Source organism: Talpa europaea (genome assembly GCF_964194135.1).
Source record: "Talpa europaea genome assembly, chromosome: 5".
Lineage (NCBI taxonomy): Eukaryota > Metazoa > Chordata > Mammalia > Eulipotyphla > Talpidae > Talpa > Talpa europaea.
In genome coordinates, this window is record NC_140071.1 from 51,551,575 (window position 1) to 51,759,414 (window position 207,840).

The 207,840-nt window shown below is 40.7% G+C and overlaps 4 protein-coding genes and 1 pseudogene across 6 annotated transcripts; 2 read left to right on the forward strand and 3 right to left on the reverse strand.

The window, feature by feature from the left end:
• Positions 1-7,583: 7,583 nt before the first annotated feature.
• CARTPT (CART prepropeptide) lies at positions 7,584-9,267 on the reverse strand. Its single transcript, XM_084233621.1, is given in 4 exon segments — positions 7,584-7,811; positions 8,622-8,720; positions 8,722-8,745; positions 9,107-9,267. Coding segments are annotated over 4 exon segments (390 nt in total). The 5' UTR covers positions 9,266-9,267; the 3' UTR covers positions 7,584-7,703.
• Positions 9,268-50,163: 40,896 nt separating this feature from the next.
• MCCC2 (methylcrotonyl-CoA carboxylase subunit 2) lies at positions 50,164-101,553 on the reverse strand (the record flags this gene model as incomplete). Of its 2 annotated transcripts, XM_084233817.1 has the most annotated exons (17): positions 50,164-50,281; positions 52,992-53,077; positions 55,522-55,636; positions 56,717-56,873; positions 58,407-58,473; positions 61,087-61,163; positions 65,015-65,087; positions 67,387-67,482; positions 67,589-67,688; positions 71,663-71,727; positions 73,943-74,056; positions 82,947-83,059; positions 85,222-85,349; positions 88,488-88,589; positions 90,978-91,062; positions 95,267-95,333; positions 101,425-101,553. In XM_084233817.1, 17 exons carry the CDS (start codon positions 101,551-101,553, stop codon positions 50,164-50,166), a joined length of 1,692 nt encoding a protein of 563 aa, XP_084089943.1. The 2 variants fall into 2 exon arrangements, with proteins under 2 accessions (XP_084089943.1, XP_084089944.1); XM_084233818.1 differs by lacking the exon at positions 73,943-74,056.
• Positions 101,554-106,811: 5,258 nt separating this feature from the next.
• On the reverse strand, positions 106,812-181,935 carry BDP1 (BDP1 general transcription factor IIIB subunit; the record flags this gene model as incomplete). The annotated part of the gene is made up of 39 exons (XM_084232943.1): positions 106,812-106,946; positions 108,060-108,321; positions 109,908-110,172; positions 110,953-110,989; positions 115,812-116,016; positions 117,048-117,234; positions 117,569-117,632; positions 120,388-120,565; positions 120,781-120,931; positions 123,198-123,325; positions 124,064-124,298; positions 125,347-125,439; positions 125,901-125,937; positions 128,217-128,339; positions 129,083-129,470; positions 130,475-130,665; positions 130,944-131,145; positions 142,165-142,253; positions 144,229-144,430; positions 145,367-145,539; positions 146,566-146,841; positions 147,876-148,070; positions 148,713-149,595; positions 153,770-153,882; positions 154,960-155,155; positions 156,493-156,584; positions 157,346-157,505; positions 157,969-158,124; positions 163,202-163,349; positions 163,975-164,274; positions 164,662-164,802; positions 167,562-167,616; positions 169,733-169,827; positions 171,220-171,353; positions 173,325-173,453; positions 175,268-175,327; positions 176,221-176,330; positions 178,749-179,025; positions 181,724-181,935. The coding sequence occupies 39 exons, from the start codon at positions 181,933-181,935 to the stop codon at positions 106,812-106,814; spliced, it is 7,077 nt and encodes a 2,358-aa protein (XP_084089069.1).
• Positions 114,129-114,952, forward strand: LOC311171200 (ATP synthase subunit d, mitochondrial-like; annotated as a pseudogene). The gene is made up of 2 exons: positions 114,129-114,597; positions 114,846-114,952. The product of its transcript is annotated as an ATP synthase subunit d, mitochondrial-like (transcript).
• Positions 181,936-185,109: 3,174 nt separating the features above from the next.
• SERF1B (small EDRK-rich factor 1B) lies at positions 185,110-187,661 on the forward strand (the record flags this gene model as incomplete). Its single annotated transcript, XM_084232944.1, has 3 exons — positions 185,110-185,116; positions 185,862-185,970; positions 187,589-187,661. 3 exons carry the CDS (start codon positions 185,110-185,112, stop codon positions 187,659-187,661), a joined length of 189 nt encoding a protein of 62 aa, XP_084089070.1.
• Between the last annotated feature and the right edge of the window lie 20,179 nt (positions 187,662-207,840).

Consider the following 207,840-nt stretch of genomic DNA (forward strand, 5'->3'; position numbering starts at 1 on the left):
ATAAATAGCAATAAAACTTAGAATTAAATCAGGAAAAGTGTTGTTACATGGTTAAGAAGATTAATGAAAATGTTAACAAATTACTCCTAACATGAAAATACAGAAATTTGGGTCTAAAATATCAGAATATTTTAAAAGAGATTAGGAAGTCTTCACACATCCAAATCCAATGCCATGAGAAGCCAGGAGAAGCTACAGGAGTGATAGTAACGCGGGAGGAAAACTTACAGATGGGGAGAAAGCAAAAGCAGAAAGACTAGGGCTTCAGAACAAGGGACTGATCAATTGGATTTATAAACATGAGTTTGGATGTTGGTCATGATAAGGAGCATTTGTCATGGAGGCTGACTACTTCTTTACGATGTTAAAATCAGATTGGTAAAAGAAATAATATTATTTCAATATATGCAGGAAAAAAATCTATAATAATATGCATTGCTTAGGGGAAAAAAACCAATGTGTAGGAATAGAAGGAAAATTCCTCAATTTAGGAAAGGGTGTATATTTTTTTTAAATCTTTAAAAATTCCTATTAAACTGGGCCTCCCCTGGTGGCGCAGAGGTTGAGCGCCAGGTTGAGCGCCAGGTTGCGCTCAGCCTCTGCAGCGCTGGTGAGATCCCCAGCCGCCAGTGAGGGTCCCACATGGCGCGCAGACCTCTCCTGCTGCGCCCAGTGCTCCCCTCAGCAGTGTATTTTCAGTCTGCCTGTTCTGTTCCCCGCTCTGGCTCTGGTGAATTCTCTCACCCTCCCGCACTTCTGACTGTACCCAGTGCTTGTATAAATAAATAAATAAAATCTTTAAAAAAAAAATTCCTGTTAAACTTTAGAGGCATTGTCACTGATGTCAAGAATAAGAAGTCTGCCATCAATATCACTGACATTATGCTTAAAGGCCCAGTCAATGTTGCAAAATAATAAATAAAATTATAAGCATTAGAAAGGAAGAAAAAACTATATTTTGCTGTTGTATGATTACCTACATAGAAAATCTTAGATTATATATAAAAATATTTTGAACTAATAGCTAAGTTCAAGCACATTTCAGGATGTCTGTCAATGTATAAAGGTGGTATGTTGTATTCCTTTATACTGATAAACCAATTATAAAATGACATAATTTAAAAGCATCTATGTTAGCAAAAAAATTAGATAAATAAATCTAAAACTTTAAAAAGTCTAAAATCTAACAATTCTAAAACCTATACAAAGAAAAGCATTAGTTATTGAAGGATATTTTCAAATGTCTAAATAAGATATAGAGACCTGGGCCTCACTGGTGGGTCAAGGGGTTAAGCACCGCACTATGAAGCAATCCACAGCATCTACACACGAGTTTGATCCCCAGCCAGCCAGGGAGCAACCCACATGGCAAGGCAGACCTCTCCTGTCTTGCCCACTGCTCCTCCTAGCAGTGTATTTCAGTCAGTCTGCCTGTTCTGTTCCCCTCTCTGTCTCTGGTGAATCCTTTCACCCCCCCGCACCTCTGGCCTGTACCCCTGCTCTTGTATGCATAAACAATAAAAATCTTAAAAAAAAAAAAGATATAGAGGGTTGAAAGTTGTAAGCAGATAAACATTTTCCATTGTTAACTAACAAAGCCAATGCAATTCTAATCAAAATCCAACAGAGCTTTTGATCAAATTTTACAAGCTGATGCTAACGCTTATTTATAGCCATAAAATAACAATGAAAGTATTTTTGAAGGTCTGTGCATGGGTGAGGAAGAGGATTGTTTCACCAGAGGAAACATCCGGGAACTGGTTGACTCCTCATTGCTGGCCTGGCTGCTGCTGCCTATCTGGTGCTCACAGCTAGGTCCCATTATTCTCCTGCAGGACATAAACCATCTCACAGAACACCAACCTCAGACAGGTCACTCTGAGATCATAATAAAATGAGTCAAAACAAAGTCACTTGTTCATATAGCCTAAACACAGAGAAAAACAAGTTCCTTGGGTAACCCACACGATACCAAGCATTTCCCTTGCAGCTAAAATCAGTGACTGCTACTTCTTTAGCTCATATAATTTTGTTCTCACTCTAGCCTGCTCTTCTTCTAGATAATATTTATTAATATGCAGTCATAGAACTGTCCTCATTTCCTGAGGACTCTCAATCTAGAGTGAATCCCCTCTAACTCAGGGCCTCCCCAAAATCCTCCAAAAAAGTCCAGATCCTACAGTAAGTTTTCTCCCCTCACACCATCTTACTGAAATGCCATGTGGCTTCCCTCACCTAAACCACTCAGCCAACCTAATGCACTCAGCTATGGGTGGTTCCTGCATGTCTGACTAGAGGACATTGGCGGAGAGATAAAGACTTACCTTAAGTATTCTATAAACAGTATGTGGCTGTGGAATAAACTGACCGGTCAGTGGAACAGAATAGAGTCCAGAAACAGATTCACAAACAAAACTTGAAAATTGACAGAGGTGGTATTACATGTCTATGACAAAAGGCAGAATCTTCAAAAAATGCTAACGTGACTCGTACGTATCGAAAAAAAAATACCATTAAAACCCTGATCTTGGATCATCACACACAAAAATTAATTTCAGATGGATTAATAATGTTTTGTTTTTTTTACTGATTTTTTCCAAAGATTTATTTATTTATGCATGCAAGAGCTGGGGTACAGGCCAGGAGTGTGGGGGGTGAGAGGACTCACCAGAGACCAAACGGGGGGGGGGGGGGGGGGGGAACAGGCAGATCAGCTGAAGCACACCACTGAGGGGAGCAGCAGGTGAGTCAGGAGAGTCCTGCTGCACCATGTGGGTGGCTCCCTGGCCAGACTGGAATCAAACTCATGCTGCAGAGGCTGAGGACAGCTTCATAGGTTGCATCTTAACCCCTTGCACCACCAGGGAGGCCCTGGATTAAAAATCTTAAGGGAAGTTACAAAAATCCAAATCTTGTAGAAAAATATAAGGGAATGTCTTTATGGTTTGAGATGGTATTATGTTTTAAAGTAGGCACAAAACATGAAAGGAAAAGATTAATACATTTGACTACATTAAAATTTATAATTATAAAGCAAAATACACTAAGGTAAAAACGTATGTGCTGAATATAATTTTGTTTTATGCTTTTGTCATAAAAGCCAACATCCTCTTCAGATTTCTTTCAGTTAGTTTAAACAGTTGTTTATGTGGGTCTTTCATAAAAGCAAAGAGTCAGAATGTGAACTGTGTTATACATATTTATTGTTTAAGTTATGTGTAAGTTATTTATATATGAATTATATATTGTTATGTTAAATTATGCATGATATATTATAGAAACTATGTACATATAAACAATTAAAGTAAATATAAGTATATGTAATACTTATATACTTTATAATTTAACTATACAGCTACAGTATTATATTAATGTATACATATATATAAAACATAAAAGCATAGGGCCTCCCTGGTGGTGCAAGGGGTTAAGACGCAGCCTATGGGGCAGTCCACAGCCACCAAGGCACGAGTTCGCTCCACGGCCAGCCAGGGAGCAACCCGCAAGGCGCAGCAGACCTCTCCTGACTCGCCCACTGCTCCTCTCAGCAGTGTACTTCGGTCAGTCTGCCTGTTCTGTACCCCACTCTGTCTCTGGTGAATCCTCTCACCCCCCATACCTGTGGCCTGTACCCCACTCTTGTATGCATAAATAAATAAAGCTTAAAAATATATAAAACATACATATTTTTTTAAGATTTGTTTTATTTATGCATACAACAACTGGGGTGTAGGCCAGAGGTGCGGGGGCTGGGGGGTTGAGAGGATTCACCAGAGATAGAATGGGGAACAGAACAGGCAGAACGACTGAAATACACTGCTGAGGGGAGCAGTGGAGGAGACAGGAGAGGTCTGCTGAGCCATGTGGGTTAGCTCCCTGGCCCGGGATTGAACTTGTGCTGCAGTGGCTGCCAATAGCTTCATGGTGCTGAAACTTAACCCCCTGTGCCACCAGGGAGGTCCCAAAAGCATATATTTTAAAAGCAATTCTCTTCAAATTCCAGAAGCTTAGGGTTATTCACAGGATTGCTTAGCATTTTAAAAATCCAAACTATGAAATTGAGGTGATTATTGTTTTATTCTTTCTTGTTAAAGCCTTCAATTCAAGTAAAGTCAAAACCAATTTGGGTTGGAGAAGATTTGCTTCATTTCCTGATTACTCAAACATTCCATCGAGGTGCTCCTGGCCTCCTCTCTGGTGAAGTCATGTCTGGATTAGACTCTAGAGGAGACCTAAAGACTCTCCAGGCTCCTTTGACATTCACACTTTAGTCCTCTGCCCGCTGCAAGCCTCTCCCACTGCCTTTCCTTTCTCTGGTATGGACCATCCTCCCAGCCTTCAGACTCCTGGTATTATAAGTTTCCATGGCTTCAATAGTTTCCAGACTTTTTGAATTTTTTTTTTAAGATTTATTTATTTATACAAAAACCGTGGTACAGGCCAGATACGCGGGAGGATGAGAGGATTAACCAGAGACAGAGCAGGGAACAGAACAGGCAGACTGAGGAAATCCACTGCTGAGGGGAGCAGCGGACAAGACAGGAGAGGTCTGCCTCGCCATATGGGACTGTCCACTGGCCAACCGGGATCAAACCCACACTGCAGAGGCTGCAGACAGCCTTACAGTGCGGCTCTCAACCCCCTGCACCACTAGGGAGGCCCTCCAGACTTTTTGATTTTTTATAGCAGCCAAATTTCACCCCAAATTCTGGCATCCCAAGTTGAAATGACAGAAATTTTTTTGGTAAATGATAACAATAGGAAAAAAGTACCATCTATTTCCACTGTCATTTCATAAAAGAAACAACCTTTAACACAGGAAATGTAGAGAGTAGAGTGCACACTTCAAAAGAATGGATTTTACTATATAAAATTGTACCTGAATAAACCTGACTTTTAAAAGAGATATACTAAATTTCTAGTTAAAATATTAAGAAATTGGATATAACAAACTCCACGTCCTCACCTTGAGCCATTTTACCATAGATGAGGAAACACACCATCGCAGATCAGAAGAGCTTCGGGAAACTGCTTTTAGACTCTTCCTAGTCAATATTCCGTGTTGCTCCTGTCCATCCTCACTGCCCTTATCCATCCAGGCCCTAGTCACTTCTTTCCTAAACTCTTGCAGTATCCTCCTGCCTGCCTTCCTGTGCCCACATCCTCCCCCAACCCCCCAGCTCCTCCTTCAGGGTGCTATAAACATGAGATTCTCAACACACACTTTTCATAGCCATCCCGCTACCGGACCACTTTCCCCATAGTCTGATTGGCCTTTTCTCCTCTTTCACCATTTTACATGCCATGGATGCAACACTCTAGTTACTTCTATCTGCTGTCTCTGGGGGCCTCACTGTCCTGTGTGCTTTGATTCACACTATTTCCCACATCTTAAATTTTCTCTTATCTTTATCTTTTGAAATGTTACATGTTCTTAAAAGAATAGTCAGAAGGTCTCAATGGACAAGTGAACATGGGGGACTATTTTTCTCATTAAAATTGTCCCAATCTTGGAACCTCCCTGGTGGTGCAAGGGGTTAAAGTTTCAGCACCATGAAGCTATTGTCAGCCACTGCAGCACGAATTCAATCCTGGGCCAGGGAGCTACCCACATGTCCCAGCAGACCTCTCCTATCTCACCCTCTGCTCCCCTCAGCTGTGTATTTCAGTAGATCCAACTGTTTTGCTCCCCACTCTGACTCTGGTGAATCCTTCCACACACACCCATGCCTCTGGCCTACACCCCAGTTCTTGTATGCATAAATAAATAAAAATAAATCTTTAAAAAAAACTGCAAATGGCAATTGTGTGTGAGAGATAATTTTCTATCAACATACTATATCACTCTATGAATCCACAAAGGAACATTTTTTTTAAATTCTACTACTACACAGGTGACTCTTTGGTTTACATTAAGAAGTTACAAACATTGTGCTGCTTCTTAAATGTTACATGGCCAAGCTTAAATCCTCAAAAATGTGATACTGGGTAATCAGCCAGAAACATTCAATGGCTACTGAATTTTACACTTAAGATTTTTGTATTTCTTGACCAATTTTCTGTTGGTTTCCTTCAAAACTATTTACTAAAATTGTTATAGGGCATGGTGAGGGGCACCCCAGAACCCCCAAACCTGCCCACTCTAAAAAGTTTCTGCCACCTGCTGCATCAAGACAAAACATACCCTAGTGCAAAAGACCTATAATGAAAAGGAACCTTATTGCAATTAGTGGGCAACAAAGAAAAGACAAAGAATATAGTTTTCAAATCAAGCACCCAAAGTTACCCATCCCCTCGTGGGTAAATGTCAATCCAAATAGGGCTGGCCCAAAGCAGCGCTGCTGAGACCCGAAAGCCTGCCACAGGTCTAAGGCACCTGTTGGTGGAGGCCCATAGGAAAGGGGCAGAAGGGGCCTAGCACTTCTGGGATAGAAGAAGCAAAATCAAGACAAAAGTTGCCATTATTAATCTCCCCACAGGCCTCTCACCCACAGCTGTCTGAACCAATCTAAAGGCTTGAAAAGCAAGTGCAGTTTCTTCACGTGTCTCTTTGCTCCATGTGCCTCCTCCAGGTCTCCTTCCGGCTCCCCATCTCTCTCCCTTCCCACTTCCAGTCTCCTTTGTAGCTACTCCTCTAGATCCAGATCCCCTGATCAGCTCCACCCTCCCTTGGGTGGAGCAGGGAACCTGGAACCTACCCTTTTCCCAGGGACCAACCTGTTAGAAAATGACTATTTTTCCTTTGAACAGAGCTTTCCAGAATGGTGTTCTTACTCGTGGGAATGGTTGGGTCTAACATCTTGGAGCACCTGATACAGCTCTTTTCCTTCCTTTGGACAAACAACACCCTCCCCATGAGTTCATTTTTTTTTTTAATCAATGCCTATTGTCTATTAAAGGAGTTGTCACAACAGAAGTCTTAATTTTTTAATTGCTTTTAGTGTGGCTAAGACAATTGATCTTTTAGAGTTCTCTGTTAAAGGTATTGGGTCTAGCTAAAGGTTTTAATAAACAAAATAATACCAGCTCAACTCCAACCACCTCCATCTCATCACAAACACACACACATCATACACACACATACACCCTGCACCACTGCAATCAAAGAAAAATTGCGTACCAAAGCTTGTGTGGCAAACTCCTAATTAATGATCAAAACTCCTTGGAGCCAAGGTGCTGCTCTCCCAGTGGACTGCTATTTTTAAAATATTTCTCTTTGAAAACAACAGCATGATTAATCCTACCATTTCTACTTCAATTACTTATGTAGAAACAATGATGCATGAGCGATTATTAAAAACACTTTATTATGTATAATTTGTACATGCTTCAATTTGTGTTGCTGGGGGTGATTTATTTTTCAGGTTGTGATGTCATCTACCAAGATTAACTAGATCTAATTTTCATCCTGTCATGCCACATACAAAAATAACAGTTTGCAAAGTGAAGTTTCCCATCTTTGCACAAAGATACACAGGAGTTTGTCAGACAAATAAAAGAAAAGAATACTTTACAACATCCAAGTCATTATCCTTCACACAGTAACAGCAAATGTGTTCTTTTATTTGGAAACAGCAGGGAAAGAGCCTCTTTGCCTCAAAGGGAAATGCAAACTTTGTAGTTAAAAGCCAAACTCCAGGGACAAGGCGTGGCCCTCTCAGGGAAGGTGGGGGGAGTGGGGATTCTGAATGAGGCTGGACACCTCACAAGCACTTCAGGAGGAAGGAATTGCAGGAGGTTCCTCGGGGGCAGTCACACAGCTTCCCGATCCTCGCTCCTTTTCGCACTGCGCACTGCTCACCAGCGTCGCACTGCAAACAGCACAAAGTGTGGTCAGGGGAAAGCCAACCCTAACTCCCTGTCAACACAATTTCTACCTGGTGGGAGAGCCATGTGCACCCCATCCTCATCACCAGAGGGGTACATGCAGTCAGACTGAAATGCAGGGAGCCTTGTGCTTACAATTTCAGCGAAAGAGCATAAGAAAGAAATTTAATTATTAATCTTATTTCTTACTTTCAACTTTTTTTTTTTTTTTGGTGGGGGAGAGGTCACATTTCTTGGCTCCTTTAGTTCCTTTTCCAAAAGAAGTCAATCACCCTTTTCCCGAAGAAGTAAACAAGAATCCTATATCTCCTCTCAGTTCCAATTCCCTGTTTCCCATGCCCTCACCCCGAGAAGAAAGATTTAAATGTGCTTTCGCCGAAGAATCTGACCAGAACCAATTCAAGAATTCTGACTCTAGAACATAAATTTTAAAAACTGACGGTGCTCCGTTAGGCAGGAAGAAAACTGAAGGAAAGAGAACTGAGTGGCATCAAGGGCTCTTCCAGTCCAGAGACTGTGAGATGGTGGGGCGAGGGGCAGCTCATCTTCAGAAAATATTTCCTGCACACAAACCCAAGAGCTGGTGGGCTCTTGGCACCAGCTGCTCAATCCTCCCAAATGGCCAACCTACCCTTTGCCTTAGAAACCAAGGAGGAAAGGCTTCAGGTGGAAACAAAGGGAAGCCCACAGCGTTCTGCCGACCCAGAGCGTGAATTATCTGAGAAGGTCGCATATAAAACTCCAGGTGGTACCTTTCCTCCTGGGAAAATAGGGAGGGTACCCCCAAACCTTACCATGGGGACTTGGCCGTACTTCTTCTCATAGATGGGAATGCGTTTACTCTTGAGCTTCTTCAGGACTTCCTGCAGCGCTTCGATCTGTAACACACACCCCCGGAGCCCCAAGTTGCCGCCTTGGCTGCGAGCCCAGCCCAGGTGCTCACTTCCAGCACTAGGTATAAAGAGCCCCAGACCCCGCGATGCCCTCGGACAACGCGGACCGAAAGGGATACTGGAGTGGTAGAAACTTAGTCCTAGGCACTGACGGCAGGTCCCTGAGCCGCTGAGGCTCTTGTTGTTCCAAGTGCCTGGGACAGGGGTTAGCTGCCTGGAGACCGCGAGCTCCTTGCGATCTACCGAGGGCTGCGGAAGTCCGGGCTTTACCAGCTCCCGGCTCCTGGATTCTAGAAATGGGGATGGGGAGGCGCGGAGAAGAGGAAAGCGCACAAAGGAAGGGACCGCGTGGCAGCGCAGGGAGTCGGGGCCAGGGGGATACCGACCAGTTCCTTCTCGTGAGAGGCGTCCTCCGCGGCGGAGTACATGTCCAGGGCTCGGGGCTGCAGCTCAGCGTCCTCCTGGGCACGGGTGCCCAGCAGAGGTGGCAGCAACAGCAGGGCGGCACCCAGGAGGGGCAGCAGCCGCAGGCGGGGACTCTCCATGGTGCTGAAATTCGGCACTACTGGAGCACCCCGCGCTCCCGCCTTTTATAGCAAGACAGAGCCCGGTCGCAGGGAAGAGGGAGGGGGCGAAGAAGCAAGGGGGAGTAGAGGAGGGTACGGGTCAACCGGCTGTAGGCAGCGCTCCGCCGCCGCTTGACGTCAATGCTCGCCGGGCTCCAGGCGCCCGGGAACGAGGCTCTGAGCACAGATGGCCCAGAGCACCGAGAACCGGGACCCCGCGCCCCCAAGCGCTGTCAGCCCCTCGGCAAGGGAGCTCCCCTGGGAGACTGAGCTGAAGTTGAGGGGCGAGAGGTGAGGGATAAAGATTGGAAGGGAGCTAGAAAATGGAAAATGCCTTCGAGGCAAGACACTAGCAAAAGAGTTACTCCCATCACCTAGCAGCAGCAGCAGCAGCAGGAACACAATCCACCTCACCCAAGCCTGCGTTGCCTCTCACCCAGCCCCACAGTGGCAGCAAGAAGGGGTATTGCCTCTGGCCCCACATGTTTGCTGAGCACCTTACTAGGCACGCTCTGGTGTAGAGGAGGTAAAGGCAGTACATAAAAGAAAGAGAAATCGTAGGCTTTCCCCCAATGGGTTCTTTGCTAGAATCTATGTGTTGATACTGAGAAAAGAGGGAAATAAACTTTACAAACTCCAATTAAGGAGAGGCGTGTAAAGTACAAGACTCTGGCCAGCCACTTACTATGTGACTAGGTAAAAGAAGAATCTCTCTGAACCTCACCTTTTTCTTTATAAAATGGGAATTTTAAAATGTACCTCACAAAGTTATCAGGAGGATGGAATGAGAGATAAGTATGCAAAACCCCTGAACTTTAACACGGTAAATTGAGCCAGCCTGCTCCTTCCCTTTGAAATTTGAGCCTCTGCCAAGTAAGTGACTAAGGGCATTATCTCACTTTTTTCTTAAGCAATTCAGCTATCCTCAGAATCCCTCCTACCTACCATCCTCCTTGATATCCAAGAGACCTGTATAGAAAGAAAATAAAGGAGACAAAAAAATGCGATTATAGAAATATTCCAGAGAAGTCAGTGTTGAGCTAGGTCCTCCATGACTTGTGAAGACACTGTGTCTTTTAAAACGTTGAGGTCTGGGTCTTCCTGGTGGCGCAAGGAGTTAAGTCTCAGCACTATGAAGCTATCAGCAGCCATTGCAGTTCAACACCCTACAGCAACAGCAGACCTCTCCTGTCTCCCCCGCTGCTCCCCTCAGTCAGCAGTGTATTTCAGTCAATCCACCTGTTCTGTTCCCCACTCTGGCTCTGGTGAATCCTCTCTGTCTCACACATACACATCTCTGGCCTGTACCCCAGTTCTTGTATAAAAATAAATATATCTTAAAAAAAAAAAAAAAGCACTGCACTGCACTATGAAGCAATCCACAGCCTCTGCAGCACAAGCTCCAGCTCGATCCCTTGCCAGCTAGGGAGCAACCCACATGACGCACAGACCTCTCCTGTCTCGCCCACTGCCCCTCTCAGCAGTGTATTTCAGTCAGTCTGCCTGTTCTGTTCCCTATTCTGTCTCTCGTGGGTCCTCGCACACTTTCATCTCTGACCTGTACCCCAGCTCTTGTATGCATAAATAAATCTTTAAAAAAAATAAAATAAAAGCAGTCACCAATTTTTTCTCCCAAAGATTTATTGCTTAGTTGATGATGTGGGCCATTGAGATAGTTAATACATAATCTATGCCTGTTATTTCATTTATCAAGTTTTTAATTGCTGCTCAAATGTGCACTGGGAAGCAATTCAGAGGTAATATCTGATGAATAGCACACATATTAAGAGCATCAAAATATTTTCTTTTGGGGTAAATCTAATCTGAAAATGTATCTAACACCTCCCCCAGCTCTGCCTTTCACACATACCTTTCAGTTCTACACAACAAAACATCAGTGGCAACACATTTTGCTCTTTAAGCTTTAGAAACATATTGGCACTCACTGTAAAAATCATTTCCAGTGACAAAAAAGCACACTAAGCTTTGAAAGAAAAATAGCACCCTGTTACACACTGAATAAGTTTCTAGGAACTCCTGCAAAGATGGGGTTAATTACCAACGCAATGCTTTCTCTCATGTTATATATTCCATCCCAACACAAATGAAAGCTTTCCCTTTGTGTCCCTTCTATTGAAAAAGTACCTCAAAACTTCAAATCTGGGCCTCCCCTGGTGGCGCAGGCGGTTAAGCACCGCGTTGCGAAGCTGTCCACAGCCTCTTCAGCTCCAGTTCGATCCTGGCCAGGCGGCGAGTGTCCCACATGGTGTGCAGACCTCTCCTGTCTCTCCCGCTGCTCCCCTCAGCAGCGTATTTGAGTTAATCTGCCTGTTCTGTTTCCCTCTCTGTCTCTGGTGAATCCTCCCACCCTCCCACGCATCTGGCCTATACCCCGGTACTTGTATAAATCTTTGAAGAAAAAAAAAACTTCAAATCCTTTTGATTTGGGATTGGTGCTATCATCTTCATGTAAGGAAGATGGGACCTTAAGTTGAGGGGTTAGGAAAGGACTACTGGACAATCTTGTGAGGCAAGCCTGAGTATCTTGATCATTTACATGTTGAGATGCTTTATTTTTTCAGGTTTGCACAAAGTGATTTGATAAACTATCTTTAGGAAGCATGTGTAAAGCACAGGCCATTTTCTTCCCAAATACAACTTAGGCAAATGGTGATAAGGGAAAGCATAAAAACATGAGATGTTAAAAAAAAAAAACCAGATGTTCTAGTCTTTACATCATACCCTGTCAGAAGAATTTATATATTCTTGCCTCTTTGTAATGATCCCATTAGAAAGAAAAGTCCACCTTTGAGGCCCTCCAGCAAGTAAAGACAAGTCGTACCTGTCATTAATCATTACTTCTCACCTCAGGTATAGAAAAGAGCAGCAAGTGATCTCAAAAGAGAGAAGCAGTGCCACAATGTGCCTGTGGAGATTTGCTGTGGGCTCTTTTTTTTTTTTAAAGATTTATTTATTTATTTACTTATGCATACAAATCTGGGGTACAGGCCAGAGGTGGGGGGGTGAGCAGATTCACCAGAGACAGAGTGGGGAGCAGAACAGGCAGATGGACTGAAATACACTGCTGAGGGGAGCATCGGGCAAGACAGGAGAGGTCTGCAGTGCCATGTGGGTCACCTCTCTGGCCAGGGATCAAACTCATGCTGCAATGGCTGCAGAGAGCCTCATAGTGCTGTATCTAACCCCTTGGGCCACCAGGGAGGCCCCTACTTTAGACTCCTAACCATTCTTCCTTAGACAAAGAAGGCATCTGATTCTGCTGTTTAACATAACTTAAGGATAGAGATCTCACCAGCAGAGAACTGAGAAACTAGGGTCCTTAATATCTACCTGTAACATAATGATATCTGAGAAGAAAAATTTGAAGAGTGGGAATAGCTCTTCTTTTTTTTTTTTAAAGATTTATTTATTTATTATACAAGCACTGGGTATAGTCAGAAGCGCAGGAGGGTGAGAGAATTCACCAGAGCCAGAGCGGGGAACAGAACAGACAGACTGATGAAATACACTGCTGAGGGGAGCAGCGGGCGGCAGGAGAGGTCTGCATGCCATGTGGGACCCTCGCTGGCGGCCAGGGATCGAACCGGCTCTGCAGAGGCTGTGGGCAGCTTTGCAGCCCAGCGCTCAACTGCTGCGCCACCAGGAGAGGCCCAGGAATATCTCTTCTACTAACATCCATCTTTTAGAGTTCTAAACCCTTCACTATAAAAATAAACCATATGTTAATTTGTAAATTGGCAAGAGAGTAGAATCTACTCTGGTTTTGGTCTTAACAATATAGAGACTGGTCAATACTAGCCTGTAGAGACTTTTTAATATTACTAAGTGATAACTCTATTTCATATCTTGGCTTCAAGATATGAAATAATGAGAAGACACTGGGGAATCAGATGCCCAAATGATGTTTTCCCTAAATTCCAGGACCCTTTTCTCCCTCCATCTGTCAAATTTTGAGTACTTTCTTTTCCTGTATAGCCCATAATAGCACTGACCTTTTGGATTGTCATATTGCTCAAATATCAGAGTACTTTGTTATCCATTAGCATCCTCTTCGTACAAACATCCACAACCAAGTATTGTCCAACAGTAAAAAGTCCTCATTTCATTGACTACTTAAATATTTGTATTTAAGATTATTTCTCTTTACTTGGCTTTGCAGTCTTTTCCTCCTAGTTAACAACATTCTGTTCTCTTTGGTTCACATTTATAACCTCTTTGCTTTCATACTTTTCATTTCTACATTGTGTGCTGTCCACCCTCTCAGCCTCCAGACAAGAGATTAATTTCCATTGACATTCATCTTCTGTTTACCCACTTTCCATCCATAGCCTTTCAAAAAGACCTGCTATTCACTGTGATCTGACTACACATCTTTATCACTATCCGAAAGAAAATAAACTGCAAGGAAAAGACATCGGTGTGGTGCTAAACTGAGGAGAGATGGAGAAGTAATAAGAAAGTCTATGTTTTACAGAGAGCCTCTAAAGGGGGAAACAGAAAATTAGACAAATCTTTTAATATTTTTAAGCTCTCAATTAAAAGACATTCAGTTTAAAAATATATGAAGTTCAATATGTTCACAGGGCTGCTGAGTACTCTAAGGACTGCTGAGCTTACCAATACATTGCCCCTGCCCTTGGTCTTTGGGTCTAGTCATGCCCACAAATACCCACTACCCAACAATGCAGTGACATGTGGGTCCTACAGAGAAAGCAAGAACCCCAGAGACGTCAGAGATTAATTCCCTCTAGAGAGGTAAAATTTTGGGAGAAAAATGGCATATGAACTGCTGGGTCTTAGAGAATACATAGGACTTCAACATCTCACTCTGGAGCAAGTGAGCATTGTAAGTAAAAATGCAGAAGCAAGGATGGCTGGGGAAACACTGAGTGGCCTGGGTATTTGGAGAGCAGATGCCTGCAGAATGTCAGCGCTGGTGCTGGAGACACATAAAGGGAAACAAGACTGGAAAGGAACAGGGGAGCAGAAAAAGAAAATCCATAGCAACAATAGTTTCAATTTTGGATTCAATGAACAGGAAGAACGCAAGGACTAAGCGAACACAAAGGATTCAATTTTTCAAACAGTAACACTAAAAGCAAGCTCACTGATCTAAATGGCCGAGGCTGTGGAAGCAGCCTGTGTTAGACATAAAGAGGTAACACTGATGACAAAGAAAGCTTTCTCTGGTTTCTTTCACACAACACACAAGGAATGCAGCCACCAGAGTGGCACACCTAACCCATATGGCACATCTATCCCAGCTCTGCCTTTAACTTTTCTGAATCTAAATCTCCTAAATCAATAGGAAATACAGGATTAGCTCCATGACATGAACTCTAAAACTTAGTAGAGAGTAGATTTGAATCCTTCAATGGCTGCCCATTGCCTATAGCTTCAAGCTAATGTCTCAGCATGGCATCAGAGCTTTTCATGATTCAATCCAATCTCATCTTCACTCCCCACCAGTCCCATCAGGTGCTTTCTACTTAATGTTGTAGATACACCATATTTATTTCTTAATTGTGTCTGAATTAGAAAAATAAACTAGGTAAACATATGCGACTGTAACAAACCACCCCAGAATCTCAGTGCCTTAAAAGACAAAAACAGACATAGCTCTCACCCATGCACACGCACATCAAAGGTTTATGAAGAGTTGTGTTCTCTGTAATCACTCAAGGAAACAAACTGACAGAACAGCCACCACGTCTGATGTTGCCGGATACGTGACAAAGAAAAAAGAGAGCTCTGGACAGTCTCAAATAAGCTATTGAAAGTTTGAGTCCAAAAGTGATCACTTTCTGCTTCCAACTCATGAGCCTGAAATAGTCACATGGCGTCACCAAAGTAAGAGACAAAGACATGCAGTGTTTCTGTGTGCCCCAATGCATTCATGGCCACCACCCTGTCTGCCTTTGTCCATGACCTTCTCTGTGCCTACAGTGTCCTTGCCACACTCTGGACACCTGAAAGTTCAGGCTTCAACATACATCCTAAGTGAAGCCTTCCTCAGTCACTGCTCTATCACACCACCAAGTTTCTATGCCTTTGACTCCACAGAGCTTTACACACATACCTATTAAACACTTACATCATATCTGTTTCACTTGCTAGACAAAAGATCTTTGAGGGCAAAGATTACATGTGATAACCTTGTGCTGCCAGTATTTAACACAGTGTGGTGCCTGATATACAAATGTGGAGGGGAAAGGTAGCTGTCATGAAATGAAAGTTAACCTGTAGACACAGGTGGGTGGCAATTCAGTAAGGTTACACAATCTGTTACAGGATACATTCATCAAGCAGTTGAAGACCACTGTCAATTTACTAACGAGAAACACCAATTGTATCAGTGGAAAAATGTACCAAAGAGTGGTAAAACTGCTTCACCAGCAGCCAATTTCAGCAGCAAAATTTCTAGGGTACAGACAATAGTCGTTCTCACCAGTTCCTCTGACAACTAAGGGCATTTTAGTCACAAAATAGAAACATTTTCCCAAATTTGTGTGTCACCAGGACAATAGCATGACATTGCCACCACACTCTTTTCATAGATTTCTGTTCATTGCCTTTCTCTCACATTCTCTGTGGTGCAAAATTGAAGAACTGGGACTGGATCACCCCTAAAACCTTCCCCCATCACCAGTCTCCAAATCACAGACATGAAGAAGCAATGGCTGTGCTGGGAAGAGCGTGAGCTTACATGGCATCTAAGGTCACTTTTTTAAAACCTTGATTCCGGGGCCTCCCCAGTAGTGCAGCGGGTTGAGCACAGTGCTGTGAGGCTGTCCGCAGCCTCTCTGGTGTGGGTTCGATTACTGGCTGGCCAGGGAGATACCCACATGGTGCGGCAGACCTCTTCTGGCTCACCCACTGCTCCCCTCAGCAGTTCTTTCAGTCTGTCTGCCTGTTCTGCTCCCCACTCTGTGGTGAATCCTCTCACCCTCCCATGCCTACGGCCTTTACCCCAGTTCCTGTATAAATAAATAAATCTTTTTTAAAAATTAAAAAAAAAAAAAAACCTTGATTCCGGGAATCTTCCATGCCTCTTCAGGGCTCATTGAAATGAAATCTATTTCTTTAGACATAAACTATAACCTCAGGAGAAACAGAAGACCATCTGGCATGATCCAAAGAGGCAGGGCCTGAGGGTAAAAGTATATTCCATAGAAGAAGGATCCTCAATGAGTCTTTTATTTTTCAGGGGATTTCTAACCCTGGCATTTCTAAACTATGCATCCAAAGAAGTTTAATCTGGTTCTGCTTTTAACAAAATATCCATCACATTGGCTTAGCCTACCAGTTCAGTCAGATCAGCTTTCCCTGCTCTGCAAGCTAGATGGATTGACATCCAGGTCTCTTCATTTCCCATCAAACTGCCCCTCTAAAGCCAGCCTGACAAGGCCTCTGAGATGCATGGGGTAGCAATCATTCCTAAAGCTCTTTGCAGAAAGCCCAAAGGGACTGTATTTATCAGTCAGGAAGGTGAGATTAGAGTGGGACTTTGAGAAAACTGAAGCCCAGAGAATGACAGGCTTGCCAAGATCTTGTGTCAAGCTTTCTCTCCTTTATTTTTTTTTTATAAAGATTTATTTATTTATGCATACAAGAACTGGGGTACAGGTCAGAGGTGTGGGGGAGTGAGAGGATTCACCAGAGACAGAGTAGGAAACAGAACAGGCAGACTGACCGAAGTACACTGCTGAGGGGAGCAGCGGGCGAGACAGGAGAGGTCTACTTCGCCATGTGGGTCAGCATCCTGGTCCGGGATGGACATAGCTTCACAGTGCTGTGCTTAACCCCTTCTGCCACCAGGGGGAAGCCCCTCAAGCTTACTCTCCTATTAATTAATTGCTGGAAAATGTTTGCTTGAAAACCCACTTTAATTTTATGAACAAGATCATAGACATCGGAGGCTCTTACATTTCAATACAAAAAACTTAGAGAGCTTCAGAGAGGCAATTTAGCAGGAAGGTTGTCAAAAGGGCTTGTCTTAAAGCTGCATTTGCTGTAGAGTTCAGTTTCAGAGATCTTAGGGAGGTGACTCCCTAATGGAGATTATGGGAACCCTAAAAACCCACAACTTCCTTCAGTGCCCCATAACCCCTTACTTTTCCACTCTTCTCTAGGAACTATAGCCCATCAATCACACTCTTCTCAGAGAGCCTCTGGGGCCTCTAAACCCATTCACCTGAGGATGTAAGTTACTCCTTTTCTTTTCCATAGATCATGACAGTGTGTGGCTGACCCAATGGGCAATGGTTTATGGTACACTGTGTTACTTTTTACGATTATTTAGTGCCCCTGCCTGGAGGAGGATTACACTTGAGCCATGTTCTATTCACATGCAGTAACATGACTCACTTTGGCTAATGAAATACAAACAGAAGTATGATGCATTGTTTCCATGGGGAAGCTTTTAAAGTCAGTACACACTTTGCCCTGCTCTCTTTTTCCTCTTCAATGATGAATAGCCATGTTTTAAGTAGGATTCTTAAATACAGCTATCACCAATATTTGATAGATAAATAGTGTGAGCAGAAATAAACTTTTGTAAATGTCAGTCACTGAACTTTGGGGGCTTATTTGTTACCACTGTATAACTTAACTTAAGCTGACCTATTTAGAGAGACAGACTATCACGTCCATTAACCCATTTTATAGATAGTATTAGTAATCTATTGCTGCATAAAAAATTACCCCAGGCCTCCCCAGTGGCGCAGCGGTTGAGCGCTGGGCTGCGAAGCTGCCCACCGCCTCTGCAGCGCCGGTTCGATCCCCGGCTGCTCCCCGGCCATCGGAGGAGGGTCCCACATGGCGCGCAGACCTCTCCTGCCGCCCGCTGCTCCCCTCAGCAGTGTACTTTGGTTCTTCTGCCTATTCTGCTCCCTGCTCTGGCTCTGGTGAATTCTCTCACCCTCCCGCGCTACTGACTGTACCCAGTGCTTGTAAGCTGGAGAAAATCACTAAAAAAAAAAAAAACATAAAAAAAATTACCCCAAAATTCAGTGACTTAAAACAATACATATTTATTACCTCACCATTTCTGTGGGCCAGGCACGGGTTAGTAGGTCCTCTGTCATGAGGCTGCAATCAAAGTATCAGCCCGGGGTCTCTCACCAGGATGCAATTACAAGATATTGACTGGATTTTTAATCATCTCATTGTTCAACTGGAGCACCCAGGATCCACCATGCAGACTGGACTCCAATTCCAACAGTGGTTGTTGGCAAGATTCAGTTCTTCACCGGATGTTGGACTGAGGTTTCAGTTACTTTTGGCTCTGGGCCAACAGTTACCCTTTCCAGCTGACCATCTCCACCAGAGCAAGTACTCAAGAATAACTTGACTGAAGGCCTACCCGGTGGCGCAGCAGGTTGTGCACAGCGCTGTGAAGCTGTCCACAGCCTCTGCAGCACGGGTTTGATTCCCAGCTGGCCAGGGAGACTCCCACATCGCGCGGCAGACTTTTCCTGTCCCGTCCACTGCTCCACTCAGCAGTGCTTTCAGTCTGTCTGTCTGTTCTGCTCCCCACTCTGTTCTGCTCTCACCCTCCCACGCCTCTAGCCTGTACCCGAGCTTTGTATAAATAAAAAATAAATCTTTAAAAAAAAAACATAACCTGAGTGAGAATTTCAGCAACACAGAAGTCACAGTCTCTTCTAGCCTCATCACAAAATGACATCCCATGATGTTTTCCCTGTTCTATCCCCTGGGCCCTACATACACTCATGAGCAGGGGACTACTAAGGACATGAATATCAGGAGGCAAGAATCATCGGGAACCAGCTCTAAAACTGTACCACAAAGACTGTCCACAAATTAAATTAATGAGAATTGTGCAAGAACATAGACTTGAGTGGTCAGGTAAAAAATAGAATTGCAGAATTTTATAACGGGGGTTCTGAAGTACAAAAAGATTAAATACTTTGCCAAGGATACACAGTTAGAAATCAAGTCAGAAGTGAAATTCAGATCCTTGCTATTTCCACTCAACAGAGGTAAGTGAAAAATTAAATAGCAGTATAAGACAAGTCACTTTCAAATGAAACAGAAGCTAAGCCATCAATTGCTAATTGCATTACCCAATACATCATCCAAACAATGAGCAAATTAAAAGTGTGGAGAGGGCAATCAGAAATGAAGATCATGATATGAGCTAGGTTTTGAAGAATGGAATTGTTTGTCACTGCTCTTCTCTCCTCAGTCTCAATTCATTACATGACGTTTTCCTAACAGACTGTCTCTGGCACATTATACATCAGAGATGAAGTCAGATAGAGAAGTCCTCAAATTTACTTTTTCAGAAGTGTTTCCCAGGCTGAGGTAGAAGTATGAGAATAAACTTAAAGTTTTTGTTCACCAAACTACACACACTTTCACCCCACCTTTAAAACCTGGGACACCAGAATGTCTGTGGAAGAGGGCAGTCCAGCTCATGCTGTCTCTGTTTCTGTTGCTCTAAGTGATTCTGATTCAACCTGACTGATAGAACTCCCTGCTCGAGGAGCACTGCTTAAGGGATCTTTGTGTTATCCAATGAGGTGTCAGAGTCCACTTTGCCCCAAAAGATCTTTTTTTTAAATAATTTATTTATTTATGCATACAAGAGCTGGGGTGCAGACCAGAGATGCAGGGGATGAGAGGATTCACCAGAGACAGAGTGGAGAGCAGAACAGGCAGACTGACTGCACTACACTGCTGAGGGGAGCAGCGGGCAAGTCACGAGAGGTCTGCTGCGCCATGTGGGTAACCTCCCTGGCCAGAGAGGAAATTGAACCCATGCTACAGTGGCTGCAAATAGCTTCTTAGTGCTGAGACTTAACCCCCTGCACCACCAGGGAGGCCCCAGATCTCTTATCAAGTTCCCAATAACCCTTCCCTCATAAAGTATGAATAGCTGATAGTGGAACCAAGATGGATGGAAACAGCCAAGTCACTCTCCGCTTAGCATTGAGCTCTGCTGTCCCCTCATTTAAGGACCATGAGCATACCATAAGAGGCTTCCCCAAAGAGCCTGACCTGCACAGATAAGCCTCAAATTAGCAACAACTAATTAAACCTTGCTGAAAAACTTATGACCCACCTTGAGCAGATATTGTGTCTCCAGTTCTGTACCTGGTGAAACTGATTTTACGTAACAAGATGGATCCAAGTCCCTAGGCAAGTGAGAAGAGTTGGCCCAGAGACTCTAAAAACCTCATGTTTTCTTATTCACATTTTCCTTCCACTTTATTCTATCAATTTGGTCTTTTTTTAAAGGACGTGAGAAAAAAAGGAAGTGAAAGAGAAAGAAAGTAAACTTAATTCTCAAGAACGTTTAAATATTACAAAAGATATTTCTCTATTTTTTTTTTAGATTTATTTATTTATGCATACAAGAGCTGGGGTGCAGGCCAGAGGTGCAGGGGGTGAGAGGATTCACCACAGACAGAGCGGGGAACAGAACAGGCAGACTGACTGAAATACACTGCTGAGGGGAGCAGCGGGCGAGATAGGAGAGGTCTGCCTTGCCATGTGGGTTTCTCCCTGGCCGGCCCAGGGATCAAACTCATGCTACAGAGGCTGTGGATTGCTTCATAGTGTGGTGCCCAACCCCTTGTGCCAACAGGGAGGCCCACAAAAGATATCTCTTAATGGTCAAGATAACTTCCCCTCGCCCCCCGAAAACCTAAGTTATTTTCCAATGGAAGCTGCAAAAATGTCAAGCTGAGTCTCCACATGGAAGGTTGACTTTCTAAATGTGAAATTGGACTGGCCATTTAATGATGGTGACCTTAAACTCTGGACCGCCTTAAACTCTGGGGCCCTGAGGGTCTTTGGTTGACAGAAGAGCCCAGATCTCCCCCTGTGTTGACACAAACCCACCACTGCTGACTAATAAGAGACCCCCAAGGAGCACAGTCATGAGCATTTATGGTGCTTTTGCCCAGATACAAATGTCATTTTCTGCCATTTGCACTCTTGACCAGAGTAGCCCTGGATGAAGACATCACTGAGGACGTGGCCTTTGCTCGGCACCCTGCGGTGGGTTTGGAATGGACAAGAATGGTAGCTTTGCTGAGAGCTGCTGTCAAATACCCACAGAGACAAATCTCCCACTGCTTGCTAATGAAATTTCTCCTCAGGGAACGAAAAAGACTTCAAAGAAACCTATCAAGTTTGTTTTATTTTTTCATTACATTGTTTTATTGCTGAAGAAAAGGTGCACATAAAAAAGCAAGTAGCTTCTAAATGTCATTCCCTGTTTCCCAAGAATCTTAAGATGTGCCATAGGATAGAATGGATATCAAAGAAAGGAAAACTTTGAAATAGCTCTTTGTTCCTTTCTCATCTATTTGTTCTCCAGAATTTCATAAAAACACATCTAGTGCTGGAGGTGAGGACATAAAAGTCCTAAGAGCCCAGTTACATGTGAGTAAATCAAGATGAGGGGAATGTGATTGCCTCAGCAAAGCTGGGAGACAAACACCAGTTCTGTGTGCCATACTTCATAAACCCATTCCTCTGACACAGAGATCCAAGATTAAGTGATTCATAGGCAACCATCCGTGAAGGTTCCTAACTTGACTGTTATCTGTAGAGTAGAAACACGTGGGGAGCCTTTGGTACACTACCCACCCTCAGAGAGTTGACTCAGTGAGCCTGAGGTTGTACCCAACCAAGAGCCATTTAATAGCGGCCCAGATGGAAACTGAAAGTGTCCCACTTTTTTTGTTTGTTTGTTTTTTGTTTTTTAAATATTTTATTTTATATAATTCTTACATCTTTTTTCATCTTTGCACAATGTATGCATTTTCATTTTGGTTATATTCCCCATACAATTGCACCCCCCCCCTTATTTAGACTCTAGTCCTTCCTTTCCCCATGTCCCACTTTTTTAACGATCAGTAGTATGGCCCTTCTGGAGCCTGAACCAGGTATCAGGTCATTAAGTTTCACCTAGTTTAGACATTGCAAATTCAGATATCTGTGGGGGTCAGCAAGAAGGTGAGGCACCAAGAGAGCCAGTTGTAAGGCAACAGAGGTAGAGCTTCTGATTTTTCTTTTCTTTTCTTTTTTTTTAATAATAAATTTTATTTTTATATTCCCCATACAATTACAACCCCCCCATTCTGACCCCAATCCCTCCCCTCCCGCCCCCCACCACCCAAAAAGTGTCTCTGGTTCATAGTTTTTTGTTGATTTTGATTTTCACTTTCTTATAGTTATTCATTTTCTTGGTCCCTTATTATTTTTTTTAATTATTATTTTTAATAGAGGCATGTTTTATTTATTTGTTTGTTTGTTTTGTTTATACATGCACTGGGTACAGTCAGAAGCGCGGGAGGGTGAGAGAATTCACCAGAGCCAGAGCGGGGAGCAGAGCAGGCAGAAGGACCGAAGTACACTGCTGAGGGGAGCAGCGGGCGGCAGGAGAGGTCTGCGCGCCATGCGGGACCCTCCTCCGGTGGCCGGGGAGCGGCCGGGGATCGAACCGGCGCCACAGAGGCCGCGGGCAGCTTCGCAACCCAACGCTCAACCGCTGCGCCACCGGGGAGGTCCTTCCTGGTCCCTTATTTAAGTTTTCTAGATTCCTGCTATGAGTGAGACCATCCGGTATTTTTCTTTTTCTTTTTGGCTTATTTCACTGAGCATGATCCCTTCCAGCGCCATCCATGTTGCTGCAAATTGCATGTGTTTATCTTTTTTGAATAGAGCTTCTGATTTTTCAACGGGAGATATCTATTTGAACTTTTACATAAACGTCCTGATTTTAATATATTAACAACTAATTAAAAATTAAACTCTGGGCCTCCCTGGTAGCACAAGGGGTTAAGACACAACCTATGAAGAAATCTGCAGCCACTGCAGCATGAGTTCGATCCCTGGCCAGGGAGCCACCCACATGGTGCAGCAGACCTCTCCTAACTCACCCGCTGCTCCCCTCAGCAGTGTATTTCAGTCAGTCTGCCTGTTCTGTTCCCCGCTCTGTCTCTGGTGGATCCTCCCACCCCCCACACCTCTGGGCTGTACCCCAGTTTTTGTATGCATAAATAAATAAAAAAATCTTTTTAAAAAATTAAAATTAAACTCTTCAAAGGTATACAAGAAACCAGTCTTGGTACCCACACATAGCATTTCCTACTCTGGTCCTCACATGACTTGGATAGCTCTTTCTCTCCAAGCTAAGTTAACAAAACTGAGGGATGAAAGAACATTTTTATAGAGCTTGATTGCAAGACCTGGTAAACACTGGCTTTGGGGTAAGGGTAGGGGGTGTTCGTGGAGGGAGGGAAGAATTCCCACAAGTGTCTTTAGTTGACAGTCAATAAGACTGTGACTACAGGGAAGAATATCCCCAAAACTAAGCTAAGTGACCTTAACAGGCTTTCCCAGGGTTTAGACAAGTATTTGCCACTGGGTCCAGAATTTTGGAGGAAACCCAACAAAAATGAGGAGGGGAGTAACTAAACTCCCAAGATTATTGCCCAACCCTTTTGTAAAGATCACCAGTCAGACAGTGTGGTTGGTGTGCAATAAAGAGCACAGAAATATATCTACTATATGGTACTGAGCAAACCAAACCATCTTCTGAGCTTCATTAGCCATATCAATAAAATGGGCATAAAAATACCTCCTCCACAGAGTTGCAATGACGAAATAGAATTGAATGTGGAGCACCCAAGACAACACCCAACACAAAATGCACTCCATGAATTCCTAGTCAGAAAAGGCTATCTTCATTCCTTGGCAATCTTATCAAAACAGCTCACAACTGTTGTTGGAAATGTTGACTGAAATAATGACTGCTATGGGGCAAATTTAAAGTTCAGTAAAAGAGAAATTTATTAAAGGGATAATTTAGAGTCAAACTGAGGCTCCAAACCCAAGAGACCAATATTAGATTTCTCTGAGTAACTGGACCCATCTTCGGAATATTTATAGGCTCAGTTTATACCGTAAGTTACATGCACAGAAGACATAATTTTTTTTATGTTTTATTTACTTTTTTTCTTACATATTTGTTCATTTTTTGGATAGTATTTGATTTCTCCTTTCTGTGGTAATTCCTGTACAACACTATTTTTTCTTAGCCAAGGAAGAAAAATTCTTAACTTCTAATGTTTTCAGTTAACTAAAGGAGATTGGTTTCTAACAACTTCATTAATTGATAAAAGAAAAACACTGTTCATAACTTCAAAGCAATCTCTTGATCATACAGAGCTAATTTAGTCAGGCCTAACTGTGTTTGGGGGGATCAAGGACCTAAATTATTTCAGTCTCTTTTCCTAAAAGTGCTCAGATATGAGGAAGCAGTCAGGCCATTACCTCAGGCTCCACCTTCCTGAGGGAGACTCTTCAGACATTCCCTTTGTTTCTTGTCATGGGGTTCTTCACAGTGAATGAACCATCATTCTGCTGACTCCAGCCTCTTGAGCTGGCCCTAGCAGGGCAACAGAGCAAAATAGAGAATTTTCTTTTCTTTGTCCACAGAAATTTTTCCTAAATATCAAATTTAATTCAAAACCCCTTTTGTTTATCTGTAAGTGGACAGCCATGCATTTCTTCCCACATATCTGAACACAGATTACATCCACAGAGCTTTCTACCTTCCTGTGTTTTATGAAGCTCTAGTAATTCCTGCTACCCTCTGAATTCTCCCCCCTCTTTACACATGCCTCAAGTATCTCAATGTATTACTATATCACTTGCCACTCAGCACACAGCGTGTGATATGGTCTCCTGACATAATTATATGTAGCATAGAGAAGAGACTGTGTGTTTGCTGCTGCCATTCAGGATGCCAGGTGGGACCAGTCTCCACAGTGTCAGTGAGTGAGTGTGGGCTGCTGGGTGACCTCACACACTACCAAGTACTTAACTTTCATAAAGTGGTACAGCACAAACCTTGTCATAGATCGAGAAACACAGATCTGATGCCTCCAGAACAGCATGGTTAAAGCTCTTCCCGAGGGATCAGACAGATTGAGCAGAAGTGGGTGCTAATAATACCCACTGATTGAATCTCATGGACCATTTCCCTGAACAAAGCCTGGGTCTTGTCATTGGAGAGCTTACTCCTTTACAGCTGCAGTCACAGGGAAAATTCTAGTTCTAAAATATATAGCATTAGAAAAGCGGAAGATCTTTTACAACTGTATAGTCAAGAGGTGGAGGTGAGTAGTAACTTAATTATTTTTTAGGATAACTTAGTGTGTTACTGAACAGCAGCCCAGAAGAAATGATGAGTTAATGCTGTTGGGAGGATGCACTCAACAGATTTTAACCCAATAGATGCTAATACCAGAAACTAACGGCAGCCTGACTCTGGGCCAGGCACTGAGCAAAGCACCTGACAGACATTTTGTATTTAAACTGAAGATCAGAAATTATTCTCCCATTTTCACAAAAGGACACTAAGGCTCAGAGAGGTTGTCATCACACAGCTTTTGAGCAGTAAGACTGTGCCCTTTGCCACAAGACACAATCAGTTCTTCCTGTTACCATCTTTGTTTGTGAACTAGAAAGTCAGTGAAAAAGCCAGGGGAGGGGAGGTAACCAGCTTGAAATCCACATCCACTGCCATGTTGTCCTCCCTCATCCCTAACTAGGTGACAACCCTAACCCCATAACTAACTAGGCAAATGACTTTCAAGGCTTTGAAATAAAGCCTGCAGAAGCCATGAGGAGAGCAAAGAGAAGGAGGGCAGGAGACTCAAGACCATCACCTGCCACCCACTCACCCTGCCCCAATCACCCACATCCAGTGAGAGTCTCCCCACTACACAGGAGAGCGATGAGCTGGCTTTGAAACATTAACAATTCTCGGCATTAGTCACTGCATTTTCACTGAACCTGAAAACAATGCACGTTTTAAAAGCTGTTTTCTTTCAAAGTCCTATAGACAGAGCTGAACATATTGGGTACCCTTTAAATATGATTTCACATAGGCTTCTTTCTTGAAATAGTAATAACTACTGTTCACAGAATATTTACTACGTGTCTGTGTTTCACATAGGTATTTCTCATAAGTCTCTATATCAAGAATAACAATGTAAACAATGCCAATATTTTCATAGCTACTAATTTGTTATTAATATCTTAGTTATAAATATACTATTAAAGCATTTTCTTTACTCATTTGAAATCTTTAGAAAAACAAACAATTTCATTCTTTCAGAATTTAATAGCAATTACAGTTTTTAATAGGGATAGACTCTACAATTCATCGCTGAGTCTTTAATTTATATAGTCCTCTGGAAAACATTATATTATCCCATTTTTTTGCAGATGAGAAAACTGAGGTCCAAAGAGGGTAAATAATTTGCCCAAGATCACACAGTCAGTAGGTAGCAAACCTGAGACTTGAACCTTAGCAGTCTGACTCCAGAGTCCAAGCTTCTGACCTCTATGCTCTGCTGCTTCAAATGTTTAATGATTCCAATGGCTGAACTCTTGAATGAGTAAATGATAGCTGCATAAAAAAAAATATTGTTTAAAAAAATTAGCAGACTTAGGTAAGAGTTCATCCTGTGACAGGGTCAGAAGCAGCACACACTGCATTGAGAACAAAATAAATGATCAAAAATAAGTTCTTAGTGTTACACATTATAGACTAATTTAAGATTAAGTAAATAAAACCTTAGAAGTGCTTACAATACTTATAAGCATTCCTAACTGTAATTTGTCAGTATCGCCATTTATAAACCAACAGAGATGGTATGTAATGCACTCACTGGATGTTTATGCAGTCCATGAATGATCAGCCAAAACCCACAGGCAAATAAATCCTGGGGAAATGCAATGGGTCCACGGTCACACAGTTAGACAGGTAGAAGTAGGATGTGCAGCAGATGTGACCCCACGCCCACGTGCATCCTCTCCACTGCACTGCCTTTCTGAAAGAATGGGATGAGAAGAGATTCAATTATATTTCCCTATAAAACCTTGATTAATGTTAAAAACTTTTACTCAAGATCTTGAGAATAAACAGACCGAACACCCAGAGTATAATTTATCTACCATTCTTGGGCTTATTAATTTTCTCCCTTCCAAAAGTTTTATAACCCTGGGTCTTTCATAACACTGGTTATCACTAAAAGGATTACCATTGAATTGATGGCTTTTAGTGTGAAATTCTGTGAAGTTTGCTATAAGCTTGAAATTCATGTCTTGTACTATTTCTGTTTAGTTTGTCATAGACTAATTGTTCCTTTCTCCCTTTTTCTAAATGGCTTATTTTAAACCAAACCTATACATAGCAACAGAAACCAAGGAATTTTGTGAGAAATCTATCAGTGGACATTGTTATTAATTTATTGTTATTGTTAGTCTTTGAAATCATGATCCTTATCATAGTAGTGACTGAGAGGATAATTCTGGATTATTTACAAAGCTACAGAGGGAGGAGAAAATAGACTTCATCGGAACTAGGTCACAGAGACAGAACAAAATGCCTGTAAGCTGTATTTCTTCCTTAAAAAACACAATTTACTTTCTTTGCCTTAAACCACAAGTTTCTATCCTTCCCTTTGCTTCAACTGGCTGGCTAGCCCTGTCTCAAATGTCAGGCATGCATAGGAAAGGATACTGGCTGCAAGGTTGAAGACACAGGCTGCTCCTGACCTGCCTGGAGTGGGGTCCCGGGCCCCCACCAACTGGTGGATATAAGGAACCCACTCTTATCTATTGTCTTTGTGTCTCTCTCAAATTATTTCAGAGACTCAGATTAAGGCAGGACTAGGAATAGGGGTGAGCCAAAGCAATGCCCTGAGTTTTCTTCTTTTTTTTCTTTTTTAAAGATTTATTTATTATGCATACAAGAGCTGGGGTACAGGTCAGACATATGGGGTTGGGGGGTGGTGAGAGGATTCACCAGAGAGTGGGGAGCAAAACAGGCAGATCTACTGAAATACACTGCTGAGGGGAGCAGCGGGAGAGACAGGAGAGGTCTGCTGTGCCACGTGGGTTGCTCCCTGTGGATTGCTCCCTGGCCAGCTGGGGGATGGAACTCATGTTGCAGTGGCTGGTGAGAGCTTGATAGCACTGTGTCTTTGACCCCTGCGCCACCAGGGAGGCCCAATGTCCTGAATTTTCATAGGCTGAGGCTGCTTCCCTCTTTCTCTACAATCTTATTGAAATATTCTACTCGCATCCCAAGGAAGCATAACAGCCCAGCAGTTGCCAGGTACTGTGCTCGCCTCATCACATGGCAAGGCTGTGGTGTGAGTGCTGACATTGCCCAGGAAGTACAGGTTGGTACAACAAAGCCAGGCAAGCCACCTCTAGTCTACTACCAACGTCATGATTTTGTCAGCAAGCACCCCAGGACCCTTGGTGCATTTGGATAGAATAATGGGGAATAAGAAAGTCAGGGACTCAGGACAAGAAGGGGAAGCCTAGAGCTGAGGACTGAGAGCCAAGGTAAAGACTCACATCTCTACCAAATCTCCCATCCACTGGGCTTCAAGAGATAAGCATCAGCTTCCAGACTCATCTTCAGGAACTGTCATCTGAAGTACAGAAAATGGGGCTAAGCCTGAATTTTCAAATTTCTTTTTTGAGCCTGCTGAAAGTTAAGAAAGATTGCCCCTGGAGATGGGCTTTACAAGAGAGAAGAGCTTGGGCCTCCCTGGTGGCGCAAGGGGTTAAGACGCAACCTATAGAGCAATCCACAGCCTCTGCAAGCACGAGTTCGATCCCCGGCCAGCCAGAGAGCAACCCACATGGCGAAGCAGACCTCTCCTGACTCGCCTGCTGCTCCCCCCAACAGTGTATTTCAGTCAATCTGCCTGTTCTGTTCCCCACTGTCTCTGGTAAATTCTCTCACCCTCCCATACATCTGGCTTGTACCCTAGTTCTTGTATGCATGAATAAATAAATCTTTAAAAAAAGACATCATTTGCTGTGCAAAGATGAAAAAAGATGTTAAGAATTATATAAAATAAAATATTTTTTTTAAAAAAAGACATCATTTGTGGAAACTGTAAGAGTGCATATATATATGCACATATATGTAATATATACCATGCATACATATAATTATTATACCATGTATATAAATATATGATACCCATATATCCAATACATAATACCACGTATTGGCTATGAAGGTATTATCTTGCTTGCTGCTCCCCTCAGCAATGTATCTCAGTGTATCCACCTGTTCTGTTCCCTACTATGTCTCTGGTGAATCCTCTCACATACATTCACTTTACTTCTGGCCTATACCCCAGTTCTTGTGTGCATAAATAAATAAAATAAATCTTCAAAAAATGAATAAATCAAAAAATTTCTCAAAGGTGAGAAACAAAGAGGGAAATGTTACAAATCCAGCTGTGCTTGAACTTGAGTGAGCTACTAATCCCCTCTGAGTCTTGGGGTCCTAATCTGTAAAAGAAAGATATTAAGGATATTAATACCTGTACTTCCTGGGGTTACTGCAAAAACTAAATGAGCTCATGTATGTAAAGTGGCTTGTTGGTATTAAAAAAATAGCAGCTATTATTTTTGAAACTAAGCCCGTCCTGGCTTACCTATTGTAAAGAAAAAAGGCGTGAAAGTGGCTCAGAGAATATGAGTACTTTGGGTTTATGGCTTGCTCTCTTACAACTTTGCAACATGAGAGGTACTTTAAAAAGAAGAAAGGAGATATAAGTGTTGGACTGTCTTTATCAGAAAAGAAGAAAATCAGCCTAAAAAAGAAACTTCTTTCTTTCATTGTACGCCTAGAAGAGAAGCAAGTCTCAAACTCACCAGTCACAGATATGGGTCTCGCAGAGGCGTTCATTCTTTCCCGCTACCCAGCATAGAACGGGGGTTCAGCATCTGAACCTACGCTTGGGAAATGCACCACTCCAGTCCTCAGGCCTTCTTCTGGCAGCCTGTATCTAGGAGCTTGCTTTTTCTTTGTTTAGTTAGATTCCACATATAGTGAGATCATGTGGCATTTGCTTTCTCTGCCTGACTTAGGTCACCTAATATAAGACCCTTGAGGTCTATCCATGTTGTCACAAGTGGCAAGGTTTCTTTTATTTTGTTTTGTTTTAAAGATTTATTTATTTATGCATAAAAGAGCTGGGATACAGGCCAGAGATGTGGGGGGTGAGAGAATTCACCAGAGACAGAGTGGGGAACAGAACAGGCAGACTGACTGAAATACACTGCTGAGGGGAGCAGCGGGCAAGTCAGGAGAGGTCTGCTGCACCATGTGGGTCACCTTCCTAGCCGGGGATCAAACTCATGCTGCTGTGGCTGTGGATAGTTTCATAGTGCTGATGCTTAATCCCTTGTGCCACCAGTGAGGCCCTGTTTTTTGGGTTTTTTTTGTGTGTTTGTTTGTCTTTTTTTTTTTTTAGCAAGAAATACTAGTGTGGGGGGCCTTTTGTGGAAAGCACATGAAAATCTTTGAAACATACACCCCTTCTTTCACCTGTAATCAGAAGTAGGACAGTAGCCTTTTCTCAGTGTGAATCAGCAGCTTTCAGTTCATTCTTCTCCTGCCTGCAACTTCGGGGGCAGGGGGAAATAATTATGGAAGGAACTAAACCCAGCTGAGCAAACTCATAAAGAAACTGGACAGGCACAAACAGTGTCAAGGGGTCCACAGAGAGACTTAAAATCAGTGAAATCCAGGTATTCTCATCCTTTGCCCATGACTTAACAGAGACACTTGGGTTTTGAAGCTTTGACATTAACTACCTTTATTTCAATTGCAACAATATTATCACCACTGAAGAAATATTTTTAGATTCACCTTTTAATACAGTTTGACATAAAATAACTAAAGTAGAAACATGCTGGCATTATCAGTACCAACGGATCTATTTTTCTAAGATTCAGTTCCTTTTTGCATCAATGTTGTCCACAGAGTCAAAAACACAGTGACTTGGGTTTAAATGAGCCCTTCAGGGAACAACTGTTGATGCCAAATACATATCAGAGCTCCAGTGACAAAAATCAAATAGACTTTCTGAATCATTCCATTCTATTGCCTGGATCCAGGCACAACTCTGAGTGTCTCTGACAAGTCTGGTTGCTCAGTGAGGCTCAGCCAGTTGCTGCAAGCTTCGCACAGCTGGGATTTTTTTAAATGGTCTCTGAATCTCAACATAAGCAGTTATCACTCTAAGCCTACCCCTACCTTCCTTTGTAGCTCTGAGCAAACCTCCTAAAATCTTGCATTAGTTACCTGGTGATTCTGACATTAATAATGTCTAACACTGGGCCTCCCCGGTGGCGCAGCGGTTGAGCGCTGGGTTGCGAAGCTGCCCACACGGCCTCTGCGGCGCCAGTTCGATCCCCGGCTGCTCCCCGGCCACGGGAGGAGGGTCCCACATGGCGCGCAGACCTCTCCTGCCGCCCGCTGCTCCCCTCAGCAGTGTACTTCGGTCCTTCTGCCTGTTCTGTTCCCCGCTCTGGCTCTGGTGAATTCTCACCCTCCCGCGCTTCTGACTGTACCCAGTGCATGTATAAACAAAACAAACAAACAAACAAACAAATAAATAACACATGCCTCTATAAAAAAATAATAATAATGTCTAACACTTAGGGCTTAGAATATGCCCTGCATGGGCTCTAAGAGATTACTACATAATACACACATATAATAAATGTATAACATGTCAAATTATAAATATAATATCCTATCAATAGAATCAGCATCTGCTTTTGGGAAACCCCAATCAATCCTATCAATCTGAATTCTCACAATAGATCATGAAAATGGGACAGAAAGAGATTGAATAACTTGCTCTTAAATCACAAAACTAACAAATGACAGAGCTGGGGCTTCAAACCCAAGACTCAGCTCCAGCCCTTCACCTCTGAGCCATAGGGCCTCTGCTAAAGGAATGGTGAGACTGAGACTCACATAATAAACTCACTTCTGGCGACAACTTCAAGGAGATCATGAACAGACACTGGGATAGGAACCTCATGTTTTGCCTATGTCCCTACCACCAATATGTTGCCTCCACAGCCTCCCGTTGACTGCCCCAAGGGAAAGCTAAAGATAGACAGCTCCCCACAGTCACTCTGGAGTGGCCCATCTGCAAGCCAGATCCAGATGCTGATGTGTCAAGCTAAGTTGCGTTTTTAAGAAATGCATTTATTTGTTCTGTTTAACGAATGTTTATTGAGCACCTATTATGAGCCAGGCCCAAGTGGGAACACCAGGGTAAACAGTCACTGCCCTTGAAGAACACACAGCGTGATGATGAGACAGATGTTGGACTCATAATTATTGACCACTTGAAGAGGGAGGAGGAACAAACAGAATTTTGAGGAAAAAGTGGGAAATAATCAAAGTAGGAGAATAAAATTCCAGGCAAAAGGAGAGCATGTAAGAGGGAAACAGATTTGAGGGTTCTGTGACTGTGAGATTGTGGGCAAATACAGACAGAATAGGAAATTAGGTTAAAGAGAGTAGGCAGCCTTTGACAGAAGGCCGGAGGAGCATGGGTATATGTCTCCTCACCCTTTCACATGCCAATAACATGCCAGAAAGGAGCACAAAAGGAGTGAGCCAACAACAAAGATACAGGAAGGAAGTTAACAACAAATGTACGAAAGAACTCACGATGGAACAACCCTGAAAGCATGTGACTCATGCCGGCGGAGGAGAGGAAACCGCACTCCATGCAGAGAGACCACAGCCTAGGGCAGAACCCTCAACAGGCGTGTAAGGTTGGGGTTTCCCAAAAGCAGACCTTGACATAAAGACTTGTGTACAGGTAGTTTATTGGGGAGGTAATCCCCAAAAAGCATAATGAGAAAGTGGGCAAAGTGAAATGGAAAAGAGAGAAAATTCAGTATGTGAATAATAGGAACATAATTGCCATGGGCAAGTAGGGCCCCATCCCAGTGGGGATGCAGACCAGACCTCAAGCTGGTCTAGTTATCCAACAAACTCCACCCCTTTGCTTGAAGGACACCCCTCGAGCACTTTCAGGCTACCCTTTGTGTGGAGCAAGTTTCTCCTGGCCAGGAGAAAACCTCCAAGTAGAGAAGCAGAGACAGTCCAGTGCCCAAGCAAGGAAATTGTCAGTATTGACAGAAACTGGGACCTGTACCGTAGGCTAACTCAGAGGTGGGCCTTAGGGATATGGTGCATGTTATCAACACTTCAATAGGCTCCAAACTCAGTGATTGGAATACGTGCAGGACAGCAAAAATGTGACAAGAATTAACAGGAAATTAACTGAAATTCAGTTGGACAAACAAATATTCCCACACCCTATTTCAGTAGACCTTGCAGCCAGATGACCATCCTTTTCTTCCTGTTACACATCCACAGCTGAAAGATTAAAGAGTGAAAAGGGGAAAGAACATACTCAAATATATTGCTTACAACATGCAAAATGGCCCAGGAAGTGTTGAGCCTCTTGTAATTGGTAGACAATGGAAGATACAGAAACCTGTCCTAGACCTTGCAGGAGCAGTCTCAACTAGATCCCCAGAAACTTCACTAAGGAGACAGACCTCTAAATTTTCCTAGGATTTATCTCCCACCATCTGGTTCACTTATGTCTCATTAAGGCATCTTAGGTATTTGCTACTTCCTGCTCATCAGGTCTTATTACCATTACCATTGTAAAGTTGTATGAAATGTATGGACTATGACAGAGGCAGGACAGGTGGCGTAGTCCCAGGGCAAGACTATGAAGAAAGACTGTTGCTACTGCCAGGTAAAAGAAAATTGCTTCAATGATGTTCACACATTGGTAAATAGAAAGAAGCACTCAGAGACAGTATCTGCACACCAGGTGCTAGGGACTGTATTAAAATTTCTCCAATATAGACACATACCTAGAAGAGCAAGTAGAGCTGGAATTACCCAAGATTATCCAATTATCCAAGAGTTTTCTGCCTTCTGCAAAGGCAATAGGTATCAGCACCTCCCAACCTTTATGCATTCAATGATGCCCTGCAACTCTGTGCGGCGTGAGCTATCATGTCAGCTTTGTGCTTGTCACCTTAATATTGGGGATTGGAGCAGGTCTTGAGGATAATAGGCATCCTTTTCATAAGGCAACTTCCCCAAGTAAGATTATTACAGTCTTCAAGTTACAGAAGGTTAGTCTACTCACATGAGAAAGGTAACCTACTTCCACCAACAAGGGAAGGTCAGAGTGACAGGAATTCAAGATACCCTGTGCCACCTGAGCCCATCAGATGTGCCTGCTCTGAGTTTTAAGACCCCACGCCTTCTCAGCCAATGTCTTAACTCTCACAAGAGAGCAAAGCTGTGAAGTCAGTTAAATTTCATTTGTCAATTTCAGCAAGATTGGCTCTGCGGCTACATGAACTAAGAGATAATTTCAGGAGTGTCAAAAAAGCTCTCTGGTTCTCTACGACTAAAACTGGGAATTCAAACATCAGGGTTTCATTTTCTTTCTCCACGGCAGCCAGAAGAATCTGTTCCCAACCACTGTTCTTTGTAGTCATCATTGCTGCCACGGTGATCATGGGCAGTAACCACTTGTTCCCTAAAAGCACTTGCTTCTGTACATGCCTCATCACAATTAACCATATGTGAGTTTGGAGACTGGCTGGGTTTTGACACCAAGCTTTCAGCAACAACAAAAAAATCCTTTCAGATAGCCTTGCTTTTTGAAAAATTTTAGAACTGTATATAAAAGATTATGAATCTGTGATATTATAACAATATTGAGGGAAGAAGGAAAAGGAGATAGTTATATAAGTGAGCTAAATTTTTGATTTTTGAAAGCAAGAATTAAATAGGTAAGTTATAAAATTGAAAAGCAAAGAAATATTAATGTAAGAATTTATATAGGGATATGGTAACCACCAAAAGAACAAAATATAGCAATGGGGCCTCCCCGGTGGCACAGCAGTTGAGCGCTGGGTTGCGAAGCTGCCTGTGGCCTTTGCAGCACTGGTTCGATCCCCGGTTGCTCCCCGGCCACCAGAGGAGGGTCCCACATGGCGCGCAGACCTCTCCTGCCGCCCGCTGCTCCCCTCAGCAGTGTACTTCGGTCCTTCTGCCTGCTCTGCTCCCCGCTCTGGCTCTGGTGAATTCTCTCACCCTCCCGCGCTTCTGACTGTACCCAGTGCATGTACAAACAAAAACAAACAAACAAATAAATAAGTAAAACATGCCTCTATTAAAAAAAAAAAAAGAAAGAAAAAAAATATAGAAATGGTTAAATGCAGTTGTTTCTGTGGATAAGGAATGGATGAGAAAGGTAGCTGAGGGGAATATTATGAATTTGTTACTTCTATTTATATTTTTTAACTATTTCTGTGTATTATTTGATTTTTCCTTAATATTAAAGAATTTAAGCCAGGTCCAGAATACTCAGGGATGCCAAGGAAAGATACTTAATTTTTACCCCTAAGTGGAATCTAAAAAAGGTGACCTCATATAAACAGACTAAAACTATAGTTATGAGGGGCTGGAGAGTGAGTGGAGGACATGGGGAGTCGTTGGTCCATGGTCAAACTTTTGGTTAAAAGATGGATATATTGGGCCTCCCCGGTGGCGCAGCGGTTGAGCGCTGGGTTGCGAAGCTGCCCGCGGCCTCTGCGGCACCGGTTCGATCCCCGGCTGCTCCCCGGCCACCGGAGGAGGGTCCCACATGGCGCGCAGACCTCTCCTGCCGCCCGCTGCTCCCCTCAGCAGTGTACTTCGGTCCTTCTGCCTGCTCTGCTCCCCGCTCCGGCTCTGGTGAATTCTCTCACCCTCCCGCGCTTCTGACTGTACCCAGTGCATGTACAAAACAAACAAAAAAAAAAAACGAACAAACGAATAAATAAATAAAACATGCCTCTATTAAAAAAAAAAAAAAGATGGATATATTCTAAAGTATAGTACAGTATAATGACTATAGTTAATAGTAATGTATTATATGGGGGCCTCCCCGGTGGCGCAGTGGTTGAGCGCTGGGCTGTGAAGCTGCCTGCAGCCTCTGGGACCTGGCCGCCAGTGAGAGTCCCACATGGTGCGCAGACTTCTCCTGCTGTGCCCACTGCTCCCCTCAGCAGTTTATTTCGTCAGTCTGCCTGTTCTGCTCCCGCTCTGGCTCTGGTGAATTCTCTTACCCTCCCACGCTTCTGACTGTACCCAGTACTTGTATAAATAAATAAATCTTAAAAAAAAAATAGTAATGTATTATATTCTTGAAATCTGCTAGAGAGTAGATACCACACGCAAAAATGGTAACCACATGCAAAAATGTAAAGTGATGGATATGATGATTAGATTGGTTGTGGTGATCATTTCAACAATGTGTAGCTGTATCAAAGCATCAAATTATATATTTTAAATAGTTTTTACTTGTTAATCAAATCATATCAAACTAGAATAAAATAAAAATTTTGTTACTATTCAAACAAGAAACTATCAGAGGCTACAAGTGATGGGGCACAGGATCGTAGCTAACGAGTCACTCAGACATGCCACAGACTATACTCATGGTCCCACAGCTAAATAGTTCCAGATCTATTTCATTTGCAATTTCAAGTTGCAGCAGTAAGAATACATCGGTTAATCCCTTGTGCAGCTTTCAATTAGTGGGACAGGACAGGACTACAGGCTTTTTCTTGTATTTATTATCCCATAAGTTATCATTGGGGCCTTGCGATATAATGGCTTATATATGGCCCCATATTGCACTTTGATCTAATCTGGATATTAGAGGGAAGTCTTTCACTAAGAATTAAAGATGTTTGGATGTTTGGGGTTTAATGACCATAAAGATAAAGGTGTGGACAGAACAAGGGTTAGAAGTATCTCCTCTGGTGCCCTTCTGTTGCCTCAGGTAATTCCATGCCCACTTCCTGCTGGCTCATATGGGTAACACTGGAAGGGAGATCATTGGGTTACCATACTTGATCTTCGCATTGATTCTAAATTTGCAAATCATGAAATATTTCCCATAAAATTTTATCTAAATTTTCATGTGAAATGTATGGATGGAAGAAAGAGAAGATGGAGATGGAAAAGGAAAGGTAAAAGAAAAAGAGTGACCAAAAGAAAAAAATAAACCTGAAAGGTATTCATTAACCTGTGAGTCATTGTGTCCCCAGTAATGTTATATTTATCAACTTTACTCCCCAACCATCCAAAAAATGGATAACAGGCTAAATAAGCACAGAGGAAGTAGGCTTTCTCTCAAATGCAGAGGAAATAAATTGTATTTCAGAGCAGTCAGATATTAAAAATAGCAAACATAATACAAGTGTGTGAATAGTTCTTGTTTCAAGGTTTTTGGAGTTAGATTCCTAAAATGGCCTTTGAAGAATCCTTTACTTTAGGAAGTAATTCTTTCTTAATGGAGAGAATGTCTTCCTCTATCCACTATGATTTTTTTTTTTTTTAGAAAGAATCACCTAGAACATATTCAGAAGCAAGGGGTGCATTTGACCAGGAGGATTTGATAATTTTTTTAAAGATTTTATTTTATTTATACAAGAACTGGGGTATAGGCCAGAGGTGCAGGAGGGTGAGAGAATTCACCAGAGAAAGAGTGGGAAGCAGAATAGGCAGACAGACCAAAAACACTGCTGAGGGGAGCAGTGGGCGAGTCAGGAGAGGTCTGCTGCACCATGTGGGAATTTCCCTAGCTGGCCGGAAATTGAACCCACGCTCCAGAGGCTGCAGACAGCTTCACAGTGCTGCGCTCAACCCGCTGTGCCACAAGGGAGGCCCCCTATCCACTATGATTATAGAATAATTTTGAACTCTTCCACTGCTTTTAGGATATACTGTTGAAGGTACAGACATCAGTGGTACTAATGATGCTTTTAGCTAAAGTACCAGAAAACACAGCCCTCAACATGGCCTAACCATGAAGGAAATAAGCATCTCACCCAGCATGACGTCCAAGTACAATATCAAAACGGTGACTCCTGCCCCACGAGCCTCGGGTCAGCATCATTCAATAGGCAGCAACAACAAAGATCGCCACAATTACACACACTCCACGGGTCCCAGACACTCATCCTCACACAACAAGATGTCCTCCCATGCCAACTCCTGAGGGCAAGCACTGGGAAACTGAACAGTAAATCTTTTAAACCAGACAGATTTAGCTGGAGCACATGGATACATTGATAGGCGAAAAAACGAATAATGAAGAAAAAAAGTAAACAAAACAGGGGGTGGATGCTGAATAGATACCCAGTAGCCTCCATTATAACATCTAACTTTTAAAAACTGGCTTGTGGAAGAAATGGAAAGACATCCCCGGCTCATGGATTGGAAGAATTGATATTATCAAAATGGCCATCCTACCAAAAATAATTTACAGATTCAGTGCTATTCCAATAAAAATTTCAATGACATTTTTCAAAGAAATAGAACAAATATTAATAAAATTCATATGGAGCCACCAAAAACCCCATATAGCCAAAGCTCTCCTGAAAGAAAAAAAAAAGAAGGGAAAAGGGCCTCTCTGGTGGCACAAGGGGTTAAGCACAGCACTATGAATCAATCCACAGCCTCTGCAACACAAGATTGATCCCTGGCTGGCCAGGGAGAAACCCACATGGCACAGCAGCCTCTCCTGTCTCACCTGCTGCTCCCCTCAGCAGTATATTTCAGTCAATCTGCCTGTTCTGTTCCCCACTCTGTCTCTAGTGGATCCTCTCACACCCTGCATCTCTGGTCTGTACCCCAGCTCTTCTATGCATAAATTATTTTTTTATTTTTGTTAAGATTTATTTGTTTGTTTGTTTGTTTGTTTATTTATACAAGCACTGGGCACAGTCAGAAGCATGGGAGGGTGAGAGAATTCACCAGAGCCAGAGCGGGGAACAGAACAGGCAGACCAACAAAAACACTGCTGAGGGGAGCAGCAGGCGGCAGGAGAGGTCTGTGCGCCATGTGGGACCCTCCTCCAGTGGCTGGAGAGCAGCCAGGGATCGAACCAGCACTGCAGAGGCTGTGAGCAGCTTCGCAACCCGGCGCTCAACCACTGCACCACCGGGGAGGCCCATTAATAAATCTTAAAAAAAAAAAAAAAAGAAGGAATGAAGGTGACACACTCCCAGACTTCAAACTATACTACAAAGCCATAATAATCAAAACTGCATGGTTTTGGAACAAGAACAGACATACAGACCAATGGAATCGAATAGAAAATCCAAAAATAATCCCACAGATTTACGGTCAACTAATCTTTGACAAAGGAGCAAAGAATATGCATTGGAGCAAAGAAAATTTGTTCAATAAATGGTGCTGGGAAAACTGGGTCGCTATATGCAAAAGAATGATGCTTGACTACTATCTCACACCATCACAAAACCCAACTCAAAATGGATTAAAGAGGCCTCCCTGGTGGTGCAAGGGGTTAAGCACCACACTATGAAGCAATCTGCAGCCTCTGCAGCACGAGTTCGATCCCCGGCCGGCCAGAGAGAAACCCACATGGCGAAGCAGACCTCTCCTGTTTCACCCACTGCTCCCCTCAGCAGTGTATTTCAGTCAGCCCACCTGTTCTGCTCCCCACTCTGTCGCTGGTGAATCCTCTCACCCCCTGCATCTCCAGCCTGTACCCCAGCTCTTGTATGCATAAATAAATATTTTTTAAAAAATTTAAAAAATGGATTAAAGAACTAGACATAAGACCTGAAACCATAAAATATATAGAAGGAAATACAGGTAAAACACTACACAACATACACCTCAGTAACATCTTAAAGACACATCACCCAAAGCAGTGGTAGTGAAGGAAAAGATAAACAGCTGGGACTACATCAAATTAAAGAGCTTCTGTACAGCAAAAACACAGTAACCAAAACAAAGAGACACCCCACTGATTGGGAGAAAATTTTTGCACACAACACTAATGATAAAGGACTGATCACAAAAATCTACAAAGAGCTGACAAGACTCAACAAAAACAAAGTAAATAACCCAGTCAAAAAATGGGCAAAAGAGCTAAAAAGAAATTCCTCCAGGGAGGAAATGCAAATAGCCAACAGGCATATGAAAAAAATATTCAACATCACTGACAATCAGGGAAATGCAAATCAAAACTACAATGGGATACCATCTTACACCAGCGAGCAACAACAAATGTCGGCAAGGATGTGGAGAAAAAGGAACTCTCCTGCACTGCTGGTGGGAGTACAAACTGCTCCAACCACTATGGAGAGCTGTGTGGAGGTTCCTCAATCTGCTAAAGATGGAGCTTCCATATAATCCAGCAATTCCACTCCTAGGTATTTACCCAAAGGTCACAAAAACATTAATTCAAAAGGACACCTGCACCCCTGTGTTTACTGCAGCACTATTTTCAATAGGTAAACTATGGAAACAACCCAAATGCCCAAAAATAGATGACTGGATCAAGAAGATGTGGTACATATACACAATGGAATATTACTCAGCTATCAAAAAAGATAAACTCATGCCATTTGCAGCAACATGGATTGAGCTGGAAGGGATCAGGCTCAGTGAAACAAGCCAGAAAGAAAAAGAAAAAAACCAGATGGTATCACGCATAGCAGGAATTTAGAAAACCTAAATAAGGGATCAGGGAAAAGACTAATTATAATAAAGTAAAAATCAAAATCAACTATAAACCAGAGATGCACTACAGAGGGGGAAAAGGGGTCCGGATCAAAACAAGGGTGGTGGGAATTATACGAGGACTATAACCAAGATGAAAATGCATACATTGTACAAAAATGAAAAATGATGTAAAAAATATACAAAATTAAAAAACAAAAAACAAAAAAATATATATAATAAAAAATAAAAACTGGCTTGTGGGATCAGGAAATCCAATAATATTAACTGATCATTTTGGTCAAAATAAGTAGATTTTAGAAAGTGAAGGTAGGAAAGTGCCAACAGTAAAGGCATGAGACACAAAAAATCATTCTCAGAAATCTGGGAAGAGTAGCTGGACTCAGAACTCACTGGCATACTCTCAAGAGCCCTCTAAGAATTCAGGTAGGGTAACAGTGAAAGTTGGTGAGTGTTTAAATAAATAATTTAATGTGGTCAGCATATACCAAGCTCTTTTTGCTAAGCACTTTACATACATTAACACGTGAAGTGTTTATAAAAACCCAGCAAGGGCTCATTGGAGACAAGAAATGAAGGCTCAGATAGGTTACTTGTCTAGCTTCCCAACCCAAGAATGGGGACAACAAGATGCAAATTTCTGTTATCCCAAATTGATTGAATTCTTAAGTTCATGTTCTTGGCCACTCATTTATCTATAATGCCTAGTATCTATTAAGTTGGAGAATTAAACAAATTAAATCATGTACCACACCAAAAGCTCTGAAGGATTCCAGTGCAGTGTCAGTAGCATATTTCTCCATTTTCAGTTAACCTTTGATATCCTAACCTAAGATATCCTCTAGGTCAACTGACCAATCAGGTCAATCAGTATCCCTTCAGCCATCTACTCAAGTATGGTCCACAAACCTGAAGAATCGGCTTTAGCTCATTAGAAATGTGGGGTCTCAGTTTTACCCCAAAACTAGACTGTAATTTGCATTTTAATAAGGTCCCCAGGTGATTCATATGCACATGTAAGTTTGAAGTACTTCCCTAAGGCATCTCTGACATCTGGGCTCCTCTTCAATCTTTTCTGAATAGCTTGGTCCATAACCACACACTCTCATTACTATTTCTTACTGAAGCTTCCCTAATCATTCTACACCTTCCCCTCAATATGCCATATGAACTTAGAAATGACAAGCCTTCAGATCTTGGAAAGATCTACTATGATTTCCCAAATTCTCCTGTCTCTAAGCTAAATACCCTGCTTTTAGGGTCTCAGCTGCAAGCCTGCCTGTTTCTTGATTGCAGCAGATGAGAAAACAGGTGGTGGGCTGGGGGCAAGTCTTGATTACAACAAGAGATAACACAGGTAGCAACAGCATCATCTGTCTTGCTGGCCTGGTAGGGGCAGCCTGGCCAGCCGCTCAGGGGAAGCAGCCCTGTGCCCTCCTGGGCAGTAGCAGGCCTCTTGGGGCACCCTGGTTTCTCTTGGGCTCCTGGCCTCCCCCTAGGGCCCCTCAGCCCTGGCAGTAGCAGCAGCAAAGACAGCAGCAGCAGTACTAGCTACAGCAGCAGAGTCCAGCAGCTGTAGCCCCCCAGGGCTCTGGCCGCAGCAGTGGCCCGGTGCCTTATGAGTGGCCAGTGAGCAGCCAGCGAGTTGCCCATGGTCCCCTGCCCCAGGACCCTTATGAGCTTTTAGATGATTTATAGACAAAGCTGACACAGGGGCAAGTTTAAGCCTAGTTTACAGAAATGTGTTCTCGAGTAGGAACTATACATCAAAGTTACATATTATTTACTGTTTTCCACACACAGGGAATACATCTCAAGGCTACATGTTATCTACTAGGCCACCTATGCTGGAAGGTCACAGCAAAAAACAGCCTGAGAAAACTGTTTTCCCATGGCCGTGTACCATTTCCTTCAGTATTTTCTAGTCATGCTGCTCATTTCCTCCATATCAATGCCACCCAGCTTAAGGGTGCGTGAGAAACATCCAAAAATATCCAGGGTTGGATCCCCCCTTTTACACACTCCCAGGTAGCCCCAGGCCTAGTTCTCAGCTTCAGAACCCACATGCCCCCTAGTTTATTGATCTTCTTCATCAAATATGACTTCTAGAGCTGAAAATGATGATCAGCCCAAAGTATAGGCATTTTTATGGCCCGTGCTCAGAATATATTTTAATTAGTGTAATCTAAAATGTGGTCAGATAGTAGGCGTTTCATCATACTGTTAACCTAAGTTTTTTGGTAATCAAAATTCCATGGTCTTTTTTTTCCCATGTAAACTGCTGCAAAGCCGGGTTTCCCCAGTTCTCTTTATTTTCCTGAATTTAGAAGTAAGATCCTGTCCTTATTATTCTTCAAAATGTCCTCTTGTTATTTTGAACCTTTTATTTCACCTGCCAAGAATTCTGAATCTCTAGTCCATCCTTCATTGGAAGGCAGTGAGTGGACTGGGTACCAGACTCTAGAATCTGGGCTCTAAATCAGAACTACTTGAGTAAAATCAGATTTATTTTATTGAGACAAATGGCTTAAAAAGCTATTTGAAAGATCTATTGTTAGAGAGCAATTCAATGCTAATGAGAAGTATTCATGTAGTGTATTTGTTGAATGAATTAAAGAAAAATGCCCGATGACAGTGATATCCAGAGAGACTGAGAAGGAGGTTCAGATGCTGACACAAGTGAGAATGGACAGAGGTGTGTGAACTAAGTGATAAATAAGGAGAATTTAGGGAGTTATCTGAGAGGTAGTGTGAATAAGTCCTGCTGCATAATTGGATGCCAGGGAAAGGAAAAGGGTAGAATCACAATGACATCCGTATTTTTGGACTTGAGCAACTGGGAAGATATCATTGCTCCGAGGAGGACTAGTGCATGCCCCCTCAGTCCACCCCACAGAATTGTCTTGTGGCTCCAGGAAACAGCAGTGCCCTCTACCACCTGAATGTTTGTTTAACTGAAATGAGACTGACACCTTTATGGACCAAACTCAATGGTGACACATATGTATTTGATCAAAAATCATCTCTGGATAACCCTTGAAGACATTATTCTTAGTTAAATAAGCCAGACACAAATGAACAAATATTGTATGATGTCACTTATATAAGATAACTAGAATAGGCAAATTCATGCAACAGAAAGCAGAAGAGTGGTTACCAAGGACTGGGGAAAGGAAAGGATGGTAGTCACTGTTCAATGAATACAATTTCAGTTTGGGAGGATAAGAAAGTTCTGGAGATGGATGGAGCTGATGGTTGCATGACAATGAGAAGTGCTTATTGCCACTGAACTAACTATACACTTTAAAATGGCTTAAATGGTACATTTTGTTATGTATATGATGCCACAATAAAAATATTTTAATGTAATCTCAAATTATCAACCATTTGTGTTGGAGGTGACTATTCCCCTTCTATCTAGTTTCTTCAGTTGGTTGGGAGTGAGGAACTGACAGAAGTCCTCAGAGATTTAAATCTGCTCTTAAATCCACTGAGAAGTTACAACAGAGGCACCAGGGCATAAAAAAATGACTCAGAAAACAATTCTGGGAAGCAATACGTCAGCTGCTGTTATGGCCATTATGTAAAATACTTCTGCTTTTGCTCTGATCTTATTTCTATCACCTTGAATAAATCTCATTAGAAACTTTTAGGCATTAGTAATCACTTTCAACATTTAACTGGAACCGATGTACATTTTGAAGTCAAAACAAGTCAAGCTTTTAGCTTTTATATGGGTCATGAGCTATACCTAAAAATGTATATACGATCTAAATTTAACATTTTAATTTCATGCAAGTGTCTTAAAATGAACAGTTGCTCCATTTTGAAATCTCCAGATATAGACTTAGCCTGTGAAATGATTTTCAGTTCATCAGAAAAGTTTCTCGGGTGATTCTAACATGCGACCTGGGCTATGATTCACTGACTTAAATGAAACTTATCTAGAAGACAAGTTCACCCTGCCCTGAAAGTGTGGGAGGGAGTGAAATGTACAGTGACCCAACCAACAGTATACAGGCATGATAATGTCACCAAACCATAAGGTGACCTGAGAATCCTAACATTTTGAGGTGGGAAGGCACAAGATCATCTAGAGTAGTCAGCGGTTCTCCAAGTGTGATCCCTGAACCAGCAGTATCAATATTAGCTGCAAACCCTGAGTCTGAGGTATTCTGCCATCTTACATTCTTGCAGCAATCATTTTTTTAAAATGGCAAGAGTCAACAAAGGCTAAAAGTGGATCTGCCACATGACCCAGCAATACCACTCCTAGGTTATCTACCCAAAGGATATGAAAACACTAATGCGAAAGGAAACCTGCACGCCTAATGTTTATAACACTATTTACAATAACGAAGATACAGAAACAACCTAAATGCCCCAGTACAGATGCACGGTCAAGAAGATGTGGTACATATACACAATGGAATACTACTTAGCGGTCAAAAAAGATAAACTCATGCCATTTGGCAGCATGGATGGAGCTGGAAGAAATTATGCAAAGCAAAATAAGTCAGAAGGAAATACCAGATGGTGTCACTTATATATGGAATATAGAGAAACCAAACAAAGGATCAGACAAAGACAAATTTTAAAACTGACCCTTAAAAGCTGACCACAGGGCCTCCGTGGTGGTGCAAGGGGTTAAGCACAGCACTATGAAGCTAGGAAGCTATCCACAGTCTCTGCAGCACGAGTTTGATCCCCCACCAGGGAGCTACCCATATGGCACAGCAGACCTCTCCTGACTTGCCTGCTGCTCCCCTCAGCAGTGTATTAGAGTCATTCTGCCTCTTCTGTTCCCCACTTTATCTCTGGTGAATCCTCTCACCACCCTCTACTCCTCTGGCCTATACCCCCAGTTCTTGTATGCATAAATAAACATATCTTTAAAAATAATAATAAAAAAAATAAAAAATAAAAGCTGACCATAGATCTGAGGCACTATGGAGGGGAGAGAAGGGGAGGATGTAAAATAATGGTACATCATGAATTAATGTTGCAGCATTCGTTATCTATAAAAATGGGAAACCAGAAACAATCTAAGTGTATAACAAAAGAGGAATGGCTAAGTCAAATAGGTCATTTGTACAATATAATATAATACAATAGCAAAATTACTCTAGGGGAAATATTAAATGACATGGAAAGAAGTCAAGACATTTACAATATGGGAAATGAAACTGATGATTACAAAATAACTTTTTGCCAAAAAATTCCTACAGATACAACAAATATTTCCACCCACATGTTCATTGCAGTATTCTTTACAATACACAAGATATGGAAACAGGACTCTGTGGCACTCACTATCTCTCTCTCTCTCTCTCACACACACACACACACATACACACACACATACTGGGCTACTACTCAGTCATATAAAAGAGAACAAAATCTTGCCATTTATGACAAAATGGATGGACTTTGACAGCATTATGCTAAGTGTTATAAGGCAGACAGAAAAGCATAAATACCATGTAATCTCACAAGCCAACCAAGCCCATACATATAGATTGACGGTTGCCAGAGACAGGGGCTGAGGGTTGGCAAAGTGAGTAAAGGTGGTCAAAGGTACATACCTCAGTCTCCAAAATTAATGCAGTCCTATTGACATCTTCATTTTAGACTTCTGACTCTAGAACTGTAAGAGAATAAATCTGTGTTGTTTTAAGCAACTAAAAAGTTACAAGGTACAAATATGATATTCTAGCTTCTAAGAATTACCAAAACTTAAAGGGGAGCCTAAGTACTCAGTCCATGATAACGATGAATTACAGAGAGAACAACCACACATCCCATCTGCCCTGTCAGTTGGTGCTGGTGCACCTGTTTCCCAGTATTATCACTAGTAGAGGCCTCCTTCACCCCCCACTGTCACAGAGCTGATGATGAATTACATAGTCACCTACGCTAAAAGCCTCCTTACCTGGAAGGCACTTTTGCCTAGAAAGATAAAATGTGGAAAGAATTTTCATTTAGCTCTAAGAACTTACACTTACCATCCTGACTACAGATACAAAAGAATTAAATGAAAACAAATGTTTTAGTGTTTTCTAGGACTTTTTGTCAAAATAAGACTATAGCATAATCAACTATTACTTGCATTTAAATTTGTAACATTTTTAAAGAAATGACAAAAACGACAGGAGGCCATGATTATCTAGTTCATTTTCTTGCTGTTTTTCTTCATACTGAATTTCAAACCATTCATTAAAAGGTCAGTATAGAATTGGCTTGGACCACAACAGTCAGCATTCATTCCTCCAGGTTATCAGTGCATTTCAGAACTATCAAGACTATGTTACCACCCCCTAAAAAAGTCTTTAATGAAATAATTCAAGAACTTGCTACCACGCATATGAAGTCCATATCTGGCCTCTCTCTAGTCATGCTTTGCCTATAATAAGCACATTTGACATATGACCAATTTTTCACTTGTACATTCAACAGCAGTACCTTCTGCCAATGTTGAAAATATAATCTTATTCTGACAAATTTTAATTTCAAAACATTTTTCTTGAAAACTGAAAAATAGAAATAATTTTGTCTCATCTTCATTCTTTAAGTGCTAATTTAGAAGGACTAATTTAAAGGGGCTAATTTAGAAACTAAATAGCTTATGTTTCTTAAAATTCTAAGTTACTCATGTTATCCTGGCTGAGATTCATAATTATAATAGATTTTTTGGTAAAAAAAAATATTCTCACTACAAAAAAATATAGCTATTTGTGGTGATGAACACGTTAAATAACCATATCACTATATATATATATATCTCAAATATCTGCATGGTGTAACTTAAATTTATACAATGTCACATGCCCATCATATTTCAATAAATCTGTATGGAAACAAAAAGTCTGCCTATATTGGTAAAGTATAAATATTTTTAATAAGACAAAGTATATAAAATAATCTAGCTTAGGTGTGGTTTTAGTGATGATTGTGATCTTCCTAAATAACAAAAGTTAAGATACATCCATGAATCTTTGACTTGCTCAGAGTTCCTGCTAAGAAAATATCTAGTCTTAAAAATCATTTTGGGGCCTCCCCTGGTGGCGCAGTGCTTGAGCACTGGGCTGCGAAGCTGCCCGCAGCCTCTGCAGCGCCGGTTTGATCCCCGGCCACCAGCGAGGGTACCACATGGCGCACAGACCTCTCCTGTGGCGCCCGCTTCTCCCTTCAGCAGTGTGTTTCCATCAGTCTGCCTGTTCTGTTCCCTGCTCTGGCTCTGGTGAATTCTCTCAAACCACCCCCCCCCCCCCGCGCTTCTGACTGTACCCAGTGCTTGGATAAATAAATAAATCTTTAAAAAAAAATCATTTTGTTTTGTCATGAATACAAATTTTAACTGACAGTTTAATGTGTTTAAATGCTTACAACTTACCTTTCAATTGTAATCTTCTATGTGTACACATCTCAAAAAACTGACTCCCTAATATACAAATGCAGCCTTAACTAAACATCACGCACAAAGGTTTGTAATATTAATTTTATTAGGAAATCATTTGATAGTTGTATTTGATTATATCATGAATCACTTATTTTAAAACTACATGGCCTGAGGATATCAATTACAATATGCATTTTTTTCATTCACTCAACAAATCTTTGAGCACCTAAAATTGCCAAGCTTTGGAGATACAGGGTAAACAGGAGGACCCCTGCTCTCATGGAGCGTACATTCTTCAGGAGGGAGGACATATTAAAGAAATGTGTACAGTAAAGTGATGACTATGTGACAGACGAAGTAGATGGCAATTTGCAACAGCGCACAGTAGTGTCTAATCCAGTTCAGGGAAGTTAGAGACACAAAAAGCTAAGTGTTTTAAGAAATAGGAAGAGCTATAGAGTTTAGGCAGAGGGTGATGGCAGCCCTCAGGTGGGAAAGTCATAGTAGGTTCTAGGAACTCAAATAAATCTAGAATAATTGAGCATGGCATATGAGAAGAAGAGGCTGGAGGTCAAAATCCTGGAGGGCACAGGGGCTGGGTTCTTCCATAAGGAAACATTTTTAAATGTTTACAAGATTTCAACAAGAGAAGAGCATAGCCAGATGTGCACTTTAGGAAGGTAATCTTAATTCCAGAGTGATGGACAGACTGAACTAGGTGACACTAAGGCCGAAAGACAAAAATAGTGAGGGAATTTAAGAATAGGAAGCAAAATCAACAGAATTGATGACTGAACTTAAGATTCCTGTTAGACAAGCCATGCAGACCCTCAGTAGACATGTCACACACGCAGGCCTGGGGCTCAGGGGAGAACGGTGTTAGGAACTGTCAGTACAAGAATCACCTGCCTTCCAGCAACTGAAGCCAGAAAGGCTGAAATGGCCCAACAGGAATAAACCAGGCCATGAGAAACACACACATTCAAGAATGTGCTGTGCCAGGGCTGGGGACGGGGAGGACTATGGGGTATTCAGTGGGTACAATTTTCAGGGTGGGATGAAGAAAAGTTCTGCAGATGGAGGGTGGTAATAGCTGCACAGAAGTGAGAATGTGTCTACTTAATGACCAGAACTGTACAATTAGAGTGGTGAAAATGGCAAATTCTATTACATATATTTTGCCACAATTTAAACAAATGAAGAAATACTTTTGTTATTTGGATCTCCTAGAATGAGAATGTATTCATGAATTACTAATGAAAACTCAGGACAAATGGTGGAGGGGTGGTGGGAGACAGGGGTCAGTGGAGGCATAGGGACCTGCAAAGTAGCAGCATAAGAATGGCTTGAGAAGTCGGTAAAAAACCTGAGGGGTCAGAGCACGGACACGAAGCACAGCATTTCTAGGAAGAAATGTTGGAGTGATTAGAATGCTGCAGAGTTAAGTCAGATAAACTCAGCAAAGAAACCCACAGCAACATGGAGGTCAGTGGTAACCTTGGAGAGGGCTGTTGTCAAGGGTTTGGGTGAGCAGAGAATGGGTAGGACATAGAACCATCATGCAGACAATGAAACACCTGACTATTACAGGAGAGAACATGATAGTGGCTTCAGGGAAAAATAATACTTTAAAAAATTACCGTGTTGAAATATCATTGTGTAGAATCAGCAAAGCAATCATTTCAATAGAAATACAATTTTATATTTTCATAACCTCAGTAATACCTGGAATTTACAAGGTAGTAAAGCTGAGCCACACAAAAAATAATTTTCTGAGAAAATCTCCAAAGAATTGAGGTTTACCAAATAAATATCTTCACTGATTTTTTTTTTCCATCAGGAAAGTACAATGTATCGTGTTGAGGAAACAATTTTACTGTAACAACTACATGTTGAAAAAGTCTAAAATCTTAAGGCTACTCATGTATTAATTTTGGGCACATGGCCAGTGAAAGACGCTTGCTATTCCAGTTACATCCTCAAGATGCCAAAGTTGGTCTTCTGGATTGGTGCATTGAGGGCAGCACTAAGACTGAGACCCAGGACCATTCTGGTTTCTGCTGGATCAATAATCCCATCATCCCACAGCCTGAGAAAAGAACAAAAGGAGTTATTAGCACTCTACCACCAAACTATCATTTGTAGGCCATTATACAGTCCATGGCCAGAAATCCCCAAGAAGTTTTTCCTCAGGCAATACATGGATCTACCTATGAGAATCTGCGTCCTATAATCTCACAACAGAGACCATGTTCACATTTAACAAAAAGTGAAGGAAAATTGTCATGACTTTAATCCCAGATCCCCACAGAACGTTGTATGAAGAAGCTATGGCTTCAGAAATTGCTTATTATAACAAACATCAAAAAACCCCGGATTTTAAAACTTTTACTTATTTCAAGAAAAACTTCCCTGTTTTCTTCTGCCCACACAAACATACAAATCAAGTTGAAGTATTCCAGTTAAAATATGGACAACCACATAAATCCAAGTAACAGCCTCAAACCAAAGTCCCTATAAAAAAGGATATTCTCCCCAAATTCTTAAGCTGACAAATAATGACTAGTCTCCATTTTATTAATAAAATATATTCATATGTAATTAACATTTGCTGCAATAGGAAATACAACTAATAGCTTTAATCTGCTTTCAGAAGAAATTTTTAAGTAAAATTTTAGTTTGCATTAACAACATCAACATTTTAAAGCAAAATGAATGAGAAATAGCGCTTCTTAAAGGTTGTTAATACGTGGCAATTTTACTTTCTTTAAACAAACTGCCTTCAGGATCTAGACACAGCATCAATTATTAAAACATGCTTTCATCAACAGGCCATGAATCAAATCCTTGCTCATAAAACATTCATAGGTGGGCCCTGAACTATCAGCAGCTAATAATAAAAGGCCACTCTGGTCGTTTGTAACCCGGTCAATTGATCAGACTCCATCCAGAAACCATCAGCTGAGGAACACCACAGGCAAGATGATGCTGGGGCCGCTTCACTCACCATCAGATCAAAGGTGGCTCCAGGTGCAAGGCCCTGATCAAATGCCTGATAAAAGTCTGATTATAAAAAGAACTAAGCATAGAAAACTGGTGCGCTGCCCACGGAAAGACATGGGAAATTATAGTAACAGATGATGACCCAAATCTAGGAAAAGACAGATCCAGCCAGGTTGAAGTCTAAATAGACCACAGAATTCAACTGTAAGCTGAGATTTGCTAAATCCAAGGGAGGTGTCATAAACTGGCTTGAAAATTCTTTAATCTTTGAAAGAAAGTTGCTGTCTCCAAGTCACCGTCTGTTTTAACAGAAGGGTTAGAATTTTATAGATTAACAGAAAAACCATACTGTTTTTCAACTTTTATTTCCAGAGATAAGTCTATCTGAGTCATTTGCACTCCTGCATTGCGAATAATCTATTTAAATAATAATAATTTAACTATAAAAATAGCAAAGGATTTCAGTCTTTCTCAGTATATGACTTATCTCAACTAGGGTTGAAAAACAAACTAATGGCTCACTCAAAATATGCTATTTTTCAAAGTTTAATATTTCAACTGTCCTGATGAATTTCAATCAAAATCTTATATATTAAAAAAAAAAAACTGTAGTTGAGTCACAATATACACTTTCTCTTACTTTTCATATGGTTTTGTATTTCCTTTTTGTGTCTGCTAGCTACAATATGTCTCAGTGATGGTTAAAGAACATGTATCTCAAATCAAAATCTTTAAAATGCTTTTTCTTAATTAAGTAATCAATGACCTACCACAGTAAAATATACCTAGTATATTTGTTTGGAAAAATGCATATTTAACAAAAAGAGAAACAGGCATTTAAAAAATCCTGAGGGTATCATTTAAATTCTGAAACTAATTATGCTCTTGAAAATAAGTATATTCAAGTCTTTATGCCCCCAGTACTAAGAGCAGCGCCTGCCACAAAAACCGTTCAAGTGATGGAAATGGATTCTAACTTCTGATTTTCTCCAGTTTGCCATCACCAGTCAATGGCATAAATCACTGCATAACTTAATTTTAAAAGACACAAATAGTTATTTTCTTTTTTCTCTCTGCCCAAGGGATAAAAGGAAGACATGAAGCTTAGATTACTCTTCAGAATGCACAACATTAAAGTTGTTGGTAGAAAACAATGGTCTGAAAGCACATGCCAACAAGTCTCCAGCTGGGACAGGTCTGGAGAATTTATTACCTCATTAAATGGCATAAGAAGCAAACAGAATCAAGATTTGTGATGGTGTGTGAGGTAATTACTTGGCGTTGACACATGGGCCTTGGCTGTGACTGATCACCTTCTGAACACACGAATATACTTGTTAGCAAGTGCCAGTAAGTGTTCAACCCCTCTCATGCTTAGAGTGAGATAAAAACAAAATATCAGAGAGGGCTATCACCAGAATCTATGTGTTTAAGCAAAACTTAGAACTAATTCCTAAAAGAGACATAGCCAGGATTTTAACTCCTAACTTCCCAGCCCCACTGGGGTTCAACCTCCAGCTGCAGGGTCCCTGCAGCCCCAGTCTTCAGATAGAGGTGGGATAAGAGAAGAAGGGGAGTGGGTGGCAGAATCAGACCAGTGGGGTAGATCCCCAGTCCAGCCTGGGAGAAGGGCATTTCAGCAGCAGGCATTCCCATTACAGACACAGTACAAAATCAAGTATGCCCAAACATTGCTTATTAGTTGCCACAGGCTGGGCCATTCCCACTGCTTAGATCTCCCTAGAGCTGCTGCCTTGTCTGCCCAGATGCAGCCATCAGGGAGTTCTGGCTCCCACCTTGCACTGGAATAGTAAGGGTTTCCTTCCTCTTCAAATCTCTTGATGATGGGTTCCTTTAAAGCAGCTTCTTCAGCACTGGAGAACTGAAAGAAAAGGATCCTGAGTAAATCAGTTCCATGGAACAACAGAGCCACTCAAGAGAAGATCAAGAAAAACGTGGCAACAGGGGCCTCCCTGGTGGCACAAGGGGTTGAGACACAGCACTATGAAGCTGTCCACACCACCGCAGCATGAGTTCAATCCCCAGCCAGGGAGCTGACCCACATGGTGCAGCAGACCTCTTCTGTCCCGCCCACTGCTCCCCTCAGCAGTGTATTTCAGTAGATCTGTCTGTTCTACTCCCCACTCTGTCTCTGGTGAATCCTCTCACCATTCCCCCCTCTCCCTGCATCTCTGGCTAGCACCCCAGCTCTTGTATGCATAAAGAAATAAATCTTGAGGGCCTCCCCGGTGGCGCAGCAGTTGAGCGCTGGGTTGTGAAGCTGCCCTCAGCCTCTGCAGCGCCGGTGTGATCCCCGGCGGCCGGGTGAGGGTCCACATGGGGCGCAGACCTCTCTTGCTGCCCACTGCTCCCCTCAGCATTGTACTTTGGCTCTTCTGCCTGTTCTGCTCCCTGCTCTGCCTCTGGTGAATTCTTTCACCCTTCCGTGCTTCTGACTGTACCCAGTGCTTGTATAAATAAATAAATAAATCTTAAAAAAAAAAAAAAAAAAAAAGAAATCTTAAAAAAAAAAAAAAAAGAAAAGCATGGCAACAGAATTCATGGTTTATAATGCTACAACCCACATTCACCCAGATTACAAGCAATATGTTAACACACATGATCTCAACTGAAACATCAGTATCAAGTGAATGCACCATCCCATTTCCCTTATCAGAGACAACATCCAGAGGCCATTTGATGTAAGGTCAAAGCTAAGAACATCACCTATCATTGTATTCCAGCAGAATACAACTGTAGGGGTGAATTCTACTACATAACAAAAGGGGCACATTGGATTTAGCAGCTTCTGTTTAAAAAGGTGGAGAAATTAGGGGATTTTTGTTCAAAACAGCCAATATTGAAAAGAAATTGTACCTAAGAGGGGTAAAACATCAATCACACCTTGAACAACCTCTTTTGAAAATTCCCATATAGTGGAAAGATATTTTCATTAGTTAAAAACTTTAATAGTTTGTTCATCAGATTTGCCAGAAATAGGTGATAATTCAAATGTAAAAATCTTCATGCACACTAATTTTGAACGCCCAAAAAGCATTTTCCATTGAGTATATTTTACACCAAAAAAAAAAAAAAAAAAAAAAAAAAAAAAAAAAAAACCCAATGAATTTCAAACAAATCCAATCTTCTTTCATGTACTTTAGTGGTTTATATCATTTATAAATCAAGAACTCGAAGGGAAAATCATTAAAAGCTTATACTTTTCTTCCATATATAAAAATAGATGAATTATATATCTGCATATCAAGTTAATCAGAGAACAACTATTCAATAAGAGATCACCATGCTGGGCTAGTTTAGGTAGACCATCTGGTGGATACTTGGTAGAATGTCACTCACTCCCTCTCCACACACACAGTAAGTAAAGCTTAGTGTTTGCTTTGATGTTAGTGCTAACACGAATCTGAAACGTTAAGTCTGCAGAATTCCTCTGCTTAGAAAAGATGAACAGAGATGTGAGGCGTGGGTGGATGCATTCAGGGCCAGGGACAATCTCTGGTTTTATATTATCCCCACTCCACAAATGAGGACGTTGACCAGTTGATCCCTGAATGGCAGGACTGAGAATCTGAGAAGGCAGGGCACCCTGCATTTTATACTCTGTTATGATGAAAGTGTTCTTCATCAATTTCAGGAAGATGCCTCAATCATTTTAATGCTTGGTGCTTACACAAAATATTATACTTAAGTTATAATTAACAAAAATCAGTGCAAAATTTCAGAAGACTCCAATGGAGACACAAACAAAAGAATCCATGTTAAAAGCAACCACTTGCTGATTTGCCTTTCATCAGCTTCCAGTGCCCTGTTTTTCGTCCTTTACTCTTTCACAGTATAATAACGCCACTTCTTGTCAGATGACTGAGCCCTCCCACTCAAGGTATCCTTAACCATTTAAAAGTAAATCTGAAAAAACAATTGGGTGCTTTGTTCTGAAATCAAATAAGTAAATCAGATTTATTTAAATCTCACTAACTGTACATGACTAAGAATCAAACATCTGTATGCCACTGGCACTCATAGGCTGAGTTTCCGAAGTATTTTCTTGAAAATTGTAAATTACCACAAAGAAGACACCTTAAAGGAAGTGGCTCTAAAAAAGAGAGAGAGAATGTGCAAGTCTAAATAGCTGAAACGGCTTCCAAGTTAGCATCCTCTAAATAGAGGCAGACCCTACGTGTTGAACCCCCTCCTAACACCAGTCCCAAGCCTGGAACATGAGGGATACTTGGTGCTCTGTTTCCTGCCTCCAGGAGGTTCCTTGGTGCAAGCCAAATCCAGAGACGGGGAGGAGAGGGAATTTACCTGTTTCCCTTCCCTTGCTCTTTGGTCCCTTGCTACTGTCGACAGCACATTGGCTGCCTGCTCTCCTCCCATCACGGAGATCCGAGCATTTGGCCACATGTAGAGAAATCTTGGGCTGGGGGAAGAATGATTAAATTAGTTCACTGTGCAATATAGATATTCCCAGAGGCTCATGTTTATCTTTTAAATTAGTGGTTTTGATTGTAGCTGCATATTATAATCATCTGGGGATTACCAAAAAATACCAAAGCTTGGAACCCATCCCAGACAAATTTCCAGTCGTGGGACTGACATGTGGTAGGGTTTTTAAGTTCTCCAGGTAAGTCTGGCATCTATGTTGGTAAATTGTATTTTTCCATCTCATCTAATTTGCGGGGTATAAAAGTATTCATAATACCCTCATGTCCTCGCTTCCATTTCTGACATTGGTTACATATGCCTTCTCTCTTTAGTTTTACCAAAGGATTATCAAGTTTGGTTTCATTTTCACTCAACTCTGGGCTTCAGTGATTCTTCTTTACTTTCTTTGCTCTTCACTACATCCTGCATTCTATTTTTCTTGTGTCTAATATGCTGCCTTCTTTGAACTTCTTGAGCTGGTTGCTTGGCTGGCTGATTTTCAGACTTAACTTCTATTCTATTCTATTTAAGTTTATACGCTTCTCTCAAAGCAAGACTAGCCACATTGTACATGCTAGGATTGGTAGTATTTTCATTATCAGCTATCTCAAAATATTTCTGATTCTCACTGGAATTTCTTCCCTTTAGCATTAAATTTAACTTCACCACTCCTAATAATACAAATTATGGTATAATTGATCAAGATTTGTGAATACCGGGCCTCCCTGGTGGCACAGGCTGTTGAGCACAGCACTGTGAAGCTGTCCACAGCTTCTGCAGTGCCGGTTCGATCCTGGGCGGCCTGGGAGATACCCATATGGTGCGGCAGACCTCTCCTGTCTCGCCCACTGCTCCCCTCAGCAGTGTATTTCACTCAGTCTGCCTGTTCTGTTCCCTGCTGTGTCTCTGGTGAATCCTCTCACCCTCCCGCACATGTGGCCTATACCCCGGTTCTTGTTGGAAAAAAAAAGATTTGTGAATACCATTCTATATTCAAGTAAATCTGAAATAAACTGATGACTATAATTATACTTGACATATGATTCTCTCAGAGAAAATCATGACAACCACGTACCTATAGGCTCTACCACACATCCCATAGTTGCCTGCCCCATAGGACCCCCCAATGATGACAGTTATCTTGGGCACGTTGGCACAGGCTACTGCAGCCACCATCTTGGCTCCATCCTTGGCAATTCCTTCAGCTTCATACTCTCTACCAACCATAAATCCTGAGAGAAAGAACAAGAACAGTGTCTATGGGTGATGGGATTCATGTGCAGAAGTCAGTTCCAACAAGGTATTAGAAGGACCACTCTTCAAATCCTCACTGCCCCTCACCCCACCCTCACTTCTCTATTCCCTGTAAGTGATTTTGTATTCAGAAAGAACACCAAGGCCATGCTGCCTGATTTTCTTCAATCCTTCCCCTTCCTCCCATAAACAAAACAAAACAGAACAATATGATCATACTTCCTTAATTCCTTTACTCTCATCTCTGTGGAAGAAACAGAATAACCCAAAGATTATCCTTGAGCCCTCTTCTCTCAGTGTTCTTATCGATCTCCATGATTTTCTATGCCCTATCCATATTCTGATGATACCTACCTATTCACCTCTAGCTAACACACATTTTATCTTCTGTGCTCAAAATTTACTCACCTACCCACTATATATCTTCAAGTGAATACTGGGCATGCTCCCCAAATGCAATGTTGCAAACCAAATTCAATCTCTACTCTTCTGCCCCCAAACCCAGTCAAGACAGATAAACAAAACCAAAATGTAGGAATCTCCCAAGTACAAGGTTTAACTTACTGGCAGCTAAAAAATCATGAATCATTATTAGAAAGCCTAGTGAAGCTTCAGAATCCTTCTTATCTGCTCTTTTACAAGGTTTACACATAGGATCCTCTCAGGTCACAATCTGGACATAACTCCTCTCTAAATGCATTTAACCAAATATCTCAAAGTTAGGGGTACCACCAGATGAAGATTTCTAGAAAAAAAGAACTCCAGAACCAAAAGAGACTTTCAAAATCATTTCATCTGCCATTTGAAGATTATCTATAGAACATGAAATCCAAAGAGATGTCTTTTAAGGGGAGCAAAGTACTGGGAAGGAGACACTCATCAGACAATACCCTGGAACAGTGACCAGAGGATGTGACTGGTCACTGGTCACAGGAAGTGCTGCCGTCTGGTTGTATAGGCATGCACGGGAAGGAGCAAAGGGGGCCATCTGAATGTTTGTGATGCATGTAACTCAGAAATTACTTCGTACAGAACATATGGATAAACTCCACCAAATATTTAAGAGTCATAAAGCATTAACCTTTAAAGAAAGGGCCTCTCCAGTGGTGCAGTGGGTTGAGAGCAGCACTGTGAAGCTGTCTGCAGCCTCTGCAGCGCGGGTTTGATCCCGGCCAGCTAGAGAGATACCCACATGGCGCAGCAGACCTCTCCTGTCTCGGTCACTGCTCCCCTCAGCAGTGTATTTCACTAGTCTGCCTGTTCTGTTCCCTGCCCTGTCTCTGGTGAGTCCTCTCACCCTCCCGCGCCTCTGGCCTGTACCCCAGCTCTTGTATAAATAAATAAAATCTTTAAAAAAAAAAAACAACCTTTAAAGATAGAAAGAACACATCCTATACAACTTTTCTGCCAGCATGGAAGGGTTCTATATCTGCACTGTCCAATGTATGAGTCATATTGGATAGTGTAGTTCTGGAATAAATGCAACCAAAGCAATCAAGCTATTTCCTTACCGGTAATGTTTTGAAGGAAGAGCAGAGGAATATTCCTCTGGCAGCATAACTGGACGAAGTGAGCCCCCTAAAAGCAAATAAGATAAAAAATCTTTCTAAAGAAGAGTGAACAGGGCCTCCCCAGTGGCGCAGCGGTTGAGCGCTGGGTTGCGAAGCTGCCCGTGGCCTCTGCAGCGCCGGTTCGATCCCCAGCTGCTTCCCGGCCACCGGAGGAGGGTCCCGCATGCCGCGCAGACCTCTCCTGCCGCCCGCTGCTCCCCTCAGCAGCGTACTTCGGTCCTTCTGCCTGTTCTGCTCCCTGCTCTGGCTCTGGTGAATTCTCTCACCCTCCTGCGCTTCTGACTGTATCCAGTGCATGTTTATACATGACTGTATCCAGTGCATGTATAAACAAAAAACAAACAAACAAACAAACAAAGAAAACATGCCTCTATTAAAAAAAAAAAAAAAAGAAGAAGAGTGAACAAATCTGCAATGGTCATGCATCCTACAACCCCACACCAGAGTCAAAGACAACACAGAGTGCTCTTTGCTTGGCTAGTCTGACTCATAGTAACAGTAACAGCAGGACTTGAGTGCTGACTGTATCAAGAGGACCTCTGGCTCTTCTGTACAGTGCTTTTGCACTGTCTCCTGTGTGGTCACTGGCCCACGTTGCAGGCCAACTGCTGGGTCAGTGATGAAGTCAATCACTAACATTCAAATAGCAAGCAAATCTTAAGTAATAGAAAACAGAACTGCTCGTTAAAGAGATTTCCTAAACCTCACTGGAAGAGAATTCTGTAATTCTCCTCTTAAAAAAAGAATCTAAACACTTCTTGGACATTTACATTTTGATGATGATCTGATATTCTTTCTTACACCAAGGTGATAATAAAATAAATCCTTCTCACAACACATCCAAATAGAAAGGAGTTTGGATGAGTGCTAGACACCTTCTAACCTTGATCTTAGGAAATTACTTAATGACATAAAAATATAACTATTCCTTATCTGATCTTTTAGAGATTATGATGTCTTATAAACTACCTCCTTTTATATTTTACTCTCTATTTGCAGATCCCTTTAACTTCCGGAAATGCCTTGGCAAATACAAAATCGCAGTGATTGCTCGTCCTCAAATACAAGAATGAGGAAATCACATAGTCCTTTGGGGCTTACTTCAACAAATTAACTGTCAGGCTGAAGCCAACATAACTCCTCCTGGGCTTAATTGTGCCAACCAACAAATGCAACAAGATGGCGTTTGGCCTCAGTCTGACATTTGCTCTGTTGAAATATTATATATTCATTAAGTCAGTATTTCAGGAATACTTCGCATTTTAAGAAACATTCACTACATATACTATTAAAGGAAAACAAGCAAAACCTCTACGTATATGGCATCATCAATTTTGTTTAAAAAAATAGAAAAGCTAAGGAACCATAACAACCACAACCAAAATAAAACATTACTAACAGTTATTTCTGGTAAGAATGTGGGTGATTTTTCTTCTTTTTTCTTTTTTACTTACTGCTTTTTCACTTACTGCTATTCTGAATATCAAAATATAGAAACTGACTTAATTGGTAAAAACATTCCACCAAAGATGAGTTCTTCTTCCATTAGGGTACGAAAGAGCTAATTTCCTATTACCTATATTAATAAGAGACCCTTTATCTTATTTACTCTATCATTTCAAGAGGAAAAGTGGTTCTTAAGAAAATGCTTTTTCTTAAGAAAACATTATCAAGTAAGTAAATGAACTACATTTATCCAAGTTTAGGTAAATCTGAGATGATGTATAATACTGAGTACTAAGCCAAAAAGATATTTAAGAATTTGCTTTTAAAACCAGACTTTCGGGGCCTCCCCGGTGGCGCGGCGGTTGAGCGCTGGGTTGCGAAGCTGCCCGCAGCCTCTGCAGCGCCGGTTCAATCCCCGGCTGCTCCCCGGCCACCGGAGGAGGGTCCCACATGGCGCGCAGACCTCTCCTGCCGCCCGCTGCTCCCCTCAGCAGTGTACTTCGGTCCTTCTGCCTGCTCTGCTCCCCTCCCTGGCTCTGGTGAATTCTCTCATCCTCCCGCACTTCTGACTGTACCCAGTGCTTGTATAAATAAATAAAAATAAATCTTAAAACAAACAAATAAATAAATAAAACCAGACTTTCAGTAATTTGAAACTCACTATCTTCCCTGTTTCAAAAAGGAAAATAGAATCAAATGAAAACTATAAATATATATATATATATATATATGAGAAAAAACAAATCACCTCTCAGAGTCACCTGAATTCCTATGTCTGAATCCCTCAAATGCATGGAGCACTAGAGAATAAAACACTTTCAAGGGAAGAGTTCCTACAGTGTTTGAATATGTACATGTCATACACAGCAGTTATAATTCAATTATCTTATAACAACTTTCCTTAAAAAAACACCTAATTTTTAATAGTGCTCCAGATAGTTCATCATATTAACGCAAACCTCAATAAAAACTGTTTGAAACACTAACAAGCACAAACACACATGCTCACATGCACACATGCTCACATGTGCACACAGCGTTTTGGTTACTAAGGCATCTGGTTAAATATCTTAAAACTTTTATGTAATAAATTTTTATTCATTACCTGAGCTTTAAAGTTAGCTATGTTTTAAATTGAAACAGAAATTTTTGAAACATTTTTAATAGCACTTACCTTCTTTGAAGATTCAGAAAAGAGAACTCCATTATTTCCAATGATACCTACTGGATATCCAAATATTCTAGCAAATCCTTAAAGGAAAATTTTAAAAAAGATTTAATTATTTCAGAAGATTTGATTCACAAAACAGAGACACTTAAACATTCTTTAAATTCAAATCAAAGTTTAAAATGTGGAGAGAGGCCTCCCTGGTGGCGCAAGGGATTAAGACACAACCTGTGAAGCTGTCTGCCGCCACTGCAGCACAAGTTCGATCCCTGGCCAGGGAGATACCCACATGGTGCAGCAGACCTCTCCTGACTCACCCACTGCTCCCCTCAGCAGTGTATTTCAGTCAATCCGCCTATTCTGTTCCCCACTCTGTCTCTGGTTAATCCTCTCACCCCTCACCACTTCTGGACTGTATCCCAGTTCTTGCATGCATAAATAAATAAACCTTTAAAAATAAATAAATTAATTAATAATAAAAATAAAAAAAATAAAATGTGGAGATTTTGTCTATGGTAGAGAACCACTCATGTCACAGTCTGAGTCTTTGAAAGAGTTGTGTTATATGTGAAATTGTCCAGCTAGTTGGTTTGGTTAAATGACTTAGTGTATTCATTCATTTTAACATATATCTGTGTGCCCACCGTACACCAGACCAAGGAGATCCTGAAGTCTAAGAGATCACAGATGCAGAGCCCTGTAATGGTCAACAATCAGAGCTGAGGCCAGTTGCAGGTGACTAACTTGCCTAAAAATGCCTATGGTAATGACAGGTCCTTGAAATTATAGGGGATGAACTCAACACAGACCAATTTTTTTTTTTTTTTTTTTTTGGTGGGACCCTCGGAGGTGCCAGGGAACAAACCGGCACTGCAGAGGCTAAGGGCAGCCTCAACCACTGCACCACCAGGGGAGGCCCAACACAGGCCAATTTTTAATAAAAGCAGGAACAAAATCAAGCCTAGTAGTAACCAAGAAAGAAACCAGTTGGGTCTCAAGGAAGAATTAATCACTCCATTTTCATTCTCTCGGTCTTCATTTTTTTTTTTCTCCTTTCCCTAAGTTTCATTATATCTCACCACTTCCATCACCACACTCAGCACTCCCCATACACACAGACACACAGGTGAAATAAGAAAAAGGGGCAATGGGCTGTTTGTTCTTTGGCGAAGCAGACACTCCAGGTGACTTCAGGAGGCTAATTACTTTGGATGCCTGAAGAAATTCCCTAGAGACCTTCCCAGAGTGATTTTTAACAAACTTACTTATGACAATAGCATCTTTGGAACCCAAGAGTCAATAAACTTTGCTTATTAAAGTGGGTCAAAGAAAACTGCTTCCCACTTTCCTGCAACAAGGTCCTGTCTTCAAGGACAAGCTGGACAGGCATAGCCTATGTGGTGACTGACAGGCAGCAAGTGATCAAAAGTTGTTTTAAAAAAAATGGATAAGAGAGAATGTCAACCTACAATTAGCCAGAACACTAAATTCTTCACTCTAGCCTTCTCTTACTTTGTTATTATTTTCTAAACGGCTAATTTAGGGTGATAAAGTGAAACAATGACTTGACAGTCACCTAGATTTTTCTTGGTCTTTCAGACCTAAAATGCCAGCCCACACCTTTGCTGCATCTCCCAAATGGTCTAGCAAGGCAATCTGCATCCCAACCCACCACAAGGAACTGGGAATCCAGCCAATGTCCTCGCCCTCTTCATTCCCCCTGACCCTCTCCTTCCCCTCTTCTTTTCATTCCTCTTCCCTTTCCCCAACCTAACTTGTATTCCAGGACAATTAAGAAGAGACAGAGGAAAGGAGATCTACCCCTGGTATTCTAGGAGACAAAGATGCTGTTAGGGGGAAAAGGATGTCCTAAAGCTAATTCTATACAGGCTTTGTGGACTTCACCCCCACCCCAGGCCAAAGCCAAAGACACTGGGAACTCCAAATCCCATCACCACCAAAGAAAAGATGGCTGGGACCTGAGGGTGGGGTTAAGCAGCCAGGTTGGTATAAAGACAGACACGTGGGCTTTGGAGGGGTCCCCCAATTTGGCTCTCCGCCGGCTCGCAGTGTCCGGCCAGCTCTGAGAGTGCCTTTGGGTTTCCAGGTCGTCGGATCGGGTAGGACGCATTAAAGACTTTATTTCTCTATTTTCTCCCTGAGTTGTACATTTTCCTTATTTCCTTTTCCCTTGTAAATAAACCTTTTATTAACCTTTTGTGTGTGCCTGTAGTGGAGTATTCATAAGTCCCTTTTAAGCGCGCAGGTGAGGACCCACAGCCAGGCAACCCGTTCAATATCGGGCTGCCCTATAACAATGCCACAAGTCTTTTAGCATGTATGTGTAACAGGGTGGTCCCCAGGAAAGGGGGAAGTTCCAGGTTCCCTGCCACACCCAAGGGAGGGTGGAGCTGAGCAGGGAGAGAAGAAACTGCAGAAGAGACTGAGGAAGGAAGCAGGATGGAGCCAGGAGACCTGGAGGAGGCGCATGGAGCCTAGAGACACATGAAGAAACTGCGCTTGTCTTTTGGTCATGGACTGGGTGACACAGATGTGGGTGAGACCCATGGGGAGGTGAAAATGGCAGCTTTTATCTTGATGTTGATTTTGCTCTTTTCCTTCCGGGCTTGTCCGGTTGTTTCTGACCCTTTTCTGTGGGTCCCCACTGAAAGATGCTTTAGACTTGTGGCAGGCTTTGGGGCCTTGCTCTGGGCCATTCCCATATGGATGGACTTTTACCCACGAGGGGACGGGTAACTTTGGGTGCTTCATTTAGAAACTAGACTCTTTGCCTTTCCTGTATTGTTTCCTAGTTTTATTAAAGTTGTTTCCCATTAAAGTCTCATATATTTTGTATTGATGCGGCGGATGGCAGAACCCTACATAGAATAGGCAGGTTTGCGGGGTTTGGACTACCCTTCTCCCTGCCCTATAACATATGGAGCAAATACATAAAAATAAATACTGAGGACAGCCCCATCCATCTTTGAGAAAGAAGCAGAAAAAGCTTTTACTTGTTTTAAGCTGCTACACAATGAGGGTTACATGCTCAACTACTGGGTGACAAATCCTGTCTATATATCAAACAAAAAGCTCTTAATCACTTAAACACCTCAAACAAAAACATAAATTCCAGTAGCAGAGTGAACCCTCTCTCACCCATAAATCAAGACCAAGTGTTGTGACTTATCCTTAAGTCTCAATGTGCACTGGCAATTTGGATGTCTGCAGCTAGTTTTTTCTCCTCTGATATGTTGTATTCATATTAACAACTACATGTTCCAGCCTTTGCAAGACCAAATAAAATTCACAAATTTTATGAGATTAGCATGAGCCTAGCGTCTATCTTTCAAATCCTTTTCTCCAAAGGTCTATAAAGTTAACACTTTAGATGAATGAATTAACTTTTATAAACAGCCTAATCTGATTCCTCGGACTTAGTATTCCATATTCTCTGCCTGGTATTTGCATGACATTAGGTCTGCCTTGAGGCTGTGAGAAGGGTTAATTCACTCTGCTTCCTTCTGGGAAAGTGAATCATCACAGAAAACTTCTAAGTCTCATTGGAGACTAAAGAACAAAGGAGACAGTGTGAAATTTTCAAAGTAATTAGCATTATCTAGAGAAACAGAAGGAACTACAAATACTTCTGCTAATTCTACTACAGTTAAGAATCTTTTTATAGCTAAAGCCACAAAGTCAAGGACAAGGGCCTATACCACAGCAAACAGTCATCATCATTTCAAATTCTCTGGATTCATGAGGCCATTCAACTACAAATGATCTTTACAAAACAGCTCCTTTTGAATACTGACTCACACATTTGTGCTGTTCTAAATAACAAAGCTTATGCCAAGAGTATCAAAGCCTTAAGAGACCACTTATTTTCAAAGCAACAGAAATCAGTCATATTTTCAATACTTCATCTTTATACCTGTAACTATTGTGTCTCCATACAAGGCTTTGAATTCATTGAATCTGCTTCCATCCACAATTCTAGCAATGACCTAAGAAGAAAAATAACAATGTTCCTGAGAAATCATACAACAAAAGAATTTTTGCATTAAGGTTATATATAAGGCAAACAGACTCATGGTGATATTGTTGTTTCCACAAAATTTCCCCTATGCAGAAATTCTTCTCACTAGAATTTCACTTTACATGCAAAGCAATGGTCTGAAGTCATTGTGGGCTCTGATTTTATACTTTACTATAAAATCAACAGCATCATGTTGCAGACAAGAGAAGCAGAAGAGACTTCATGGCTGGTGGCTAGACTAAGAGCTGCCGGGGCTGCTGAAATATATGGGGGAAGGCTCAAGGATTTAATCAAAAAGTCACTTAACTCCTCTGAGGGTCAGTTCTCACTCTGCAAAGATGAGACAATGTTGTGAAAATGTGACGAACTAGTAGGGAAGGAACCTAAGAAAATAATTCTGAGATGAAGAATCAGCACTGACTCCCCACTCTGCCACCGCAAAGTAGACTCATAGGCTGGTACTTAAAATCTCTAAGCCTCAATTTTCATGTAGATTTAGGGAAAAAAAAACAATACTATTATACTTGAAAGGTCAATGCAGGGGACAGGAATGCAAAAGCCCACCAGGAAGCCCACTTGGGGGCAGGAATGCGGAAGCCTGCCTAGAAAAATCAGACAATGAGCCTCTCCCCGCCCTACATATCTTTTCCGGCCCTACAAACTTTTTCCCTCCGTACAAATCCAGTTTCCTACCTGATCTCTCCTCACCCTATAAAAGCCTGCCTCCCCCTGGCAACGTGTATCACTTCACCGTGAATTCCACCCGGGGGCACAATAAATTTTCCCCGCCTTTGAGAAACTTGGCCTGGTTCTTCTTTACCACTCGGAACCTTTCAATACTTTACAAAAGTGCTAAACCTAGTCTAACATGTTGCAAGCACTATTACAGGAATTAGAATCTAGCCAAGGTAAGTGTTGCATGAAAAATATTTAAAGAATAGGGGACTGCTTATAATTTAAGCAGGAAAAGAAGAATTTGAAAATATGTGTATGTTTGTACTATCATAACTACATAAAAACGTATACATACACAAGGTACCAAAACATCAAATTAGTAGCTGCTTTGTCAGGTGGTAAGATTAAAAACAACGTTATTTTTGCCTGTATTTTCTACATTTTTCACATCTGTACATATTAACTTTATAGTCAAGGGAGAAAATAACTTAAAATATTAAAGCTTCTCGCATAGAATCTGATCTTAAGATAATATCCTAATTTAAAAATTATTGTGCTCAATATGGATACTGAACAAAATGAAAGACTACATGCAAGAGCTAAAAATTGCCAATCTAGACTACATAAGACTGTTAACAATCTGTAATCAGAGTAAAGTCTCTAACTGTAATCAAAAATCTACTCTTTGCTACTGTTGTATTGATCTAAAGGGTATTTTTTTCCAACAACTAATAGATATTTCACACATTTCCCAGAATTAGAATGCTGAAAAGAAATAGCTGAAAATTGTGAAGTTGCCAAATGTGTCCTTCCTAATGTCAACAGGGATATGGAGTACTATTTAGAACAAGCCAAGTTTTGTCATTGTGCAATGAAAGGGTCTCCCTTTTTATTCATTCATTCATTCATTCATTCATTCATTCATTCATTTTTGCAGAATTTACTGTACACCAGGGATACTGTTAGGGGAAAAAGATGTCCTAAAGCTAATTCCATACAGGCTTTGAGGACTCCACCCCCCACCCCAGGCCAAAGCCAAAGACACTGGAAATTCCAAATCCCATCACCACCAAAGGGAAGGTGGCTGGGACCTGAGGGTGGGGTTAAGCAGCCAGGTTGGTATAAAGCCAGACATGTGGGCTTTGGAGGGGTCCCCCATTTTGACTCTCCGCCAGCTCACAGCTTCCAGCCAGCTCAGAGAGTGCTTTTTGGGTTTCCAGGTCGGCAGATAGGGTAGGACGCATTAAAGACTTTATTTCCCTATTTTCTCCCTGAGTTGTACATTTCCTTAATTCCCTTTCCCTTGTAAATAAACCTTTTATTAACCTTTTGTGTGTGCCTGTAGTGGAGTATTAATAAGTCCCTTGTAAGGGCGCGGGTGAGGACCCACAGCCAGGCAACCCGTTTTATATCGGGGTTGCCCTATAACAACACCTGCACTATGGAAAGATATCTTTCCCTTACATCTTTACTGAGATCCACAACATGACACATCTAGGCAGGACACATCTAAACAGACTTTAGCTTTGAAGATGGATGGATATAAAGGGACTGACAGCTGGATTAACAGCTCTTGGTTCCACTTTACATACCTCTCGGACATCAAAGGTCCTTTTAAGGTTCACACCAACTATTCCATACAATTCATCAGCAGGAAATAAAGGTTCTTCAGAAGGCTCAATGGTTACCTGCAGAAATATAGAAAAAATCATTTTAACCAGTTTAAAGACATGATTTCGAGGCAATGTAAGTCAAGATGCTTTTCAGTAAGATAAAGGATCATATCCTACTCACATCCAACTTCTTCTGGTAATTTAGGTTCCTCACAATCTTCCTAGTTAAGTGAAGGGCATGATTATCATCCAATGCATAGTAGTCCGTTACCCCAGATTTTCTACAGAGTAAAGCAAAAGTAAAACAAAATAAGTGCAAAACACTTCAGTAAACATATAATTTACTCCTTTTAATGTCCCTGATAAAACAAGGGCAATTGTTTGTTTTTTTACAAACTGGAGAAAGGGAGGTACATAAAATTAACACCAGTGGTTCCTAAGATGCCACATCTTCTATCTCTCAATCTTGACCTAAGAGACCACAGGGCCTTGCCAATGAAGACTTCTATATATGCTCATCCCAATTACCTCAAGCAAAATTGTACACAATAAGATTCAACCACAGACAACATACTTTTATGATGAGGTTGGTATAACAAAAAAAGTGTTTGTACCTAACACAGCTCCTAATGAAGATATCATCTATGACCTCCCATTTCTGAGTGACTACTGAGACCCCGCCTTACATCCCAAGAATAAGCTGTCATAGGTAACATACACAAAGGCTTGAAGACACTGTCCTTTAGATCATGCATATAAGTGAGTATTGACAAAATGGTTCTGTGATGAGTGCCATGGAAGTTCCTATCCAATTATAAGTTGGGTGTGCATGAAGCATGGGCTTGCTCTGGTTATTAGTTCTGTTCTGACTAGATGGTTTACTCATGAACTATGACTTTCTAATAAAATATTCAAAAACTGTAAAGTTGGGTAAGAATATGTACTTGAAAAAAATAGAATTTAATTCATTTTATGAGTAAGGACTGTGCTGATGTCATTTAAATTTTGATGTCTTTTCTACTAGGGACATGCAGCATTACTCTCTTACCCGGCCACTTATTGAGTATTGCAGGTAGAAAGCAGAATGGACATTTCAATCTAGAGAATGATGATGTGGACAGAATAGCCTGAGTGGGGTCTAGACAAAGTGGGCCAACCCCTTGGGAGACAATCCATAGAATTGGGTTCTCATGGTGGTTTCAAGCCAGTCTCCACCTGTGACCTGGGTATTCCTAAATAAGAGCAAAACCTTATTTACCCCTTGTTACAGTTCTGCAATGCTGAGCAGATGGTAGACTCTTCAGCTTCTTTGATTTAATATATTTTGCAACTGACCATCTTTAATGCTTGACACATAATACCAGCTAGAATCACTGACTTCGAGCTACACTGTAGTAATTCAGTGAGCAAACAGAAGCAGAAGGAACTGCTTCCAAATCCATAAATATATAAAATAAAATGCTTTCTTTTAAAAATTGCCCAGTATTTTACCGAAACAGCAGGAAAAGGAAACTTTTGATGATCCACCATATTATGTAAGTCTGTGTCAAACTAACTCCCAAGGATGACTAATCAAAGAGGTATAAATATGTACTTTTAAAGACAGACAGAACCCAAAGCAATTTGTGATAATAAATTTTATGACATGGTTCAAAAAAAAAAAAAAAAAAAAAACCTGAAGCAATTACCACCTAATTATTTCTCCATGATTTTAAATAGGTTATTATTAATAACAACAGCTAGTGGTAATAGAATGCTTAGTATGCACCCGACACTGTGCTCAATCCAAGGTAAGAACTACTCGTGTCTTCATTCTACATAGAGGGAAACGAGGCTGGAGCGGTTAAGTAAATTATCTGGACACCAAGGTAATAAGTGAAGCAAATGTAAGATTAATTCCAGAACCTACATGTCTAACTTGATATACAGCCTTCAACTTTTATGGACACCAGATTACTTACTTTATTTTTTTTTTTAATTAATTTATTTTTTTTTTTAGATTACTTACTTTAAACTGTCAAAAATTTAAAAAAAAAAAAAAAGTCTCCACAGATAATACCATCACCTTCCTCTGGTTAAGAAGCTACAAACAATGGTGGCCCACTTTGTCTAGACCCCAGTCAGGCTACTCGATCCGCATCCTCATTCTCTAGATCCTATCATGCATTCTGCGGTATTCTGTGCAAATTCAAATTTCTTCTGTAAGCCTTTTTCTGGCTTCTTCAACCCCACTCCAGGCATTTCCTTCCCTGTTCCTTCTTTACCTTCCAGCTGTAAACTGGATACAGATGAGCACATTTACTTTTTAATTGTTTTTAGTTCATTCATGTATTTCTTTTATCTGCCTAATTATGTTCCTGCAGACCTAAAATTCTTCCATGCTACTCCTAACACCTAGAACAATCAATCTGTCCATAATAAGTGCTCACAGAGAAAGACCTGGATGCAAAACAGGCAAAGGTAACTCCCTTAACTGAGTCTTTCTTCAAAAGGCACCACAGTGCCTGACAGGAGAGTAGAGATGTTAATCTACCTTCCTTCTCCCACCTATTGGACTGCTGCCATAACTGCTTGTCTCCCTGTTTTGTGGTTTGGGAGAGCAATGAAGGGTTTACAGCACCTGCCGGGCCCTGAGATCCACTTGCCATTGATGCCCAGGCTCTTCCCTATCTACATTCACCCAGAAGTAAGCTTGATTACGCTCACAGTTTTAAATTCTATCTCTATACTAGTAATTGCCAAACAAAGATCTCTTGCACTGATATGGCTCCAGTTTCTTATCGTTAACTGAATACTCAAATCTCTAATTTATCAGGTCAAAAAAATACTCCACCCCTCTGCCCCATCTCTAAAGTGGGTTCCCCTCCCCTCCCTTCTTCCTGGTCTCAGGAAATGAAATTATTTCAAGTCATCATCTTTGTCACCCCCCTTACGTGAAATTCAACAACTTTCTCAATTCCACCTCTAAAATAGAGCTCAAATCTGTTCACTCCCTACTGATTCCACCACCATAACCAGCTAAACTACCCAAATCTCTCACCTGTGATACTGACATAGTCACCCAACTGGTCTCCCATTTTGTCTCTTGCCAACACTCCAAGCATCCTTCGTTTAGCATAGCATAGAGCTTTTTAAATGAAGTATCTGATAACAGTACATCCCTGCTTAGAATCTTCAGTGGTTTCCTAATTGCTCTCTGACAAAGGTATCTTTAATGACCAGCTATGTTCAAGGCAACAACAAACGTAATAGTGGCAGTTAACATTTATAAGTACTTATTTAAAGCAGATATTGTTGTACATGTATCATCTCATTAAATCCTTATGAGATTTTGTGAGGTAGATGGTCTTTTTCTGCCTAGTGTCTGACCTGAAGAATTGCTCTGCTAAGCACTCACACAAGCACGTGCCCTGGAGAGCAGCTGTAGTCACAAGCAGATGTTGACTTCTCCAACGCATCTGTGATCAACAGCCTCCCCCGTCTCCCAGTGTCTGTATGGCTTATGTGTCCCTTAATAAGAACCCTGTGGGACTTGCAAAAACACTGCTCTTTTCATCTGAGGCTAACCATTCCTGCCTTAGCACTTTACCCGTAGGTCCTCATAAGGACATGTGACCCAGCTCCTGTCTGTCTACACTTTGCCTTGACTTCTCCATGTGACCCCTGGAGGCATGCCATATATTTCCTCCAGGACCTATGAGCAAACTTCTTTTATTTCAATTTCTTTTGTGATCTATTGAACCATAACTCACATCAGCAGCCTGTACTACACCTGACAAATGTTAATTCAACAAAGTTATAACATTTGCACACCATTGGGTTCCATCCATCATCTGTAGGCTTTCCTTATAGGCCTTATCATAAATTCACATGTCTAACACTGTTTGGTAATTATTTATTTATTGCCTACCTCCCAAACTAGACAGTAGGCTCCTTGAAGTCAAAGGTAATGTCTATCTAATTATCCTGAAAACCCAGAACTGTGACTGGCAAATAATAGGTTTTTGATGGATATCTGTTAAATAAACAAGAAAACTGAGTCTCTCCAGCCTTCTAGGCTATAATAAAAAAGGTGACTTTCTAACTTGGAAATGTAACTTTATAGTACAAAGGGTTGAAGCCTAAAACAATCGATGGAGAACAAATAAACTGCTGTTTGATCTGTCAAGTTTAATGCTTGGAAAAATGAATTTAAAATTCTTTTGAACAAAAACAATCAATCAATTCTGGAAGGAAACAACCCGTTCTCTTTCACCTGCAATGAAGATCAGCACCTCCGAGGTCCTCAGCTGACACTTCTTCTCCAGTTGCTGCTTTGACCTGCAAGGAAGATAAAAGCTGAAGGTGAGATTTGTTCAAGACACACAAATGCCTACTGAGCACACACATCTAACCCGACTAACCTCCCACTCCTTCTTCCATGGGGCTAAACAACACTGTATTTTCTCTTCTCACCGACCAGCAAGCTAGGGAACACTATCTCCAGTCCACAAAAGAAAAATCGGGGGGCCTCCCCGGTGGCGCAGCAGTTGAGCGCTGGGTTGCGAAGTTGCCCGCAGCCTCTGCAGCATTGATTCGATCCCCAGCCACTGGCGAGGGTCCCACATGGTGCACAGACCTCTCCTGCCATGCCCGCTGCTCCCCTCAGCAGTGTACTTCGGTCCTTCTGCCTGTTCTGCTCCCCGCTCTGGCTCTGGTGAATTCTCTCACCCTCCCACGCTTCTGACTGTATCCAGTGCTTGTATAAATTAAATAAATAAATAAATAAAACTGGGGGGGGGGGCGCAGAAAATTCAGAACTCCAGTCCTGAGCAAGTACAGGAACCTGGTTTGAATGCAGGCATTTATGGCTGAAAACCCTCTCTCTTTCCCCTATATTAGGCTGCCTCCACACACATGACAGCCTCTGTGATTACACGTGCTGTTTCCACTGCCGGGCCCCTTCTCCCTCTCACCCATTTGATGAACGCCTACTTATCCTTCAGGTCCCACCTCAGGTCACCTACTCTATGTGACTTTCCCTGACCCACCCTGGCCTTCTCATTATGAATACACCCACCATGTCAACACAGCAGTGCCTGCTCATCTGTGATCCAGCAGTATCCCACCTATGCCTCCAGCCGGGCACCTGCCAGACTGTATTGCAATAATTTGCATGTATCTGTTATCTCCTTTAACCTCTATTCCTTTATGGTAGGAATTGTGATTTATTCATCTTTGAACAGTCAATAAATGTACTGAAGGCCTTTATTTTGCCTATGCCGACAAATTTTAGTTACAATCACAAAATCTTAAAGGTATAATATCTGTAAAATAGGGAAGGGGGGAATCTCCAAGATTACTTACATCAAAGACTCAGTAGAGTATGATCAAAAAGAAAGAATTCAATTAATAAATAAGGATGACTTAATTATAGTCTGTGAAATTCTAACAGGAAAAAGAATGAAAAATCATTTAGTGCTAAATGCCAAATGGCTAACTTGGGAATTACTTATTGACTCCTACTTCTATGGGTTGGCTAATTTGTTTCTTTTTCCTCAAATAGGGAATGCTTTTTTAAGAATAATGGATATTAATCTAAAAATACAGCATAGAAAGGACTTATTACTCACTAAATCAAAAGCTCTGTCTTAAATAAAATATTATTCCACAGGGAGAGGTGATTAAAAATTTCACCTCCAATTATTCCACCCCCCAGTACTAAACTCTTGGTTCTCATCTTACAAAAAAGTTCAATATAAAATAACATTCAGTCCGACAATAGCAAATTACAAGAAGTGTCTGGATATTTAAGTTGTGAAAGGGAGTAAACAACAGATATACTATGTTTATTTCAATCAACACCTATAATATGTTTCATACTGTGATAAGTACAAAGATGATAAAAGTCATAGAGAACATAAAAGCAACTCACTCTACTAAATAACAAGTTCAGAAAATAAACAAAAGACAGGAGGAGAACAAAAGCCCTTTCAAAAATTTGTGTTATTACTATGCATTTTTTTCAAACACCTTAAGCTACTGAAAACTATAGCAACTCAACCCCACATTACGTGTGAAAGCTACAAAGCCTTGTCTCAACTTTCAGTAAACAAGCATCAAAATTTAGAATTCTCAAACAAATGAGGCTGTTACTGCTTCTTTTTAATCTACCCGTACACAAGGTCTTTTAATGGTAGACTACTGAACAAGGTTAAGTGTATAGGAGTGGATCAGAAAAATGCTATACACACACATTCACACACACACAGTGGAATACTACTCAGTTATAAAAAGGATGAGCTCCTGCCATATGCCACAACATGGAATGACCTAAAAAAGACAATGCTAAGTGAAATTAAGTTAGAAGGAAAAAGACAAATGACAGATGGTCTCATTTATATGTTGAACATAGACCATACACTTAAAATGGTAAATTATGTCATGTATACTTTGGCACAACACTTTAAGAACAACTGAAAAATGGTTAGGAAGGTAAATTTTGTATATATGTATTTTATTTCAATCAATCAATCAATCAAGACTATGCTCTTACCAATGGGGGCCCTGCCAAGAAAATGGTGCCCTGTTTGCGCACAATGATGTTTTCATCAGCCATTGCAGGCACGTAAGCACCTCCTGCTGTACAGGAGCCCATGACCACAGCTATCTGGAACACAAGCACACAACACAGCCATTAGGTACAGTTCAGTGAATAACACAACTTTTGGGCCCCACAAAGTTTCAGTACCAAGGGTACTATTAGCAGGTCCCCAGACATCATTTTTAAAATGGAGGCCTCTAAACATTTTATTATTTTCTTCTCTCAAAGCATTTTGAAGGGCTTATGTCACACTTTTACAAGGTTTAAAGACAATCTCTGTCAGAGATAAGAGTAGCCAGATAGACCGCTAGCCTGAAGAACTAAAGGAGAGAAAAAAATACCCATGGTTTAGTAAAACTATGTTAAAGGGATAACTTTTAAATTTAACAATAATAAAAAGCTCTCTAAATAACTGCCACTTACCTCAGGGATACTGAACTGAACTAACTCTCCAAATGAGTTCTGTTAATACTTTGTGTTACCTTGAATATGCTCACGAACAATAAAGCTAACATAAACACCACAGTTAAAAATCTTGCTGGAAAAAAGTCAATTGCAAATTATTTTTCTACTTCTGTGTTTGAAATTTTCCATAATAAAAAAAAAATTTTTTTTATATTCTTGCTTAGAGATTAGTATGACACAAAGTATAAATATGGGTTTGGCTGATTAACCTGAGATAGGAATAAATAATATCACAAAGACAAATAAGAGAACTATGTAATGACATGTTTTTAAGTATATGAAAACAATTTCTGCAACTAATTCCAATATTTTATCAGTTTCTTAGTCATAGAAATGTCTCTTTTGAAATGCAAAAAGTCATACTACCATTAATCCAAAAATGAAAGGCAGTATATAGTAATATTTTTCTATTTAATGATAATTACAAAGGACATTTCCCTAACTACTTCACTTATGTTATTAAAAATGGCTACGACAGTTATCTGCCAATATTTCATAGAAGTATTTAGCACTTAACTGCTTTTGCCTATCAATCACCCAAAAGTTTGCTTGAAGATATCTATGATATAGAACCTCTTGCCTATGAGCACAAGGAAACATTCATTATAACAGTGTTGAAGTAGAAAACATAGGCAAATTATGCAATTAACGATATTTTGAATGGCTAAATGGTGCATGAATAAGTTTTTAAAAACCTGAGGAAAAAATAACAAATGAAATATTAATACTAAGTGAAAGAGTGCTTCTGTTTTATTATTTACTACACTTTGTGAATGTTTGATATATTTTGGGGTTTTTTTGTTTTCTTTTTTAAATTTAATTTTATTTTTTAATTATATATTTTATTTTAATTTTAATTATTTTTACATCATTGCTCATTTTTTATAGTAATTTTTTTACATCATTGCTCATTTTGAAACAGTATGGGCTTCCCCCCACCCCCTCAGATATAGCCCCCATAGAGTTTCTTTCCCCAATGTACCGGTGCACCATCACCTCAGTCCCCTGTGCTCCTCCCTTCCTCCCTCTGATCCCTCTCCAGCCTCCTGTTTTTGTTTTTGTTTTTTTTAAGGTTCCATGATGACAGAAGAATATGATTTCATCTTATCAGCCTGGTCTCTGAAACAGAACACCAGAATCCATTCAAATTATTTCAGTATAAAAAAAAGGGCAAGGGATTTGACTTAGGGAAAAGTCACAATGGTCTAAGAATCTAAAAGGAGACAATTTCTGGGCCTCCCCTGGTGGCGCAGCAGTTGAGCGCTGCAACCTCTAGTGCCAGTTCGTTCCCCAGCCCCCAGTGAGGGTCCCACATGGCCTGCAGACCTCTCCTGCCACGCCCTGCTGCTCCCCTCAGCAGTGTATTTCCTCAGTCTGCCACTTCTGTTTCCCCGCTCTGGCTCTGGTGAATTCTCTCACCCTCCCGCGCTTCTGGCTGTACCCAGTGCTTGTATAAATAAATAAACCTTTAAAAAATAAAAAAAAAATAATAATAATAAAAGGGGACAATTTCAAAAATAAGATGTAAAAAACTAAATAGACATAACAGATTTCTAAGAAAACAATTAATGAACAAAAAAAAAAAGGAAAGAAGAAAATATAACAACTGTCAGAGTATTCAGAGACCAAGAATGTGGGTAGAGGAGGGGGTAGGGAGAAAAAAGAGGAGACCCTGATGGGGGTATCCAAATATTACCTCAACTGAAAATTAATTTTTTTAAAAAAACAGGTATGATTTTGTCAAAATGCAGTAAGTCAAAACTGAGGGAAATGAAATAATTCTGTCGTGTCATGTCAGAGAGGAGGAAAAAGCCCATCAATTTAGTAGAAAAGTGAATAGCTGCCAAATCATTACTTCAGGGAATTTGACCATATTTTTAAGCATACTTCAGATGTGTTTCTCTACAATACTTAAAAATCCTCTTCTCTTAAACTGGCTAGTACATTATATACAAGGTATGGGCTCAGAAAAAGGTGGGAGATTGTGCAGGCAGCTTAACCTTGAAATCCTCATGCTGAGTGAAAGCAACCAGACACAAAGACCACTCACTATGTAGCTCTATTTCCCTGAGATGTCCAGAACTAGGTAAATCAATAGACAGAAGTAGATTAGGGGTTTCCAGAGGGCTAAGGAGGATTGGGGAGAATGGGAAATAACCGCTAATAATAGACGTGGTATTTTCTTTTGGGGTAATGAAGATCTTCCAAATTTGATTCAGTTCTGTAAATGCCCTAATGGGGATTCACATTACTTGGGTAAATTCTTTGGTATGTGAATTATATTTCAATCATGTTGTTATAAAAAAATACTTTGAAAGGCAGTTTTACTAAACAAACAGAAATCAAAATTCTCAAATTTTTCATCGGAAAAAAGAGAGTCTACTCTAGTTACAAGTAACTAACAGGCATAAAACTAAAATTGCAAAAGCAAATTCTGATCACAGAAATAAAAATTAAATATAGATAAAAGAAGAGTGATTGAAAAAAAATAGTCACCACTCACACAATCTCTTCTCATCATTTAATCATGAGCCATTCACTCACTCACAAAAGAAAGTAAATGTGCACCAGCAAAGGCGTCTGCCATGGTGTGGCAGGGACCTAAAATTTTCCCTCACAAAGCACAGGGACCCCAGGGCCAAACCAGCAGGGACCACTTTCCATGTCCCAAAGCATCATCCTTGGTACCACAAAGACCTTAGCCTGGACTGCACCAGAGTTCACTTGGGCAAATGATCTGGAATCCAAAAATCAAGTTCTGCTTTCTCAACTAAGAAGATATTAAAAGGACATAAAATGAGGACCACAAACTGTTCTGACAACACTCAAAGGTAGAAGTTTGGTTTTTACGGAAGGCACAACCCAGGCTGTAGCTGGGAGAGACACCAAAGCAACGCTCATCCACATCAGGACAAGGCAGCTCCTGAGATCTCTACTCAGACATGTGAGTGGCTACAGTCCACCTAGCACAGGGGAGGGGGAGTCTGCTCTGTGATGGGAAAGACCAAAAGAGCCCTCTGGCAGGGTGAGGATGTCCTTGCTGATTCAAAGATTTAAATCAAAAACAAGAAAGCAGCAAAAAGGCTTAAAAATGATGTGTAATGAACAGTAACAGTATTTGTCATCACTGCCACCAAAGACACCAGTAAAATTTTTGAGTGAAAATAAAACAGATGCTAAAAAACAAAGGTAATAGTCTGGAAATATGTTTGACAAAATTCCATTACCCTCCTGGTCTTACTTGCACAAATAGAGATTGGTTCTCATTACACCAAAGGCAAATTACGTATTGAAGGTCAGCAGCCTGCCCTGTAGAAAGAGTCTCTGAGAACAAGTCAAGAGGTTTTTTACCTTATTCTGAAAAGCTTCATGAACCCTATACCTTCATCCTTTCACTGAAAAATTGCAGAAGACTATCCAGTTCAAGGTACACTGTAAGTGTAACATAAGTTGGAGGGAATGGGGATATCAATGGCTTGCTAGAAAAGCTATTAAAAATACAATTGATTCCTGAACAATACAAGAGGGGCACCGACACCCTCACACACACACCCAAGAAGTCAAAAGCCCATATATAACTTTGACTCCCCCAAACCTAACTAGTAATAACCTGCTGCTAATCTTGGAAGTCTCACCAATAACATAGTCAACAGACACATTTTTTTCCTTAATATGTATTATACATATATGTATTATATATTTATGCTTATAATAAAATAAGCTAGAGGAGAGAAAATATCATTAAGGAAAATCATATGAAAGAGAAAATCCCTGAGCTATATTTATCAACACCCTAAATTCGCATCGTCTGTGTACGAGATGAATCTTCTATCATACTGACATCAACACTGTCTGATATGATACAAAACAATATAGATGCTGTAAATCCACAAGTGGACCCACGCAGTTCAAACCCATCTTTGTTCAAGAGTCAACTATATAATGATATTTTATATAATAATGTAAATATAAAATGCTTTTTTAAACTCTCATCACTTTCAACACAAAGTAATTGTAGAAAAACAGGTAACGGGCCTCCCCGGTGGCGCAGTGGTTGAGCACTGGGTTGCGAAGCTTCCAGCGACCTCTGCGGCGCCGGTTCGATCCCCGGCTGCTCCCCGGCCACCTGAGGAGGGTCCCGCATGGCGCGCAGACCTCTCCTGCCGCCCGCTGCTCCCCTCAGCAGTGTCCTTCGGTCCTTCCGCCTGCTCTGCTCCCCACTCTGGCTCTGGTGAATTCTCTCACCCTCCCGCGCTTCTGACTGTACCCAGTGCATGTATAAACAAAACAAACAAACAAACAAATAAATAAATAAAACATGCCTCTAAAAAAAAAAAAAAAGAAAGAAAAACAGGTAACGCCTGTATCACATTTTTTTCTTCCTTTACCTGAAGAGCAGCCATTAAAAAATAAGTCATAACTCACCGCTGGGGCAGACCGGGCGCACAGGGGAGCGCGTCCCTGGCACCGGCATTTTGCAGCAGGGACCTCTCTTTGGTGGAGACTGTGTGAAACCAGCAGAAGGCTCCCTGAGGAGCCAGAGGTGAGCTGGGAGGCTCGCCCAAGCCAGGCCCCTTCTGGCCTGCAGTCCCAGCCCAGAGGGGAGCTGCACCCACTGCTGGGACAGACCTGGTGCACAGGGGAGCGTGTCCCCCACATCAGCATTTTAGAACAGGGACCTTTCTTCAGTAGAGAATGCTTGAAACCAGCAGAAGTCTCCCAGAGGAGCCAGAGGTGAGCTGAGAAGTTCGCTGAAGATGCCAGTCAGTACCAGCAACACAGTGTCCCAAGGAATACGGCAAATTAGAAAACAGGCAGCAGGGAGTTGAAAAACCACATGCAACCCAGCAACTCCTCAGGAAAAAAGCACACCACAAGAAGAAAACTACCTACCAGATTGCAATGACAGTAACTTGGAAGAACTTCTGAACCTTCCAGAAAGAGAATTTAAAACTGCCATGATTAAAAAACTGACAGAAGTCATAAAGGAAAATAATGATAAGGGAAAAATAATTAATGACCAGAAGAATGAAATTGAGTCCCTAAAGAGAGAAGTAAAAGAAATGTAGGAGATCAAAGAATTAATGGAGGCGCTAAAGAACTCTGGGAAAAGCAATGAAAGCAGAATAGATGAAATGGAAGAATGAATAAGTACTCTTGAAGACACAGAAATAAAAAGAACTAAAACAGAAAAGGAAGGAGAAGTACGAAGGAAAAAGACCGAAGAAAGACTTCGGGAACTATCTGACTCCATGAGGAAAGGAAATATAAGAGTTATAGGAATCCCAGAAGGAGAGGAGAGAGATGTAGGAACAGAGAAAATATTCAAGGAAATAATTGAAGAGAACTTCCCAAACGTGAAGAAGGAGCTGAAAATTGATATACAAGAAGCAAGAAGAACACCACACTTCCATGACGAAAGGAAAAATACAGCAAGACACATAATAGTAAAGCTCCCAAGAATCCAAGACAAGGAAAAAATAATGAAACTGACAAGAGGGAAGAAACAGATAACATTCAATGGAAAACCAATCAGGCTGACATCAGACTTCTCCGAAGAAACACTACGGGCAAGGAGAAAGTGGAGGGACATAGTCAACAGACTCTAAGAAAACAGATGCCAACCACGAATACTCTATCCCGCAAAGCTCTCCTTCCTCTATGAAGAAAGAATAAGGACCTTCCCAGACAAACAGAAACTCTGGAATTTCATTACGACTAAAGCCCCACTCCAAAAAATACTACAAGGAGTCCCAAAGCCAGAACCGCAGAGGGACGAATAACAATAAAAGAAGGCCAAAAAAAACCAAAAAGTTATTAAAAGAATAAATAAAATCAAAGGAAAGACAAACACAATGGCAAACACAGATGCTAACATATCAATACTAACTCTAAATGTAAATGGACTAAACTCTTCAATAAAAAGACACAGAGTCGCAGGCTGGATTAAGAAACAAAACCCAACCTTTTGCTTTCTCCAGGAAACACATTTAGCTGCAAAAGATAAAAATAGACTCAAAGTTAAAGGATGGAAAACAATCCTACAAGCAAATGGACCAAAAAAGAAGGGAGGAATAGCTATACTCATATCAGATAAAACAGATTTCAAACTCAAAAAAATAAAAAGAGACCCCAAGGTCACTACATTATGATCAAGGGGACAATACTTCAAGAAGAAATAACACTCATTAACATATATTCACCAAACGAAGGAGCACCAAAATATATCAGACAATTATTGTCACTCTGAAAACAGACATCAGAGAAAACACATACGTAGTGGGAGACTTCAACACACCACTATCAACAATGGATATATCAACGAGACAAAAAATAAGTAAAGACACTAAAGCTCTAAATAAGGATCTAGAGAGCTTAGGCTTAACAGACATCTACAGAACACTAAACCCCAAAAAATCTGGGTACACATTTTTCTCAAGCGCACATGGATCATTCCCCAGGATCGATCACATACTGGGACACAAGACAAACATCAACAGATACACCAAGATTGAAATCATACCAAACATCTTTTCTGACCATGAAGGCATCAAACTAGAAATAAGCCATAAAAAGAAGGCAAGGTACTCTCCTACCTCATGGAGATTGAAACCCACACTACTGGAAGTCCACTGGACTAACGAGGAGATCAAAGAAGAAATTAAAAAATTCTTTGAATTGAATGACAATGAGGACACCAATTTCCTAAATGTATGGGATGCAGCAAAAGCAGTAATAAGAGGAAAATATATAGCAATAGAGGCTCTCATCAAGAAACAAGAACTCAAAGAAACAACCTAATCTCGAAGCTCAAAGATCTAGAAAAAGAACAACAAAAAAACCCCAATACCAGTAGAAGAAAAGAAATAATAAAAACCAAGCAGAAATAAATGAAACATCACTTGTAATCAGGGAAATGCAAATCAAAACTACCATGAGATACCACCTTATACCAGTGAATGGCACATATTAAAAAAACTAGCAACAACAAATGTTGGCGAGGTTGTAGAGAAAAAGGAACTCTCCTGCACTGTTGGTGGGAGTGCAAATTGGTCCAACCACTATGGAGAGCTGTGTGGAGATTTCTTGACCTACTAAAGATAGAGCTTCCATATGATCCAGCAATTCCACTCCTACGTATTTACCCATAGGACACAGAAACATTAATTCCAAAGGGCACCAGCACGCCTATGTTTATAGCAGCATTGTTTACAATAGCTAAGCTTTGGAAACAACCCAAATGCCTAAAAATAGATGACTGGATCAAGAAGATGTGGTACATATACACCATAGAATATTACTCACCATTCAAAAAAGATAAACACAAGCAATTTTCAGCAACATGGATGGAGCTGGAAGGGATCATGCTCAGCGAAATAAGCCAGAAAGAAAAAGAAAAATACCGGATGCTCTCACTTATAGCAGGAATCTAGAAAACTTAAATAAGGGACCAGGAAAATGAATAACTATAAGAAAGTGAAAATCATAACCAACAAACAACTATGAACCAGAGACAGTCTGTAAGGGTGGGGGGCGGGGAGGGGAGGGATTGGGGTCAAAATAAGGGGGTTGCAATTGTATGGGGAATATAAAAATAAAATTAAAAAAATAATAAGTCATAAAATATACATTATTAATTCACCTCATTAATTCAATTGTTATCAAGAATTTAAGAACATTACCCATTATACTGATGGATCAACATTCCTACAGTACTCATGCCTATGTGAGCTAACTGGGTATGTTGAAATCTACACAGCAAACAAAATGTCTATCTTACCCAGAATATTTGTTGCTCCCTCAATCTCTTTATCAGAGTCACACAGCAGTGATTTTATCTCTCCAGGTCCTATCTTGCTTCATTACAGGTTGAAATGCATTTTTAAAAGAATAATAAACAGTGCCTCTTCTAACTAAGCCCATAAACCAATTACCAAGATATGAAGCAAAAAAGACAAAATTTAAAAACTATGAGTGAGGCTGAGGGGAGGTGAGGCTAGGTAAGGAAAAATGAAGTGACACCTGAGAATATTTAAATACAGTATAAGAGTATTTGCATAATTAACATGAGAATCTTGGAAAGAACCCTAAGATACTTTTTGTGAAAAAGACTAAATTCCGGTGGCACAGCGGTTGAGCGCTGGGTTGCAAGGCTGCCAGCAGCTTCTGCAGTGCCTGTTAGATCCCTGGCTGCTCCCCGGCCACCGGAGTAGGGTCCCACATGGCACGCAGACCTCTCCTGCCGCCCGCTGCTCCCCTCAGCAGTGTACTTGGGTCCTTCTGCCTGCTCTGCTCCCCACTCTGGCTCTGGTGAATTCTCTCACCCTCCCGCACTTCTGACTATACCCAGTGCTTGTATAAATAAATAAATAAATCTTTAAAAAAAAGAAAAAAAGAAAAAGACTAAATTCCATTTTATGTCACTGAAAAATACCTAATTAGCAAAGACATTTAAAGCAAAAAGCAATACATCTCATCAACGAGCTATTACCTGGGTAATATTTTTAGAAGACATAATTGCCTGATTATAGAATATGCGACCAAAGTGCTCTCGATCTGCAAATACTTCTGCTTGTCGAGGTAAGTTTGCCCCTCCTGAATCAACTGAAGACAAGAGAAATGAGAAGTGAGTACAAAGTAAGCCACACATAAGACCTGCATCAATGACAGTGGCAATTCTTAATCACAATCACAGAAAACCTGCCCTATCCTTCTAAACCACGCTATCACCTCTTTGCACAATCCCCCATTAGGTTATCCTACCTCTTTAATTTTTTTTTTTCTTTTTTGGCGTGGAAGAACTAGGTGTAAGCCAGAGGTGCGGGAGGTAAGAGGATTCACCAGAGATCCAGTGGGGAGCAGAACAAGTAAATTTACTGAAGTATACTGCTGAGCGGAGCAATGGGCAAAGGTCTCCTACCACTGTGCAAAATTCTACTTGAAATGTTTGAGACACTCTTTCCCTTGAAGATCAGCTAAAATTCAAGAAACACCATCAGTTCTTAACCATTTCAGCCAAAAAAATTATCTTTCCCACAAAATTCATCTGCAGAATTTATGTGCGCTGTCACACACTGCCTTCTGGTGGCGTTTCACAACATATTCTACTAGTGGGCACGAAGCCAGCTGAGTTCAAAACAGACTTCACTACTATACAGCTGTGTGATTAGAGGTGTTTCCTAACCATTCTATATCTTGGCTTCCTCATCTAAGACACAACGGTAACAGTAGTTACCCCATAGGTGTCTGAGATGACTTGAAATGACAAATGCTCAACACATTCTGTGAGCGCACAAGTAACTGTCAGAGGAAGCTAGCTGGGTCTACACTCACTACCACTGCACACAACCACTAAACCTTTTATTGTTATCTAACACATTATATTGTGTCTCCAATTCATTATAAGGTTGTCATAGACAGGATCCATGTGTGTGTTTTACTGCAAACCCTGCAGTGTTTTCAGCACCTACAAACAGCAGGGCCTCATCTGTTCTCATGTGTGCAAAAGCCACCTAGTATTTTCACTGTCACAAATAAAAAAATCTCTACATCAGTAGCTGTTAAACACCCACATAAATAGACAGCATATGTTGGGATTTTAAACCAATATCCAGGAAGCACCAAATTAAATGCCTTGTTGTTTTTTTTAATGCTTTAGATTTAAATCTATTTTAATTTCAAACATAAATTTACTTTCCTTGAAAATGAAATTTCTGGGGCCTCCCTGGTGGTATAAGGGGTTAAGCACAGCACTGTGAAGCTATCCACACCACTGTAGCATGAGTTTGATCCCTGGCCGGGGAGGTGACCCACATAGCACAGCAGACCTTTCCTTTCTCGCCCACTGCTTCCCTCAGCAATGTATTTCAGTCAATCTGCCTGTTTTGCTCCCCACTCTCTCTGGTGAATCCTCTTCACCCCCAACCCTGCATCTCTGGCCTGCACCCCAGCTCTTGTATGCATAAATAAATCTTAAAAAAAAAAAAAGAAAATGAAATTTCTTTTTTTTTACTTCTGCTCAAATTATATAAGATCCAATCATTTTACATTTAACATACACAGATTCTAGCACTCAAAAATCCATAAATGTTAGCTATTGCTTTTTCATGGGTGGAACCCATTATAGTTAACAAAAAAATAAAATATATAAAAGAAAAAGGCTCCACATGTACATAGGGAAAAAACCTGGCATATATCAAAATATTATTAGGAGTTATTTCTCAGTGATACTATTATGAGTAGCTCTTTTTCCATTTTCTCCCAGAGTTTTTAACAAAGAACATTATTTCTTTTACAATTATGGGAGAAACCAACAGCTTTTTAAAAATATCATTGACAGAGTATTGGAGGGAAAGATATGGATCCTTTGGACAAAATGTCCATGAAGACTCAGTTCCAGATGCTAAAAAATGCATATTTCCCTCAGAAAGTCACTGGAGAGCGAGCACATGGGCTGATCTGGGAACACAGACAACTGCTTTCTATTTTTATTCTTTTTAATGAATCAGAAGAACATTTAGCAGGTGATGTTTCATACTTTGGTTAGTGTTGCTGCCCATAGAATCCTACCCAGCACCAGGCAGCCAAGGGCACCCCAGAAAACTGGCAGAAGACAAGAGCAGGGGTAGCTGCTTACCTCAATGACCCTGAATTAGAACAACCACTAAAAAAATCTACTGCTGATGTCATATATTAAGCCTTCTGAAGGGTCTTGTATTTTACTACATAAAATAATAATAGTTTGTTTTACAACTCCCGAGACTTGCCTAAGTAGATGCAGGGGAGCCTGTTTTGCAGTGCAATTTCTTGTGCACGTAGATGCTTTTTCACAGTCACTGGGTAGTAGGTACCTCCTTTGACAGTGGCATCGTTGGCAACAATCATGCATTCTACTCTGGAGGACAGAAATTGCAAAGAGAATGTGAGAGATTTCTTCAAAGTTAAAGTCCAATTTCATCTCAATACCAGACACTCCAATTCAACCCTCAACTTCTTATGCTCTTGTTTGATTTTTAAAGACTCATCAGTCCTATCAAAGTGAAACAACTAAAAACCTACAACACATTTCATAACAGTTCTTTGAATGAAAGGACCCTAAACAAGATAATAATACCAAAAAAAAAAAAAAAAAAACACAAAAAACCCAAATCTCAAGGATGAGGAAATCCCTCATAATAAACCTCAGGATTCCTCTTAGGAAGAGAATTTGCAAAAATGAAAACTAATCCATCAAGAGTATTTATATTTCAGATTTTCAAAAGTTCTTCAATGTTACTGCCATATGCTCTTCTATAAAACTGAAAGAAGTTTCAAACACATCTATCTTGCTTAAAGTATCAACAGAGGAGAACTTGAAATGGCATGGAGCAGCATGCTGGTACTACAGCCACAGTGACACTTGATAAAACAACATGTTCTTTACAAAATTTAATCTTTATATTCATGACACTTTTGTTATTTTACTTCATATTCTCTATTAAAAAAGTAAAGCAGGGCCTCCCCGGTGGCGCAGCGTGTTGAGCGCAGTGCTGTGAAGCTGTCCGCAGCCCCTACAGTGCGGGTTCGGTCTGGCCAGCCAGAGAGAATCCCACATGGCGCAGCAGACTCTCCTGTCGCACTCGCTGCTCCCCTCAGCAGTGTACTTTGGTCCTTCTGCTGTTCCGCTCCCGGCTCTGTCTCTGGTGAATCCACTTACCCTCCCGCACCTCTGGCCTGTACCCCAGCTTTTGTATAAAAATAAATAAATCTTCATTAAAAAAAAAGTAAATCACTGAATTCTTGTTAAAAATAGAGAACAGGGCCTCCCCGGTGGTGCAGCAGATTGAGCGCCACGCTGTGAAGCTGTCTGCAGCCTCTGCAATGCAGGTTCGATTCCCTGCCGGCCAGGGAGATACCCATATGGGCACAGCAGACCTCTCCTGTCTCGCCAGCTGCTCCTCTCAGCAGTGTCTTCGGTCTGTCTGCCTGTTCTGCTCCCCGCTCTGTCTCTGGTGAATTCTTTCACCCTCCTGAGCCTCTGACTATACCCCAGTTCTTGTATAAATAAATAAATCTTTAAAAAAAAAAGATAGAGAACAGCAACCAAACTGAGGCCTCCTATAGTGTGCTGCTCATCTTAGAGAATGTGGCAGCAGGCAGCAGTTGATATCGGTATCAGTTTTATTCCCTAGGTCAGAGGAGGTCTTTTTCCACATGACAAGCAATGTTTTATAGAATGGGAAGAAATTTTTCATTACTTTAACAATTAGCAAATTAGACTTCAGAGGGTACTTATGGCAGATACTGGGCTATAAGCCCACACCTCCAAAGTGTGTTCACACTTCCCAATCCTGTGGGTGCTGCACCAGCAGAACTTACAAAGCTCTTGTACTGAAAAGAGGCTGGAACAGTGGCTCTGCAACATGCTAAGAATATGGACAATAGATAGACACTTTTACTTCTCTACTAAAAGGTCACATGCACATTACAAAGTGAGAAATAAAATTAGACCCACATGTATTGTATTGTACATCATTCATTTTGCCCACTCAGCATCTATTATTTTGGTAATAGAACTAGTGACTTTTTTCATGACCTTGGCTCTGAGAAGTTCTAGGTTAAAACTACCAATGGCTACACTAAGGAGTAGAACCTCAACTGTTCATTCATTCATTCCAACTGTGTGTACACTCTCAGTACCAAAGAGTACCAAAGAGTACCAAAGCACTTGGGCCAGGATGCTTAACCAAAGATTCATGAACCTGTACAGTTCCCAGGTGCAAATTCAATGTTTTTCCAAGTTGAGGATAAAAACTGAGAACAAGGTACAAAGCAAGAAAATTAAAAAGGGAAAGTATTCACGACGAGAAAATATTTGTACATGTACAGGAAAGGTGAAAGAGCATGATCCAATATATTAACAATCATTATGATTATAAGTAAAATTAAAACTATCCTACCTATGCATTTCTGTGATAAATGAATTTAGCTTAACTCTGCATCATTAGTTCATCATTTTTTTAAAAAAGATTTTTAGGTATCCCTTAGGAGTCCAAGAAAAAAATGGCTCCGCACAGGATGAATATTAAGCAAATCACAATAACCAAATAGCCACAGGGGAGATATGGAGGTAAAGGAAGGTAATAAGGAAGAAGCAACAATGGTAAATGGCTACAGGTATACCTTCCCTGAAGGCACAGATCACAGGCAGAAATTGGAGAAACACACAAATACCAGCATCTGAATCAAGCATATCACATTTAGAATTCAACAACCTGAGGTCAAAGCCAAGTTCTGCCCCTAGGCTTGATCTTGAGGAAGTTAATTAACTCTCTAAACTAATTTCTTTATCTGCAGAATGGTGATGACTATACTAGTCCCCATTCTCAGAGCTGTTTCACAACAGCTTCAGGCAACAATGGGCAGTTCCTGGCATGGTATCTTCCTGCAAACGTGAAATCACACATAAATATACACAAATACCTGTAGCATCCGGCACACTGGATTCACACGTCTACAGCAGTTTTTAAACTGCTAACATTCAACTAACATTCAAGAACCCAGAGGGCTTCATAGAAGACTGTAGGGCTCCACCCCAGAGTTTGATTTAGCACTTTTGGAGGCTCCACCCCCTCCATTTGATTTAGTATTTCTTGGGAAGACCCAATAACCTATAGTTCTAACAAGTTTGTGAGTGACGCTGATGCAACCTGAGGACTACACTCGGATAACTACTCTCCTAGACAGTGGTTTTCACCCTAGTTATGCAAGAAATAACCCGGAGAGCCAAGAAAACTAAACAGGCCAAGTCCCCACCTGGAGATTCTGATTAAATAGGGAGATGTGGATGGGACCCCCAGGATCTTTGTGGGTTTGTTTTTTTTTTCCTTCCAGTTTCTGTCTCTAATGATGCATAGGTTGATACCTATCTGGATAGGAAGCTTTGGTCCTGAATAACATAAACAGCAAAAACTGGCATGCTAATATGCAAAGCAGAAAGTGCCCGCGCCTCATGGGCCTCCTTTCTGACTGATGAGTGTAGCAGAGGACTTACCCCGACACTCTCCCGATGCCTGTGATAATGCCGCCTGCCGGGACCTCTTCATTCCCATACAGCTGGTAACCTGCAAACTGGGATAATTCCAGAAATGGAGACCTTCAGGGAAAAAAAGATATTATTTAAATTAAAGCCATTTTTTAAAAGACATATTTAAACAGATACACCAGGAAAAAGAAATTATTTTTTTTCCTTCATGGACCAGCATTATGCGTGTTGAAATCTACAAAAAGATTATTTAAGACAGAATTCAGTGCGAATACTTTGGGGATCTATATGGGCTAGCCCTACAACACAACTTGAGGAATTCATGTAAACAGATGTTGTACACATGTGTTTATGAACACAGAAAGAGAATGGCACCTAACACTTAAGAAGCTCTTACCAAGACCTTCAGAAATCTAACTCATTTATCCTCAGAGCTACCTTCTGAGGTTGATTTTATTATGTCCCCATTAATTGAGGAGGAAACTAAAACACAGAGATGAGGTTATTTGTCGAAGGTGACAAAACTAGTGAGTTAGAACCCAGCTAGGCCAATTATTACATGCATAGTTGGGTTTTAACAATTTGACCCCAGGATCTGGTTGTTAACCACTGCCAACTATTCTACCAATTACTTAAATGTGCAAGATAGGGCCTCCCCTGGTGGCGCAGAGGTTGAGCATTGGGCTGAAAAGCTGCCCGCAGCCTCTGGAGCCCCGGTTTGATCCCCAGCCGCAGGTGAAGGTCCCACATGGCGCACAGACCTCTCCTGCTGTGCCCGCTGCTCCCCTCAGCAGTGTGTTTCATCAGTCTGCCTGCTCTGTTGCTGGATCTGGCTCTGGTGAATTCTCTCACCCTCCCACGCTTCTGACTGTACCCAGTACTTGTATAAATAAATAAATAAATCTTAAAAAAAAAAAGTGCAAGATACATTAAGTGAAAAGAAGAAGGGTATAAAACACCATAGTATGATTTCATTTTTCTTTTAAAAATAGATGTCTAATACACATATGCATAAAAACTATCTAGAAGGGTAGATATAGCTGTTAATAGCATTTGTCTCCAGATTGGATGTGTGTATGTGCAAGTCATTATAGCTACTCTTCATTTCCTTCTCTCCCCACTCCATCCAATCCTTCAGAAAATCCTGGTATGTTAGCTCTGTCTGATCAATATTGCCAAAACTCAACACTGTCATCATCTCCATCACTGCAACCCTAGTCCAAGACATCACCACCACCTCATCTCCTTTGAATAACTGCAAAAGCCCTCTAACTGTGCTCAGCAATTCCACCCTTACTGCCCACATTTGCTTACAATACAGCAGATAGAAAAACCCTTTCAAACAAAAGACCATAACAGTCTCAATCAGATCCCGGGCTTCCCCTGGTGGCGCAGTGGTTGAGCGCTGGGCTGTGAAACTGCCCTCAGCCTCTGCAAGCCAGTCCGATCCCCGGCCCCCGGTGAGGGTCCCACATGGCGCAACAGACCTCTCCTGCCGCGCCCGCTGCTCCCCTCAGCAGTGTACTTCATCAGTCTGCCTGTTCTGCTCCCCACTCTGGCTCTGGTGAATTCTCTCACCCTCCCGCACTTCTGACTGTACCCAGTGCTTGTATAAATAAATAAATATATCTTAAAAAAAAAAGAAAAAGAATCAGATCCCATCTCCCACTGTTTACTCTGCTTTCACCACTTCTACTTCAACCACACTGGCCCCTGGTGCCTTGAGCATATCAGCCAATCTGGCACATTCCCACCTCAGGGACTTTGCATTAGCTATTCCTGCTGCTTACACCACACTTTCCCCAGATATATGCAGGATTATCTTTCTTAACTCCATCAAATTTTTGCTCAAAAGGCCATCTCAATGAGAGCCCCCCATCATCCCATTCTAAACTCACTGAACCCTCATCCTCTCCTCCCTTCCTCTAGTTTACCTTTCTTTTTCCTATAACACCTGTCACCTTCTAACATAATAAGTTTATGGTTTATTTTCAGTCTCTTCCTGCTACAATGTGAAACTCCAGTAGGGCAAGGGCCTTTGTTTTGTTGACTAATGGATAGTAACAGCACCTAGAACAATGCTTGATACATTATAGCCACTCAATAAATATCTATTGTTGAATCTTACAATAAGAAACAATTTCATGGGGACTCCCTAGTAGTGCAAGGGGTTAAGACGAAAACTATAAAGCAATTTGCAGCCATTGCAGCATGAGTTTGATCCCCAGCCAGGGAGGTGACCCACAGGGCACAGCAGACCTTTCCTGCCGCGCCCACTGCTCCCCTCAGCAGTGTATTTCAGTCAATCTGCCTGCTCTGTTCCCCACTCTGTCTGTGTGAATCCTCTCACACCACCCCCACACCTCTGGCCTGTATCCCAGTTCTTGTATGCATAAATAAATAAATCTTTTTAAAACATTTAAAATCATTCATTTAGGAAACTAAGAGGGCACCACAGAATAGAGAGCAGTCTGAGTTAACACTTGGATATATACTAACCCTGGGTCTAGAAGCCCGTCCACTCTTTGTCTGGGTAAGAGTTTGCCTCTTGACAAGTGAAGTGCTGTAGCTTTCTTACCACCTCCTATGGAAAAAAAACATGATTAGATTAGAGTGACAGGATAGAAGGTCTCCATTTAACATAAAGCCAGAAAAACATAAATTTTAGTCCAAAACAGGGTACTTCTAAAAAGTTTAATATATCCTGTGGAAAAAAAGGCTGACATTTCAGATGATTCACTAAATTTTCTAAAGTAAAGAAACAATTAAAAAAAATCATCTATCCCTGATCCCACAGTTTATAATACATTTTCTGAATTCACTAGTACTTACTTAGAGGAATAACAGTGCTACAGACACTGCTTCATCACCCCCACCTTTATTAAATACCTAATACAACTAATTAGCAGTGTGTTTGCACCATATGAAATTTGAAAATTCCTACCCTCATTTGCACCAGGTAAAAAGGCATTTTTTTTTAGAAATTAGTTCCATAAAAAACACAAGCAAAACTTATGTAAAGGTACCATTAATGACACCTAACTTTTTAAGTCTTCAAATGAAAGAGAGTTGAAATAGCAATTTTTTTTAAAAAGATTTTTCATTTATTTATACAAGAGCTGGGGTACAGGCCAGAGGCACAAGAGGGCAAGAGGATTTACAAGAGACAGAGCGGGGAACAGAACAGGCAGACAAGCTGAAACACACAGCTGAGGGGAGCAGCGGGCGAGACAGGAGAGGTCTGCCTTGCCACGTGGGTATATCCCTGGCCTTCCGGGAATCGAACCTGTGCTGCAGAGGCTGCGGACAGCTTCACAGAACTGTGCTCAACTCCCTGTGCCCTCAGGGAGGCCCTAAATAGCAATTTTTAAAGTTCATTTTTGTTAGCATCTTGGTTCAGAGATTATTGTGTTTCATAAAGTTGTTCCAGACAAAGAAAATTAAATTGCAATAAGTGAACAGTCCACTAAGGTAACCCAATGAGGCTGCTTGATGAAATAAGGGCAGCAAACCTCACCCAGCCAACCCAGGGGTGAGGATCTTGACAATATCTGTAAGTCTACTCTCAGCAAGCCAAGAGAAGAAATCAGAAACAGAGAGGTCAAATTATACCTTAATACATTTATTTTCACTGTTGTCCAAGAATTTCATCTTCCTATACTTTATACTACTTGAAATTTTCAGCTATTTAAGTAAAACTTTATTTTTTTAGGGGAGAAAGTAAATTCATATCTATTTCAAAAGAACTTCTCTAAGTACAACCTATTTCCAAATCAGGGTTCTTTGCCTGTATCTAAGGGGTTTAGTTTTGTTTTTTTCCCAAAGCAGTAGGTGGTACATTTTAAAGATTAAATCTGCCTTAAGTTTGCCAAATATATATATATCACACATCTAATCTTTTAAAATGAAAATTCTGGACTTACATGAGAGTATGAATTAAGTCAAATTGCTTTTTTATTTTCTCCAAACCAGAGAGAACTCCGAGTTCCCTAGTGTTCCCTAGTGAGGTGGGTCAGGATTAAGGGGACAATCTCATTTACTACACTGTATCTTTTCTAAGGTGTACATTTTGCTCACACTTGAACACCCTTGAAATCAGGAAGCATTTTACATTTATGGCATCTTTCAACCCATGTCACCAGGGGGCAGTCACGACACAGCTGTCAGCCTCTGCAAGCACAGCACAAGAGTCTTGCCACTTCAACTGTGCTAAGCTGGTTGTTGGAATGACATGCATGGAGCTTAACTGAGTTCCATTTTATAATGTCTTCCAAAACTACACAAGTCTGATCTTTAGGTCACTAAAAGACCTCTGTATCAACCACCAAAACCATCTGTGATATTTTCCATATTGATAAAGTTTTTGTCCAGCATTAAGACTTTTTTTTTAATCTAACAAAACATAACCCTTCAATTAATTTGTGCTAAATCCCTGATAATCAGGGAAATGCAAATTAAAACCACATAGAAATACCACCTTACACCAGTAAGAATGGCACATTTCAAAAAAACTAGCAACAACAAATGTTGGCGAGGATGTGGTGAAAAAGGAACTCTCCTACATTGCTGGTGGGAGTGCAAACTGGTCCAACCACTATGAAGAGCTGTCTGGAGGTTCCTCAGTCTACTAAAAATGGAGCTGCCATATGACCCAGCAATTCCACTACTAGGGATCTACCCAAAGGACACAAAAACACTGATTCAAAAGAACACCTGTACCCCTATGTTTATTGCAGCACTATTTACAATAGGTAAAACCTGGAAACAACCCAAGTGCCCAAAAATAGATGACTGGATCAAGAAGATGTGGCACATATACACAATGGAATAATATTCAGCAATCAAAAAAGATGAACTCATGCTATTCACAGCAATGTGGATGGAACTAGAAGGAATTATGCTCAGTGAAATAAGCCAGAAGGAAAAAGAAAAATATTGGATGGTTTCACTTACACCAGGAATATAGGGGAGCCCATTAAGACATTAGTGTAAACAAATAGTAACAGTACAAAACACAGCAAAGCAAAAACGGACAATTATAAATCAGAGACATCCTGCAGGGGAGGAGGAGGGAGAGGGATCAGAGGGAGGGAGGGAGGAGCACAGGGGACTGAGGTGATGGTGCACCGGTGCCTTGGGGAAGGAAACTCTATGGGGACTACATCTGAGGGGGTGGGGGGAAGCAAATATTGTTTAAAAATGAACAATGATATAAATTTTTTTAATTAATATTATTTTTAAAATAAAAAATAAACAATTAACTGTGTTAATCAAAGTACTTAGTTCTGGCTGTTACTCATAACACAGCAGGAGTAATCCTTTTTTCCCCTATAGAAATGACTAAAACCCTTCTCACATAATCCTACAAAGCTCCACAGTTACAGAAAGGGACATTAAAGACAGAGACAGTGGTCTAAAGAAACCTGAAACAAAGGTAGGAGACAGAAAGAAAAGACAAAAAGGAGGGCCAGAGTCAGCTAACTTTTGTCAGCCTTTTTATTTATCACAAGTCACAAATGAAGACTTCAGGGTGAGGGGGAAGGCTGGTTGGTGAAGAAGGATTGAGCAGGACTCTGGGGGAAGGAGGGGACAGAGACTGAAGAACAGGGCAAGATTGGCCTTCACAGTTTTGTCCAGAATTCATCCTGCTATGCCATGAAAATGAATATTACACAAACATAATTTAAAAGCAATATATAAAGGATTTTGGGAAAATAGAGATAAATATAGGAAAAAGAGAAAAATCGCCCATTAATAAAATCGCCTCTGAAGATACATTTTTGATATGTTTGGTACTTTAGCAATTCTGATCAGGCTCATCATAACTTTAACAGCCAAGTGTGTGTGTGTGTTGGTATGTTTTTGGTTTGGGGTATTTAGTGCATCTCACAACAGGCACTTTCTTCTGATTTTTCTGTGTGAATGCTCACAGGCTAGCTTAGCAATTCTACTGATCAAGAGCCTGGAATATTATTCCTGTTCTCATTTTCCCCCCTTGGGCCACTATAGAATTTTGAGATCCTAATTTTAAAATTCATAAAGCTTCCTAAATAATTTTCAGACAGGCAGAAAAGGTACTGTTTCAAGTTAACTGCTTTACCCTTATTTTTGAAGAGACCTTTAAAGTCATATCTTCTAAAGTAAATTATTGTATATATACCAATAGTGGCACAACAGAATATTATGTAAACATATAATATATAAGATATATATACTATACTATTTTACATTTCTTTCTAAGAAGCATTTTCTTTTTTTTTTTTTACTTCTAATACATTACCTTCCAAGCAAATCAATGTCTTTTATGTCTATAGCTTAAAAAAAAAAAAAAAGGAAATAATGACAATTTATTAAGTTGTCAGGAAATCTAATTTAATAACAATAAACCATATCGAAACTATTTCCAAGTTATATAACACAGCAGAAAAATATATAATAATGCAAAATTGAGTACATTGTATGAATATGACTAATCAAATGAAAATGTTTTAGTTGCTTTAGATGGAACAGTCATTTCAGTGTGATGATGTGGATGAAATAAAACCTTAGAAACAGTAGTTAAAAATTGATGAATTTGAATTATTTTCTTTCCCTCCCGGACCCCCCAATAGTGGCAATGCTACATGTAGAGGGAAAACTGGTCAAGAAATTAAAAAAAATCTACATACCAGCAATGCACCATCTTGAAGAGTCAAAAGCTTAGTGCTGCTAGTTTTTCCTAAAACCAATCGTTTCCATAAAGGGACATCTTAACTAAAAAACGTAAACTGTAAAATAAACACGTTTACCTAGTTTTATAGTCTGTGTTCGCTCATGGAGTTGATTTACTAGTGCTTTCATCTGTTCATAGTTTTCCTAAAACAAATAAAGAAAAAGATGGAGCATAATATTAGAAAGAGATTATCTTTTTGTTTTTATCAAAATAAGGGTTAAGGAGAACATCATTACGTGCCAACACTACATGGTCTCCACACTGAGCCGCATGTGACCTTCCACACAAGGCAAAAGAATTTACATCAGGTCAGCCCATCACTGTGCACGTGCCACCTCAGGTTTAACACTGGTAGAGCAGAAGGGTGGACTTTGGTTGACTGCTGAGTGAGTGAGGAAATACCAAGCAGTTCTGTTAGACAATTCTAACCTGAAACAAGTCACTAATTCCTTAAATCCAGCTATACTGCTTCCACGCAAAGTAGGACTGGAGGATGGAAACTTAACACATTAACTGTTTGGAAACCATTGAGACAGTGCATGCCAATCAGGCATACTTGACTGACCAGCCCTGCCAGATCCAGAGTGGGAGCTATTTACAGAAAGTGCACCTCACAGTGGGCACTTTCTTCTATGATTTTTCTGTGTGAATGCTCACAGGCTTGCTTAGCAATTCTACTGATCAGGAGCTTGTAATATTATTCCTGTTCTAGCTATTTACCTGGTAAATTGGAACTCAAAGGGAAGCATTGTCTCTCAGAAAAAAAATGTTTAACTTTGGTAAATACATTAGTGTCCTAAAACGTATGTGAAACATTTCAGTTGTCTGTATGTAAATTTTGCCAATTTTGATCATTGTTTGTTAATATTGTTAAGATAAAAATTGAACAAATTTCCTTATGTATTATGGTATTAGCTTTTATTTTTGCTTATTTCAAAGTCTGACATCTGCAGAAATTGTTTCTGAAGAAATTCATGGGAGAGGACCTCCCTGGTGGCACAGGGGTTAAAGTCTAAGTGCTATCAAGCTATCACCAGCCACTGCAGCAAGAGTTCAATCCCCAGCCAGGGAGCTAACCCACAAGGCACAGTAGACCTCTCCTGTCTTGCCCACTGCTCCCCTCAGCAGTGTATTTCAGTTGATCTGCCTATTCTGCTCCCCACTCTGTCTCTGGTGAATCTTCTCCCCCCTACCTCTGGCCTACACCCTAGTTTTCCATGCAAAAATAAATAAATAGGGCCTCCCCGGTGGCGCAGCGGTTGAACGCTGGGTTGCGAAGCTGCCGGCGACCTTTGCGGCGCCGGTTCGATCCCCGGCTGCTCCCCGGCCACCTGAGGAGGGTCCCACATGGCGCGCAGACCTCTCCTGCCGCCCGCTGCTCCCCTCAGCAGTGTACTTCGGTCCTTCTGCCTGCTCTGCTCCCCGCTCTGGCTCTGGTGAATTCTCGCACCCTCCCGCGCTTCTGACTGTACCCAGTGCATGTATAAACAAAGAAACAAACAAACAAACAAATAAATAAATAAAACATGCCTCTATAAAAAACAAACAATCATAAATAAATAAATAAATAAATAAATAAATAAATAAATCTTTTAAAAAAGAAAAGAAATTAACGGGAGAAAGACCTCAACTCATTCCACCCATCCGCCGCCGATCAGGAATCCCAAAATGGCGCTCTGAGAGCTGGCCGCAAGCCAGTAGCCGTGAAGCCAGGAGGCGAGCGATAGCGAGCCCCCCAAGGCCCACGTGTTTGGTTTTTATACCCAACCTGGCTGCCCAACTCCACCCTCAGGTCCCAGCCACCCTCCCTTGGTGGTGATGGGATTTGTCTTTCCCAATGTCTTTTTTTTTTTTTAAATAATAAATTTTATTTTTATATTCCCCCATACAATTGCAAATGCCCCATTCTGACCCCAATCCTTCCCCTCCCACCCCCTACCCCCCAAAAAGTGTCTCTGGTTCATAGTTTTTTGTTGATTTTGATTTTCACTTTCTTATATTCATTTTCCTGGTCCCTTATTTAAGTTTTCTAGATTCCTGCTATGAGTGAGACCATCCGGTATTTTTCTTTTTCTTTTTGGCTTATTTCGCTGAGCATGATCCCTTCCAGCGCCATCCATGTTGCTGCAAATTGCATGTGTTTATCTTTTTTGAATGCTGAGTAATATTCCATGGTATATATGTACCACATCTTCTTGATCCAGTCATCTATTTTTGGGCATTTGGGTTGTTTCCAAAGCTTAGCTTAGCTATTGTAAACAGTGCTGCTATAAACATAGGGGTGCAGGTGCTCTTTGGAATTGATGTTTCTGTGTCCTTTGGGTAAATACCTAGGAGTGGAATTGCTGGATCATATGGAAGCTCTATGTTTAGTAGGTCCAGAAATCTCCACACAGCTCTCCATAGTGGTTGGACCAGTTTGCACTCCCACCAACAGTGCAGAAGAGTTCCTTTTTCTCCACACCCTCGCCAACATTTGTTGTTGCTAGTTTTTTTAATATGTGCCATTCTCACTGGTGTGAGATGGTATCTCATGGTAGTTTTGATTTGCATTTCCCTGATGACAAGTGATGTTGAACATTTTTTCATATGTCTGTTGGCCATTTGCATTTCCTCTTCAGAGAAGTTTCTTTTTAGCTCTTCTGCCCATTTTTTGACTGGATTTTCTTTGTTGTTGCTGAGTCTCATCAGCTCTTTGCAGATTTTTGTGATCAGTCCTTTATCATTAGTGTTGTCTTTCCCAATGTCTTGATGGCTTTAGTCTGGAGTGGGGGTGGGGTCTCCACAACCTGTATGGGATTAGTTCAGGACATCATTTCCCCCTAACACTTGCGCCACCAGGGAGGCCCTGTTTCTTAAATCTTTTCTAAAATATAATTTTAGAATTATCTTAAAATATCCCCAAATATTTTTTTTGTCTTTAAACGTCCCACAAATTTTTCCCATGGTGTTAAAAGCATCCCCACAATGTCCATTAGCAAGTTCTTGCTTGCCTGTAAATCTACAAGTTAATGGGATTCTGGTATGCCATTCGTTTTTTGTTTCTCCCCCACCTCATCAAATTTTTCCTGAGCTCCTTTCCCCCATCCACATTCTATCTCCTGGGTCTTCTGCCAACTGTGCAAACCACTCCAACATTCAGAGCTGATGAGAAAACAGTTCATACACATGCAGAGATTTACCCAAACACAAAAGTAGAGTCACTGCAGCCAAAGACATTACCCAATTTAGAACAACATCAACCAAAGCTAAAGCTAATTGTATAAGCGATCTTTACCTTACCTAAGCCAGTTTCCCAGTTAAGAAACAAGGGAAACTGCCACTGCCAAGTGTTTCTGAAGCATATGTTGGTAAGAGAAGTGAAAGCAGGCAGTACAGATTACTGTTCTAACTCAAGAGACCAGGAAAACTGAGAAGAGAAAAAATGGACAATCTACAGGGGCCCAAAAAATAGAGTCTGTAGGTGCAATCTCCCATCCAAAGCAGGGTTTTACCTTTTCTTCCCTCCCCCACTTTTTAAGATTTATTTATTTATTTGTACAAGAACGGGGGTACAGGCCAGACACATGGGAGGGTGAGAGGACTCACCAGAGACAGAGTGGGGAACAGAACAGGCAGACTAGTGAAATACACTGCTGAGGGGAGCAGCGGGCGAGACAGGAGAGGTCTGCCGCGCCATGTGGGACCCTGGCCTGCCGGCTGGCCCACTCACCAAGACCAAAACAGTGCTGCAGAGGCTGCTGACAGCTTCACAGCATGGCGCTCAACTGCCTGCACCACCAGGGAGGCTCTCTTTTCTTCCGCTTTCATAGATTCGTTTGCATCAGAGTCTACTGCTTGTAGCCTGAGGGCCCAGGAGATAAGGAGGCAGTGAAATATTTTAACCCCAAAGAAACTAAGGAGACACACCCACTCTCTCTCCATACTATTATCATCTGTGGTATACACCAGCCCTGCAGTGAAAAGTCATAACTATCCCAAAGTCAACAGGTAATATAAGCAAAAAATTAGTATATTCAGATTTTTATTTCAAAGAACAACCCAGAAAAATGCAATTCAATGCAAAAGCCATAACCAAATGTATCTCTCATCTGCCAACTTCATGCCTGGGTCCTTTCCTATAACCCCCCCGCCCCTTTTTTTAAATTTTTTTTTTTAAGATTTATTTATTTATTTATTTATTTATTTATTCACACACTGGGTACAGTCAGAAGCGCGGGAGGGTGAGATAATTCACCAGAGCCAGAGCGGGGAGCAGAGCAGGCAGAAGGACCGAAGTACACTGCTAAGGGGAGCAGCGGGCACCATGTGGGACCCTCCTCTGGTGGCCGGGGAGCAGCCGGGGATCGAACCGGCACTGCAGAGGCTGCAGGCAGCTTCGCAACCCAGCGCTCAACCTCTGCACCACCAGGGAGGCCCTATAACCCCTTTTTTATTTTTTTTTTTTAAAGATTTATTTTATTAATTTTTGCACAAAAGAACTGGGGTATAGGCCAGAGGTACGGGGTGGGGGGGTGAGAAGATTCACCAGAAACAGAGTGGGAGCAGAACAGGCAGATCTACTGAAATACACCGCTGAGGGGAGCAGTGGGTGATAGGAGAGGTCTGCTGCACCATGTGGGTCAGCTCCCTGACCAGGGATTGAACTCATGTCGCAGTTGCTGGTGATAACTTGATAGAGCTGAGACTTTAACCCCTGTGCTACCAGGGAGGTCCTAAATCCCCCCTTTTAATTAATGGTATCCACTTAATTAAAGTGGTCCTCATATTTGCATTGTTGATAACAACCCCAGTGGGCTTGATGGCAGCCCACTATCCGCTTAAATGCCCTGTCCAAGTTATAAATTCAGTTATCTTATCGATTAACTCTATAATCTTAGTTTCCCAGGTATCCCTCCTCTTCCTCCTCCTAATTCTATAAACACTAACATCCATCATTTCCAGATGTTTCCAGTGTCACCTAACTCTAACCTCTTCCCTAAACAATCCATCTTTCCACCGCAGTGGCAATGAAGATTCTACCAAGTCCATAGGATCATGCCACTACTCTACTTAAATAACAATCTTAGAAGACAGCCTATAAAATGAAATCTTAACAGGGCTTCCACATGTAAGGCCCCATAATCAATCAATCATGAATTCCACCTCTGGCTATGACTTACATGCCCTCACACCCACCATACACTTTCATAACTCACAATACCTATGTTCTTATTAACTGCCTTGGTTTGTGCAGTCTTGCTTCATTTAACCTGATTATTCTTACCCCACCATCAAATCCAAATCACTCATTACTTCCTATTTGCAATTTTCTCTAAACTACCTTTTCAAGTTCTAGACATTACTTATCACACTTCACTATGGTTATCTGCTTTCTCATCCATCTTCCTCACAAAAATTTATGAGCTCCATTTCTACACATACCTATGAAATACCCTAGACCACAGTTCACCACTTAATGTTTCTGAATTACACATTCTCTCCTGACCCCAAGAAATGGAAAAACATTCTGTCTCAGTATATTGATTTTCATTCTGTTGTCTTGTTTACCCAAAGGCAAGAATACCTTCAACTGCCCTACAGTTATTTGCACAATTTAAGTGTTCTCTGAGTAAGCTTAGCAACCATGGGACACACTGAATTTTCCAGTTCTGATATTTCACAAGCTCCAAGTTGTTTCTTTGCTTGACCTTGTGAAACCTCCCAATTCCAAGAAAGTCCATTCAAAGGTACTGTGGGATATCATTTTCTATTAATATAAGCAATTATTTATCTAGCCTGGTAAGCACAACCCAGACTTAGCTGTGTTAGGCCAATGGCTCCCAAAGCCGGCTGCCATCAAGCCCACTGAGGTCGTTATTAACAATGCAAATACGAGGACCCCACTCCAGAGACTCAGAAGGTCAGGGATCAGGGGTGGGCTCAAAGCAGTCGTACACTCAACAAGTTCCCCAGGTGACAATTTGTTAAGCCAGGTTTTGAGAACCACTGATTTCAAAGCTTCGACGTACAGCACCAGTGCTATAAGTAAAGTAAAATGTTTTGCTTTGGACTTGCTTTCTTTTCAAACTTCTCACACTAGTGTGTCCCAAAATCATCCCGAGAAAATCTGAACAACCATCAGCTTCCGAGTCCAGCCAGCGCCTCGACCCCTCCTTCTGGCAGCGGGGGGACAGGATAAGGAGGAATCGGACTCGGGTCGAGCGCTCCAGCCCGGCCGCCAACCCAGCCTACCTGATAGACGGCAGATGCCGCGTCCGGCTGGGTGCCCAGGGTGGCCACCGCGTCCCCGTGATAGCAGCGCGGTCCGGGAGCAGCGGCGCGGGTGCACGGCCGCAGGGCCAGCCTCAGGGCGGTCCACATGGCAGTGGGCACAGGACAAGGGAGAAGAGCTAGAGAGCTGCTCGCGCGGGCCCACGCCAGCTTTTCCTCTCTGGGGCCCCGCCTCGGGCTGCAGCCTCGCCGCCGTCCTCGCAACCAAACCCTGCCTGATCCTCCCAAACTGCCAGGCCCGCCCTGCGCCGGCCCGTGCGCGCCACCCGCGATTGGCCTCGCCGGGCCCCACGCCCTCCCGGAGCAGCCAATAAGGGGCGGAGGCGCAGCCCCGCGAGACTCCGTCCCGCCGCGAGCGCAGGAGCGCCCGGGCCCGGGACAGCCCGACCCTGGGGACCGCCCGCCCCGCCGCCTGAGGGCCCGAGCTGGCGGCTGCGGCTGCGGTTGCTATTCGTTATAATCCGTATCAGTTCATTTTTAGTGTATTTTCTTCTTCTTTCTCTGCGAAGAGAGTATCCTGGGACTTCACAAACGTATTCTTCTATGCGAGCTGGAAACTGAGCAAGCACTAAGCTGCCACAAGAAATAAAACTCCTTGATGGGGGTGGGGAATCCTAATGTTATCTCATTTTAATAAAGGTAGTAATAAAGGAAATAACCCCTTAGAGGAGATACATATATATTTAAGAAATGGTTGAAAGGGGTTGGAAAAGGGTGCAGGCTTATATGAAGGGTGGTATTGGGCAGAGTGTCAGGGTCTGCAAGTGTGTCAACAAGAGGGCCGGCCCCACAGGCCTTTTTTCCCCTAAAGCAGGACCACAGTCTCCAGGGAGATGTCCAGGGCGGGAAAGAATGCGTTTAATGGCAGATTGTCAATTTTAAGCGGAGGCATTTTGTAGAATTGCTGGAGGGTGTGGAAAATCACACAGGCTTAAAAAAACAAAGCTGAAAGTGAAAAAATTAACTCCCAAGGAAAGTTTTACCAGAAAAGAACAGTTATAATAGTGCATTATGTGGGCCGGCCTCCCTGCTGGCCTAGGGGTTAAGGCTCAGTGCTAACATTAGGAAGGCCTGAGTTTGATCCCTGGTCAGGGAGCTAACCCACATTGGGAGAGCAGACCTCTCTTGTCTTGCCCGCTGTTCCCCTTACCGGTGTATTTCAATAAATCTACATGTTCTGCTCCCCACTCTTGTCTCTGGTGAATTCTTTCAACGCCCCCTCCCCCCCCCACACACACACCTCTGGCCTACACCCCATTTCTTCTACGCAAAAATAAAATCTTTAAAAAAAATAAATAGTACATTTTGTGGAACAACAGTGAATATAATGCTGAATCTGGATGAATACCGAATACGGACTAGCCCTGAATTGTGATTAACATACTGACAGTAAGTGGGAGGTAAGCAGAGAGAGCTGTAAGAAAGCTAAAATTGTTATGTACCATGACAAAATCAATGACAAGGTCTAACATTTCTAATAAGAATAGAATCAAGAAATACGAAATACCAAAGGCTTGCTTGAACTTTCCTAGCAAATTGACTTATGCCGTGTGTAATACTTAGAGATGTTAGCACAGTGCCTAGCATATTAAATGGTAGTTCCTGATTTTGAAAAAGGACAGGTTTTTAAAAATCTAAGCAGGGGAAAACGTGAGTTAAAAAAGTCAGAGTGAGTTTAGTACACAGAACTTCTATGCATATTAAGTCTTTCACCTTACTATGGTTGGCCCTAAATTTAGCTTTACATTACAAGAGAAAACAACACAAGGATTCACAAAGCCCATATTAAAAAAAAAAAAAAAATCAAGCCAGTTGAACAGCAGCCCAATTACCCCAGGCACTAAGGTCAAAGAAAATATCTCCTAAATAGTCTTGTAAGGATATTGTTCTCAGAAGGATATTGGATGATATATTAAAGTCTACATTATAGTAAAAGTAATTTCTTTTGGCTTTTGTGCTTTTTCATATAATGTCTAAAAAGAAGCTAACAAAACAATGCAACCCATTAATGGCTTTGATGGTTTGACAAATTTCAAGACAAAAATTTGGTCTATCTGGAGAAATGGCTAGACTATGTATCTTTAGGAAAATTTACACAAACACTTTTCTCAGCTAAATTTTATTACCAATTAAGAGTTTACCAAGTTGGGCCTACTGTAGGCCAGGGCTTAAAGTCTGGGAGCTATCAAGCTATAGCCAGCCCCTGTGGCATGAGTTCCATCCCTAACCAGAGAGCTAACCCATGCAGTTCAACAGACCACTCCTGTATCACCCACTGCTCCCCTCAGCAGTGAATCTCAATGGATCCATCTGTTCTGCTCCTCACTGTCTCTGGTAAATCATCTCACCCACCGCGCCTGTGGCTTACATCCCAGTTCTAGTATGCATAAATAAATAAATAAAATATTTTAAAGTAAATCTTTAAAAAAAAGGACTTTCCCACTATTGACTTCAGAAGTCTGTACAGGTATGTAATATATCCAGGAATAACTTTTTCCACTTGTCTCTGTACAGATAAAGTGGCAAGAAAAAAAGTAAAAGAGATTGGATTCATATAATTATAAATTCATTACATAAGCAGTAAATAAATAAAAGTGATTCTTCACATGTGCTAGGTGTGGAGGGAAAGTCTATCCTTTATTCTGTAATATCAAGAAAATACATTAACTGCATGCATGTAAGAAAAATGATTAATTTGTCCAGATATACTCTATTTCTAGGGATGGAAGAAACTAAGTGTAAAATGTAGTGGTAAAACTGACTACTTTTAGTTAATGAAATAATATATTTAGTCATCTGAAAAGAACACAAGAGAAGTAGTATAAAATAACCTTTATTTACGTAATCTATATTTATAGAACATAACTGCTTTCTTTAGAACAAGAAAATTTACAAATGACAGATACTGCTTTTTGTCTGACTTCTTTAAGCAAGATAGTATATACATGGTCACATCTATTTCAAATAAAATGGTGGTAAACAATGATCATTAACAGCAATTAGGCTTTTAAACCATCACACTAGCCACTTATTAAGAAATAAGTGTTCAGGAGAAAGTTCAAGAAAAAATAAAGACCTTTAATCATAGCTCCTTAAGAATTATAAAATACAAATTCTTCACAACATCTTTACATGAATTTACATGAATTCTTTAGATGAGTAAATCTTACCACCTTGTAAGGGAAATACACTGAGTAAGTTTCTCTTTTTCCTAGATTTTAAGAATATAACAGTAGGATAATTTACCTGGCTGGCTTGCTTCTCTAGTACAATGAATGCACAAAGATAAAATTATTCTTTATACAGTAAGAAGTTACATCTTCCACAAAATTAATTCATTACAGATAAACATGAGACATATGTTAGTAAAGTTAAAAAAATAAATATTACAGAGATGATAAAATAATGATTTGATTTGGCAATCTAACACCCCAACTAACATTAAGAGAAAGAAATACTGTCAGAATGATTTTTTTTAGTTTACAAAAGCAAGGAATAAAATAGCAATGTGATTTGCTACCATGATTTTGTGACATATTAATCATGAAATAAATGAATATCCAAGAGGATTTCCATTCACTTACAGATGCTCCTTTATGACTTTTAAAATATAAACTTCACTGTAAGGCAATGAATAAGAAATGCTCTAATATCAATTTTTAATAAATTAAGATCACTATTGTACTTGCTGACCCATATCCTATTTTATTAATGAGCTTGAAAAGCTGGCCACCATTTATTCAATATACAAAACAATTATCTAGACATCAAAATATCTTCCCAATCAAAATACTGGCAGTTTCATAATGTGATCAACACCATTTTGATTATCAGGCATAACATGTAAATTCAATGATAAATATCTCTTGATAAGAATATCAGCACCTTAAGGCAGGAAAAGTACTGTTTAATTTGGGGGTCAAACTGAAAGTCCACCCAATCATGTCTATCATTTTAAAAGTATTGGCTGTGGCTGATTTCACATTGAAATGAAAGAGGTGAGAAGTTGACACAGAAACCACCTGGCCCACAAACTCAAAAATATTTTGTAGAAAATGGTTCTGATTCCTGGTCTAATATATATTCTCAACCCAGGAAGTTTTTCAAATAAAACAATAAATCTGCTCTTTAAGAAGTTTAATTATAGAAACACCAAAGATTTGCTTGGATGGATAAAAGAAATTACATATATAAATCTCAAAATTAAAAACAATCCTTAAATTCATAATGATGATAATCACTGACTTTATTAATAAAGTCTTAACATTATTTTACTTTATTTTTAACATCAGAATTATGTTCTGTGCTTAAAGACCTAACTGTTCCCCAAGCAGAGCTTAATAGGGGTTGGAGGGGGAGGAACTATCAAGAAATTGGTTTTTAAAATAGGAATGTGTGTTTATAGGTAAAGGAGATTGCCTTTTTTCTGGAAATTTGCCTCATAATGAAGTTAGGATTCCCCCCCCCCAAACAAATCCTGAGATTATCCAAGAAATAAGAAAAGCAAAAAAATTCACAGTACAAAGTCAATGAATTAAACTATGAGAAAGAAATTTTCAAAACATATACACTATCCAAACAGTTATGTCACTTTAAATATCTTTAAAATTAAATAGGGAAAGGAGACAAGCAAATTTATTAATGCCTTCCTTACCCACAATCTGAGGGGTGAAAATAACTAAAACTGACTATCCTTTTAAATTAAAAATTTAAAAATAAATAAACTTTTTGATGTTTTATCTTTATAAATAATAAGTTTAAATACCTGTTCTTCAATTAGGACTAATATTACATGTACATGAAATAGAAAAATACGTATTTTTTCAGTCAGCAAATAGTTGATAATAGAAAAGCTTTTAACATTTACCATACTAAAGTGAAGTTTCACAATTTGCTTACATATATTTAGAGGCAACTGAAAAGGCCTTCACCATCAAAAAAAACGAAACAAAAACAAAACCCAAACAGAAAAATTTCTTACAAAAGAACTTTCAATTAAATGTTAAACACAATCCACCTCCAAATACTTCAGCACTATGATTAGACAGAGACATTTATACACGACATTCCAAAATGTCCATCTGTGCTCAGCACAGGAAGAGTGAAAATGTAAACAAGAGTGGTTATTTCTGAGAAAGTAGTCTTAATTGCTTGATGTTTCCAAACGCTGAATCTATGAGAATGAAAGAAACCTCAACGTTTTCCATTGATTATAAAAGCTTCAAAGTAAGTTCATTAAATATTCAAAATCAACCTAAAGAAAAACAGCGAATGATACATTCTCCAAATACTGCTTTTCGATATACTTGACTGAAATTTTCAGACTTAAAAAAAGAAAAAAGGAGCTTTTATTCTGTTTCATCCACTTCAATAAAGATATCATTAAAGAAATATTCAGAGATTGTGGTTGGCTCCTCCCTGGAAGCCCGGTTTTGGTCACTTTTACATTCTTCATTCAGTAATGGATGGTGGTCAGAAGAAACCTAAAAATTAGGTAGTAAAAATAAGTACTCAATGCAACATTTATAAATTGATAGCAGTAGTCTAAATTGAAAACTGTTTGAAAAGCAACATGGCAATAAACATTAAGAGCTATAATATATTTATACTCTTTTCTAAACTGTTAATTTTATTTCTGTGCTATTAGATTAAGGAAATAATCCTAAACACAGTTCAGCATTTTATGTGTAAAATAATCTTTGTAGCATTGCTTATAATAAAAAAATTTAAATCAACATGTTAAACATGATTGGGTCAATTATAGTGTGTACATGGTCTGTTAAAATTTTAGTAGTACAGAAAAACACAACACTATTAAATCTGTAATAAAAACATTTTAATAGCCAGTATAAGAGTAGACTAATAAAACACAAGAGTACACAAAAGGAAACCACTATTAAAAAGAGTTGGAAAAAATTAGCATACTTATAAATCTATTAAAAATTTAAAATAGCATGCTATCAACACAAGAGCAGACATATCAAGAAAACAGATGGGCCTCCTTGGTGGAGTAAGGGGTTGGGACACAACCTGTGAAGCTATTTGCAGCCACTGCAGCATGAGTTCAATCCCCGGCCAGGGAGCTACCCACATGGCACAGCAGACCTCTCATCTTGCCCACTGCTCCCCTCAGTAGTGTATTTCAGTCAGTCTGCCTGTTCTGTTCCCCACTCTGTCTCTGGTGACTCCTCTCAGCCCCCGCATCTCTGGCCTGTATCCCAGCTCTTGTATGTATAAATAAATAAATCTTAAAAAAAAAAAACACACACACACACACACACACAAAAAAAAAAACCCCAAATTTTAATTTAACCTTTCCTTGAATACTTGAGGGTGGACATTTCTTCTAAAGCAAAGAAAATAAAAGCACTGCTTTACTTCGTTTCCACAGGTCAGAGGGGTCTCTACATTAAAGGAATGGCAATGAAGTGCTCATTTACAGCTAATTCAAAGATTCTATTACTTCCTATTTCATAGATGGAAGTCACTCTTCACTAATTTCTAACATCCAAATGAAAATAACAATTGTCATGTTTTCCTAGTTGAATTTAATATCAGATCCAATGTTTACAAACAATAAAATAATGATCACATACCTGAGTGGTTGAACTGGTAATATTCTCAGACTCAGACTCAGACTGAGTATTAGTAACAACACTTGGAGATGGGAGCATATCAGAGGAATCTTGAGGTTTTTTCTGGCTTTCATTTAGTGGATTAGATCTTTTCAAATTCTGTCTTGATACAGGTATAAGAGGTTTTAGGCGCTTCTTAATATGAACCTGAGTAGGTTCATTAGACTCCAAAGTATTCTTTGAACATATCAAAGACAAAAATCCCAATGGTCTTCGGCCAGGTCTAGAAAATGAAATTTAAAGATACTCAGGAATGTCCAGGAAGACACAACTTAATCCCAACTTCTTTCCACTAATACTAAAATGGCATATATAATACAACCTTAGTGGTGTCAGCACATCTACTAAGTAGTGATACCACTAAACCATTACATATATTTGTGACAAAAGTCTAAGTTTACTCTGGAGCAGTACTTCTCCAGCATAAAAGTACATACAAATCACTGGGAGATCTTATTAAGATTCTGTGTGGTAAGGCCTGAGTTCTGTATGTCCATACTGCTATGGACACCTTGAGCAGCACACTTTGAGTAGCAAGATTCTACAGCAGAGATCAGCAGATTACGGTCCTTAGCCAAATCTAGCCCACCACCTGATTCTATAAATAAGTTTTATTGGAACACAACCAAGCTCATCTGTTTACAAATTGTCTATGGTTGCTTTTGCACTATAGTTGCAAAACCTAATAGTTTCAACAGAGACTATGTGGCCTACAAAGCCTAACATACATACTGCATGTCCTTTAACCAAAAAAATACGCTGACTCTTGTCCTAGACCACTGATTCTTAGCCAGTTTTCACCCAAATTCTCACTCTATTTTCAACACATCTCTAATACCAGAAAAGATACTGCTTTCTATAGTTACATAATAAAGGAAAAAAAGATTAAATATACCTTCTCAAGCTACACATATCCTATCCTCCCCTCTGCCCCTAGTAGAAGCCAGTACATGTCCTTCTTTTTCAAGTCACCAAAATCATGTTAATGTTCTTTATAATTTTCCATAACCCTGAAGGCTTGCGTCTAGAGTATGAGGAAAATAATGTTGAGAGACACTAGCCATAAGTTTAAATTCCACATTTATGAACTATCTGGCACACCACAAGGGAAATGCACACATAAAACAACTTCCTATCTCTCAGGTCATCTATAATTGTAGTGGCAGCTACCGTATGGTAGAATAATGATCAAAGTAATCATGATGGACAATCTGGACAAGAAAATGTAAAATACTAAGTTCTAAAAATGTTCTAAGAGTATTTTACTGCAATAAGAAAGGCTGAAATACAGCCATTTTCAACAAAATGTAGGGAATTTGAGAGAATTAAGTGCACAAAGTAATAAGTCAGAATGATGAAAACAAACAGAACATTTACACAGCACACAATTCAACAAGGTAAAAACACTATGAAATACTAGTGGACATTAACAAACATTCTGAGGCGTCTAAGGTGCAGAGGTAGGGGAGAAGGAAAAGAACAAAGGGGTACAAGGGATGATGGTGGGGAATAAAAGAAGAAAACAACAAAATCTGTTCAATAAAATAAAAGTACTTAAAAAAAATGTTCTGTCCAAGAAGTTAAAATTAAAGTTAAGCTCTTGTTATATGGAACGTATATTTTTATGTGAAACAACCCAAAATGTTTGACATTACTGTATTTCCTTTGATGAAACTACTTCCCTTTACGGAGAAATGTACACCTCATTATTGGACTTAGTCTTTATATATGGTACCTCTGTTCTCATTAGGTTATATTTATCCACTGAGGGAAAGAGAGAATTGTTTATTAAAGATTTTTTTATGATACCTGGATAGTGGGGTTTTTGATGATGATGTTCGGCTATCCATTTGTTCAGCAGCAGAACAAGTTCTTTCATTCTTATCAGAAACAATTATCTCATCTTGAGGTAACTGAGGTGTATTATTTTCTACACGTGTATCTATTATTTTATCAACTGATGTCGATCCTATGCTCTGAAAAGCTGAAGGTTCAAGTTGCTCTTTCTGAGGTTCTGGAGTTATATGTATGCTTCCTGTGACAGGGAAAGTATCTTGCTCTTTATAAGACTCCCCTTCAAAAATAAGAAGACAGATGATCAGCCCACATATTGAAATTAAGACTTCCAATTGAATTGCAGTATTTGAAGTATTTGAAAAAAAAAAATGATAGTCTACCATAAATCTACCCTAATAAGATATACTATAAATTACCAGTTACCTGTACTACTAAGATTACAATTGGTTAAAAGGTATGGCAACACTTTCTGCATTCAGTACAAAATAGTCTTATCAATATATTTTAATTTTGAAAGCCATTTGTTTAATAAATATTTCTTGAACTAGCAGAATAAAAGAGCACTCATTTTTTAATCTCAGGACTAAGGGAAAGACCTATAAAAACACTTGTATATCTAACTTTCTAACTTTTAAAATACAGTTATTGCGCTTTTACAGAATATATGATAACTATAAAATTTTCTATTAATTATAGGAGGAGAGGAAACCTAAAAATAAAAGCATAGGGCCTCCCTGGTGGTGCAAGGGGTTAAGCACTGCACTGTGAAGTAATCTGAAGCCTCTGCAGTACAAGTTCAATTCCCGGCTGGCCAGGGAGCAACCCACATGGCACAGCAGACCTTCCTGTCTAGCCCACTCTCCCCTCAGCAGTGTATTTCAGTTGGTCTGCCTGTTCTGTTCCCCACTCTGTCTCTGTTGAATCCTCTCATCCCCCACATCTCTGGCCTGTACCCCAGTTCTTATATGCATAAATAAATAAATCTTTAAAAAAAAAGTATATCAAAAATTAAGGAAACTTAGCAAAATACAATCACATTAAACTTTATTTCACTCACCTGTTTTCTCAAAAACATTTAATTCCTTTGAACACACCTGTTTTAAGAAAATTTACACAAAATTACAAATTCATTTACCAAGTAAATAAGTCTTTCTTTAACATGCAAAAGATATCGCTGTTATTTAAATTGTTTCAGAATACAGAAGATGGAAAGCATCCAAAATTTTCTATAAATATAGTATAATATTGATACCAACTAACCAGTCTCACATCACTGCAAATATATGAAATAAAATATTAGAAGCATAATTCAGTAGTACATCATGATCAAGTAGCTTAAGAATGCAATATTATGAAAGCTATTAATCTAATTCAACAGATTGAGGAGAAAAATCATGATAATCTGTTTTTGAGAAAAGTATCCAACAATGTGAATTCTTGAAAAAACTTAGTCATCTCTGTGACACCCAAAAATATAACAATTACAAGCCAAAACCAGCATCCCATTAATTAATACTGGAAGCATTCTCATTGATTAGGAGTAAGAAAAAGATGTTCACTATGAGGACTATTACTGACATTGTTTTGGAATTATACTATTGATTTAATGAGAAAAGATGAACAAATTAAAGATATGAAAAGAAGAGAATTAAGATATTTGCAGGTGATACGATTACTCACTCAAAAAACTCAAGAGAATCAATCGAAAAAACTACTGCATACAATGAGAGAAAATCAGTAAGTTCTCTAGATACAAAAGATAATAGTCTTAAAGGTAACCTAGAAAGAAATTAATAGATTTATATGAAGAAAAGCCATTGAGACACAAACGATGCAATTAAATGAAAAGACACTCTTTTTATACAGGGAAGATCCAACATCTTAATTATGAGGTCAATTTCCCCTACTTTTATCTGTTAATATTATCCCAATTACAAATACCACCAGGATTTTTTTTTAAAGCAAAACAAGCTAATTCTAAAATTAATATAAATTTTAGAACACATAAGCCACTAGAAAACCATGAAAAAATAACAAAGTTGTATGGGGTGAGGGAAGAAGAAGAAACTATCTTGTTTAAGTATAAAGAAGCTACAACAGGGCCTCCCCTGGTGGCGCAGCGGTTGAGTGCTGGGCTGCGAATCTGCCTGCGGCCTCTGCAGTGCTAGTTAGATCTCCGGCCACCAGCGAGGGTTCCACATGGCATGCAGACCTCTCCTGCCACCCGCTGCTCCCCTCAGCAGTGTATTCCGTCAGTCTGCCTGTTCTGTTCCCTGCTCTGGCTCTAGTGAATTCTCTCACCCTCCCACGCTTCTGACTGTACCCAGTGCTTGTATAAATAAATAAATAAATGTTAAAAAAATAAAAATAAAAAAAAAAGAAGCTACACAATTAAAACAATGTGATACTGGCTCCAGAACAAATAGGTGAATTAACATTAAAAAAGAGTAAGTTCAGGGGGCCTCTCTGATGGTGCAGGGGTTAGTCTCAGTGCTATCAAGCTATCCCTCCAACAGTATGGCATGAGGTTGATCCCTAGCCAAGAAGGTGACCCACATGGTGCAGCAGACGTCTCCTGTCTCACTCGCTGCTCCCCTCAGTATAGTTCAGCAGATCTGCCTGTTCTGCTCCCCAATCTGTCTCTGGTGAATCCTCTCACACTCCCCCCATATCTCTGGCCTAGACCCCAGTTCTTATATGCATAAATAAAATAAACCTTAAAAAAAAAGAGTACTTCAGAAATATGACCAAATAAATATGGGAATTTAGTATCTGATAAAAGTGGAATTTTAGATCAGTGGAGAAAAGATGATTTATAAATTGTATAAAAGGTATTGCGATAACTCGGCAGGCATCTGGGTATAATTATGTTGACTTTAATTCTGACACCAAAATAAAATCTAAAAAATAGTTAATATTAACTAAAAGGACTTACACTAAATCTCAAGGAATAATTTTTTTAAAAAATTTATTTATGCACACAAGAGCAGATTGCTTTACAGTGCTGTGCTTAACCCCTTGCACCACCAGGGAGGGCCCCCTCAAGGAATAATTTTTCACGTATAAAATAATCACCAAAATTCATTAAAAAAATTGGTAAGTTTGATTACAGAAAGATAAAAATGTTTATCTCTCTACAGCATATGTAGATTTTCGATTCTACAATTGTAATTTCAAGTTCTAAAAGCAATTTTTCATTTTAAAACACAAAAAATATAATTTAGAAAAGATCACAAATAAGACCAACAGTCATAATGTTTTTCTTACATGTTAAGACATAACAATGTACATCATTATTTTTTATTTTTTTAAAAGATTTATTATTATTTATTTATGCATACAAGAACTAGGGTCTAAGCCAGAGGTACAGGGAAAAGGGTGGGGGTGTGAGAGGATTCACCAGAGACAGAGCGGGGAGCAGCACAGGCAGATCTACTGAAATACACTGCTGAGGGGAGCAGCAGGCAAGACAGGAGAGGTCTGCTGTACCACGTGGGTTAGCTCCCTGGCCAGCTTGCTGCAATGACTGGTGATATGAGCCACCAGGGAGGACCCATCATTAACTTCTAAAATGATACAGGGCTTACATGGTGGTGCAAGAGGTTAAGCACTGCCCTATGAAGCTATCCGCAGCCTCTACAGCACAAGTTCTTGTATGCATAAATAAATCAATCTTTAAAAAATAAATTAATAAATAATAAGATGAAACTACTGAAACTGGGTGACTGGTACACACAGGGATACATTATATTAACATGTCTACCTTTTTAAATGTTTGAAATTTGTCATATTAAAAAGTTAACCAAAGAAAGTTTACATGATAAAACCACAAAAAGTAGAGTCAAAATACAAATAGCAAATTGGGAAAAAACATCCGCAACTCCTAGATAATATAACAGAGTTCCGCCAAATCTATAAGGAAAAGATTGACAAACCAAGAAAAATGGGTAAAGAATAAAGTCATTTCACAGAAAATGGCTCTTAAGCATATGAAAAGATGTTTAACCTTACTCATAATAAGAAAAATTAAAACTACTATGGGATACCATTTTCACCTACCAAATATAAAGACTACACTGCCTCTGTTGACTATCATCTAAGCACTGTTGATCTTTAACTTTCCCTGTGAGAATGTACACTCCAACTTTCCATAATGTAGTTACATAATACAGTACATCATGATTAGTAACCAGAAACAAAAAGAAGAGAGGACCAGGAAACTGACAATAGGGATTGGGGATCAGATCTGCACAGTATTGTCATCCTGTACACAGGCTTGTTTGAGGTAACGACTGAGATAAAGAAGTTCATGTATTTTGCAAGGGAATATTTCATAAAGAGACAGTTGGGGTCAGTGAAGGATCTCAAGATGGCTGGGCAAAAACTTGCTCTAAAACCTACTGACTGGTTAGCTTTTGGGGACAACATCCCCCAAAACCAAAAGGTCATTGCTGTCGTGGAATGAGACCCTTACCTCTAGGTTAGCTACTCTCCCTGAGAATCTACCTGCTATTGACTGGGCTTACTACATGGTCAGTGTGAAATTTCCTGTTCCAGAGGATAACTATGCCACCCTGGTGGACCATGAAGAAAAAGATGTAAAAAGTTATGCTGTTTTTGAACCTCTCAAAGGCCAGGATTGAGGAGTACCAGAGAGAGCTGGAGAAGATACAGAATTCCATTAGAGGGCCTCCCTGGTGGCGCAAGGGGTTCAGATGCAGCCTATGAAGCAATCCGCAACCACTGCAGCGCAAGTTCGATCCCTGGCCAGGGAGCAACCCACATGGCACAGCAGGCCTCTCCTGACTTGCCCGCTGCTCCCCTCAGCAGTGTATTTCAGTCAATCTGCCAGTTCCCCACTCTGTCTCTGGTGGATCCTCCCACCCCTATGCCTCTGGCCTGTACCCCAGTTCTTGTATACATAAATAAATAAATCTTAAAAAAAAATTCCATTTGATCAGATGACCACTAAGGTCTTGAATGAAGTCTTCCCAGAAACCAAATGAAACAAGAAGTAGTATCCCTACTGGCCTTACAAGCCCATTGAGAATTTATAAACTTGAGTTCAGGAGAAACTCTGGTTTTCCTAATTCTGACTATTAAAAATAATTACATCATGGGGGGAAAAATGAGACAGCTGATGAAAATCCTGGGACATGAATGACTACATGAATGAGTACATGCATTCAAGAAACCAAAAGATGGGCAATAAGGCTAAAAAGAGAGTCAGCGACTAATAGAAGAGTTGAAAGACTAAACTGGGTCAGATAATAGAAGGCCTTAGAGATTTTGGTTTTATTCCTCAAGCAATGGGAAGCTTTAAGAATGACAGTGGTGGTGATGATATTTTTACTGCCATTTTGCAAAACAGCAATTTATTCAGAAAGGTAAAGCATCTTGACCCACAGCAATTTAGTCAAGAGTCAGTCAGATCAAGAGTCAATTTAGGGGCCTCCCCGGTGGCGCAGTGGTTGAGCGCTGGGTTGCGAAGCTGCCCGCGGCCTCTGCAGTGCCGGTTCGATCCCCGGCTGCTCCCCGGACACCAGAGGAGGGTCCCGCACGACAGGCAGACCTCTCCTGCCGCCCGCTGCTCCCCTCAGCAGTGTACTTCGGTCCTTCTGCCTGCTCTGCTCCCCGCTCTGGCTCTGGTGAATTCTCTCACCCTCCCGCACTTCTGACTGTACCCAGTGCATGTATAAACAAAACAAACAAACCAGCAAACAAATAAATAAACCATGCCTCTATAAAAAAAAAAAAAAAAAAAAACAGGTAGAAAGTGATAATTCAAAACTGATTTTACCTAATTATTCATGGTGAAAGTATTAGAATTATCTTTATGTAAAACATCTAAATGAAAAAGTAGAAAAAGATCCGTTGTAATACAACCATCTTACTTGCTTAATGATTCTATCTTACCTCAGAAGTATATTTCTGACAATTGTCTCTTGAAGTGAATGAACTTTTTTTGGCAGGAGGAACATTTTCGCTCTCATTGAGCCTACAACGAAATCTCTTCCTAGACATAAGATCCAAATCTGTAGGCGGCTTTTCAGAATCATCTCTTCCAGAGTTAGATAAACACATGGCATCCTGACCAGCTACAGTCACTGGAAAACTCATACTGCATAATAAACACAAATACATACCTGATACAGCAAAAGAAGTTACTTAATGAGGTTAAAGTTCCTCAATTACATTACTTAATGAGGTTAAAGGCTGACCATTCCAATGAAAACTGTCAAAAAACTTCAAAGTACTAATAGGTATATAGCCATGGCCATAAATAATATTAATTTTGAGCTCCATTTATCCTTAGACATGCAACATAAATTCCATATTACACAGTGTTTTATCTGTAAAGTTGTTTTTAATCTAAAATGTCTCTTCCAAATATAAAAAGCTTAGATTTCTAATGCTACTTGATAGACAATTAGGCATTTTAACCAATGACCATTAAAATACAACTTAACAATTCTTTAGTAAATAATTAAATATTAAAAATATATAGAACTGTTCCCTTGCTATATATTATTTTTGCAACTTTCTATGAATGTATAATTATTTCAGAATTGTGAAAATACATAAATATTTACAAAAGTTTAAAAGATGCCATTTTATAAACCAGACTTGCTGATTTTTTTTTAAAAAGATTTATTTATGCATGCATGTAAGAACTGGGGTACAGGCCAGAGGTGTGGGGGGTGACAGGACCCACCAGACACAGAGTGGGGAGTAAAACAGGCAGATCTACTGAAATACACTGCTGAGGGGAGCAGCGGCGAGACAGGAGAGGTCTGCTGCTCCAAGTGGGTAGTTCCCTGGCCAGGGATCAAACTCATGCTGCAGTGGCTGCAGACTGCTTCATTGCTGAGACTCAACCCCTTGCACCACCAGGGAGGCCCCAGGTTGCAAAATTTTTTCACTTTCAAAATAGTTAAATTACCAAACAAGTTTCAATGAAAGTATCATTCATACATTTAAATGGCATCTTTATCATGTATAAAAATCAATGATTTCTTCTCTAATTTACCAGATAATTACTAAATGACAGCCTCAGGACAATTACAATGTCGGTAAATGCCTTGTTTAATCAATACTGTTCAATTCATAAGTCATTTTTCTTCTAAGAAATAAGTCTAGCTCATTCATTACCTCATGTCACTCCTTTCTTCTGTATTCACTGATTTGACCAATATGGGCGCTGGCAGCAAAGAGTTTGGCATTAACTGTGTAGTGGTATCAGTAAATTCTTCTACTGCACTGGTTGGGATTTCCACCAGAGTTAAAATGAATGTGTGATCATCTTCCCCCTCTTCATGTACATCAGCAACCAGATTCACTATCAAAGTTTAAAAGTTAGTAATGAAATACTACTGAACCAACGAACAACAGAAAATCATTAATATCTTTCATTTCTAAACTGTTTCATGACATCTTATCACCAAGAATAAGAAACTAAATTACAACCTCCAAAAATAGTAATTTCATAAAGGATAAAGATGATTCACTATGCAGAAGACTTATAATTCTGAATAATGAGGCTGATACATAAAATACTTCAATTTTTTTTTTTTTTAAAGACCGTAACAAACTGTTTAGTTTTTCCACAGTCATCGGGGGATAAATCCATATTATTAGGTTCTGTTACACTTAAATGAAGCACATCATCATACCTGTCAGGTCTTGAGAACCGACTACATTCTCTTGTTGGACTTCTGGAATACTAGTTGGGGTACACTGCCACAAAAAATTAAAATGAAGGAGTGAGGTTGATCAAATCAATACTTTTAAAAAGGATTCCTGACACTCTGATATAGTAAACAGCTTCAAAACTCAATACCTTATATTAATATATACAATTTTCCAACTGCTTTGGAACTTTCAGTTATACCAATAAACTTTCTATTCATTTAAATAAACATACATACATAAAATAATTCTGACCAAATTACTAAATTATGTCTAATTTATTAAGTGATTTTTGAGGTAACAAGAATGGGAAATCCAAACCCTTCACCTTTCTATTTTTATACAGCAACCATTGTAGGGAACATCTGAACAGAGGCAAACTGGTCTCCTTGTCTCCAGAATGGATCCCTTCAATGTCTGACACAAACTACAAATATTGTTTTCTTTAAAAATGCAATTCCCTAATGCTTAAAATCTTAAAACTTTTTTATTTACATATTTTTCACATCATTGCTCTTTTTAAAGAGTGAGAAACTTTTTTTTTTTTTAAGATTTATTTATTTATACAAGCACTGGGTACAATCAGAAGCACGGGAGGGTGAGAGAATTCACCAGAGCCAGAGCGGGGAACAGAACAGGCAGACTGATGAAGAAATACACTGCTGAGAGGAGCTGCAGGCGTGGCAGGAGAGATCTGCAGTGCCATATGGGACCCTCGCCAACGGCTGGGGATCGAATCAGCACTGCCGAGGCTGAGGGCAGCTTCTCAGCCCAGTGCTCAACCCCTGCGCCACCAGGGGAGGCCCTCATTGTTCATTTTTAAACAATGTTTGCTCTCCCCCACCCCAGGTGTAGTCCCCATAGAGTTTCCTTCACCAATGCACCCGTGCACCATCACCTCCGTCCCCTGTACTCCTCCCTCCTTCCCTCTGATCCCTCTCCTTCCTCCTCCCCTGCAGGATGTCTCTGCTTTATAACCGTCCGTTTGTTTTTGTTTTGTTGTGTTGTATAAAATCTTAAAACTTTAATTTTGCAGTGAAAAATGTCTACAATTCATTGAAGCAAGAATCATCAATACATAATAAACTATAGGGTAAAGGTTGCTAGCTTATTTTAACCACATTACTTACTTACTAATACAAGGTAGAAAAGATTTCCTTATAATGGAGAATCTTTGCAAGTAGCATTCTAGCCCAGTGATTAACAAGCATCACCAATAATGGGACAAACTGACATTATGTGTCTCCAGATATGATGCACAAGGAAGAAGAGAACACTGCCTATATACTAATTCTGCTCCCAAATTTTAACCTGAATCTAAAAATGAGGAAGTAATTTAAAAATTCAGACTGCTGACTAGCCTATATTCTTTCAAAATATGTTCACAAAGGAGGGAAAAAGTACAAGAGAACTACTCTAGATCAAAAGAGATGCAGAAAGTAACATCTAAATGCAATGCAAGTGCCTTGATTTGAACTATATATTATATATTATTAAATCAATGTTAGCTAATATATTGAGTGTGACAATAGCACTGTCATTTCTCTTTGAAAGAGCATGTTTTTAAAAGTATCTAGAGATGGAGAACAAGACACAGAAAGAAAAAGCAAATGAGGCAAAATACTAACAATGAATTCAAGTAAAGGGGATATAAAAATTCTATGCATAGAGTGATAGGGCAAGACTGGCTGGTCTCAAAATGAAAAGAGTGCATGCCCTAGAGCAGCTGCAGAGTCACAAGCAGTGTTTCTGCAAGTCCCAAGGGGCTTTTATTAGGAGACACATAAGCCATACAGGCACTGGGAAACAGGGGGAGGTTGTTGATCACAAACACGTTGGAGAAGTCAATATCTGCTTGTGACTACAGCTGCTCTCCAGGGCACGTGCTTCTGTGAGGGCTTAGCCATGCAATTTTTCAGGTCACACACCAGGGAGAAAAAGACCATCTACCTCACAGAATCTCATGAGGATTAAATGAGATGATACATGTACGACAATATCTGCTTTATGTTTTTTTTTAAACTTAAAATTTATTTATTATTTATTTATTTATACAAGCACTGGGCACAGTCAGAAGCGCAGGAGGGTGAGAGGATTCACCAGAGCCAGAGCAAGGAGCAGAGCAGGCAGAAGGACCGAAGTACACTGCTGAGGGGAGCAGCGGGCGGCAGGAGAGGTCTGCGCGCCATGTGGGACCCGCCTTCGGTGGCCGGGGAGCAGCCGGTGATCGAACCGGCGCTGCAGAGGCCGCGGGCAGCTTCGCAACCCAGCGCTCAACCGCTGCGCCACCAGGGAGGCCCGACAATATTTGCTTTAAAAAGTACTTGTAAATGTTATCTGCCACTATTTTGTTCGTTGTCACTATTAACATAACTGGTCACTAAAGATTCCTTTGTAAGACAGCAATTAGGAAACCACTGAGGATTCTAAGCAAGGATGTACTGTTATCAGATACTTTATTTAAAAAGCTCTATGCTATGCTAAATGAAGGATGCTTGGAGTGTTGGCAAGAGACAAAATGGGAGACCAGTTGGGTGACTATGTCAATATTACAGATGAGCGCTTTGGGTGGTTTACCTGGGTATGGCGGTAGAAATAGTAGGGAGTGAACAGATTTGAGCTCTACTTTAGAGGTAGAATTGAGAAAGTTGTTGGGTTTCACATAAGGTGGTAGCTTGTCAGAACCTACAGAACTGCACACCAGGAAGGGTGAAATTTATTGCATGTAAATTATACCTTAGTTTTTATTGTTATTTTTTTTAATAGGGAATAAACACCCAGCTAATATTTTGCTTTCTTTTACCTCTGGCACATGAAGTGTAAGCACACTGTCTCCACTAGAGTCCCTTCCAAGGTGCTCTTCAATAGTGCTCTCAGCAAGACCATTAACCATAGCAAGTGTATGGGCCCTTGTGGGATCAGAGGATACAACTGGAGCAACTGACAATATATGAACTTGAGAGCCTTCTTGATCTTCATGTCTGAAAGAGAAATTAGTATGTCCTAAGAGTCTTACTATGTATTTGAAATTAAGAGGCAGGAATGTCAAGGATAATCTAGTTTTAATGGTTCTCAAACTATTAAAATATTTTTAATATAAAAGAATTCCCTTTTCAATTAAATTCTTATAGATGCAAATTATAATTATAATTGAAATAGAATATAAACCAAATCCCAGCCAGTTTTTCCTCTTTACCTTTCAGTTAGGCTTGCTCCTTGTGAAATACTGGTCTCTTCAATACCATGTACACAGGCCAGTTCTCTCTGCTCCTTGCTCTCTAATGTTATAACTGATCCAATATTTTTATCTTCTAATTCTGTTGCGTTGGAAGCATTTTTCTCAGTTTCTTAAAAAAAAAAAATTCAAGATATAGTCCAAAAATGGTAAAACTAAAATCTCCATATGAGAAACAAATTCTTTCCTAAAAGGCAGATCACTCTATAGTGGCTTTTCTGACTTTCTCTTCATTCAAAAAACAAGGGTTTATTCATATGGCAAAAGGTGGACCTGATCAATGAGATTTTTGAACAGTAAAAGTTTAAGACGAAAGTGAATCCGCACTACACTTACTTTATTCCTGGCTGCCAAAACAGCTGTACCACCACTCCCTGGTAATAGCAGCAAATTAGAAACTCATGTACAAGAGAGATTTAGAAGTGGGTACATACAAAGTCTGGCTAGTTCCACCTTAGGAAAAGTGGTAGGAGGGAGCTGCTCTAATAAAGATAATGCTACAAAGGGTAAAATAATTCCATATTAAAGGTGTAAGTTGAGTCTGCACACTGAAAACACTTCTGGGTATTGCTCAAGCTGACTAAATAATGAAATAATATTGAGCTGAACCATAGGCATTGCTGTTTAAAAGGAAATTCCAGAAATTAGGAAGCCCAAAATATGGAAAAGTGCTGACTAGTCAGATCTTCTACATATGGGATTTAATACAATCTAGGTGGCCTGCTACATGCACTGCTTTCTTTACTCTTACCAGCATCCTAAGGGATTAACTCTTGGCTAGGAAAAATGGAAAAGGAAATGAGTGTAATAGTCAAGACGCATATTATAATACATGAAGTCATCAAAAAAATCTGTTATCATGCAGAGATTTTGTCAATATATTAATCTTTAAAAACAAAGTGTTACTGGGCCTCCCCTGGTGGCGCAGTGGTTGAGTGCTGGGATGCGAAGCTGCCCGCAGCCTCTACAGCACCCGTTCAATCCCCAGCCGCCGGGGAGAGTCCCACATGGCGCGACAGACCTCTCCTGCCTTGCCCACTGCTCCCGTCAGCAGTGTATTTCATCAGTCTGCCTGTTCTGTTCCCCGCTCTGGCTCTGGTGAATTCTCTCACCCTCCTGCATTTCTGACTGTACCCAGTGCTTGTATAAATAAATAAATCTTTAAAAAAAAAAACAAAAAAAAACCCCAAAGCATTATTAAAGAAGTCTTAATAAAAGACAAGTAACTCAATTAAAAATTAGCATAGGGCCTCCCTGGTGGTGCAAAGGTTAAGATGCAACCTATGAAGCAATCCGCAGCCTGTGCTGCACAGTTCGATCCCCAGCCGGCCAGGGAGCAACTCACATGGCGCAGCAGACCTCTCCTGCCTCGCCCACTGCTCCCCTCAGCAGTGTATTTCAGTCTGCCTGTTCTGTTTCCCCCTCTGTCTCTAGTGAATACTCTCACCCTCCGCATCTCTGGCCTGTACCCCAGCTCTTGTATGCATAAATAAATAAATCTTAAAAAAAAAAAAGTGCTGAGGGCCTCCCCGGTGGCGCAGCGGTTGAGCGCTGGGTTGCGAAGCTGCCCGTGGCCGGTTCGATCCCCGGCTGCTCCCCGGCCACCGGAGGAGGGTCCCGTATGGCGCGCAGACCTCTCCTGCCGCCCGCTGCTCCCCTCAGCAGTGTACTTCGGTCCTTCTGCCTGCTCTGCTCCCCGCTCTGGCTCTGGTGAATTCTCTCACCCTCCCGCGCTTCTGACTGTACCCAGTGCATGTATAAACAAAACAAACAAACCAGCAAACAAATAAATAAAGCATGCCTCTATTAAAAAAAAAAAAAAAAAAAAACATGTTAAAAAAAAAAAAAGTGTTGAACTGTGTATGTAATGTACGTATATACTTACGTTCTTTCTGAAAATATGTGTGTGTGACTAGATAGCTAGATGAATGTATGCACATTTAATGTTTAGGTATGCTAAACATTTCTAGAGAAACATTAATAGCAGTTTACCATGAGGATTGAGATTGGGGATCTGAAAACCAAGGAAGGGTTTTTAAATTTTTATGCCTTTTGAACCCTGGTTATTTTTTGCCACAAGCATATTTACCTTTCTAAGAGATGTTTCCTTTAATATAATACCTACACAATAATGGGATTATGAAAAACATATAAAGAGAAAGTTTGAGCAAGTAAATAAAGCAAAATGATAATTATTGAAACTAGTTGGTGGATTTATGGGTATTTATTTTATAGCTCATTCTATTGTTTTGCATGTTTGAAACTTTTTAGTAGTAAGTTAAAACAGTTTTAATGACTGAATAATCCATTTGAAATGCCAAGATTATTTCTGTTTCAATGTAATTTTGTAACATGCAATGGTGGGGGGGGGAATGTACCTCTTTCAGTAACTACTATTTCTCCGTTGGTTACAAATAAATTGGGAACCTCCTGATGAGCACCAAGTCTGTTGGTCCCTAAAATTGTGTTAAGATTTAGCAAATTAGTCACTTCAGAAGTTGCACCCCTAGGAAAAAAAGGGAAGAAAGAGAAATTTATCAATTATGTAAGATTCCTCTCTCACGTTCTTTCACATGATATATTCTGTATAGAACTGACAATTTATGTATTATATTCTCAAGTGACACATTGTCAGGTATCAACATGTCCATTTATTAACACTAAACCCATACGGTAATTACTGAAAATCCACAGAAGAGTATAGAACCTGAACCATGACTGTAAAACAGACTATATTTAATAAAACTTTTCCAATAAAGCTTCAAAGACACATATATATTGTGATAATTTTAATATGCAAACTGTTAAGCTAAAATGGAAATCAGCCAGTCTTTAAAGGATGAAAATTAGGAGTGCCTATTTCACAGATATAATTATCACATAGAATTATTAACTAACCTGATGAATTGTTAAATGTATTAAATGACTATAATTTTTAAGTAAAACTCAAAAAAAGTAATAGTTAAATAAAGAAAAAAAGGGCCTCCCTGATGACACAGGGGTTAAAGTCTCAGTGTTATCAAGCTATCACCAGCTACTGTAGCACGAGTTCAATCCCTGGCAAGGGAGCTAATCCACATGGTGCAACAGACCTTTCCTGTCTTGCCCATTGCTCCCTTCAGCAGTGTATTTCAGTTCTGCTCCCCACTCTATCTTTTGTGAATCCTCTCACCCACCCCACACCTGGCCTTCTTGTAAGCATAAATAAATAAAATAAATCTTTAAAAAAAGAAAGAAAGAAAAAAACCTGTTTGGTAGAGTGTTTTCCTTTACTTTCTCCATTAAATCAATTTTTTCTTTCGTACTTTGTTCCTCCAATATAATTTTGTCTTCATCTAATGATGCAAGAGATATACTATCGATAGTGGAAGAAAGCTGACATTCATGAACAATTTTGTAATTTACATTATCTAGGAAAAAAAAAGGAATATGGATTTTATCCTTTGAAAGAAAATCAGGTAGTATACATATTCCTACCACTGAAAAAGTAGAAAATTAAAATTGACCCAATTCATATCAATAGCTCAAATAAAATACTTAGGCATTCAGAGATTATAAAATCCTTTGTTTTTAAAGTTTTATCTATGTCATTTCAAATTAAAACTTATGATCTTATTCTTCATGCCAGAAATTTGATCTGCTTTAAGTTTAATAGTTCTTACAGCCATTAAAATTTTTGTGCTATTATAAGTAAAAATAAGTCTTTTTGTAACTAAATAACTAAATAACCTCAGATGAATTTTGAAATAGGATCACTTTCATCAGCAATTCTTTAAAACCTGATTTTTATGTTTTAGAGAGCTAGCAAAATACACAGCTATGAGACTAAAAATCTAACACTGAAAATAAAAAGCATAAAATAATCACCAATTAAAATAATTGGCAGAAATATATAACTATCAATTTAAAGTATTTAAAGTAACATATACTTAGATAGTAAAAATCATTGCTTCATTGTAAGTAAGATTAACCTAAAATATTACAAATTTAGGTTCACTGATCTTTTGGCTCAGTCTAAACACACAGTATTTGGTTGCCATGTAACTGAAAACTAAGTAGCAACTCCTTTGCTTCTAAAGAAATATGTATACAGTGATCAGTGAATTCAGTTAACCAATGATGTTTATGTTGATAAAAGTAGAGGACTTACTAGATTAACCATTCCATGAATACAAACTTTTTATTACAATTTATTTTTAATGAGGTAACACAGGTTTAAAGGTATAGGATCACTTCCTTCAGGTATTGTTATCACACCACACCTACCACCAAGACACCTATAGTCATCAACCACAGTCCACTGTTATGTTATGTTTAATTAATCAAATATGTTATCTTGATATGGCCACTACATCTAAAGGCGCTAAGTAAGTCAGATTGATCAATGCACACAAATTAGTTTTTCTGGAAAAAGAACGAAGTGATGCCAACTTCAAATGTAAAGGGCAGGTATTCTACTTATTACTCAAATGTAGGTGTAACTTCTTAAAAGTTGGATTTTAAAAGTTTCTTTTCTTTTATTCTTACCATCACTCTGTTCTGTATTGATCTCTGACTGCAATACTAGATCTCCCATTGTAAGTAAAGTTATGGCAGCTTCTGTGCTTCCATCATTCATACCTTATGAAAAAAAAATTAAAACAGGAGAATGAACATGAAAATTTGTGTACTTAGAAAAAACTTTTAAATCAGGTGTTTATTTCCTAGTAACAAGTTTCAATATCCTTTGTAACACTAATCCCTTAGTAGGATTGAGTTTTGTTCCATTTACATACTACAAATTTTAAAAATTACCAATTGTTAGTTTTCAATGCCTCCCTTCCCATTAAATAATTTAATACCTGCAAAGAAAATACATCTATGCAGATCAGAGGAAATAAATATTTTGTTAAAAGATTTAACTCTTAATTCACGTTCTAAATAACATTCCCAAAACGCAAAGTTCTAGAAATAACACATTCAATAGCTGGATCTTCTGGTCAACTCTCCAGCAAAGTGACTCATTTACTAACTACCACATCTACTAAATCATCAGTTAGTATCAAGCAAGTAGTTTTAGCAGTTTCCTTATCAACAGTTACCTGCTTCATCAGGGGTGTGTTCACCTGTGGTCATTTCCTAAAAGAGGAAAAGATAGGCAATATCTTATGTATTTTCCCAAGTATATAGTCTGTATCTCAAAAAGCACTATTATTATAGTTCTTTGTATGCTTTCAATGACAACAAAGTGAACTTTTTTTCTTACTTTAGAAATATTCAGTAAATAGAACTGAAATAATTTAGAAATCAAATTCTTGTCTTGTGCTCTGTATGTTACCTTTTCCTTATATGCAAGTTTTAACTCTGATCATATTGTTATGTGCATCGATCATTTTTACTTCTTAATTTTCCCCATTTTTCATCTTTAGCCATACCTACTGCCAGCTTTAACCTAAGGGAAACCAAGCTCTAAAGAATAGTGCAGATTTTTTATACAACCAAGTAGCTTAAAGCAAACAAATTTTAATAAATTAAGAAGTTGCTGGATTGATGTTGAACGTGGTAACATAAAAATCTTTGCTGACTGATCTGCTCTTCAGTAAAACTAGTGAAATTTATTTAAAAGCACACCATTTAAAATTTCTGGTACTGATCCAAAGGCCTAAGATAAGAAATATCTCAAGGTAAACTTAACATACAAATGTTGATTCTCAATGATGCACATCTGAAATTTATATAAAGTTATAATGAAATATTACTTCAATTAAAAAATATATTGGGGCCTCCCTGGTGGCGCAAGCAGTTGAGCGCTGCGCTGTGAAGCTGTCCCCAGCCTCTGCAGTGTGGGTTCAATCCTGGCCGGCAGGCAAGAATCCCACATGGCAAAATAGACCTCTCCTGTCTCACCTACTGCTCCCCTCAGCAGTGTATTTCATCAGTCTGCCTGTTCTGCTCCCCTCTGTCTCTGGAGAATCCTCTTACCCTCCTGCACATCTGGCCTGTACCGCGGTTCTTGTATAAATAAATAAATAAGTCTTAAAATAATAATAATAATTAAAAATATATTATAAAATGTACCAAGGGACCAAAAGATGACACAGAAACATTAATAGGACTGTCATCCAGTTATTAAATAGCAAATCCTCAAAAACATAACAAAAATGGAGAACAAAAGAATCTATTTACAAAAGAATCATAACGAATCTATTTACATGGAGTATTGGAAAAACTGGAAACTCATCTGTACTGGATAAAAATTAAGGAAAAAAACTGATGAAAATTTAATTTTCATCGGAGCAGAAGGAAGAGTCTGAACTAAGCCTATTTTTTTCCCTCCCTCCTTCTAGCTCATCCAGTGCTAAGTGAAAGAAGTCAGTCGTAAAAGATTAATGTTTGCACATATGTGTAAATATACTAAACCAATAAATTATATACTTTAGCAGGTGAATTGCATACTGTGTGAATTATATATTAATTAAGCTGTTCTTAAAAGTTATAATTCCAAGTCTCCAATTGTAAAAACAAGATAAATACTATTCAAAATGGGGAAAGTGGCAAACAAAATACAAATTAAAATATTTTAAATAATTTACATTTAGTACAGATTTAATAAAATTTTAACACAAATCTGGGAAGATAAAACAACTGTACAGGGCCTCCCCGGTGGCACAGCGGTTGAGCTCTGGGCTGTGAAGCTACCCGCAGCCTCTGCAGCACCAGTATGATCCCTGGCCGCCGGCAAGGGTCCTGCATGGCGCACAGACCTCTCCTGCTGTGCCCACTGCTCCCCTTAGCAGTATACTTTGTCGGTCTGCCTGTTCTGTTCCCCGCTCTGGCGGTGAATTCTCTCACCCTCCCATGCTTCTGACTGTACCCAGTGCTTGCATAAATAAATGAATAAAACTTTAAATAAAAACAAAAAACACAGCTGTACATACAAAAAGTTCAGGTTTTCAAGTCAAATATGAAATGTATGGATTATTCACTAGTTTCTAGTAGTCATATTTAACAACTCCCTACATGAAAAGAAATTAGCTAAGAGCTTATAAACTTAAAGCTTTCAAAATAAACTTGCAGTCTTTTGAAAGTAAACAAAGAATTAAAGATAAAATATACTGGGCCTCCCTGGTGGTGTAAGGGGTTAAGCATCACACTATGAAGCAATCCGAAGCCTCTGCAGCATGAGTTCAATCCCTGGCCGGCCAGAGAGCAACAAACATGGCGCAGCAGACCTCTCCTGTCTCACCCACTGCTCCTCTCAGCAGTATATTTTACTGTTTGCCTGTTCTGTTCCCCACTCTGTCCCTGGTGAATCCTCTCACCCCCCACATCTCTGGCCTGTACCCCAGCTCTTCTATGCATAAATAAATAAATCTTTAAAAAAAAAAAAGATAAAATATATTAAAATAGATGCTTACAACTGATAATGCATTCACATTTTCTTCTTGTTTCATTTCCTCAGTAGTTACTTCTGTGTTGGAGAGCTGATGTTCAACAACAGCTATGCATCCTGTATCTGGGACATTCACAGTTATTTCAAGCTGTTAAAATGAAAAGTTTCATAATTTCATTTTGTCATACCATAAACAGCAAAACAAAATGAGTAAGTACAATAAAACGCCAAACTGAAGAAATAATCCACATCCATGAATGATTAAAAAACTGAAATATAGTAATTCTTAGCTGATAAAACACTAACTTAGCAAAAAAGCAAAACATTCAAGGTTTTTGAGGGATCTGTGACTCTTACCAAAGAGCAAATTTCCAAGGTTAATAAGCTCAGTGCCTAGCATTTCATTTTCCTTTATCACAACTCTGCTGTAATTTTTCTCAACAGTTTGCTAACACATTGTTTTTTAAAAACTAGAGGGCTACATGGGCCTCCCCAGTGGTGCAGCAGTTGAGTGCTGGGTTGCGAAGCTGCCCGCAGCCTCTGCAGCACCAGTTCGCTCCCCGGCTGCTCCCTGGCCACCGGAGGAGGGTCCCACATGGCACGCAGACCTCTCCTGCCGCCCGCTGCTCTCCTCAGCAGTGTACCTCGGTCCCTCTGCCTGCACTGCTCCCCACTCTGGCTCTGTTGAATTCTCTCATCCTCCCACGCTTCTGACTCTACCCAGTGCTTGTATAAATAAATAAATAAATCTTTTTTAAAAATAAATAAATAATAAAATAAATAAAAACTAGAGGGCAGGTAAATGGATACACAGTAGAATGAGACAGAAGAAAAAATGATGATTCACTCAAAGAAAAAGAAAGTTCCAAGGACTCAAAAAACAAACTCTACCTCTTCCATAGTTTCCTCAATCTGAGAAGGAACGGGTTCAGGAGATCTGAGACCAACAGGTACAAATACAGGAGCTTTGTTTAGTTCTTCTGGAGCAAGATGATAGTTTTCTTCTTCATAGTCAGGTTCAAAATCTTCAGTGTCATCTTCATCTTCTTCCTGGGAAGCCCGAAGAGTCACTAGCATGGCTTTAGAAGTTCTAGGTTCCTTCCTAACAGTCTTACTCCGAATTCGTTTTGATCCTCGCCCTTTGGTCACATTTGGTTTGATCTTTCTATGCATTCTCCTTTCACTACGATCTAGCTCACTCTCAGAGGCAGAAGCAACAGTAGATCTTCGATCCAGAACAATTTTAGGGTAATTTGATTCCTTTAACAGCTGTGAAGAGCTAGATGTTTAATCAAAATAATAATGTTGTTATTACATACACAAGGATAATTTTAATGAAAATCAAGCTTTTAAAGTAAAAATCCCAATTGAAGCAATTAAAACTCCTCCCACCCATTCTATCAAAAACTGATGTTCTGAGAAAGAGAAAGAACTACTACTAATTTCTCATTTGGTTAATTCTTGGTTATCTACCTACAAATTTTTCATAGTGAGTTTTAATTCTTGCCCATTTTTCCCCTTTCTATTCAAATGGAGAGGTGACAAAAGACTGCAAATTATTAAAAGAAAAAGGCCAATAAATATAGTATATGGGGCCAAAAAGTGATACGGGTTTATCCTATTTGGCAAACAGATTAGATTAAAAGAAAAAAGGAAAGGCAGAAACACCATCATTAAAAATGATGCCTTTTAGAACTTAAGTTCCCTTTCATATTCCCTAATAACTAGAGAAGATTAGTTCTCACTTGTATTTATAACTCCAAGAATTGGCACCCAATTATTTAGGTAATACACACTACTCTTTGTCTCTGGCTCAATACTTGAAATTTAAGTGTAAAAAAGAAAAATCTTAAGATGATCAGAAAAAAGTAAATTTCAGCAAATTTGGGAAAAAACAGACCCGCAATAAAAACTTATACCTCTGATAACAAGCTGTCTTTTAAAAAAAAATAAATTGAACATATAACATTATGTGATGACATGTTAATTTGATACATTTATATAATGCTTATGATTGTCATTGTCCCGATAACTAGGCACCTCTATCACACTGCATACTTATCTTTTTTTCTTACTGGTTAGAAAAATTCAGTTCTTTTCTCTTAGCTAGTTTAATGACCATACTACAATAATGCTACTCGTATTTATTATACTGTGCATTAGAACTCTACAGAGCAAGCCATCTTAACTCAATCATTAAGTTCAGGTAGAATACCCATAAAGAATATTTTTATTTTCAATTCTGAAAGTTAAAAAATACATATTTATTAAATAAAACTTTACCTTGTTAGTTTACGGAGACACTGCTCTTCAACAACTGAAGACATTGTACTATTCCCTATAGATTTCTCTCCAACACTTCCTGATGGTCCAACGTCTGATTGAGCACTTCTTTTGGCCATACCAGCCTCTTTGGAATCTACACAATCTCTTCTTACTGAAACCTCCAAAGATGTCAGAAGCTCGGCCTTTTCCTTAAATGTAAGAAAAAACAGCTAACATTACCACAGAAACTAATTCTATGGTAATTTTGTTTGGCAGTTTGGCCTAAAGTTCTAAGTTTATAGAAAAACAAAACACATGACACTGCTTTCTAAATTTTTATAATACTGGAAAGTCACTCAGTTTTCATGAAAAAGGCAAAATTATATTGTTTTAAATGTTCTCCTTTATGAATCTGACCAATTAAGAGTCTGCTAATAAAAACTGGTGGTTTGGGTTTTTTTTTTTTTGTTGTTTTTCAAAAACTTACTTTTTGAAGAAGATGAATGTCACAATCTCTATGCTGCAGCAAATTATCTTCTGGCTTCCTTGCCTCGCTCTGATCAGCTCTGTCTTTCTGTAAACATGGTTCTTCTTTCTTACCATGTGCTTTTCCCAGATTCGGCTTAGCTTTTTGGAATTGCTTTCTTTTCAACTGTGTTGGACTAGGAGCATGCATTTTATGTTCATGTCTAGAATGGAGCACAAATTACTCCTTGTTAATGTAACAGCTGTCAAACAATTTTGGGCACATACCAAATCTGTGTTCAAAGAAATACATATATAAGCTATAAAAACAGCATGTAAAATGAAACGACAAATGCTGATATGCACAGAAGAACGTAAAAGCTCTTTAATTACCAATTTCTGTACAGCCTAGGGAAGTCTTCAACTAATATTAATCTTTCTTTTACTGTTTCAATTTTGCTTACTTATTGATTGTGGTGTGAGATTTCAGACTACTTTAAGCAAAATAACTAGATAAAATTAAAGCAAGTAGTTGAAGGTGGATCTCATAATGTGACTATAAGCAAATGCTTTCAACTGGGCTCTGAAGCAAGAACAAAATATACAATCATCAGAACAACCTCAGTCCTTCTATCCCAAGAGCAGACTTGAAGGCTATATCAATTTTCTAATCATATGCTTGTGAGCTCATAGAAAGGATTTATTGACCAGTATTACCAGGTTCTCAGTATAACCCACTTGTATCTACAGAATCAGAGAAAGATTTAACATTTAGTAGTCACTATATTGGGAAATATTGCAATAACTGATAAGAATCTGAATTCTGAGTTAGGACACTTAAAAGCTAATATAAACCTAGATACTTATAAAAAGTATGTGCCATGAGAGCCTTGTAAGGTCTGTATTGAGGAGTAACCGTAAGTAATACTTCTAATAACTTACGTAGAAGCAGTAGTTATGTTTCTAAATGTTCCAACCCATTAATTTCTTTAGGCAGTAAAACCCAGAGAAGTGGACAGAAAGTTCTAACAAGGTTATGATGCTGGCTAGTACATTCCAGTGTCGGTTAAAATATTTGGGAAAACAAATTATATCTAATGTTAGTATCAGCCATTTATAGTGATTCTACAAAAGATTAAGAATAAAATACAGAAAGGAGCGGTATCCACTGCTGGGGCAGACCAAGCGCAGGGGAGCAAGTTCCCACATCAGCATTTTCGAGCAGGGACCTTTCTGTGGTGGAGAAAGTGTGAAACCAGCAGAAGGCTCCCGGAGGAGCCAGAGGTGAGCTGGGAGGCTCGCCCACACCAGGCCCCTTCTGGACTGTAGTCCTAGCCCAGAGGGGAGCGGCACCCACCGCTGGGGCAGACCAGGAGCGCAGGGGAGTGCATTCCCGCATAGGCATTTTGGAGCAGGGACCTTTCTTTGGTGGATACTGTTTGAAACCAGCAGAAGGCTCCCAGAGGAGCCAGAGGTGAGCTGGGAGGCTCGCCCACACCAGGCCCCTTCTGTCCTGCAGTCCGAGCCTAGAGGAGAGCAGCACTCACCACCGGGGCAGACCGGGCATGCAGAGGAGCACGACCCCCGCAACAGCATTTTAGAACAGGGACCTTTCTTCAGTAAAGACTGCTTGAAACCATCAGAAGGTTCCCAGAGGAGCCAGAGGTGAGCTGGGAAGTTTGCCCAAGATGCTGGCCAGTACCAGCAACACAGTGTCCCAAGGAATACGGCAAATTAGAAAACAGGCAGAAGAGAGTAGAAAAACCACATGCAACTCAGCAACTCCTCAGGAAAAAAGCACACCACAAAAAGAAAACCACCTACCAGATTGCAACAACAGTAACTTGGAAGAACTTCTGAGCCTTCCAGAAAGAGAATTTAAAATTGCCATGATTAAAAAAATGACAGAAGTCATAAAGGAAAACCATGATAAGGGAAAAACAATTAACGATCAGAAGAATGAAACTGAGTGCCTAAAGAGGGAAGTAAAAGAAATGCAGGAGATCAAAGAATTAATGGAGGGCGCTAAAGAACTCTGGGAAAAGCAATGAAAGCAGAATAGATGAAATGGAAGAACAAATAAGTACTCTTGAAGACACAGAAATAAAAAGAACTAAAACAGAAAAGGAAAGAGAAGTACGAAGGAAAATGACCGAAGAAAGACTTCGGGAACTATCAGACTCCATGAGGAAAGGAAATATAAGAGTTATAGGAATCCCAGAAGGAGAGGAGAGAGATGTAGGAACAGAGAAAATATTCAAGGAAATAATTGAAGAGAACTTCCCAAACGTGAAGAAGGAGCTGAAAATTGATATACAAGAAGCAAGAAGAACACCAAACTTCCATGACGAAAGGAAAAATACAGCAAGACACATAATAGTAAAACTCCCAAGAATCCAAGACAAGGAAAAACTAATGAAGCTGACAAGAGGGAAGAAACAGGTAATATTCAACGGAAAAACAATCAGACTGACATCATACTTCTCCGAAGAAACACTACGGGCAAGGACAGAGTGGAGGGACATAGTCAACAGACTCCAAGAAAACAGATGCCAACCACAAATACTCTATCCCGCAAAGCTCTCCTTCCTCTCTGAAGAAAGAATAAGGACCTTCCCAGACAAACAGAAACTCTGGAATTTCATTACGACTAAACCCCCACTCCAAAAAATACTACAAGGAGTCCTAAAGCCAGAACCGCAGAGGGACGAATAACAACAAAAGAAGGCCAAAAAAAAAAAAAAAAGTTATTAAAAGAATAAATAAATAAAATCAAAGGAAAGACAAACACAATGGCAAATACAGATGCTAACATATCAACACTAACTCTAAATGTAAATGGACTAAACTCTTCAATAAAAAGACACAGAGTCACAGGCTGGATTAAGAAACAAAACCCAACCTTTTGCTGTCTCCAGGAAACACATTTAGCTACAAAAGATAAAAATCGACTCAAAGTTAAAGGATGGAAAACAATCCTACAAGCAAATGGACCAAAAAAGAAAGCTGGAACAGCTATACTCATATCAGATAAAACAGATTTCGAACTCAAAAAGATAAAAAGAGACCCCAAGGTCACTACATTATGATCAAGGGGACAATACTTCAAGAAGAAATAACACTCATTAACATATATTCACCAAACGAAGGAACAACAAAATATATCAGACAACTATTGTCATCTCTGAAAACAGACATCAGAGGAAACACATACGTAGTGGGAGACTTCAACACACCACAATCAACAATGGATAGATCAACGAGACAAAAAATAAGTAAAGACACTAAAGCTCTAAATAAGGATCTAGAGAGCTTGGGATTAATGGACATCTATAGAACACTGAACCCAAAAAAATCTGAGTACATATTTTTCTCAAGCGTACATGGATCATTCTCCAGGATCGATCACATACTGGGACATAAGACAAACATCAACAGATACACCAAGATTGAAATCATACCAACCATCTTCTGTGACCATGAAGGCATCAAACTAGAAATAAGCCATAAAAAGAAGGCAAGGTATTCTCCTACCTCATGTAGATTGAAACACACACTACTGGAAGTCCACTGGACTAACAAGGAGATCTAAGAAGAAATTTAAAAATTCTTTGAATTGAATGACAATGAGGACACCAATTTCCAAAATGTATGGGATGCAGCAAAAGCAGTAATAAGAGGAAAATATATAGCAATAGAGGCTCACATCAAAAACAAGAAAGAACGCAAAGAAACAACCTAATCTCGAAGCTCAAAGATCTAGAAAAAGAACAACCAAAAAAAACCCAAAACCAGTAGAAGTAAAGAAATAATAAAAACCAAGCAGAAATAAATGAAATCGAAATTAAAAAAACAATCCAAAAGATCAATGAAACCAAGAGCTGGTTCTTTGAAAAAATAAATAAAATAGACAAACCCCTAGCCAGGCTCACAAAGGAAAAAAAGGAGAAAGCACAAATAAACAGGATCATAAATGAAAGAGGAGAAATCACAACGGACACAGCAGAAATCAAAAGAATAATCAGTAACTACTATGAACAGTTATATGGAAACAACTTCAACAATCCAGAGGAGATGGACAAATTCCTACAACTCTACAATCACCCAAAGCTAGATAAAGAAGAAATAGAACACCTAAACAGACCAATTACAAGCAGCGAAACTGAAATGGTAATCAAAAACCTCCCCAAAAACAAAAGCCCAGGACCTGATGGATTTACAAATGAATTCTACCAAACATTCAGAGATGAATTAGTGCCTATCCTTCACAAACTCTTCCAAAAAAATTGAGAAGGAAGGGATTAATACCAAACACGTTCTATGAAGCCAACATTACACTAATACCAAAACCGAACAAGGACAACACAAAAAAAGAAAACTACAGGCCAATCTCCCTAATGAACACTGATGCAAAAATCCTCAATAAAATTTTAGCTATCAGAATCCAACAATGTAACCAAACAATGTATCCATAAGATAATTCACCACGACCAAGTAGGATTCATTCCAGGGACACAAGGATGGTTCAACATCCGAAAATCAATCAACGTTATCCAACACATCAACAAAAAGAAATATAAAAACCATATGATAATATCAATAGATGCTGAGAAAGTTTCGACAAAGTGCAACACCCATTCATGATTAAAGCCCTTGAAATTCTTGGGATACAAGGAACATACCTCAACATCAGAAAGGCCATATACGACAAGCCAATAGCCAGTATCATTCTGAATGGTGAAAAGCTGAAAGCATTTCCATTAAGATCTGGAACAAGACAAGGATGTCCACTCTCACCACTGCTTTTCAATATAATACTGGAAGTCCTAGCCAGAGCAATAAGACAAGAGAAAGACATCCAAGGAATCCAAATAGGAAAAGAAGAAGTCAAACTGTCACTACTTGCAGATGATATGATAATCTACATAGGGAACCCCAAAAACTCCATAGAAAAACTAATTCAACTCATCAATCAGTTCAGTAAAGTAGCAGGATACAAAATCAACATGCAAAAGTCAGTAGACTTCCTATACACAAACAATAAATCTGAAGAAGAAGAAATGGAAAAAAAAAATCCCTTTTATTATCGAAACAAAAAAAAAATCAAATACTTGGGAATAAATCTAACACAAAAGAGGTAAAGGACCTATACAAAGAAAACTATAAAACACTGTTAAAAGAAATAGAAGAAGATACAAATAAATGGAAAGACATCCCCTGCTCATGGACTGGAAGAATAAACATTATTAAAATGGCTATCCTACCAAAAGCAATATACCGATTCAATGCTATTCCAATAAAAATTTCAATGTTATTCTTCAAATAGAACAATTATTGATGAAATTCACATGGAATCACCAAAAACCCCGAATAGCCAAAGCTCTTTTGAAAAAAAAAAAAGAAGGGAATGGAGGCATCACACTCCTAGATTTCAAACTATACTACAAAGCCATAATCATCAAAACTGCATGGTATTGGAACAAGAACAAACACACAGGCCAATGAAGTTGAGTAGAAAATCCAGAAATAAACCCACAGATTTATGGTCACCTAATCTTTGACAAAGGAGCAAAGAATATACATTGGAGCAAAGAAAGTTTGTTCAATAAATGGTGTTGGGAAAACTGGGTCGCTACATGCAAAAGAATGAAGCTTGACTACTACCTCACACCATACACAAAAACCAACTCAAAATGGATTAAAGAACTAGACATAAGACCTGAAACATAAAATACATAGAAGGAAATATAGGCGAAACACTACGTGATATGCACATCAAAGACATCTTTACAGACACATCACCCAAAGCAGTGAAAGTGAAGGCAAAGATCAACAGCTGGGACTACATCAAATTAAAGAGCTTCTGCACAGCAAAAGAGACAATAACAAAAACAAAGAGAAACCCCACCAACTGGGAGAACATTTTTGCACACAACACTAATGATAAAGGACTGATCACAAAAATCTGCAAAGAACTGATGAGACTCAACAACCGCAAAGGAAATAATCCAGTCAAAAAATGGGCATAAGAGCTAAAAAGAAACTTCTCTGAAGAGGAAATGCAAATGGCCAACAGGCATATGAAAAAATGTTCAACATCACTTGTAATCAGGGAAATGCAAATCAAAACTACCATGAGATACCATCTTACACCAGTGAGAATGGCACATATTAAAAAAACTAGCAACAAAAAATGCTGGCGAGGTTGTGGAGAAAAAGGAACTCTCCTGCACTGTTGGTGGGAGTGCAAACTGGTCCAACCACTATGGAGAGCTGTGTGGAGATTTCTTGACCTACTAAACATAGAGCTTCCATATGATCAAGCAATTCCACTCCTAGGTACTTACCCAAAGGACACTGAAACATCAATTCCACCTGCACCCCAATGTTTATAGCAGCACTGTTTACAATAGCTAAGCTTTGGAAACAACCCAAATGCCCAAAAATAGATGACTGGATCAAGAAGATGTGGTACATATACACCATGGAATACTACTCAGCATTCAAAAAAGATAAACACTTGCAACTTGCAGCAACATGGATGGCACTGGAAGGGGTCATGCTCAGCGAAATAAGTCAGAAAGAAAAAGAAAAATACCGGATGGTTTCACTCATAGCAGGAATCTAGAAAACTTAAATAAGGGACCAGGAAAATGAGTAACTATAAGAAAGTGAAAATCAAAAACAACAAAAACTATGAACCAGAGATGCTCTATGAGGGGTGGGGGGCGGGGAGGGGAGGGATTGGGGTCAAAATAAGGGGGTTGCAATTGTATGGGGAATATAAAAATAAAATTTATAAAAATTAAAAAAAAAGAATAAAATACATACATAAGCTCAGTATGCTGAGGGGTAAGAAGGAGAAGAAAATGCTGGACACAAGAATTAACTAACTTTAATACTATACAGAGATATTTACTCTGAAGAAAAGTATCTGTTGCAATATTGCTAACAGGTGGAATAAACCTCCTGAATTGGGAAACTTAGGAATCTCTGGCCATGTAACTATAAGAATTTACTAGTCGGAATGTCGTAAGCCCTAAAAACCTAAGCTTAAGAGCAAATTACCAGTGCTACTTTGAGCAAGTCATTTAAATTCTTATGTCTAGTAGTCAACTGTTAAATGATAGCATTACGAAAGGCTAACTACAAAGTTCACCAGTCTTTAAAAAAAAAGTTCACAGAGGGCCTCCCTGGTGGCACAAGTGGTTAAGACACAGCACTGTGAGGTTGTCCGCAGCCATTGCAGCACGAGTTAAAGCCCCAGACAGGGAGCTACCCACATGGTGCAGCAGACCTCTCCTGGCTCACCAGCTGCTCCCCTCAGCAATGTACTTCGGTCAGTCTGCCTGTTCTGTTCCCCACTCTGTCTCTGGTGAATCCTCTCACCACCCACACCTCTTGCCTGTACCCCAGTTCTTATATGCATAAATTAAAAAAAAAGTTCACAAAGAGTAACAATCTTCTCAAGATTCTTACATAATCTGCCCCTCTCCCTGCTCAGCGTTTACCTTTGGTACATTTTATCTGCTGGCTTCACACTGGCTCCTTTGTAGTTCATCAAAATTATTAGACATCACACCAGTGAGAAAGGCACATATTAAAAAAACTAGCAACAACAAATGTTGGTGAGGTTGTGGAGAAAAAGGAACTCTCCTGCACTGTTGGTAGGAGTGCAAACTGGTCCAACCACTATGGAGAGCTGTGTGGAGATTTCTTGACCTACTAAACATAGAGCTTCCATATGATCCAGCAATTCCACTCCTAGGTATTTACCCAAAGGACACTGAAACATCAATTCCAAAGAGCACCTGCACCCCAATGTTTATAGCAGCACTGTTTACAATAGCTAAGCTTTGGAAACAACCCAAATGCCCAAAAATAGATGACTGGATCAAGAAGATGCAGTACATATACACCATGGAATATTAGCATTCAAAAAGATAAACACATGCAATTTGCAGTAACATGGATGGAGCTGGAAGGGATCATGCTCAGCAAAATAAGCCAGAAAGAAAAAGAAAAAATACCAATGGTCTCACTCATAGCAGGAATCTAGAAAACTTAAATAAAGGACCAGGAAAAAGAATAACTATAAGAAAGAAAATATCAAAATCGAGAAACAACTATGAACCAGAGACACTTTATGGTGGTGGGGGGCGGGGAAGGGAGGGTTTGGGGTCAAAATAAGGGGGTTATAATTGTATGGGAAATATAAAAAATAAAATTTAAATTAAAATAAAAATCAGGCATGCTTTTGCCTTATGTACTTTTTTTTTTTTAAAGATTTATTTATTTATGCATATAAGAGCTGGGGTACGGGTCAGAAGTGGGGGTGGGGTTGGGTGAGAGGATTCCCCAGAGACAGAGTGGGGAGCAAAACAGGCAGATTGACAGAAGTACACTGCTGAAGGGAGCAGTGGGCAAGTCAGGAGAGGTCTGCTGCGCCATGTGGGTTGCTCCCTGGCTGGCCAGGGATCGAATTCTTGCTGCAGAGGCAGCAGATAGCTTCATAGGTTGCATCTTAACCCCTTGCGCCACCAGGGAGGCCCACTGCCTTATGTACCTTTGAACAGTTATTCCCTCGTCCCCTAAACATCCCTTTGACTTGATACCTCACTTCTTTTAGGTCTTCTCTATAATGGTACTCTTTTAATGAAGCAATCTCTGATCACTGCTAATTAAAAAGAAAATTCTACACATGATACTCCCTACTCTCCTACTTGCTTTATTTTTCTAAACTTATTTATTCAGCTTAGTTCTTTTGTTCATAAACTGTTTCCCCAATTGGAAAATGATGCCCACAAGGACAAGATATTTCTGTCTGTCTCAATAGTCGGTGTTGCTCTCATATTGTTAGCACCTACTACAATGCCTAGCACATAAGAAACGGCAACATTCTGTAAAACCAAAAAAAAAAAAAAAAGGGCCTCCCCAGTGGTGCAGCGGTTGAGCGCTAGGTTGCAAAGCTGCCAGCAGCCTCTGCAGCACCAGTTCGATCCTTGGCTACAGGGCGAGAGTCCCACATGCCGTGCAGACCTCTCTTGCCACCCGCTGCTCCCCTCAGCAGTGTACTTCGTCAGTCTGCCTGTTCTGCTCTCCACTCTGACTCTGGTGAATTCTCTCACCCTCCCGCGCTTCTGACTGTACCCAGTGCTTGTATAAATAAATAAATAAATCTTTAAAAACAATAATTAAATTATACCTGGATAATAAGTCCACAAACAGCAATTAGGAAAAAAACAGTCATACAAACAGGTTCATCTCTAACGTCTGGAGATTAACATCTCAGAAAGTGTCCTCTACAATCATTATTAGATATGAATTACTTGGCATAATCAATCATCAGTGTAGTATAATATAGTATTTGAAAAACAAATATCTTTGTAATGCATCTTAGTGAAAAATATTTCCAAGAACCTAACCCTTCACTTAAACATCCAGTTTAAAGAAATAAAGAAGTGGCCATTATGATAAGGGAACTTGAAATTAATGTAAAATTGGTCTCGGTCAAAATAAAAACGATATCAAAATACAGACACACACACAGGGAAACAAAAAAGTGAAATTCATATAAAAACAAAAAAGATTCCAATCTGAACCTCACCTAAATAAAAGCAAGCTATTTAAAGTCATCCAAAATCAACAGCATCACTTGTTTAGATGATGGTGGTCCAATAATATTTCTGAGTTCACCTAGAGAGACTGATAAAACAGTAACATTTCTTATTTCTCACCCAAAAAGCAAGTTTATTCTATGTAATTAAAGGAAGCTAGAATGTTCAAAGTAGATTTTTAAGTGCAGAAGACGGCCTGGAGGAAAATTAATAAATACTTCACTAAGTTCTAGTTACAAATACAGTGTTAAAAATTAGATGGACCATGAACTACACTCAGAAAAGGATATTTTATTTTCTTTATATACTAAAAGAAACAACACATCCTGTTTTATATCAATAACAATAAAGCATACTGCAAAAATAAAAATAGAGTGGTAATGCTGAAATAGGAACCACTAGTACAGTTCTTATACAAGATCACTCTTATCATTTGGCAGGGACACAGCTCTAAATACAGAATATAAGCAGCAATATTTACAACAGCCAAGATATGGAAACAATATAAATGCCCCCAAACAGATGAGTGGATCAAGAAGATGGGGTGGGAGGGGGGCAGTGAGAGGGGTAGAATACTACTCAGCAATCAAAAAAGATAAACTCATGGTATTTGGGGCAACATGGATGGAACTGGAAGGGATTATCTTAAGTGAAGTAAGCCAGATGGAGAAAGATAAATACTGGATGATTTGTACTTATATGTGAAACACAGAGAAACCCAACAAAGGAGTAGACAAAGACAAACTTTAAGACCGACCCTTGAAAACAAACCAAAGATCTGAAGTATTCAGGAGAGCAGGTAAGGGGGAAGGAGGAGAGCACAACGGACTACTGTGGAGGACTATGGGTGCTTTGGTGCTGGGAAAACTATGATGACGATACCTGAGGGAAGAAGTCCTGAATTGTGAAAAAACAAAGAAGGATGTAAAATAATGATAGCTCATTAATAAAAAAAGATTAAAGAGAAAAAATAAATGAGTAAGTAAAACAGCATATAGTTTTAAGTACTTGACTACATTTTCTATTTAAGAATTTTAGCTAGGGTCTCCCCGGTGGCGCAGTGGTTGAGTGCTGGGTTGCGAAGCTGCCCGCAGTCTCTGCAGCGCTGGTTCGATCCCCAGCTACTCCCCGGCCACTGGAGGAGGGTCCCACATGGCGCGCAGACCTCTCCTGCCGCTCGCTGCTCCCCTCAGCAGTGTGCTTCCGTCCTTCTGCCTGCTCTGCTCCCCGCTCTGGCTCTGGTGAATTCTCTCACCCTCCCGCGCTTCTGACTGTACCCAGTGCTTGTATAAATAAATAAATAAATAAATAAATCTTTAAAAAAAAAAAAAAAGAATTTTAGCTAGCAGGTTATAAATTTCTAATGATACAAAGAACTTTAGGACCTTGTCTACTATAAAGCTTAGTTTTAAAATAAAGTGAGGGATTTTTTCAGATAATTATAAATTAAGACAACATCAGCCATACAATTATTATAGTATTTGAAGCAGATTAAAATATTCTGTCATAAATAGTACCACTTTGACCTTTCATAAATTTTTCAAGATGTAAAGTTATATAAAATCAATTATAAAAAAAACAACCTTTATCTTTGAAGTTTTATGCTTTTCTAAAAAACAAACTCACCTTGTCTTTTCATCTAGAATATCATTCATGCTACATTCTGAAACTTTGGCAGATACAACTTCAATTTCAGTTCCAACTGCAGAATTTGCCTAAAATGACAAAACCATTTATTTTATTTTATTTATATTTATTTTACATCATTCTTCATTTTTGTACAATGTATGCTTTCTCCTCTCAGGTGTAGTCCATGAAAATTCTCACCACCAATTCACCCGTGCACCATCCCCATGGTCCCCTGTGCTCTTCCCTTCCTTGTTTTGAGCCCTCTCCCTTCCCCTCCCCTGTAGAACACAAACCATTTTTTTTAACAGAACATACGTAAAAGATCTCAATCATTAAAAAAGGTATTGTTTTCTTAAAGTAAGACTCAACTAGGGCCTCCCTGGTAGCACAGGGGTTAATACACAACCTATGAAGTAATTCGCAGCCACTGCAGCACAAGTTCGATTCCCGGCCGGCCAGGAAGAAACCCACATGGCGGGACAGACATCTCCTGTCTCACCCGCTGCTCCCCTCAGCAGTGCACTCAGTCCGTCTGTCTGTTCTGTTCCCCACTCTGTCTCTGGTGAATCCTCTCACACCCCACATCTCTGGCCCGTACCCTGGTTCTTGTATAAAAATAAATAAATCTTTAAAAAAAAAAAAAAAAGACTCAAGCTAAATAAGCAATATTATGTTTGTTGCCCAAACAAAATTGCCTAGCTCATAGTTTCAAAGGTTACTGAAGTAATATGTTTACATGTTTAGTTTTTTATACACACTTAAAAAAACTGAAATAAGCATTGATTGTAAACCATCCCCTTTCAAACAGTTTATTTATTTTTTTATTTGTTTAAATTTTCTTTTTTTTAAGATTTATTTTATTTATTTATACATACTAGAGCTGGGGTGTAGGCCAGAGGTAGGGTGGTGGTGGAAGGATTCACCAGAGACAGAGTAGGGAGCAGAACAGGCGGAATGACTGAAGTACACTGCTGAAGGGAGCAGTGGGTGAAACAGGAGAGGTCTGCTACATCATGTGGGTTAGCTCCATGATCAGGGATCTAGCTCGTGCCGCAGTGGCTGCCAATAGCTTCATAGTGCTGAGACTTAACCCCTCGCACCAGTAGGAGGCTCTAATGTTTTTTAAAAAAGTTTTTTCGGGGGATTCAAACATGGACTATCATCACTTTAAATCTAGATTTCTCATGTTAGAGAAAAGAGGGAAAATAAAATAAGAACTAGTTAAAACGGGAATTAAACTACTTAGATCTGTTTCTTATTTTGAAAGAGCCACTATTAAGAGATTGTATAAAATGGGGCCTCCCCGGTGGCACAGAGATTGAGCGCTGGGTTGCGAAGCTGCCCGCAGCCTCTGCAGCACCGGTTTGATCCCCGGCCGCCGGGTGAGGGTCCCACATGGCGCGCAGACCTCTCCTGCCGCTGCTCCCCTCAGCAGTGTACTTCATCACTGTGCCTGTTCTACTCTCCGCTCTGGCTCTAGTGAATTCTCTCACCCTCCCATGTCTCTGACTGTACCCAGTGCTTGCATAAATAAATAAATAAACAAATAAACAAATAAATAAATAAATCTTTAAAAAAAAAGAGAGATTGTATAAAATATCATTCACAGAAGCAAATATTATGCAGCAATTAAAAATGGAGTATTTCCCTATCTGTTAACACAGAAAGCTATGTACCATACAAATGACAACCTGTAAGTCACAAAAAAAATATACAAATAATTTATTATTTAAATTTACATAACTGTGCACACATAGTTGCACTGATGTATATATGATGCATCAAAGGGTTTTCAGTGGTTATTTCAGTGTTGTGATTTGGGTGCTGATATTATTTTGGAGTGACCAGACTTTTCAAAGTGAATAGATTCCTAAGTTAGGAAAAGAATAAATATATTTTCACTCAAAAATATTCCAAAGTGGTAAATTCTAAAACAAAAACTAGACATATTATGTGTTCATTGAGTAGAATAAGTGTCAGATGCCTATATGTTAAGCCAAGTCTGAGCCATCATTTGATGATTCAATATGCATAAAAAGGATCAATTTAATTCAAACTCACCACAGCCAGGAATTTTTTATTTTCCTCTTTTTGTGTTTTTTCATCCCTAGTTATGACTTTAGCTTCTCCTTTTTCTACTCTTTGCCTTTGTCCTGCTCTTCTTATATTTGGTTTGGGTCTCTGAAGTCGGCCCCTAATTGGTGGAGCAGTTTGGGTAACACTTCCCTTCTCTTCTTGTTGCGAAGTGTTTATATTTTGCGTCCTAGAAAGGGAAACAGGAAAAAAAATAGGGCACTTGACTATAAAAAGGTGCAAACTGTTAAAATACAAAAATTTAAATCTCTTCTAATAAACTTTGCATAAAAATATTTTCTACCATTAAAGAAAACTTACTTACTGAATATAAATATGTCTTCTTTTAAAAAAGAAAAGTTATTTCAAGTCTCAAAAGATAATGAACTTTTTTTTTAAGATTTATTTATTTATTTATATGAGCACTGGGTACAGTCAGAAGCACGGGAGGGTGAGAGAATTCACCAGAGCCAGAGTGGGGAACAGAGCAGGCAGAAGGACCGAAGTACACTGCTGAGGGAACCAGCGGGCGGCAAGAGAGGTCTGCGCGCCAATGTGGGACCCTCCTCCAGTGGCAAGGGAGCAGCCGAGGATCGAACCGACGCTGCAGAGGCTGCGGGCAGCTTCGCAACCCAGCGCTCAACCGCTGCGTCACCGGGGAGGCCCAAGATAATGAACTTTTATGAGGTATCTAGAGTAGTCTAGACAAAAGTACAATAGTGGTTGCCAGGGACTAGAGGAAGAGAAAAATGGGAAATTACTATTTAATGGGTAGAGTTTCAGTGTGGGAAGATGAAAAAGTTCTAGAGATAGATGGTGGTAATGACTGCAAAACAGTATGAATGTATTTACTGCCACTGGACTATACACTTAATAGTTAAAATGGCAACTATTACATTATATGTATTTTACCTACTACAATTTTCAAAATGGTGTGACTATATTGTATTGTATAAGATCTTAAGCAGCTAATTATAACTGCTTATAAATAAAAACATAAATAAAAATGAACCAAGTATTCTTTATATACACTTTTAAAATACATTAACACATCTTAATAAAACTAAAATATTTGAAAATAAGTATCTCTTTTCTTTTAGATTTTCAATGAATTATCACTGTTTACCCGACAGAAACAACTGATTCTTTTTCCTGGGCTTCTGTAGACTTGGATTCCTCTGTAACTTCACAAGAACTTGAAAGGTCCTTTTGAGTCTGTATACAAGGTAGCATCACAGCCTCCTCCTGCCTAGGACCTGATTTGTCTTTTTCTGTTGATGTCATTAGAGAAGTCACATCCTAGAAGGCACGTAAAAATTTTTTCATGAACAGCTGATAAAAATACAGTGAAATAGGAACTTCAATACACCATTATCAGAAGAAATTGGGAGCTGTTGTAGAGGACAACAGGGAAACACCTATTAAAAATTTAAATACCCAGTAATTATATTTCTAGAAATATAATAATATTGAACATCTAGAAAATTACGTACAGTAGATGCACCTGTTCAGCTCCCCACTCTGTCTATGGTGAATCCATACCTCCGGCCTATACCCCAGCTCTTGTATGGTTAAATAAATAAATCTTTTTTAAAAATTTATAAAAGTTTCTTATATATAAAAGTATAAAAATGCCACAAAATTAACTTGGGAGAGATGAAACATTATAAAAGACTCATATTTTATTTCTTTTTCTAATTTAGAGCTTTTATAGGTAGGTAAAAAAAAAATCAATGGAAAAGATGATTTATCTTTTTAAAATATAAGACTAGGCGAAAGAGTATAAATGTTCAAGCATAGTAAGAACTAAGCTATCTTAAGATGTGAAATAAGAATTTTAATTCAAGAAAGTATGTTTAGAAGCCTCAACTTGTGACTATTAACATTTCATTTCAAAGTCTACTGTATCACACAATCTTAATCTGTTGTGCAGCAAGTTAATGAAGTAAATAAAATATCTCTTTTATCTCAGATCAAGCCTTTAACTTCACTTCACCTTCACAACACAGTGAAATAAAAGAATATCATTCCCACTTTTCCTATGAAGAAAATGGTTCTTTTAGCAATGTGGTCACATAGCTAGTAAAGGTCAGGACTTGAATGGGAATCCAAGCCTCATAAATTCCTTCCCATGATATACTGACCCTCATTAAAGATGGGAGATGCTTATACAAACCATGTGGGAACAAAAACACCTATTAAATATAACAACAATATTACCCAGAGTAAAAATTATGAGCAAATATTAGTAAAATTTAATTGCAGGTGTTATATTTTAGTAACCATAACTAAAACAAAAAAACCTCCATCTTAAAAGTCACTCACCTGCTGAGAAGGAAGAGTATTCGTGTTTTCACTGTTCTGTTGTATCACAACAGCCTCCATTTTATCAGTTTCCAATTTCTTCCCAGGTACATATTTGTCTGCTTCCATAGTCTCTCTCTTTAAAGCTGCTCTTGCCAAGTTTGGTTTTGGTTTTTTGAATCGGCTTCTCACAAAAGGTACTGTTTTAACTTCAAATGGCTTCTGTTCTTGAGGAAGAGGTTTGCTTTTGAAACAAAGATTATCAAGGTTTAGAAAGAATTGAAGGAGAGGGCCTCCCTGGTGGCGCAGAGGTTGAGCGCTGGGTTGCGAAGCTGTCTGCAGCCTCTGCGGCGCCGGTTCGATCCCCGGCTGCTCCCCGGCCACCGGAGGAGGGTCCCACATGGCGCGCAGACCTCTCCTGCCGCCCGCTGCTCCCCTCAGCAGTGTGCTTCGGTCCTTCTGCCTGCTCTGCTCCCCGCTCTGGCTCTGGTGAATTCTCTCACTCTCCCGCACTTCTGACTGTACCCAGTGCTTGTATAAATAAAATAAATAAATCTTTAAAAAAAAAAAAAAAGAATTGACGGAGAGCCTCCCTGGTGGCACAGGGGTTAAATCTCAGTGCTGTCAAGCTCTCACTGCTGCGGCCTGAGTTCAATCACCAGGCAGGAAGCTAACCCACATAGGGTGTAACGGACCTCTCCTGTCACGCCCACTGATCCCCTTAACAGTGTATTTCAGTAAATCCACCTGTTCTGCTCCCCACTCTCTCTGGTGAATCCTCTCACCCTCAGCACCTCTGGCCTATACCCCAGTTCTTCTATGCATATATGCATAAATAAATAAATCTTTTCCTTTTTTTTTTTTTTTTTAAAGAATTTGAAGAAGCAGTGGAAGCAGAATCTTAAGACAACCTTACAGACTGGCAGTAAACATCTACCAATCAGAGTATTTGGTAGGTCCTAAAAAACTTGAGAAGAACAATCCATGTATAAATCTAGGAATTGCACCATCTTTGCACAAGTATGAGCTTGTAACACTGTATTGCTTGAGAATATGTGCTACATACATCTTCCTGTTAATAATTTTCACAATCAACTATCAGAATGACCTCAATCCTCTCTCCGAGTCTTCCTAAAACTATTTAAAAAGTCTCTCTCCATACTATAGATGTTAATGTCTTAAAACTTCACTTAAAGCTATCTTTACAAATACAATTTTATCATGCCTCCCATAGATTTTACTCTTTTCTTTGGGCTCTATGCCCAACACCTTTATTAAAATCAAACCTGAATATATCTGCAAGTTTAATATGGGGGAAAAAATGGCAATACGCCTGCATACTTATACCTTGAATTAGTATCTGGACACTGCTGTGTAATATCTGGAGGCCGCATCCCCTGCTCTTCTACTTTATCAAGTTCAGAAGTCTGAAAAGAATGATGTGATGGACTTGATACTTCCTTTTCAACATATGTTGTTTCTTCTACAGGTGTATGTACCATGGGCAGTACTTCACTGCTAGCATGCTGAACGAATAACCACAGTAAATTAGCAAATATTCAAGATTCCTTAAGCATGTCATATATTACAAACAAAAATCTATTATATTCGAAACACTTATGTTTAAAAAATCTAAAAGTCTGCTTCCTAAGTTTTTGAAGAAAATGAAATTTAATTTATAAAAGTTAAAACAGAATTCAGGAAACTCTTTTATATAGTACATTATGATTACCTATCTAAATGCCATTACCTATCCAAAAAAAGATTAGGAAAAACTTTAAATAAGTGGGAGCTTTTAATAAAACTACCTTTTAAAATGGAATAGGGCTGGAAATAAGAAAAATGATTACACATATTCAAAAGAAATAATTCCAATGTATGTACTTATTAGAGTTTGCACAAATTTCCATATATTCCAATTTCCTATATTCCTTTTATCTAAATAACTAACTTCAAACTAACCCCTAAGAATAGTAATTTTTCCACAATTAGAAAAATATAGAGAGAAATATTCTCCAAGGTCCTGAGGCACAGAATTTAGGGTTGAAAAAGACTTCAGATTTTTAGAAAATTTAAATGTTATTGAACTGAAGGGCAATAATCATGAACTTGTTTTTAAACTTTTACTCTGAAATAGCAGTCCAAAAAAAGGACAGGAAAATACATACTTTGACATTTCGTGAGGGCACAGTGCTGCAGTCACCACTACTGGTCTGTATTAAATCTGTTTCAGTTTGTCTTGAGGTATCCGTCTGCTCTGGCTCATTTTTCCTTAGAGAAACATCTATTTTTCCAGTGTTTTCCAAATCTGCCACCATTTCCTCAGTAGCACTGATCTCTTCAGATCTGTTTTTCCTCAAGGAAACTTCCCCTCCAGTTTCTTTCAAATATGCCTCTGTTTGCTCAATGGCAGTCACCGTTCCTGATCCTGTCTCCATCAGAGAAACGCCTGCTTTTTCAGTTTCTTTCAAATGAATCTCCCTTTCCCCTAAGGCACTGATCCCCACTAGTACCTTCTCCCTCAGGGAATTTTCTTTTCCAGTTTCTTTCAATCCTGTCTGTACTTCACCTACAGTGGTGACTTCTTCTGGGGCATTTTCTTGTAGGGATATTTCTCCTTTTCCAGTTTCTTCCAAATCTGTCTTTTTTCCCTCACTGACAATAGTCACCTCTGGTATCTTCTTTCCTGGAGAAATCTCTTTTCCACTTTCTTTGAAATCTGTCTCCATTTCCACAGCAACCTCAATCATATCTGGTATCTTCTTCCTGGGAGAGGTGTCACTTCTTCCAGTTTCCTTTAAATCTGACTCCATTTCCTTAATAGTATCACCCTCCACTGACACCTTCTCCCTTGTTGAGATTTCTAATTTTGCAATTTCTCTCAAAGATATTGCCATTTCCTCAGAGGCAAGTGTCTCCTCTGGTACCTCTTCCCTACAGAACATTTCCTTTCTTCCAATTCCTTTTCCTACATTTGGCTTTGGCTTCTGAAATTGAGTTTTTACAATTGGAACATGCTTGAGTATATCTGCATTATTATCCTCTTGAATACTACAAAAAAATAAACATAATCCAATTTTAAAACAGGCTGAGTTAAAGCAATAATGGTTCAGAAATCAATACCATGAACTTTCCAAAAAAATCAAGGAATATCCAGGAATCCCTAGACAAAAAAAGAATATTTTAATTAAAGGAGAGAGAAAATACCATTTCTTGAAATTATAGTAATTTTTGAAAGTAATCTATTTATACAGAGGAATATATAAAGAGAAATCTATGAGTATGGTCACTTTCTATGAGTATGATCATTTTCACCCACACTATCCTTCAAAAATACTGAGAAAGAACTCTAGTTCTACACATAGGATTTGTGATTATCCCTTTTCTCCTATTATACCCTGGTATATGCCTTGCTAGAAGAGTTAAAAAACTAACTCATATTGCTAAACCTGACCAGAATCTTAAACAATTGAATGGAAGTGTGACTTGAATAAGATAGTCTTATTTTGACTAAAAACTGAGTCTGCCCCACCACACTTTCAAAAAACAATTAAACTGAAAATTCCAATACAGACATTTCTAAGAGTTTATGATTTAATAATATAAATTGGAAATAAAAGGAAAGCTTAAATAAACAGCAACATTTTGCAGTTTGGAGAATGTCATGGGGCATACAACAATCACAATCTAGAACAAGCACCCTATTCTCCAGAAAAGCAGCAACAAGTCTTTGTGTTGTAATATAATATTTATAGATAGTAAAACCTGCAAAAATTGTATCAATGAATAAAAGAGCTCTTAATGGCTAATCAGAAAGGTTAACAACCTTGGATAAAAGCAGGTTAAATGAAACATTAGATTAATTCAGTAATGTTAGGCTGAAGAACTACAAACATGTAAGAGCTTCTAAAAAAGATAATTAACGATGCAATTGTTTGTTGGAACTTACATAGGTGCTAAGCTACTTTTCTTTGCTGAAACAACTATTTTTTATAATGCAATTTATAATAAACAAGGCAGGTCAGTAAGAACAATACTGTTGGGCCTTCCTGGTGGCGCAAGGGATTGAGACGCAACCTATGAGGCTATCCACAGCCACTGCAACACGAGTTCAATCCCCGGGCAGGGAGCTACCCACATGGCGCAGCAGACCTCTCCTGTCTCGCCCCCTGCTCCCCTCAGCAGTGTACTTCAGTCAATCTGCCTGTTCTGCTCCCCACTCTGTCTCTGGTGAATCCTCTCACCACCCCCCATACATACCTCTGGCCTGTACCCCAGTTCTTGTATGCATAAATAAATCTTTAAACAGAAAGAAAGAAAGAAAAGAACAATACTGCTTCCTCAAATTATACTTATTTATAAAACTGACATGTTTTATATCTATCATCAACTTTAGTAAATGATAACATTCAATGTGAAATGCCAACTAATAAGGGAGGTTTAATTTAATAAGATTTACCCTGAATGGATTTTATTTTCTGACTTACTTATTTTCTACCTTACATGTCTATCCAGAAACATCTAGGTTTTTTGAGGTTCCTATACTAGCAATACTAGATAAACTACTGTAGTCTTAAAACATAGAAATGCTTTCAGCAAAGTTTATTAATTATTTCATTACTTTAGTATCAGTTAAAATTCTAAGGTACAGAGGCCTCCCTGGTGGTTCAAGGAATTAAGATGCAACCTATGAAGCTATCCGCAGCCACTGCAGCACAAGTCCGATCCTTGGCCAGGGAGCAACCCACATGGTGCGGCAGACTCTTCTGACTCGCCTGCTGCTCCCCTCAGCACTGTGTTCCCATCAAGCTGCCTATTCTGTTTCCCACTCTGTCTCTGGTGAATCTTCTCACCTCCCACACCTCTGGCCTGTACCCCAGTTTTTGTATGCATAAATAAATCTTTAAAAAAGAGAGATTTTAAGGTACAAACATGTAATGTTATGATTATATTCTATATGCTCAGATTATCTCTAAGTAATGATAAATCTGAAGTTCATGGATTTCATGAACAATAAGTCAAAATTAATTCTAAAAACCTATTACATGCCAGGAAGGAGGCTGCCAGAAACTAGGAACACAATAAACAAAACATACCTCACATCAGCTGCATAATCAACCGAAGGGCAGTATCTGAGATTAGAAATTTAGTATGAATTTGCACTAGATTATTCCCAACTTAAAACATATAGCAGATCTACAACTCTCTCCTCAGATCATAGAATTTAAGGAGAAAATAAAAGAATTACAACTGGAGAAGGTAGGAAAGAAGGTAATGAGCACAAATTCTGCTCTGAAGTTCACAGGTATTTTTCTAAAATAGAGTTTAACAATCTATAAAATATTCATAAGGCTCCAGAAGATAACTCACTACTCATAGGACAAATTTCAAGATATTTATATGAAATAGATGGAATGTAAAATTATCCTAGAAGAATAAAGTTCAAAAACACATTCACTAATTTATCTCATCAAGTAGAATCTTACTGCATTCTTCATCTGAGTTTATTAATGCTTTCTTTTATATAGCACCTTGAACAGTTCAAAGTGTTTGAGAGGGAAAAGGGAAATTATAAATAGGTGTATATGATATGATAAAAAACAGAAGAAAGGAAGTAGGTAAGAAGCACAGGAAGACAAAGAAATAAGGATTAAAAGAATTTTTCTTTCTTCTAATAAAGATCTTTAAAATGTTGATAACTCAGTAAACCTAGCTTTCACTCTCAGGATATGTAGTACTTAAACAAGCTAGTATAGCTATAAGCATAGGATAGGTCAGACTTTAAATGTAAAGACTGACAAAATATCAGTAATTTTTGAAACTAGATAGCAGGTGATATGAATCCATTATTCTGTTCTCTCTGCTTCTATACACACTGAAAATTCACTAAAAGAATTTTTTTTAAAAAAAAAGCATACTAGTAAGTTCATCAATCTGGTTTTAGTATCTTCCAAAAGGGAATTAACAAATATAAAGGGCTTTGGCTATGAGAAGTAATTTTACAGGGTCCTCCCTGGTGGTGCAGAGGTTAAAGTCAGCGCTATCAATCTTTCACCAGCCACTGCAGCATGAGTTTGAACCCTGGCCAGGAAGCTAACCCACATGACACAGCAGACCTCTCCTGTCTCGCCTGCTGCTCCCCTCAGCAGTGTATTTCAGTAGATCCACCTGTTCTGCTCCCTACTCTGTCTCTGGTGAATCCTCTCACCCCCTGCAACTCTGACCTACACCCCAGTTCTTGTATGCATAAATAAAATAAATCTTTAAAAAAAAAAAAAAGAAGTGATTTATATTGTGTTTTACATTTACATTTGTGTTTTACATAAAATTTAAGTAAAGGCAGTATGTGATCAATCTAATTCCAGAGAAACAAATAGTAAGAAAATTAGTAACATTTTCATATTTGGACTTAGAGATCTAATTTAACAACTATGTTAAGTGATAATACTAGCCACGAGTAACTCAAGGTCTACTGTATGGTGAGTAGTTCTTTTCAAATCACCCAAACCATGAAGACTGTAAGATAAACTGTCTGGAAAAGTGATACTACCTTTTAAACATTGTATAACTTGATATAAAGATAATGATCAGTCTAATTTGCTTTTGTTAAAAAATGATTAACAATTTCTGGGCAAGGGTCTCCCTAGAAGCACAAGGGATAAGACACAACTCATGAAGCTATCCGCAGCCAGTGCAGCATGAGTTTGATCCCAGGTCAGGGAGCTACACACATGGTGCAGCAGACCTCTCCTGACTAGCCCGTTGCTCCCCTCAGTAGTGTATTTCTGTCAGTCTGCCTGTTCTGTTCCCCACTGTCTCTAGTGAATCCTTTCAGCTACGCCTCCTCTGGTTTGTACTCCAGTTCTTGTATGCATAATAAATAAATCTTTAAAAAAAATGATTGAGCTTCCCCGGTGGTACAGTGGGTGAGCGCTGGGCTGCGAAGCTGCCCGCAGCCTCTGCAGCACTAGTTCAATACCCGGCCGCAAGCGAGGGTCCCACATGGTGCACAAACCTCTCCTGCCGTGCCCGCTGCTCCCCTCAGCAGGGAGCTCTGCTCCCTGCTCTGGCTCTGGTGAATTCTCTCACCCTCCCGTGCTTCTGACTGTACCCAGTGCTTATAAAATAAACAAATAAATCTTTAAAAAAATTTTTTTAAATGATTAACAATTTCTAAAACTTTATAAAAATCTTAAAAATTATATAATCAATAAAATATGCATACCTTAGACTTTCATTAAGAACCGTGGGTTCATCTGGCTGAATTTGCTCAGATTGTGATGTGACTTCTCCGCATTCAAAATTTTTACATGACTGATCTTCCATTTGTTCAGGAATCTTAATAGCAAACAACATTTTTTTTTAGTTTTAGGGTTCATTATGAAATAACCATTTATAAAAGATTTTACTGAAAATTTTCTCGATTTGAATACACGGAAAATGGTGAATACTTAAAAATTATAAACTGATATGCAATGGATACTTTTTAATGTTTTTCCCTGAGTTCTCTTAGAAAATTTCATACGGGCTTTCCTGGTGGTGCAAGGGGTTAAGTCTCAGCACTATCAAGCTATCAATAGCCACTGCAACATGAATTCGATCTCTGCCAGGGAGCTAACCCACATGGTACAGCAGACCTCTCCTGTCTCACCCGCTACTCCCCTCAGCAGTGTATTTCAGTCAATCTACCTGTTTTGTTCCCCACTCTGTTTCTGGTGAATCCTCTTACCCCCTGGTACCTCTGGCCTACCCCAGTTCTTCTATGCATAAATAAATAAAACATTTTTTTTTTTTAAAGAAAATTTCATATGCTACACCTTTTACTTCAAAGACCCCATTTTTTTCCCTCCAAAACAGAAAGCAAGTAACTGCTTCAGCCTCAGTTGTCAGTTACTCTGCAGGGGTCTATCTTTTTGATTAATATAATCACATGAAAGCCCTTAGGAATTTTAACAACAAAAAAAGCAAATCTCAAATTTTGCCAACTTTTACCCTCATTTTAAAGTCTAGTTATCATGCAATTATTCTAAAATTCATGATCTTTATTCTTGGCATCATATTTTAGTAAGAAGCTTTTACCACTTCATTCTGTTTAAGTCAATGTTAAAATTTATTATCTAGCTAATTTTCCTTTTCAGTAAGGAAAAAGTAATTCAAATACCTGCTGAATGATGGAAGAAAACAAGTGCAAATATGAGGTAAGGTGAAGACAAATGACCTATCATATGAATGGTCAAAAATCCAGCCAAGAGTTAAATAGCTTTCCAATTAGCAAAGCTGCTGGCCATAAGATTTTGGCCTTAGATTAAATGAACAATGTACACAATTGTATAATGTTGTTTAAAAAAGGATGAAAAGAGGCTTATCTACTTGCTTAGCAATAAAACAAAAAATGTGAGGAATCAGAGTACTTACATCTTTATCAATGCAGGATTCATTTTCATTCTTTTGTACATTAGCCCCATTTTTTTCCTGTGATGCAAGAGTTTCTTTTCTTTCAGCAGCTTTACTGATATTTGGTTTTGGCCTTTGCAATCGGCCTCTCATTAGTCGTGCCGGTCTTAAAGTCTTTGGTTGTTCATCTGCCTGCAGACCAGTCTTTTCACTCAAACTACAAGAATTACAGGAATAAAATCAGGGCTTCCCGGGTGGCGTAGGGGTTAAGTCTCAGCACTATCAACACCATGGCCTGAGTTCAATCCCCAGCCAGGGAGCTAACTACATATGGTGCAGCAGACCTCTTCTATCTTGCCTGCTGCTCCCCTGAGCAGTGTATTTCAGTAAATTCACCTGCTCTGCTCCCCACTCTCTCTGATGATTCCTCTCACCCCCTGCACCTCTGGCCTAGACTCCAGTTCTTCTACACACACAAAAAAAAAGTGAATAAAATCAGTATTTATTTTGAATCTATATACTTGCTTGTTTTCAATAGTCCCTTCTCCTAGGTAGGAATAAGTAAATCATTTGATATATACAAGTCTCTGGGCCTCCCTGATGGCACAAGGGATTAAGCACAGAGCTCTGAAGCTAAGTGCAGCCTCTGCAGCAAGATTTCAATCCGCAGCTGGCCAGGGAGCTACCCACATGGTGCAGCAGACCTTTCCTATCACACCCGCTGCTCCTCTCATCAGTGTATTTCAGTCAATCTGCCTGTTCTGCTCTCACTCTGTCCTTTCACCTCCTGCACCTCTGGCCTATATCCCAGTTCTTATATGAATGAATAAATAAATCTTAAAAAAAAAAAAAGAAATATAAAAGTATCCTCAAGAATATCCTCAAAGATAATCATATTTCTACACCTTAACTCTTAAGCATAGATATAATCCTGGAAATCGCTTTACAGAAAAGCATTTTAAAAGCCAATCTTTGAAACTATGAACCAGAGACACTTTTTGGGGGGTGGGGGGGCGGGAGGGGAAGGATTGGGGTCAGAATGGGGCGTTTGCAATTGTATGGGGGAATATAAAAATAAAATTTTATTATTTAAAAAAAAAAAAAAAAGCCAATCTTTGTTACAAAATTGGGAAAATCTACACCTAAGAAGCATATAACACTATTGACCACTCAGGATATTATTACGAATGCATACTTCCAGGGTATAGGATACAGAATATGGCATAAATGGTACCCTTTTGTACAGCCCAGGATCCATAGCTTCAAATTCACATTAGAACAAGAACCGCTGCAGATTTCCAAGTTAAATATTCCCTTTTGAAACTCCTTGAAATCAATAAAACTAACCAGAAACATGTATTTTTTCATTAATTTATCTAACAAGACATGAAAGAGAAATTGCTAATTGAATTGATCCATACCGTAATTTATTTCAACAATGTTAAGCAAAAAGTACACTAGCTGAAATTAAAATTCAGACATTATCAAGTAGAAAATAAGTTATTACAATTATTCCTAGAGATACTATTTTAATTCTACTTCCTAAATACTTACTTAGATACAGTCTCAGCCTCTGGGTTTTCTTTCTCTGCATTCTCCATTCCAGAAATATCAAATGTATTCATTTTATCCTTTTCCATGTTATCCTATGAATTTAATTTTTTACATTTAAACTACTTAACACAGAAAAGTTCAAACTTTGTAATAAACAGAAATTAAGACAATTTTTTTTGTATTTTCAATTAGATGAGCTTTTTTTAATTCTAAATGCAAAAGAAAATATTATAAAACAAAATCTCCAACATTACTAACACACAAACAAATTTGGATATCCTTTCTGCAAAGTCTTTAAAACAGCTTGAATCGAGAGCCTTAAATGCTCATACTCTGACCCAGTAATATAACTTTTAAGACTCCAAGAAAATATTCAGAAAGATTAAAGTATTAGGATGTTAACTGGAACATTATATAAATTAGCAAACATTGTAAAGACATAAGATATCCAATAACGAGCAGTAAAATAAATTCATTTATACCGCACTGACCAAATATTATGAAGTCACTAAAAACCACATTTTGAAGCTATTTAATTATCTGGAAAAATATTTATGAAATGTTAAGTACCAAAGAAGACTACAAAACTGAATTAACATTTCTACTTAATTTTGTAAGAGAAAGCTAGATATATGCTAAAATATTGGTTGCATCTGGATAATTACATTACAAATAATTCTTGTGTTTATTTTTACATAAATCTGCTTTTTCACCAATTTTTCAGAATTTAAAAACATCTTACAAGATTACAACATAATCATATTATCAAAAGAATAATAAAACATTTTTAATTCCCAAGTACCCAGGGAAAATTTTTACAACTTTAATTTCCATAAAGTCTATTATCTCATACCTTTTCGACTGAAGTTTCTGGATGTAAACTCTTGCTCTCTTCATCTGCTTTACCTTGTGAAAGAACTGATTTCTTCCCAACTGCCCTTGATAAATTTGGTTTGGGTCTCTGGAATCGTCCTCTCACCACTGGCTTAACATTTTCTATTTGATCAGTTTCCCTAAAAAATTAACATTATTTAAGACTGCATCCAAAGGAAGATTCTTGTGGTGCTTTTATAGTAAAGACATTAAATTCAACCAGTATTTGTATAGTAGAAAATATAATCATCCTTGAAAGTCATTTGATATTGATCAAAAACTACTAACTACTACTTTCACAATAGACATGAAAAATAACCCAAACTAAATAAAAGTTTAACTAGAAATACTAAGGCTTCAAAATTTCATCATGATGTTCACTTTGCTAAACCTCATATCATTATACATCAAATATGAAACAGAATTTTTCTGTGATGAACTATGATGTGAAAAGCCTTCATCACACTCAGATCACAGTAAATTACATACTATATTGTTGAAAGTCTCACTTTCTAATTCCTAAAGGAAAAACATTATCATTTCTTAAATCATATGAAATCATCAAAAGTTTGAAAAACAAATTCTACCAAGTAAAATACTTACAATTTCTTACTTAAGTCAAAATTGCTTTCTTCTGTAGAATTAATCTCAGCATTATTCACCAAACACAATGCATGAACTCCAACTTCTGATGAAGGTAAATCTGAAATGCTTGATTCTAAAGTCTCACTTCCGACTGACATGGCATCTTGTTGATTACTATAGAAACAAAAACAAAACATATGAGGGGAAGATTTTTAGAAATACATGAAACAAACACTTTCAAAAACAATCCTTCATATTACAGAATAATCATAAAGGGATATTTGGCATTTCTATAATCTTTCCTGCATTATTATAAAAACTTGACAAATGGCCAACAGGCACATGAGAAAATGGATCCACCATATGATAGAGCATCTACTCCTAGGTATCCTCCTGAAGAACACAGAAACACTAATTCAAAGGGATATATCACTCCTATGTTCACTGCAGCAATATTTACAATATAGAAGCTACAGAAACAACCTAAGTGGTCAAAAAACAGATCAGTGAATCAGGAAGATGTGGTATATACACACAATGGAATACTACCCTGCTTTGGAAAAAAAAAAAAAAAAGGAAAAACTCTTGCCATTTGCAACAACATGGATGGAACTAGAGAGGATTACGATGAGCAAAATAAGTCAGGAGAAGAAAGACAAGTACTAGATGGCATCACTTATATGCTGGAATGTAGAGAGACAAAACATGGGTCAAATAAGCCAAACCAATAACAAACACTAGAAATCTTACTGCAGAACTAAGGCCATTAGAGGGGGAAGAGAGGAAAAAGAGCAAAGTGGGGCAGGAACACAATAGACTATGGTGGAGGGTTGGGTGTTTTGGTGGTGGGTATGGTAACACCTTAATGGGGATATTTTATACCTCTAAATCACAGACAAAACTGTAAACTAATGTTACATCAATAAACACAAATACATAAATCCTCTTCACCACCTAGCATCAGGAAAGTGAAAATCAAAAACCAAAACAAGATACTGTATCATACCCATTACAATGGCCCATGTCAAAAAGATCAGAAACAACAAACGTTGGTGAGGGTGCAGAGAAAAAGGAAGCCTTGAACACTATTGGTGAGAATGTAGACTGGTCCAGGCCCTATGCAAAACAGTATGGAGGTTTCTCAAAATATTAAAAATAGACTTACAGTAATTCCACCTCTAGAGATATACCTGAAGAATTGAAAAAACATTATTTCAAAGAGATATATGCTCTCCTATGTTCACTGCAGCACTGTTTAAAATAGCTGTGTTCTGGAAACAACCAAAGCGGTGAACAACAGATAAGAGGATAAAGATTTGGTACACACACACACACACACACACACACACACGAATACTATGCAGCTATTAAAAAGATGAACTCATTTCATCCATGACAGCGTGGATGGAACTGGTGGAGATTATGCTAAGCAAAGTAAGTCAGAGGAGAAAGACAAATACTGGATGATTTCACTCAGGGGGATCCCATACTTCCAAATTACCAACAAAAATGTAAGCCAATGTTACCTATAAATAAACAAAACAAAGGAACAAACAAAACTAAACCAAAACAAACCCTACAAATCTGACAACAGAATTTAGGTTACCAGAGGGGGTTGGTGGGGTACCACAGCAGAGAGGGAGCCCAATGGACTATGGGATTATGGGTGCTTTGGTGATGGGTATGGTGTAGTTACATAATTAAAAAAGAGGTATGAACCTATACCCCTAAATCATATACAGTTCTGTAAACCAATGTTATCTCAAAACACACACACACACACACACACACACAAAATAACTACCTTTGGAGAAATAGTACTCACAAATGAATAGGATGGGATATTGCTCAGGATGTCACAAAATGAAAAACTTAATTATGTGGGGTTCACAAAACAAATGTAGTTGTAAAAATCATGGTAATATTCAGGAATTATCTTTCATTTGAAATTTTATGTAGGCAGTCTTCCCTTTCTATAGTACTGGGTTAATCAAAAATCATTTAAGTCATGGTCACATTTCCAACATACACAAGTTGCAGCTGAAACTGAACTATGAAAAGAGGGATTGCTATATTATATAATATGTCAACAATAATATAAATGATGACTATGTACTAACTAGCACTTAGTTTTAACACATATGCACATTTAGCTATGCTTTAATTTTGCTCATTTTTTTTCTAATAGGTGTTTGTCTTTTCCCAAATAAACCCGTAAGATCTCTTTATAAATTCTTTTGGTTAGATGTTGCACATAAAACTTACAAATCTTTTCACTTTCTTTATGAAACCTTTGTCAAAAAAGGTATTTGATTTTATTGCAGTCAAATCTTATCTATTGTTAATTTGTGCTCTTTATGCCTTAAGATACCTTTAACAGCACTAACATTATTTTTCTCTAAATTTTTACGGATCTGCTTTATACATGTATTCTTTAATCCATCAGGAGTAAGTATACAGGATGAAACTGGGTTCTAATAACTTGTTCTTATCTCAATGCCATCTACTGAACAGTTCGTCTTCACTAATTTCATTTTTTTTCAAAGATTTATTTATGCATACAAGAACTGGGGTACAGACCAGAGGTGCAGGGAGGGTGAGAGGATTCACCAGAGACAGAATGGGGAGCAGAACAGGCAGACTGATTGAAATATACTGCTGAGGGAAGCAGGGGGCAAGACAGGAGAGGTCTGCTGCACCATGTGGATAGCTACCTGGGAAGCCAGGGATTGAACTCTGTGCTGCAAAGGCTGTGGATAGCTTCACAGTGCTGTGCTTTTACACCATCAGGGAAGCACCATCAGGGAAGCCCCGTAATTTCTAATTCCACCTCCGCCATATATCAAATTTCTTATACACTCTTTTTAGACTCTATATTCAGTTCTGCTGGGTCAAACTGTCTATCCCTATATCACACTGCTTTAATTACATTAGTTTTAGAATGAGTCTTAGACATTTCCTCTCCAGAGTTGATGTTTTTCAATAGTGTCTTAAAATACATGATGCTTTGCTCTTATGTACAAAATAATTTTAGAATCAGCTCAATGTTATACCAGTTAGGATTTGAACAATCCTTAGAGGTTTTTTCAATCTCTAAATTAGACAAAAGTCAGTATTGTTTTTTATATAGCTTATAAAAATAGTTGTATCTCTGAACAATGTAGGTGTCTGTCACCTAGCCAAAGAACCAAAGGCATGTAACTCAGTCTCAAACAACTTAACCTTTTGCATCATATAAGTTATCATATATACACACTTGAAAGATTTCTACATGAGTTTATCAAAATTTTCAGCAGATACACAAGCCAGTGAACAGAACAGAGAGCCCAGAAATAAACTCACACATACGCACAAATGATCTTTGATAAGGTGCCAAAACTACATAATAGGGAAAGAATAGTTTTATCAACAGAGTCTCTTTCAACATATGATATATGAATGCTAAAAAAAAAAAAAAAAACTGCACCTTTATCTTAACCACACACAAAAATTAATAAAATCTACAACCATAGGGGGGAATCTTTATAACAATGGTGTTGGCAATAATTTCTTGGCCATGAGACCAAAAGCAGAGCCACAAAAGCCAAAACAGACTCAGACTACTTCAAAATAAAAACTTTATACATAGCATAAGAAATCATCACAGAGCTACAAGACAATCTATGAAAGAGAGGGAAATATTTGCAAAGGATATATCAGGTAAGGGCTTAATATCCAAAATGTAAAAAGAACTCCTAAAACTCAACAGCAAATAAAACCAAATAACCCAATTAAAAATGGGAAAAGGGAAAAGAACTTGAATAGACATTTCACCAAAGACAGACAAATGGCCTACAGGTACATATAAGGATGTTCAATGTCACTAATTATTGGCAAAATGCAAATCAAAACCACAATGAGGTACCATCTCACAACTGTTAGGATGGCCATTATAAGCAAACAGAAAATAAGAAGTGTTGGCAAAAACACAGAGAAATTGAAACTTCTGCACTATTGGTGGAAAGGGAAACCAGTATGGTGGTTACTCAAAAAATTAAAAATATAAAACTATCATATGGCCCAGCAATCCCTATTCTGGGTATTTATCCAGAAGAACTGGAAACAGAACCTCAAAGAGATATTTGCACTTCCACACTTATCTCATGTTTATTATTTATTCACAATAGCCAAGAGACGGAAATAACCTAATTGTCCATTTATAGATGAATGGAATTTTTTTTTTTTTTAAATAGAGGCATGTTTTATTTATTTGTTTGTTTGGTTTTTTTTTTGTTTATACATGCACTGGGTACAGTCAGAAGCACGGGAGGGTGAGAGAATTCACCAGAGCCAGAGCGGGGAGCAGAGCAGGCAGAGGGACCGAAGTACACTGCTGAGGGGAGCAGCGGGCGGCAGGAGAGGTCTGCGTGCCATGTGGGACCCTCCTCCGGTGGCCGGGGAGCAGCCGGGGATCGAACCGGCGCCACAGAAGCTGCGGGTAGCTTCGCAACCCAGTGCTCAACCGCTGCGCCACCAGGGAGGCCCTATAGATGAATGGAATGTATTAAAGTGTGACATATACATGCAATTGAGTATTATTCAGCTATAAAAAAGAAAATCCTGATGTATGCTACAACATATATATTTGTGATAGAGGACAAATACTGCATTTGTCAACTTATATGAGACATGTATGGTAATCAAACTCATATAAACATAAAGTAAAATGATGGTTGTTTGAGCTTGTGGGTCAATTCAATGGATACAGAACTCCAGTCATGCAAGATGAGAAGTTCCAGAGATCTGTTATACAACATTGTGATTACAGTTAGTAACACTGTACACTGAAAAAATGTGTTCGGAGGGTAGAGGTATGGTTATGTATTTTTAGCACAATTAAAACAAAAACATAAAATTCTGACACCAGGATATATCACATTCAAACTGCTGAAAACTAAAGATAAAGAGAAATTTTTATAGAACATTATGAACCCATGCAAATACTAACTACAAGAAAGCTGTAGCAGCAAAGCAAGCACAAAAACAAAAATAACAAAACACCAGAATGATATCACACAAATGAAAAAGGGTCCTTTCACCAAGAAGATATAACAGTCCTAGATATGAATGCATGCAATAGGAGTTCCAAAATACAAGAAGCAAATACAAACAGAACCAAAAAAAGGAATAGGCAAATTCAAAATTACAAGTGAAGATTTTACACTCCTCTGGTAGAAGATACAGACAAAGTCTGTACAGATATAGGAAATACCTTGATGAAAGAATAGGATCAATTCTTTTCTCAACTTTTTCATCACAGGAAAAACCCACAACGTCATCTATATTCTGAGTGCAGGAAAGCATCTGTTCCTTATTGCCTTCACCTTCATCTATCTCAGGCTTTAAAGAATGACATTTATCTATAAATACAAAATGCAAGTTATTCTAAAAAAAAAAGTGATAAAAACAGATTTTAAAGCACAAAGGAATTTACATGTAACACTGTCTTTTCCCACAAATTGTTTATCTACTCAACATTCAAGTTCCTACATGCAAGTCATTGAAGATATTTTTTAGAGCATTAATAAAAAATTCAATCAATTAACAGCTAAAAAGCTGTACAACAAACACAGGCAATATACATTTTACTATATAAATGTAACTTCTAATTGTTAATGGGAGTACACAGAAGGTAATAAATCTTAGTTACAAATCTCCCCATTTCACTTTGGGGTTTTGTTTCCAACATTAATTTTTTGTTTCCAACATTAATTTTAAATTAAAAATAAAAGGATTTAACACAGTACCATGAATACAGAACCAATTAATAAGCACTGTTAATTGTGATTATCTAAAAAGGACGTATTCAAGTTATGTACCAGATCACTATGCATGTCTTCTCAAATGATGTTAGGGCTATTCAAATATGTCAGAGCAGCTTTCCTCCCCACCTGTGTCTATGAGGTACCTCTCTTTTTTTCCTTTTTCTAATAAACCTGCCCTTTAAAAATGTAAATAAATAAATAAAATATGTAAAAAACTTACTTTTCTGTTTTTCTCCTTTAGAAGGGCCTGACTGAACAGTAGCACTTCCTGAAAGGTTTTTTACTTCCTGTATGCCAGCTTCATCCTGACTTTTCTTTCTTTTTTTCTTTTGGTTTAGATCTGGTTCTGATACAATCTGTTCTAAATTCTGTTCTGATAAAGTCAGAGCCTGTTGTTCTTCTTCAACTACAGAATGATTGACAGTCTGCACATCCTTCAGAGAGCCTTCTGTGTCTGAGATTTTAGTACTCATAGATTCATCTGGATCATCAGTCACTCCTTCACTGGCAATTTTTTTCACTAAAAATATGAAAAATAGTTTAAAATATATAAAACTACAGAAAGTTTTTAGAGGTGGAGGAAAAAAATACTCAGCTCTGAACAAAAATTTAAAGACAACCTCAAATGTCTCGTACAGAATGACTAAATAAGTTACAATGCATTTATGCTGTAAAAATCCATGCAGCAAACTGTGGGGTAGTTTATACACAGTAATATAAAAGACTTCAAAACATATTGTAGATTGGTCCAGCCCCAAAGGAAAACAGTATGAGTAAACTCAATTCCCTACTATTGAATATCCTGATGATCTCAACTATTGAACTTCACAAAAATACTCAAATACTTGAGACAATATTCCAGTTATATCATGAAGTAAAACAACATAGTTTGTTTTAAAACAAATACCTTTTACATTTTTCCGTGGTTTAGAGGATTTCTTTAAAACATTCTGATTTTTAATGGACTTTTGTTTTCGTTTCTCTTCTTCAGCAAGAACTTTCTGAAGCAAATGAGCAAAAAAATCGAAGTCAAAAGGACGCTTTTCCTCTGTTTAAAAAAAAGAAAAAGAATCTTCAAGTTTTTAATTAAAAGTTTTCAAGTTTTTAATTTTTTACGTATCATAACATCAAAAGTAAATGGGTTGGCATATCATAAGTAGAAGAACAGATAAGCAGCTCTAGTTACTGTAATACAATCATACAATAGACCACCACTTAGCAATTAAAAAAAACCTTTCTTTAAAAAGAAGAAAACAAGGGGCCTCCCCTGGTGGTACAGCGGTTGAGCGCTGGGCTGCGAAGCTGCCCGCAGCCTTTGCAGCGCTGGTTTGATCCCCGGCTGCCAATGAGGGTCCCACATGGCACACAGACCTCTTCTGCAGTTCCCGCTGCTCCCCTCAGCAATGTGTTCGTCAGTCTGCCTGTTCTGTTCCCCGCTCTGGCCTGGTGAATTCTCTCACCCTCCCGCACTTCTGACTGTACCCAGTGTTTGTATAAATAAATAAATAAAATCTTTAAAAAAAAAAAGAAGAAAACAAGGAACTACTGATACAAGCAATTACAAAGGTAACTCTCAAAAATATGCTCAAGAAGCAAGACACGGAAGAGGACATACTATATGATTTCATAACGAAGACTTCTAGAAAAAGCTAAGCTCATCGATGATTTATATGAAAACAGCAGGTGCCCTGGGTCAGATAGCAGCAGAGACTGAATGGAAAACAAAGTATCTTTCAGGAGTGAAGAAAATGTTCTACATCTCCTTTTGGGTGGTGGTTATACAGGTATATCTTTCTTAATAGTCAAAATTAAAAACTATACTGTGTAAATTATAAATCAACTTCTTTAAAAGGTTAATATTACTGAGAAATCACCAAAAGCCTACCCACCAACATACACCCTCTCTTTATCACAACCCTTTCACTATATATGCCACTCTTCTGACTATCAGCCAAGAAAGAAGTAGGTGAATAATGATGAATACCATTCTCACTAAATAGCCATCAGTGGCACTGGATCAACAGAGCAATACCTGAACAGATCAACAATAACTGTATCACAGAGTCAAATCCTAGCCTAAGTTCTATATCTGAAAATACAGCGAATATAGGAAATGTGTTCTTAAACATAAGCCCAAGATTAGTTTGATTACAAGGTGATTCTAAGATGGTCTTATAAGATGTGCCAGATAAAAAGGTATAAGCCTTTTGGGCCTCCCCTGGTGGCTCAGCAGCTGAGCACTGGGCTGCGCAGCCTCTGCAGCACCAGTTCGATCCCCGGCCACCGCCGCCGGCAAGGGTTCCACATGGCGCACCTGCTGCTCCCCTCAGCAGTGTGTTTCATCAGTCTGCCTGTTCTGTTCCCTGCTCTAGCTCTGGTGAATTCTCTCACCCTCCTGTGCTTCTGACTGTACCCAGTGCTTGTATAAATAAATAAATAAATCTTTTTTTTTTTTTTAAGGTAAGTCTTTTTATAAATAGCTTCGGGGAAAAAAATAATAAATAAATAAATAGCTTCGGGAAAACAGGCCAAACCTAAGATTCCTGAAGGCCCTATTTTGTTCTAGATTTTATCTGTTCTGACCTTCCACAACAACAAAGCACTAAAACATTCCAAAGTTCTCAATGGGATTCAAAATGTAAGTGCTAAAAAACACCATGTAGGTTTTAATTTTTTTTCTAATTTTCCATTACAAAAATCAGTAAATGTTAAAGGTATCTATAATAATGATTTTAACAATGACTGCATACCCTCATATAAATTGCTTATGGATTTATGGATTCTTTTCTGAACGTAATGTGTTAATTCTAATGAAGACTTTCAGGATGAGTTTTCTGTAATAGAGAAAGCAGAGGACCACAAGATTCCAGATCTTCCAGGAGTCATTCCTGGAGTGGTTTCCTGAGGACCCAATACAAAATTGGGTTTAATTGACCTTAACGTTCTACTCATAAAACGTACATGCTACATAATCTGTCTCCCTTTTAGAGTTTTCATGACGATTAGAACTATAGCAAATAAACATTGAAGATATTAATCATAAAACACTGATAAATTATCCTGCAAACAAAGAATACAGGAATGCTTTAAGCAGTATATTTAATTGTCATCCTCTACAGCTCCCTTGAAGTCTTTCTCTGAACTTAAAAGAAAAAATATTATTTTAACCAGGTTATTAGTTAGAAGTTCAAAGGTATTCATTATCCCTCCAAATCTGCTCTTTAGACAGACCTTTCAGACCACTCAATCTAAACATCTAACCACTAATTCCTTTTTTCTTCTGAGAAATCAATCACTATCTGAAATTTTCTCTTCCCCTTCTTAATCAGACTTAAAGTTCTAAAAGCAAGATTATCATTTGCCCTTTTCACCATTATATCCTTAATGCTCAGTACAACAGTGACTTGCAAACAGCAGGTGAGCAGCATCGTTTACTGAATGACTGACCATTGGAAGGAATCATTTATAGTATGTGAACTTTCAAAGACAATGAGCTCCTTGTTAGTTCTTGAATAGCGTTCTCTCAAAATAAAGAACACAAACAAATGTTATGTTCAGTCCCTCTGGAACCTCCTGAACTCAGAAATCTGCTTATTTGCTTCCTGATGTTTTAGCTAATCCCTTGCATATATCTGAATCAACTGCCAGGACTGCAATGCTAAATAGAATATTTCTCAGTCTTAATTTTCCTTTGATAACACAGAAACAAAACAAATAGAAACAAATCTAAAGCACACTAGAATCAAAGATAGACTAATCATTTTTTATTACTTTGAATGACATCATAAAAGAGGTCATATTACTTACGAAATGCTTTATCTATTCTCCATCCATTTGTTTTCTCTTCACGTTTAAATTTATTCTGTTAACAAAACAATAAAAATTTATAATTTTCTCCCATATTTAAATAAGTGAAAAGTATGTTTAAAACAAAAGCATTAAAATGAAAATCTTAAAATACAATAAATAAATCTGTCTTTATCAAAAAGCAATGTTTAGGTTTTTTGGGTGAGTTTTTTTAATAGGTTTGGAAGATTTATATGGAGCTTCCTGATCTTTATGATCTACAGCATAAATCAGCAAGGAAAGAAATCAAACCTATAGTCAATTAACCAACTCCTTAAAAACTAATATATTTGTATCCAGTTACCCTTCTCACATATTATGCCAACATGTTCTTAATTGCCCGCAGGGGAGACTATAAAGAAAAAACTAAGCAAAAAAATTTGAAACAGGTCAAGTTTATCTTTAGAAATGTCTTTATATTAAAACATCATTTCGGGCCTCCCCGGTGACGCAGCAGTTGAGCACTGGGTTGCGAAGCTGCCTGCAGAATCTGCGGCGCTGGTTCGATCCCCGGCTACAACCCGGCCACCGGAGGAAGGTCCTCAGAGGAGGGTCCCACACGGCGCCCAGACCTCTCCTGCTGCCCCCTGTTCCCCTCAGCAGTGTACTTCAGTCCTTCTGCCTGCTCTGCTCCCCACTCTGGCTCTGGTGAACTCTCTCACCCTCCCACACTTCTGACTGTACCCAGTGCTTATATAAATCAATCAATCAATCAATCAATCAATCTTAAAAAAAAAAAAACTAAACACTCTTCAAAGGAGAAAAAGACAACCATAATCCAGATAATCCAGATACTACGAAATACATTATCCAAGTGCGTAATTTAAAAACACACACAACACACACAAGAGAAAAGATAGGAAAACGTGACACAGTCAAAGAAAGAAAAACAAAGTCAACAGAAACAGATCCTAGGATAACCCAGATGTTCAAATTAGCAAACAAGAAAATTAAATTACTTGTTATAAATATGTACAAGGATTTAAAGGAAAAATTGAACTGAATAACTATGGAAATCAAAGCACAGAGAAATGGAAACTAAGAAAAATAAACCAAGAAGAAGTTACAGAAATAAAAAAATTATAAAATTATGAAAACTTTCAATAAATGGGCTTAACACCAGATTGAAGATAGCAAAAGGTCAGTGAATTTGTAAACATGGTAAAAGAAACTAACCAAACTGAAGTGAAAAAAAAAAAAATGGGGAAAAAAATGGACAGAATTTTGGTGACCTACAGTGCAATATAACAGAGTAACAAACAAGTGGAATTCCAGAAGGTGAGAACAAAGTGAAAAAAAATATTAAAAGAAATGATTTAAAATTCCCCCAAAACAATTGGAATAACCCACAGAGCTAACAAGCTCAGCAAATCTAAAGCACTACACACACACACACACACACACACACACACACACGCCCCTATACCTTGGAAAATCAGAACACCAAAGGTAAAGAAAAAACCCTTGAAAACAGCCAAAGAAAAATAATTTATCATATACAAGGGAAGAATGATATGAATTATGCCGGATTTTTCATCAGAAACACTGGAAGCCAGTGGACAGTACTATAGCACTGTTAAATACTGAAAGAAAGAAACTGTGAAACCAGCAAAGAATATTCATTTGGGGCCTCCCTGGTGGCACAAGGGGTTAAGCGTCAGCACTATGAAGCAATCTGCAGCCACTGCAGCATGAGTTCAATCCCTGGCCAGGGAGATGACCCAGATGGCACAGCAGACATCTCCTGCCTTGCCCGCTGCTTCCCTCAGCAGTATATTTCAGTAGGACTGCCTGTTCTGCTCCCCACTCTGTCTCTGGTGAATCCTCTCACAACCGCACCTCTGGCCTACACCCCAGTTCTTATATGCATAAATAAATAAATGTTTTTTAAAAAATTAAAATAAAACAAGGGCAAATAATACATCCAGAGAAATGAAAAAACAGAGAATCTTTCATGGCAGATCTGCTGTTGAGACCTACAACGAATGAAATGTATCAAAAGTGGTAAACATGTGGCCAAATATGAAAAATTACTTTTTTTCCTATTCCCTTACAAGACAGAAGACTCTTTATGCTAAAAACAAAAAACAAAACAAAAAAACAACACCATAAATGAAATGGGTCTATTTTACCTTAATTTCTATTCTTGCTCTATGAGGAAAAAGTTGTCCAATCATAGAAAAGTCAGTTCCTACCATGCTGATGGCTAAAAAGAACATATCGGTTTCTGTAAAAACAAAAGATTTAGAATTACTGAAAATTAATCTCCTCAATAATTAAAACAAAAAAATCTTAAGTAAGTATATATTGTGATTTAAATACAGCAAAGCTCTCCTCCCTGCCCACCTATGACTATATATATATCTCTTTTTTCCCTTTCTCCTTCACCAAATAAACCTGTCCTTTTAAAATGCAAAAAAAATAGAAAATAAATGGCAGTACTTAATAGTTTTTTTAATTAAAGTCAAGTAAAAATGCTAGTTTAGGGCCTCCCTGGTGGCGCAGGGGTTAAAGACTGTTACCAAGCTACTGCCAGCCACTACAGCACAAGTTTGATCCCTAGCCAGGGAGCAAACCCACATGGCGCAGAAGACCTCTCTTGTCTCTCCCGCTGGTCCCCTCAGTAGCATATTTCAGTATATCTACCTGTTCTGCCCCCCCCATAAATCCTCTCACTTCCCCCTTCCCCGACTTACACCCTAGTTCTTGTATGCATAAATAAATACATCTTTAAAAAAAAAAAAGCGCTAGTATAAAGATATGTCTATGATCAGATGTACATAGTTGTACATACACATAGTTGTATTTCAATTTTATTGCAAAGAACCTCATGTATCAAAAAATAGCTCCTTTAAATTTGTATACAGAAATGTGGGATAAGATGGACATGTTCTTATTAAAGCAGTTGAAATTTTTTTTAAAGAATTTATTTATTTATGCATACAAATCTGGGTGCAGCACAAAATAGGGCCTTCAGGAATCCCAGGTTTGGCTTTTTTTCCTGATCTAGGCCAGAGGTGTAGGGGTGGGGGGATTCATCAGAGACAGAGTGGGGAGCAGAACAGAGAGACAGCTCCCTGGCCAGGGATCTCCATGTGGGTTAGCTCCCTGGTTGCGATCAACTCATGCAGAAGTGGCTGGCAATAGCTTGATAGTGCTGACACTTTAACCTCTGCACTACTGGGGAAGACCCAGTTGAAATTTTTTTTAAAAAGACATCCTACCTAACTGGTCTCATTCAAAGTGGCCTAAAGAAAACTGTCAGTAATAGCCAGTGTAATGTTACACTGTGTAAGAAACAAGGATATGCTAAGTAATATGTAAAAAATAAATAAAATCTTCAGAAATATAGTATTGGATCTCCCTAGTGGCCTAGAGGTTAAGTCTCAGTGCTATCACCACTGCAGCCCAAGATCGATCCCTGACATAGGGCACAGCAGACCTCTCCTGTCTTACCTGCTGCTTCCCTCAGCAGTGTATTTCAGTAATCCACTTGATCTGTTCCCCACTCTGTTTCACCCCACTTTGGCCTATACCCAGTTTTTCTACGCATAAATAAATATGTCTTAAAAAAAATAAAGTAATAAACTCAAATAAATAAATAAATAAAATGAGTTACCTTTATTTGACCATGGTTTAGAGTAATAGTTTTTCCTAAAGCTGGAATATGTAGTTGTAGAGCCACGCTCAAATATGGGGTCATTCTCCTCAACAACACAAGGGCCTTTTGTTCTTAAAACTTCTACAGTTAAACTGAAAGAAACACATTTTCAAACAGATCCACACTAAAAACAAGTAATGAAACAAATAGCAAATGAAATCCAAACAATTACATTTTGAAATCTGCCATGGCTATCACTTCAAAAGTACAATAATAATTATTAGAAGTATGCATACTTTGAAAGAATCTGCCAATTTTAACTTAAAATGTGATTGCTAAGGGATAAAATAAATGTCAACTTATTTTTAGAATTCTAAGCAGCAATATTGAAATTTATAAAATCTCAATATAAAAATTTATAAAATCTGGGTCACCTAAAAAACTGCCTTATTGAGTTCTGCATGTTTCCCATATTTAATATGTATCAGTAAGAGGGCCTCCCCGGTGGCGCAGCGGTTGAGCGCTGGGTTGCGAAGCTGTCCGTGGCCTCTGCGGCACCGGTTCGATCCCCGGCTACTCCCCGGCTACCGGAGGAGGGTCCCTCATGGCACGCAGACCTCTCCTGCCACCCGCTGCTCCCCTCAGCAGTGTACTTAGGTCCCTCTGCCTGCTCTGCTTCCCGCTCTGGCTCTGGTGAATTCTCTCACTCTCCCGCGCTTCTGACTGTATGTATAAACAAACAAACAAATAAAACATGCCTCTATAAAAAAATAAATAAATAAATAAAATATGTATCAGTAAGAAATGTTTAGCATTCATGAACACAAAGTAAATATGATTTTAACTATTTAATGACCAGTAAATCATCATCACAAATTAAAGGAAAACAACATGCAATACTATTAATAGTACTTGTTTTATTATAATAAAATTTAAATGCATAAGGTGATTTTTTAATTAAAGTAAGAAAATTTTCCATCACTTTTCAAAATTTATTTACTACTAATTTATTTCCTATTTCTTTTTAAAAATATACGTTGGGGGCCTCCCTTGGTGGCGCAGCGGTTGAGCGCTGGGCTGCGAAGCTGCCCGCAGCCTCTGCAGCGCCGGTTCGATCCCCGGCCACCAGTGAGAGTCCCACATGGCGCGCAGACCTCTCCTGCTGCGCCCGCTGCTCCCCTCAGCAGTGTATTTTGTAGGTCTGCCTGTTCTGTTCCCCGCTCTGGCTCTGGTGAATTCTCTCACCCTCCCACACTTCTGACTGTACTCAGTACTTGTGTAAATAAATAAACTTTTTTTTTTAATAGAGGCATGTTTTATTTATTTATTTGTTTTGTTTTCATTTATACATGCACTGGGTACAGTCAGAAGCGCGGGAGGGTGAGAGAATTCACCAGAGCCAGAGCGGGAGCAGAGCAGGCAGAAGGACCTAAGTACACTGCTGAGGGGAGCAGCGGGCAGCAGGAGTGGTCTGCACGCCATGTGGGACCCTCCTCTGGTGGCAGGGAAGCAGCCGGGATCGAACCGGCGCCACAGAGGCTGAGGCCAGCTTCGCAACCCAGCGCTCAACCGATGCGCCACCGGGGAGGCCCTGTAAATAAATAAATTAAAAAAAAAAAATTGGAAAAAAGAAAATATATGTTGGGGCCTCCCAGGTGGTACAAGGGGTTAAGTCTCAGCACTATCAAGCTATTGCCAGCCACTGCAGCACGAGTTCAATCCTCAGTCAGGGAGATAACCCACCTGGCACAGCAGACCTCCCCGTCTCACCTGCTGCTCCCCTCAGCAGTGTATTTCAAGGGATCCGCCTGTTCTGCTCTCTCCCCACTCTGTCTCTGGTGAATCCTCAAACACCCCCCAATTCCCCTCCCAGCACTTCTGGCCTACACCTCAGTTCTTATATGCATAAATAAATAAATTAAACCTTAAAAAAATAAACTTTGGGAAGACACCTAATTTCACAATAGCAAATTTTAGAAATTTAGTATTATAACTGAGAATTAAACCTGTTAGGTTTGATGCAAAAATAACGTCAAAGTCTAAGAAAGAATGAAAGAAAACTTCTCTTATTAAACATAGCACATTTGTTTACTCATGAAACCACAATCTCTTTTTTAATTTACCTTTCTTCATCCAAAATAATAGAACCATCTTCAGCCACTTTAACTCGAGGAACCAGCAATGGTCCATCATCTGTTTCTTCTTCTATTTCTTCATTATCTTCAGCATCAGGGGTACTTTTATTTTCTTGTCTAAAAAATGTGAAGAAATGTTATTTCACATACAGATGAGAAGTGTTTCCTGAATAATATGAACTACTGAATAAATTATTGCAAATTCAACCTTCCAGGTATCTTGAACTTTCCCTATAACCTAACAGAGAATATTATGTATTGCTAAAGACATAGTTATAATATTTTCTCAAATATTATTCATAGCACCTAGTAACAAAAAGCCTTTACTCTCTTCGAAAATAAAGAGAAATGCTCATCTTCTCTAATACAGTAGCAGAGTAAGCCATTCAAGTATTGTAGAATTATCAAAAATAATCCTTACAGTAAATAGCATTACTTTCCATATAATTTTAGTAACTCTTCAGAGCCAACACTTCTAGGTTAGTTTTTTCATATCCAGTTGAGGCTCAGAAAAGAAAATCTTCGCTCTAATTTACAAAACAGTAAGGGTAGACCAAGAAGTCAGTTTTTCAAATGACTCCAAATCTCATATACCTTCCATTTGGCTACATTGTCACCTTAAGGTTTTATTAAAGCAAACATAGCCTATAATATATAACCTATTTATAATATATATAAATATATATAACCTATTTTTAAAACTTAGGAGTTCTATTTTAAGCTATCAGAGTCCTAGGCAAAACAAGTAGCCAGTACCCTTGAAGTAATAATCAGAAAATCCCAATGTTTCTGCTAATTTCCCAGAATATCTCTACCTTGAATTACAAGGATACAATAACTTTCTAAATGGTCTCTTGGAGAGATTTCTTGGGAAGAAACTAACATATGACAGTGCAATTGAAAAGCAACAGGGGTTTGCACAAAAAAATAGGCTAAGAGGGGCCTCCCTGGTGGTGTAAGGGGTTAAGCACTGCACTATGAAGCAATCTTCAGACTCTGCAGCACAAGTTCGATCCCCGGCTGGCCAGGGAGCAACCCACATGGCGCAGCAGAGCTCTCCTGTCCCGCCTACTGCTCCCCTCAGCAGTGTATTTCAGTCTGCCTGTTCTGTTCCCTACTCTGTCTCTGGTGAATCCTCTCACCCCCTACATCTCTGGCCTGTACCCCAGCTTTTGTGCATAAATAAATAAATCTTTAAAAAAAAAAAAAGCTAAGAGTGACATCAAAACTATACCCACAGTGTGAACAGAAAGCTAAAAAAGGAAAAGGAGGGACCTCCCTGGTGGCCCAAGGGGTTAAGTCACAGCACTATGAAGCTACCTGCAGCCACTACAGCAGGAGTTCGATCCCCAGCCAGGGAGGTGACCCACAAGGCGCAGCAGACCTCTCCTGTCTCGCCCACTGCTCCCCTCAGCAGTGTATTTCAGTCAACCTGCCTGTTCTATTCCGCATTCTGTCTCTGGTGAATCCTCTCACCCTCCCACCCCTCTGGCCTGTACCCCAGTTTTTGTATGTATAAATAAATAAATCTTTAAAAAAAAAAAAGAAAAAGGGAAAGAAGGAAAAAGAAAATATATACATGTTTGCCTGAACAGATAATGACTAGAACTAGAATCAGAATGATACATTTAAAATTGATTACATTTGTTGCCTCCAGGGAGGGAACTAGGTGGCAGAAATACAAGGATGGAAGACTTTTACCTGTATACACTTTTCATCCTTTTGAATTTTGTAATATGTAAACATAGAGTATTAATATAAAACAAAATTACTTTCAATTCTTAAAGCTTTAACTTAAAATCACTAACACTGGCCATTCATATACATACTACGCAAATAACATAAGGCTTTCATTTTTATTTAAATCTGATAGTAACTTATTCTTGCGATTCTATTTAAACAGATTGATTCAAAAAGAATGAGATACTTACTCTCTTGTCTGGACTGGTGGCAATGATTTTTCAGTTTTCTTTTCTTGCTCTAGGGAAGAACTATTAAACACAAAGAACAGAATACTTTTTAACAATTAATTTACATCTTGTCAATTATATCTGTAGGCAAAAATGAAATTATTTTAACTTTCCTTTAAATAATTATATATACCATAATACTACTATTAATGATGATATGGCACAACTGTCAATTTTTCAGTCAAAAATTTTCATCATCAAATACAATAATTCATCAGGCCTTAAGTAGGGCCTTTAATTCTTCTTTCTAATTCCTCAGTGATGGGGAGGTCCCAGTCCTGAGGCATGAAGCAACCTATGTGGCTTGTCTCCAACTCCCAACTGGCAAACACTCCAAAACTTAGAGTCTGGAACTTCTTTCAACTAGGTCAAAAACCTGGTAAATCAGAAACAGGCTACACTGGTGATATGCCACTACTTTCTACTTCTACATCCACCAGCTAAACCATCCACACACAGCTATGAGGTTTAGTAAAAACCCTCTGCCTCCACAGGCTAACTCTGATTAAAGTAGCTTTGTTCTTGGAGAATCTGGTAATCAAATTGCCTCTATTTAATCAGGAGATAGGGCATATAAAAATATATCACCCTTCTAGATCAGATCAGGTCACAGAGTATAAAAAATAGAAATCACAATCTTTATTACAAAAAAGTTGTTTAGCTATTTTACTTAGTCTTAGTAGTATACAAAAGGAAATTTATTTTTAGTCTTCTCAGTAAAGGGCATCATTTACCACCCCAAGAAAGAAGCTACTTGAAATACCACTAATTTTTGTTATAAAATTCTATCTTAAAAACGGTCATAAGTGTTACAAATTTTGTCCACATGCTTTTGGAAAACATGAACCACCACTCCAAATGTGATAATTAAATCACAACATACTCAAAGTATAACAGGAATAAAGTTTACTTACGTCATTGGGTTGTTATCTGGCAGGTAATATATAAAGTCTCTCATAGTCATTTTTGTACGATCTGGTGGTCTCTGACTTTCATTTATTACATACTTGTTTTTCCATTGCTTCTAGATATACAAACACACACAGACCCACTTCTATAAATATATAAGAATTTCAGATGTATTATATTCAAGTACACACTGTTATATTAAGTGTCAAGTCCTAATATTATTCATATCATAATGAAGCCTACTATCAGGAAAAAATTTATAAACTGAATATTAAAATTAGGGCCTCCCCGGTGGCACAGCGGTTGAGTGCTGGGCTGCAAAGCTGCCCGCAGCCTCTGCAGCGCCGGTTAGATCCCCGGCCACCGGCGAGGGTCCCACATGGCACGCAGACCTCTCCTGCCGCGCCTGCTACTCCCCTCAGCAGTGTGCTTCATCAGTCTGACTCTTCTGCTCCCCACTCCCGCTCTGGTGACTTCTCTCACCCTCCCGTGCTTCTGACTGTACCCAGTGCTTGTATAAATAAATAAATAAATCTTTTAAAAATTAAAAAAAAAAAAAAAAAGACCGGGCTATCAAGCTACTGCCAGCCACTACCATATGAGTTCGATCCCCAGCCAGCCAGGGAGCAACCCATATGGCTCAGCAGACCTCTCCTGTCTCTCCCGCTACTCCCCTCAGCAGTGTATTTCAGTACATCTGTCTATTCTGCTCCCCACTCTGTCTCTGGTGAATCCTCTCACCTCCTACACCTCTGGCTTACACCCTAGTTCTTGGATGCATAAATAAATAAATATTTTTTAAAAATTGCCCAAGGTCACACAGTAAGGATAAATCCAAGATTTAAAGCTTAAGCATCAAACAACAGAGCTTGCATTCATTACTACTGTTACACTGCTTTCTCAGAAAAATAACCCTCAAAATTAAAAAGAACATGGACTACCTACATACATGCAAATTTTTCCCATTTATAATTTTCTACATTCTCAATTTAGGAAAAATAACCAATTCATTTTATTCAGCTACATTTGTCATAATTTAAATGACTAATTCATGTCAACTGAACATCTTCATGAAAAATCGGATGTTTATTTTATAAATATGCTTTTATGTGTATCTGTGTGTAGGTGTATAAAACTCTATTTGTGGGGCCTCCCTGGTGGTGCAGCAGTTGAGCGCTGGGTTGCGAAGCTGTCCACAGCCTCTGCAGCGCCGGTTTGATCCTCCGCCAGGCGAGGGTCCCACATGGCGCACAGACCTCTCCTCCCGCCCGCTGCTCCCCTCAGTGTACTTCGTCAGTCTGCCTGCTCTGCTCTCCACTCTGACTGTGGTGAATTCTCACCCTCCCGCACTTCTGACTGTATCCAGTGCTTGTATAAATAAATAATCTTTAAAAAAAAAAAAAACTCTATTTGTGGGGACTTCCCTGGTGATGCAGGGATTAAAGTCTCAGCACTGTCAAGCTATCACCAGCCACTGTGGCATGAGTTCAATCCCTGGCCAGGGAGCTAGCCCACATGATGCAGCAGATCTCTCTAATCTCACCCACTGCTCCCCTCAGCAGTGTATTTCAGTAGATCTGCCTGTTCTGCCCCTCACTGTGTCTCTGGTGAATCCACCCCCCCCCCCACCTCTGGCTTACACCTTAGTTTCTGTATGCATAAATAAATAAAAATAAATCTTTAAAAAATAAAACTCTATTTGTGGCCTCATCCAAATACAATGAAAGATATAGCAAGAAAAAAAATTGCTTAAGTCCAAAAAATAGCTGATTAAGTGCTTCTTAATCAATCAGTTAAAAAAAGGAATATTCTGGGGCCTCCCTGGTGGAGCAATGTGTTAAGCACCACACAGTGATGCAATCCGAAGCCTCTGCAGCATGAGTTCAATTCCCACCAGGGAGCAACCCACATGGCAAAGCAGACCTCTCCTGTCTCACCCGCTGCTCCCCTCAGCAGTGTATTTCAGTCAGTCTGCCTGTTCTGTTTCCCACTCTGTATCCAGTGAATCCTCTCACCCCCCGCATCTCTGGCTTGTGCCCCAGCTCTTGTATGCATAAATAAATCTTTAAAAAAATAAAATAAATTTAAAAAAATAAAAAATAAAAAAGGAATATTCTCATTATATCAAGATGTTATTTGGTATTGTTCCTCATCAAAATCTGCAGATGGGCCTCCCTGATGGCACAAGGGGTTAACTCTCAGCACTATGAAGCTACAGGCAGCCACTGAGCATGAGTTTGATGCCCGGCCAGGGAGCCAACCCACATGGTGCAACAGACCTCTCCTGTCTCACCCGCTGCTCCCTTCAGTAGTGTACTTCAGTCAGTCTGCCTGTTCTGCTCCCCACTCTATCTCTTGGGAATCCTCTTACCTCTCTGAACCTCTGCCTATACCCCAGCTCTTGTATGCAGAAATAAAGAAATCTTTGGGGAAAAAATACTACAAATGCTTACTTTTCCTTCAATGATGTCTGACTACTATGAAAACAGAAATATAGCAGGCAACAGTCAATATTCTGAATTTTTTCCCTTACCTTTTCTTTTCTCAACTCTTCCTTTAACATTTCTCTCAGTTTCTGGGCTTTATATATTCGATATCTGTCGGAACATGGCTGTTTCTCTTTGGGTGGAATGGAATTAGGCTGTATAGCTTCTTGATTAACTGTAGGTAAGGGATGAGGTTCTGAAGGAATGCTGACATTAGGCTTAACCGAATTAGAAGTACTTGATACTCTCTTTTTTCTCTGTGAAACAGTAGTGGAAGATTTACTGGATTCTTCAACATCACTCTCACCATCAGTCCTTTTATCACTGTTGAAACTAAAAAAGAAAAATTAAGACCTTCTTTTAAACATTCTAGTTTTTTTTTTAATTTTATTTTTTATATTCCCCATACAATTGCAACCCCCTTATTTTGACCCCAATCCCTCCTTTTCCCACCCCGCACCCCCCATAGTGTGTCTCTGGTTCATAGTTGTTTGTTGATTTTGATTTTTTCTTTCTTATAGTTATTCTTTTTCCTGGTCCCTTATTAAATATTCTAGTTTTAAAAACTAGCCTGGTAAAAATCCAAAATAGTAATCTCATTTTAAAATTCAACAGAGAGATGTTAATTATGGCAGAGGTTGAAATAAAAATTATGTTTGATAGATCTTTTCAACAAATATCTAAATCCTCATGAAGATAGTATATCTTTTTCAAATTTGAAATCCCTAAGCACATTAGAGTCCATAATTTAATGCTCATACTTTTCCCTCAAAAAAAAAAGCCCAGGTAAGTGGGGGAAAACGGTTAAGTCGCAGCACTATGAAGCTATTGGCGGCCACTGCAGCACAAGTTCAATCCCCGGCCAGGGAGGTGACACACATGGCGCAGCAGACCTCTCTTGATGCGTCTGCTGCTCCCCTCAGTAGTGTATTTCAGTAGACCTGCCTGTTCTGCTTCCCACTCTGTCTCTGGTGAATCCTCTCACCCCCTGGACCTCTGGCCTACACCCCAGCTCTTGATGCGTAAATAAATAAATCTTTAAAAAAAAAAAAAAAAAGCCCACCCTAAATTACAAAACAAAGCTTAGTATAATCTGAATTACCAAATAACTTCGTTTTTTTAAATTAAGTTCACAAGCTACACTAACATCCCTCTAAACTGATGCAAAGTATTGACATTTTGTTTGAATTATCAACCTGAGATTAGCTAAGCCAGAATACAGAAAACTTCTAATCTCTGAATTTTTGTATTGCAGTATTTGAAGATGTACATTGGTGACATTAATTAAACCAAATTACGTTTGAGGCAAAAATCACTTATATTTGTCAAAAGTGATCAATCAGTCCAAGTTACATATATGATATAATTCAAATTGCACATACATAAATATTTCAGGAATGACCTGAGGCAAATTAAAAAGATAGGAAGTGTAAGTCAAGAACTAAAAGCTGGGACTCCATGGTGGCCTATGGGTTAAGTCTCAGTGCTATCACTGTTAAGGGAGCTAACCCACTTATGGCACAGCAGAGCTCTCCTGTCTGGCCCACTGCTACCCTTAGCAGTGTATTTCAGTAAATTGGCCTGTTCTACTCCCCACTCTGTCTCTGGAAAATCAATCCTCTCACCCCCAGCACCTTTGACCTACACCCTAGTTCTTCTAAGGGGGAAAAAAAAAAAGCTAAACTAAAAGCAATTTACCTTTTTCCAAATACTATGATTAGTTTTATGTGAAAGTGGAAAATGTCTAAAATCTGTAAGAATAACTTTTCCAAAAAGCCTCCAGTTGAAAGTCTTATCTCGGTCCTTCTAGTAATGTGATACATGCCCACTTACATTTCACCCAATTATACTGTGTAAGGACCATACCCTTAGATTTTTACAGCTAGCAAAGACCCAAAATAAAGAAAAATAAAGTATACTCCTTCAATATCAGCTGTAAAAAAACAATTACATATTCTCTAAACTGTGTCAAGACTATATACTGAACAATGTATTAAATTATTAATCATCATGTATTCATAAGCAGTGTGGGAAAAATTTTGAAACAAATTCATGTAGGAAACTTGGAAATGACTAAGCATCACCAAGGTATCAAAATAAAACCCTCCAACAAGGACCAGTTCAAGTCAACAGAGGAAGCTGAACCAAAATGAAAGGAATAAGACTTTAACCTCCTGTGCCAGCATAAAAAGGATGTGTACCAGTTCAATGCCATTACATAGGACTGATTTTTTATTGGTTTCCTTACATACAAAGTATACAAGAAATAGAAGCCATAATCACCCCAACACATCTTTGCTCCATCACCTTATTTTCATCAAGTAACATTTTGTAGGCAACAACAAAACACTATGCCAAGAACACCTAACCCGTCTGCCCAAACATGGGAAAGACAGTTTATATCAGTTATCTCTGATCTTCATAACACTCCAAAGCAGGTAATGTAATCTCTATACCACAAATAAGCATATTCTGCTCGGACAAAACCTATCAATTGTTAAATTTAGGCGAATACTGAATCAAATGTGGTACATGAGACACATGCTTTTCTTTCAGAAAACAAGGTCATCATAGCTAAATCAAAGGATGTACCCAGCCAGATGTCCTTCCGTTGTCGTAAATCACCAAGATCAAAGTAACGCCGGACTTCTTTTAAAAATAAATGTTTGGAAAATTTTAAAATTACTTAACTCCCGCAAAGTGTCCATAAAAATGAAAACTATGGTAAACTAAATTTTCTAATTACTACCAGGTGTACGTATTCTTCACTTCGAGACTGTTACACCTGAATTCCTTCCACCAGCCCTCGAAGACTTGGTCCCCTCCCCGAGAATCTATAAACTGTAACAAAATTCACATTTGCCACATCCTGTGGTCAGAGGGACAAACTGCAGTGTAAATTGACTTCATGGGACTTAGTGACAGCAAGAAAGTACGGGAAAGTTCATTTGCTCAGCTTCCAGGTGATAAGCCCGGAGAGGCGAGGAAGAGACGAAAACGTTCCCCCTCTGCAAGCACTCACCTATTGCCGGGTGTCTTTTCTTGGGGTTCCGCTCCCCCGAAATCCACTGGGGGCACATCTGTAGATTCCGCTGGCTTTGGAGCAGAGGCTACGGAAGGCTCTGGCGGCCTGGAAGTCTCTGGTCCACGCTGGGGATTGGGGGCGGTGGAGCCCCTAGAGCCTACGCCAGGCCTGACATTCGGCTTCACGCTAAGGCGTGCCCTACGGAACATGGCGGAGCCAGGGGGCCCGGGGAGGCGGCCCTACAGCCGCTCTCAGCCCCGAGCCCCGGCCACTGCCCCAAGAGAGAGTACGAACTACGCCCTTCCCACAAAGCCAAACCACCAGCCCAGCGGGCAGCTACCGCAATTTCGCGCCCCCACCACCTCCTCCTTCCTCCCGCCGCCGCCTCTTCTTCATGACCCTGCTACTGTAATAGCTAAATTTCCCCCCCACACCTTGCTCCCCCGCCCTCGGAGAGCGCCGGAACTTAACGTCATCAGTCGGCGCCGTGAATTTACGTAAGACGCACAGAGCCCGGAGCCATGGCAACTGTCAAGCTACCTGACCTGAGTTACTTGTGAACCGGAAACTGAGAGTCAAAGGGATGTGCTGCTACCTTCACCAGCGTCCTGAGGACTTGAAAAGTGGCAGAAGGAGGTAGTGAAGCCCTCTGCCCAAACCTTTACGGGAACTATTAAAATCGCTGACGATTCGGTTTTTAGAGGGTCTTGTGGAGCAGTGCGTGTTCACTACCACATCCCTAGGGCTTAGAAATTATAAATTAAGTAAAACGTAGATTGGAAATTCAGATGTGAAGAAATTACTAATTATCACCTATAAGGGGAACTGGATTCTGGGAAGCATGTCGTGGGAGGAAAACCGTTTACAGCATATCCTTGTGCACTCTCTGCAGACGAATTTATCACCTATTCAAAAATTATTATAGTTAAAACTAATGTGATTATACTTAATCTGCTTCACGGGGTAACAATAGAACAATAAACAGGGTGTTCTGGGTTGGAGAGAGTAAAACAACAAATGGACAAGACAAATTATGTTAAATGCCATGAAAGTTAAAGGGAAATATGATAGAGATTAATGAGACTGATGGGGTGGTTAGGAAAGGTCTCTATGGCCAGAGGAGAAATGGCCAGAAGTTAGGTTGGCTCTAGAAAGTATGAGTCAGTGCTTGAAACTTCCAATACAAATCTCCTGACTCAGGATAACAAAAATGGCTGACTTCCTTTTTGGAGAAGATTCTACAAAACATCCAGCTACATTAATATCAAAATGTCAAAGGAATAAAATCCTGAACGGATTTCAGAGATTGCCAGGTTATACATACAAAGATAGACAGAAAGGAGGCAAGTGCTTTTTAGAGTAGGAAGGCAAGGTTGAAAGTGCAGAAGACATTTTTTTAATAAGGTGGGGGTGGGTGGAGCTCTGTAGGTTCTATGGGCCTCAGATACACCTAAAGAAGCTCAGGAACTCACCAGAGAACATTTTGCCAAATATGTGACAGGAATCTTGGCACTACTGCCAAGACCACATAACTCTGAGCAGCATGTACACAGGTATAAACTGAAGACACAGGTCTTTTCCCAAGTACTCTGTTTCACCCAAGAGTGGCATTCCCATTATTTCATAGGTAAGGAAGTCAACAATGACTAAGATTTAATTTCTAGTTTCCCATTAGTAAAGAGTGGGACAAGTCAAAGCTAATTTTATTATTATAGTCATTCATTTCATACCCAAGTTGGTGAAGTAATTTTTTGTGTGAAGCAAATTCTTAATATCATCACAATAATTTTTAAAAGATTTATTTGATTTATTTATGCATATAAGAGCTGGGGTGTAGGCCAGAGGTGCAGGGGGGTGAGAGGATTCACCAGAGACAGAGTGGGGAGCAGAACAGGTGGATCTACTGAAATACACTGCTGAGGGGTGCAGCAGGGGAGACAGGGGAGGTCTGCTGTGCCACTTGGGTTAGCTCCCTGGCCAAGGATGAAACTCATGCTGCAGTGGCTGCTGATAGCTTGGTAGTGCCGAGACTTAACCCCTTGCACTGCCAGGGAGGCCCCTCCTCACAGCAATTTTTTTTTAATTTTTTTTAATAGAGGCATGTTTTACTTATTTATTTGTTTGTTTGGTTGGTTTGTTTATACATGCACTGGGTACACTCAGAAGCGCGGGAGGGTGAGAGAATTCACCAGAGCCAGAGCGGGGAGCAGAGCAGGCAGAAGGACCTAAGTACACTGCTGAGGGGAGCAGCGGGCGGCAGGAGAGGTCTGCGCGCCATGTGGGACCCTCCTCCGGTGGCCTGGGAGCAGCCGGGGATCGAACCGGCGCAGCAGAGGCCGCGGGCAGCTTCGCAACCCAGTGCTCAACCACTGCGCCACTGGGAAGGCCCCTCACAGCAATTTTTAAAGTCTCCCATTTTCTCAAATACATACAGCCAACCTTTCTTGTGTATTTAGTGTATCCCTGTAACTTAAAAACTATATTTTCAACTGCAAAGAAAAATTGATGATCTCTTTTTATCTATAAAGAGTACCACTGGCCAGAAAGTCAATCTTTCCTCCAGGCTCAAGTTACTCCAGAAGAGGATCCCTAAATGGAAACAGACACGTGGTCTGTAAGCAACAGTGTGGAAACTGTTGAAGGGATAATGACATTAATAGCTACCGTACTGAATGCTATTATATGTTGGGTACTTAATACTTCACACATATTAACTCAATTAATGAAGGAGATCCAATTACCTCTCCAGTTGGCTGTTAAGGGATCTTAAATGGAATGAAATAACATGTTCATGGTAGAGTTTGTAAAGCTGGACTTCCAACCCAGACATTGCATCTCCAGCTCCTTCAGTCTTCACCACTTTCTCCTACCTTCTCTAAAACAGGCTTTTTTTTTATTAGTAATAATTGTTGAGGTTTATCATCTATACTTGGAGTCCATTATATTATGTCTTTACCAAAAAAAAAAAAAAAAAAATGTGGGTTGACAAAGCCCCAAGGAGAGGTACACGGCGAGGGAAATACACCTATAGTTGTCTCAGACACAGGACCTGTTTCTGAACTCTACCAAACTTGCGAAGCAGAAGAGGCCCCGGCGGCACGTAATTCCCAGGAGTTGCGGACCCCGGGCCCCACTCCTGACCGCCCAGCCCCGGGGCCGCCTGAGCCGCAGCGCACACGCTGCCGCGCTCCCGCCAGCCGCTGCGGTTGCCACGCTCGGTGGGCGGGGCTGAGGCGTCGGGGGCGGGGCGGGGCGGGCGGGGCGGGGCGGGGCTCCCGCGCGGGCTCCGCCTTCCCCATCGACTTGGGTGAACCGCCGCTGAGAGTGCGCCGGGGCGGTCGCCTCTCCGAGTCGCTTTCTCCGCTCTCTGTCCCGTCGTCAGCATGGCCCGTGAGTGTGCGGAGGGGCGGGGGGCGCAGCCGGCGAGCACCCCTAGCACAGAGCCTAGCTCCGAGGCGCGGCTGGTGGCAGGCGGAGGTTGGGTCAAGAGGCCCCTGGGTATGGCGCGGCGGGGCCAAGTCTTCTAATCCGCGGGGAGAGGGAAGGTTGACTCCGGTCGGGTCTGGAAGGTCTGTCAGGTACCGGCCCCGCTGGTGCGAGTTTACACACTAAAGAGCGTCTTCCCAGGAGGTGTACAAAGACCCGCCCTCGAAGGGGTCCTGGCCTGGGTGCTTCATAACTGGTCCCTAAAGTCGCAAGGCCTAATGATGTGAGGGAGCTCCGGCTCCCTTCTCCCCAGTTCTTTTGTTTGGCCCTTGCAGGTAATCCCTCTTTAGCACCTGCACTTGCTCCCTTACAGTGGAATTGTGCGAGGTGTGAGCTCGGTGAATTTTTCTCCACCCACACCCCTCAAAAGCCAGTACTTATTTTGGAATACTGGCTCACATTGACGACCGGAATGTCTGCTTTAAGAGATGTGGTATCTATGAACACCTTGACTGGTATACTGATACTCTTAAGACCTTGAGTGGCTAAGCTGCCTCCCTGTCAGATGAGGAATGCCATCCACTGCTGCACTCTGCTGTTGACTTAACTTTAAAAAAGCAAACTTCACATGCATTTAAATAAGAGCCTTGGTGTGGAATTACTGATGTTTTTGGAGATGGGGAAAGAGCGTAACTGTTTGCCTTTGTAGGTGGAAATCAACGAGAACTTGCTCGTCAGAAAAACATGAAGAAATCCCAGGAAATAAGCAAGGGAAAAAGAAAAGAGGATAGTCTAACCGCCTCTCAGAGAAAACAAAGGTGAGTGACACTAAAGGAATTCTCAGGTCACTGAAGTTTTCATTTTGGAGAAATGAAAAATAAAGCATTTTTTAGATCCTTTGTAGAACTGGCTCTAAGGATAGCAGTTGAGTAACTGTTGTGTGCAGGCATACTAAATCTGCAGTAACAACATAGGAAAGAGCCTTGATTTTGAAATTAGGCAGGCCTTGATTTTTATGTGGTTGGGGGGAAATTATTTAATTCTAAGCCTTTAATTTTTTTTTAATCTGAAACATGGGAATAATAACATAGAGTTGGTGTGGAGCTCACAGCTCAATCCACAGCCAACGAAACACCTACGTATTGAAAATGATTGGCATTGAATAAATAGCCATTTAATATTTATTTTTAAAATATGGGTTTCATGGGCCATATAGCCCAGGTACTGTAGTTGCAGTTCACAGTTAATATGGCACTTGGAGGTTTATTTGGTATAATCTTCAATCACCTGCTATTTCTTGACTTAGAAGGATCTGATTTGCTTCGTAACAATTATGTCCTAGTCCTAGGTACTAGTTAGGAGATCTAGAGTCTTCTTATAGTCCTCCTCTTTCAGGGAAAAAAAATTTAAAGAAAATTAATTTTGTTGACAATCAAAAATAATTGCCATTATTTCTATATGTAGCCAATGTCAGGTACCTCCCTCCCCCCACCCACATTCACATACATATTCCTAAGATCAGCCCTGAGATATATTGCTCTAATTTTTTTTTAAAGGGATTTTATTTTTTTTTAATTTTTTTTTTTTTTAAGATTTATTTATTGGGCCTCCCCGGTGGCGCAGCAGTTGAGCGCTGGGTTGCAAAGCTGCCCGCCGCCTCTGCAGCGCAGGTTCGATCCCCGGCTGCTCCCCGGCCACTGGAGGAGGGTCCCACATGGCGCGCAGACCTCTCCTGCCACCCGCTGCTCCCCTCAGCAGTGTACTTCGGTCCTTCTGCCTGCTCTGCTCCCCGCTCTGGCTCTGGTGAATTCTCTCACCCTCCCGCGCTTCTGACTGTACCCAGTGCTTGTATAAATAAATAAATAAATAAATAAATCTTTTAAAAAAAAAAAAAGATTTATTTATTTATTTATTTATTCATACAAGCACTGGGTACAGTCAGAAGCTCGGGAGGGTGAGAGAATTCACCAGAGTCAGAGCAGGATGCAAAACAGGCAGAAGGACCGAAGTACACTGCTGAGGGGAGCAGCGGGCGGCAGGAGAGGTCTGCGCGCCATGTGGGACCCTCCTCTGGTGGCTGGGGAGCAGCCGGGGATCGAACCAGCACTGCAGAGGCTGCGGGCAGCTTCGCAACCCAGCGCTCAACCGCTGCGCCACTGGGGAGGCCCTATTGCTCTAATTTTTAAAAGGAGGTTTTTAGGTTATTTGCCCAAAGGTCATGGTAACAATAGAGATGGTATACAAATTAGACGGCCATAAGAGTCTTTCCATTTTTTGCCTTCCCGTGCTGTCTCAATCCATGGAAATGGAAAAACAAGAATGTTTATATCTTCTTTAAGTTATATTCTAATACACTGAGTGGGTTATTTATAGATACAAATGAGAACTTAAAATCAGCTTTTCTTTAACAACTCACAGCCTTTTTCCCCATTATAGGGATTCTGAGATCATGCAACAAAAGCAGAAGGCAGCTAATGAGAAGAAGTGTATGCAAACAAGAGAAAAATGATGACTGGCTATTTGGAAAGCCTGGGTGCTACTGCCAACTTGGTGTATAATAACCTCTATGATCAAGATTTTGTAGAGTGAACAGTCATCCATAAGTAATACCTTACCCTTATAAAACTATTTTAAACCTCACCTCTTAGCTTGAGTTAGTATGATGTTTCAGAACCATCTTCAAAGAATAAAACACTAACCATGCATATGACGCATTGGTGAACATTATTTATCAATAGTGAACATTTTTATAAATTATTAGAGAATGTAATCAGATAATAGAGTCTACTATATAAATCTGGAACCTCTGTCACAAACTTTCTTGTCTAATAGAAATATAAGATCCATTTATCTAATCTTGATCTTGATTTGCTTAAAGAATATATGATAGTGCAAATACATGGAATAACAACTAAATGAACATAAAATGAATTCTCAGAGTTCTACTATCAACTTAAAATTTTTCAGAATAAGTGCCTTTTAATGTACTTATCTTTTTTAAAAAGATTTATTTTATTTATACAAGAACCGGGGTACAGGCCAGAAGCACGGGAGGGTGAGAGGACTCACCAGAGACAGAGCAGGGAACACAACAGGCAGACTGACGAAATACACTGCTGAGGGGAGCAGCGGGCGAGACAGGAGAGATCTGCTTGCCTTAATGTACTTATTTTTTGAAGCAGTATTAGATTCACAGCAAAATTGAGATCTCCCATACACTGCTGCTCCCTACATACATCTCGTTCCCCTACCAATCATACATTTGTTACCAGTGGTGAACATTATTATCACCGAAAGATCAATTTGTGTAGCCTTAGTTTTTATTTTTATGCTTTATTTGCTTTTTGAAAAATGAATTTCCATGTTTACAATATAGTGGGTTGTGGAAAATCTTTGGACTTAAACAATTCCTATAAATTTAGGGAAAACTAGTTTCCAAAAGAACATGGATATGGGCCTCCCTGGTGGCATAGGGGTTAAGTCTCAGCATTATCACTGCTGCAGCTTGCCAGGGAGCAAACCCACAAGGTACAGCAGACCTCTCCTGTCTCACTTGCTGCTCCTCTCAGCAGTGTATTTCAGTAGATCCATCTGCTCTGCTCCCCATTCTGTCTCTGGTGAATCACCCCCCTGCACCTCTGGCCTACATCCCAGCTCTTCTATACAAAAATAAATAAATAAGGGCCTCCCCTGTGGAGCAGGAAATTATCCACCAAACATAGCCTATTTTTGAAAAATAAGACTAGAAGGGAATTTTCATTACCAACATAATTTTCCTAACTTGTTAAAAATGCATTTTGTTTCCCACTCCTGTTGTTTTTTTTTTTTAAAAAAGATTTATTTATGCATACAAGAACTGAAGTACAGGCCAGAGGTGTGAAGAGTGAGAGGATTCACCAGAGACAGAGTGAGGAATAGAACAGGCAAATTGACTGAAATATACTGCTGAGGGGAGAATCAGACAAATCAGGAAAGGTCTGCTGCGCCATGTGGGTAGCTCCCTGGCCAGGGATCAAACTTGTGCTGCAGTGGCTGCGGATAGCTTCATAGATTGTGTCTTAACACTTTGTGCCACCAGGGAGGCCCCTGCCCCTGTTTTTATAGAAGAAAAGAGTTTACCCACTTCTAAAAATTGATTCTTTTACATGATAGTTTCTATTTCTATTTAGGTTTTTTTTTTTTTTCAATTTTTTTTTTCAATTTTATTTATTTTTGCGTAGAAGAACTGGGATTTAGGCCAGAGATGCAGAGGGTGAGAGGATTCACCAGAGACAGAGTGGGGAACAGAACAGGCAGACTGACTAAAATACACTTCTGAGGGGAGCAGTGGGCAAGACAGGAGAGGTCTTCTGTGCCAAGTGGGTAGCTCCCTGGTCAGGAATGGAGCTCAGTCCATAGAGGTGATAACGATAAGACTTAACCCCTAGGCTGCCAGGCTCCCTCTATTTCATCTTGTAAGGAGATCTTTTCCACTTAAAGCTGTTGTCCTACTACTACCTTTATTTTTAAGTCTATGATCTATTTCAAAACTATTGAAAGTTAAAAAGTGTATACCCCACAAAGAAGATGTGTGCCAAATCATATTATACACCTTAAATATACACAACTTTATCAAGTATAGTGCAATAAAATGGGTAGAGAAAAACATATCCCTAAAATTGAAAACCTAGTATAAAATTGATAGATTATGAGATTTGTATATTTTACTGTCTATATCAGGATTTTAGGAGTAATGTAAACTAAGGAGTATGTCAGCTCCATAAGGTAAGTCCCTTATTGTTTGGTGATAGGGGCCTACAAAATAATCCCAGAATTCGGGCCTCCCTTGCAGCCTCAGGGTTAAGTCTCAGTGCTATTACCACTATGGTCTGAGCTCCCAGCCACATATGGCGAAGCAGACCTCTCCTGTCTTGCCTGCTGCTCACCTTAGCAGTGTATTTCAGTCAGTCCTCCTGGTCTGCTCTCCACTCTGTCTCTGGTGAGTCCTCTCCTTGCACCTCTAGCCTACACCCCAATTCTTCTATCCAAAAAACAAACAAACAAACCCAGAATTCAATAGAAAAATATTTGGTCTATTATTTTAATAAAATCAACCAGTATAAATATCTATCAAAAATGAGTAAAAACAGGGCTTTCCCTGGTGGCACAGCGGTTGAGAGCTGGGCTGTGAAGCTGCCTGCAGCCTCTGCAGCGCCGGTTCGATCCCAGGCCACTGGGCGAGGGTCCCACATGGCGCGCAGACCTCTCCTACTGTGCCCACTGCTCCCCTCAGCAGTGTTTTTTGTCGGTCTGCCTGTTCTGTTCCCCGCTCTGGCTCTGGTGAATTCTCTCACCCTCCCGTGCTTCTGACTGAACCTAGTGCTTATTTAAATAAATAAATAAATTTTTTTTTTTGGGAAAAATGAGTAAAAACATTTATTAAACTGCCTCCTACAACTCTGTCTGCTAAAATACTTCTATATAATAATCATGTGTTAGAATATATTACCTTTAGAGATGGCCAAGTCATAAAAACATCAGTGAGAAGGAAAGAACAACTATAAGTTGCTCAAATACACTTCTCAATAAATTTAAGAAAGATTGAAATCTCTCAAGTTTTTCCTTATAACTTTGTTTTTTAAAGATGAATTTAGGGGCCTCCATGGTGGTGCAAGGGGTTAAGACGCAGCACTGTGAAGCTATCCGCAGCCACTGCAGCAGAAGTTCGATCCCCGGCCGGGGAGGTGACCCACATGGCCAGCCGACCTTTCCTGTCTTGCCTGCTGCTCCCCTCAGCAATGTATTTCAGTCATTCCGCCTGTTCTGCTCCCTACTCTGTCTCTGGTGAATCCTCTCACCCCCCCACACACACCTCTGGCCTGTACCCCAGTTCTTGTATACATAAATCAGAGCAAGTGTGGGATCCAGATGTTCCATGGACAATGAGAACACACGCCTCAGCATCATCCTCAGATGCACCTCAGAACAGGTGAACCTGTCAGGGAAGGCTGATGGAGCCCAAACAAAGCATTCAAGGGGTGACAGAAGCCAACACACACTGTCCTAGGACAAAAAAGGAAAGTACAGGCCCTTGGGCACTTACGTCTCCGTGGTCACTTCCATGGCTTGAATCTACCTGTATGTGGTCTGCTGGAATGAAAGAGCTGCTGAAGTTGCCATTCTGGCGATGCAGTTCAACATTCTCAACTGAACTGAGTCCATCAGGCCTGGCCAATTATCTATTGGCCTCTGGGAGGCACCTCTTCAGTGAAGCAAGAGGAGGATGCTTCATCCCGTGGGAGATGGGTCCATACCGCGAGGCATGACCAGGAATGCCTGGGGAACCGCTGATGAATCTGTCACCTCCCAGAGAATGCTCAGCAGACACCTCGTGAACACACAAGGGGCAAAGGTCAGAAGCTTGACTCTACCTTCAAACCTTGAGCCATGAAACTGGGCTCTAAATCTAATTCGGATTCACAGACTCACTCCTCCCAAAATCTAGATCACCTGATCATCCGTTCTTTCTGCCTAACCCTCCTCTTTTTGTTCTCCGGCCCAGAGTCACTGACTCTGAAAGAGCTCATTGAACACAAAGGCCGGGTTCTGCTTTCGTGGCAGTGTTCTGCTGAAGTTCACTCGTGTTTCTGTGACAGTGGGGCGGCCTAATGTCAGAGTCTGCCCTTCCCTTGTTACCAGGGAACTGGTGTGACTTCCAAAGCCAAGCACAGGGTCAGAGTCCCCAAAGCAAGAAAAGTTTCTTCTGCCTGCTTGTGCCCATGCAGGCGCGTCTCTCAGCCAACCTGGTGGCTCCGCCAAGGTGGGAGAAGCGGCTCCTCACTCACGGACCGCGACCGCCATCCGTGAGTGACGGGGCGGTAGTCTCTTTTGGAGCCTGCCCCCGCCAGGGCAGTTCTGTCAGCGTGCTGGTGCCTGGGCCGGCGCCCTGCCCTCTCCTCTCCATCTCTAGAATAAACCTGCCTGCCCTCTTGGATGGAGACAGAGTTGGCGATAGAGATAGAGGTGAAACATCCATCCATCTGTCTATCATGTGGTTCTAATGAAAGCCTCCTCCGCAGGCCGCGGGGCATGCTGCAAACGCCACGGCCAACACCCGTGGGCTCAGGGGCCTCTGCAAGGGGTCTGCTGAGACACGGTCGAGGCCACGGCTGACGGCGCCCGCTCTGTCGCGAGCGGGACTGGACGTTCTGGGCTGAGCGAAAGAGGGAAGATCCCAGACGTCCGCGTGGGACAGCAGAGCCCACGACGTGCGTTCGCAGAGCCCAGGCGAGCGCGTCCTCCACGCAGCACGCGCTGAAGAGTCGCCCCGACGGGGAGGCCGGCGGGACGGAGCAGAGACGGGGCCCGCGATCCACGCGCAGCGCTGCTCAGAGTGTCTCCAGGGCCCGCGATCCCCAGACAGGCCTTTCGGGAACGGGCCCCGCGGCTTCCTGCCCTCTCCGTGGACGCTCCTTTTGGAGGCGACATGGGCTCTGGGGCTCCGCGTGATGACCGGGCGGCGGGCGCGGGCTCCGCGGGGCTGGGTGTTGGCGTGTGACCTGGGCGTGGCCCCGGGAGCTTGTGGGGTGGCCCCGCCCCGTCTCCACTGCGCCTGCGCACTCCGCCCGCGCGCAGGTCCGCTGGAGGCAGCTCCAGCCGGTCGCGTCCCTCCGGAACCGCCCCGGAGGCCCTGGCCGCGCTCAGACACCTGCGCTCGCGGTGCTGGCGGGACGGGTGAGCCCAGTGAGGGGCGGCCGGGGCGGGCTGGGGGGGTGGGAACCGGGAGGCTCTGCTCCACTCCTGTCGGGGCTGGAGCGCGCGGACCCGGGTGGGTCACTGTCGTGAGCAGGAAGCAAGCTGCAGTCAGAGGCTGGCGCTCAAAGAATTTTATTTATGCTAAGGGAAACCGACCCAAAGTACCTTCGACCGAAGCCGCAGCACGACGTTCTGCCAGAGCAGCTCACCTGCCGGGGAAGTCTCCAGGCCAGAGGGCCTGTCAGACGGGTGTCACTCAGGAGGCTTCTAAGTCGCAGGGGTGGCTGGGTTGAAGAGCAGGCGAGCTCCGAAGGGAGCAGCGAGCTAGACACTGTCCATGGTGACGCTGGAGCCAGTCGCTCAACTGCTCTTGTTAGGGGGGAAGGATGTCCTGAGCTAATTCCGTACAGACTTTGTGGACTCCACCCCCACTCCAGACCAAAGCCATCAAGACACTGGAAATGACAAATCCCATCATCACCAAAGGGAGGGTTGCGGGGACATGAGGGAAGAGTTAAGCTGCCAGGTTTGGTATAAAATCAGACATCAGATATGATGTATACATACAATAGAGTACTATTCAGCTATAAAAAAGTAGATGAGATTTTTGCCATTTGCAGCAAGTGGAAAGAACTCAAAGGGATTAATAAGGAGACAAAACAGTTTTTTTTTAAAGATTTTTATTTAGGGCCTCCCTGGTGGCGCAGCGGTTGAGCGCTGGGTTGCGAAGCTGCCCGCCGCCTCTGCAGCGCCAGTTCGATTCCCGGCTGCTCCCGGCCACCAGAGGAGGGTCCCACATGGCGCGCAGACCTCTCCTGCCGCCCGCTGCTCCCCTCAGCAGTGTACTTCGGTCCTTCTGCCTGCTCTGCTCCCTGCTCTGGCTCTGGTGAATTCTCTCACCCTCCCGCGCTTCTGACTGTACCCAGTGCATGTATAAACAAAACAAACGAACAAACAAATAAATAAATAAATAAAACATGCCTCTATTAAAAAAATAAAAAATTTAAAAAAAATTAAAAAAAAAATAAAGATTTTTATTTATTCATGCATACAAGAACTGGGGTATAGGCCAGAGGTGTGGGGGTTGAGAGGATTCACCAGAGACAGAGCGGGGAAGAGAACAGGCAGATTGACTGAAATACACTGCTGAGGGGAGCAGTGGGAGAGTCAGGAGAGGTCTGCTGCACCATGTGGGTTGCTCCCCGGCCCACTGGGGATCGAACCTGTGCTGCAGTGGCCCTGGACAGCCCCACAGGTTGCGTCCCAACCCCCCACACCACCAGGGAGGCCCCAGGAGAAAAAACAGATTAATGAACAAAACAAAACAAAAAAATAAGCCAATGGACAGGAAAAAGACTAATTATAATAAAATCAAAATCAACAAGCAACTATAAGCCAGAGACACACTATGGGGGGCGGAGGGAGGAGAGGAGGGATTAGGGTCAAAATAAGGAGGGGTGGCAATTGTATGGGGAATATAACCAAGATGAAAATGCATACATTGTGCAAAAATGAAAAATGATGTAAAAAATATATAAAATAAATCTTAAAAAAATAAGCCAATGGATGTCAACAGAACTGAGGTCATCTGGCTGGGAGTAAGCATGGAGGTATCTGGTCAATGATGACTGATGTTTCACATTGTTAAATAATTTAAAAATTAAAAAATAAAGGAGAAAGTGTTCCAAATTATATAATCAATCAATTCAGTAAAAAGTAGATAAAATCATAGTAGTAAAATAATGAAGACTTAGATATTGCCTGTTGTCATGAAACAACTGAGTATTTTTTAATTATTTCTCTAGTGTATGAGAAAACTGGTCAATAAAATAACACTATGTTGCAAGTAACAAAATGCATGAAGCATTAAGTAAAGAAAGGTTCTTAGCCCTCATTGACATCAAAGACAATCGATACCAACTTACACATGGTTGTTAAGAATATGTATTTGCAAAAACCAAAAGCAACTACAAGCAAACAACAAAAAGGGTTGTTTTAATAGAAAATATGGCTCTGCTTATGAAAATGACAACAGAAAAAATGAACATTGAAAGAACTGTAGCAAAAACAAGTTCACATTCAACTGTTTTCTAATAATAGTTACAAACATTTTTTTTAATGAGTCCAAAAAGTATACAGAATAAAGCTGCTCATTTAAGAGAAAAAAATAATTAAATGAAAATGGCCAAAGCAGTTGGCAAAGCAGTTCAGCTTTGTGGCAAAGCAGTTCAGCAAAGCTAAAAAATGTGTTTCATTAAGTTGGTAACAGTGAGAGTGTCATAACTAAGACCTGCCTAAAGCATGAGATCACAGCCTAGGCAGGAAGAGATGAGAGGATGAAACAGAGGATATTCATCTTTTTTAAAAGTGTGTTACCCATAGACATTTTAAAAAATAGTATAATACTTTCTCAAATATTAAACTATTATCATATGATACTACAATTCACAAAGGAAAACAGAATTAAACAGGTATTTGTGGTACATGTTCATAGAAACATAATTCACAAGAGTCAAAAGGTGGAAGCTACGTGTGTCCCTTGACAGATAAATGGATAAACAAAATGGTATATTCATACAATGGAATATTATTCAGCCTTAAAAAGGAGATTCTGGGGCCTCCCCGGTGGCGCAGCGGTTGAGCGCTGGGTTGCGAAACTGCGCACGGCCTCTGCGGTGCCGGTTCGATCCCCGGCTGCTCCCTGGCCACCAGAGGAGGGTCCCACATGGCGCGCAGACCTCTCCTGCCGCCCGCTGCTCCCCTCAGCAGTGTACTTTGGCCCTTCTGCCTGCTCTGCTCCCCGCTCTGGCTCTGGTGAATTCTCTCACCCTCCCGCACTTCTGACTGTACCCAGTGCTTGTATAAACAAAACAAACAAACAAACCAGCAAACAAATAAATAAAGCATGCCTCTATTAAAAAAAAAAAAAAAAGCAACTGGAAAAAGGAGATTCTGACACATGCTACAATATGGATGAAACTTGACATTATTCTAAGTGAAATAAGCTAACCACAAAACACCAAAAAATGTGTTATTACATTAAGACGAAATGTTTAGACTAGTCAAATTAATTGAAGCAGGAAACCTCTCTGTGCACAGGGTCCTGCTGGGCAGCCTTGGGGGGTGGTGCAAGAAGTGCGGGGAGAAGAGGCAAGGCGTGGGGTGGGGTCTGGTCCTTGGGTGTCTCTGAGCTGTGTCTCTTGCTGATTGGCTGGGCTCTTGGGGGGTTCCTGCAGTTCTGAGTTGGTGGGGTTCTCCTAGGCTATCTAGGTCCGCTGAGTCTGTGGGGTTCTCCTGGGCTACCCAGGCCTACTGAGGGTGCCCACATTACCTGGCTGACCTTCCTGAAAGCAGCCTTTCATTTCTATAGCATTGTTGAGTTCAGACACCAACGCAGTAACACAATCAGATTAAATGACCTGTGGGGGGTGTCAGTAGGGTTGGGGGGCCAGTAAGGGTACCCTCTTGGTTCCAGCCCTGTGTTTCTCAATAGGCTGAGAAATGGACTTGGGGGATGGGACACCTAGTTCCTAACTGCCTGGAACAATTTCCTTGCTATCCTTGCTATCCCGAAATAGCATTAGTCAGTACAGTGTGATTTTTAAAGGAAAAGGTACCCTCTCAATAGCTCCAAACGTCTGAAAATGACCCAAAATAACTTAGTTGAGTATATTAAAAGGTCGCCAATGCTACCAAAATCTAAAAACAGTAATATAAAACCAACTCTTCCCTAGTCCCTTTATAAATGAACTTGTAAAACTTCAAAAAAAAAAAAAGTTTCCAAATCAAGTTTCAGGAGGGGGATCCCCAGGGAAAGGGTGGGGTGGCCTGAGCAGGGAGGAGAAAAAACCTGGAGAGGAGTCTAAGGAGAGGGAAGCAGGATGGAGGGGGGAGAGAGGGAGAGAGAGAGAGAGAGAGAGAGAGAGAGAGAGAGAGAGGTGAAGGAGGCACGTGGAGAGGGAGAGATATTGAAGAAGTTGCACTTGTTTCATTTAAAAAACAATTTAAGAGATTTGTTTTATTTATGTATGCATGCAAGAGCTGTTGAGAAGACTCACCAGAGACAGAGTGGGGAGCTGAACAGACAGATGTACAGACATACACTGCTGAGGGGAGCAATGGGGAGACAAGAGAAATCTGCTGTGCCCGGTGGGCTGCTCCTGGCCATCGGGGGCGAACTCAAGCTGCAGCGGCTGGCCAGAGCTTGAGAGCAGTCTCTAACCCCTGCACCCCCAGGGAGGACCAAGCAAGGTGACTTCAAATGGTCAACCAATGCTCATTATGAAGCTGAGCACAACCTGAGCTGTATGAGAGATGTTCTTTCCATCATGATTTCAATGACGGGTACAAAATCAAGGCAGCAGTCCTTCTGCCCAGCCAGGACTGTGCGGGTGCTCCTTTCATTAGCTCCCTCCCTCCAAAGGGCAGCGACTTCCTGCCTGTCTGAGACCCGCACCAGGCTCGAAACCCACACCAGGCCCAGGCTTCTCTGCCCTGACCTCCCTCGGCAAAGGCAGCACTGCTCAAAGCTGCCAGCTGGCGACCATAAACCACTAGGGGGTTCACCAAGCAGAGCAGGGGCACATGAACCCTGGCACCCAGGACTTGCTGAGCCCTCCTAGTACCCCCTTGATGATGCTCCCCCCCCCCTTTTTTTCCTCCACTGTCTACAAGCCCCTGCGCTCGGCCCAAGAGCAGGACGGGGTCTGCCAGACACAAGGGGCTGCCATCCTCAGTGTGTCCACAGCTAAACTACTTTCCTTCTCCAACTCTGGCTCCTTTCCTTGGCGGTGGTAAACTGAGGCCCTGGAGGCCGGATCCCTGCACAGGGAATAGAAGCGCTGCCTGCAGCTGCGAAGGAAACAAAAGGAAAGCTAAACAACAGAGTTCAATGCAAACTTGAAAACGGTTTCCACCTCAAAAGAAGCCATCACAAAAACAAACAAACAAAAAACCATCACAAAACAAAAGGCAACCCCCAGAACCGAAAAAAATACCTGCACACCTTGCGTCTGACACGGGCGTCATCTCCAACATCCACACACACTCGCACATCCAAGAGCAATGTGTGCCCCGAAGAAGCAGTGGAAAAGGAGCCCGAGGTGATTCCGCTAGGAAGACACCCCACCTCTCTGGGCAGAGGCGTGGACATCCCCAATACAAGGAAATGCAAATCACCCGACCCAGACACCCCCATCCCGCGAGGCCTACGGCAACAAGCGTCCCTGATAGGGAAACAGCAGCTCCTGGTGGGGAAAAGCTGAGAAGCAGCCAGGTGCAGCCACTGAGCTGATGCCCAGAAGCCCCATGCTTGCCCCACTGGGCAAACATGACCACACCAGAGGGGGTGGTAGGGGAGCCACATCCCCCGTGAGAGAACCCTGGCCCCTGGGGCCCGCCCAGGGTTGGGCTCACTACCTTCCCCGTCCCCCTGGGCTCGCTACAGTCCCTTGACCGTTGTAGGGTAAAGAAAATGTCAGGCTTTTCTGCCCTTCCGCCATCAGGATAGATGATGGATCCTTGTCCTGAATACACGCCTGATGGCGGGCACCTGGAATAGGGTGTGGGCATAGGTAGATGGGATTCAGCTGAGTTAAGACTGTGCTTTTAAGGGCGGCGTCACGGGGGGACGCCAGCAGCCCCAGCCAGCAGCAGCAGCAGCAGCAGTAGAAGCCGAAGCGGAAAAGCAGCAGAAAGAACGCCAGAGAGCCCAGATAGAGTAAAGACTTGCTGGGGGCTGGGAGGCCTGCCAGCCTCCCAGCCCCCCAGCCAGCACCCCTGCCTGCCATATGCCTGGTGAACCCCAAATAAAAGACCTGCAAAACCACTGAAGACTGACTCCTCCTTTACCCGGTCTGCATGGGATCAGAAAACCTGCACTGTGCCCAGTCCTGCCCTTACAATTGGCGTAAGTCGGCAAGATCCATGTAGACGGGTATTGGAGCCCTCCGAAGACCTGGAGGGACTAAGGAGAATAGACTGTGTGCCTGTGATGACGCTGGAGGTGCCATGGCGGTACAGAAGGTAGACACTGTCCAGGAGCTGCAGGACGGGACCTGGCATGGAGGAGACACCTGAGAGGACCAGCCAACGACACCAGAAAGGACCAGCCAACGACACCGGAAAGGACCAGCCAATGACCCCAGAGGCAGCAGGCTGTTGCTGACGCAAGGAGAGGCCAATGGACTTCAACTGATGGACATGGACTGATAAACTTGGACTGACAATCCCGCCAGAAGGCGGAGGACCTTGGCAGGTTGTTTTTTTTTTTGAGAATCTGGGGGTGGCCAGTGGGCCTTGATGGCCAAAAGCAGCCTGTGCATGCCCAGCAGCCAGGTGGAGGAAAAAAGCCAACTAAGGCAGCAAAAGCTGGTACTGATGCTAAGTTGAGAAGCCCTAAGTGGCTGTTAAGCAGCCTGGGTATGCTGAAGAACTGTGAGTCTTGTAAAATCACCTGTGGGTGATGCCCTGCTCATTCTTGACTGAGGGTGAGGAGCTGAGGAACCTGTCCTTGGGGGACGGGTGGGGAACGTGGCTTGGGGTGGAGCCCAAGCCGAATGCAGAGTTTGGATCCCGACCCATGTGCTTGTGCAGTGGGTTGGCCTGAGTGCAGGGGTCTGTGAGTTGCATGGGTGGCCATGAAGGCCGAGTGTTGGAGCGACTGCAGACAAACCCTGAGGGTTGGCGATTACCCCCAACAGAATAAAATTGCCAATCCCAGAGCTAGTGCATCCTGGGGGTGGATGCTGTGTGTGCCTTGTAGCCGAGACTACAGCCAGAGAAGGCCAGGAAGCCTGACGGCTCCTGGTGTGATATAGTAGATGCCGTGAGTGATTCCCCTCCCTCGTATGAGCAGTGCCTTCGGCAGCAGATTTGGTGGCTCATCTGCTGGTACCAATAATTGTCTTTTGCACTAGGTTGGTGCCCTGCCTGGACTTATTTGTGTTCTGTTGTATTTTGTTATATTGTATTTTGTTATATTTGATGTATTTGCTTTTGTGGGCCATGGCTGCATTGTTTGTTTGCTTAGAAAATTGTATATATATGTATAGACTGTATGGCAGAAAACCCTGAGGGGGTGGACTGTAGGGTAAAGAAAATGTCAGGCTTTTCTGCCCTTCCACCATCAGGATAGATGATGGATCCTTGTCCTGAATGCATGCCTGATGGCGGGCACCTGGAGTAGGGTGTGGGCATAGGTAGATGGGATTCAGCTGAGTTAAGACTGTGCTTTTAAGGGCGGCGTCACGGGGGGACGCCAGCAGCCCCAGCCAGCAGCAGCAGCAGCAGCAGTAGCAGCAGTAGAAGCCAAAGCGGAAAAGCAGCAGAAAGAACGCCAGAGAGCCCAGATAGAGTAAAGACTTGCTGGGGGCTGGGAGGCCTGCCAGCCTCCCAGCCCCCCAGCCAGCACCCCTGGCTGCCATATGCCTGGTGAACCCCAAATAAAAAACCTGCAAAAACCCACTAAGGACTCTGACTCCTCCTTTACCCGGTCTGCATGGGATCAGAAAACCTGCACTGTGCCCAGTCCTGCCCTTACAACCGTATTTCCAGCTCCTGTCCACCGCTGGTCCTTTTCTGCTCCCCTTTCTCTGTCGCAGCCCTTACGTCCTCAGCCTCCAAGCCTCAGGTGTGCCGTGCTCCACACGCCCACCCCATACTCCAGGTGCCCACCCTCAGCAGCCGACCCGGAGCCCACACTGCCAAGGGCCTCTTGTTTTCATGGTCTTAGGTTAGCCACCAAGGCGCTGGGCGCAGACCCGGAACGCGAAGCAATCTTCCCTTACCCCTCCGTGCACCGCTCCCCCCATTTGCTGTCTCTGGACAGTCCCCCTAGGTTTCTCTTGGCCACTGAACTGTGCTACCGTGACCACGCGCGTGAGCGGCGCACATGAACACAACACGACAGACACAGCAGGTCTCCGCCCTCAGACAGGGCGCCCGCCCAGGGCTGAATGCAGTGATCCTTTGCACGCGCCCCGTGATCGCTCGCCCCTGACGCCCGCAGGCCCCGCTCCCTTGAGGGGGAACCACTGCCCACTCTCGGCGGGCTCCGCCGCCCCATCCAGGGGCCTCAGGCTCGCGCGCCTTCCCGGCTGTGGTCTCAGCGCGGCCACCCCCCGCACCCACCCCCAGTTGTGCGCGCTCCCAGGTCTGCAACAAGGAGCCGCGCGGTCCCAGGGGCACCGTCCCCGGCGCACTGGGCGCTCCTCGCCACCGCTGCCAGGCGGCCCCTGCGCCCAGGCCAGCCCTTTGCCCGCGAGCACGGGTCGGGCTGCCGAGACCGAGCTCCCCACGGGGCCGCTCCGGTCCCCTCTCCACAGTGGGCTCCCCCAGAGGCCGCGTCCCCACCCGCCCCCTGAGGTTCCTCCGCCCTCACCCTGAAGCCAACGGGCCTTAGCCACAGCTGCCGGGAGGAGGCTCAGGGGCTCCGCTAGCATCCTCCGGCTGCGTCACCCCCGCTCCGGGCTCCCGAGCTCGGCACCCGCTTTTGGCTCGTCTGAGCGGCTTTTTGACACTCCCCGGCCTGCTGCGGGGACCCTCCCACCAGGCTGCTAAAGGCCGCACCCCCGCCCCCCGACTCATCGCCGCGTGCACAGATGACCCCCTTCCTACCCCCTCCCCAGGGCACCACAGACACGGCAGCCACCCGCCCAGTCCCCAGCCTCTGGCGGGATCCTGGGTCCGCGTCCGGCCGGCCGTGGCGGGTGCCCCGCGTCAGGAACCGGCAAGCTGGTGGGGCGTCGGGCCCCTTACTACCCCGCCGCGTCTGCCGCTCGGGGTCCTGGGCGGGTCCTCCCGGGCGGCTCCTCCTCCCCTCGAGTTCTCTTCCCGCAGCTCCCGGCCGTGTCCGCCTCCCGGGGCGCCGGGGCGCCTCCAGCGTGGTCCTGGACCCACCCGCAGAGCTTCGAGGGACGCTCACCCCAGTCCTGCCCCGAGCGGACCCCACCTCTGTCCACGGCCCGCGCCGTGCGCACAGCCCCGCCGGGGTCGGGAGGCCGCAGAGAGTTGCTGCGCCCCGGGGGGTGCTGGGCGCTGCGCCGGGGACGGTCGTAGCGGCGGCTGCAAGGGGCCGGAGTCCGATGGTTCCGGACCCACGGGCAGAGGGTTGGAGCTCCCGGGGGCTTCTGTGGGCCTTGCGCGTTTTCTCCAGCTTCGCAGCTGGGCGCCCGGGTGCAGGGCAGGCAGGAGGGCGGGCCCGGGAGGAGGCCTCCAGTCGCCCGGCCCCCAGCGAATCCTGATTGTGGGCTCTCTGGGCGGGCGCAGCGCGGGCCGGCCGGGGGCTGAGGGGCCCGGGATCTGGGGCTGAGGTGGGGGGGCTGAAGGGCGGGCAGGCCCCCCAGCCCCGGGGGATCTTGACTCTCTCTGGCTCCCCTCTCCGCCTGCTGGGGGGCCCGCTGCCCGCCGCGACCGCGGAGACGCCGCCTTACGAGTTCCGCCCCCAGGCGCAGCTGCGCTGGCCCGCGCCACACACAAGCACCCCAGGGGTCCACCCTCACCGGCCCCCAGCGCCTCCCGCGGTCAAGGCCGCAGGTGACAGCCACAGAGGCCCAAGGCGCCCGAGCCGGAGCGGCTGCCTTTACCCCACAGACTCCTGCTCAGACACTGAGCCCCACGACGGTGCGTGGCCTGGATCTGCTCAGGGTGCTCCACGAAGGATCTCAGTGTCTTGCCTGTGTTTCCGGAGAGACGTTGAAAAAGTAACACGTTACAGTGACTGCAAGTGCATGGGAGGCTTTCAGAGCAGCTCAAGTGCTCTCTATTTTACTCTCAGATTCCTGCTTCACCGTAGAGTTAACTTCACATGAAACACTCCAGGCGTTTTCATCACAATAATCAATTTTGCATTTAACCAAAATATTCCAGGAATCTAGCACATCGCCCCCATGTGCTAGATCATAACATAAACCATGTTCGTTCCCATGTCAGAATCCAATCCACCCGCCCTTTTCAACTGTCAACACCTGCTCCAATAGCGGCTATCATCTTCGTCCATCTGATAGACTTTTCTCTTTTGTAACTGTTCCTGTCACGGCTCCTCATTTGCACAAGCATGATGGGTTTAGTGTGTGCCCCTGCCTGCAGGTGCTGCCGTGGCTGGCGAGAGCTTCACAGCGCTGTCTTTAGCCCATGTGCCACCAGGGAGGCCTGCTTTTTAAGTTTGTATGGATCTCACTTGTTTAGTTTCCCTTTTGACAAAGAGAGAAGGGAGGGGTGAAGCTAGAAAATGTGCTCCATCAACAGCAGCGTCGGGGGTCGTGAGTCAGGAGTCTTCCAACCCCACCCCCCAACACGATTTCACAATCCTTACAGGCCTAAACAATTGCTGTCACCACAATGGAAAATGGTCAAAGATCCCTTATGTCCAGGCTTTCTTTCTCTTGTGCTCTCGTGCCTCCCTTTCTTCCCTCCCTCCTAAAAACCTGCCACACTTGCCAAGTCCTCGCTGGAGACTCCTCACTCTTGGCCCTCTCCTGACCCTTTTTCAGCCGTCCTTGGATCCTCTAGATCTCTGTCTTCACCTCCCCAAGGACCCCCCACCTTACCCAGGACCTGCCTCCAACCGCCCTCCCTCCAAGACCTCTACCCAATCCAGCCCCCCTCTTTCACCTCCTAGCCACCACACCCACTCTCACCATCGTCCTCTTCTCTGTCCTCTCAGGAAAGTGGCAGGGACTAAGGAGTAGTTAGTGTCCACGTTCCTTTCTCTCCATCTGATCGCTCCCAAATTGAAGGGTCTCAGTTCTTTCACTAACAATCCCACTATCTACACCAAAGAGTTTCATTATCTTACCCAAGCCTATCAGCTTACTTGGCATGATTTACATATTATCCTCTCTTCCACCCTAACCTCTGATAAGGGAACGTGTTTATTGGTCTGCTCAAGACCATGCAAATCAGGTCCACTTAATGATGTAGCTATGCATGCCACCAGGTGCAGAGGCTGTCCCCTGCCAGGTACCTAGCTGGGACCACCAGACTGACATTGACGTGGGCCGCTGGGGTAGGGCTCACCTAGACCGTTTTATTACCTGCCTCCTGGCTGGTCTCCAAGCACAAGGCTGTAAATTTTGATAAGCTTAGGGAGATTACCTAGTCCGCCTGGGAAAACTCAGTAGCCTTCCTTAGCCGCATCACTGAGGCCCTTCAATGGTACACTAGGTTAGATCCTGATTCACCTGGAGGCGCCAGAGTCCTGGCTACTCATTTTATCTCCCAATCAGCCCCCAATATCAGAAAAAGCTAAAAAAAACGAACAAAAAAAAAAAAAAAGACTGAGGACAGCCCTCAAACCCCTATCCCGGATCTGTTGAACGTGGCCTTTAAGGTATTCAATAACCAGGGTGAACAGGACAGGATGGATAGCGAGACCCATAGTTGCCAGAAGGCTGAGCTTCAAGCTCAGGCCCTAGAGGCTGCCTTGAGGCCGTCATGCCCTGCTCCTCCAACGACCACAATGCTTGACCCCCAACCCAGGACGACAATGGGCCACAGTTGACTGCCACTGGGAGCTTGCTTCAAATGTGGCCAGGAAGGTCATTGGTCCAAACATTGCCCCAACCCTCACCCACCACCAGGACCATGTCCCATATGTGGCAACCAGGGCCACTGTAGAAGTGACTGTCCTACTCTGCCTAGCCGTGGTGGACCGGTCCCTCCAACCTCTGTGTCCTTGCCACTGGCGGTCTTGGGTTTGGTGACTGAGGACTAAAGAGGCCCGGACTCGTTGACCCCGATAACCTTAGTGGAGCCCAGGGTAACGGTCAAGGTAGCAGGTAAGTACATCTCCTTTTTGGTCAACATGGGGGCCACCTTCTCTGTCCTCCCCTCTTTTTTTTTTTTTTTTTTTTAATTTTTTTTTTTTTAATAGAGGCATGCTTTATTTATTTGTTTGCTGGTTTTGTTTGTTTGTTTTGTTTATACATGCACTGGGTACAGTCAGAAGTGCGGGAGGGAGGGTGAGAGAATTCACCAGAGCCAGAGCAGGGAGCAGAGCAGGCAGAAGGACCGAAGTACACTGCTGAGGGGAGCAGCGGGCGGCAGGAGAGGTCCGCGCGCCATGTGGGACCCTCCTCTGGTGGCCGGGGAGCAGCCGGGGATCGAACCGGCGCCGCAGAGGCCGCGCGCAGTTTCGCAACCCAGCGCTCAACCGCTGCGCCACCGGGGATGTCCTCCCCTCTTATCCAGGTCAGACGTACCCTTCTCAGATTTCAGTTATGGGAGTTGACAGCCAACCCTCTCCGCCTCGGGCTACTGGCCCCATTCTTGCTAAACAGACAACAAGCCCTTAGTACACCCTTTCTTAGTCATACCTTCCTGCCCCACTCCACTCCTGGGTCGTGACCTCCTGACCAAACTTGGGGCTACTCTCTCATGGTTCCAAGGCCCTAGTGCTGCTCTCATCCTCCCGCTGCTCCAAACATCTCCTAACCCTCCTCAGGACTCTCTGCTGTCTCCTTACACTGTCGGCCCTGTGGTCTGGGATACCTCTACCCCAGTTGTGGCCACTCACCACCAACCTATCCAGATCTCTCTCAAAGACCCCACCTCTTTCTCTGCCCGTCCTCAGTTTCCTATCTCCCTAACGCAATGGTAGGGTCTCAAACCCATCATCCAGCGACTCCTGGACAAAGGACTTCTGGTTCCTACTCATTCACCCTGCAACACGCCTATCCTACCTATAAAAAAGCCTGACGGCTCACACCAGCTGGCTCAGGATCTGCGTCTTATCAATGATGCAGTAGTCCCCATACACCCTGATGTTCCTAATCCATACACGCTTCTCTCACATTCCTCCCTCCATGACTTATTTCTCAGTCCTAGACCTAGAGGACGCCTTCTTCACTCTTCTCCTTGACCCAAAATGTTACCATCTTTTTGCCTTCACATGGGAGGACCCCGACACAAACACATCTCAACAACTTACCTGGATGGTCCTACCTCAAGGGTTTAGAGACGGCCCTCACCTCTTTGGACAAGCCCTCGCCATGGATCTTGCAGCCTGTAATCTCAGACCTAGCACTCTCCTACAGTACATAGATGGCCTCCTCCTACGTAGCCTTTTGCTGAAACAGTCAATTTCCCACACTGCACAGCTCTTCAACTTCTTGGGTACCAAGGGATACCTTGGGTACCAAGGCCTCACCTTCAAAAACACAGCTTTCCACCTCTCCTGTTACCTACCTGGGCCTTAGGGTCACTCCTTCTACCAAACAACTCACAGTTGACTGCAAGGAGGCCATACACTCCCTCCTGGTCCCTGAAAATGCTGAACAAATTCTGTCCTTTCTGGGTCTGGTGGGATTCTTTCATCACTGGGTTCCTAATTTCGCCTTCTTGGCCAAACCACTGTAGAAGGCCGCAGAGGCTACCTCCGGGGGCTCCCTCCAGATGGCAGCTGAGGTGCATAGGGCCTTCTTCCTCCTACAGGCAGCACTTCTCCAGGCTCTGGCCTTAGCTCTCCCAGACTCTGAAAAGCCATTCCTGTAATTCACAGATGAGTGACAGGGAGTTGCCCTATGGGTTCTGGTCCAAACCACTGGGTGAGTCCAGTGACCAGTTGCTTATCTCTCTAAACAAATGGATCCCACTGTAAGAGGATGGCAGCCCTGCCTGCGTGCACTAGCAGCGGCTGCCCTCTTTGCTAGGCAAGCCCTAAAACTCACGCTGGGCCAACTTGTAAATGTTAGTTCTCCACATCAGCTCCAGGACCTACTCACTCACCAGGCTCTCTCCCTTTTGACACTCTCGTGTGTTAGACTTTCACACCCTTTATCGAAAACCCTTTGGTCACTCTGTCCCAATTCCCTATTCTAGATTCAGCCACTCTGTTGCCAAAACCTAACTCTCCCCTGTCTTCCCACACGTGCGCCAAGGTACTGAAAGAACTGTGGTCACCTAGCCCGGGACTCACTGACACTCCCCTTCCAAATGCAGATAACGTCCTGTTTGTAGACAGCAGCTCCTGTATGGATCCGCAGGAAAAGCACAGGGCTGCCTACTCAGTGGTGACCAAACACCAGGTCATCGAAGCGGGCCCACTCCCTGAAGGGACCACGTCATATAAAACCGAGCTTGGGCCTCCCTGGTGGCACAAGGGGTTAAGCATCGCACTATGAAGCAATCTGCAGCCTCTGCCTTTTCTGTTCGCCACTCTGTCTCTGGTGGATCGTCTCACCCTCCACATCTCTAGTCTGTACCCCAGCTCTTGTATGCATAAATAAATAAATCTTTAAAAAAAAAAAGCCAAGCTTATCACTCTTACCCGAACACTTACAGTCTCACAAGGAAAAAGGGTCACCATATACACTGATTCTAAACTTGCTTTTCTCATAGCTCATAGCCATGCAGCAATCTGGCAGGAACGCGGCTTCCTTTCCACCAAAGGACCCTCCTATCATTAACGTTAAACTTGTTCTCAAATTACTAGAGGCCCTTCAGGTGCCAATCGAGATGGCTATAGTTCACTGCAAGGCACACGAATTGGACTCTTCGAATGTGACACAAGGAAACAACAGCAGATAAAATGGAAAGGGCTCTGACAAACCCTGTTCAGCCTTCTGTTACACCTGTATTATTTCTCTCTTTACCTTCGATTTCATCCCTTTACATGCCTAATGAACAGAAAAATTTTCCTTCCAATGGTGGCACTGAAGGAGAACAAGGTTGGATCACACTTAACAACACATTGGTTCTCCTTGAGCAGAAAGCCTCTGACATTATCCAAAAGGTACACGAGACACTGCACATTGGGCAGCACTCACTGGTCCACTTTCTTTTTTTTTTTTTTTTAAAGATTTATTTATTTATGCATACAAGAGCTGGGGTACAGGCCAGAGATGCAGGGGGTGGTGGTGGTAAGAGGACTCACCAGAGACAGAGTGGGAGCAGAATAGGCTGACTGAAATACACTGCTGAGGGAAGCAGCAGGCGAGTTAGGAGAGGTCTGCCTC